This window comes from Clarias gariepinus, chromosome 24 (genome assembly GCF_024256425.1).
Source record: "Clarias gariepinus isolate MV-2021 ecotype Netherlands chromosome 24, CGAR_prim_01v2, whole genome shotgun sequence".
Taxonomy (NCBI): domain Eukaryota; kingdom Metazoa; phylum Chordata; class Actinopteri; order Siluriformes; family Clariidae; genus Clarias; species Clarias gariepinus.
Genome location: NC_071123.1, coordinates 19,771,070 through 20,059,427, shown reverse-complemented (window position 1 = coordinate 20,059,427; position 288,358 = coordinate 19,771,070). Strand labels below are relative to the sequence as shown.

The 288,358-nt window shown below is 38.7% G+C and overlaps 4 protein-coding genes, 1 long non-coding RNA gene and 1 pseudogene across 5 annotated transcripts; 3 read left to right on the top strand and 3 right to left on the bottom strand.

Moving 5' to 3' along the window:
- Positions 1-6,080: 6,080 nt before the first annotated feature.
- LOC128512618 (trichohyalin-like) lies at positions 6,081-24,058 on the top strand (annotated as a pseudogene).
- A 23,932-nt stretch (positions 24,059-47,990) lies between these two features.
- LOC128512122 (uncharacterized) lies at positions 47,991-50,049 on the bottom strand. The gene is made up of 3 exons (XR_008356249.1): positions 49,750-50,049; positions 48,578-48,682; positions 47,991-48,084 (listed from the first exon to the last, which is right to left on the bottom strand). It is a non-coding gene; the product is annotated as an uncharacterized LOC128512122 (long non-coding RNA).
- Positions 50,050-55,783: 5,734 nt separating this feature from the next.
- Positions 55,784-235,577, top strand: LOC128512617 (trichohyalin-like). Its single transcript, XM_053485970.1, has 6 exons — positions 55,784-55,800; positions 201,688-201,748; positions 232,231-233,195; positions 233,277-233,505; positions 233,727-233,798; positions 234,259-235,577. Exons 2-6 carry the CDS (start codon positions 201,718-201,720, stop codon positions 235,575-235,577), a joined length of 2,616 nt encoding a protein of 871 aa, XP_053341945.1. The 5' UTR covers positions 55,784-55,800; positions 201,688-201,717.
- LOC128512058 (GTPase IMAP family member 7-like) lies at positions 95,000-113,857 on the bottom strand. The gene is made up of 3 exons (XM_053485186.1): positions 113,830-113,857; positions 110,454-110,514; positions 95,000-97,466 (listed from the first exon to the last, which is right to left on the bottom strand). The coding sequence occupies exons 2-3, from the start codon at positions 110,476-110,478 to the stop codon at positions 96,124-96,126; spliced, it is 1,368 nt and encodes a 455-aa protein (XP_053341161.1). The 5' UTR covers positions 110,479-110,514; positions 113,830-113,857; the 3' UTR covers positions 95,000-96,123.
- Positions 125,307-139,607, bottom strand: LOC128512034 (uncharacterized). Its single transcript, XM_053485150.1, has 2 exons — positions 138,998-139,607; positions 125,307-129,771 (listed from the first exon to the last, which is right to left on the bottom strand). Exon 2 carries the CDS (start codon positions 129,278-129,280, stop codon positions 127,109-127,111), a length of 2,172 nt encoding a protein of 723 aa, XP_053341125.1. The 5' UTR covers positions 129,281-129,771; positions 138,998-139,607; the 3' UTR covers positions 125,307-127,108.
- A 21,081-nt stretch (positions 235,578-256,658) lies between the features above and the next one.
- On the top strand, positions 256,659-260,852 carry LOC128512616 (uncharacterized). The gene is made up of 3 exons (XM_053485969.1): positions 256,659-257,860; positions 258,081-258,152; positions 258,615-260,852. The coding sequence occupies exons 1-3, from the start codon at positions 257,284-257,286 to the stop codon at positions 259,934-259,936; spliced, it is 1,971 nt and encodes a 656-aa protein (XP_053341944.1). The 5' UTR covers positions 256,659-257,283; the 3' UTR covers positions 259,937-260,852.
- Positions 260,853-288,358: the final 27,506 nt, after the last annotated feature.

Sequence of the window (288,358 nt, the reverse complement as noted above, 5' to 3'; positions counted from 1 at the left end):
ACTCGGGGCCGCTCGGTAGGTGAACCTAGCCGGGGACAGGGCTACCCGTCGCGGCTAGGCCTCGACTCAGTCTCCGAGATTCCACGACCACGCCACAACAGACTGTGATCGCTGGCAGAACATTCATCATGCTGTTGTCTAGTTTGTCATTAGTGTTCTACACACACACAAATCTGACCTACACACTGATATTGAGAGATAAAAAGCTGAAGTTGTGTTTACAAATGACACATACACATTGGTGAACAATCTGATCTAATGGAGATAATAATCAGAGACTGGCTCAATATCAGTTTAAACTGAAACAATCAGAGAGATTTTTACGTCAGAGAAGAAAATTTAATTACACACTAAATGTGGCCTTTAGATTGTTACAGTTACTCGATATCCAGTAGAACAGACTAGATCACTGCCAAATATAGCACTGAGAAGCACAAAAACACACACAGCTAGCTAATATTGGGCAGCTAGTTCGTTCTGTAGACTGTGTGCTGTGTTTGAATGAGCAAAGATACACTGCGACATCGGAGATCAGACTGCTGCAGAATCAGACAGAGACACAGTGTAGGCTAATCGGCTAAAGCTAGGTAAAAGACAAGCTCTTGTTAAAGTGAGAGGTTTTGACCTTTGACCTTGTGCTCAGTAACTGTGACAGTCACATTGATGATCAAATCAACTCTGATATTTTAAACCCAATAAAAATACATCATGTAGAAGAATTGAATATAAACATTAGTGACAGACTGTAGAGTTCTGAGACAAAGAACAAAACTCCAGCAGCATGACTCAGAGGCTTCATCCAATAAAGAGATAAACACACAGATAAGCTTCAAGAGCAAAGGAGCAGATTACAGTTTGCTAAAAAGTAGTTGATGGACAGATGAGACAAAGACTAAGCTGGAGCAGAGTGATGAAAAGAAAAAAAAGGGGAAGTTCAAATAAAACTGATCATGATTAACTGAGGCCAGGGACCGCCGGACTACAGCTGCAATGTTCTCAGGCCTGAGGACAACGGACCCCAGCAGCCGTTAAGACTAGCTGTGGGGGGCACCGAGGGGAAGCCGCCTCCCACAGCCGTCTTTGTTTCCCCAACTGCCGGGTTCAACTTCCGGTCAGGACGCGTAGGAAATTGCGCGGGTGTCTACGTGAACTGTGGCCTGGACAACGTTTCATTACGGGCGCTCGTGGACACTGGCTCTACAGTTTCGCTGCGCTGGGGAGTATTAGAACAAGGCGAGTGCGGTTGTATGCTGCCGGACCCGGCTTTGAGCATTCGATTTGTAAAGGATTTTGCCACGATCGCCAGTCCGCTGCACGGGCTCACAAGGAAAAATCAGCTGTTTCGCTGGGACAGGGTGCACGCGCGTGCTTTCACTCGGTTACGGGAAGCTTTGGTCACCTCGCCCGTTCTCAGATATCCTGATACATCTCGTATATTTATCCTCGACACGGACGCAAGCGATGTAGGGCTGGGGGCCGTCCTGTCTCAGGTTTCCGAGGGTAAAGAGCGTGCTATAGCTTACTTCAGCCACGCGTTGTCAGGACCGGAGAGGAACTACTGCGTCACCCGGCGCAAGCTGCTAGCGGTCGTCGCGGCCCTTAAACATTTTAGGCCGTATTTATACGGGCAATCCTTCCTGCTGCGGACCGATCACGCTTCGCTGGTGTGGCTGCTTAGTTTAAAAGAGCCCGAGGGGCAGTTAGCGCGATGGCTCGAGCGGTTGCAGTACTATGATTTTACCGTTCAGCACCGAGCAAGAAAACTGCATGCTAACGCCGATGCTTTATCCCGCCGGCCGTGCAGCAAAGAGCGTTGTCGGCATTGCGAGCGGGTTGAAGAGCGCGCGGGTGGTTGCGACATCGAACACTCTCCGACCCCCGTGAAGCAGAATGTTCTCCCTGCGCAGTCCTCCGGAGCCCCCGTCGGTAATCAGCTGTCCGAGCCGGCGTGCAGCGGAGTTATTACGTCGTGTAAACCATCGCCTGTAGTCGTTTCGCCTGTGTCACAGATGGACTGTGGTCAGCTAATTGCCGAGCAGGAGAAGGATCCGGCGCTGCAGCGGGTACTGGGGTGGGTTAACGTGGGCCAGAGACCGGATTATGCCACGGTTGCTCACCTGGGGCCCGAGGAAAAAGCTCTCCACTCGCAGTTAAACCAACTAGCGTTGCGGGGAGGTTTACTCTACCGCCACTGGGAACAGCCGTGCGGCGCTGGCGAATCTTTTTTCAGCTGCTGGTGCCGCGGAATCTGCGGGCACGAGTGTTGGGAATGGTGCACGGGCATGCGGGTGCGGGACACTTCGGAGTCACTAAAACGCTGAGGCGGCTCCGCGCTCGCTTCTACTGGCCGGGCTGCCACACTGATAGTGAACTCTTTGTGCACAGATGCGATGTTTGCACGGCAAAGAAGGGCCCTACCCAGCGCTTGCGAGCACCCCTGCAAGTATTTCGGGTGGGGGCACTTATGGAGCGTATGGGCGTGGACATTCTTGGGCCGTTTCCCATCTCCGATCGCGGGAACCGGTATGTGCTGGTGGCCATGGATTATTTCACAAAGTGGCCGGAGGCGTTTGCTGTCCCTGACCAGAGTGCTTCCACCACGGCTCGAGTGCTGGTGGATGAGGTGTTCAGCCGATTCGGCGCCCCGGAGCAGTTGCACAGCGATCAGGGGCGTAACTTTGAGGCGGAGGTGTTTGCGGCGGTGTGCGAGCGCCTCGGGGTGAAAAAGACCCGCACCACGCCCCTTCATCCGCAGAGTGACGGCCTCGTGAAACGCTTCAATCGAACGCTCACCACCCAACTCGCCGTGCTTACCAGCGACCGGCAGAATGATTGGGATGAACATTTGCCTCTCATGCTTTTGGCTTATCGCACAGCAGTGCAGGAGTCCTCACAGCTGATGCCAGCTGCGTTAATGTTCAGTTGCGAGTTGCGCACGCCCGTGGACCTTGTGTTCGGGTCCCCTCCACAAGTGGATTTACCCAGGAAGGCGGGGTTGGATTATTTTTTTTACTGAAAGACAAACTGTTCCGTGTCCACGAGTTGGCACGTAGACACTTGGCGGACGCCGGTGTTAAGCAGCGCCGTGTGTATGACAATCACAGCCAGGGGCGAGACTTTGCTACTGGAGAGCAGGTGTGGGTGTATTCCCCCGGAAGGAAAAGGGGGCTCTCGCCTAAGCTCATATCTCACTGGGTGGGCCCCTGCACGGTCATTGCCCAGCTCTCCGATGTAGTCTACCGGGTGCGGTTGACGGGGCGGTCGCGAGTGGTCGTGCTCCACCGGGACCGTCTCGCTCCCTATCGGCCCAACGCCAGTGAAACACCGAACTCTGTGGAGGCCGGTCCGCCTCAGGAAGAGGGCTGCACCCCTCCTTCCCCCGCAAAAAGACTCCGGCGTTCACAACGCCAGCGCCGACCACCGTCACGCCTCCAAGACTGAGTTCGCCATGGTGACCGAGGACGGTCACAGCTCGGGTGGGGGCAGTGTGGCGTGGGTGGGGTTTAAGTGACGACCATCATGCTTTGCGGGAGGGGTTGTTATGTGTTCACCGTGTTGGGGAAAGGTGTTTGGGGTAGTGGCTTCGGCCAGGTTGTGTGTGTGTGTGGGTAGATGTCTGTTTTAATTAGTGTGGATGTGTATTTATGGAGGTTGGATGTGCTGTTTTGTGCTTGTTTGTTTGTGTGTGTGTCAGAAAGAGAGAAAGTGAGAGTGTGAGTTTTGTGTTTTGGCCCTGTCGTCCCGCACAAGGTTGCAAACATTGTCATGCAACCCTTTGGCAAAATTCAAGCACCAACAACTGTCTGTTCTCACATTTCTACACACTTTACCCTTTGTCTTGTGGGAACCAATCTTTATTTGCTCCTATTCTATTGCATTTTTCATATCCCAAATTGGGGATTTTTTCGAATAAATATAGCTTTGTGGTTCCTTATTACAACTCATCAAGATTCTATGTTCAGAAGACATTGCAGTTTAATTTGCAAGAGAGAGATGCTTTTGATGATCATGTAGAGGATCATGTTGAGTTTAGTTTATAGAATGTTTTGTTCTAAAATAAAGATGAGACGCAGAACCAGGCCATCAGCAGCCAGCTCCAGAAACAAAAGCTAGTCAGTATCTAACAAGTGAAAAAATATGGATGTCAAAAAGTGGTGAAATTGAATGGTCTTCTAGGCACAGGTAGTAGTGTGCCACCCTGCATGGCTGCCAATGTGATAAGAATGCAACCAGGGACAACAGTGATGGCAGTTACTCATGTGCAGGACATCAAGTCTTCTTTTAAACATTTCTTCCCAGATTAAATCCAGAAAATGATTCTGGATTGCAATAATCTAGAAGGTAGGCAAGTTTTTTGGAACGCCCAGATTTTTTTTTTTAGGGGTTCTTATCCTTGCTGGAGTTTTCGTGTCTGAGGTGGAATTTCCGGGACTATCCACTTTGATAAACAAGATGACAGACCAGCTTGAAGTCAGAGAGGCAATTTAGCTGCCATATGGATGCTGTGGGACAAGTGGATGCACTGCCTCCCCCTAATTTACAAACCTGTGCCTATTATTCTAGGTTGGGGCCAGCAGCAACAAAAAAAAGTGTTGTAGAGTGTGTGGACCCAAGATAGACAATGAAACACTATGTACATGCATCAAGGAGTACATATGCAACATATACACAGTAAAACCCTGCCCCTTATGTGTTGTACAGGCTGGTATGAAAAGGCAATGTGTTCAGTGGGGCTGAACAGTGGGGCATTTTACACATTGTGTTGTGTAAAATGCTGTGAAAGGGTTAAACTTTTGATTAAGTTCATATAGATTAAAATCAGTAGTTGCTTAATGTGTAAATCTGTTGATGTTTTTTCACTTACATTGATTATTGATCTTTTTTATTACATTTTATTTAAAAAGAAAAAAAATGAGTAGCACTTCAATTCATTAATGTGATCTAACAAAGGTAAAGGGCAAATATTAACCATATATCCTGTTTATATTTCTTAAATATGAACACCACACAAGGGTTAAACAAATAAGTAACAAAGGACCAAACACTGATTTACTGTACCTGTGATTTTACAGGGTAAACATTTTTTTTGTGAAACTTTAAATGTGATAGATTTGGCATTTTTTATGAATTATTTAAATATTTTTACCTTGAGCATGCATCCTTGTAGATATCCCTAATTGTTTGTGTTCTTTTTGTTACTTATTTATGTAAGATTATTATTTATATGAAGCTTGGTGAACCTTTTTTTTTGTTTGCTTTCTGTGCTGTTAACGCTTTTATTGTTTTATCTAACATTGCATTTCTCTTTGTTCTTTTACACGGCCCCTTCAGTACTGGTACGTAATTAACTCGACTTCACAACTATCACCTGAGATGTTATTGTTTTCCTCAGTGATCAAATATAAAAAAAAAAATTACAGCCTATGTTTACATTTAGTGTTAAGTGCAATTATAGAACTATATTTTTATCTATATGTATTTTGCATTATTATTATTATTATTATTATTATTATTAACAATAATAATAATAATAATAATAATAATAATAATAATACTCTGTACTATTTAAATTACAAAGATACATTTATCCAATGTTATGTCCAGAATAACAGTAACAATATCAATGATCCACTTCCCTAAGTAAGCTTCTTTCCCTCAATGCACCTGTGTGTAACTCCACTGCACTGCATTAATGTAGCAGAGACATTTAGCATGTTGAGTAAAAGACACACCAAACATGTAACATATAACACACACTACTGCCAGACTCCATCAGAATCTCTTTGTGTTATATCCGTATGTAAGTGATGGAATGAACTCACATAAGTTAATAAATCATTTATTTCCTACTGTGCCCCTTTTCCCTCCCCAGTTGAGTTTCTGTTGCTGATAAATCTTTCCAATGTGAGCAGATGATTATTAGCACAGTGTAACAGAATGTTATGTAGATTTACTCTAAGTAATTGTACATCCTTAACTAGTTTAACTTTGTTTATGAGACACAGAAACTGTGTTATGTTTAGAGTAACAGTTTTATCATGCACAAAACATTTAAACTTTATTATTCACAGCAATTATTCATGGGGGATCTACAAAGGACAGAGGAGCGAGGTGAGAAAGACATAAAATAAAATTCTACGTTTAATTTTCTAGTTATATATTTTTTACTTTGTTCATTATAAAGTAGAACATTCATCATGCTGTTGTCTAGTTTCTCATTAGTGTTCTACACACACAGAAATCGTCTCGGGTTACTTTGCTGTAACCCTGTTCCCTGAAAAGGCGGGAATGAGATGGTGCATGAAAACGCTATGGGAACATCTTGTCATGTTGCCGGTTGTGAAGCATGTGTGTATCAAACACGCCAAATTTTGGCTTATATAACCTCGGTCGGGTGACGTCATCTGATGAGACGCACCTGCAGGTTGTAAATAGGAGTGAACCGGAAACATTTCTCAGATTGATTTGTCTGAACGGACATCCGGTCACGTAGACAGTATGGCATTGGGACGTAGCATCTCGTTCACGCGTTTTCAGGGAACAGGGTTACAGCAAAGTAACCCAAGACGTTCCCTTTCAAAGGCTACACTCAATGCTGCGTAAAAACGCTATGGGAATAAGAGTACCAATGCCACCGCACTGCAAGTGTCTGGACCCCAAGGTTGTGTAGCGTGTGTGCACAAGGCCGAGAAGGTCTCAGAACTATGTCTGGGCAGCTGACTCGAGGACCCATGAGCCCGGAGTAGCATGAACATCCAGACTATAAATCTAACAAATGTGTGCGGAGAGGACCAACCCTCCGCGTCACACACTTGTTGCAGGGGAATACCTCTTGCTAGTGCAATAGATGAGGCGATCCTCCTGGTTGAATAAGCCCTGATTCCTAGAGGCACAGTGAGGCCATGCGCCTCATGGAAAAGGGCAATAGCATCTCTTACCCAGTGCAGATCTCCAATCTTAGAGAGGTACCGGCCATTAAAAAAACATCTTAAGGGTCAGAAACCTGAGGCGCTCAAGTGGTTCAAAAAAGGGGTGTCAATGGGATCTTCGAGCACAATAGATAAAATCCACAAAAAGGACCGTGGCTCTAGTAGGTGGCCTCAACCATTTAGCTCCACGAATGAAACAGGTAACTAAAAGGGTGTTTTCCCACAGTAAACCCATCAATCAGGACGTGGCAGGCTGAAATAGCAGTTACGTACGTTTTGAGAGAACGAGGGTACAAGCCCAAGGACAACTTTTCCTGCAGAAACTCCAGCACTGAAACAATTCGGCAGTGAACTGGGTTTATCTGCTTCATCATGCACTAACTTTCAAATACATTCCATTTGAGGGCATAAGCTCTTTTAGGGAAGGAAGCCCTAGCAGAATAGTCTTAATTACGCTGGCAGGAAGATCAACTTGACTTAGTTGATCCCGTTTAGGGACTGAACGTGAAGGTTCCAAAGCTCGGGCCGGGGATGAAATATCGTCCCCTGCGCCTAAGACAGAAGATCCCACCTCATTGGAATCACCTATGGTGAGCCGTTGAAGAGGGATACTAGATCCGAGAACCACACTCTGGTTGGCCAACAGGGCGCCAAAAAGAGGCGCAAACGCTGTTGATGGACCCTCACCAAGACTCCCGGGAGCAGAGCTATCAGGAAAAGCACATAAAGGTGTAACCTGGGCCACATACGGGCCAAGGCGTCCAGACCCAGGGGAGCTGGAAGAATCAGAGAGTAGTAAAGGGGACATTTGCTGATCTTGCGAGGCAAAGAGGTCCACCTCTGCTACAGATCTGGCCTTTAAAAACGCACGTTTTCGGAAAAGGGATCCCACGACTTGCCGCGAGTGTGCGCGGCAAGCTGTGAAAATGCCCTTCAATACCTGTAGGGGGCAGTCATGTTTCAGTCTAAAGTATTGTGTGTCTACTGAAGCTGAAAAATGTTATGTCTCTTAGGCGCCCATTGACAGCAAGCGACAGAGCTCATAAACGTGTCAAGCTCAAACTGTTATGTATTTATTCATCATTTTCATTCAGAATTATTATTATTATTAGTAGTAGTTCTCCGAATTTATTATTATTATTATTGTAATGGACCCGCGCGTGTGCAAAAGGACTACAAAGATGTATGACGTTAGCCTATAACAGTATTTATGCGCTTTAAACGCAGACGGGTACTGGTGGCTCAGTGGTAGGTGATTCGCCCGCCATGCGGGAGACCCGGGTTCGATTCCCAGCCAGTGCTCAATATGCTGGTGCTATTCGCTAAAATGCCATAGATATAGCCATTACATTATCAACTTATGCTTCAGTACTAAATGCATGTTCGCAATTGAGAATCTTTTTTTGCTTAAGCTATGAAACACATTAGCACTCACCTCACAGTTGCTATAATTTAATGATTATCATAAGCAAAAAGTGTAAAACAAAGGATTCACATTTATTACATTTTCACCCAGAGCGGGATTCGAACCAGGGTCTGGACGATTTTATAGGATATACGGATATTATACGGATATTATTTAAGCAACGCCACACCACGTGGAAAGCGGCAAAAATGCTTCAATTTCATTGGCTGTCTGAGTGTCAGCTATTCACGACTGGCCCCCGCGGAACACAGAATCCCTGGGCTTTGACTGCGCTTTCTCCATTCGTTATTACAGGGGCGGACTGGGACCAAAAAGTGGCCCTGGACTTCCTGGCCCACAGCAGCCCACACCATAATACATTGGCTCATTAATGTAGAGATACATTTTTAACACCAGTTACTAGTATAAAAATATAACACAATACAGAAATCAATGCTATTTAAACATGTTATTTGAAGTATCACTGAACATATATTGGGTCAAAGAAACAAACAAAAAAAAGAACATCAAGACAAACAACATATAAATCTATAAAGACAATATTTTTTATTTTATTCTTTAATTATTATGGTAGTCAATATTAACACGAAATAATGCTGAGAAACATTATTTCAATTAATATTGACCACCATCATAATAACTAGCACAAGTTAATGCTGCTACTAATTTTATCCTGTTTGATTGCCATTCTTTTTACTTGGCTCTGGTAGATGAGGGGAGACGTGTTGGTCATCATCAGCATGTGTTATGATGTGGGATGTGGTGCGCTGCTGGATCCAGCCTCACTGTCCCTGACCTGTTATAGGCAGAATCTGTTCATTTGAAGCATTTCACAGCATTTACCTCTAAAGCTTTTTCTTATTTTCGCGTAACCTTTTCTTCTTCCTGCTTTTCATTCATGGAAATTATTATTAATTTGCTCAGAAAATTCGCTGCATCGAGAAAGGATCAATATCTAAAAATTGCCCACGTGTGTGGACAAAGAATACAAAAGTGTATAATCTTTAATAAAGTTAATCTATTACAATGTTGTTTTCAATGCTGAAGCAAACATGATTTAGTTTCAGTCTATTCATTGAATACAACGCCACAACACGCTCCGAGGTGAAGCGCACCCACAGTTACTGTAATCCCCCATCTCACCTTTACAACAGGTGTGAAGTCATCAAACCGGTTTCGCTGCTGGGGCAATTCACAGAATTGGGGGTTTTAAAACAAATTAACAAGACCGAGCAGACTTCAGACAGGGGGTTTGGTTGGTTAGAAGTGGCGCTGACGGGGGGGCGGGAGGGAGTCTTGCCCGCGGAGCAATTCAGTGTAGAACCGCCACTGCCTATTTTCCACCACATCACGTACTTCCCTGATCTCGGACTTTATAATGTGGAGCAAGCCCGAGATCATATTAACGTAGCATTCATCATTCAAAGTTATTCATATCAGTGTATAGTAAGTGTGATTTGAAAAGTGCTATAACTCCACCTGCTACAGTTTCAGCCCAGTGGAACAATCTGACTACACGTGAAGTGCCATGAAAAAGTATTTGCCCCTTCCTATTTTTTTTCTTTTCATATTTGTCACACTTGTATAGGTGGAATTTTACCTAAACACTTTAGGTGAGAACGTATAGGTTAATATGTATAGGTGAGAACAGCTGATTCACACTTGGGGAGAGTGAATAATTTGCATTTGAATGTTGTCTGGCATTGTAAGCACATGCAGTGACACTAAAAGAACAATAGGATTAATAGGAATAGGAGGCACTAAAGAGGAGGATTTTAATTTAGACTATAAAAAAATTAACCTGCGTCTATTTTTAGGCGTGCCAGCTGCCACTTTTTAGTCTTATAATGCCCACATGACATGCTGGTACAGAGCTGGACATAGCTCATCCATGCCAATGATCCCGGGTTTTCACCCTGCGCTATAAAATACGAGTACGACGGCCATCCGCGGACAGCACAATAACGAAAAAACGTGATTTTATAAATGTTTGAAAGCAAATAAGCTGCGCTGTTCTGTATTGTTTTTGGTGAACTTGAGCGCGTCAGAAAATGAACGCAAACGTTTTTTAAATGGTCAGAGTCAGTCTGCTTGCTCTTTTCCCGACGCGTTCATAATCATTAGTCTACTTCTGCCGGTGCGCTCTGGAAAACTCCATGCATGCGGCTGAGCACTGATTAAAACTATGGAGTAAATTAAAGAGAAGAATCACGATGCCGAATTAAAGTCCTGAGCCCAAACCTCATTTAAATTAAATTAACAAATACTATAAGTAAAAAAAAAAACAATAGCCCACGTTTAGAAACCGTTTATAAATTCTTTCCCGACATGAGTTGGCCCGGTGTTATGCGCAGAGCGCCGGGAGATTTCCTGAAGCTCCGAAATCACTGGGGCATTTTTTCTAAATAGATGCTTTAATAACTGATGGAGGTTTTGAGCTGTATATACACGCAGTTTTGAGGGGTTTAAAACGAATTAGCCCGAGCAGACCTACATGAAAAGTGAGAAGTGAGTAACCCCGCGCGCTGTCGCGGTGTATATACTGTACAACACACGTTTATCAACCTTTTGATAAAAACGCTGCCTTTTGTAAAGTGAAAGTACTTTACAAAAGACAAACTGCTTTATTTTAGTCATGAATTCACAATCACATCACATTCCAGCTATTATTTCCAGCCGTGGTTAAATAATGTATAAAATAATTATTAAATGCTGGACACAAACAGCAAATATGATAATTATTATAAAAAGCCCGAAAAAGTTTGTGGTCATAAGATAATATTTACTTAATAATATAATATATATAGTTCATTCATGTTTTCTGATGATGTCGACACATTTTTTACGTTTTAAATAAGATTCACGAATCAGGACATTCGCATAGTTAAGACTATCAGATAGCCTACTATCAGGAAATTAAATTAATTTCAACACCATGTAAACCGAGACATTGCCATGTCTTTCACTGTTTTGTCCCTTTTAAAACATTACAAAAAATATATAAGAAACTTATTAAGAATTTTAAAGCACGAATTTGGGCATCTCATTTCATCATTATGAAAATAATATGAAGCACATATACACGCATTTATCATGAAAGATTTGTTGTAAAGCAAAATAAAATTCATGTTTGCTTCAGCATTGGGAACAATATTGTTTTAGACTAAGTAATTATACACAATTCTTCGTTGTACAGTACTTGGTCCGGCGTTTAAATAAAGTCCTTCCATGCGCCATCTGGCGGATATTCAGTGAAGCACAACACATTTATTTAAATTCCCGAATGTTGCTTACGGCAAGTCGTGGCGCGCCGCGCGCTAAATTGAGGCATCCCGCGAGAAAACACGCGCAGTCTTAATGACCACATCTGTACATGAAATCTCTCGCAGATTGACTGACTACTTCGGGCTGGGGTTTCCATTTCCCGTGTGTCAGAGATTGACTGGACAGTACAACTGCTCCCACATTCATATGCCCTGGAATGTAAATTGCCCTGAGGGACAGGAACCTTGTGCGCTGGCTATTTAGCGGCGCAAGCACAGTATGCCCTGGTGATTAATATATGAGACTGCCATAGTGTTGTCCACCCACACTAGGGCATGGTAGCCTCTCAACTGCTGGAGGAAGTGCTTTACGGTCAGAAATAGAGCCATCATTTGATGTGCCACGCGAGAAGATGGCCTCTTTAGCTCCTTTGGGCTGGACGGTCATCTAAGACCGCACCCCAGCCCTTGAGGGAAGCGTCTGTCGTTAGCATCTGCGATGACAAGACGAACTTAGAGTGGGACCCAGAGTCAGAACCCGGGGTCTAAACCACATAGGAATGGTACGAAGCACCTGGCGCGTAACTGTTATTGGGGATTGGCCCTAGAGTGAAATCCCCTGGTTCTTAGCCACAACTGAAATGCTCTCATGTGCAGAAGGCCCAAAGGTGTCATCGTGGATACAGCTGCCATGAGAGCTAAGATCTCTGAAAGTGATGGTCACTTTCTGGTCTAGCTTGATTTCCTTGAGGGTGTTGAGAATAGATTTAACATGAGCGGGAGACAGCTGTGCCCGCTTACAATCGAATTCCATGTGACACCCAATATGTTGTCCTCTGAACAGGAAAGAGCACGCTTTTTCGTGGCATTGGGTCTCAATCCTAAGAAACAAAGATGAGCTAGGACGACATGCTAATGTTGAAGCGCTAGCTACTGAGACTGGGCCAGCCAGTCGTCTATGTTATTTAAATATGGATGCCCTGAAGTCGGAAGAGCCAGAACTATATCCATGCATTTTGTATATGTGCGGGTGAGAGAGCTATACCAAATGGAAGGACACGATACTGGTACGCTTCGCCCCCGAAAGCGAACCTCAGGAACCTCCTGTGTTGTGGCAATATTTCTAGGGTTAGGGTATGAAATTAAGCATCCTTCAACCAATTGTCACATATCAATCGCTTGGTAGGATTTGAGAGCAATCACTTTGACAGTCAACATTTTGAAGCTGTATTTATTTATTTTAGATAGCGGAACAGCCCGCGAAAATCAAAAAATTGAACGCAGCCCCCCGTTCCTCTTGGGAATCAAGAAATACCGACTGTAGCAGCCTGACTAACTGTCTGGTAAGGGAACATGTTCCATGGCCCCATTCCCCAGCAACTTCTGTCAGCAGATTCGCACTTTCCGGGTTTCGCGGAAGTGGAGACCACGCCGTTGAAACACGGAGGGTGATGTGAGAACTGAATCCTGTAGTTTCTCTCTACAGTGCTTAGTACCCAAGGAGATATACTTGGCAGTAGCTTCCATGCTTCCAGTTTCTCAGAAAGGGGCAAAAGTCTCGGCGGCTTGGTTAATGGGGGGAGGGGGGATGTTAGATGTTCGGCATTCTGAAACATGGCAGGAAAAAAACAAAGAGCTAACACTTTATTGGAGACTGCAAAAAATCCAACCTCCTGGGGGTGCCAGGGAGAACACTTCATTCTCGAAAGGAATTCTGCGTGCCTCTTCCCATTGGGGGGCCACCCCCATGGTCCTGGGGACATAAACCTCAGGGCTTCTTTGTGAAGAAGACAATATGCCAGTCTGAGCTCTTTTAAGGCGGATTGCGAAGCGTGGCGCAAAGCACCCCAATCTTTACGAGGGGGTGCCTGGCTCAAAAACACTCTCCTTGTGTGTTTCACGCCTCGCAAGAGTCAGACCCGGTCAAGACTGGGTGGCCGACAGTCCCGACTCTTGAGCACGGCAGGAAAGAAATTTCCCGAAGGCTTGTTCATATAACTTCGGCTCATGAACCTAGCGGCGAACAAGTTAACGACATCGCCAAACAGGCCGGAAGGCGAGATAGGGGTATCAAGGAGGAATGCACGATCCTTATCCTTGATGCCGCTGAGATTTACCAACAAATGCCTCTCCACGGAAACCATCGCAGCCATAAAATGGGCAATAGCACGAGCCGTCTGCTTTGTTGCACGAAGAGACAAGTCTGTGGCCCGGCGTAATTCCAGAACGCCCTATCTTGAAGAGCCCCGCCAGTACTCAAGTCTCTCAGCAGGTCAGCCTGGTAGGCCTGCAAAACCGCCATGGTATGCAATGGAGCACCAACCTGACCTGCTCCCTGAAAAGCTTTTCCCTCCAGGAAAGATAAAAGTCTACACAGCTTGAAAGGAAGTATTAGCTTTTCAGGGAGGATGATGTCCCAGGAGAGAGAGAGCCTGGAGCTCTTCTATCTGGGTGTCATCATATAACCCAGCGCTTCCACATCAACTATATTTAAACAAATAAATAAGTAGATGGCAGGATAACATGGGATAAATACAGCTTACTCCATGAACGGGTTAACTCATATGAAGATTGCTAAGAAAGAGGGAGGGAGCATCATTGAGGCTCGGCCCCCGGCCACCCGACAGAACCTGCCGTCTAATGTTTTCTTTTTAAGCGCTTGGAGGCTATTTCCATCTCCGCGGAGCGAGAGAGAATGTTTATCCTTGCCCATTCACAAGAAGCGCAGGGCGCGCTTGAGAGCGGACAGAGGGATTTCCTGATCCAACGAGGAATTGAGAGATAGGAGTTTTAAATCCGTCTCTCACAGCTCTACCGGATACACGCGTTTTAAGCCCCAGGAATGCGCCGTGGCCCGGTACTTCTCATGAAAGGGCGCGCTCGGCACTTTAATCGAAGCAGTAAAGTGTAGAGATCGCCCTCCGATATAGATTTATCACACACGGAGGGATATCTCGTTTAAAACTCTGCCATATCGGTGAGTTAAACACTTTCTTATTTTGATGGTTTAAACACAGACACGCATACACAACTAGGTCAGTGAAGACAAAAGACACACTGATACTGAGAGATAAAAAGAAGAAGGTTTTAGTTTGACTTTAATTTCATAATAATTACTCCTTATAGTAACTAAGACTGACTAATATTACTGCCCGGCCTCCCAACAAGTCAGACACACTAATATATCATTTGATTACAAGCTTTGCTTATGGTGTGTAATATGGTGCATAACTCTTGTGTAAAATGCTTTCTCATGCTCATAGAGCCCATGCTACGATATGCCCATGCCATCTGAGAAGAAAAAACTGCACTGATGGGAACCTGGTCATTCAGCCTGGTCATTCAGTTTTCTGATTCAGCTCATTAAACAAGTTTTCTGATAGTCACACCACTGTTTAGTCCCAATCCTGTAAGGTCTGAGATTTTTGATTTATAAAATGATTTATTTATTTATTTTTTATTTATTATTATTTTAGTTTTATTATTATTTAATGATGCAACTTCTTTAAGTGTTTGATTTCTGATCGTGTTCATTCACGATTTTTTCAGACCACATTTCTTCCATGAAGTTGACGGTTTAGCACCATCCTTCCAGGGTTTAATAATGCATTGGGCAGTGCTTAACTTAATTCCAGCAAATTATTCTTTGCTTACACAAGACAATAATTCGATTTCTGAAATTGTGCTTACTTTTGGTCAGGTAGTGTACTGTATATAACTTTAGAGAAAAAGGTGAGTTAGAGAGTCCAACTAGATAATAATGCATGAAAGAGATTATAACAAAATGTACTGTAATTGAGTCATGCGGTAAATTGGATTCTGATAGAGGTAATACAAAAAAAAACAAAGAAATTTCCTTTTCTCAAAATTAGCAAAGAAAAAGGAGACAAACAAACCAGTACAGAACAAAACATATTTATTGAAAACAACTACAGAATGTTATTATACAATACTATTTCATATAATACAGAGAAATAAACAAAAATTACCAAAGCATTTTTAGGAATCTCATCAATCTTTCTTTGTATTTTCAATCAAGATCATCAAGAAAAATACATCTGGGTTTGTCAGGTAAGTAAACTTTCCTTAGCTATAAAAGGTTTTTAATTTTTTTTCTGATGCTAGCACCATAAAACAAAATTCTTAAGTTGATGTAATAACCCAGTGACCATGGTTACAATAGCTTTAAGTAAAGCTTAAAGGTAAGTAAAGCTATTAAACAACAAATACATTTTTTAGAAACATGGACATTCATCTGTTTGTTATTGTCACAAATGAAGTTGAGGCACACTTCGAAGTGTGTGTCAAGAAATCGCACGTTTTGAGTCTTATATTTTTTTACGGCGACTGACGTCATGAAGTTTGAAGCCTCGCTGCAATTGGCGGTTCAGGAAGTTGTTCGTATCTTGCCGCCATGTATTGCCAAATATAAACCCAAGCTCTTTTTTTTTTTTTTTTTAGGTGCTATGAATGTTATTGCTGATGTATATTTTCTTTAGTATAACTAATCTTTTGCTGTGTTGTTTTTTTGTGTTCACTGTCTTGTTTTGTAAATATCTGTGCAATCAAAATAATTAATTAATAAATTAATAATAATTATAATATATACGTATACTATGAATATTTATATATAGGATACAGTATATATAAAGATATAAACTGAAGTAATCTCTCCACAGTTCATGGCTAGTATTGTTTTTAAATAAATTAAAAAAAAAACACGACACCCACAACAACCAATTCCATAAGCACATATACTTCCCTTCTCTTCTTTCCTCTTCTGAGTAACACTGCCTCAGTTTGAAAAGAGTTAATCACATTCTGCCAGACTCACATCCAATAAGCTATAATGTTTTATTATTATTATTATTATTATTATTATTATTTCATCTACTTAGTAACATTGTCCCAGAGGGAAAACATCACTGTCCCTCCCTCTCATATGACAGAAATTATGAAATATTAATGTAATGGAAGAGGGTCACTTTTGGTATGTGTGCTTCTACCGTGAAATATACTGTAGAACAAAATGTGACAGGCGCCAAAATCTTATACGTTTTTCTTAAACATTTTTTTACAAACAAGCACAAGCACGTTAATAGGAAGAAAAAACAACAGATGGTTTAAATGGGCTATTATATTGTGCTCGCAATAGAAAAAAATATATAGTTTAATGAAAACTATGTATAATTCCCATGCCCAACCTAGGGCAAGACATAAATAAAAAAAAGAAATTGAGAGGATCACTGTACTGGTAAAATGACTATGAAAACATCTGCTCATCTTAAATTCTTTGACCGGTCAGGGGGTTTGTGTGTACAGTAAATGAAGCCTCGAGAAATTAACCCTTTTGTGAACCAATTGGCTGGAAGGCTTCAAGGTTTCATAAACCTTTATCTCGTCATGACTAATGTGTACCTTGGCTTTAGCTCAGCTACAAACTAAATGCTTATGCTAATGTTTTTGATTATGCTAAAGCTAATACAAGCAAACAAAATGAAAATACATTAGAAGGACAAACAGTGAGACCAGCATTAATAATAACAAACACAAGACAATGACGGAGACACAGACTTTACAAACTAATTAAACTAAACAAGTTGTAAATGATTAAAATTTACAACATGTGACTGACATGTGAGGTGCAATGCATACTGGGAACTGAAGTCTGGAACAAACATAAACATGAAAGTCCTACAGAACACACACAACAGGAGCACACAGGGAAAACATGACATTTAACAATTTTCAGTGATTACTGTCATAATTATGGCTATTATTATTGCTATGATTGTAAACACATTGTTTAAATATAAACAAAATAAATCATGAAGCAAGATAAATTATTACCTTTACCCATATTGAAGTCGATCAGCAAACTTTGTCTTAAATTCAATTTAAAGAGCCATAAAAGGGTTCAAATGCATATTTATTTTACATTAAGATCTGTGTAGACACCATACTCATAAACATTTTATTAAAATATGTAGGGCAAATTTAATATCACTTTAGAGAACAAATCCATGACATACTCTCAGTGTCAGGGGATTGTGTTGTATGTTTAGATCGTGGCTGACTGAATGCTCATGAACATATAAAAGTCAGCCAATAGACATAAAAAATAAGATTCAACATAGGAACTGTTGATTTTTCATAAGTATATTGATATATTGTGTTATTGTGTGATGCTACACCCAAAAGAAACCTTTACATACAGTATGGATTCATCTATAAAACCTTTTTTTAATTTTTATTTTAATAAAAACTATTTATTTTCTTCAACAGAGAAACAGAGAATGGGCCGAATATGAGAGAGAGAAAATTGAGAAATCTGCTTTATGTGTTGGTGAGTATGGGAGGAGCTACAAAAGTAAACACACATGTCTTCATTAGAAACCAGACTCGGAGAACACAAGTGCAAATAAGATATTTATTTATTTAACAGACCATCCAAGAAACATGTCAAACTAAACTGGCAGAGATAATCCAAATTAAAAGTCAAGTAAACAGGCCAGGGTGAGGCAATGTGCAACGGGCATAAACTGGATCAGGCTAAACTTAGAAAACAAACAAGGTCAAAATCTAAAATAGGCATGCAAGTATTAAAAGGCTTGGTTACCACACTGGAACCAGTCACAGGGACTGTATACTTTGCAAAGGCAAAAAGTGTGTGAATCTCTTCTATTAGTGTCTAGTAAGTAGTGTGAGGTGTGTTAGTATCCAGGTGAGCAGGAGCATTGGTGTTGGGAAATGTCGTCTTTGTAGTTCTGACAGTGTTCATGTATACAGCCTGAAATTTATTAATGAACTCTCCACTAAGCATATAGTAGGAAATTCACAACATAAATCACAAGGTATTATTTACACCATGTAAGTTTAAGAGACTTGCAACAGGAGAATGGCTGTGAGTGCTACTGGACAAAAATAAATCATTCATGTAAAATGCATAAAGCCCTACAGCTACTGAAATTTCAGCATTTATTATTTTTTACAGTATAAGTAGTATTTTGTAGATTTTATTATGTTGCTGTTTTCATTTTCATGACTAATAGTTAAAATATCATCAAATAAAAAAATCATCAAACTTTATTCCATATTATGAATTGAAAATTGCTTTTTTTTTTAAACAAATTGTCCATCTTAATATTTGTAACTTTTTCTAGAATATAACATAGATGACAAACAAATTTTTACCCAATATAAAAAGAAGATCAGAAAACTAGAAGAAACTGAAACTGAGCTAAAAAACACTAAGCTGGAACTGGACAGCATGTCAAAATCACTGCAGCATGAAGCCCAACAGCTGGAGGATTATAAGAAACAAATAGAGAATAAAGATGCAAAATTAAGAAACAGGGAGAAAATCATTGAGGAGAAAGACGCACAACTCAAAGATACAAATACAACACTAGAGAAGACGAGTAAAAAGCTAGAGGAGAGAGACAGAGCTGTACATGAGAGAGATCAACAACTGAAACTGAAAGACACACAGATACAGGAGACACAAATACAAGTGGAGGAAAAGGACAACAGACCTGTGGAGAGGAAGAAAGAATTAATTGAGAAAAATAAAGAGCTGAAGATTCTAAAAAAACATTTAGAGAATAATGAGAAGACTTTTTCTGAGAGAGACGCAGTGTTAATGGAAACTAATTATGAACTTCAACTTCTAACTTGTGCTACTGGACAAGTTAAAGAGAAAATCTCACAACTGGAGAATATGAACAAACTGCTGAGTGAGAAAGAAGCACAGCAGAAGAAGGTGTGTAAAGAGAAACCAGTGCAATCTAGTAACAACAAACAGGAGACACTGGGACAGGAGCAGCAGGACAAGAAGAGGCAACTACAGGAGATGATGATCATACTGAAGCAACAGAAAACTGAGTTATCAGACAAAAACAAACAGCTTGAAGAGAAAGACGGACTTCTAACTGAGAGAGAGACACAGCTAATCGAGAGAGACAAACAGCTTCAGGAGAAAGATAAACTTCTGAAAGAAAATCAACAAATGCTTCAGATAAAGAACAAGAGACTGGAAGAGAAGGACACACTGCTAATAGAGATGAAAAAAGAAATGGGGAAAACTAATAGGACGTTAGAGGAAAATCAGACACAATTGAAAGACAAAAATAGACAATTGGAAAATGTGAAAAAAGAACTGGAATCAAGTAAACAAAAACTGATAGATAAAGACAAACAGCTTCAGGAGAAAAACAGACATCTGTCACAAACACTTCAGATGAAGGACAAGACATTGGAAAAAAAGGACACACTGCTCAGAAAGGTGATGGAAGAACTGGGGGAAACAAATAGGACATTAGAAAAAAATGAGTCTCAGCTGAGAGAGAAAGACAGACAACTGGAGAGTGTGGTGAAAGAGCTAGACACCAGTAAATCCAAATTAATGGAGGAAGACAAAAAGATGCAGGAGAAAGACAGAAATTTAAATGACAGTACTAAAGCACTTATGATGAAGAATAAAACACAGGAAGAGAGGGACACACTGCTCAGAGAGGTGAAAGAAAAACTAGGCAAAACAAAGAGGACATTAGAAGAGAATCAGTCACAGTTGAAAGACAATGAGAGACAACTGGAGACACTGGGACAGGAGCTGCAGGACAAGAAGAGGCAACTACAGGAGCTTCAGGAGAAAGACAGACATCTGACACAAACACTTCGGATGAAGGACAAGACATTGGAAGAAAAGGACACACTGCTCAGAGATATGAGAGAAGAACTGGGGAAAACAAATAAGACATTAAAAGAAAATGAGTCTCAGTTGAAAGAGAAAGAAAGAGACCTGGAGTGTGTAATGAATGAACTGGAAACCAGTAAAAACAAACTTATTGAACGAGACAAACAGCTTCAGGAGAAAGACAGACTTCTAGAGGAGATAAAAAAGCAGCTGCAGGAACAGACAGATCCAGAATCATCAGCTCCTATCAGGAGAAGAAACAGCAAGGAATTCATACCCCTAGAAAGTGAGTAATTATTTACTTGTATTAATTAAATGTTTTTCAAAGGGTAAATACAAATAGTAAATATACACTTAACAAATTACATGTAAGATCATAAAACATACTTTAGTGGTACTTAATAATGCAACTCTTTAGCTACTGTAAGAAAGTGTAATTTAAACAGTGAAAGTGGTTAACTATAGTGTATATAACATTACTTTGATGATATCCTCTGTCTAATGCTACCTTCTGTAAAATGTCCTTGTTTCCTAGTGAGTGGAGAGACTCAGGAGTCAGCAGCACCAATCAGAAGAAGAAACAGTATGGAACGAAAACGTCCAAGTTGTAAGTGATTATTGGTTGTTTTTCAGTGTTTACCTCAAGAAACGATTAGGGGTTATAGAGACACAGCAGACAGATTACATTGCATTTACATTGATAATTATATCACAAGCAAAATATCAATATTGTATACCTGGTACAAAACATTTATTAAAAATGAAAACATATGTTAGAATTCATCTGTCATGATTAGTAGTATTCATATGATAGGAATGTGCTTACTAGTGGGTGGGACTTAAAATTAGACAATTGCTTTAGTTTCGGCCCAGCACATAGACTATAGTGCCCAAAGTATTTGTTCGTCTGACTTTACATGCACATGAACTTGAAGGAGCACGAAATTGTGCGAAATGTCTTTGTTCCTGAAACATTAAGAGTTTCTTTCACTAAAACTAAAGGACCGAATCCAACTTCGGAAAAAAAACCATACATCATAATCTCCCCTTCACCAAACTTTACACTTGAAACAATGGAGTCAGACAAGTACTATTCTCCTGGCAACCGCGAAAACCAGACTCATCCATTGGATGGCCAAACACAGAAACGTGATTTAACATTTCAAAGAACTGACCCCACTCTGTGATTTTACGTGGCCTACCACTTCGTGGATGAGTTGTTGTCATTCCCAATTCCTTCCACTTTGTTATAATACCACTAATGGTTGACTGTGGAATATTTAGTAGCAAGGAAATTTAATGGACTTATTGCACTAGTGGCATCCTTTCATGGTACCACGCTGGAATTCACTGAGCTTCTTGTCGGAATGGTCTGCATGAATAGGTGCTTAATTTTATATACCTGTAACCATGGAATTGATTGGAACACCTGAATTCAGTAATTTGGATGGGTGAGTGAATACTTTTTCCAATATAGTGTACAGTACATTACAGTTAAAAACAACTCTTTATGCGCTGTAGAATTTGAATATGAGAATGGAGCCTTAGTGGGCTGATATCTCATCAGCCCACCACCATACTCCAGAGAACAACCTTATCACCACAAGGTCAGTTATTGATTTTGTATTAAATTATTTATTCTTGTTTATTTTCAGTGGGTGGAGAATCGTCTAGTCCACATTCTCCAGTGTTGGATCTGTACTGCTGGGGAGGACGGGATCTGGGAAAAGTGTGACAGGAAACATCATCCTGAGTAGAGATGAAAGGAACGAGGCTGCAACATCTACATCTACATCGACATCCACCCAGCAGAGTGAGAGCACACAGGGGGAGGTGGCTGGGAGGAAGGTGACTGTGGTGGACACACCTGACTGGTTCTCTCCTGAACTCTCTCTGGAGAAGCTGAGACAGGATGTGGAACTCTCTGTCCATCTATCCGCTCCAGGACCCCATGCCTTCCTCCTCGTCATACATATAAAGCAGCCTACAGGAGATGAGAGAGGAATGCTGGAGAAAATGGAGGAGATTTTTGGGGAGAGATGTTGGAGAAACACCATTGTCATATTCAGTGTTACTGATGAGCTTCAGAAGAAGAATGTTGGGGAGTTTATTCAATCAGGAGATCAGGAGGTCCGGAGACTTGTAGAGAAATGTGGCAACAGGTTTCACTGTCTTAACATTAGGGAGAGTGGAGATGATTTTCAGGTCTCAGAGCTGCTGGAGAAAATAGAGAAGATTATGGAACGAAGCACAGATAAATTCTACAGCAGTGAGATCTATCTGGAGACAAAATCTCAGATCACAGCTATGGAGACTAAGATCCTGAAGAAAAGAGAAGAGAAAAGGATGAGAGAGGAGATAGAAATTATGGAAAAACTTGAAAAGGAGGTGCAGGAATCACTGAGAAAATTAGAGGGAGTGATCCAGGAACATGAAGGAGAAATCAAACAACTAAATGACCGAACAACTGAACTGAAGAGAAAGATGAAAGAAGAGAGAGATGAAGAGAAAAAGAGAGAATTTGAGAGGGAGCTGAAACGAGAGGTAGAGCAAAGGACAGAAATGAAAGAAAAGGTGAAGAAATTAAAAGAAAAGAGAAAGAGAGAGAGGACAGAGGTGGCGAAGAGGCACCAACAGGAGATGGAGAAGATCAGAGAGGTATATGAAGGAGAGGTCAGGATGGAGACAGAGAGAAACCTCATGAAAATCATCCTGCCTGAACTCCAGAAAAACATTTTGGCCTCGAAAACAAAGATGCAGGAAGAGTTCAGCAGACAGATGGAGGCAAAGGACAGAGAGCTGGAGACTCTTAAACAGAATTTTTCAGATCTCACAGAAAATTACAGTCAGCTTGAAGAGGTTTATAAGAAATCTGTGAACAGCTCAGAGTCAGATAGATCAGCTGTAACACTAGAGGTGTCGAAGGGAATCTTTCAAATGTTTAAAGACTATTTTTTCACTGGGTAACAGAGTTTATACATCCACAGACACTCACCCAGTCAGAAATAAAGTGTTTCAGGATAGTTTGTGTGGATAGGGCTGGACTGGGACAAACAGAATCACCCCTGGCCTTTGTGGTTCAGGTGGCCCACCACTACAATTCAGAATCTATACAGGGGTATACTATCCGTTATACAAATATATCCATTCAGTTAATTTCAAAAACTTTTATTTTATTAATTTTTTACTTAAAATGTATATCTCTTATACTTTCTAGATACAATACACATAAACTAAAATAGTTATTTGTTTTAATTTTGAATATACAGGGGGTGGACACTAAAACTAAAACACTGGCTAAGTTAGTGTTGGAGGTTTCATGGCTAAATTTAACCAGCCTGGTGGCCAATCTTCATTGATTGCACATTCCGCGAGTAAGAACAGAGTGTGAATGTATAATTAGCAGAGTAATGGCACAGTTTTGCTTAAAATATTGCAATGCACACAACATTATGGGTGACATATCAGAGTTCAAATTGGTTGTGCGCGTCTTGCTGGTACATCTCTGACCAAGATAGCAAGTCTTTGTGATGTATCAAAAGCCACGGTATGCAGGGTTATGCCAACATACCACCAAGAAGGACAAACCAAATCCAACAGGTGTATCTGGAGGCAAGAGGAAGCTGTCTGAAAGGGATGTCTGGGTGCGAACCCAGATTATATTCAAAAAACATAAAGCCACAGCGGTTTGCGAACGCGGGACTCAGGATCTCTTTTCTGGTTCTCTTACTCTGCCTTCATTCGCAGCTTTTGGAAATCCCAGCTTGCCCTCTACTTCTGGGTTTGTGGGGATTTCCCCCATCATCGACACGCCCCGCTCACGTCACTGGAAATTTTCCCACACAGTCTGGTCATTCATTCACTTACGCGCACAGCTTCTTTTCTCGGCTTCTACTTCACCAATACGCTAAACTTCTCTGGATCTTAATAAAGCATTTTACGAGGGAACTGTCTGCTATTGGGTTCAATCCTATTCATCTCTGCCCGTGACAATTGTGGTCTAAAACCAGGCGTTTAAGTTTCATTGTCCAACCCCTGTATATTCCTTAGATCAGTCTCATAAAGGTTTTAAAAAGCAGAATTATCCAACTTAGGCGGCACAGTGGTGTACTGGTTAGCTTTGTCGCTTTGCACCTCCAGGGACAGGGTCGATTCCCAGCCAAGCTCGATTCCCGTCTCTATGTGCATGGAGTTTGCATGCCCTCCCCATGCTTGGTGGGTTTCCTCCGGGTACTCCGGTTTCCTCCCACAGTCCAAAGATATTCAGGTTAGGCTAATTGTCATCTCCAAATTGACCATAGTGTGTGAATGTTCAGTTTAAAATCAATTACAAAATAGTATTACTTACATACAAGGCTTTAAATGGTTTAGCTCCCACATACCTAACCAGTCTTCTGAAACGCTATAATCCGCCACGCTCCTTAAGATCACAAAACTCTGGACTTCTTGTAATTCCCAGAATTTCTAAATCTACAAAAGGGGGTAGGGCTTTTTCATATTTAGCTCCAAAACTTTGGAATAGCCTTCCAGACAGTGTTAGGGGCTCAGACACAGTTTCCCAGTTTAAAAGTAGACCCAAGACGCATCTCTTTAATCTGGCATACGCGTAACTCATCCCATAACTTCATACTTCAGTACATCTATCCTGAATGGCAACTACGCTAATTCTCTCCATCTGTTCTGTACTTTTCTACCCATCCCGAGGCATCTGGAGATTGTACCAGCTTCAGTAGACAAAGGCCAACCCTGCGAGGATCCTAAGGCATCCAGAGAAGGACGAGCTCCAGCTGAATTCTGCCTTATTATGATTAGAGCTACACATCCTGCTCCTGTGCTCCCAGTGATCCAGATTCCATCTGCCCTCTGCACCTACTGACTCATCCCTGTGCTTAACTGGACTTCATGTTAATTTAAAGAATTTCTGTTATATTGTACTGTACTTTCAGCTGCATAACACACATGGTGTTATATCATCTCTATCTGTTATCACCCAAATAAGGATGGGTTCCCTGTTGAGTCTGGTTATATATATATTTTTTTTTTATGAATTTCTTTCATCTTTGTGAAGCTGTTTTGAGACAATGACCATTGTTAAAAGCGCTATATAAATAAAATTGAATTGAATTGAATTGAATGTGTGTGTGCCCTTTAATGGATTTGCACCCTGTCCAGGGTGTACCCTGCCTCGTGCCCTAAGCCTCCTAGAATAGGCTCCAGGTCCCCATGCCCCTGAATACAGGATAAGGCGGTATAGAAGATGAGTGATGAGTACAGATCTGGTCTTTAAAAACGCACGTTTTCGGAAAAGGGATCCCACGACTTGCCGCGAGTGCGCGCGGCAAGCTGTGAAAATGCCCTTCAATACCTGTAGGGGGCAGTCGTGTTTAAGTCTAAAGTATTGTGTGTCTACTGAAGCCGAAAAATGTTATGTCTCTTAGGCGCCCATTGGCGGCAAGCGACAGAGCTCATAAACGTGTCAAGCTCAAACTGATATGTATTTATTCTTCATTTTCATTCAGAATTATTATTATTAGTAGTAGTAGTTCTCCAAATTTATTATTATTATTATTATTGTAACGCACCCGCGCGTGTGCAAAAGGACTACAAAGATGTATGACATTAGCCTATAAACGCTTTTAACGCAGACGGGTACTGGTGGCTCAGTGGTAGGTGATTCGACCGCCATGCAGGAGACCCGGGTTCGATTACCGGCCAGTGCTCAAAATTCGCTAAAATACCACGATATAGCCATTACGTTATCAAGTTATGCTTCAGTACTAAATGCATGTTTGCAATTGAGAATTTTTTTTTCTTAAGCTATGAAACACATTAGCACTCACCTCACAGTTGCTCTAATTTAATGATTATCATAAGCAAAAAGTGTAAAACAAAGGATTCACATTTATTACATTTTCACCCAGAGCGGGATTCGAACCAGGGTCTGGACGATTTTATAGGATATACGGATATTATACAGATATTATTTAAGCAACGCCACACCACGTGGAAAGCAACAAAAATGCTTCAATTTCATTGGCTGTCACTAAGTGTCAGCTATTCACGACTGGCCCCCCGCGGAACGCAAAAACCTCGGGCTTCGACTGCGCTTTCTCCATTCGTTATTACAGGGGCGGACTGGGACCAAAAAGTGGCCCTGGACTTCCTGGCCCACAGCAGCCCACACCATAATACTGTAGCGTTTTTACGCCGGGAAGGATGGTGGAGAGACGAGTGAGCTTCCTGGCTGCCCAATGCAAATGGCTGGGAGGACTTTATTGCGCACCAACACAAAACAGCACATTCCACAGTCACTAAAACAGACATACACACACACACACACACAACCTGGCCGAAGCCACTACCCCAAACACCTTTCCCCAACACGGTGAACACATAACAATCCCTCCCGCAAAGCATGATGGTTGTTACTCAAAACCCCACCCACGCCACAATACATTGGCTCATTAATGTAGAGATACATTTTTAACCCCAGTTACTAGTATAAAAATATAACACAACACAGAAATCAATGCTATTTAAACATGTTATTTGAAGTATCACTGAACATATATTGGGTCAAAGAAACGAAAAAAAAAGAACATCAAGACAAACATCTATCTATAAAGACAATATTTTAAAAGGAATGGCAATAAAACTGAACAGGTAAGCTGAAATAAAATCAGTAGCAGCAGTAGCTCACACTAGTAAACTAGTTACACTCTAAAAAACGCTGGGTTGTTTTTTCTACCCAAGCGCTGGGTTGCCTCTTTTGGGGTTTTTTTTTTAGGGTTATTTACAGAGAGTTGGGTAGTTTTTGTGTAACCCAGCTGCTGGGTTGAAGTTTGCTTGGCTCCTCCCCCGAAGTTCACCGGTGGATTCAGCGGCTGTCAGTCAGAGCTTCGTGTCTCTCTTTAGCTCCCACACCGCTGATGACGGTTCATTTAAGGGAAAATGACGTTAAATACAAGGTCTGTATACACATGTTCACTCACCTAAGTCACATATGACTGAAAAATTATTACTATAGACTATACTATATTACTAGATGTCTGAGCTTTTTATCTTTCTCTGTAGAATGTTTGCAGGGTGACGAAACTATAACTGTAGTATTAGCATGACGCTAGCATTTAGTTAGGTTGCTAGCGTTAGCAACCACATTAACATTAGAACTTTATTAATCTCACTGTTTGAGACAATAAAATGCTGGGGTGTTACAAAACACTGACCCTCTCACAAATATACACACCTGCTAACCCTCCCGTTTTTCACTAGCTAGTTATAACAATATTTTACACCTTTCCCCCTTTGGCAAGTAGTATGCAAATATGACTGCTGCATGTAAGCTAACCAGGTCGCCCTCTTTAACCAAAGTTGCTTGTGACTCAGGCTAAATTAACTATCAGTCAGCTGTACAGATAACTACTGGATGGAAGTATTAATATTTGGGTGATTGTAATGTGCCAGTATGACCCCAGCTATGACAATGCATCTCCTCGGTAATTGGCTTAAAATCAACGCAGACCACAAGATCAACTAGTCTGACTAATATATATGAGCTTTAAAGCCAATGCTTTAAAAGCCATGCTTATTTTTGCATATTTTATTTTTGTTAGTAGCTGTCTCCATGTTTTTGTTTCAGGTTACCTATACCCTAGCTTTGTCATTTTTTTTATTTAGTATAAATCCTATTACACATTAAATTGATAGTCTTGTTCAGTTTAATCTTTGTTATTCAACATATTTTTAACTTTCTTTCATTTCTTTAAGGTTGGCACCAACATGGTGGAATACCTCCAGCAGGCTGAAGTGTCAAGGCCGTACCCCTACTGTACATCCTGACGTTGGGAGATGATGACCAGCGCTGCTCTCAGGCATTCGTCATCCTGGTGGGACTGACTCTGGAGCAATGCACACTACTTGGGGCGGTTGATGTGTGCTTCAAGGCATTTTATATTTTTGACATTAACTATTTAAAGTAGTGTGCACCTGTATAGGACTTTTTGTAATGTTGCAATAAAATAGCAAGGCCTACTTGAAAAGTCAGATTCCCAGACAGTGTTTGTATGTTAAAACGGAACCAGGGCTGAATAGTTTTGTTCTGCAGAAAAGATATCTAATGTCACAAAGAGATCCTGCTCTGTAGAAGCTGCCTCAGCCTATTTGTGTTTTTACTCCATTCTGCCCTTGTGAGTAATACTATGGTAATGATGTCGCTGTTGATTATCTGTTCTTGTGCTTTTGAAAAATAAATGTTTTTTCTATGAACATTTTATAGGATGTTGTTTATTGCATATAAGTATGGTTTGCAAAACTTTTAATTTTTTTTTTGTAATAAACCAGTATATCAAAGTAATTTAACTGTATAATAGACGTGGGTATTTTTTTTTTTTTTTTACAGATTCACTGTAAAACATCAAAATAATAATAACATTTGTGAGGTAGAATTAACGCAACATTCCAGTTAAAATAAACCAACATCTGGGTAGAACATTTAACCAATTTATGTGGTAGAATTAATCCAGCATTATAGTTAAATATGACCCAGCATTTGGGTTGAATATTTAACCCAATCATTTTACATCATCAGCATGTATTATGATGTGGGATGTGGTGCGCTGCTGGGTCCAGCCTCACTGTCCCTGACCTGTTATAGGCAGAATCTGTTCATTTGAAGCATTTCACAGCATTTACCTCTAAAGCTTTTTCTTATTTTCGCGTAACCTTTTCTTCTTCCTGCTTTTCATTCATGGAAATTATTATTAATTTGCTCAGAAAATTCGCTGCATCGAGAAAGGATCAATATCTAAAAATTTAAAGATGCCCACGTGTGTGGACAAAAATTACAAGAGTGTATAATCTTTAATAAAGTTAGCCTAATACAATATTGTTTCCAATGCTGAAGCAAACATGATTTTGTTTTAGTCTATTCATTGAATACAACGCGACAGCGCGCTCCGAGGTGAAGCGCACCCACAGTTACTGTAAACCCCCTCTCACCTTTACGACAGGTGTGAAGTCATCAAACCGGTTTCGCTGCTGGGGAATTCGCAGAATTGGGGGTTTTAAAACAAATTAACAAGACCGAGCAGACTTCAGACAGGGGGTTTGGTTGGTTAGAAGTGGCGCTGACGGGGGGGCGGGAGGGAGTCTCGCCCAGGGAGCAATTCAGTGTAGAACCGCCACTGCCTATTTTCCACCACATCACGTACTTCCCTGATCTCCATCTCCGCGCTTTGCTTTTATAATGTGGAGCAAGCCCGAGATCATATTAACGTAGCATTCATCATTCAAAGTTATTCATATCAGTGTAAGTGTGATTTAAAAAGTGCTATAACTCCACCTGCTACAGTTTCAGCCCAGTGGAACAATCTGACTACATGTGAAGTGCCATGAAAAAGTATTTGCTTTTCTACTGTTTTGCTTTTTATACTATTTTTTTTTCTTTGCATATTTGTCACACTTGTATAGGTGGAATTTTACCTAAACACTTTAGGTGAGAACGTATAGGTTAATATGTATAGGTGAGAACAGCTGATTCACACTTGGGAAGAGTGAAAAATTTGCATTTGAATGTTGTCTGGCATTGTAAGCACACGCAGTGACACTAAAAGAACAATAGGATTAATAGGAATAGGAGGCACTAAAGAGGAGGATTTTAATTTAGATTATAAAAAAATTAACCTGTGTCTATTTTTAGGCGTGCCAGCTGCCACTTTTTAGTCTTATAATGCCCACATGACATGCTGGTACAGAGCTGGACATAGCTCATCCATGCCAATGATCTCGGGCTTGCACCCTGCGCTATAAAATAAGAATACGACGGCCATCCGCGGACAGCAGCTCCTGCCTCCGTCCGCTCGCGCTTGCTCTTCTTTGAAGTCCCTGGGGCGCGTTCCAATTGCCCCGTTTGCATGCCGCACTTCCGCGTTGTGTGCGCGCGTCTCATTCACACCGCGTAGTAAAATCCACTGTAAACCAACGAACCCCGAGTATTTTATAGCGCGGATTGGAAGCCCGTGAACTTTAGCAAGGAGAGCTCTTCTTCACTATTCGTGCCTAATTCTGCAGCCCCGCTTCTTCGCATATCTGAAGGAGAGGTCGCCTAACTAGTGAGCGAGGAGCGATATTGATTTGGGCGCACGCCGTGACAGGCTGAAAAAAAACTATTTTCCTCAAAAATGTAACAGATGCGGACTCTGATTAATGTGCAAAAACTATATAATAAAACTATATAAGACTACATGCCTTTATAAGACTCAACTTTTATTTAAGCGCACTCACAATAACGAAAAAACGTGATTTTATAAATGTTTGAAAGCAAATAAGCTGCGCTGCTCTGTATTGTTTTTGGTGAACTTGAGCGCGTCAGAAAATGAACGCAAACGTTTTTTTAAATGGTCAGAGTCAGTCTGCTTGCTGTTTTCCCGACGCGTTCATAATCATTAGTCTACTTCTGCCGGTGCGCTCTGGAAAACTTCATGCATGCGGCTGAGCGCTGATTAAAACTATGGAGTGAATTAAAGAGGAGAATCACGATGCCGAATCGAAGTCCTGAGCCCAAACCTCATTTAAATTAAATTAACAAATACTATAAGTAAAAAAAAAAAAACAATAGCCCATGTTTAGAAACCGTTTATAAATTCTTTCCCGACATGAGTTGGCCCGGTGTTATGCGCAGAGCGCCGGGAGATTTCCTGAAGCTCCGAAATCACTGGGGCATTTTTTCTAAATAGATGCTATTGTTAATAACTGATGGAGGTTTGGGGCTGTATACACACACATTTTTGAGGGGTTTAAAACGAATTAGTCCGAGCAGACCCACATGAAAGGTGAGAAGTGAGTAACTGCGTGCGCTGTCGCGGTGTATATACTGTACAACACATGTTTATCAACCTACATAAAAACGCTGCCTTTAAAAAACGCTGCCTTTTGTAAAGTGAAAGTACTTTACAAAAGACAAACTGCTTTATTTCAGTCATGAATTCACAATCACATCACATTCCAGCTATTATTTCCAGCCGTGGTTAAATAATGTATGAAATAATTATTAAATGCTGGACACAAACAGCAAATATGATGATTATTATAAAATGCCAGAAGAAGCTCGTGGTCATAAAATAATATTTACTTAATAATATATAGTTATATAATATAATATATATATAGTTCATTCATGTCTTCTGATGATGTCGACACATTTTTTACGTTTTAAATAAGATATGTTGGCATATTCACGAATCAGGACATTCGCATAGTTAAGACTATCAGATAGCCTACTATCAGGAAATTAAATTAATTTCAACACCATGTAAACCGAGACATTGCCATGTCTTTCACTGTTTTGTCCCTGTTAAAACGTTACAGAAAATATATAAGAAACTTATTAAGAATTTTAAAGCACGAATTTGGGCATCTCATTTCATCATTATGAAAAAAATATGAAGCACATATACACACATTTATCATGAAAGATCTGTTGTAAAGCAAAATAAAATTCATGTTTGCTTCAGCATTGGGAACAATATTGTTTTAGACTAAGTAATTATACGCAATTCTTCGTTGTACAGTACTTGGTCCGGCGTTTAAATAAAGTCCTTCCATGCGCCATCTGGCGGATATTCAGTGAAGCAGAACACATTTATTTAAATTCACGAATGTTGCTTACGGCAAGTCAATGTAAACTGTAGTAAACTGCATAATATTAAAATCATGCTATAAAGACTTTTTAATAGTATCAAGATCGCCTGTTGGAACAAAGAAATCTTCCTTCATCGCGATAAAGATTGATTTGAGCGATGTTCCTCCTATCATTTTTAAAGGCCTTCATAGTGAACGGGAAATGCATGTTTCATTTTTAAACTCAACTATATTTTAAAGTAAACTGCAGTTCATGCTGAAACTAGTAAACTCAACGCGGTGCTCAGAGAAAGTGGCCAAATGCGTTGCATGGGAGAATGCTAATTTTATTAAAGTAAAATGGGCTATTAAAAGCCGTGTGGTTTTGTGTGTTTAATGTCTTTGTATGGTTTGTCTGACAAAGGGCTGAGATCTGCCGAGATCACAGCACCGTTGCTGTGTTAAATGTAGTAACTACTAATTCGTGTGCCCCACTCTAACGAGTGGAGTCAAGGTCGTGACCACCCATAACTGGTAAACTAGCACGCTCGTTTAAATGTACGTGACCATAGCGACGACTGTTACTCAGAAACTCTAAACTCTAAACTCTTCCTGGATAATTTTTAAACGCGCAAGCGCAGTCCGCCAGCACCGTCTAAAATCAGTTGTAAACAAAGCCTAGCATGAGCTACGTTAGTTAGCAAACCTAGCGCGTTTACATTGTAACCTGTGTGCATATGGTGTCAATGCTAGTAGCATCGAAGGCTAGCGGTTAGCACGTAGCATCTTTCAGTTGTAAATGCACTGTTTGAAAGTTGTTAAAGTGACTTAACCTCCTTACCTCTAACTTTAACTCACACCATTGGGTCCTTTTCTCTTTTCTCTTTTGACCCACTCCTCATTAAGTTATGCATACCTACAGGTATGGGTTTAATTAAAGATACTTTTATTGATTTTGGTGACTGGAATATTGATCATTTTCTAATTGTTCCAATCCAAAACTTGAATTTAATCTCATAAATTATTACAGTTTCAGTGTTCATCGTACAATGGTGGATTAACTTAACTGTAACTGCTTGTATGATTTTGATGATAAACCTCTTTCAAAATTGATCGTCAACTATCATTATTACTTTAAAATTAGAAAAGTCATTAAGTTATAAATTAGAAGTCCATGGAGTTAATAACAAAAACCTCATAGGTTTTTTCTTCACTTAAGCCTTGGGAGTTGATAGCGCTTTCCCTAGTGCTTGACTGGTGCAGTGACGGTTGCCCTCACGGTAAATTACAGTGCGTGAGTCACCTGTTCTGACGTAATCTGGTGCTGGCTGGGGGTGAAACCAAATATCTTGTTCGTAGTATTGCACTGTGAGCCCGCAGCAGGCATCAGCCATCATGCAGCGAAGAAGGAGTCAACAAGGACTAACTGAGTGACGGCTTGGGCGCACTACCTGGTGGCCATTGATGGGTAGCCCCAAGGTTTAGCCCATTTGTCTGTCAGGCCAGTAGTCATGGACGGCCTCTCCAGGATCTTGCACTGTTGTGCTAAAAGCCACAGGCTGTCACAGCAATACGAAAGATGGAGTGTTCGGTAAGACCTTACAGGAGCTAACCAGGTGCGCTCAGACAGAGGACCTACTGGGCTCCGCCTGAATCAATCCAGCTCATTACTGAGCCTAGTGTATAAGCATATCAGCCCATCCAGTTGGCGAAACGCCAAAGGGAACTTAGGGTCTTCTCAATGCTTAGGTCAGTTGTTTTTCCTTTAAAACGGCAAAGCCAAGCACCTAGATGTAGTGACCCCATAGCACCACCACTCTGTGAACCCTGTTAAGTGTCCTAACATTAGGAGAAAACCCCACACTTTCTTTTTCTCTTTTTCTCAGTTTTCTCTTCTGGTTTAATTACCGTTACTGTTCTGTGTTCATACCTGTGAAAGTCACAAAAGCAGAGGACCATTAAAACGTTACATATTGTTGAAGCATGGATTCTTACTGTAGGTTCAAAGGCGTTTGACTCTCACCGTACCTTCCCTTTTTTTCTGGGATCCTACCAAGCCAAGGTTAAAGCAGGTCAACTAAAAAATTGTCCATAAAGTTTGAAGACACATTCAAAAGCATTTCAATTTGTGTATGATTGTCAACCGTAATGTTGAGTAAATTAATACCATCATTGTTATTGTTTTCTTTTGCCTAGAGAAAATTTTAAATAACAATCACAGTCTTGGTACTGAGAAATCCCCATTTCAAAACCTCTTTATTTAGGAGCACCCTTCTAAATCAAATTTAACCCCAAAGCATTTTTAGACATTCTTTGCATTATTATGTTTCTTATAAATACATACGAGACAGAATTGTGCAGCATAGAGTGACATTTTTTCAGCACAACCTAGGCAATATACAGTGGTTACTTAATCGGAATGTAGGTTCTACCATCACGGCGCTCGGCGGTAGCATTTGGCTTTGTGCGTTTGCTGGCTTTTAGCGCTGAGTGACGCTATATAACTACAGACTGACGCCTCATGCCTTAGTTCATTCTCTGCTGAATTAATGAGACACGGAGTTTTAGAACTGCACGTAGTAGCGGATAAAATCAAGTAAAACATTGTAGTTAAACAAATTTATAATCACAGAACTAAAATTACAGTACAAATGTATAATTCAAATTAAATTAAATCTTATTAGGATCAAATTTAAGCACAATAAATTTTAACACAGTGAGCCTTTAGATTTTATCACGTGTAATTAGAAAAGACACGTGCAGGGTTTTGTGCCGTCTTATATCTTGTGTTCTTTAAATTTGTAGTAGATTTAGTAAATTAATGACCATAAAATTAAAACATTGTCAGGACATTCTACTGCATCAGCTGATGTTGGTCATTCAGCCCCACTTGTGTTTTTGCGTTAATATAAGAATTAAATGCAGTAGACTGTTATGATCTGTAACAGGTTCGACCCATGTTGCACGGGCGGCACCATAAAGCACGGACACGAGGCGAGGTCTTACAGGAAAAGGGTAATTTATTTAGGCAAAATGGGGAAGGAAAGGGTTGAATGAGGGAGAATGGAAAGAATGGGATAAAGATTGTGCATGTGCAGTTCCCGGGGCTGTGCCACACTGGCATGCGGGCACACAGCTGACGATAAATGTTGGTGCGCGGAGTGGCAGAACTGAGCACGCTCCCTCGTGACGGCGCTTCTCCCGCTGTCGATGGCTGGCGTGAGTCCTTGCTGACGCAAAACCTTAACACAAACGTCCTCGCAGCTTTTCCTCTTCAGCAGCTGCACTGCGAAGGCGGGCACGGTGAGGGAGTAAAGATGCAGCGGGAGCTTGCGCAGCTCTTTCTCGCGCTGTCCTCAGCACAGAGATCACAGGGCAGGATTCTATTGTCTTTGTTTAAAGTCCCTGGGCCGCGTCACATCGCCCCACTGACATGCTTCTTTCATATTCTCCATCACGTCACGTACTTCCCAGACCTCGGACAAAACTTCACGCCTTGCTTTTATAATGCGGAGCAAGCCCGAGATCATATTAACGTTAATTATCGCCAGCCGGCACGAATAGGCGGCTCCGTCCCTTTGCCGCCTATTCAGGGAGCCTACGGAGAGAGCGAGTAGCAATAGTAGATTTGGGCGCTCACCCATCACAGGCGCACGCCATGGCAGATCATCATAATTGTCTTTAACTTGTATTTCATAAGGTTTTCCGAGCGGTGGTACAGCGCAACGGGGGTCATTATTTACTATTAAACATTAAACGAATTTACAAAACTTGCATGCGATTAAGCGCTGATTCTACGTAGGAAAGTAAAGAAGGGGATCATGATGCTCAACATTCCGGAGACCAAACCCCATTTAAATTAAATTAACAAATATTGCAAGTAAATAACAATAGCCCACGTTTAAAAAAGCATTTTATTTAGATTATAAAAAATAACCCTGCATCTATTTTAGATGTTCCAGCTGCCACTGTTCTAAAATTCAAATTAAATCAAATCTTATTAGGATCAAATTTAAGCACAATAAATGTTAACACAGTAAGCCTTTAGATTTTATCACATGTAATTAGAAAAGAAGCGTGTAGGGTTTTGTGTCATCTTATTTTTTGTGTTCTTCAAATCTATAGTAGATTTATTAACTGAAATTAATGACCATAAAATTGTCAGGACATTTTCCTGCGTCAGCAGATGTCGGTCTTTCAGCCCCGCTTGTGTTTTTGCGTTATTATAAGAATGAAATGCAGTATGCTGTTATGATTTGTAACAGTTCGACCCATCTTACCCAAACGACTCAGTTCAGGTGTAAGTAAATGGATAGAAAGTAAATGGCTGTGCTGGGGGAGGGAAGTGCTAATGATTTGGTCGGCTGTCTGTGTGTGTGTGTGTGTGTGTGTGAGAGAGAGGGGGGTGTCGCGGTCGTTGATTATTCAGTGAAACAAAGGCTCAGCTGAAAAATGTTAGGTACATCAGTCACTTAACCCCCAATAAAAAGTATTTGAGTGTTATGATAGTTGTAATATAAAAGCTGCGCACTAAATACCAAACCTAAACCAGGCACGAGGATTAATAAAACACGAAAACCCCCATGCCCGTTATTTTTTTTTTTTTTATAAAAATACCAAAGAATATTATTGTGTATAGACTGATTAAAAACAATGCAATTTAAACTATTATAAAGAAAATCTCAAGTTATTCCATTCGAAGGATTAAAAAGGTAACAATGTCAACTTTAGAATCTAGAATCCAGGAGATTAAAATTACACAAATTTAAATCACTGAAAGTCTCCAGAAGAGCCTCAGATTCAAGAGGTTTTTAAAGTGGGGAGAAGTGCATTTCAGTTTCTCTGAATGTATAGGTGAGAACAGCCGATTCACACCTGGGGAGGGTGAATAATTTGTATTTGAATGTTGTTTGGCATTGTAAAGCACTATAGTGACACTAAAAGAACAACTTAGGATTAATAGGAATAAGAGGCCCTGATTATATTGAACCAAAAAAATTCCTCGCGCTTGGAAAAACTATGCGTGCGGTGGAGCGCTGATTAGACTATAGAAAATTGAAGCGGAGGGTTTTTATTTAGACTATAAAAAAATTAACATTCGTCTATTTTTAGGCGTGCCAGCTGCCACCTTTTAGTTAGAAGTTTTCAATACAAATCTTATAATGCCCACATGACATGACGGAATAAGGCACGGCTGGTGATGACCCCAGGCTTGCACCCCGCGCAAGTATAAAATACTTGGGGTTTGTTGGGTTACAGTGGATTTTACTACGCGGTGTGAGTGCAATGGCCATCCGTCCGCTCGCGCTGACTCTGCTCTCTGCGGATGGCCGGACTGGCCCCTCCCACCTTTAGCTCCTTTGAAGTCCCTGGTATTTTTTCTAAATAGACGCTATCTTTAATAACTGATGGACGTCTTAAGCTGTATACACACGCATTCCTGCCTAAACAACTCTTAAAACTACACCTGTGACACAATAACAGTAATATTTCGAACATTCTGCAGGCTGATATTTGGAGAAACAAAAGAATAATGAATAAACCAGTTGTTAGGTCAAAATAACCCAACCAGGGGCCTGTTTCAGAAAGCAGGTTCAAACAACTCGGAGTTTAAACTTGAACTCTGAGTTAATTGACCCAGACATTAAAAACTCAGAGTTTTCGGTTTCAAAACAGATGATCTGAGTAAGGTCAGTCAACTCTGAGTAGACTAACTCAGAGTTAAGCAAGTACACCTCGACTATAAAAAGCCATTATCAATGGAGCACAGATATTACGAGTCACCATGGCAACAGCAGAAAAAATCGGCATTTTTTTACCCAGCTGAACTTGATATGCTCATGCAAACTTACAGCAATTATAAGCACATATAAAAAAAAATAAAAAAACGTAACACCACTGCATCGGCGAAACAGAGACAGGTAGTGTGGGAAAACATAGCTGCTCAAGTTAATGCGTAAGTTTACATTTAAAGTATTTAAATATTTCAGTATAATAAGTAATGTGTGACGTTTATTGACTTTTCACTTGAAAATGTTGAGAACTGGCCATAACTGTAAAGTAATTTCAGATGAAATTGCATTAAATTACATAAAATAGGGTACTGCATAGTTTCTACAACAAATTTGAAAAAACAAGAATGCATATAACCTTTAGAATGTTAGCAGTACTAAAAAATAGTTTTTAGAACGAGTAATAATCCCATTACTTTAGTTACAGTACATGTTCCTGTTGAAGGTCAGTGAATTGAAGCTAATTATTATTTTTTTTTTTTTTGCAGTTATATCAAAGGTAAAACTTAAAATGTTATTAAATCTAATTGTAATTGTCATGTAGGTGCAATTCCTGTAGGTATTAAAAGAACATGGCACCAGCTGAAAATGAAATATAAAAACATAATTCAATCAGACAAGGTTTGAGCATGTGATGGATGTAGTTTTTCTTTACAAATGACATTTAGTATGTACATGACAATACATGTGTAATGCTGTTTTCATACAGTGCTATTTTTGTTTTATTTGACGTCTCTTCAGCCAACAGAAAGAAGGCAGAGGCTCGCAAGACAGGGGGGGGGGGGGGGGGGGGGGCTGCACCACCACCACTCACAAATGCTGAGGAGATGGCCCTGAATTTAAACACTGGAAGGCCAGTGGCTGAGGGAATTCCTGCAGGGTGTTCATCAGAGCCAGTCACTCCACAGGACACAAGTGCCTACATAAACTGTATGAGGGCTACACACACACACACACACACACATACATATTTATATCTTTCATTTTTGAATTGGTGTCAATAGATTCTGATGGCAATATCTGCGTTTTGGAGCCTCCTGTCTTATCAGAACCCCCGGCAGTTGTAAGTGTCCTAATTTCTGGTGTATTGAGTAGGCTAAGTAATATTATAAAGTGTGCTCAACCAAATGCTCTTCTTCTCAGGATGTAGGGGATGATGACACTATTTCTGCTGATACAGAGAGGCCTATAGAGATAATGTTATGTCTGTAGACATCAAACAATTTTATCATTTTTGTGTCCAGTAACCTATAGAATGTAAGTATATTCAAGTATAAACGTATTCTTGTCTTCCCCCATCACCACCCTCCAGAGTTCTGCGAGGATGAACACAGTTCAGTGATGTACAGTAAATGCCAGAGTTTTATTTAATGTACAACATGATGTAACCCTAAACTACTGTATTTTCAGTTACCCGTAAAGGAGTTATGTAGACTGCATCTACTTAAGCAAATAAAAAAAAAACAATAAAGAAATGATATACTTGGATTGACAGATCCTAAAATCCGATATAGAGATGGAGATCCTGAAACACAAGCTACAGGTAAGGTGTGTATTGTAATCCGTGGATTATATAAAAGTTTTTAAAGAATATAGAAATTTACCAGTTGCTTTTTAATTTTTAGGAAATAAAGAAGACCAAATAAAGTGTTGTGACTTGTGTTTATTTCATTTTATTTTATTTTATTTTTTGTGGTGGTGGTGGCTGAATTAATCCAAAAATGAATTGTGGCATATAAGGTCTCGGACCACCCTTCCATCCTGGAAATCTGCAGGGTGGATGGGGTCTTCCTCTGGGTCTTGTATGTGTAGGGCAGGATGTTGTTCCCCTCTAAAAATGGCAATATTATGGAGAACTACACATGCCACAATGATGTCGCAGGCCCTTTCAGGGGTGACCCTGAGGTGACGTAGGCACTGGAAACGTGCTTTCAACATACCTATTGTCATTTCCACCCTGCCTCTAGTTTTGCTGTGTGCCACATTAAATCGCTGCTGTGGCCCTTGTTCAGGTTCTGGGTAAGGGGTTAGCAGTGTAGGCTGGCATGGGTAACCCCTATCCCCCAGCAGAAAGCCGTCAATCTCTCCTGTAAAAAAAAAAAATTCACATTGGTTTAGTGCTGCATTGAAGTGCCCAAGTGTGTAGTGCATACATTTACTTACCACTTTGCAGTCTGTTGCTTAGGGTAGACTCACGATATATCCGTGAGTCATGAACAGAGCCGGGCCACTTGGCCTCAACATTGGTGATGACATGTGCAGCATCACATATGATCTTCACAGTGAAGAGAATAAGATATAAGACATAGTAGTTATGTGGTGTTTTACGATTGTAAACTGTATGTAACTCAGAGTACCTGCACATTAATGCTGTGGATTGACTTTCTGTTAACATAGTCTCCCTCATTTTCAGTTGGTGCAATGATTGGTATATGTGTGCCATCAATGCATCCAACCACATTGGGAAATCCTGAAGGTAATTTTAAATATTACATTACTGTCAGGGGTCGCAGTAAAATGTTATTAACTGAACATATATGTATATATTACATTTGAAATGATTTGAACGCTACAAACCAGCAATCCTGTAAAATTCCTCTTTGATGACTCCCAGGGGTTTGTGGCCAGGAAACACCACAAAAATGTGCAGAAAGCGTTTTGCAGAGTTTTTCCGTACAGCTCTGCATACAGTGGCCTTACTAATATGCTCCGCATCCCCGATATTGTACAGAAAGCTTCCTTTAGCAAAGAAACGTAAAGCTGCACATAGTATCTGCTCGGATGTAAGAGCACGGCCACGATGGGTGATATTAGTGATGTAAGGACGGATTAGATTATGGATATATGTAATTGATATCAATGAAAAACGGTAACGCTCAAACAAAAATGTACGGGGAAAAGACAAAAAATCCACTCTGGGTCTCAAAATCCTTGCCCGACGTAAATGTAATTCTCTTCGAATGTGGCCAGGAAACACCACAAAAATGTGCAGAAAGCGTTTCAGAGCGAGGCACACTTTCCGTACAGCTCTGCATACAGTGGCCTTACTAATATGCTTCGCATCCCCGATATTGTACAGAAAGCTTCCATTAGCAAAGAAACGTAAAGCTGCACATAGTATCTGCTCGGATGTAAGAGCACGGCCATGATGGGTGATATTAGTGATGTAAGGACGGATTAGATTATGGATATATGTAATTGATATCAATGAAAAACGGTAACGCTCAAACAAAAATGTACGGGGAAAAGACAAAAAATCCACTCTGGGTCTCAAAATCCTTGCCCGACGTAAATGTAATTCTCTTCGAATTAAGACTCCTCATCTATGGGATCCTCCAAAAAAGGACAGGCCATTCTCTTAACTGTCTTCTATGTTTGTGTCAAAAATGTGGGCAATGAATGATTAAGGATACGGCGAGAAATACCGCTGCGTCTTTAAAAAAGGGGAGGAGCCCGACAGAAACTCCGAGTTTAGAGAATAAAACCTGCTCCCGACCAGGTTAGGTTCACAGAGTAAGTTACCATGGGAACTGACTCTGAGTAATAGTTACCTCTCTTTCAGAAACAGGCTTGAGTTACCCTGCTTTCTCGGGTTTGACAAACCTGCCTTTTTGAAACGGAAAACTCAGACTTTCTCTTATCTCAGGGTTACCAAACTCTGAGTTTTCACTTAACCTCCTTTCTGAAACAGGCCCCAGGTGTTTATTTGTAAACTACATCTCATATGAGCCAACATGAGCAACCCAACAATGTGTTTAAAGTACCTGAAATAATCCAGAACTTAAATAACAATAAACAGATACAGAGATACGCTGTATAACAGTCACTATTGTATTTACTGCAACGAGCAAAAATGTCCCTTTGCGCCACCTGGCGGCCATTTTACGAATGACTTTGAAATGCAACTGATTTATTTTGGCCGCTGACATTTTTACACAGCGGTAAGCGCGATGGTAATAACCATTCCAATTGAGTAACTACTGTAAATAACTCAATTTCATTTCCTTTTAACTAACTACACACACATGACTGAGCTAAAATCTATGCAGTCTAAAATAAAGTGACACATGATGAAAACCATCAAACATACATTGTCAGCAAATATACATTTTATATCAAGGACATAATATATAATATGCACATTTTTTCCGATTTCTACATTTTTGCATCATTCCGGTAGTAGTAAAATGTACATAATGAGGAGTTTAATTCTACACGACATATCAGAAAACCCAAATACTGTATACTTTATGTGAAAACACAAAATATGTGAGACTCGCACAAGACACATATGAACTATTTTTGATATTTAAAGGTAACGAGCCACATTTGAGCCACATTTGAGAAGATGGAAAAAAACACCTAGAATCTCATTCAAGTCGAATAGTAAAAGAAGAGATTACTTTGAGATCTAATCTTGAAATTTCCTTTGCTGTGTGTGTGTGTGTGTAAGTCGTCCTACCACCCCTCACCCCAATTGTCTCAACAACTACGGCCACAATTTTTTTTAAAGCTAAAGTGCAGATTAATTTGTTTTATTTTTACTTTATATTTTCTATTAATTAGTTTTTATAAATATTTTGGGTTGTGAAATGAATTGTCTAAGTTTCCATTATTTCTAATGGGGAAATTCACTTTAATTTACCAGTGTTTTAATATACAAGTTAGTCTCTGAAAAGAATTATGCTTGCAATTCAAGTTGCAACTGCAGTGTCTATTTTTTGTATGATACATGTGAGCTGCTTCCGTGATTTGTTTGCACATTACAGTACAAATGTCCGTAACTCTAATGTTCTTAAGTCGAGAATTACCTGTATCTCAAAATATTAGAATTTAAAGGATTTAGTACTTTTCAAAGTGTGATCTAAGGAATTATTGTAATATTTAAAGATAATATTCTCTATTCTGCAGTTTTCTGTCTGTTTTGTTTTTAACCGTTGTTCTTATACTTTGACGGTAAGGTGTCCTTGAGTGCCATGGAAGGCGCCATTAAATAAAATGTATTATTATTATAATGGATTTTTGATTTTCATGAGCTGCTAATTGTAAAATTAAAACAAAGGCCCGAAGTATTTCAGTTTATGTGTAATGTATGAAAGTTTCACTTTTTTAATAACTCTTTCAGAATACAGTGGTACCTCGGATTGCGAGTAACCTGGTGTTGAATTGAAAAATTAATAAGTCTTGGTTTATGAATACCGAGTATCATGTATCACGCATACGCTTCTTGTTTTGATACCGAGCGTCACGTGATCACAAGTGAGCCAATGGTTTTTCTCTTGTGCGAGCTGCAGAATTGTGGGTAATCGTCCGCTCTGCTCCATCTTAATGCACTTCTCTGTGTGGTATAATCAACATCCGTGCATGTTTGTACTGTTTAGTAAAACACTGTGACCACGTGTGCGCGCGTAAAAGATTTAATTTTGTGTTTGTATGTGTGTGTGTATAGCGTGCATGTACTGTTTATCATAACACATGTGTGTACGCCTGTAAAGCAAAAGAAAGTATTAGAGAGGTTACCTGTATGCCTTTACACACTACTCTCGCGTTCACACACGCGCACACACACACACACACACACACACACACACACACACACACATTTATTTTTTATATACGAGTGTTTTGATATACTGTACAAGCTTGTCTCTGGAAAGAGTTATGCTTGCAATCCAAGGTTCCACTGTATTCTATAAGGTGGTCCCATTCTTATCCCTATTAATTGTACAGTATTAAACATAGCTTTAATGAGATCATCTGTTGAACTCTATCTTCTGAAAATTGTCTTTTACATTCTGACTGGTTCTGATGTTTCCTAGTGAGTAAAGAGACTCAGGACTCAGCAGCACCAATCAGAGGATAGAAGCAGTATGGAGGGACGTCGTTCTAAATGTAAGTGATTAATGTTAGTTGTTGTAACTCAACGCTAGTTTAGGTGTAAATGAGTACATAGAGACACAGCTGGTGGTTAAAGACAGTAAAATCTTTTATTATATTAAAGTCAAAAATTACTATTCTAAAACTGACAAACAGTAACAGTAACAAATAATGAAAAAAATAGAAGCACATGCTTGCCTTCACCTGGTAGCTGTCATGTAATAGGTGAGAGATCACTAATTGGTGGGACTTTGAATTACATTATATAGTATTTTTTTTTCCGCTCAACCCATAGGTTACTGCTTAAACACGTTTTGTGTAATTTAAACATGACTTAGTTAAAGGATGTAGGCTTTCTAGATTTCATCATGAATGTTTCAGCAGTCCACCACGTTAATCCAAAAAACAACATAATCATCACAATGCAGTAAGTGATTTTGTATTAAATTATTTATTCTTGTTAATTTTCAGTGGGTGTAGAATCATCTAGTCCATATTCTCCACTGTTGGTTCCTGTAGTAAAACTGAGGCTGCTGCTGCTGCTAGAGTCTGGGAAGAGTGCAGCAGGAAACACTAGCGGAGAGGAACCAGGCTGCTACATCTACAGTACATCCAGCCTGCAGACTGAGAGCACACAGGCAAAGGCGGCTGGGTAAATTTAAAGGTCACAACTTACTTTTCCTCTAGTGTACATGTAAATGGAGAACTTTTACTTGAGTAATATGTGTGTACTTTACCTACCTCTGGCTGCTTTTGCTCCTTAAACTGACAAGATTAAAAAGAGGAAGAATGTGCAACAATAAAGGAACTTTTGAAAGGGTATATATAAAAGATGACACTGTATAATTCTTAGCACTAAAAAGTGACTAATTATACATCTGTATCAATTAGTTAAGGTTGTGGGCTTGTCAAACTCAGAGAAAAGTATACAGATGTATGTATTCCTCTCTTCGTTGACATCAATGTCGATCCTTGCAGATTTTCACATTTACTTTTGAAAAATAAATATTTATTTAAAAGATTCAATTAGATTTCACAGACAAACATAAAATTATATAAAAAGAATGTACATTTATTTGTGTGGATCATGAGGAGGAGGACACTGTAGAAATGCACAATCAATGAAGATATAATTTGCTTGCACACCTCCAGCATTTTCAGGAATCTCCTACTGAAGAGATATACAGGTATTAGTCTCCTATTCTCCAAATGAAATAAGGATGGAAACTCTACAAAACTTCCTTCTGTTTAGAAAATTGTTCCATTTTTCAATTTGAGACCAATGAGACACTCCAGTTATGCAACAGTGTACCAACAACCTGTTTCCAGTTTAGACTGTATGACTCAAGATGATCTGTCAGTGTGTATGTGAGTGTGGAGACAATATCAATATTTACTTTCCCTGAGGCCAGATGCTGGGTTTATACTTTCCCCATATCCAATACTGGATAAGAACATTGAGAATGCTGTTTCCATCTGTTTCCTCATCTGCATCTGTTTTTCCAATGAGCAGCAATGCTTTTTTAATCAGGTTTGTGGAAGAGCTAGAACTGACACTGAAGCAGGCATATAATATGATTTCATGTATTTAATAAACCTTTCAGAATAATGTGTTGTACAATATAAACAGTGTAATGTGTCCTATGAGTAAATGCCTCCTATGTTTTCTATAAACACTACAGTAAGCCTGTTCTTATAGTGCTCCATCACATGATTAATCGAGGGTGTGTTGTACCAGAAAAAGAGAGAATATGATCACAGTTTACTGTCTGTTTCATGAAGATCAGGATCTGAAAAAGCGGCCCAAGAAATACACTAAATCCTCAAAAACATTTTCAGGGGAAGTGAACTGTAGCTTTGACTAGAAGGATAAAAGTGAGCAGACTATAATTTTGTTCCATAAGAAAAGATTTAAAACAGGGGCAAAATGTTGTCCAAACACCTGCATGTATAAATGTTAATTAATGTTCTTATTAAGTTATCACCGCAGTTTGAAATGCAAAAGCAAGATTAACATTTGAAAACTTTTTAGGCAGACTACTGTATGCTATGAGTGCACTGTGAGATTACTCCTCTTTATTCTTACTGTAGCATAATTTGTATTTATTTACTGTAATTACACAATAATTAAATTCTTGAAATTAGACCCTTTTATTTTTTTGTATCCATAATGAAGCTGAATGTATTTTACTAATGATGTAAGCTTTTCTTCATTTCTGCAGGACAGTGGATGAGTAACAGCAGAACAGATCCATCTGTACAGCTCATCCTCTCTCTCTTATTGCTGCTCCACACTGCGGCTCTTTATCAGGATCCATCACCTGCTCCAACACACCACACTGACACGTCATGTTCAGTTCAGAACCAGGAAACATCTACAGTTTCACCACAACACTGTAATTTACAAAGCAAGTAATGAAATGTGAGTCTGTCTCTCAGTGTAAACGGGAGGATGAAATGCTTTATGACGGCTCCAATTATTCTCCCTTCTTTTGTATGTAATTAATGTTTTTCCGCCGCTGTAAATGAATGTTAATTTCAAATGGATTACGTGAATATTATTCCTCTTCAGTTTGAGAGATAAAAGGGGGCGGAGCGTTGTTCCGGTCTGTGGCCGCATTACACCTGTGGAGGACAGAGAGTGCACGCGGGACTGATGTGGAGAATTGCCCTGAAAATAAAAGCCGTTTATAGTGGACTCGTCAGAAAGAGCTGGAGCTCAGGGAGTTTTCCTGCGTCTTCCGCAGACAAGAACTTTAAATATGAAAGTGTGAGAAATTGAATGTGTGGTGAGAGAGTGTGAAGATGAGTGACTGCGTGAGGCGGGAGAATGAGACCTACAGCTGACCCTCCTGGATTCCAACCGCCGTTAAACAACGAGCAAGACGTAATGCTGACTACATTTAAATCGTCCACAAGGGGGCAGCATTGGCGCATGTATAAAGCAGGACTACATTCATGAAACAAAAAGTTGGGGAAAGAAACATGGGGTAAGGTACAGTAGCTGTCAAAAAAGTTGTGCATACTGTAAGCTAATAAAATGTATAAAAATGTTTTTGTAAACTCTCATATGAGTCAAATCATGCATAAAATATGTAGTGTGTTCTTATGTAAGAATACGATTCCAAAAACAATACTATTATCTAAAATAATAATAATAATAGTATGAAGTGCGACTTTATGCTTGGGGGTCCTTCATTATGAATACGCATTGATAACTGTGACTCTACTGTCAAAAATACGTCACAGGCTCGCAGGCATTATGTATCAGGCAGAAGATACATCACAGATATAACAATGTGCAGTACTTTGCATCGGTTTCCGAAATTAATTTAGCATAAAAATTATATTACAACACAATATGAGATATATAAGGAATCTACCTGATTTCGTTCCATTTCTGTTGCACGCTCCTCGTCTGCCATCTTGCCGCCTCCAAGTCAAACACGGTACAAATGCATGAGCAGTTTGTGAAATAGATGTATCTTTTGCTCTATACAGTACATAATGCCTGTGAGCCTGTGATGCATTTTTGACAGTAGAGTCACAGTTATTGATCCGTATTAGAGCTCACACTAAACACTCACACTGTAAATGGGAAAATGGGAAAAAAAAACTAAAGAAATTGAATTAATGAGTAGATACTTTAACAAAATTTAAAATAAGTTGCATATAGATAGGTAGAAGAAAGGCACAAAATACATAATACAGATAGATAGACAGATAGACAGATAGATAGACAGATAGATAGATAGATAGATAGATAGATAGATAGATAGATAGATTGGACGAATCAGATTTAAAAATGTATTGCTGTTATGTTCATACAGTAAAATACTTAATTTTGAACAAGGTGTATTAAAACATGTACAGGAACTGAACTCACAGTCTAAAACATTATAAACATTTATAATGACACACTGTTCATGTTTTGTGCTCAGATACAGAGTCACTTTTACTCCTTAATCTTCTGTTTCTAAACATATTTGTTTGTGTTTATTCTTCTTTGCACACACGTAAAACCAGAGTCCAGTCTGTGCCAAATGTAGTTTTAACATTAGAACTAACCCAGATAGAACCCCTCCTGAAGGGCCAATGATTGGCCAATGGCAGTGCATACATTGGGCCAGTGTTGGCATCAGTAATTTTCCCAATGCCATTTTGTCCATTGGCCCAGCATTGGCTCATTGGTGGGGCTAAAGATTGGTTGGCCCAGTGGTGGCACAATGTTGGTTTAGTAGATATGGCAAGGTTGGAAATTAAATTAGACTCTTTTCATCATTGCCAATAATAAGAAAACACATTTATATCTCCAGAAATGCATTTATTAATTTTATTTGTGATTAAATGATAACAAACTAAGAAAATATACAAAATAAACACTTTCTTTCAGCAATGTGGATGGATGGATGGATGGATGGATGGTTGAATACTTCATTCATCCCCATGGGGAAATTTACAAGATCCAGCAGTCCACATATTACATCTGGAAAATAAGAAAAATAAGGTAAAAACCATCCTACATAAAAAAGGATAAAAAATAGGTAAAAGCTGCTGTGCATATTATTGTACAAAGTCAGTAGATTTGTGCATAATGTGCAAAAGGTTTGTGTTTAGTAAGAATGTTATGCTATGGCCTGACTATGGCCCCACTTCCACGCGTGCGGTTAAACAGTCTCATGGCATGAGGGAGGAATGACCTCCTCAGTCTGTCAGTGGAGCAGGGCAGTGAAAGTCCTGCATGGATCAGTTTTCTGTACTCCTCCTCCTTTCCATTCCTGATAGTCAACGATCGCAGTGTCATCTGCAAACTTTTGTACATGGCAGGACTCATGAGCTGTACATTAATTCTGACATGTACAGGGTGAACAGGACTGGAGAACCCCATTGGGGTCGCTACTGCACTGCATTCAAACAAAGCACCCATTGCCTCAGTCTTTTATATCATGTGGCTCTGCATCTTCCTCATCATCATTTACCTCGTTACTTTCACCATCAGCTTGGTCACTGTAGCTCAGCTCTTCTTTATCATCATCATCTTCAATATCAACATTACAGCATATTTGGAGAACTGTGACTCTACGCTGTGTAAAAACATCAATAATTTAAGCATTGTACTTTAAAATGTACTTCAAAATATTCCTTTTCAACCAGTAAAATTATGAGAAAAAGAAAAGATTTTCCACATTTGGCTCAACTCAGTTCAAAAACAGTTCCAGTATAACAGAACATACTGTGCTACAATATATTTTTTTTTTCAAATTAAACCAAGTAAACGAAACAATTCAAACAGTAAATAACCTAGCAAGATTGTATGATATGTTTCACATGCCAACTACCTTAGTAGATATATTCAATAACCGCATAAACAAACAAAAATGCAGTGCCCTAAAGCAGAACAATATGTACTGTACATTAGCACTTAATGTTTCTGGCACTATGGCAACAATCGCTGTGGTTCTAACCTCGCTATGGTTCCATGTGCTACTGTATCCACTGGCAACAGGTCAATTAGCCTAGCATAATAGTGCATAGCTAAATAGCTTTCTCACCATATTACAGCGAAACTACAACTGCATTCATGTTTTCATGTTACCACCACAGATTCTCAACACTCCTATGTATTACTCAAGGATGTTTACATCTCACTTGGAGGAATATTAACCCACCATTAAACTTTAAACTTTAGCTTGGCTGAAGGATTAATCAGCAGCACCTGGCCTCTGTGGGGTTTTAGGTTCCTCCCTAGCGATTAGCGCCATCTAGTGACCTGTCTGACAGTGTTCACAATTGAGCACAAAGTACAATGAATTTAACATTTATTATTTTAGAAAACAAGAAAATGAATTAAAAAAATTGTGGTGTCTTGAATAACTACACATTATCACCACTGTTTAGCTGACATCATAGCTAATCTATTTAAATATAATTTATGATAATCTGACATTTTCTTACATTAATATTGTTCAAAGTCTTTTGGCATCATACTGAACAAAATGTTTGTGTTCAACACACTCTAGCGTGCATGAGCGATAATAGCCAAGTTGTTGTTTCTCTGCCTTGTCATCTCAATGCATTGCATTCTCTTACAATTATTTACTCATAATTCATAGTTCTATAGGCAATATTTAGGAAACAGAGTTATACTCACAAATAGCTAAAAATCCTGAAAAAAAAGCAATGTCAGTCCTTAAAGAAAGTAGTGATACTTCCTGACATGCCGCTCACTCACACTTACAGCATCGGTCTGCCAGTAGAGCAAATGCAGAGAAGTGTCACCGCCTATCAGGGAGCAACACAGGCGACATTGTTGGACCAACGTTTAGCTAACGGCGGTAGCCACGGAGTTAGACAAATAGTTCTTTTAATGTTATTTATGTACTATACTGGTAACCAGCCCTCATATGAGCTCCTGATGTGATGGCATCATTGATAGAGCCTGCTGCACGAAGCTAAAGCCATATTTTTTTAATTTTCAATTTTCAACCTTGCTATTATCTACTGAACCAATCTTGGGGAAACCTATCTTTGGCCCCACCAATAGGCCAACAGTGGGCCAATGGACAAAATGATGTTGGGCCAACCCACTGATGCCAACTTTGGCCCGACGTCAGAGCACTAACAAAAGGTTACTAAAATTTACAGTAGCTGCCGTTGGTCCAACAAAGCAGTGCATTCTGGGAAAGAGCTGCTTAAGAAATTATTATTATTATTATTATTATTAATATTATTATTGTTGTTGTTGTTGTTATTATATAAAACTAACAGGAGACAAGGTTATCCGAGGCAAATGGGTGGGGCCTTATCTCAGTTCTTAGTAATGAAAAAAAAAGTAGAAAGTGAAAGTAATTCTGGACAAAGTTAAATGCACGTTAAAATTACTGCTATAACGGAATAGAAAAAGTAGGTGTGTGTGTGTGTGTGTGTGTGTGTGTGTGTGTGTGTGCAAAAAATGGGAAATTTAAACATGATATTTTAAACACTGTAATGAGGTAAATAGTGAAGATGAGCCGCTGTGAAATGTGGACAGACTTCAGCTAAAGCAGCAGATATGTTTATATGAGGAACAGAAAAGGTAAGAGGAGTTAGCATCATGCTAAAGTACATGTTAGTCACCAACGACTCAATAACCTGTTAAACTAATCCTCCAAATACACCGTGGAATTGTGCTTTCTAACAGTGTGTTTGTGTGAGTTAAGTTGTTTAAAAGGATGACTCTCTCTTTCTGTGTGTGTTTAGGATTTTATTAGTTTGAACCGACAGAAAGAGATAAAGATGGCGACTGGAAACAGTAAGTTACATTTACAGAGATAAAATTATGTGTACTATTAACTGGGGATTAAACTTACTGTGTGTGTGTGTGTGTGTGTGTGTGTGTGTGTGTGTTTCCTACACAGATGAGTTTAAACTCATTGGTCCCAGTGATACAGAGTGGTATAATCCCTCTGCTGTGACTCTCTCGTGTCGTCTGTCTCCTGAAATCAGTGCTGTTAACATGGAGATCCGGTGGTTTAAGGAGACAGACTGTGTTTGTGTCTATAAGAACAGACAGGTGACAGAGGGGAGACGTTACGAGGGCAGAGTGAGTCTGTTCACTCAGGAGCTGGAGAGAGGAAACGTCTCCTTACAGCTGAGAGACTGTACAGAGTCAGATTATGGACATTACCTGTGTCAGGTCACTGATGGAGACAGAACAGAGGAGATTACAGTAGTGATGGGTAAGTGTTCCTGAACTTCACACTGTATAAACTCTACATCATTATCTGTGCTTCTCATCTCAGTACATGAAACACACACTCAGTATTCAGTATGAGGTTCAGTATACAGGGTGCTAATGTGGAGTGGAGTTTATTTTAGTCCAATAAACAGTGAGTGTGTTTTTCACTCTGATACACACCTGCACAAGGGCCTAAAAGCAGCAGCTTGTACAAATACTAATTAAATAGTGATTGATAAGTGAATCACATGTTACTTTTCCAGCTAATCAGGGATTCGTTCAATATAACTTTACATCAGAGACATTTTTACATCAGAGAGTAAATTTAATTACACACTAAATGTGGCCTTTAGATTGTTAAAGTTATTTGATATTTAATAGAACAGATAATAAATATAGTGCTGAGAAACCAAACACACACATTGAGGTTAAAGTGAGACATACATTGGACTACTGACTAACCTCAACTAACCTCAACTATAAAGAGTAACTATTAAAAAATGTAAAAATGTTAACTGGTCTGGATAAGGGTGTCTGTCAAATGCCATAAATGTAAATGTCTGATGTTTGAGATTTTTTGAGTAAGAATATCTGACTAGTGGTTAATAACAGGTGTATAACAGTCCAGAGAACACACATTAGTTAGTAAGGTATCTGACTTGACACACACTAATGCACTGTGTACACACTTCTCCACTTCTATACGGCTGTAAATTAATAACAGAGACTAATAACAGGAGTTACAGCTTTTAGTGTTGGACTTCACAAATCAGTCCACAAACTAATCTACAAGTTCACTCAGCTCCTGATTCTGCATTGGCATCAGATCCTCTCCCTGATGAATAAGGTGGCGGCTTTGCTCTGTGGCAGTAAGAGAGAGGCAAGGGCTAAGGAGCAGCTCAGTGCTTTTACACTTACCCGGCTGTTACAGACGATAGTTCACTGGCCCGACTCGTTCCACAGCGGTTAAGCGTCCTTGAACGTGAATGTAGCACTGGGGAGAAGCAGCAGTACGCGATCGCCCACCTTAAACACACGTGACTTAGCCGACTGGTCGTAGGCCTGCTTCTTCTTCTCTTGTGCCTCTTGCAGGTGCCATCACATGATAGGGAGAACTTTGTTGATATTTGTTTGAAGTTCCTGTACAAACTCAATTACAGACCTGAATGGTGAGGGCTGCTCCTCAAAGGCTTCCTTCTCTTCCTTTAAAGCACACATCACATGAATGGCGTACCTTGGTCTGTGAGTACTTCTTTGGGGAGGCTGAAAGGGTACGCTTATGATAGGCAGTGAAATTAGCAGAGCGGGGGCGGGTTTAGCAGGTGCTGTACACTGACCGGTGGGACAGTCCTGACAGAAGTCGCGTAACTCCACATTGAGCCCCGGCCAGTGAAATCTGTCCTTTATTTTCTTGATAGTGTTTTGCACCTCCCAAGGTGACCTCCAAAGGGTGTGGAATGTTCCAGGTGCATGACAGTGTGGATTTTAGCCTGTGGGACGACCTGAGATCACATTCAGATTCACGTTGTTTTGTATGATTATACATATAAGTTATTTTCTACAAAGTGATATAAGGCTGGCCGGGGCTGCGGGGCGTCACAACACACTCTTACAAGTAAAGCGCACTCTTACAAATATTATAAATATCTACAGGGAAACCTTGGATTACGAACATTAATTCATTCCAGAAGTGTGTTAGTATTTCAAAACACTCGCAAATCAAAGTGAATTTCCCCAGAAGAAATAATGAAAACTAATTCGGTCCACAGCCCAAAAAAATAATAGATAAAAATAAATAATAAAAAAATGAAGTAAAAATAAAACAAATTAACCTGCGCTTTAACTTTACAAAGAATCGCGAGAGAGCAGTGTGTGTGTGTGTGTGTGTGTGTGTGTGTGTGTGTGTGTGTGTGTGTGGTGTGTAGTGGGCCGTGGATTTGCACGTGGCATTACAGTTAAAGCCTCGCACTCCATTATTGGAAATTATTGACTTTGGAAAAGTGAAAATGTAAAATTGCGTCAGAGACAGAAGCGTTGTTACATGGAATTTGTCAGAGTGGAAGTTCTTTAGTCTTTAATAGTCTGGTCTGAGCTTTAGGCAGAGATCACTCATGTAAGAAAGGCACTGCACATAGCAGTCTCACTGGACTGAAGTTTTCAACAATAATTTTCTCTGCACATCTAATGGCAACTAAATGAGCTGCTTATTCAGAGTTCAGGAGGAAACACCACCGGAAACGGAATTAATTAATGCTGTAATAATAACTCTAATAATAATTATTAATGCTTCCTTTAATTTTTTCTGATTCAGATAGAAATGTAAATAAACGCGGTGATGCTCAGCATTTTCATTCAATATGAAGTGTCTTATTCACCAGTTGATCACAGATGTGTGTTACTGCACCGAGTATTAAATTGTTTAATTCTAAATTATTTATTATTCACTATCTTGTTATTTTAATATAAATATTAAACTTTTAGCTGAACATCTTTAAACTAAAAGCAAAGAATGAAGATATTCTGTCTGTAAATCATAAGTTTTTCTCATTATATTTTATCTAACATTACATTTCTCTCTGTTGTTTCACACAGTACCTTCAGCACGGGTAAGTAAATAACTCGACTTCACACTAATGATAAACACTGATATTTTATAAACTTATCACATGCATTAGATTTTAATTCAGGAATCAAATATAAACATAAAACTATTTTCAGATGATGTTTATGTGAAGGACTCTGATCAGTAAGTGAGATTCCACTTCCATCAGTCAGCTTCTTTCCCACAATGCACCTGTGTGTAACCCCACTGCACTGCAATAATGTAGACAGAGACATTTACCATGTCGAGTAAAAGACACAACAAACATGTAACATATAACACACACCACTGCCAGACTCCATCAGAATCTCTCTCCTCTTATACACTCCATTTTCTCCTGCACTAATAAGGAGCTACACCTCAGTATGGGAACGAGATCTAAACACACTGATGAGGCGTTAATGTTCTCCACATACACAGATCTGTAATTACACATGATAATAGCAGAACACTTTTTGTGTTTTTTGCATACAGTATTTGTATGGAAGTGATGGAATAAAGACACATAAGTTAATGTTTTATTTGTTTCCAGCTGCGTGACTTTTCCCTCCACAGTTATGTTTCTGTAGCTGATAAATCTCTCCAGTGTGAGCAGATGATCATCAGCACAGTGTAACAGAATGTTCTGTAGATTTACTGTGTGATGACTAATTGTACATCCTTAACTAGCTTTCCTTTGTTTATGAACAGACACATAAACTGTGTTATGTACAGAGTAACAGTTCTATCATGCACAAAACATTTACACTTTATTATCCACAGGGAACGTTCACAAGGGATATACAAAGGAGAGAGCAAGGTGAGAAAGACATTAATAAAAAAAATATTATTTATATGTTTGTGCTACTTGTATAAAGTACCACTGAGCATCATGAGCATAGTGTAGTGAACACAACAGACTGTGATCGCTGGCAGAACATTCATCATGCTGTTGTCTAGTTTATCATTAGTGTTCTACACACACACACACACACACACACACACACACATCTGACCTACACACTGATACTGAGAGATAAAAGCTGAAGGTTTTTATTGGATTGTAATTTCATAGTAATAACTCCTTTTTAAAGTTACTGATACAGACATATTACTGTATTGTAGAAAAAAAATGCACATAGTAATCTTTCGTTTGATCACAAGCTTTGTTCAAGGTGTGTAATGTGGTGGATAATTCCTGTGTATAAATGCTTCCTCATGCTCACAGAGCCCAGCGTATGTCCAGCACATCTGGGAAGAATAATGATGTATTGATGTAATAACCTGGTCATTCAGTACATTTAATTAGATTATTTTTGTTCTGATTAGCCTCATTAACAAGTGGTTTTCTGATAGTCACACAGCTGTTTAGTCCCAATCCTGTGAGCTCTGTGATTTCTGATGTAATATTTCTGGGGATTTTTAAAAAATGATTTAACTTCTCTAAGTGTTTGATATCTGATCACGTTCATTTATGATTTTTTTCAGATCATATTTTTTTCATGGAGTTTACTATTTTTATCTCTCATTTTTTTTGTCCAGTTAGTGTACTGTATATAACTTTAGTGAGAGAAGTGAGTTAGAGAGTCCACGCTAGATAATAGTGCATGAAAGAGATTATAACAGAATGTGAGTGAGTGATTCAGTAAAATTGTTTCTTACAGAGTTAATATGATAAAGCTAAAGACATTTCTTTTCCAAAATCAGCAGAGAAACAGAAGAGAGACAAACTAATGCAGGACAAAACGTATTTACTGAGAACAGCCACAGAATGTTTATATCTAATACTATTCCATATAATACAGAGACATTTACAAAAATTACCAAAGCATTTTTAGGAATCTAATCAAACTTTCTTTGTATTTTTGTCACATCATCAAATAAAAGACGTCTGGGTTCATCAGGTGAGTAAACTGTACTAAACTATTAATGTTCATAAATCTCTTACTGATACTAGCAGCTTAAAAACATCTTAAATTGTTATAATAAGTCTATTACCCAGTGATGGGTTACTATGGTTACAGCTCACAGTGATGGTCAGAAAAACTATCACACGACTGACACATTGAATAGAAACATGGACATTGAGCTGTTTGTTAATGACATTTAACAGGCAGGATGCAAGTACAGATTAATATGTTAAATAAAAAAGATTTTCTTTTATGCATTAAACACGTGTGAACTTTGGCTGTGGCTCGGCTACAAACTAAAGGCTAATGCTAATGATCGTGCTAATGCTAAAGCTAATACAAGCAAACAAAACAAAATACATTACTTAATTTTAATTTACTTAAAACCATTTTATTAAAATCTGTAGGGCAAATTTAATGTCACTTCAGAGAACAAATCCATGATAAACTCTCAGTGTCTGAATTGTGTTGTGTGTTTTAATCACGGCTGACTGATGGTCATGAAAGTATAACAAACATTAAAAATAAAATATTTATTGTCACAATTACAACAAACACAATCAGTGTCGTATACGTATATTATTCAGGTTAGTGTATAATGTTAGTCATATCACCTGTCCCACACACACACACACACACACACACACACACACACACACACACACACACACACACATACACACACACTGATGTGAACAGAGAAACACTTCATGTTTATTTACCACTTTATTTACATACAGTATGGAGTCAGGTATAAAACCTTCACACTGATTTATTCTCTTTCACAGAGTAACAAAAAATGGACAGAAGATGAGAGAATGAAAATGAAGAACTCGGCTCTACAGACAGGTGAGTGTGGAAGGAGCTACAAAAGTAAACACACCTGATCATGTGTTGTACAGTAAAGTGTTCAATAGTGAGATCTCCAGTAAGCATCTCAAACTCACAACTTTTTTTCCACACTCTCTATTATTATATTCTCTATTATAAACATTATTTAAATATTATAGAGAAAGCACACAGAAAGTGTTTATGGAGGAGTAAAAACTTAGTGATATTCACTATGCACACTTAACTTTTAATATCTGTAACTATGAATTAATCTAAGTCACACGTTTTAAACTCAAGGCGCTGGGTCCAAACACACCTTAAATGGGATTCAGTGATTGATGCCAAATCCTGAAACACATCTGAAACACATCACCCAGTGTACAGAGCAATAAATACAGTCTGCTGGGGAAAAGAAAAGATGAGAGAGAGACAGGAGACTAAGTACATGTCAGGTCCTAACAGAGACAGTCCTGTGTGAGTTCTCCATGAATCTCCTAATGTTAGATATTTTTAAGTTTGGAAAAAAACAATAAAAATAAATAAAATAAAAAAAAAACTGCAAAGTTATTACTTGATATTTCAAACACTTGTTTACTTTGTTTTTCTTTTTTAAGACTCGATCGTACTTTCAATGCCTAGTTTAATAGATGTTAATTAACAGAAAAATATATTTAAAAATAAATAGTTGTATTTTATGGGCTGTTAAATAATGTTAAATAATGTTTACATGTACTGGGTGTGATTTGAGTTTGACATCCTGCTCTAAAGCTGGCGTTCTCACCCAGTGGGGCGTGGCTGTTGTACTGTTACATTAGAATATCAGAGTGCCGATGGACACATCATCAGATAGAGACAAATGTTTTGCCACCAGCTAGCTAATATTTGGACACAGTTACAAAATGGAGAACTTTTTGAAATAAAACTATGATGTGGGAGATAAACCTGTGCTAGTGAATGCTCCAAGACATGTGCTGTAATGTATTCAGTGACGTTAAATACATTAATTGTGTATTTATAGTGGCAGGCAGTGTGTTGAATGTTCTGAAATCATGTCAAATGAAGCTAAAAAAACATCAAAGCTCAGAGACACTTAAACACAAAGCACCCAAGATGTGTTGGGAAGCCAAAAGAATATTTTCTAATGAAAAGGGTCGTGTTTCTGGCACAACAGAAGGTCATCACAATATTAACAGTGCAGTCAGAAGTGTTGTTGAAAGATAGTTATTTGGTTTCTGCTCATATAGATGGAGCTTGTTTTGTATAACGGTTAAGATTTGTGCAGCGAGTTAATGGGGAACCCACTGCAAACACAATTCAGTCCATACCACTGTCTACTGACACCATGAGCAGAAGAATTGTTCTCATGAGTGATGACATTGAATGTCAACTTGTGGAAAGAATAAAGACACGCCGATAATTTGCCATAGAGGGGGACAAGTTCACTAACGTTAGCAACGCTGCTTTATTGTTAGTTTTTGTTAGATTCCACATGGACAGTAATTTGCATGAAGATTTTTATTTTTGCAAAGAGCTTTACACAAGAACAGTGGCTTACAGATAATGTTATGAGTTACGTTGATGATTTCTTTACTTAAAAAAGGACTTGATTGGAAATACTGTAATGGTGTTTGCACAGACAATGCTAAGTTGATGACAGGGATACATCGTGGCGTTGTAAAACAGATCCAAGATAGAACCCCTGAAACCAAGTGGACACACTGTCTCTTACTGTACATAGGGAAAGTCTAGCCATAAAGCAGATGTCACCAGAACTGCATGAAGTCATGAACGTGTCTTTGGAAATGGTGAACTATATCTATAAAAATGCACCGAACTTAATGTGTTGTGCAGCTCTGTGTGAAAGACTAGATGCAGATCATCTGCAGTTCTTATAACACTGGAATATACTGAATTTGAAGAGGACGTGTGCTTACCTTTTGATCACCTTAGAGAACTAAGAGAAGTTATTCTTTGCAACAGAATAGTCAAGGAGGGACGATTTGTCATGTTTTCACTCCTAAGTCAAAGTCTGGAAGCCTCACCTCATGTCAACATATCCAGTATAACCCAGCATTAGACTCTGTTGTCACAAAAGTTTGCAGTTTTACTTCGCAGTGGACAAAGAATTGTTTAGTTTTTGGACCCTTTATCTGTGGATTCTGCTTCAGAAGACATGATTCTGTCCACTGTGTTGGAAGATGAACTGATGGATGAATCAGCAGACAGCAGGCTGAAGCTTCAGTTTAAACAAGTTGACCTTGATTCATTCTGAATACAACCAGACAGTCAGTGTTCATCCATGTCAAAATGGACAATCACATTTCTGTTCCCTTTTACAACCACCTGTTTATATCAGTCAGAGTTTCCACTGTGACTGTCAGGAAATCAAAAGCACAAAACAAACTTAATACAACATTAAGTGCTACTCTGCATGTCAGCCTCTCACTCGTCCCACCTAGGCTTGATCTCCTTATTTTCAAGCAAGTCCAGGTGTCTCACTAGTGGTAAATGGAATATTTATTTTAGTCGTTACAGCTGACGGTGGCAAAACACATTACTGTCTACTTTTTTTTTTTTTTTCATGTTATGCTTTTTCTTTATTGTGGGCCTTAAATTTTAAAAGGTTGAGAACCCCTGCTCTAAAGCATGTATTATACAGACGTTAAAATTAAATCCCTTAAGTACCTTCCTGGTTTTACTATAATAAAATCAATCAGTCAATGTTCCTAATTAATTAAATTGCTCACTTTATCTAATAAATAATTACATATTGTAAATTTGGCTTCAGTCATAACAAGCTGTACTTCTGTAACTGATGACTGATTATGATCACATTAATCATTCAGTTCACTCTCCTGCTTAATATTTTAAAGAACTGAAGGGAGCATTAAAATCACTGGAACATAAAGACCAACAGCTGGAGGGTTATAAAAGACAAATAAAGAATAAAGATACAGAACTGAGAAACAGAGAGAAAATCATCAAGGAGAAAGACGCACAACTCAGAGATACAAATACAACACTAGAGAAGACGAGTAAAGAGCTAGAGGAGAGAGACAGAGCTCTACATGAGAGAGATCAACAACTGAAACTGAAAGACACACAGATACAGGAGATGAATAATAAAACACTGGAAGAGAAGGACACAGTGCTCAGAGTGGTGAAAGAAGAACTGGGAAAAATAAATAGGACACTATTGTTATTAGAGGAGAAAACTAAGCAGCTGCAGGAACAGACAGATCCAGAATCATCAGCCCCCATCAGGAGAAGAAACAGCAAGGAGTTACCTCCAACTAGTGAGTAATTTTTTACAGTAAGCAGTTGAAAGCTTTTCAAAATGTACTTGAAATATTAATCTACACCTAATAAATCATATGTAAGGACATGAAATATACTGTAATGATACTTAATGATGCAACTCTTCAGCTACTGTAAGGAAGTGTAATTTAAACAGTGAAAGTGATTAATTATAGAAGAACGTCTCTCTCATACTGACTGGTTCTGATGTTTCCTAGTGAGTGGAGAGACTCAGGACTCAGCAGCACCAATCAGGAGAAGAAACAGTATGGAGGGACGTCGTCCTGATTGTAAGTGATTAATGTTAGTTGTTCAGTGTGTAACTCAACACTAGTTTAGGGGTAAAAGAGACGACTATAAAGAGACAGAGCAGGCAGATGTAGACATTTACATTTATAATTAGATTACAGTAAAAAGATCAATATTGTGTAAAACTGACATAAAATATTATCATTTACAAATAAAAAACATCTAATAGATAAGAGAGAAATATCTGTAAATATCCAGGGATCCTGAACAGAGTAACAGAATAGGATTTGCCCTTTTTGTTTGTGTGAAATGGAATTGTAGCTGTTAAAGGAGAAAGATCACTAGTGGGAGGGACTTAGAAATGACCAAATTAGGACAAAGTGGGTAAAATAATTATTCATCAGCTAGGAATATACATGAACAATTGCTTTATTGTCATACAATATATACAATATTTTCAGGGTGTAAATGAATGTATGAAATATCTTAAGTCCAGTATATTGTATGTGTGTGTGTGTGTGTGCGGTAGAAATAAGTCAGCCTCACCGGTTTCAATGAATCAGTTCGGGAGCACGATGATAGAAAATGACTGTCCTGTAAAGCTGTCCTGATGGTGAATAATCTTAAATTCAGAAAATCCTCAACAAAACAGAGTTCACAGTCCAATACAGTGGAAAACAGCTCTGAGACAAAATGGCGTCCGTTCAAGCGCAGTAAACACCATGTGTGTTGTCGCTCCAGGGTTGAATTTAATTGAGGTCAGCTGACTCGTCAGACATGTTTAAAAAGACTTACAGGCAGGTACTGTTTATGGCCACATGATGGCCGTGTGGGGAAAGGGGACAGATGCACCACTCAGATTTACCCAAGTGGATTGTTATGCTTTACATTGTATATTTGTGTCGAAGATGAATGAGACTCATTTTGTCAGAGCCAAATAATTTTATTTTCATTTATTCCTTATAGAACATTTGTGCAGAGATAAAATTAGTTTTAAATTCAACTTGCTGTAACATAAAATGACAATCAAATGTTCAATAATTTAATCAAACCGTCAAATAAACTTTCAAGATGCAATTATTAGTGTTGCGACACTGACCTTTTACTTTAAATAGTAGTCAACAACAACAACAATAATAATAATAATAATAATAATAGTAGTAATAATATTGGAGGTAATAAAAATGTAGGTCAATTTTATTTCCAAACAAAGTTTTTGCATATACACTCAGCAACGTCCTCTGACTTTCAACTGTTTTTACTTTAAGTAATGTGTAAATATTTGTATGAACACTAAAAGAGTCAACACCATAAGACCTAAACTAAAAAATGTTTCACAATGTGTCCCTGAATGAAGGAAGGCTTAAAATCAAAAGTACCAGTCAGTATCTGGTGTGGCCACCAGCTGCTTGAAGTACTGCAGTGCATCTCCTCCTCATGGACTGCCTATTGCGGACAGTCTGAGCACTGATGGAGGGATTGTGTGTTCCTGGTGTGACTCGGCCAGTTGTTGTGGCCATCCTGTACCTGTCACGCAGGTGTGATATTCGGATGTACCGATCCTGTGCAGGTGTTGTTACACGTGGTCGTCCACTGCGAGGATGATTAGCTGTCCTTCCTGTCTCCCTGTAGCGCCGTCTTAGGCGTCTCACAGTGCGGACATGGCGATTTATCGCCCTAGCCACATCAGCAGTCCTCATGCCTCCCTGCAGCATGCCTAATGCACGTTCACGCAGATGAGCAGGGACCCTGGGCATCTTTCTTTGGGTGTTTTTCACAGTCGGTAGACAAGTCTCTTTAGTGTTCTGCGTTTTTAGAACTGTGACCTTAAATGCCTACTTTCTGTAAGCTGTTAAGGTCTTGACGACCATTCCACAGGTGCATGTTAATTAATTGATTACGGTTAATTAAACATGCATGGAAAACATTGTTTAAACCCTTTACAATGAAGATCTGTAAAGTTATTTGGATTTTTACGACATTATTGTTGAAATACACAGTCCTGAAAAAGGGGCCGTTTCTTTTTTTGCTGAGTATATAATTAAGCTACTGTATCAGTTTTAGTATTAATATTATTTGACTTTTTTTATCTGAGTTCGGAATGTTTCACCTGACAACCTACACACTAAGAGTGAGTGCAACTCAGTGAGTGTAAATGCAAGTTATGCGCCCATAGGAATGAGCAAAATAATTAATTATTTTAAAAGTGGGATACCAGGCTTTGCAAAAATTATATAAAATTATTTTTTATATACAGTGGAACCTTGAATTACAAGCATAATTCATTCCGGAAGTGGGAACCCATAAGAAATAATGGAAAATCTAATTATTTGTTCCACAGCCCCCCCAAAAATACATAAAAATTATTAAATACAAAATATAAAGTAAAAATAAAACAAATTAACCTTCACTTTAGCTTAAAAAAAAGTGTTTCCATTTGTGTGCGCAGGCACTGTGTATGTATGTGTGTGTAAATCTAAAGTAATCTCCCCTCTCCCTCTTCTCGTCTTACAGTTTACCCTTCCTCCACTCTTTTCACTCACACAAGAGAAACACTGTTTTATCGGAAAATAAACAAGAAATCTCTCTAATGACACTTGATTGAGCGACACACTAACGGAATCACTGCTGTAAAGTAAAAATAAAACAAATTAACCAGCACTTTACATTTGAAAAGAATCGCGACAGAGCAGTGTTTCAGTGTAGAGCAGCGAGAAAGAGTGTGTGTGTGTCTGTGAAGGCGAAAAGTAGGAGGTGTGTATGTGTGTGTGTGCCTGGCACGGTGTCAAATGACGCGCGCACACACACAGACACACAGAGCAGGCAAAGATCAGGCTAAACCTTGAGCAGAGAGAGAAAATGTATTTTTAACCTTTCTAATGAGACTTGCTTTTGCTTTACACAAGGGCTGTACACACGCATACAGACACAAAATAAAATATGTTTTACAAACACACGTGGTGACAGTGTTATAGTAAACAGTACACGCGTGCACGGATGTTAATTATACCAGTAAGAGACAAGCACTAAGACCCAGCAGGAGAGACAATTACCCACAATTCCGCGAGAGAAAAAATGATGGCTCAGTTGTGATCACGTGACGCTCGGCGTCAAAACAAGAAGCGCATGCGTGATACATGATACTTGGTGCTCGTGAATCAGGACTTGTTGGTTTTCCAAGTCAAAATTTATTTAAAAAAATTGCTCGTCTTGCGGAACACTCGCAAACGACGTTACTAGCAATCCGAGGTTTCACTGTAGTACATTTTACAGCATAATATTTGTCAGGTCGGACACATACTTTTGAAATAAACTTGCCCAGTTATATTTTGAGGTTGTCCCAGTCAATTGGACAACTGTAAATCCTCCTAGGGAGAGACTTGTTCATTTTGTGAAAATAAAACACAAAATGTAACATTTGTGTTACTTATGTAACACAATTTGTGAGCATATAGAAAGAGCTGACTATGATAAATTTGATACAAGTTACCTAAAGAATGGACCATCAGTCCACCAACATACTCCAGAGAACAACATAATCACCACAATGCAGTAAGTGATTCTGTATTAAATGACTTATTCTTGTTCATTTTCAGTGGGTGGAGAATCGTCTAGTCCACATTCTCCAGTGTCGGTTCCTGTAGCAGAACTGAGGCTGGTGCTGCTGGGGAGGACGGGGTCTGGGAAGAGTGCAGCAAGAAACACCATCCTGAGCAGAGAGGAAAGGAACCAGGCTGCTACATCTACAGCTACATCTACATCCACCCAGCAGAGTGAGAGCACACAGGGGGAGGTGGCTGGGAGAAAGGTGACTGTGGTGGACACTCCTGACTGGTTTTCTCCTGGACTCTCTCTGGAGAAGCTGAGACAGGACGTGGGACTCTGTGTTCATCTGTCTGCTCCAGGACCCCACGCCTTCCTCTTGGTAATACCTGCTAAGCAGTCTACAGGGGAGGGGAGGGGGATGCTGGAGAAAATGGAGGAGATTTTTGGAGAGAGATGTTGGAGAAACACCATGATCATATTCAGTGTTACTGAAGAACTTCAGAAGAAGAACATTGAGGAGTTTATTCAATCAGGAGACCAGGAGGTCCAGAGACTAGTGGAGAAATGTGGGAACAGGTTTCACTGTCTCAACATTAAGGAGAGTGGAGATGGTTCTCAGGTCTCAGAGCTGCTGGAGAATATAGAGAAGATGGTGGAAGGAAGCAGGGAGAAATTCTACAGCAGTGAGATCTACCTGGAGACAGAATCTCAGATTAGAGCGATGGAAACTAAGATCCTAAAAGAAAGAGAAGAGAAAAGAATGAAAGAGGAGATGGAAGTGAAGGGAAAAAAAGATAAGGAGGTGCAGGACTCTTTGAGAAAAATGGAAGGAATAATACAGGAGCACGAAGGAGACATCAGACAACTGAATGACCGAACAACTGAACTGGAGAGAAAGATGAAAGAAGAGAGAGATGAAGAGAAAAAAAGAGAACTTGAGAGGGAGTTAAAACGTGAGGTAGAGCGAAGGACAGAAATGGAAAAAAAGCACCAACAGGAGATGGAGGAGATCAGGGAGGTGTATGAAGGAAAGGTCAGGATGGAGACAGAGAGAAACTTCATGAAGATCATCCTGCCTGAACTCCAGAGAAACATTTTGGCCTCAAAAACAAAGATGCAGGAAGAGTTCAGCAGTCAGATGGAGAAGAAGAACAGAGAGCTGGAGACTCTTAAAGAGAAACTTTCAGATCTCACAGAGACTCACAATGTGCTTGAAGAGGTTTATGAGAAAACTGTGAGAAGCAGCTCAGAGTCAGAGAGAGCAGCTGTAACAGGAAAGGCATCGAAGGGAATTTCTCAGAAATTTAAAGAATTCTTTCACTAAATAACAGAGTTCATAAAGCCACAGACACTCACCCAGTCAGAGACGAATGTCCTATTCTCACGGGACTAGTATTACCTGGGGACCTCGAGGTTGTCTGTGATCTTAATCCTTTGTGAATCGGCCATGTCTGTAATTTGTAAAGTAAAAATTCCTCCGCAAATGAACTACCATATTTCAGCGAACACTGAGGTCCTGTGATAATATTAGTCCTGTGTAAATCAGCATGTCTGTGATTTGACCAGGATTTGGTGAAGTTATATATAAATTTTTTAAGGTTTTTTTTTTCTGCGTGCCTTTTTATTAATCTTCCGTGAAGAATTCGTTAGAGTGTTTTAAGAGTATTTTGTCATATTACTATATACCATACAACAATACAATGTGCAGTAGGAGAAAGTAGAAAACCATCAGAAGAGCAAAAGCATATTGATTAGAAAGTGATTGATGAGATGTTTAGCAGGATGCAGTAAACACTGTTGTTGTTGGTCTTTCGGCTGCTCTCGGCAAAAGGTTCGCCACAGCAGAATAACCAGTCCGCACAACAACTTAGCACAGCTTTCACGCCGGATGCCCTTCGTGATGAAACCCTCCCATTTTATCCGGGCTTGGGACCGGCACTACATCCAGTGGCTGGGGATCGAACCCGGGCCTTCCGCATGGCAAGCGAAACACCTACCACTGAGCTACCAGTGCCCAGGATGCAATAAACACTCATATATCATACAGTCAGACCTGGTGTAGCTCAGTGGTTAAGGTATTGGACTATGGTTCAGACGATCGCAGGTTCCCAGGCTCTGGATAAGAGCGTCTGCCAAATGCCTAAATGTAAATGTAGACCTGTAATAATATTTCCAAACAATAGTTGATTCAAAGTAGTGCATAATTAAGCGAGGAGGTTGACGTCATAATGCTCCAGTCATTCGATTTTAACCCGATGAAATGTCAATGACACAGGGCACGATAACTATATTTGTTTCTTCTTTTTTTTTATCCATCTAACCGCACATTCATAAATTCTCTCTCTGTCTCACACACAGTCTGCATATGCATGGACATACACACATGCACACACACACATTTTTTAGGATATTTTCCAGTATATTCAAGAGATAAGTCAGTAAATTTGAGTTAAATCGCAGTCTTCGTTTATCCAGTGCGAATGTGCCACATGAAATGTAGATGTGGGGGGTAATTTCTAAATCACATGAGGTTCCCAAATAATACTAATCCCGTGTGAATAGTACATAAGTGTGCAATCCAGAGACAGTGGACAGAGCTGGACTGGGGAAAAATCTATTTTTCTTTGTTTTAGATGGACAGTATATAACTAATGTTAATTTTCAAACACACACACACACACACACACACACACACACTAGGACAGGCTACCTCTCAATGAGTTCCTGTTATCTTGAAGCTCCTCCCTACTGATTCAGCTCCCTCTCCTCCTGCTCCTCCTCATTCTGCCCTTCACTCCGGCCCTCATCCTCGATTACAGTTCACTCCTGCTCTCCTCTATGACTCTAAACCTGCTCTTCTACACCTGTCTGATGATGCTGCACAATGAAGAGGAGGTGACTGCAGCAGTCTCTTATGCTGTCAGCAGACGAATAAATGGTTCCCTGTTTACCTGTTATTTTTTAAATTAATCAATAAATGTAATAATTAATAACAATAATAATAAGAAGAAGAAAAAGAAGGTGAAGAAAAATAATAATTTGTATCAGCCCCTAATTGCATTAGCCCACTGGGAAAATACCCGGTATATCAGAGTCCCAATCTGGCCCTGATGGTTGACGTAATGAGAAGAGAGATTAGCATAAGGTTAATGAAAGGAGCTAATAAGCTAACAAACTGTTCTTTTTACATTACAAAAACTCTGCAAGGAAATGCCTTAACCAGCATGTATAGTGTATGAATAGAGTTTATTTTTTTATGTTTAATTGGCTATAAATGTGTATGATATAATAATGTGTATATATAAAAGTCCTTATTTGTCACATATACATGACTGTACAGTAAGATTCTTCTTTACGTATCCCAGCGAGTGTTGTGAGTGGGGCATTTTAAACATTTTACAAAGTGTAGAAATCTTATTACACCTCAATGTAATCAATGCCTTTTATACTATAGAATTTTGACAAAATACTATGTAAATATAGATGAACATTTTATCTATTTATATTAACAGTTCATGTTGTGCTACATCCTCAAAACACTAGTTGCTGCTATAAGCACAATCACCAGACTTGAACAATTTTTATTTTATTTTATTTTAGGTCATGGCCGGTCATACAAGCATTTCACTGCATATCATACTGTGTATGACTGTGTATGAATGTACGTGACAAATAAAATTTGTATTAAATTTGATTTCAAACAAAGCAAAAAGTGTCAGAGAACCGATTTTTACTGTAAGTTCAGATCGCTTGATGGTTTTACAGATGTTTTCTGTCCATTATTTGTTTGTTTGTTTGCCTGTGTTGTGTTGCAAAGTTTTCATTAAAACCATGAAAATACATTTTGCTGGGACGGTCTGAGCAGTTCTGCAAATCCATATTCGACATAATTTGAATGTATTTCACATCACTGATCAACACTGCCATATTGTAGCCATTTATGGCTTTCATGTGCTATGATCTCAATAAAATTAGGCATTTTTTTCATATTTTGTACCATTTCTTTATGAAATCAACCTTCATTTTTACATGATCATTGTTTTCAAAACTGTTTTTTATCTCTTATAATTACTGTAAGTATGGTGCTTTTATTCTCCAAATGTAGCTTCATATAATATTCTTGATTCACAAATTACTTTTAGCCATCATGAAAGAACACTAAGGAAGATTAAATATATAAATTTAAAGTGATCTGCTAAAGAAGAAACAGAGAGCGGAATTGGACACTGAGTTCTACATTACAGTACTTCATGGCTGGATTTGTGTCTATTAGATTTTGAGACCTTTATTGAGACTGTACTGTTACTGATTAACAACAGAGTAAAATAATTGTGTCTTTATCTCTGTAGTAATATGATGTTCTGGTGTTTCTTATGGTAATAAATCAGTGTGTCATATTGGGTACTGAATCTTCAAAGAAAAGGATCAGTAATAAAAAGTAGCACAGCACTCCTCAGGAATCATTTATTCATGTAACACATGCAGTTTGTAGAAAAATGCCTTTCCTCAGCATCAGTGTTATTTCCAGGTACAGATTAATCATGTATTTGTATCAATTAAGCACAATAATGTATCTGATAAGGGAACTCACAGGCCACATGGCAAGAATGAGCCTGAAACCAGAGACAAAGCACAAAAGACACATTACAAGGTGCTGGATCATCTCTATGGTTTCAAAAATAGAAAGAAAAAAAATCCTTAGCGAACTTGATTTCTGTTTTATAAATAGATTTGTACCATCACGTAATGATTACAAAAAGAAAAGCATATAAAAGATATGGGATTTTTTTAAGCATTTAAAAATGAAAATAATAATATACATTCATGTTGCTCCATGAGGCCCCCTGCTGGTGAGGTCTTAGGCAGCAACATATGTAGCCTGTGTGTCTGACACCACTGTGTTACACCCAGCACACAACATAGTGTTGTGTAATTCTATAATAAGAATAATAATTATTTTTATAAAACATAATGAAGAAAGTAAAAAATGTATATTTTTCATACAGTATGCTCAAGTGCAAGTGACTTTTTTTAATCGGGTTTATAAGTGTCAAAATTTAAACAAAACTTTAATGCAATTCATGAATTCATATAAAAAATAATACAAATTGTTAAAGGAAATACATTATTTCAAATAAAAATATTTTTTTTTTTGCTACATGGGCATGTAGGCCTAAAATGGTACAGTTTGCCTCACTGGTGGAAGCCTGTAAACATATCAGTTCTCTGAGAAACTTGAGTTGGTTTATCAGGGTCCTTGAAGAACATTTCCCATCTTGGTCTGAATCTACAGTATTTTGGGTGCTAAAACACAATTTCCCTACCATCTGAGGTTCCTCAAGGAACCCATTATTGCTGCTGCTGCACCTACTGTACTACTACTACTACAAAAATATAACACCGAAACAAATACAGTTCAGAGTGAATAAATGAATAAATTGTTAATTTTGTATTGCTCTTCTATTACTTTAAGAATTAAAAATATACAAAACATCGATTGTCAGATTAATAATAAATACTGGATGAAGCTTGATGTTACACACACACACACACACACACTAATGGAATCACTGCTCTCTGATAGAGTCTCTGTCTGAAAACTGGAATCTTTAACAATGAACCTCACTAATGACTGTTTCGTAGAAATTTGAAGTTGCATTGTTGTTAATCAGATTCATCTTCTGCACTGCTACAGACTTTTTTTTTTACTTTTTTTCTTCATTGAGGCTGTTGCTAGAGAACAGTCACTACAATTGGACACAAAATGAAAAAAAAAAGTTTTAGGACTCTGTATGAATTCTGATTTGGTCATTATTATTGAGAGGAAAATTAGACCATGTAAAAAAAAAAACGCCTTGTTCATATCTTTGTATTGTGTATGGTGTATAAGTGTGTATGGTTTTCTCACTAAGGTCTTGGTTGTTTTGTAGCTGTGGGACTCCTACAGGTGGTGTGGTATGGGGCATGGTCTGATCAGCATTAGACAATTTTCAAAAACAATAAGTAGCAATAAGACTCTTACAATATACAACAACAAAGAGACGGACTGGTACCTGGTTGGAGAAAGGAACAGGCTACATAGATATTTAGAAAGTAGCAGGAACAATAGAAAAACCAGTAGACACAATGTCACATTAATGGAGAAAAAGAAAAACTCTATATATTTTTAAAGAACCCCTATGTGCATTAACAAAAGGAAGGGGAAAAAATAAGGATAATAGATTATTTTAAACAGGAAGGTCGGGAGTATTGTAGGGAAAAGGAACAGTGAATCAGGAGTCAGGAGCAACTAATAGAACAGTTACTAAAGTAAAGGAATAAAAGATAAGAGGGAGAAGAATAGAAGAATCACGCCGCCACCAAATGCTGCATGAAGAGGCGAGACAGCCCACCAACCTAAAACACTGACCAAGCCAAGACTCCAGCGGGATACTGACATCACTGACTGTTTATGCCAAATCGGCTCCTCTTATGTAGGTTATTGACTTTGATCTGCAGGCCAATAAAAGAATAATAAGGACTTGGTGAAGGTACTAAAACATGCTAGCTGAAAGTGGTCATGAAGAAAGCAAAATAAAAAAAAAATAAAAAAATAAATAAAAAGATACTTTGTAAACAAAGAGATGAATATTTAGGACATATGTTAGAGTCGCGAGTAATTGTCGAAGCCATTTAAAAAGCACCTCAACCCCAAACTGTACAGAAAATGCTATCATTTTTAAGAATAGCCGGGTTTAGCCAACCCTGGATATGTGACTTTGCCCTACAAGTGCAACCATTAATAGATTAAGAGATCTAATATAAACTGCTGATCAGACCAGACCTAGTTCGCCACTCACACCGGAAACACTAGCAGCATTCGAACTTATCAAAATGTCATTATGCAATGGCACCTGCATTAGCTTGTCCCGATTATACTAAACCTTTCCAGTTATACGTACCAGAAAGACGAGGATTTGCCTCTGCTGTGCTAACCCATAAACAGGACAGAAGGGACAAACATCCAAAAGCATATTACAGTACCGCTCTCGATAATATGGAAAATGCCCCCATGTTACTAAAGCCTAGCCGTAGCAGAATTCTCACATGAAAAAGCATCGACCATTACAATGGTACACCTAGTTACTTTATACACAACACATCCGTTACATGCATTGTAGGTGCATGTTATTTACAAGTTCTGACGCGTGTCTTTGTTACACAGTTTCACTGACGACTTCAGACTTTCGTTGATTTCTTTGTCTCTTGTTTATTTTCAACATCAAAAACAACGGTTGTTACAGTTTCTTGCATAAATCCACTGTAGTCACGACAAGTCGCTTGCTGTGTTCTGTAGCTTCGATAGATTACAGTTACAACAACTTATTTTACTGTATTCCTTTTAGCTTACTGTCTCACGGTCAAAAGGTTGTGTGCTCCAAACCTTTCTGTATCCTTCCGTGTCTTAACAACAACTAACAACTAACGTGCGTGATAGACATGGAACTGCATAACTGTGGGATGATGTCACAGAACAACTCATGAAATGATGTCACAATACAAATTATAATTATGATTCTTAATGCTTAATGCTTAACTAATAAACTGAAATGAGATAAACATAACAATAAATCACAAGAATGCAATATGGCCCTTACATGCATTACTAAAGTGTCAGAAGTTTGTAATCACAAATGCACGTCATTTGGGATCTGATGTTTTTTTTAATCTGCTTTCGAATTAAATATTGAATTTTGCAAAACTGTTAATCCAGCCGACATAATGGTTCTCTCCTCAAGACTGTTTAAAAGAGTCAGATAAATTGCTTAAAGCCCAACTCAGTTTAAAAAAACAACCACTGGAAAACACCGATCAAGGATTTCTTCGTAGATAAAATACATGTTTTGGTAACCATAATGAGAAAAAAGCTGGCTATGCCATAATGTCCCCAACTATGAAAAGAAACATATTATGTCGTCTTCTCCACTTCTATCGCCCAGCTGTGCTCTGCTCAACTAGCCTGTAACTACTAAAAATAGCTCCTGCATATGAAAAGCAATATGGATAGACAAAGCCTGAACCAGGTAATAATGTTTGGCGTAGTTGTGAAGGACTCATCCGTGACACATAGTACACATAGTATTGATCACTGCACCGGAGGGAGATTCTGCATGTTATTCGCTCAGAATAATGCTAACATATCTTGCTAACTTAGTAGACTACTTTCTATCAATGTGTGAAGTTTTGGGTTCAACCAACCGGATAGTTTCTCTCACTAGAATTGGTGCCATGATAGGAATTATACTGCTTGCCATGTCACTAATATCTCCTGCGTCATACCCATAGTGAGAGGACTTATAGATAAAGCCATAGAGATACTATTTGGGCGATATAAAATGTCGGCAGGATGGTACAAGAAGCAGAATTAGAATGAAATATACCTCCCATAGAACCTGAATATAATGTACCCAACCTACAAACAACTACATTTACAGACCTAGAAGTGAAAAATACTTAATAAATAAATAGATAATAATAAATGTGTTAACTCTATGTAAATTTATAAATATGTTACAAGTTAAATGAAATGATAAAGTAATGTAAATGTAATAGCAAGTACACATACAATTACTAACAACCTATAACTAACACTTTACAAGTTTAATGGAAATAACAGAATTAACCACATTGTTAGATAAAATCTAATCCGAGCCTCTGTAATGGTATGTTAGTATGTGTTCAGCTTAGTGTGTGCAGGACCCGAGTCATTAACATGGCAGCAAGAGGCGAGGAACATCATCTCCCTGTCGACATACTGGTGCCTGGACTATTTCACAAAGAAGGCCTAAGAGAGGGAGGAAGAGGTACTACTGTATCTACGTATGTGAGCAGGTTAAGCTGTGCTGTTCAGAATCAAGCCCAGCCCCAAGTAAAGGACAATGCTTCACAAACCTTAACCACATAGATGTGAAACAATGGAACACTGTGGAAGAACTACTTCGACCAACTGAACATCTGTTAGCCCATGCAAATGTAATACTGAATCAAGACACATAGCTACAGCACAAGACCATAACAAAATACATCATGGATACGACTCCAGAACTTTGACTACATCTCGGTACTACTGCATGCGAACACTATCTGTCTATGAATGCTGTGAGTCAGGCAGTTATCATGCAACTTAATCCCGGAAGATGTACTTCAGTATCGGACATTTTAACTTTGTCACAATCTCAGTCAATGACTTTAAATCGTGGAACTCGAACCTAACACAACAAGCAGAGCTGAAGAGTCTGACATCGACCTTCCCAAAACTACACAACTCAGTTTATCAAGACCATAGACTTCAACATTGTTGGACGTTTTTGTCTTTTTATTTTTGTTGTGTTTATTTTTTGAAATTATATATGACAATACATGTTATACTGTTATACAACTATAATACAGTCCTCTGATCAGATGCTAATGCATTGTCGAGTGTTTAAACTAAAAAAAATTAGTCACTGGGGTTTTTTTGTCCTACCCCTGAGCAGAGAACCGATTGTTAGCTAAAGATTCTCTGGACACAGAGCACAGATGGCCAGACTTCCCGTTTTAAAGCTAAGAAACAAAGGGATCAATAGTTATTAATCAAATCCATTTCCCTTACTACACTCTATATTATACTACATAACCAAAATTAATCAATGAAGGTTTAAATATTAATTATTTATTAAATTAATATAACTATAATTACTAATCCATAATGTATATGAATATTATTAAACATCAGTGCTTAAAATCATATAGGTTCATAATCAAATTATAATTAAAGAAGAATAGGATTATTTTATAAATAAAAAATTAATTATCAGTCTTTTAAATAAGGAGAAATAATTATAATAATTGAATGAATGCTGTGAGTCAGTCAGTTATCATGAAACTTAATCTCGGAAGATTTACTTCAGTATCGGACATTTAACTTTGTCACTATCTCAGTCAATGACTTTGAATCGTGGAACTCGAACCTAACACAACAAGCAGAGCTGAAGAGTCTGACATCGACCTTCCCAAAACTACACAAAACTGTCTTTTTATTTTTGTTGTGTTTATTTTATGAAATTATACATAACAATTCATGTTATACGGTTATACAACTATACTACAGTCCTCAGATCAGATGCTAATGAACTGTCGAGTGTTTAAACACAGGCAGGGTTTCCTCACAAATTAGTCACTGGGGTAAACCGCGAATGAGGAATCACAAAGGAGTTTTCATTTTCTGCAATAGAAAAGTACTAGAACTAGTTACTTTTATCAGAAAGTAATGCTGTAATGTAACTGATGACTTTTTAAAGACAGTAATTTTGTAATGTAATTAGTTACTTTAAAATGTAACATCCCCCAACTCTGAAAACAGAATATTTATGTTAATTACATCACATTATTTTTCCACTAACAAATTTACATTGCGCTATATATTTTTAACACAGTTAATATGTCTGAGTAAACATCTGTGACCAGTGAATTTTCAGATACTGTGAACAAACAGTTAACTATATGTATAACCACTACCAACCAGAGTACCCAGAGAAAACCCACCAAGCAACATGCAAACTCCATGCACACAGAGAGTTTAATATATCAGAACCAGCAGCAGGTTTAGTTCACACTGCATGTAGGACTTTGGGCTTGATTTTGCTGTTGCTGGCAAAAATCCCACATCGTAACAGAACTCTTTTATTGTGACTTGAGGTCAGAGGTCTGATATTTCCTAACATGACATGTTCACCAGGGTATGATTTTGTGCCACGATAAACAAAGACAACTTCTGGCAGTGTGAGAAATGTTACTCACATCAAACTCACAGAACAGTTACACACACAGTAGTGCCAGTGGTGAGAAACTGTGGTAAAGAAACTGGTACTGTGTTACCACAACAACAACAAAAAGTCTTTAGTGCAGATGGTTTCTCAGGTAAGTGACAGACTTAAGAATTATTTCTTATAATAGACTGAGAGAGAGATTTTTTTAGATTTTTAGAAATAAACTTTATTTAACAATATTCAACCAACGAAAGTCACTGTATCACATAGTGTACAAACAAGTTCAATATAATAACAAATCAAAAATTAGTTCACCTTCAAATACAGTACAGATAATATCATTGTAACACCACTTTAACATGAAAGACTCCATACCATTCATTAGTTTGTAATACTTGTACTCAACACCAACCCTGGCTTTTAAAGAAGTTTTAAAAAGAAGTGCATCGTCTTGACTATGTCTGTCCTTCATTCTATTTCTCCTTGTGACATAAATCGCAAGTTTGTTTTCTGTCGGAGTATCAGTGTTGTTCTGAAAGATTGTGATTCTCCTTGGATTCATACGAATTACTTAAACTGAGAATTTTCATTTTATTAATTTAAATTGCTTCATTTAAAAGTAGACACTTTCTATGGACAACTTTCTATAGCTATATTTCTCATGTCAGTGTGTGCAGTGTTCACTGAGTTTCAGTTCATTTTAGTTTCAGAAAGATATTGTCCGAGACTAAGACGACTTTATTTTACAAAAACACATGCTTTATGATGTAATATTATGAGTGTGGATCAATAAAAGTAGACACTTAACAGATTTAAAATGATGTACCACACTTATGTGTATGATCAAAAATGATGAGCATTTTAAAAGTTCTGTTCACGGTTACCAGAAAAAATGCAAGTGGTACTGCTGCTGACTCTTAAGAGTAGGATTATTCCCTTGCTCCAGGTGATGACTGGCATTCTACAGGCACAGGTTTAAGTGATAATGTCACTGTCTTCATCTGCTGAACAAATCAATGGAACTTTTCTTGCTTTTTAAATGATCCATCAAAGAGAAATGAAATCATTGATTCAGTCAGTCCAATTTCAACAGTTTCTCCATCCGTCATTGTCTATAATATAAAAAGAGATAAAGAAATTACATTCAATTACCCATTAAACAGAAGCATGCACCAAACAATTGTTTTTGCAGCTTTTCTTTTAATGATCAGTTTCTCACTTTTAGTGTGAGAGCGCCCTCCGGCTACAAGTATGAATGAGGCATACATTTACTTGCCATCATTTTGGACACTAATAAAATGTTGTCTCCATATTCTCAGGTGTCTTATTAGGATAAATACATCTTATTTAAAGTAAGAGAGATACTCTCCCACGTACAAACATCTTCTCTAATGTTTAAAACATGGTCACGCTTGTGATGTGTCCTTTTACTTAATCACTCGTTGGCCAAGCGAAGGAGATTTTCTTGAAGTGACAACAACAACATTTGTACAAGCAAGCCAGTCTGCCTTATACCTAATTTCATTTAGTGTTTAAAGAAATAACAAATTATAATAACTCAAATGTCAACAAATTTTGTCATAATATGACATAAATTATATTGACATCTAGATGCTAGTTGACGCTAGTTGAGCATATACGTAGGCTTACTTAAAAAAAGATTCAAAGGGTACAAAAATGTCCCTTTCCACACTGAAGCTGACATATTGTTCTTTTTGGGTACAAAATTGCATCATAAGGACAAATTGCAGACCTTTAAGGATACTAGTATATATTTTGTTCCCCAAGGAAGCCACCGCGGTACCTTTTTTCTGACAGTGCAGGATGGATTGGACCAGTTCGAGCGCTATTCAGAGCAGCCCAAGGAAATGCTGTTCTTCAAGGAGTTAATGCGCTCATTAGTCTGAACATGAGGAAGAACGTTTCTCTCAACACGCTGAGTCAGGATGTTCTGTTGAAGGAGTTCTCTTCTATATCTTGAGAATCTGTAATCCTAAAAAAAGTCGGGGAAACAAGTCATATTTGTCTTTATCTAATTAACACCCAGGCTTGAAAGTAGTTGAAATATTTTAAAAATATTAATGTTCTTCTTCAGTAAAAAAGGGTTTTTGGTGATGATGATAATGTTGTTGTTGCATTTGTCAGCCTTCTATTTTTCCAACATTGTATTCAATTCAGATTGAATCAATGTATTATGAGATAAACATGCTTGATCCTGCAGTCATTTCTTTCTTTTTTTATGATAACTGAACACATGAATCATCCTTAATTAATAATCATAATTGAACTTTTCTAATTTTTCTAATATTCTTAAAGGTTCTTAAGTTCAGATCTTCAGTGATGTCCAGTTATTGAGTCAAAGATTCCACACACAGGTTTGCTCGGGAAGTGAGGTCTGTGGTGGATGATAACAGGGCACAGTAATGAAACAGACCAAATTATTCCTGATACACTGTTACACAGCATCAACATAACAGATTATTGCATATTTTGGACGCCTTCAGCAAAGATTAGAAAAATATTCTATTCTTTTTTTTTTCTTTTAATTTAATCACAGTTAGAAAGTGATCCAAAACATTTGATCAGTAGTGAGTGTGCACACACACACAGACACACACACACAATTAGTAATCTCTGCATATTACCACAATGTAACAACGTACTGGAATGCTGGCTACACTTATATCGTCGTATAATGTATTGTGGCGTGGGCGGGGTTTCGACTGGCAACCATCATGCTTTGCGGGAGGGGTTGTTGTGTGTTCACCCTGTTGGGGAAAGGTGTTTGGGTTAGTGGCTTCGGCCAGGTTTTGTGTGTTTGTGTTATGTGTGTGCTTTAGTTTTCTAAATTGGATTCTTCTTCACTGATAAGGTAGGTTTTTAACTTTTGAACTGTTTTTGAAAACACAATTAGTTCATACTGTATACTGTACCTAGTTTTTGCTGTTTGGTAGTGTTGATTGCAGTGTGATTGAAGTAGATCTAAAGCAATTAGTTCTCAGGTAATTCATCAAGAGTAGTTTCAGGCTTCCTTAAGGTGTGAATTGTGGGCAGGGCTTAGCTACATATATTGAAGGTGTCTCCTTTAACACTTGTGTCTGTAGCGGTTAATAAGAATATCCTGCAACAAAGGTAGTGCACAGAGAATTGACTTAAACTCTTGTTTGCCAAGAAGTTACAAGTTTTTATAGACAGTTACCTCAGTCTAGCATGTGTCTTCAACCTATCTCTGTCAGTTCTCATAGACCAAGATGCTTTTACTCACACAGCAGAGGCAGATCTCCCAGAAACCTCATCTACCCTCCAGTACTGTCTCATTGTCCTGCACTGGTGGTAGGTGGGCTCTGGAACTGCCAATCTGCTGTAAAGAAAGTTGATTTTATCTCAGCCCTAGCTACCCATTACTCATTTGACTTCCTAGCACTAACTGAGACCTGGATATCTCCTCAGAACTCAGCTACTCTGGCTGCCCTATCCTCTGCCTATGTATTCTCTCACACTCCACGAGAAACTGGCAGAGGTGGTGGTACGGGTCTCCTGTTGTCCAAGAGATGGTCCTTCTCACCCATCACCCTGTCTCATCTCAGTTTTTCATCATTTGAATTTCATGCAGTTAAGGTAACCTCTCCAATTAACCTCCACATCTTAGTTATTTACCGTCCTCCTGGCTCTCTAGGAAACTTTCTAGATGAAATGGACATACTTCTTAGTCTTTTTCCTTCTGCTAACACTCCTCTCACTGTTCTAGGAGATTTCAACCTTCCATCTGATAAACTCCAATCTTCTTTCCTTTTTCCTCTCCTTAACTCCTTCTCTTTAACTCTAAACAGCTGCCCTCCCACACACAAGGCAGGGAATTCTCTCGACCTCGTTTTTTGCCGCCCTTCCCCAGTCACAGATATCACTACTATTCCTCTTCATAAATCTGATCATTACCTGGTATCCTTCACCATAAAAAATAGTACCTAACAACCTTTCGTCAAACTCAATCTTGACAGTTTTATTGCCCCTTTTATGACCTTTTATGACCTTTGAGTTGACCTTTGGATGACCTTTAGGATTTTTTATGACCTGGAGTTTCCGATAAAAAAGGGGGGGGGGGGGTTGTGGTGGTAACGATGCTTATGCGCTAGACATCGTTTTATTCACTTATTTAATTTATTTATTCCATAGATTTATTTCATTTATATACGTATTTATTTATATACGTATTTATTTATTTATTTATTATAAGAATTTGTTCAGGGTGTTTTTATATGAAAAAATATGCTTGGTGCGGGGACTCGATTTCAAGGTGCTTGTGTTTAACTATTAAGACAGGGTGAATTTATTTATTACCAAAGGGTGAACAATGAAACATTTTATTAACTTTGGTAAAAAAAAACTTGAGTTTTGAATGACTGAAGACTGTTGAAGTTGTTAGTTTTTAAGTTACTTAAAGAGAAGAAGAATAAACGTTACCAGAGGGCGAGAGCCCCGAGTCGTTGAAGAAGAAGGAAAAAGTTGGTCTCGATGATACGCCTAAAACGTTGTTGCGAACATGCCCGCGAGTCTAAGAAAAGAGTAAAGAAGACAAGCGCGAGGTCTGCGCGTAAACGTTTTTGCAGCGTGAGCTTGTCCGATGTTAAGAGCGTGTAGCGCATGAACAGCGAGTTCGCATCTGGTACGGCCAGAGTTTGGTGAAAGGGGAATCAAACGGGTTTCCTCTCGAGCGCTGTGATTGGCCGGATCTGCGTGTGACGGAACCCCGCCTCCGCCTCTTCTGCTTAGTCGCGAAAGGTGTTTATTTTTCAGTGCTCATCTAACTCTGTTGTTCTGAACACAGTTTTTAGGTAGGACTGTGCCTGTTATGTCTTTTAAAAAGTTCTCTAACACTAGAGCTGAGGTGACCGCGTGTGTAGTGATTAGTAATAATAGAAGGAACAAAAGTGAATTATCAGTGCACTTTGTGCCATGATCATTTTGTCAGGAATGGTATGATGAACTGATCCAACAGTTTGGGTAAAAGTCTAGCTGGTTTTACATATGCTTATATATATATACGAGGACCATGTGTTAAAAACCTGGTACTATAGTTTTCTTGAAAAGAACAAATCTGCGTTCTGTTTGTCATAGCAGGGGTTGTAATGGCATAGAGGTGTTAGTTAACATCCATTATCAGATTAGGATGTAATAAAAGTTTAGCCAGATATTTTTTTTCATGGGGAGAGGGGGGCTAATGTTTAATAGCATTGTTTATAAAATGTTTACGCCAAGTGTGTGAGTGTGCGTATGTGTTTATGTCCATGCATGTGTAGCAGATTTTATATTTAAATTTAATTTCACTCAGAATCTGTCTTTTTATATTAATTCTTTCATATTTTGATATTTTACACTCTGGAAATGATTGTTTTATTGCTTATTTATTTTAATCTTATTGGTTTGCACTTGTGTTAAAATATTCGGATATGCTTTGTGACTGCTAAAAATGGGACACGGCCCCTTTAAGAGTTACCGCTTTTCCGGTTCCGGCTGCTCACCTTTAGTTCGCGCGCGGTAAGCGTGGCTGGAGTGAGGTGAGTTCTGATGGAGCTCTAGCGAAAAAAAAAAGAAAAGTTTAATTATAGTTGGTTTATTGCGAGTAAAATGTATTTTTGTGATAAATATGCAATTTAACTGTAAGGAAGCCAGAATAGAGATTGTTTAATGCATGTTTTCTTTGGAAGTGACAGTGTATGTATGTTTGAATTCCATGGCTAAAATGATCTATTTTGACTCGCAGGTCATTTATAAGCAAACATGAAGTTTTTTTCTATTCATTTGGTTTTTAATTTATTTAGAATAATAAAAAATATATGTTCTTTTGGAATATTTGTTGTCCGGTCTCCTTCAATTCACAACACAACGCAGAGACAAACCGGTCACACATGGGGTTGTAATAATATCTAGGTAGAGAAACATTCACACAGGGTTAGGAATCCCCCTTACAGTTTTAATTTGATGTTTCACTAGACCCTAACATATAAGTTGAGTTAGCTCTCAATGCTTTCAAAATAGCCGGTAATGGGAGTTACACAAAGTATTTTCTTCAAAAAATCTTAACAAAAACCGATCTGAAGTAAACAGATCAGTAAATGTTCTTGGCTTGTTCTTGAGGGTTTATTATTTTTTTTGTTTTCTTCCTCCTCACACTAAACCTTCACGCTCGAAAGTTCGGTTAGCTGCCATTGCTAGGTGTAAATATAATGTCATTTTAGAAACTTTTCAGAAAACTCTTAGAAAAACATCTGAGGTAAAAGTTGTTTTTCCTCTTCTTTTTCTTCCAGGTTTTGTCTTCCATTACAGTATTTCTTAACCCAAGTTAAAAGTAATTAGACTGGATTTTTAGCTACACAAATAATTGTTTGTAAAAAAAATCTAACATACTGTATCCGAGTTAGAAGTTAATACTGTTGAATGTTTACACTTGTTTCATCGGTCATTAAACTTACACATATGACATTTCTTTTAGGTTTTATTAGTAAATGTTGTGAGCAATACTTTTATTTTAGAAACTCTAAAAAAAAAATAAATAAATCTAACAAAATGTAAAAGTAGAAGTTCTTGATTGTTTAGACATGGTTCCTTTGTCACTAAACCTTCACGCAAGATCTGTTAAGCATCAAGGCTATGTGTCTAAGTATAATGTTGTTTTAGAAACTTTTCAGAAAACTCTTCTAACACATCTTAGGAAATAGTTTTTGTTCTCGAAGGTTTTGTCTTTGATTACAATATTTCTTCACCCATGAAAGTTACTACACCGGAATTAGCTGCACATTATTTTTCATAAAAATCCAACAACGTATTTGAGTTAGAAGTTGATACTGTTAAATGATTAGACTTGATTCCTCTGTGATTAAACTTACATGCATAATTTCTTTTTTAGTAATTGTTGTGAGTAATCATTTTATTTCAGAAACTTTTTTAAAAAAAAAACATCTAACAAAATTTAAAAGTAGAGGTTCTTAATTGTGACTTGTTTCATCTGTCACTAAACCTAAATGTATGAAAGATCTGTTTAATCGTCAAGGCTAAGTGTAAGTACAATGTCGTTTTAGAAACTTTTCAGAAAACTTACACATCACGGGCATTAGTTTTTGTTCTTGACGGTTTTGTCTTTGATTACAATATTTCTTCACCTAAGTTATATGTTATTTCACTGGAATTTTAGTTATGCAAATGATTTCTTCATTCATAAAAATCAAACAACGTATCTGAGAAAAAAAAAAACTGATGTCCTTCGTAATTTTGTCTTGTTTTCTAGTAGGTGTGTCTGTGTACCTGTGTTTGTGGGGATGCAACAAGAGGGTGAATAAAAAAAAAAAAAAAATAAATAAAAAAAAAAATGCACAATGAGTTCTTAAACTTCTGTTACAAACCTAAGTTAAAGTCAACGTTCTTTATGGTTTTGCCCTGTGCCGCTAGGCCTTTACTTTTGAAAGTTCGGGTAACTAAATGTGAATATTAAATCTTTATATGCACTGTAATTTTTGAACATTAAACATTTTAAAAGTAAAAATTTAGCAATATACTTTATTTGAGGTAATTGTTGTTTTTTTCCCCCATGTTTCCTCTGCCACTAATGCCTGAAAGTTCTGTCAGGGGTCATAGAGGTAATAGTTAATAGAAGATAAGCCTTTAGAAGCATTTACAACGTTTGAGTGTCCTTGTGCCTGATGTAGTAAAAGCTTGGACAGACAACTGTCAAGTCAAAAGAAGATGCTAAACTTCTGTTAGAAACTTTTCTCAAAAATCTAAGGTAAAAGTCAGCAATCTTTAGGGATTTGTCTTGTTTCCCTGCATCACTATGCTTTCACCTGTGAAAGTTCTGGTAGCTAAATGTGAATATTAAACTCTATATATGCAATGCATATTTTGACTTCAAAGTCTTTTTTTCATAAACTTTTAGCAGCATACTGTATTTGAGGGAAATGTTTACGATGTCTGTCGCTAAACCTTCATGTATGAAGATCTGTTAAGCGTCATGGCTATGTGTTTTTTTTTATTTTTTTTTATAATGTTTTAGAAACTTTTCAGAAAACTCTTTTAACACATCCCGGGCAACAGTTGTTTTTGATGTTTTTCTTCCATTACAATATTTCTTTACCTATGAAAGTAAGTGCACCGGAATTTTAGCTATACAAATTATATATAAAATGATATATAAAATCAAACAACATATCTAAGGGTAAAAAAAAAAACTGATATCCTTAATAATTTTGTCTTTTTTTCTAGTAGGTGTGTCTGCGTACCTATGTTTATGGGGATGTAACAAGAGGGTAGATTAAAAATAATAGTAAATGCACAATGAGCTGTTGAACTTTTCCTAAAATCTAAGTCAACGTTCTTTATGCTTTTGCCTTGTTTTCCCTGTCACTATGCCTTCACTCGCGAAAGTCCGGGTAGCTTAATATGAATATTAAAGTTTATATGAATTGCAGTTCTGACTACACAGTCTTTTTCTTTTCATAAACATTTACCAGCATACTTTATCTGAGGGAAATGGTTGTGTTGTCTATCCCTAAACCTTCATGTATGAAAGATCTGTTAAGCGTCAAGGCTAAATGTAAGTATAAGGTAGTTTTAGAAACTTTTCAGAAAACTCTTCTAACACATCCTAGGCAACAGTTATTGTTCTTGTTGTTTTTTTGTTCTATTACCAATATTTCTTTACCTAAGTTAAAAGTAATTAGACCGGAATTTTAGCTACACAAATAATTTTTTTGTAAAAATCTAACATACTGTATCCGAGTTAGAAGTTGATACTGTTGAATGATTACACCTGATTCCTCTGTCATTAAACTTACATGTATGAAATTTCTTTTAGTTTCTTGTAGTAATTGTTGTGAGTAATAATTTTATTTCAGAAACTTAAAAAAAAACATCTAACAAAATTGTAAAAACAGAAGTTCTTGATTGTTTAGACTTGGTTCCTCAGTCACTAAACCTTCACGCTTGAAGGAGCTGTTAAGCATCAAGGCTATGTTTAAGTATAATGGGGTTTTAGAAACTTTTCAGAAAACTCTTCTAACAAATCACGGGTATTAGTTGATGTTCTTGGCGGTTTTGTCTTTTATTACAATATTTTGGTCACCTATAAATGTTGAAAGTTATAGCACCGGAATTTTAGCTAGGCAAATGATTTCTTCATTCATAAAAATCAAACAACGTATCAGAAAAAAAAAAGGTTTTGTCTTGTTTTCTTGTATATGTGTCTGCGTACGTGTGTATGTGTGTTTGTGAGGACGTAAGAAGAGGGTGGATAAAAAAAAAAAATGCACAATGAGTTGTTAAACTTCTGTTACAAACCTAAGTTAAAGTCAACGTTCTTCATGGTTTTGTCCTGCGCCGTTATTCCTTTACTTTAGACAATTTTGACTACATAGTCTTTTTTTTTTTTTTTTATAAACATTTAGCAACATACTTAATTTGAGGGAATTGTTGATGTTTTTCATGTCTCCTCTGTCACTAATGCCTGAAAGTTCGGTCAGGGGTCATAGGGTGATAGTTAATAGAAGAAAAGGGTTTAGGAGCATTTACGACGGGCGAGTGTCCTTGTGCCTGATGATGTAGTAAAAGCTTGGCCAGACAACTTAAAGTTCAAAGGAGATGCTAAACTTCTGTTAGAAACTTTTCTCAAAAACCTAAAGGTAAAAGTCAAAATTCTTTTTACGGTCTTGTCTTGTTTTCCCTGCATCACTATGCCTTCACCTGTGAAAGTTAAGGTAGCTAAATGTGAATAATAAAGTTTATTTGCTTTGCAATATTGACTACACGGTCTTTTTCTTTTTTAAAAACTTTAAGCAACATACTGTATTTGAGGGACTTGTTACGGTGTCTGTCACTAAGCCTTCATGTATGAAAGATCTGTTAAGCGTCACGGCTATGTGTAAGTACGATGTCATTTTAGAAACTTTTTCAGAAAAACTAACACATCTGAGGCAACATTTGTTGTTCTTCAGTGTTTTGTCTCCCATTACAATATAATATAGTATATTATGTTTTACTGTCAGATGGAGTGAATGGGCCCTACAGGTCAAAAACATAATATACTATATTATATTGTAATGGGAGACAAAACACTGAAGAACAACAAATGTTGCCTCAGATGTGTTAGTTTTTCTGAAAAAGTTTCTAAAATGACATCGTACTTACACATAGCCGTGACGCTTAACAGATCTTTCATACATGAAGGCTTAGTGACAGACACCGTAACAAGTCCCTCAAATACAGTATGTTGCTTAAAGTTTTTAAAAAAGAAAAAGACCGTGTAGTCAATATTGCAAAGCAAATAAACTTTATTATTCACATTTAGCTACCTTAACTTTCACAGGTGAAGGCATAGTGATGCAGGGAAAACAAGACAAGACCGTAAAAAGAATTTTGACTTTTACCTTTAGGTTTTTGAGAAAAGTTTCTAACAGAAGTTTAGCATCTCCTTTGAACTTTAAGTTGTCTGGCCAAGCTTTTACTACATCATCAGGCACAAGGACACTCGCCCGTCGTAAATGCTCCTAAACCCTTTTCTTCTATTAACTATCACCCTATGACCCCTGACCGAACTTTCAGGCATTAGTGACAGAGGAGACATGAAAAACATCAACAATTCCCTCAAATTAAGTATGTTGCTAAATGTTTATAAAAAAAAAAAAAAAGACTATGTAGTCAAAATTGTCTAAAGTAAAGGAATAACGGCGCAGGACAAAACCATGAAGAACGTTGACTTTAACTTAGGTTTGTAACAGAAGTTTAACAACTCATTGTGCATTTTTTTTTTTTATCCACCCTCTTCTTACGTCCTCACAAACACACATACACACGTACGCAGACACATATACAAGAAAACAAGACAAAACCTTTTTTTTTTCTGATACGTTGTTTGATTTTTATGAATGAAGAAATCATTTGCCTAGCTAAAATTCCGGTGCTATAACTTTCAACATTTATAGGTGACCAAAATATTGTAATAAAAGACAAAACCGCCAAGAACATCAACTAATACCCGTGATTTGTTAGAAGAGTTTTCTGAAAAGTTTCTAAAACCCCATTATACTTAAACATAGCCTTGATGCTTAACAGCTCCTTCAAGCGTGAAGGTTTAGTGACTGAGGAACCAAGTCTAAACAATCAAGAACTTCTGTTTTTACAATTTTGTTAGATGTTTTTTTTTAAGTTTCTGAAATAAAATTATTACTCACAACAATTACTACAAGAAACTAAAAGAAATTTCATACATGTAAGTTTAATGACAGAGGAATCAGGTGTAATCATTCAACAGTATCAACTTCTAACTCGGATACAGTATGTTAGATTTTTACAAAAAAATTATTTGTGTAGCTAAAATTCCGGTCTAATTACTTTTAACTTAGGTAAAGAAATATTGGTAATAGAACAAAAAAACAACAAGAACAATAACTGTTGCCTAGGATGTGTTAGAAGAGTTTTCTGAAAAGTTTCTAAAACTACCTTATACTTACATTTAGCCTTGACGCTTAACAGATCTTTCATACATGAAGGTTTAGGGATAGACAACACAACCATTTCCCTCAGATAAAGTATGCTGGTAAATGTTTATGAAAAGAAAAAGACTGTGTAGTCAGAACTGCAATTCATATAAACTTTAATATTCATATTAAGCTACCCGGACTTTCGCGAGTGAAGGCATAGTGACAGGGAAAACAAGGCAAAAGCATAAAGAACGTTGACTTAGATTTTAGGAAAAGTTCAACAGCTCATTGTGCATTTACTATTATTTTTAATCTACCCTCTTGTTACATCCCCATAAACATAGGTACGCAGACACACCTACTAGAAAAAAAGACAAAATTATTAAGGATATCAGTTTTTTTTTTTACCCTTAGATATGTTGTTTGATTTTATATATCATTTTATATATAATTTGTATAGCTAAAATTCCGGTGCACTTACTTTCATAGGTAAAGAAATATTGTAATGGAAGAAAAACATCAAAAACAACTGTTGCCCGGGATGTGTTAAAAGAGTTTTCTGAAAAGTTTCTAAAACATTATAAAAAAAAATAAAAAAAAACACATAGCCATGACGCTTAACAGATCTTCATACATGAAGGTTTAGCGACAGACATCGTAAACATTTCCCTCAAATACAGTATGCTGCTAAAAGTTTATGAAAAAAAGACTTTGAAGTCAAAATATGCATTGCATATATAGAGTTTAATATTCACATTTAGCTACCAGAACTTTCACAGGTGAAAGCATAGTGATGCAGGGAAACAAGACAAATCCCTAAAGATTGCTGACTTTTACCTTAGATTTTTGAGAAAAGTTTCTAACAGAAGTTTAGCATCTTCTTTTGACTTGACAGTTGTCTGTCCAAGCTTTTACTACATCAGGCACAAGGACACTCAAACGTTGTAAATGCTTCTAAAGGCTTATCTTCTATTAACTATTACCTCTATGACCCCTGACAGAACTTTCAGGCATTAGTGGCAGAGGAAACATGGGGGAAAAAAACAACAATTACCTCAAATAAAGTATATTGCTAAATTTTTACTTTTAAAATGTTTAATGTTCAAAAATTACAGTGCATATAAAGATTTAATATTCACATTTAGTTACCCGAACTTTCAAAAGTAAAGGCCTAGCGGCACAGGGCAAAACCATAAAGAACGTTGACTTTAACTTAGGTTTGTAACAGAAGTTTAAGAACTCATTGTGCATTTTTTTTTTTATTTATTTATTTTTTTTTTTTATTCACCCTCTTGTTGCATCCCCACAAACACAGGTACACAGACACACCTACTAGAAAACAAGACAAAATTACGAAGGACATCAGTTTTTTTTTTTCTCAGATACGTTGTTTGATTTTTATGAATGAAGAAATCATTTGCATAACTAAAATTCCAGTGAAATAACATATAACTTAGGTGAAGAAATATTGTAATCAAAGACAAAACCGTCAAGAACAAAAACTAATGCCCGTGATGTGTAAGTTTTCTGAAAAGTTTCTAAAACGACATTGTACTTACACTTAGCCTTGACGATTAAACAGATCTTTCATACATTTAGGTTTAGTGACAGATGAAACAAGTCACAATTAAGAACCTCTACTTTTAAATTTTGTTAGATGTTTTTTTTTTAAAAAAGTTTCTGAAATAAAATGATTACTCACAACAATTACTAAAAAAGAAATTATGCATGTAAGTTTAATCACAGAGGAATCAAGTCTAATCATTTAACAGTATCAACTTCTAACTCAAATACGTTGTTGGATTTTTATGAAAAATAATGTGCAGCTAATTCCGGTGTAGTAACTTTCATGGGTGAAGAAATATTGTAATCAAAGACAAAACCTTCGAGAACAAAAACTATTTCCTAAGATGTGTTAGAAGAGTTTTCTGAAAAGTTTCTAAAACAACATTATACTTAGACACATAGCCTTGATGCTTAACAGATCTTGCGTGAAGGTTTAGTGACAAAGGAACCATGTCTAAACAATCAAGAACTTCTACTTTTACATTTTGTTAGATTTATTTATTTTTTTTTTAGAGTTTCTAAAATAAAAGTATTGCTCACAACATTTACTAATAAAACCTAAAAGAAATGTCATATGTGTAAGTTTAATGACCGATGAAACAAGTGTAAACATTCAACAGTATTAACTTCTAACTCGGATACAGTATGTTAGATTTTTTTTACAAACAATTATTTGTGTAGCTAAAAATCCAGTCTAATTACTTTTAACTTGGGTTAAGAAATACTGTAATGGAAGACAAAACCTGGAAGAAAAAGAAGAGGAAAAACAACTTTTACCTCAGATGTTTTTCTAAGAGTTTTCTGAAAAGTTTCTAAAATGACATTATATTTACACCTAGCAATGGCAGCTAACCGAACTTTCGAGCGTGAAGGTTTAGTGTGAGGAGGAAGAAAACAAAAAAAATAATAAACCCTCAAGAACAAGCCAAGAACATTTACTGATCTGTTTACTTCAGATCGGTTTTTGTTAAGATTTTTTGAAGAAAATACTTTGTGTAACTCCCATTACCGGCTATTTTGAAAGCATTGAGAGCTAACTCAACTTATATGTTAGGGTCTAGTGAAACATCAAATTAAAACTGTAAGGGGGATTCCTAACCCTGTGTGAATGTTTCTCTACCTAGATATTATTACAACCCCATGTGTGACCGGTTTGTCTCTGCGTTGTGTTGTGAATTGAAGGAGACCGGACAACAAATATTCCAAAAGAACATATATTTTTTATTATTCTAAATAAATTAAAAACCAAATGAATAGAAAAAAACTTCATGTTTGCTTATAAATGACCTGCGAGTCAAAATAGATCATTTTAGCCATGGAATTCAAACATACATACACTGTCACTTCCAAAGAAAACATGCATTAAACAATCTCTATTCTGGCTTCCTTACAGTTAAATTGCATATTTATCACAAAAATACATTTTACTCGCAATAAACCAACTATAATTAAACTTTTCTTTTTTTTTTCGCTAGAGCTCCATCAGAACTCACCTCACTCCAGCCACGCTTACCGCGCGCGAACTAAAGGTGAGCAGCCGGAACCGGAAAAGCGGTAACTCTTAAAGGGGCCGTGTCCCATTTTTAGCAGTCACAAAGCATATCCGAATATTTTAACACAAGTGCAAACCAATAAGATTAAAATAAATAAGCAATAAAACAATCATTTCCAGAGTGTAAAATATCAAAATATGAAAGAATTAATATAAAAAGACAGATTCTGAGTGAAATTAAATTTAAATATAAAATCTGCTACACATGCATGGACATAAACACATACGCACACTCACACACTTGGCGTAAACATTTTATAAACAATGCTATTAAACATTAGCCCCCCTCTCCCCATGAAAAAAAATATCTGGCTAAACTTTTATTACATCCTAATCTGATAATGGATGTTAACTAACACCTCTATGCCATTACAACCCCTGCTATGACAAACAGAACGCAGATTTGTTCTTTTCAAGAAAACTATAGTACCAGGTTTTTAACACATGGTCCTCGTATATATATATAAGCATATGTAAAACCGGCTAGACTTTTACCCGATCTGTTGGATCAGTTCATCATACCATTCCTGACAAAATGATCATGGCACAAAGTGCACTGATAATTCACGGATCAACTTTTGTTCCTTCTATTATTACTAATCACTACACACGCGGTCACCTCAGCTCTAGTGTTAGAGAACTTTTTAAAAGACATAACAGGCACAGTCCTACCTAAAAACTGTGTTCAGAACAACAGAGTTAGATGAGCACTGAAAAATAAACACCTTTCGCGACTAAGCAGAAGAGGCGGAGGCGGGGTTCCGTCACACGCAGATCCGGCCAATCACAGCGCTCGAGAGGAAACCCGTTTGATTCCCCTTTCACCAAACTCTGGCCGTACCAGATGCGAACTCGCTGTTCATGCGCTACACGCTCTTAACATCGGACAAGCTCACGCTGCAAAAACGTTTACGCGCAGACCTCGCGCTTGTCTTCTTTACTCTTTTCTTAGACTCGCGGGCATGTTCGCAACAACGTTTTAGGCGTATCATCGAGACCAACTTTTTCCTTCTTCTTCAACGACTCGGGGCTCTCGCCCTCTGGTAACGTTTATTCTTCTTCTCTTTAAGTAACTTAAAAACTAACAACTTCAACAGTCTTCAGTCATTCAAAACTCATCAAGTTTTTTTTTACCAAAGTTAATAAAATGTTTCATTGTTCACCCTTTGGTAATAAATAAATTCACCCTGTCTTAATAGTTAAACACAAGCACCTTGAAATCGAGTCCCCGCACCAAGCATATTTTTTCATATAAAAACACCCTGAACAAATTCTTATAATAAATAAATAAATAAATACGTATATAAATAAATACGTATATAAATGAAATAAATCTATGGAATAAATAAATTAAATAAGTGAATAAAACGATGTCTAGCGCATAAGCATCGTTACCACCACAACCCCCCCCCCCCCCTTTTTTATCGGAAACTCCAGGTCATAAAAAATCCTAAAGGTCATCCAAAGGTCAACTCAAAGGTCATAAAAGGTCATAAAAGGGGCAATAAAACTGTCAAGATTGAGTTTGACGAAAGGTTGTTAGGTACTATTTTTTACCATAACCCTTCCCATTCTATGTAAACCTAACCACCAAAATGTCTCTTTTACCCGCAAAAACCTTCACTCTGTCTTGCCTTCCTCTGTGTCTTCATACACCCTATCATTCCTCCCAGACTCAGACTCCTTCTCCTCTTTACCACTAGAGGCTGCGACTGAAACTTTCCTCTCCTCTCTCTCCTCATCCATAGATCTCCTTTGCCCGCTGTCATCTAAACCAAGGAAGACGTCTTGTCCTGCTCCTTGGCTATCTGATGTACTGCGCATGTAAATCACTTTTTTTTGCAACATATTTATTGCAACACGTTTTTTTCAGTTCATGTAATTCAACCTGCTATTTTGCTTTGAGGAATTTTGGCACTATTATACTTCCATATAAACACATCTATGGATTTGCTCTAGTAATAAAAGATCTCAGGCAAACAGTAACATTTCTGGTAAAATAATTAAGTACTTGTCCCAGATGTCCAATACAGTTATGGTTAGACATTTACATTTGACATCATGAGTATAAATGTCATGACAATATTGAGCTTGCAGTGAGTTAATTTTTTTTCCAATTGTACAACATACATCTTTAATACCAATTTTTTTTTTATATATATATATATTGTAATTTAATTATTAAAATATACATACACAAACCAATATGTGGTTGAATGACCCTTAGCAAGCTTTTATTAAAATTCTAAAAAAAAAAAAAAAGAAAAAAGGTAGCTCACCATCAGTCAGAAACTAGTGACAAGGCTAGCATTTGTCCTCTCCAGTACATGTCCTTCCTGCTTGATGTAACAACCACCAAAACGGAGGTACAACCATGTTTCGAGTCAGAAAGTACACGTGTTCATTCTTAGCAGTGCATCAGCTGTATCTCACAACAGTGAGTACTTAACCTAATTCAATTAATTGTCAAACAGGTGTCACCTTTAAATTGTCTATATCTAACAAAGACTTGTCCTACATGTGGACACACAGCATTGCTGCTCATAGGACAAACAGATGCAGATGAGACAACAGATGGAACATGAACAGCATCCTCAATGTTCCTATAAGTATTAACTCAGCAGGGAAAGTGAATATTGCTGATGTCTCCACACTGACATACACACTGATAGATCGTCTCGAGTCATACAGTCTAAACTGGAATCAGGTTGTTGGTACACTGTTGGGTAACTGCAGTGTCCCCTTATCCAGAGCTGTGAGGGACAAAACACACCATGATTAATTGAGGTCAAATTGCAGGGTTAATGTTACATAATTCAAAAAACAAAATTACATTTTCAGTCAATATTTTGTCTCATAAAAGTTAAGTTGTCAGCCTTTATAGTTTGAAATGGCTTCACAGACATGCTGATGCATTTGCCCATAGATCACTAGTGTAATATAAAGTCGCTTCTTTTTTCTACTCTAGGACGCCATGATCCTCATCTTGTCCCATCTGCTCCATTAGGATCCCAAAGTACTGTATGTGTTGATGTAATAAAAAACTAAGAAAAGAATTTTTCATATAATACATTTTCTTAGCAGCTTTCTGCTAGTCGTGAATGGGTATTATGTTATTTTTTCATTTTTTTTATTTCATTAACTAAAAAACTTTATTTCATCTCAGTAACAAGTTTTTTTTTGTCATGATGGGTTTAATTGAAAAAAAGGTTGTTTCTTCAATTATCTGTTAGTTATTTTCATAGAGCAATCTGTAAAATATTGTGCATTTATTATTATGATGATGATGATGTTGATGCATGTCCTCTAGTACCTGGGTGAGCATTGCCATAAAGCGTACATTAGTATTCTTACACACATTTTGGGATTTCAAGAGTTTTTTTTTTTTTTTTTAACGTTAAGCTCCTTCCTGTATTTATTATTATTATGACAAATGTTTTATATCTTTTAAATTCTAACGTGGTAAGAGAGACAAAAAACATTGAACTGGTATGTTTAAAGGGTTTCTAGAGACCCCCAAAAGGGTTCCAGTGTGGCAAAGTGTTGCAACATTTCAGGCCTGGTCTTAAACATAATCCTGTAGGGCAACTGATTATTATTATTTATTTTCAAAATAACGTATTTTCTTTAAAAGTTTGTATTAAAATTTGTATTAAAACTGCAGAAATAAACATGTATCCTATAGATTTTTGTAACGAATTCATGAGTTGGATTACAGTTTTTTTTAGATTGACACTTATAAACCCGATTTTAAAAAAATGTTACTTTCAGTTGGGCGTACTGTATGGAAAAATATCAATTTGAAGATTTCCTTAGAATGTTTTTTTTTTTTTTAATATGATACATATTATAGTATTACATAACACTATGCTGTGTGCTGGGGTGTAACGCGGTGAAGTCTTAGACACACAGGCTACATATGTTGCAATCTAAGACCTCACCAGCAGGGGGCCACATGGAGCAATATGAAAGTATATTTTTTATTTTTAAATGCTTAAGAAAAACATATATTTCATATGCCCTTATTTTTTTATCATTATGTGATTATAGAAATCTATCTCTCAATAATTTTATTCATAAAAAGAAAACAGAAATCAAGTAGGCTGAGGTTTTGTTTTTTCCCTCTATTTCTGAACTCAGCACCTTGTAATGTGTCTTTTGTGCTTTGTCTCTGGTTTCAGGCTCATTCTTGCCATGTGGCCTGTGAGTTCCCTTATCAGATACATTATTGTGTTTGATTGTTACATGATTAATCTGTAATTGGATGTAACACTACTGATTATTCCACAAACTGCTAAAACACATTTGTGACATGAAATAAGAATCTTAAATGAACAGAAGCTAGATTTGGACAAAAGAAGCACTACTTACACTCCACAGTAATGGAAAAATACTTTCAAGTTATTTCAAATATGGATTTGCTCAGAGCATCCCACCACAATATATTTTTAAGGTTTTAATGAAAACATTCCAACACAAAACAAGCAAACAAACAAATAATGGACAGAAAACATCTGTAAAACCATCAACACATCTGCACTTACAGTAAGAATCAGTAGGTTCTCTGACACTTTATTCTTTGTTTGAATTCAAATTCAGTACAAATTTTATTCGTCACATACACTCATAAACAGTCATACACAGTATGATATGCAGTGAAATGGTTGTATAACCGCCCATGACCTAACAGTCTGGTGATTGTGCTCCTAGATGTTATAATACTAATTATAGAAGCAACTAGTGTTTTGAGGATGTACGACAACATGAACTGTAAATATAAATGGATATAATGTGCTTCTATATTCACATATTATTTTTTCAAAATTCTAATGTATAAAAGGCATCGAACACATTGAGGCATAATATTATTTCTTCAGTGTTCAGTGACAACAGGAGAGAGGAAATACATTTACATTCTCCTGATTAAACAAAAGGGTTCTAGCAGACAAGAGCCATGTGGATGTATATTAGTCTGGGTACAGGATATAGAAGGTGTTACCACATAAGACATCAGGAAGCACAGTGAGGGGTCTGTTCTCAGGGCACAGGGATCTTCTTATTAGATTACAATGTCTTACAATATTGTGGCGTGGGCGGGGTTTTGGGACTAGTAACCATCATGCTTTGCGGGAGGGGTTGTTAGGTGTTCACCCTGTCGAGGAAAGGTGGTTGGATTAGTGGCTTCGGCCAGGGTGTGTGTGTGTGAGTTAGAAGTGTGTCTTGTGATTGTGTGACGTGTGAAATGTGCTCTAGTTCAGGCTGACGCTGAATTAGAGGTAGGCTCCTGAGTGAAGGTGCTGCTCATGCCATTACCGGCTGTGTGCTAAATAAAGTACTCCCAGCCATTGCATTGGGTAGCAAACAAGCTCACTCGTCTCTCCAGCATTCTTCTCGGCGTAAAAACGCTACAATATTATAAAACCTTACATTCAGTTTGTAGAATGTCCCAAAATGTCCCACTCATAAGACCTGATTAATTCCCTGCATGCCAATGAACGAAGAAGTAACTGTTAATATATTTTTATATGTGTTAATATATTTTTAATATGTTTTTAGGGGCAGTGGTGGCTCAGAGGGTTAAGGCACTGAGTTACTGATCGGTAGGTCAGTGGTTTGAGTCCCAGCTCCAATAAATTGTCATTGTCCAGGAGCGCTGTATCATGGCTGAACCTGCACTCTGACCCCAGTTACGCTGGGACATGTGAGGAAAAGATTTTACTGTGCAGTAATGTATTTGTGACAAAAATAATTAACCTAAATTATATTATACACACTTGCAGCCAACTGAACAGATCATAAAAAAATCTACCCTATACATGCTGGTTAGGGCATTTTGATGCAGAGTTTTTGTAACGTAAAATAACAGTTTGTTGGCTTATTAGCTAATTAATTAACCTTATGCTAATCTCTCTTCTCAGTGATGTCCACCATCAGGGCCATCAGGGACTCTGGTATAACGGGCATTTTCCCAGTGGGCCAATGGGATTTAGGTCTGATACAAATTATTATTATTATTATTATTACATTTATTGATAATTTTTTTGGCCTATCACGGAGAGACTGGGATCCACTGAGGGACCCATTGATTTGTCTGCTGACAGCATAAGACCAATCACGTGACACCATAGCGATGAAGTACCTAGCTCCGCCCATATAAAAATAGGTAATTTGTAAAAGCTCTGTGAGAAAAAGCTTAGAAGTTTGCAGCCAAATGTGCAAAGATTCCAGACATCTGTAGAGACTGCTGCAGTCACCTCTTCATTGTGCAGCATCATCAGACAGGTGTAGAAGAGCAGGTTTAGAGTCATAGAGGAGAGCAGGAGTGAACTGTAATCGATGATAAGGGCTGGAGTGAAGGGCAGAATGAGGAGAAGCAGGAGGAGAGGGAGCTGAATCAGTAGGGAGGAGCCTCAAGATAATAGGAACTTATTGAGAGGTATCCTATCCTTATGTGTGTGTGTGTGTGTGTGTGTGTGTGTGTGTGTGTGTGTGTGTGTTTGAAAAACAAGATAACTTATATGCAGTGCAGCTAAATAAAGTAATTGGATGTTTATCCCAGTCCAGCTCTGTCCACTGTCTCTGGATTGCATGCTCAGTTTCTGACTGGGTGAGTGTCTGGGGCTTTATGAACTCTGTTATTCAGTGAAAAAATTCTTTCAATTTCAGAGAAATTCCCTTTGATGCCTCTCCGGTTACAGCTGCTCTTTTTGGCTCAGAGCTGCTTCTCACAGATTTCTGATAAACCTCTTCAAAGCAGACTGTAAGTCAAACAAACACAAAAACAAAGAAACAAAAACCACGCTTTTTCAGGATATTCAAATTTTCTGACTTGTACTGTACATGGGTGGTGTCTGTCTAGACCAATTCTTCTACTGTAGTGTTGAGCTGCCTGGAGCAAAAAGGCCAGGGCTGATTTATTTTTATCCCAGTTCAGCCATGTCCAAAATCACTGGCTGAAAGACTTTATTTCAGACTGGTTGAGTGTCTGTGGCTTCATAATGTTATAAAGTTATAATGTCATCTGTTATCCAGTGACAAAAAAGTCGGTCAATGTCTGAAATATTCCCTTCGACACTTCTTCTGTTACAGCTGCTCTCTCTGACTCTGAGCTGCTCACAGTTTTCCCATAAACCTCTTTACACAGACTGTGAGTCTCTGTGAGGTCTAAAAGTTTCTGTTTAAGAGTCTTAAGCTCTCTGTTCTTCTTCTCCATCTGTCTGCTGAACTCTTCCTGCATCTTTGTTTTCGAGGCCAAAATGTTTCTCTGGAGTTCAGGCAGGATGGTCTTTATGAGGTTTCTCTCTGTCTCCATCCTGACCTCTTTGTCATACACCTCCCTGATCTCCTCTATCTCCTCTTGGTGCCTCTCCTCCATCTCTCTCCTCTCCCTCTCTCTCTTTTCTTTGAGTTTCTTCACCTTTTCTTCCATTTCTGTCCTTTGCTCTACCTCTCGTTTCAGCTCCCTCTCAAGTCCTCTCTTTTTCTCTTCATCTCTCTCTTCTTTGACCTTTCTCTCCAGTTCAGTTGTTCTGTCAATCAGTTGTATGATGTCTCCTTCATGCTCCTGGATCACTCCCTCTATCTTTTTCAGAGAGTCCTGCACCTCCTTATCTATTTTTACCTTCACTTCCATCTCCTCTCTCATTCTTTTGTATTCTCTTTCCTTCAGGATCTTAGTCTCCATTGCTCTAATCTGAGATTCTGTCTCCAGGTAGATCTCACTGCTGTAGAATTTCTCTCTGCTTCCTCCCACCATCTGCTCTATCTTCTCCAGCAGGTCTAAGACCTGAGAACCATCATCACTCTCTTTAACGTTGAGACAGTAAAACCTGTTCTCACATTTCTCCACTAGTCTCTGGACCTCCTGGTCTCCTGATTGGATAAACTCCTCAATGTTTTTCCTCTGAAGTTCTTTAGTAACACTGAATATGATCATGGTGTTTCTCCAACATCTTTCTCCAAAAATCTCCTCTATTTTCTCCAGCATCCCTCTCTCCTCTCCTGTAGGCTGCTTTACAGGTATGACCAGGAGAAATGCATGGGGTCCTGGAGCAGACAGATGCACACAGAGTCCCACGTCATGTCTCAGCCTCTCCAGAGAGAGTCCAGGAGAGAACCAGTCAGGAGTGTCCACCACTGTCACCTTCCTCCCAGCCACCTCCCCCTGTGTGCTCTTACTCTGCTGAGTGGATGTAGATGTAGCTGTAGATTTAGCTGTAGATGTAGCAGCCTGGTTCCTCTCCTCTTTGCTCAGGATGGTGTTTCCTGCTGCACTCTTCCCAGACTCCGTCCTCCCCAGCAGCACCAGCCTCAGTTCTGCTACAGGAACCGACAGTGGAAAATGTGGACTAGACGATTCTCCACCCACTGAAAATTAAGAATAAATAATTTAATACAGAATTATTTACTTACTGCATTGTGGTGATTATGTTTTTCTCTAGAGTATGTTGGTGAACTGATGGTCCATTCTTTATAAAACTTTTATCAAATTTATTCCAATCATAGTCCGATCTTCCTATTTGCTCACTAACTGCGTTACGTAAGACCCCATGAACAAGCCTCTCCCCAGGGGGATTTACAGTTGTCCAATTGTCCGGGACAACCACAAAATATGTCTGGGCAAGTTTATTTAAATAGAACTTGTCCGATCTGGCAAGTATGATGCTTTAAAATGTTAATTACTATTAACAAATTAATTCTATAGTGACAGTGTCATGATTTTTGCAAAGCCTGGCCTTCCACTTTTAAAATATTACATAATTTTGCTCTTTCTCATGCTCTCATAATTTGTACAGTCCCGATCATAAGTTTAAGTTGGAACTTGAAAGATGGCAAAAAATTATAACGACCTTAATTTGGATCAAGGATCGTCCACTGTCTTGACGGACAGCCAATTGGATCCTCCGTCTCAGTGCTGGTAAATTTTTTTTGGTCTTCCACTTGACTTTTTTGTTCCATAACCCTCAGGATCATTTAAGAAATTCTAAATGACTGTCTTACTGCGTCCCACCTCAGCAGCGATGGCGCGCTGTAAGAGACTCTGCTTACAGTATGCAGTTCAACAATCCGACCATGTTCAAAAAGGGAGAATTTTTTTGCCTTTACCATCAGAACGTGTGACTACCTGACAGAAAATGACAATGAGTCCACATCTTTGCACAGATTTGACCTTTTAAAGGCATGTGGTCCTAAAATTTTGATCAGCAGTAAAACAGCCTGTTTCAGTTTATTTGTTATTTTTAATTAATTGAATGTTTAAAATTTTTTTTGTCTCACTCCCATTTCTTCTTGTTGCATGTTGAAGCTCTACTTGGAACCTTGTTAAGACCAAACCATGCAAAATATGATTTGTTGCCATTTTTCAAGTGGTCTTAAACTTTTAATCGAGACTGTACTGTATTTACACTCACTGAGCTGCGCTTGCTCTTGCCATTGCATTGTGGCTTTCCCAATAAATGTAATAGTGCGTAGGTTGTCAGATATTGCAGAAACCCTCCCCACTCAGATAAAAAAGCTGAATAATATAAGGACTAAAACTGATACTGTAGCTTTATTATATATGCAGAAACTTTGTTTGGAAATAAAAGTGACATACATTTGTATTACCAGCCATATTATCATTCTTATTATTATTCTCATTATTAATATTAGTGCTGTTGTTGTTGACTTATTATTTAAAATAATTTTAAATTGAAAGTTTTATTCGACAATTTGATTAAATCATTAAACTCTTAATTGTCATGTGCATGGAGTTTGTATGTTCTCCCCGTGCTTGGTGGGTTTCCTCTGAATCCTTTGGTTTCCTTCCACAGACCTGCAGATTAGTCTAACTGGCGTTTCCAAATTGTGTGTTTGAGTAACTGTATGTATGTGTGTGTGCCTTGCGATGGATTGGCACCCTGTCCAGGATGTACCCCGCCTAGTTTCCTAACCCTCCTGGGATAGGCTCCAGGCCCCCCGTGACCCTGAATACAGGATAAAGCGGTATAGACAATGAGTGAGTGAGGGACTAATTGCCATTTTATGTTACAGCATAAAAATTTACAAATGTTTTATAAGCAATAAATAGAAGAAAAACTATTTGGATTTCTATATTTTCTCATGTTCTTCACCACGCTGGCGTGTTTTCCCACGCTGTCATCTCTTTTTACATGCCCCGGACCGCCCCGCCGGCTCACCGGTGTCTTATCTGGCGCTGATTTCTTCCAGTTTATAAGAAGGCGCAGCGCGCGATCTCGCCGCTGGATTATTGTGTGTTTTTGCCGCAGTTTTCTCCCGTTTCAGTTCATGATTTTTTTACGTTACCGACCTCGCTTTGTTTCTCCTATATTCGCCTCTTGTCTCACATTTTGGATTTATCATTACACTCGGATTTAACGGGTTTGAACTTTCACTTTCGTTTCTCGACTATGGCTCTGCTTCGTGTTTTTTTTTTGGCTCGAAACCCTCACTGACAAATTACATGGCTTTGAACTCCCACTCTTGTCCCTCGACTATGACTCTGCTTCGCCCCTGTTTTGGCTCGACGCCCACGCTGACGGATCGCACGGCTTTGAACTCCTCCTTTCGTCCTTTGACTACGGCTCTTCTTCTCGTAACAGAGCTTGCCCAATGCCTCACAAAACCACCTGCTTTTCTGCACCTGGATCCATCCCTCTGCCTGTTCGTTTTGTCCCTTCTGATAGAATAATCAAACCACTTTATGGATCCAGCAGAGTACGACAGGATGAGAGTGGCCCTGGAGAGCCAGGGCGCTCTCCTCAAGAAGCAGCAGCAAGAGCACTTCACCACCAGGCAAACTCTCGCCAGCATCACCACAGAGATGCAACAACTCCGGTTATACTCAGCTCGATTCACTAACCCTGAAATCGCGCGCAAACCACGCCTACCTCGGCCTACCTGTGGAGAAGAGCCAGGTACATGCAGATGCTTTTTCGCCCAGTGCTCACTGATTTTCGAGCTACAAGCCTCCACCTTCTCCTCAGAATGGTCACCAATGCCCCCGCCGTCTTCCAGAGCCTGATCAATGATGTACTCAGAGACTTCTTGAACCTTCATGTCTATTTAGATAACAACTTAATCTTTTCTCACGACCTGGAGGAGCAGCGGCACCACGTTCGCCAAGTATTACAGAGACTCCTAGAAAACAACTTGTATGTCAAGGCAGAGAAGTGTGAGTTTCACACGACGACTACCACCTTACTAGGGTTTGTCATCTCCCCCTCGCAGCTGGAGATGGAACCGGCCAAGGTTCAGTCTCCAACTGGCCAACTCCAGCCTCGCGACGAGATCTCCAACGATTCCTGGCCTTTGCCAATTTCTACCGTCAGTTCATTCAAGGGTACAACTCTGTCGCCGCCCCATTAATCTTTCTGACTTCCTCCAAGACGCGCTTTTGTTGGAACGAGGAGGCAGAGAGAGCCTTCGTTAAGCTCAAGAAACGGTTCACCTCAGCTCCTATACTAATCATCCCCTACCCTTCCTGCCAGTTCGTAGTGGAGGTGGATGCATCCAACACCGGCGCCGGAGGGATCCTGTCCCAAAGGTCGCCACAGGATAACAAGCTGCACCGCTGTTCCTTTTTTTCCCATCGTCTGTCCCCGGTTGAGAGGAACTACGAAGTGGGCAATTGAGAGCTACTATCCATCAAGCTAGCGCTAGAGGAGTGGAGGCACTGGCTGGAGGGAACTGAGCTCTCATTTCTAGTATGGACTGATCACAGGAATCTCGAATACCTGCATAAAGCCAAGAAGCTCAATGCCCGACAGGCTCGCTGGTCCCTATTCTTCTCCCAGTTCAACACTCTCACGCCAGTTCTCATTTCCCCATGACTCTACGCCGTGCAACACTATCCTGCCCTCACGTTGTCTGGTAGCAGCCATGGAACGGGACATTGAGGTGAAAGTTAAGCAGGCATTGACTCAGGAACCCGGCCCAAGCAATGTCCCTCCAAATCGTCTTTTCGTCCCCCTCTGTCTACGCTCACAGGTCATGGAATAGGGTTATGGATCCAAGCTGTCCTGTCACCCAGGCTCTGCCCTGACACTCTTTATCCTCCAACAGCGCTTCTGGTGGCCCACGATGGAGAGGGACGTTTTCAGCTTTGTGGCAGCCTGCATCATCTGCACCCGCTACAAACCCAACAACCGCCCATGGGCTGGCCTCGCACATCTTGCTGGACTTCGTAACAGGCCTACTCTCATTCGATGGGAACACCTGTATCATGACCATCGCTGACCGTTTCTCCAAGTCCGTCCACCTGGTTCCACTTCCCAAGCTTCCCTCCGCCAAGGAAACTGCTAAGCAGTTAACCCTTAATGTTTTTCGTCTCCATTCCAGTGCAGTTTAGGCTACCAACCACCACTGTTTCCAACTCAAGAGGAGGGGGTAAAGGTAAACTGTCCGCTAAGTGTTTTCTGGCGTTTTACTTCATGATTTTTCATGTTACCGACCTTGCCTTGTTTCTCATTCCCCTTCAAAGGCTACATCCGATACTCCATGAAAACGGTATGGGAACATCTTTCTGTGTTGCCGGATGTGCGTATCAAATAAAAAAAAAAAGACGACAGGTTTTTGTCGGGTGGCCGGGGGGAGAAACCTCGGATAAACTTCGCTCTCTCTCTCCCTTCCTTCTTGGCAACCTTCATGACGAATTAACTCTTTCATGGAATAGCCTTATTCATCCCATGTTTTCATGCCATCAACTTCGATTTATTCAAATATTGTTGATGCAAGGCGCGGTTATATGATGATGTCCCAGATATAGAGATGCTTGGGGATATCTCTCCTAGGACATCATCCTTCCTGAAAAAGCATACACTTCCCACCAAGCCGTGTAGACTGACATCTTCCCTGCTTTCAGGCAGCTGATCAGGCTGGTGCTCTTTGCAGGCTTAGCAGGCTGACCTGCAGAAAGACTTGGCGGGGCTATATAATGTCATTCCTGGAATTATGCTGAGCCACAGACCTGTCTCTTCGTGCAACAAAGCAGACGGTCCGTGCTATTGGCTGTTTTATGGCTGCGATGGTGTTCCTAGAGAGTTACCTGTGGCTAAATCTCACGTGGGAATCAAGGGTAAGGATTGTGCATTCCTCCTTGATGCCCCCATCTCGCCCTCTGGCCTGTTTGGCGATGCTGCGAACGTCGCCACTAGGTTCGGGAGGCGAAATCATACAAATAAGCCTTCGGGAAAGTCCTTGCCCGCCGCGCTCAAGGTTTGGGACTGTCGGCCACCCAGCCCTGACCGGGTCTGACTCTCGCGAAGCGTGAAGCACAGCCATAGAGCGTTATGAGCCGGGCACCCCCTCGTAAGACGTCACGCTTTGCAATCTGCCTCGAAGAAGTCAGACCTACATACTGTCTTCTTCACAAAGAAGAAGTCCTGAGGCTCATTCGTCCAGGACCGTGGGGGTGTTCCCCCGGGGAGAGGCACGTAGAATCCCTTTTAAGGATGAAGTGTTCTCCCTGGCACCCCCAGGAGGTCGGTGTTCTTGCTCCGCCACCAGTGGTGTTTCGGACAACACCGGTCTGCAAGAAATGTTAGTTTTTCGGTTTTCTCCTGCCATGTTCAGGATGCAGAACAGCTAACACCCCCCCATCTAACCGCAAAAACCCTGCCCCTTTCAAGAAACTGGCAGCGTGGAAGCTACTGGCAAGTATATCTTGCAAGAATCCAGTTCTCACATCGCCCTCCGCGTTTCAACAGCGTGGTCTCCACTTCAAACTGGAAAGGGCGCATCTGCTGAGTTACAAGACTTTCCTGGGAATAGGGGCCATAAAACATGTTCCTCTACCAGGCAGAGAGTCAGGCTACTACAGTCGGTTTTTCTTGGTTCCCAAGAGAAACGGGGGGCTGCGTCTGATTTTGGATCTTCACGGGCTAAACCCCTATCCAAAAGAAGACAGGTTCAAAATATTGACTGGCAAAGTGATTGCTCTCAAATCCAACCAAGGGATTGATTTGTGACAATCAATCTGGATATTTTCATGGAAATATTGCCACAACACAGAAAGTTCCTGAAGTTCGCTTTTGGGGCGAAGCTTACCAGTATCGGGTCCTTCCATTTCGTCTAGCTAACCCGCACATTAGATGACTAGCTGATGCTGGCTCAGTCTCAGGAGCTAGCTCTACGACATCAGAATGTCGTCCTAGCTCATCTCCGTTCCTAGGATTAAGACTCAATGCCGTAAAGCGTTCTCTTTCCTGCTCAGAACACAACATATTTGGGTGTCACATAGGATTTGATCGCAATGCGGGCACAGGGGTCTCCTGCGCGTGTCGAATCTATTTCCAACACCCTGAAGGAAACCAAGCTAGGCCAGAAAGTGACTGTTTATCACTTTTAGAGATTTTTAGGTCTCATGGCAGCTGTGTCTACGGTAATACCTTTGGGCCTCTGCACATGAGATCGTTTCAGTTGGGGTTAAAAGCAAGGGGATTGTACTCAAGGCCATACCCCCAGAGGCAAATAAGGGTTAAGCGCCAAGGGCTTCGTACCCTTTCTATGTGGTTCAGACCCCGGTTTTTGACTTTGGGTCCCACCCTACGTGCGTCTTTTGTCAGCGCAGACGCTAACGACAGACGCTTCCCTCACGGGCTGGGTTGCGGTCTTGGAAGATCGTCTAGCACAAGGGAGCTGGAGAGGCCAACTTCTTGCGTGGCAAATCAATTGCCCCGAATAATGGCTTTATTTTGCCCTGAAACACCTACTCCAGCAGTTGAGGCTACCATGTCCTAGTGCAGGTGGACAACATTATGGTAGTCTCATACATATTGCCAGGGTGGACTGTGCTCGTGCCGCTTGAATAGCTAGCGCAACCGGTTCTCCTTGGGGCACAGGATAAGTTCCTGTCCCACAGGGCGATGTACATTATAGCTAAAGCCAGGGGGATTACTCAAGGGCCAATCCCCGGAGGCAAATACGGGTTACGTGCAAGGTGGCTTTATACCCTTTCTATGTGGTTCAGACCCCAATTATTGACTTTGGGTCCCACTCTGCATGCGTTTTGTCGTCGCTAATGACAGACGTTTCCCTCACGGGCTGGGGTGCGGTCTTAGATGGCCGTCCAGCCCAAAGAAGCTGGAGAGGCCATCTTCTTGCCTGGCACATCAATTGCCCCAAACTGATAACTTTATATTGGCCCTTAAACACCTCCTCTAGCAGTTGAGAGGCTACCATGCCCTAGTGAGAGTGGACAACACTAGGGTAGCTTCGTACATCATCGCCGGGGCGAACTGTGCTCGCGCCGCTTGAATAAGCTAGCGCACCAGGTTCTGCTTTGGGCACAGGGTGAGTCCCTGTCCCTCAAGGCGATTTACACTCCAGGGCACATGGAGTTGGAGCCCTGGAACCTTTACCCACTAGAAGAACTTATGCCCTCAAGGAGAGGGTACTTGAAAGTGGTGCATGGCGAAACCTGTAGACCCAGTCCACTGCCAAATTGTTTCATTGCTGGAGTTCTGCAAGAAGTTTCCTTAGGCTTATGCCCTAGTACCCTCAGAATGTACATAGCCGCTATTTCGGCTTGTCATGTTCTGACTGATGGGGTCTGGCTGACACCCTTTCCAAACCACTAGAGTCAGCGCCTGTCTGGCTTCTGACCCTCAAGATGGTTTTTCTTATAATTACTTTTGGAGATCTGCAGGCTTCCCGTCCAGCCTAGACTTTGTCCCTGGGCTAGTCAGAGCTTCCTATAGATTCTATAGTCTGGATGTTCATGCTACTCCGGGCTCACGGGCCCTCGAGTCAGCCTCCCAGAGATAGTTCTGAGACCTCCTCGGCCTCCTCGGCACACGCTACACAACGTTGGGGTCCAGACACTTGCAGTGCAGCGGCTTTGGTGTTCTCGTTCCCATAGCGTTTTCACACAGCATCTAATGTAGCCTTTGAAAGGGAACGTCCCGGGTTACTTTGCTGTAACCCTGTTCCCTGAAAAGGCGGAAATGAGATGCTGCGCTCCAATGCCACACTGCCTGCATGACTGGACGTCCTTTCAGACAAAACTGATTTGAGGAATGTTTCCGGTTCACTCCTATTTATAACCTGCAGGTGCGCTTCATCAAATGACGTCACCTGACTGAGGTTATATATGCCAAAATTTGGCGTGTTTGATACACACATGCTTCACAACCGGCAACACTCAACCGGCAATGTTCCCATAGCGTTTTCATGCAGCATCTCGTTCCCACCTTTTCAGGAAACAGGGTTACAGCAAAGTAACCCGAGACGTTTTTTCGCCTCTCGTCCTTACGTTTTGGATTTATCACTACACTCGAATTTAACGGCCTTGAACTTATACTTTAATTTCTCGACTACAGCTTTGCTTTGTGTTTGTTTTGGCTCGAAAAAATCACAGTTAAAACTGTTAAATAAAAGTCCCCGACTTGCAAATGAGTTCTATTCCGGTAGCACGTTCAGAAGTCCGAAAAAGCCCTATTCGGACAGGACTAGTTTTACAGGGGGTTGTTAGAGAAATTTAAGTTTCACAGACGTACTTTGTGATTTTCTATGTTTGTCTTTCTCTCACACGGAATTCCAGAGCAAATTACCTACTGTTTTTCAGCAAACTCGGCGGTCCTCTGAGAAATCTAATCCTGTCCGACTGCAAATGTCTGTGATTGGCGAAAATGTTGTTTCCAAAATCATTTTCTTTTGTGTTTTGGTCAACATGAACTACCGTGTTATCTCTAGCACGCCGGTATTCAAGTTTGCGCACCAACGCAATCCACGCATCCTGGAGATATGGTCTTGTGCAACGCCCACATGTAAAACACAGACACTCCTACCTCCTTAATGAACACGGAAATGTTAGTCCCGTCCGAATGCATACATTGCAAATGCAAAAATTCTCAAACTCAAACATGGCTTTATACACCTTTGACACGAATTTACAATGTAAAGCATAACAATCCACTTGAGTAAATCTGAGTGTTGCATCTGTCCCCCACACTGCCATTATGTGGCCATAAACCGTATCTGCATGTAAGTCTTTTTAAATGTCTAACGAGTCAGCTGACCTCGATAAAATTCAACCTGGGAGGGAGGGACAACACACATGGTGTTTACTGCGCTCGAAAGGACGCAATTTTGTCTCCTGTTTCCCACTGTATTGGACTGTAAACTCTGTTTTGTTGAGGGTTTTTAAAAAAATTTCAGATTATTCAGCATCAGGACAGCTTTACAAGACAGACATTTTCTATCATGATGCTCCAGGATTGATTCATTGAAACTGGTGAGTCCGACTCAATTCTACTGCACACACACATACAATATACCAGGCTTTAGATATTTTATACATTTACTTACACATTGCAAATATTGTATATTGTAAATATTGGTATCCGGTCCACTGCAGTGTCTATTTTTGTACAATACACGTAAGCTATTTCTGTGAATTGTTCGCATTTAGGAATGTTCCTAGAACCGTGGTCCATTCATATATACGTATCATATCTGTGTATCTGCATATCAAATGTCCTAATTCAGGGACTTACTGTACATAAATTATGTTTTTAAAGTCAATTTAAAAAAGTCCTAATTGTGAGCTCAGTAGACCCTGCTTCCCCTTATGTAAAAGTGACCGTTAGGGGACATACTTTAAGAGAATGAAGCATAATCATCCTCTAAGAACCGAAAAAGAAAAAAAAAATAACTCCATGAGAGTGAATTGTAGGAACAGCAGTCTAGTAAATGAGTATTGTCCAGTTTAATGTCAGCAGTAACAATTAAGTTTCAGTGCACGTCTCTCTCACATGCTATCCTAGCTGGGTAGTTCATAAACCTCACAAAACAGTTAGGAGTCTCCAAGAAGGTTAGGTCTGACTTTGTTTTAACAGCAACATATGTGTTTAGGAGAAAATAAAACATTTGTTCATGTATATTCCTAGCTGATGAATAATTATTTTACCCACTTTGTCCTAATTTGGTGATTTCTTAGTCCCTCCCACTAGTGATCTTTCCCCTTTAACAGCTACAATTCCATTTCACACAAACAAAACGGGCAAATCCTATTCTGTTACTCTGTTCAGGATCCCTGGATATTTACAGATATTTCTCTCTTATCTATTACATGTTTTTTTTTTTTGTGAATGATAATATTTTATGTCAGTTTTACACAATATTGATCTTTTTACTGTAATCTAATTATAAATGTAAATGTCTACATCTGCCTGCTGTGTCTCTTTATAGTCGTCTCTTTTCCCCCTAAACTAGTGTTGAGTTACACACTCAACAACTAACATTAATCACTTACAATCAGGACAAATTCCCCCCATACTGTTTCTTCTCCTGATTGGTGCTGCTGAGTCCTGAGTCTCTCCACTCAATAGTAAACATTAGAACCAGTCAGAATGAGAGAGACATTCTTCTATAATTAATCACTTTCACTGTTTAAATTACACTTCCTTACAGTAGCTGAAGAGTTGCATCATTAAGTATAATTACAGTATATTTCATGTCCTTACATATGATTTATTAGGTGTAGATTAATATTTTAAGTACATTTTGAAAAGCTTTAAAGTGCTTACTGTAACAAATTACTCACTATATGGAGATAACACGTCCTTGCTGTTTCTTCTCCTGATGGGGGCTGATGATTCTGGATCTGTCTGTTCCTGCAGCTGCTTTGTTTTCTCCTCTAGAAGTCTGTCTTTCTCCTGAAGCTGTTTGTCTCTCTCCATTAGCTGTGTCTCTCTCTCAGTTAGATGTCTCTCTGTCTCTTCAAGCTGTTTGTTTTTTTCTGCTAACTCAGTTTTCTGTTGCTCCAGTACGATCATCATCTCCTGTAATTGTCTCTTCTCATCCTCCAGCTCCTGTCCCAGTGTCTCCTGTTTGTTTTTACTGGTTTTCTCTCTGTTTCTCAGTTCTGTATCTTTATTCTCTATTTGTCTTTTATAATCCTCCAGCTGTTGGTCTTTATGTTCCAGTGATTTTAATGCTCCCTTCAGTTCTTTAAAATATTACGCAAGAGAGTGAACTGAATGATTAATGTGATCAAAATCAGTCATCAGTTACAGAACTACAGCTTGTTATGATTAAAGATTTAATTATTTATTAGAAAAACTAAAGTGAGCAATTTAATTAATTAGAAACATTGACTTTTATTATAGTAAAACCAGGGATGTACTTCACACACTTACTTATTATAATATTATAATTTTAATATCTGTATAATACATGCTTTAGAGCAGGGGTTCACAACCTTTTGAAATTTAATGCCCACAATAAAGAAAAAGCATAACATGAAAAAAAAAAATAGATTGTAATGTGTTTTGTCACCGTCAGCTGTAACGACTAAAATAAATATTCCATTTCCCACTAGTGAGACACCTGGACTTGCTTGGAAATAAGGAGATCAAGCCTAGGTGGGACGGGTGAGAGGCTGATATGCAGAGTAGCACTCAATGTTGTATTCAGTTTGTTTTGTGCTTTTGATTTCCTGACAGTCACAGTGGAAACTCTGACTGATATAAACAGGTGGTTGTAAAAGGCAACAGAAATGTGATTGTCCATTTTGACTTGGATGGACACTGACTGTCAGGTTGTATTCAGAATGAATCAAGGTCAACTTGTTTGAACTGAAGCTTCAGCCTGCTGTCTGCTGATTCATCCATCAGTTCATCTTCCAACACAGTGGACAGAATCATGTCTTCTGAAGCAGAATCCACAGATAAAGGGTCCAAAAACCAAACAATTCTTTGTTGTCTGTCCATTAAGAAGTAAAACTGCAAACTTTTGTGACAACAGAGTCTAATGTTGGGTCATACTGGATATGTTGACATGAGGTGAGGCTTCCAGACTTTCACTTAGGAGTGAAAACATGACAAATCGTCCCTGACTCTTCTGTTGCAAAGAATAACTTCTCTTAATTCTAAAAGGTGATTAAGCACACGTCCTCTTGAAAGCCATTATATTTCAGTGTTACAAGAACTGCAGATGATCTGCATCTAGTCTTTCACACAGAGCTGCACAACACCTTGAGTTCAGTGCATTTTTATAGATATAGTTCACCATTTCCAAAGACACGTTCATGACTATATGCAGTTTTGGTGACATCTGCTTTATGGCTAGACTTTCCCTATGTACAGTAAGAGACAGTGTGTCCACTTGGTGTCAGGGGTTCTATCTTGGATCTGTTTTACAACACCACGATGTATCCCTGTCATCATCTTAGCTTATTGTCTGTGCAAACACCATTACAGTATTTCCAATCAAGCCCTTTTTAGTGAAGAAATGATCAATTCAATTCATAAAATTATCTGTAAGCCACTGTTCTTTTGTAAAGCTCTTCACAAAAAAAAAATCTTTATGCAAATCACTGTCCATGTGAAATCTAACAAAAACTAACAATAAAGCAGCGTCGCTAACGTTAGTAAACTAAGACACTCTGATATTCTAATGTAACAGTACAACAGCCACGCCCCACTGGTTGAGAACGCCAGCTTTAGAGCAGGATGTCAAACTCAAATCACACCCAATAAATGTAAATATTGTTTAACAGTTCATGAACTAAAAGTATTTATTTAAAAATATATTTTCTGGTAAATAAGATACTGTATATTACACTAGGCATTGAATGTAGGATCGAGTCTTAAAAAAGAAGAAAAAAGTAAACAACTGTTTGAAATATCAAGTGATAACATTAGTTATACTGATGCTGTTTTTGTTTTTGTTTTTTTTTGTTTTCCAAAACTTCAAAAATATCTAACATTAGGAGATTCATGGAGAACTCACACAGGACTGTCTCTGTTAGGAACTGACATGTACTTAGTCTCCTGTCTCTCTCTCATCTTTTCTTTTCCCCAGCAGACTGTATTTATTGCTCTGTACACTGGGTGATGTGTTTCAGATGTGTTTCAGGATTTGGCATCAATCACTGAATCTAATTTAAGGTGTGTTTGGACCCAGCGCCTTGTGTTTAAAACGTGTGACTTAGATTAATTCATAGTTACAGATATTAAAAGTTAAGTGTGCATAGTGAATATCACTAAGTTTTTACTCCTCCATAAACACTTTCTGTGTGCTTTCTCTATAATATTTAAATAATGTTTATAAAAGGGAATATTTACATTTAGGCATTTGGCAGACGCTCTTATCCAGAGCGACTTACATTTTTATCTCATTATACATCTGAGCAGTTGAGGGTTAAGGGCCGTGCTCAAGGGCCCAACAGTGGCAACTTGGTGGTTGTGGGGTTTGAACCTGGGATCTTCCGAACCGTAGTCCAATGCCTTAACCACTGAGCTACTCCTGCCCTCCTATAATAATAGAGAGTGTGGAGATCTCACTATTAAACACTTTACTGTACAAAACATGATCAGGTGTGTTTACTTTTGTAGCTCCTTCCACACTCACCAGTCTGTAGAGCCGAGATCTTCATTTTTATTCTCTCATCTTCTGTCCATTTTCTGTCACTCTGTAAAAGAGAATAAATCAGTGTGAAGGTTTTATACCTGACTCCATACTGTATGTAAATAAAGTGTTAAATAAACATAAAGAGTGTGTGTGTGTGTGTGTGTGTGTCACCGAGAGGTAATATTACTAACACTACACACTGAGCTGATTAAGATTTAAACTGATATTGTATTTAGTAACACACTAAGTTTTAATGCAACTGAAAAGCACAATCACTAAACATGAAACACGTACAGGAGAGATAAACAACCCTCTACAGAAGAATCAAATGTCTATTTTTTTTCTTTTTAGCATCACAAAATAACACAATATATTATTAACTGTTATTAACAAAATCAACTGTCCCAGATTTTTTTTAATTTTTTGTGAAGACACTGATTGTGTTTAATGTGTTTTTTATGGACATCAGTCAGTCATGATTAAAACACACAACACAATTCAAACACTGAGAGTTTGTCATGGATTTGTTCTCTGAAGTGACATTAAAGCCCAATCCCAATTCTACCCCTTACCCCTACACTTAGCCCTATCCCTCCGTTTGGCGCGTTCACGTGAAGGGGTAGGGGTGTCTCATTTCTCTTTTGGTTGGAGGGGTAGGGGTAAGGGGAAGGGCCAGATAGCCCTCCAAACGAAGATTTTTCGGGACCTCACTTCAAACGAAGGGCTAACGAAATTTTCAAGATGGCCGCTCACTCGAGCAAGCAGACCCGTAAATTTAACGATTTTTGCGATTAATAAGGATTTTTATGACAAGTTTTCATTATATGTATATTAATTTTAGTCTTGTGTTTGTGTTTATGGTGATGTTTTGTAAAAAAACGTTTTCAAAAAAACTGCTAAAGTTTGCTAGCGGATAGCACCGATTGCGCAATATTACAAAAATATATTTTTATGTCATATACACTTTACTGCATGCTACAAATTTCAGTAGCACGGCAGTTTGCCGAGCTTTTGATAACGCATTGTTTGTTTTGCTTACGGCCATACTGTATGTGTACATGTAAATGAACGGATACGTATGATGACGTATAACAGTGTTGTAGTGGTGTCCCATTTCTTAGGGGAAATATTTTAACTCTTCTCTTTCCACTTCGTTTCAAGGGACAAGGGAAAGGGGCGAGGGGTAGGGGAAGGGGTAGAAAATAGAATTGGGATTGGGCTTAAATTTGCCCTACAGATTTTAATAAAATGGTTTTAAGTAAATTTATGTTGTTCCTGGTGTTGGGTCTCTACACAGATCCTCATGTTAAATTAAGACAAATTTTGCAGATGGACTTCAATATGCGTGAAGATAATAATTTATTTAGCTTGTTTTTCTTGCTTTATGATTTATTTCGTTTATGTTTGAACAAATTGTTTACAATAATAGCAATAATTATGACATCAGTAATCACAGTAAATTGTTACCTGTCATGTTTTCCCTGTGTGTTCCTGTTGTGTGTGTTCTGTAGGACTTTCATGTTCATGTTTGTTCCAGACTTCAGTTCCCAGTATGCATTGCACCTCACATCTTAGTCACATGATGTTAATTGTGATCACCTGCACCTTATTTAGTTTAATTAGTTTGTCTATTTAAAGTCGTGTTTCAAAGTCTTCTGTTTAGAATCCTAATGTATTTTGTTTTGTTTGCTTGTATTAGCTTTAGCATTAACACGATCATTAGCATTAGCCTTTAGTTTGTAGCCGAGCCACAGTCATAGTTCACATGTGTTTATTGTATAAAGGAAAAACCTTTTTATTTAACATATTAATCTGAACTTGCATCCTGTCTGTTAAATGTCATTAACAAACAGCTTAAAGGGGTCATACGGGCCTACATGAACTTTTTCAAGCTGTACAACCACTCAACAATGATAAAGAGCCGCCCAGTGATTTTCTTTCCATTTATTAAAACAACATGCCCCTTCTGAAATCAGGCAAATCTCAAATGCCTGTCGATGTGACACCACACCGCATGAGGCCGCTCCTACTATAGTTGATTGACACTGGTGTTTTAGCAAAGACCCGCCCCGAATGAGAAGAAGCTGTCGGCTATTGCCTAAGCAAGTGTGGTGTACAGTTGTTGGGTGTAATAGCGAACATAGCAGTCGTCATTCACTACTGACATTTGAGCTGCTGAGGATGCAGTGGCTGAATTTAGATTTTAAAGCTAACGTCCCCGCCGATCTACCTAAATGCGTTCATGTTTGCGCTAATCATTTTTCACCAGACTGCTTTATAAACGCAGGTCAATATAAAGCCGGTTTCACTAGGAAGCAGCTCCTAAAAAATGGATCTGTACTAACGCTTCATGTTCCTGCTTCATCTTCACCAGGCTCGGTGAGTGTAATTTCTTTTTCTATGAATCTTTGCAGATCGCCTTTTCTAATAATCACGATGAATGCGGAGTGTAAGTTAACTTACACTCTCATAGAACATGGTTATGTCGTCCTCTCTATGTACATCCGTCTCTATATAATTCCTAATCACCTGTTTATAATAAACAATGGGTTAAGGTGATTGTCTAGTAGCAAACTGTGTACGTAGTCGGAAAACTATATTATGGTTACCTAAATCTAATTAACGTTAGATGGTTTATAACAATGTCTGTCAAAGATTAAGAAGTCATGTAAACACATCAGTAAACACATCACGTCCATATCTCCCTCAGTAAGCTTCTCCGCTTTTGTTGTCGATGACAGGTCCATTCTTTTAATTTCTGCGTTGTCAGGCGATATTACAAACTTCAGGGTGGGTTCAGTATTTAAATCAAACCAAAAACTATTTAAGAAAGCAGGCTCTATATTCCAGCGTTTTCCAGTTTGGACTGCATTACCCACAAAGCACTGCGTTGTGCGCAATGCTTTGTGGGTAATGCAGTCCAAAGCATTGCCCGCACTGGACTACACTCCCGTGCCTATACCCCACGTGTGTTGTGAAGACACGCCCCACAGAACTGGGGGAGTGGGCTTAGCAGAGATCATAAGCATTTAAAGGAGCATGTACTGAAACAGGTTGCTGAGAAGAGAGCTAGTTTTTACCAGGTAAAAGTAGTGTTTTTTTTACACAACCATTGAGAATTTTTAATTAAAGTATATTACAAACTTTTCATTAGGACCCCAAAGATCATATTAACATTTAATGAAAAATGGGATGTGTGGGACCTTTAATGTCCATGTTTCTATTCAATGTGTCAGTTGTGTTTCTGATCATCAGTGCGAGCTGTATATATGGTAACCCATCACTGGGTAATAGACTTATTACAAAAATTTAAGATTTGTTTTAACCTGTAAGTATCAGATTTATGAACATTAATAGTTTAGTACAGTTTACTCACCTCAATAACCCAGATGTCTTTTACTTGATGATCTGACAAAAATACAAAATAAAGTTTAAGATTCCTAAAAATACTTTGGTAATTTTTGTAAATGTCTCTGTATTATATGGAATAGTATTAGATATAAACATTCTGTGGCTGTTCTTAGTAAATACGTTTTGTCCTGCATTAGTTTGTCTCTCTTCTGTTTCTCTGCTGATTTTGGTAAAGAAATGGCTTTAGCTTTATCATATTAACTCTGTAAGAAACAAATTTACTGAATCACTCACTCACATTCTGTTATAATCTCTTTCATGCACTATTATCTAGCGTGGACTCTCTAACTCACTTCTCTCACTAAAGTTATATACCGTACACTACCTGGACAAAAAAGAAAAAACAGTAAACTTCATGAAAAAAAAATGAACTGAAAAAATCATAAACAAACGTGATCAGATATCAAACACTTGGAAAAGTTAAATCATTAAAAAAAAATCATCCTCAGAAATATTACATCAGAAATCACAGAGCTCACAGGATTGGGACTAAACAGCTGTGTGACTATCAGAAAACCAATTGTTAATGAGGCTAATCAGACCAAAAATAATCTAATTAAATGTACTGAATGACCAGGTTATTACATCAATACATCATTATTCTTCCCAGATGTCCTGGACATACGCTGGGCTCTGTAGGCATGAGGAACCATAAACAAAACTTGTAATCAAATGAAATATTAGTGTGTGTGACTTTCTGGGAGGCCGGGCAGTGAACACTACAGTAATATTACTGTAGTCAGTCTCAGTAACTTTATAAAGGAGTTATTACTATAAAATTACAATCAAACAAAAACCTTGTATGTAGGTCAGATGTGTGTGTGTGTGTGTGTGTAGATGCTCATATATCTATGTGCTATTGCACTTTGAACACACAGCACAGTCCAATCTATTTCATCTGCACAATAAATATATTATTCATGCAGCATCAACACATTACTATCAGAGAAAAGACTTTATACTCACCTAAAGAAAACTGTGAAAGTAAATAATAGAGAGTGAAGATTTAATGCATGATTACAAATGTGAATTGTTCCATGTGAAAATGTGAAAGTAACTGTTACTCTGGTTAAAACACAACTGATGTGTGTCTTAATAAAAAAGAGGAAAACTAGACAACAATCAGTCATCACACACAGTAAATCTGTATAATGTAGCATTGTGCTAATATACCGCTAGTTCCCCTTAAGGAACAGAAATATCTTGTGATTTATTGGAAAATACTATTTTCTGATATCTGCATGTATTTACCAATATACAGTATGTCAGTATATGTGCATTTCCCCCTGTGTATTTTAAATCTATAGTTAAATATTCTGTAATATATCTATGTGCTATTGTAGTACATAAAGGAATATACAGAATATCAGATTCCCACTTCCTTTAATTAAAAACACAGACATTTATCAATGTATAAAACTGAACAGATAACAGAATGGTGTGCTTTGCTACTGCCTCGTCTATATATTGGTTACGACAGCATATGATATGTCGCAGTAGACTTGGGAAGATGTGTGATCTCGTTCTGTTTTTCTCTCTTTCACTCCTAAATCCCTCTCTCCTATTATAGAAGTTTTATAAATGAAGTGAAGGACTTCTGTTCTCAGTTCAGTCAGGTTGTCTTTATGCTGTGTGCATTAACATGACTTACTACTGTTAGCTTAAAGAGACTAAACGCTAGGCCGAGTCAACTCTTCAATGCTTTTTCACAATATGGTGTGATTGTTATGCAGAGCGAGTGATGGCAATTATTCTGTCTACAAGCACTGAACACTGTTAAAGCTCTGATTTATGTTTATTGTGAAGTGTCAGGAAATGTCATGTCACTCTGTGTTTCAGTAAGAACTCAATTATGAGTCACAGCTTATTAAAATAATCCAAAAATACCGATATGTTACTTGGACACTTGAAGAATAGACAACTGTTCCATCCAGAGGAATCCTGGGAAATGTTATAATTTTATTCTTATATGATTCTGTATGAGATTCTGATGGAGTCTGGCAGTGGTGTGTGTTATATGTTACATGTTTGTTGTGTCTTTTACTCGACATGGTAAACGTCTCTGTCTACATTATTGCAGTGCAGTGGGGTTACACACAGGTGCATTGTGGGAAAGAAGCTGACTGATGGAAGTGGAATCTCACTTACTGATCAGAGTCCTTCACATAAACATCATCTGAAAATAGTTTTATATGTTTCTATTTAATTCCTGAATTAAAATCTAATACATGTGATAAGTTTATAAAATATCAGTGTTTATCATTAGTGTGAAGTCGAGTTATTTACTTACCCGTGCTGAAGGTGTAGTGTGAAACAACAAAGCGAAATGTAATGTTAATGATAAAATATAATGAGAAAAACTTATGATTTACAGACAGAATAGCTTCATTCTTTGCTTTTAATTCAAAGATGTTCAGCTAAAAGTTTAATATTTATATTAAAATAACAACATAGTGAATAATTCATAATTTCTAATTAAACAATGAAATACTGGGTGCAGTAACACACATCTGTGATCAACTGGTGAATAAGACACTTCATATCGAATGAAAATGCTGAGCATCACCACGTTCATTCACATTTCTATCTGTATCAGGAAAAATTTGTATAAGTTACAGCATTAATAATAAAAAAAATATTAACAGCATTAACTCTGAATAAGCAGTTCATTTAGCTGCCATTAGATATGCAGAGAAAATGATTGTTAAAAAAAGTCCAGTAAGAATGCTATGTGCAGTACTTTACTTACATGAATGATCTCTGCCTAAAGCTCAGACCAGACTATTAAACAGCCCCCATTATGCTTTTTTAAATATGATCTTTCATGCAGTGTGCCATGTAGCTGTATGTGAACATAAACTATCTGCACTATCTGTGACTGACAGTGCACGATAAATGAAGTTTTTGTCTATTAAAAAAAAGAGTCGGCTCACATTTGCCTAAACAAGTCGTTAGCAAATCTATTTTTACTCTGTTACGGATCCACGTCACTCCGTAACATATTTGCATAATGTCCACCCACATTCTACGTCACGAACAACTTGCCTGCCATCTTACAATTAATGTTACCGCACTCTTGTTAATGTGATCGAGCATTCATGCTGGGTTCGCCTAAACACTTTGTAATATAAAAAAAACAATAAAAAACGAGAGCACACAAAATCCTTTTTAACTGTTTACTCTCCACTATTCACCAAAACTGAACTTAACACTTGCAAAGTGGCAAGGCGCATGCGCAGTTCATGTGTCTGGATGCATTTTTCCCTCTGGGCTTGCCATAGCATCCTACGGCAAGCCCCAAGGGAAAAAAATTCATCCACATACGCGAAGTGCGCATGCGAAGGGGTTTCGTGTGCTCTTGTTTTTAATTGTTTTTTTGTTTTTATATTACAAAGTGTTTAAGCAATCCCGGCATGAATGCTTGGTCACATAAACAAAAGTGTGGTAACATCAATTGTAAGATGGCAGGCAAGTTGTTCGGGACATAGATCTGCCTTCAAAGGAACAGCCGGAAAAGAGCGGGGCGGTGAGGAGTAGTAATGGCTGACCAGCGTTGGCGTTATTTGTTTGGACGAGAGAAGGAGAGATTGCTGTGGATCATTTTCTTTCGAAGATTTTTTAACCTGATTATCTTTGACTGGACATATTCCCCGGGCTTCTCACCCTCCGCCATTGGCCTCTCGGACTTCATTAACCCCGGTGAGACCGAACCATATTTGGATAACACACATTCAATAAACACGGACTTTAAACATTTTCCACTCACTCGCACACATTCACGTACCGTTTGTAATATATATAGTTTGTAAATAGTGTTTATGTTTTTGTTTGGTTGTTGTGCACCTTTTTGGTTACTTTATTTAGTTTTGTATAATACAAGTTTGCTTTATCTACTCGTTTGTGTTTGTCCTTTTTGCTCACCGGCCTTTTAACGCAACACCGACATAAAAAATAAAAGACCTCTCGATTTTTGTAGCCACACTTAATATTAAAATAGCTGGTTGTTACACAGTAAAACCGCGCCATCTTTTCTATGTATTGACGGGTCTCAAGAGCCGTTTTTCAGTTATGGTAATGGCCGTTTCGTTTTTACGGAAAGGAGGGGTTTAGACAGACTGAATATTTGAACTGCCAAATCATTTGATGACTTCGAAATGACTATCATTTAGAAATGGGGTAAAATTAAATCTATTTTTGGAGAAAACTAAAGTGTTTTCTGACCTTGCATACATGTAAATCTGTTTTTAGAGACTCAATAAGCAATATTAGCAACCTTTAAAATGGCATAATATGACCCCTTAAAAGACTAAAGAACTTCCACTCTGACAATTTCATGTAACAACGCTTCTGTCTCTGACGCAATTTTACATCTTTATTTTTCCAAGTTTTTCCTAAGTCAAGAATTTTCCACTATACAGGTATACATAGAACTACACAAACACACGTACTGCTTTCTCATTATTCTTTTTAAAGGTAAAGTGCAGGTAAATTTGTTTCATTTTTACTTTATATTTTGTATTAATTATTTTTATGTAGCCTATTTATTTTTTTGGGTTGTGGACCGAATAATTTAAGTTTCCATTATTTCTTATAGGGAAATTCACTTTGATTTATAAGTGTTTTGAAATACTAATGTGCTTCTGGAATTAATTATGTTCGTAATCCAAGGTTCCTGTGCTACCTCGGCTTCAGGGAAAAAGATCTGGCTCTCTGGACTACTGAGCCGCCACTTTGTCTCCCCCTAGTGTGTCTGCGTACGTATGTGTCTCACTGATGTCAATAAAGTAGATTTACCTGTGTCACCGTATTTAAGGTCGGCAATCGCGTACTACTGCTTCTCCCCAGTGCTACATTCACCTCCCTGGCCCGTTGTCAAGGACCCTTAACCCTCAACTGGAACGAGTCAGGCCAGTGAACTATCGTCTGCAACAGCTGGGTAAGTGCAAAAGCACTGAGGTATATCATATAATTTTTTTAAATGGTGGATTGAACCAATTCTTATTGGACTAAAATAAACTCCACTCTACATTAGCACCCTGTATACTGAACCTCATACTGAATACTGAGTGTGTGTTTCATGTACTGAGATGAGAAACACAGATGATGATGTTGAGTTTATACAGTGTGAAGTTCAGGAACACTTACCACTTATCATCTCCACTGTAATCTCCTCTGTTCTGTCTCCATCAGTGACCTGACACAGGTAATGTCCTTCATCTGACTCTGTACAGTCTCTCAACTGTAAGGAGACGTTTCCTCTCTCCAGCTCCTGAGTGAACAGACTCACTCTGCCCTCGTAACGTCTCCCCTCTGTCACCTGATTGTTCTTATAGACACAAACACAGTCTGTCTCCTTAAACCACCGGATCTCCATGTTAACAGCACTGATTTCAGGAGACAGACGACACGAGAGAGTCACAGCAGAGTGATTATACTCCTCTGTACCACTAGGATCAACGAGTTTAAACTCATCTGTGTAGGAAACACACACACACACATTGTTGGTTCAATGTGCAATAAATAATATTGATACATACTGTATATCTCTGTAAACGTAACTTACTGCTCGCAGTCGCCATCTTTATCTCTTTCTGTAGGTTCAAACTAATAAAATCCTAAACACACACAGAAAGAGAGAGTCATCCTTTTAAACAACTTAACTCACACAAACACACTGTTAGAAAGCACAATTCCACGGTGTATTTGGAGGATTAGTTTAACAGGTTATTGAGTCGTTGGTGACTAACATGTACTTTAGCATGATGCTAACTCCTCTTACCTTTTCTGTTCCTCATATAAACATATCTGCTGCTTTAGCTAAAGTGTGACCACATTTCACAGCGGCTCACAAACAAACTAAACCGTCTGTATCCAGTCTGATGGTTCATTAATGCCTGTTGGTCAGAGTCAAGAACTTTCACTATCATTACAATCACTGAGAGATCCTTCCTTCCCTTACAATCTGAGAGCCCTGCCCTCGTTCATAGTTCACTTAAATATTTAATAATTAGCTAACACTATGTCCTTTTGTCACTATTACTATCAGATTAAAGCTCAAAGTTGAGACTGTAACTCTGTACCAAACATGAACTGTGTATCATTAATGTTTATCTTAAACCTAATATACAGTATATTGCTGTTGTTAGTTTAACCTCAAATCTGTCTACAGTGGGGAGAAATAAACTCACTCACTCAATCATCTACTGTATACCGCTTTATACTGTGTACAGGGTTGTGGGTGGCCTGGAGCCTATCCTTGAAGACTTAGGGTTAGGCCATAGGGCAGGGTACACCCTGCACGCGGTGTTAATCCATCACAGGGCATGGAGTGTACACTTACTGTACATGTACACACTCACATTTAAACATTACAGGGAATTTGGGAATTACATTTAACCTAATCTAAATGTCTTTATACTGTGGGAAACTGGAGCACCCAGAGGAAACCCACCAAGCACGGGAGGAACATGTTAACTTCATGCACATAAACCCCGTGGCGGGAATCAAACTCGGACAATGGAGGTGCAAGGTGACCGTTCTAACCACTAAGCCACTATAGCTGGTCCTGATGCATTGCAGCGTTTGGGTGATTTCTCATTCCAGTTACATATTTCTATAAAATGACAGTGCAGTGTTGCTCCACTGCAGTGTGGAGCAGCAAGAACAGAGAGAGGATGAGCTGTACAGGATAAGAGTGTTTCAGTGACCACGCCTACTGCATAAATCTGATTATTGAACATTTTCACATTTCCACTCACTCACTCACTCATCATCGATACCGCTTTTTCCTGTATTCATGGTCGCGGGGGTCTGGAGCCTATCCCAGGAGATTTAGGGCATGAGATGGGGTACACCCTGTACAGGGTGCTAATCCCTCGCAGGGCACAGATACACTCAGCCATACACTCTTTCACACACTATGGGCAATTTGGGAACACCAATTAGCCTAATCTGCATGTCTTTGGATTGCAGGAAGAAACCGGAATACCCAGAGAGAACCCACCAAGCACGGGGAGAACATGCAAACTCCGTCCACACAGAGACGGGAATCGAACACGGACCCTGGAGGTGCAAGGAGACAGTGCTAACCACTACACCACCGTGCAGTCTTTATGCGATTTCATAATGATTTGAGGTATTTATTCATTAAATAATGTACTTGAGCATATATTGATATCTACAGTATTTAGGTTTCAAGAGCTTTCCAGAGGGTTCCTTCACCAATCTCTCTCTCTCTCTCTCTTTCTCTCTCTCTCTCTCTCTCTCCCTCTCTCACTCTCCCTCAGTCTATTATAAAAAATAATGCAGTTTAATAAATATCTGAGAAAACAATCTGTACTAAAGACCAAACATTTTTACTGCAATTTTTATGACTTTAAAGTTTTAAAATTTTAAGTTATCTTATCTACAGTCTTATGCATAAGTATATATATAAACATTTATTTAGCATGCAGATTTTTGTGTATGACATTCATGTGGTTATACAATACCAGTTTCCTTAACACAGTTTTTTTTTTACTTTCCGCTAATCTGATTGCTTAGGCAGGGTTCTAGGAGAGCTGATTGTCACACAGGGTTGCCAAATAACTGAAATACAGGACAAAGGACGGAAGGAGGTTGTTTTTTATTTTGTTGTAACTTAATTTTACACCTTTATTTGAAATTTCATGAGAAGTTTTTAACCCATATTGACTTGAACGTCCCTCGTGTTTTATATTGTCATTCTATATTACAGTATATGTACAGTACATGAGCTGTTTGCATGTGTTCATATGAATAAAATAGTAAATATCAATTGATATTTATTTGGATTCCCTAACATTCTGCAGTAAATATAATCACTAATCACAGTGTATCTATCAATAATTACAGATTGATTTGTCTGATTACAGACATTTACAGGATTTGACTTTTGCTGTAATTTTTGCTCTGAATGTTCTAACAGTGTCTGTAGTGTGTACGGCACCCTGACTCCAAACTCCCCTTAATATTAAACTCTTACAGAGATAACAGCTGCGTACCTTTATCCTTTCTCTATTTCTTACTTTCCTTTTTGTACACTTGGTACCTAATCACTTTGACCTTTTTATTTATATATTTATTTTAATTCATTAAGCATCTGGACATTTCACACTCCCAAGTAAGGGTCAAGACTAAACCATTTTCCATTTACTGGTGTGTGTAGACTGGTAATATATTATTCTTATTGATTTCACACAGGACAGAAGAATTAATTATGCATGTAAAATTGTACAGTACAGTAAATATTCACAGTGTTAAAAATGATCTGTGGTTTATTCAGTGGCATTTCGTAGTGTGAGTGATTTTACTAATTGAGGTGCTGTATAAAGTTCAAATGTGCATTTGATATCCCTGCAATCAACGTGAGGTACCGCGGTAAAGTTGGTTTGAGGTTGGACGTTGGATATTTGAGCTCCGGCGACCAGATTTGTAGTGGAGATTCGCTAACAGAGTCTGGAGAAAGCACGTCGTCTACTGCGCGCGTTAGGGACCGTCTGCAAATTACTGTCCGACTGAAATACGGATAAAATTAATATTATAAACACTGATATTTAAAATAAATAAACGAATTATTGCTTCAAAATCTATTCTAAAATGTGTGTCCACTTGTCCTGCAGAGGGCACAAACTTTTTTTGTCAATATTATCACTTTTCATTTTGATTAATAATTAATATGTAATAATTCTGCATTTTATTTCAATACCATCCAGTTCATGTGACCTATTGCCTCAAAATCGATTCTAAAAGGTGTGTCCACCTGTCCTGCAGAGGATACAAACTTTTTTATTTAATATTATCACTTTAAATTTTTATTAATAATTAATATTCAATAATTCTGCATTTTACTTCAATACCCTTTTAGGTCATGTGACCTATTGCCTCAAAATCTATTTTAAAATGTGTGTCTACTTGTCCTGCAGAGGGCACAAACTTTTTTTGTCAATATTATCACTTTCCATATTTATTAGCAATTAATATTCAATCATTCTGCATTTTACTTCAATAGCTTTCAGGTCAGGTGACCTATTGACTCAAAATCTATTCTCAAATGTGTGTCCACCTGCCTGCAGAGGGCACAAACTTTTTTATTCAATATTATAACTTTCATTATTTATTAATCATTTTTTATAGAATTTTTATTGATTTTACTTCAATACCTTCCAGGTCATGTGACCTATTGCCTCAAAACCCATTCTAAAATGTGTGTCCACATGTCCAGCAGAGGGCACAACTTTTTGTTAATTAAAAAATCACTTTGCATATTTATGTGTCATATTTTTATGTGTCAGTGATTATAAGCAATATTTGTTGTTGTTGATTTTACTTCTTTCCATCGTTTTACTTTGAATGAATTCCTGCAACACACATTTTCTTTGGAAAAATATTCAGTAATTGAAATATATGCAGTAATTGAACAATTAAATACACAATACTATATAGGCACAATATCAGTTTTGTAAACTGTTTATAGTATATGTTCTTCATTTGTGGATTGTTTGCACACTCATCGTAGACTGTTTTAAATAAATATTTTCATATGCTGTTTTTCAAACTGTTTTTTTTTATATTTTTATTCTGTTGTTATATTACATATATACTTTTTTCTCTTCTCCCCTTAATCCAGCTTCACCCATCCTGGTCTTTACCTATATGATTTTTTTTTTTTTTTTGTGGCATCCATTGTGAACAGCAAAGAATGTCACTGTACAGGGAAAATGTGTTTCTTGACTATGTTCGTATGGTAATAAACTTGAAATTTGAAACTTATTTAATATCAGAAAATAATTTACATAACAGTAGCATAAAATTGTAGCACTATACAACTGAATAAACATTTGCATTATTTTACTTTTTACACACATTTGAATATACATATATTCTACAAAAAAAACTCAACTACCTCCCCTACTTCACGTCATTATTGTCGTGGCAAATTTGTTGTGTACTATGCCAAATTTCCAAAACAAAATCAATAACTACTCAAGCACTGAAATAGCAAAAGAGTTTATTGCAGCCAAAAGTAAATGGACAGCACTGGGCCAGCCAGACAAAAGACAAACAGACAAACTGTGAAGCTGTCTATCTCTCACCTCCTCCCACTTCCCTAATTTTACATGGTTTATATACCTTCATTTAACACTTACATCATTGTTTGCTCCTCCTTAAGTCAAGAAATCACTTAATATTTATTAGATGTAAGCCAATTTTGCCTAGGTTAGGTTGATGTAGCGCCTCCCAATTGCGTAATCTCCCTTTTCCTTTTTTTTCATCTCATATTTATTTAAGTCTTGGCCTAAGAAGTCTTATGCTTTCCCTTTTTTGGAGAAAATTTGGTTTGTTCCTTTTTCTTGACCAGACCATTGACCACCGCTGGTGACTTGAGGTTTTGTTGAAGCCGCAATCAATTTTTCTAAAATTTCCTCATCAAGATGTGTAAGTGTTCTATTTTCATAATTATATTAAATTTTTTATTATTCTCATCACAGTATACTTTGTCTTATTTGTTTTTTAACTGTCCATTATATATTTTAGAGATTTTAGCTATTTTAGAGAACATATGTTTAAACAGAACATACAAACAGAACATATGTTCTGGTTATTCATTTAGATTATGCTTATAACTAATTAATTTAACAGATTATTTTAATGATTTTTTCCCTTATATTTTAACTGAGATAAGCATTAAGGTATATTTAATCCGCTTAAATCTGATTAAAGTATTGAAATGACTTTAATCAGATTAATTCAATCAATTGATCATGTTTGTTAGTATTTAATTTTTGTTTACGTACTTATTATTCCCATATTATGTGGGAATATAAGGTTAATTTAAACAATCACATTACTCTGATCATTGCATGATTATTTGCCAGTTTTGAACTTACACTACTAAAATCAAGATTACATGATTACATGTATACATATATGTATATTACAATATTAGATTAATTTGGTTACTGGTTGGTAAAGAGATAATTAATTTTTTAGTTGTGCATGTTGCAGTATGCTTTGTTTTGTTATATTGTTTTTTAATATGTGCAAATTGCATTTGTTTCATATATTTATTTAATATATATATATTTTTTTATTATTTATTGTTCTAAAATATTTATTGTTCTAGTTCGCAGGCAGCGCTCTTCTCGTACATCTTCTCGTCTAAGATTCCTTCTGGGAGCAGGTGGCTCCACCTTCCCTTACCCAAATCGTCACAATTTGCGTCTGATTCGAGCTCTGATGAGCGAGGATGATGATACAGCTGAAGATCAGTGATTTACTTCAACAATTTACCTGATATACTACTTATATTTTTCTTAACAATTTGATAAATCTGATCTTGTTTATCTGTTTTTCAAAGCAGAAGTCTGGCTCTTTTTTTTGCACTTTGTCCCAATTGAACTGAAAGTTTATTTTTATATTTTGGATCACTGCCTGCACTTTCTGAATTTTCCATTCCATTAAAGTTGCACAACTTCTTGCACTCTGTGTGTACGGGTTGTTCTTGGGTCACACTTTGCACATTTTCTTTAATTTACATTACCCAACCATCGTTAATCATCTTAAGCGTAAACGTAGTAAATATTATTAGTATTATTATTAAAGATTACAGGTTATTATTTTTCCTGATGTTAGTTTTCTTATCTTATTGCTCTATTATCTAACTCCTGCCTTCTGCCTGCATGTTTTTCTCACTTCCTCAATTTGTTGTGCAGGCTGCGAGGATTAAGGCCTCTTGAACTAAGGCCTTCTGGGTATTTGGTACCTTCCACTCAACTTCAATTATAGTTTAATAATTTTTTTCCACATTCCCCCCTGAAAGCCATGAATATGGCTTTACTCAATTTTTTTCACATTCCCGCCTATTCCCGCCTATTCCATGATTAAGGAGGAGCTCTAGTAACAAGTTCTAGATTATTAACACATTTATGATAGCATTGATACTTTTAACAATTGCTACTTTTTCTTGCCTTTCTCGGATAGACCTTGTGGTCTCTACCTTGTAATCAGGAGAAATTATAGCTAATTTTAGGTTCTCTGCTCAGGGGTAGGCGAAAAAACCTCATGGACTAAATTTGAGGAAAAATTCCTACCCTGCCAGTGGCTTAGCACTCGACAATGCATTGGCATCTGGTCAGAGGACTCAATAGTAATGAACACAGATCATTATAGCACATAACCAGTTGTAAACCACCGAAATATCAGATATCAAATATTCAAAATAAAACATTAAGACAAAAATCAAAAAATGATTATAAAGTAAAATCATTAATACCTGACTTGATTACAGTGAATTTACATTTATATGAAATTTTTTTATGGACCAGGAGTTTATGGTTTCTAAAGTCGGCATGGTTCCTGCCGAGTACGATATTGTTGGTAGCGACGATAGCGTTTATGCATCCAGGTTGGCAAGTTGCTTACGTGCGTTGACCAAATGTTTTTTATGCATCCATAGTCCGCTTTGTTTTTATTGGTATAGTACAGATCAGAGTTATCCCGTGTGAATGTTCTATTTGGGGAGGTTGTTGGCAGGTTTGCCAACCAGGCTTGTTGCTTTGGGTTAGAGTTCCATAGCTCAAAATCGTTGATTGAGAAAGAGACAACGTTAAATGTCCAGTATTGACGAATGTCTTCCGAGATTAAGTATACTTGATAATTTTCTGTCTCATTATATTTAGAGACAGATACTGTTCGTACGCAGTACCATTGAGTTGTGGTAAGGCATAGTTCAGGAGTGGTCTTTATGAAGTATCTTGTTACAGTCTTACGGTTTACCCACGTGTCTCGATTCAATATTAGATTTACAAAGTCAAGTAGGAGTTCAGTAGGCCGAAGGAGCTCATGCACCGTAGTCCATTGTTTCAACTCTGTAAGGCTACGATCCGGTGTGTATTGTCCTCTCCAAGGTGCAAAACTTGTGTCAGAGCGATGTAGTCTTGCTTGTTGGCAGACGTAGCATATGGCATCTCCTCCCACATTTTGGCATTCTTTGTGGATCAACTCATGTATGAACATGTCAACAGTGAGATGGCAGTCTCTGCCTCCTGTCGCCATGATAAAGTTCTGGTCCTGCACACACTAAACTACATAAATACTAAACAATTTCATAATAAAAGTTCACAAGTTCAATCAAGAGTTTACATTTCATCAGGTTTATAGTTCCATCAATATTTTGTCTATATGTGTGAAAATTCTTTTATATGTATATTTACATGGTTATTTGTTTACAGTGTGCTCTCCTCTACTCTTTCCATGACCATGCTAGTCCTCCCACTAGGTATGGTTTCATAGCTATGTTCAATAGGTGATTCATGTAATTCATGCGTTTCCGTTTCATGTATTGACATTACGTATTGTCCTAGTAAAGTACTTCCGAGTTTACTAATTAACCTCCTTATTAAGGGTATAACACAACAGATTATTAGTAATGTGGCTAATAGGATTATTCCTATCATGGTACCTATTCTGATTAAGTATGCTTTCCAGTCAGTTGAGAAGAACCATGGTGTCCATGTTGTATGTGTTTCAATAGTATTTTTTACATGTTCATCTCGTAGGGCTTTCATTCTTTCGATAACTAACGTTAGAGCTCCATGTGGGCCAGTGTGTAGGGGGATTTGTGTACAGCATGAGGTTCCTATTAACTCGCATACTCCTTCATTTGGGGCTCTCATCATGTCTATGGCAAATCGATTTTGTACTGCCATGAGTGTGGTAGCATGCAATTGTCCTTTAACCAAGTCTAAAGCAGAGATAGTATAATTGATAAATCGTTGTTGATTGTACCATACATAATTAATCCATTTAGTATTACGTACAATTTGAAACCAGGGAAATATGCCAGTTGTGAGTCCTGTTCCTGTCATATCCATTATGATGTGTTCCTCTGGAATCCCTACTGGAGTTCCAGACCAATCGATTTTAACATTTGGATCAGGTGCCCATTTTTGAATTTGTAAGACGCTAGTATTGTCTGTAAGTAAGTATTGCGTCCAATCATCAGTGTCGCGTTTGTGTCGTAGTCTGGACCAGTCAAACTGTATTATTTGCACTTTACCTTCTAACAAAACAGGTGCACAACAACCATACCATCCATCTGGTAATGTTTGATGCATCTGGTTTTCTCCACAATACCAAAAGATATCAGCTAGCGGTCGGGTACCCCTGTGTAAGCTTGGTATTATTAAAAAGGCTTTACTTGATTCCGTGCATGAGTAGTCTAATTTCCTATTACATATAGTGCTAGTCGCAATTAGGGTGTTACGGGTGTCCATTACAGATTCACACTGCTTAGACGCATTTCCCACTGGAATTAGCCCATTGGAACATAGGCACAATGGTAAAGACGTTGTGCCTTTTATGTATACAGTAGGATGTGCTTCTTCTAAAGTGTCCAATGGTGAGTAAGTGCAGCTAGTACTTAAATTTCGCATCCATTCAGCACCAGCTGGTTTGGCCGCTGCTCCGAGCAGACAAGCGATTGGGCATAGAAATTTTGTGTTGTAGGGAGGTTGAGAGCATTCATCTAGCCCTCTAGTGGGTTTAACTAGTAAAGGACGATTGTTTCTTTCGTGACATACAATGCATGTTTCATTAGTTACACTAAGGGCACTGTATGTTAGCCATTGTTTATATAGACTCTCCTGTTGGTAAGTGTGTGCATTATGCGCTTTTGGAGATGTGATGACATCGGTTACCAGTTGATATGCTGTTAGCCTGAATACAGTAAAGGCATAGTGTGCGGGTGGTATATTCTTAGAGTTGTTGTTGCTGGTTTCAGCGAAAGGCCAACATCCGACTTTGATGCATTGAAAATTGAATTGAATGGTTATTGAGTCTTTAATTCCTTTTTCTGCAGTTAAGGTATTGGAATTTATTAAGGTGTAAATCTGGCCGTCTATATCATTTTTCCAACCTAGACATCGTTTGTCTTTAGGTTTACCAGTCATAATAAAGAAATTAGTTTCTAATGACAATGATATATAGTGATTGTACCTTTGGGCTTGGTATGTAGCAACTAGTGTTTTGTAAGGTGACACCATGGTTTTTCCATTTCCTAGGACTAGCATAGCCATTCCACATTCTACATGTTGATGGAGTGTTTCCTTTAGGTGGATCAATTTTCTAGAATCCAAATTAATAACTATGTTGTTGCGGGTGTTTATGCTCTTTTTGATGGTGTATGGAATGGTAATGCGGTTGCGAGTCATATTAGCGGCACGCTTATATCGATAACTCATGTTTGGTAGATAGTCATTGCGGGTCGGGTTTAAGGGTTCTGGGTTTGTTAGTACTATATACAATATTCTTATCATGATGACAGTTCCAAACATAAAACCCATTGCTAATGTTAATGCATGTATGTTAGCATGATTTAGTCTGCTTTGCTGTCGCATTGTGGTGGATTTACTGTGTTTTACTGTGTGGTTGTGTATGTTGTGTATGGTTACAAATGTCCAAATAATTTCTAGTAGCTGTTTAGATCCTAATTTGACAGAGTTGTGGAATTTTTCCACTTTCTTTATAAAGCTGTTGGTTGTGTGGCTTTTACTCGTGCTCGGGTACGGTGTGCTGGACCATGTTCTTCATTTTCACTGTCATCGTCGTTGAAATAATTGTTTTCTCTCGACGGGATTTCTATGTCCTTTGGTGGAGCTTGGAGGTCTCTAGGACCTTTTGCCTTGCAACAGTAATTTAAGTGATACCAGTGCTCTTTACCTTCTACTTTGATGGCTGTTGGAGTAGCAAGTACCACCTTGTATGGTCCTTCTCTGCGACCTTGTGCCCAGTGTTTTCTTTTAAATACTTTGATATATACCCAGTCTCCTATTTCTGCTGATTGAAGTTCTTTCTTGTTAATTGTTCCTTCGTGAGTTGCTGCGTTAGTCTGTGAAAATAGAACTTTATGAATATCCGTTAAGTGTTTGATGTAACTCTCCATTTCATTTTCAAGTTGTTCAAGAGCAGGTCCATCATATGGTGTGCGAATGTGGGGGACAGACATTGGTCGTCCGGTAAGCATTTCATGTGGAGTTAAGTGTGTCATGCGATTGGTCTGAGACCGCATCTTCATTAGTGCTAGGGGTAGCGCATCAATCCAAGATAATTTAGAGCTTGCACAAATCTTGGCAATTTTGGTTTTTAATACTCCATTAGCACGTTCTACCATTTCTTGTGATTGAGGGTGATAAACGCATCGTAATTTGTGCGTGATGCATAGAGCCTCTGTGATACGTTTTATAATGTCATTTACAAAGTGGGATCCATTATTCGAACTTAATATATCTGGGATTCCAAATCTTGGGATTATTTCTCTGACTAGAAATTTTGCTACGGTTTTTGCATCTGCTTTAGCAGTTGGAGCAGCTTCTACCCATCGACTAAATCGGTCTTCCACTACTAAAATGTATCTTTTTCCACTTTTGCGCTCTATCATGTCTACAAAATCCATTATTAAGTGTCTAAATGGGCCCATAGGTTGAGGAATATGTCCTAGAGGTGTTGTTGATGCTTTTCTTATGTTATATTGACCACAGATTTCACATGTTGATAGATAGTTATCGACCTGGCTAGCAAGATAAGGAGACCACCATTCTGAGCGTATTGTTCGCAGGATTTTCCCCCTGGCGCAGTGATCAATTCCGTGCGCGGACTTTATTAACATGGGAAGGTATGACGCAGGTGCTACAAAAAGTCCTTTGCAATTACGCCAAATATTAGTATCTTGGTCAAATTTTGCTCCACGCCTTATACAAATTGCTTTTTCATATGCAGGGGCTGAGTTTTGCATTTCTGCAATGGTTTTTAAAGTTAATTCTGTGTCACACGGTTCTACGTCTTCTGCAATTACTGGGACCATACTGCAAGTAGGTCCTAAGGCTGCTTTCTTTGCAGCTTCATCTGCTGCAGCATTGCCTTGTGAAACAAATGACCCGTCTGACTTGTGGGCACGGCATTTTACAACAGCTAATTTTGATGGGAGTGTCATAGCATGTAAGAGGTCAGCTATTGCTTGTCCATGGGAAATTGGCGACCCGTCAGTACGCAAAAATCCTCTCTGCGCCCATATTGTTCCGAAAACATGTATTACCCCATATCCGTATGATGAATCAGTATATATGGTGCACCTTTTTCCTGCGCCGAGGTTACAAGCGGCTGTTAATGCTTTAATTTCTGCTAGTTGAGCAGAGCATGGCTGAGGGATGAAAGCAGAGGAAACGACCTGATACGCTTTATTGTCTGCAGATAGGGACACTACAGCGTATCCAGCTTTATTTACACATTGGTCTCGGAAACATGATCCGTCTACAAAGAATACCTGCTCTGCTTCTTTTAGTGGTTGGTTTTCTAAGTCAGGTCGGGCTTTAACAAATTTATTAGACTCTTCTGAGCAATCGTGAGGGGTTCCGTCTATTGGCAGCACCATTAAGCTAGCCGGATTTACCGTCTTACATCGTTCAATGGTTAATTCAGACGCGGATAAAATTACATCATATGCTGAGCGTCTAGCATTAGTTATTACAAACATTTGACTAGTTAGTAACGCGCGTATTGCATGAGTAGTATATAGTGTGGTTGGATGCCCCATGGTAATACTTGATGCTTTTTCATACGCAAATGCAGCTGCTGCAAGACCACGGTAACAGGGGGGCATACCTTTTTCAATATTATCGAGTGCGGCACTATAATATGCTATGGGCTGTTTGCCCATTCCGTGTTGAGCTTGGGTTAGTACAGCAGACGCAAATCCTTGTCGTTCTGACACGTATAATTGAAACGGTTTGGTATAATCAGGACTGGCTAAAGCTGGCGCTGTGGCGAATGCTGTCTTGATACAGTTAAATGAAGCTAATGCTTCAGGTGTCCAGTTAAGAAGGGAGTTAGGTTTAGTTCGATCAGCAGCTTTAATTAGATCTCTTAATGGTTGTACTTGAGATGCAAAATCGCATATCCAGGGTCGGCTAAACCCTGCCATCCCCAGAAACGATAACATTTGTTTTACTGTTTGGGGTTGAGGTGCCTTTAGGATGACTTCAATGTGGGTTGGTGAAATTTTTTTGTTCGTTCCTTCTAACACTCGACCTAAATATTCGACTGTTTGTTTACAGAATTGTAGCTTGTCTTTGCTTACCTTATGTCCATTTTCTGCCAGCATAGTCAATACTTTTATTGTGTCCTTTTGACATTGTTCTTTTGTTGGACTGCAAATCAAAATGTCATCAACATATATTAACAGACGACTTGGTATCGAGAGTGTCGCTAAATCGCGTGCTAACACCTGGTTAAAGAGGGAAGGAGACTCCACATATCCTTGTGGTATGGATTTGTACGTATATTGTTGCCCTTCGTAAGTGAATGCGAATAAGTACTGCGAGTCAGGATGTAGAGGAATGCTAAAAAAGGCAGAGCATAAATCAATAACTGAGTACCACTTAGTTCCCTCAGGGATATTTGACAATATTGTGTGTGGATTAGGAACTACGGGAGTGTCTGCAATGACTATATTGTTAATAGCTCTGAGATCGTGAACTAATCTCCACTTTTGTGAATTTTCCTTTTGAAGTGGAAAAATAGGGGTATTGCAAGGACTTGAAGTAGGAATAAGTACTCCAGCTTCCACTAATCCTAAAATTGTGGGTCTGATGCCTTCAATTGCCCTGGACGACAGCGGATACTGTTTTATGTATGGGAGCCGGACATTGGGTTTAACCTGCTGATTTGACTAGTCCTACATCTGTATGATGCTTTGACCATAGTATTTCTGGAACTGCTTGAAGTATTTTATCTTCTGTTTCTTTTTCTTCCTCTTTAATCACTGACATCTGTGAAATTGCTATGTCTTTATCTTGCAATTCTATGTCTACATGGGTGGCAACAACTCTGCCTATGTTTTCTTGTGATATATACATGAACTTTTTATCAGGTGATAAATGTATGCATGGATTTAATGTTGGTTCCCTATCGTTTATTTGTTTGGCTTCCTCTACCATCTTACCTAAATCTTTTTGTTCAAAGTTTTCCGCAATCATCAGAGAGACATGTGGCGCTGCATGTTCAACTTGGTACCATTCTTGAATTTTCTCGGGCAGTAGTGCAATGGCTGCCACTCCTTGTGGGCCGATTATAATCTCCATGGTTTTCATGTCCATTTCACGGCCTTCTATTAAGTCTTCCCACAATGTAGCAAATTCCTCCTCATGTTTTGAGTCATACTTTATGGTGCAATGTAGGGGCAAGTCTGTTTCTTGACAATCTGGACGTAAGTGCTTAATCCATGGTTTCCATTATTGATAAGTATTCCAAAGGCCAGATGGTTCGTTGTATTCTAGCCAGTATACCACATTAACTTCTTTCGGTGTTATATCTGGGTTATGAATGAGTAGGCATTGTGTTACTAAGGTTTCTGGAAAAGTCACCCAGAGTCCTGTTGGTCCACAGTGTATTTTTGCTCCTAATTTACATAATGCGTCTCTCCCCAAGAGATTCATAGGTGCATGTGGGGAATACAGCAGTGGAGCATTGATAGTTACTCCGTCTAATGTTAGTTCTTGAGGTTCAGTAAACCGTAAAGTCTGAGTTTTTCCCGAGAAGCCCACTGTTTGTATTGCTTTACGGGTCAGGGGGAGTCTAGAGCCTGCTTGTCCAATGCTTGAGTACGTAGCTCCGGTGTCAATCATAAATGGTGCCTCTAGATATTGTCCTATTTTCACTGTCACCGTTGGTTCTTGGGCCGGATACAAAGTGGTGACAAACTGCATAAGTTCCCCCTTATTAGGCTTCTCTGGGCATCTTCAATAATTGGGGTTTTGGCCTTCTGAGGGGCCTTCCCATTGTCCACTTTGAATTGGTGGAGGTAGTTGATCATGTCTTTGGTTTGGTTGGTTTTGTCCCTTCCATGTATCTGACCAGCCAGATTGTTGTGTAGCTGGCAATGGCGGGGACATTTGGGTGGTTGTCTGTGGTCCTCGGGGTCCTCGGGGTCCCAATGTTTGACCTTGTTGTTCGGCCCTTTCCACTCTGTCTCCCCATAGGAATTGAACATGAGGACAGTCTCTTCTAAAGTGGCGTAAATCACCACAGGCCCAACATCCTCTTCCTCTGCCTCTGCCATATTGGGGTGGTCTCGTCATTCGATATCTTGGCGTAAATGAAGTCATTGTTTGCATTGGGGGGTTGTTTTGATATGGTTGAGTCACGGGTGGGGAAGTTGGTTGGGGATTTACCATAAGTGCAGCCTGCTTGGTAGCCGCTTCTTTTTCTTTCTTCTTTTCTTTTTCTTCTTGTTTGTTTCTAACTATTTCTCCCAGTTGCGATTTACACAATTGTGTCATCAAATTGTTTGACATTTCTTTCGCTTCAAGTTTTGCCTTTCGATATTGATTGACAAAATGAATTATGTGGGCTTGGAAGGTTTTCCAGGCCATGGTGTTGAGGCCAATCACTCCATCCAATTTTTCCTGCACTGAGAGTGGCAAAGTTTTCTTCAACATCATTCTAAACAGGCCTCTACTTGTATCATTTTCATCCCAATGACCACCAGTTTCATCTCTCCAAGCATCTTGGAAATTTTGTATGAACTTAACTACATTTTCTTCTTCAGCCAGTTTGATAGTTTCTAATCGTCCTGGATCCATTTTTGTTGGGTACATTTTCCTTAGGGCTCCCCAGATTGCATTTCTGTTGGGTCCCAGTGGGTAATGATCATATCTAGCATCTTCGGCCTCAGGTGGCATTCCAGCTTCTTGCAAAACTTCAGTGGTTTTATTTTTCCCAATAGTTTGACCTAATATGGCCTTGATGTCTCCAAGGGCCAGTTGGTGGCCCATTGTTTTTTCTTCAAATTGGGTAATCCATCTCTGTGCTCCCTCGCATAGGTCTGGAAGTCTACCTATGAGTCCAGTCACATCCATAAAGCTCCATGGCACATAGTGTAGTGCTGTTCCTTTTACTATTAGTGGACACTGGGATGAGGAGGCTGTAGGTACATCTTCATCCACTTGTCTTTTCCTTTCCTCTTCTCTTCGGCACCTTTCGTGTTGAAAGCAAGCAAGTGTTGTGCTGCTGTATCGATCCGGTTGTCTCAGAGTGGATCTGTCTCTCAGTGCTCTAGTAGTTTGAATGGCTTTTTCCCCTTCCACCTCCATATCTACCTCTATGAGACTTGTTACATTTGAGTCATGATTTTGTGCCTTTAAGCTATGTGGAAGTTTTTCTCTTCCTTGTAGGTCTTCAGTTGCATATTCTCTGTTGTTAGACTCTGATACTTCCTTGGTTGCAGTCCAGCTATGTTCTTGTGTTGCATTTAGTCAAGTTATATTTTTAATACTGTCTGCCATTTCATTTAAAACTTTTACTAGGCTTTGACTTTCTTTAAGGGTTTCTTTTTGTTTCTCTATCAGTCCTATTTGTCTTGTTAAGTCGGTAGTGTTTCTTCCATTAAGATCTTCAAAGAGTCCATGAAGTAACTTATCTTCCTCTTCTAATGGAGTTATCTTCACTTCCCCTTCTAGCTTGACTAATTTTCCCTGATTGTTTTCTTTCATATTCTTTCTTTCTTCCATCTCGGAACGAGTATGGGCAAAACTCTTTGGTCTTGTGCTTGCTTCACCTTGCTGAGGAATAGGTAGTTCTTTTTTCAGGCATGAACTTTCACCAGGACATGAGACCCATCGAGGTTTCATTTTAGTGATATCTTCGGTTCCTTGCCCTCGTGGTGAACTAGTGCTCGGGTATTCATTCCAGTATGTCTGAGCATTTTTATTCATCATGTTTTTCCATGACTGCTCTTCAGGGAAAATTGAGATTTCTTCACTTGGTAACCTTTTTTTCTGCAATATTTTTTGAACCTGGGGTTGAAGATTGAGCTCTTCTTCCAGCTCCTCTGCCAGCCGACCATAGATTTTATTCCTGCTCCTTTGACCGTGCTAATCCTTTCAGTGTACCATTGACTTGTAATTCTACGTTTGTCCATTCATCTTCAATTGTTGTTACTCCCATCATAGGGATAGTAGGATACACTTTATTCTCCTGGGGCTGTTCAGTGTTATAGGGTGGTGGCCTCATGCACATCTCTGGTGGTGGCGGAAATGTTTCTTCCTGTCCATCTTGCCTTTCTGTAGTTTCTTCCTGTTTGGCTCTGTTCTTTTGTTCATTTTCCTTGATTTCCTTTTCTCTTTTTAATATCATGTTCATCATTTGTTGTTCAGTTTTTTCTTGTTGCCTTTTCTGCCTACGTTGTCCTTCTTCCTTAAAATAATCTATTATCATTAACTTAAGTTTGAGTTTTTCTTCCATTTCTTTTTTCTTTTTTCCCGCTCCCCAGCTTATGATCTTATTTGCCTCAATTGGGTACATGTTTCTATGTTAAATGACCCATCAGTAGGCCATTGGTCTGAATATCCTTTTGTTTTATCATGCCATTTTTTCATATATTTTCTGATCTCTTTTTCGAGTAGACGGTGTTGCTCAACTATGATTTCTACTGGTTTTTCCATTCTGGGATTTTATTATTTAATTATTACTCTTGTTACTGAAGTTTACTGAATTTTTTTTATTTTTATTATTATGTATATAAATCGTTATTTATTATTTAATTTTTATTAGAAAATGGAAAAAATGTATTTATTCTTTTGTTAGTAACAGTATCCTCTGTTATCCACACCATCCAAGCAAGTCCCCTTGTAAATTCAACAATGATTTCCAATTCTTTCTATGGTACACTAGATGGCGCCATAGAAAATTATAACATAGCAGTAAAGACTACATCAATGGCGCTCCATTGCAGTTTCTCCACGTGTTTCCTCTACTCCGCCTCTTAGATGTTTCTAAATTAAGATCTAACACACATTTTCACAGAAGCTTGTGAGCGGTTTGTTCCGCTTTTTCTTAGCTGGTTGACTTTAACATATATTCGTGAACAATTACAGATTTATATTTCAGTAATAAGTCTATCAGTAGCAGTCGTCGTCCTACATTATTTATATATGCATATAAACCAATTTTTATGTTACTATGTGAAGTCTTCTCCCTCAGCAACCAGGCGTCCAAGTTGGCCGGCCAAATTACTCCCCTTGTTTGTCACTGGAGATTTTCTTCTCTCAATGTTCGTGGTGCATGTGAGTCGTGTGCGCTGCGGTGTGCCGTTTCCTGATTCACCCACAGCCACGTCTGCTTCAACTCAAACACAATGCAATGGATAACGGTTGTAACTTTAATTAGATTATTTTCTTTTATATCAGTTATGTATTGCATAATATGAGCATTTTATTATTATTATTATTCTAATTAATACACATATTCAGTTCAGTTTCTCATTTCTATATGGTTGTTTAATTAAACAGTTCAGTTCATCTACCAACACTTAATATATACGTTTTCTTTTGCAGCCTTCTTTCTCTACCCAAATAATATCGCCTCACAAACATGTGTCCCCCCCGAGTATGTGGGATTGAAAATACTATCTGCATTGGCAAGCATATCAAATCTACGTTCATAACAGTTAATGCAAGAGCTATTAAACGTTCTGGAAATGGTGCGTTCCTAAATAATTGTTCTTCCATCATTCGCTCCGTGCCTCGTGATATTCTGAGTAAGTGTTGGTTGGACATAGGCGCTTGTGAGGGAACCATTTGGTAATAATATGGAATCAAAAAATTGGCATGTGTGTGTACAGGGTTGGCGCTTGGTGACTGTGTTCCTCGTCTCCTCCTTCTCAGATTATTGTGTGCTCTATTGTCCTCCATTACTCTACTTGTCTCTGGATTATCTCTCCAGAGCTCATATAATATACTAATGTGTTTTGCTATGTCTCCGGATTATCTCTCCAGAGCTCATGCAGCCTCTGCCCTCGTGCGCAAATACTTCTATCCAACTCTACCAGATCCCACTTAAGAGATGTTCCAGGAGTGGTATAGCTGTATTTGTCACCACAGACGGGAAGCTATTCTATCTATGTCTCCGGATTATTTCTCCGGAGCTCATGTAACTTCTGTCTTCGTGCGCAAGCACGTCTATCCAACTCTACCAGATCCCACTTAAGGGATGTTCCAGGAGTGGTATAGCCGCACTTGCCACCACAGACAGAAAGTTATTCTACTTATGTTACTTATGTTACTTATTTTACTAATATTACTCCTATTTCTATTCATGTATGTGCTAATACACTATATATGTATATTTGTATGTGTGGAACTAATAAGTACAGTATGAATATGTTGACATTAAATTTATTACATATATTTTTATAGCACTATATGAGTGTACTTAATCCATTTAACCAATAACCATCTCCTGCTACCACATATTCAGAAATTCTATTTTTATCCGGTTCTTTCTTCACTTGCCACACGTTTCACAATTCAAGACATTATACCAATTGCAACATCATAAAATCACAGAATTACAACCACAAATCAAACCTATCTATTCTAATTTTCTAATCATGCATTCCCACCAGCCACCTGATCAGGACTTTTCCACCTGTCACCTTAGCCCTGCTAAAGGAATTTTCCAGTCCCTAGAGCAGCGGTTATACAGGAATTTTCTGCTGGAATTTTTCCACTCGCCCGTTCAGCCCTATCTATCATGCCAATCATCATACCTGGACGTACTATGGTATCATGATGATAGCGGTATCCACGAGATTTCCTTTCACACCGTAGTTGTATACTACATATTACCACGGTACCTAGGTATATTGTAGTACACGGTTACTTGTTCCATGCCAACGCATGCACGCACACACCCTACCTACCAGTATTTCTTCTATCCACTCTTCCAATCAACACTACTTGTTAATTGAAGGCAGCCCTACTTGTAAAATGTTACAATTCACGACTTCAAGACAATCACAACAGAATTACACAATACAAATAACAACCAACAAGATCAGCTCAGCAAGCACAAAAGCATTAATTAACATCAATTTATAAGCGCATACTGTTTTGCTATTTTTCAGATTCCATTTAACATTACTTTATTACACATTACATTACATTACTCAATTTCCACATAATTTGGTTCCCGGGGCCAGCCAGCCGTCCCCCAAGAATCACCCGACCCCCACAGACAGCAGAAAAACTATAGCAGAATTTGAATAACAGGTTTCTGCTTACCTTGTTCCTATTGCCGGCAGTTCCGCTGACTGCGTAGGGTCGCCGACCCCCGAGGGGCTGCAACGACCAGCCGGGGTATCCTATGCCGACAACGCCAATATGTCGTGGCAAATTTGTTGTGTACTATGCCAAATTTCCAAAACAAAATCAATAACTACTCAAGCACTGAAATAGCAAAAGAGTTTATTGCAGCCAAAAGTAAATGGACAGCACTGGGCCAGCCAGACAAAAGACAAACAGACAAACTGTGAAGCTGTCTATCTCTCACCTCCTCCCACTTCCCTAATTTTACATGGTTTATATACCTTCATTTAACACTTACATCATTGTTTGCTCCTCCTTAAGTCAAGAAATCACTTAATATTTATTAGATGTAAGCCAATTTTGCCTAGGTTAGGTTGATGTAGCGCCTCCCAATTGCGTAATCTCCCTTTTCCTTTTTTTTCATCTCATATTTATTTAAGTCTTGGCCTAAGAAGTCTTATGCTTTCCCTTTTTTGGAGAAAATTTGGTTTGTTCCTTTTTCTTGACCAGACCATTGACCACCGCTGGTGACTTGAGGTTTTGTTGAAGCCGCAATCAATTTTTCTAAAATTTCCTCATCAAGATGTGTAAGTGTTCTATTTTCATAATTATATTAAATTTTTTATTATTCTCATCACAGTATACTTTGTCTTATTTGTTTTTTAACTGTCCATTATATATTTTAGAGATTTTAGCTATTTTAGAGAACATATGTTTAAACAGAACATACAAACAGAACATATGTTCTGGTTATTCATTTAGATTATGCTTATAACTAATTAATTTAACAGATTATTTTAATGATTTTTTCCCTTATATTTTAACTGAGATAAGCATTAAGGTATATTTAATCCGCTTAAATCTGATTAAAGTATTGAAATGACTTTAATCAGATTAATTCAATCAATTGATCATGTTTGTTAGTATTTAATTTTTGTTTACGTACTTATTATTCCCATATTATGTGGGAATATAAGGTTAATTTAAACAATCACATTACTCTGATCATTGCATGATTATTTGCCAGTTTTGAACTTACACTACTAAAATCAAGATTACATGATTACATGTATACATATATGTATATTACAATATTAGATTAATTTGGTTACTGGTTGGTAAAGAGATAATTAATTTTTTAGTTGTGCATGTTGCAGTATGCTTTGTTTTGTTATATTGTTTTTTAATATGTGCAAATTGCATTTGTTTCATATATTTATTTAATATATATATATTTTTTTATTATTTATTGTTCTAAAATATTTATTGTTCTAGTTCGCAGGCAGCGCTCTTCTCGTACATCTTCTCGTCTAAGATTCCTTCTGGGAGCAGGTGGCTCCACCTTCCCTTACCCAAATCGTCACAATTTGCGTCTGATTCGAGCTCTGATGAGCAAGGATGATGATACAGCTGAAGATCAGTGATTTACTTCAACAATTTACCTGATATACTACTTATATTTTTCTTAACAATTTGATAAATCTGATCTTGTTTATCTGTTTTTCAAAGCAGAAGTCTGGCTCTTTTTTTTGCACTTTGTCCCAATTGAACTGAAAGTTTATTTTTATATTTTGGATCACTGCCTGCACTTTCTGAATTTTCCATTCCATTAAAGTTGCACAACTTCTTGCACTCTGTGTGTACGGGTTGTTCTTGGGTCACACTTTGCACATTTTCTTTAATTTACATTACCCAACCATCGTTAATCATCTTAAGCGTAAACGTAGTAAATATTATTAGTATTATTATTAAAGATTACAGGTTATTATTTTTCCTGATGTTAGTTTTCTTATCTTATTGCTCTATTATCTAACTCCTGCCTTCTGCCTGCATGTTTTTCTCACTTCCTCAATTTGTTGTGCAGGCTGCGAGGATTAAGGCCTCTTGAACTAAGGCCTTCTGGGTATTTGGTACCTTCCACTCAACTTCAATTATAGTTTAATAATTTTTTTCCACATTATGTACAGTACAATTATATAATCACTTATTTACATAATGGGCATTTCCAAATTTCTTGTTTGGCGATCTCAAACTGTGCAAGTTTCATACCCAGACATTGGACATGAAACCATCGCTGACAGTCATCACACTGGACCTGTTAAAAGAAAAAAAAAACTTGAGTTTTTTTTTTTTTTTTTTTATAGAAACATGAATGTTGCAATGAAGCAAAGTATTAAGATAAGGTTTCTTTTAACATGGGAAGGACTTTATTCCTTTATGAAGGACTTGATATTATATAATGTGCATAGTAAATATCTTAACAGCCCTCAAACACAATAAGTTTCCTTCTATTTCACCTTATTTAAGGGCAGATGACTGTTTAAGTCAGGACTATGTTTAGGATATTTATAGTGTATGGCAGTACACTTTTGTTCCACCTCATTTAGACCAACAAACTAGGCAACACAATCTAGGACAAAAAAATATTATATTAAAATAATAATGCTAAAAATACTTTGAGCATCTGTACTTGTGGCTATTGTTACTTATGCTAATGGATTCAATAGGCCCCTCATATCCTTGAGGTCTTGTCCTGTTTGTCACCAAACCCTGGTAAATATTTTCATTAGGACGAAATACTAGTAAAGGTTTCAGTAGCAACCACCAGGGAGGTTCAAGTGTTGGCACAGCACTATGAGAAGGTTCATTGCTACTACTTAAAAAAGAAGAAAGAGTACGAAAGGGCTCATGAACATAGTGTATTCCAGGCCAGCCAACATACAGAATGGTTCAAATGACTGGATCCACAGGAGTTTTTGTTATATGAAATCATATATATTGTCATGTATAATTTATTTTATACCCAAAATGGCCTTTATTTCAGATGCAAGATGATTGGACAATGTAGATAAATGTAGATGACTTTATGACCCACACAATAGCGTGTCCAACCTAGCAAATAGTCATAACCAAAACTGATAAACATAAACAAGAAATCCTAAAAGATATTTTAATGTATCTGTATCAACAACTTACCCAATTTGTAATAGCAGGTCCTGATACTGGAGGTTTTGAAGCTGCACACATTAAACAGTTGGTGTGCTCATCAAAGACTGCAACAAAAAAAAATATTTTTTTTTTTATTAAAAATTATTTTCTTTTTAATATTATTTTGAGGTACACCAATGTCTCATTGGAATTTAGGTCTTTGGACATCAGAAACCTTCTTTTAAGCCACCTACAGTATCAATCATATCACTATCATCAACTATCAACAGTGCAAAGGGAATAAACATATACTGTACCTGATGCCGCCAGAACTTCAAGAGCCAGGTTTCGCCTCTCCTTTCTCTTTTTTTTTTTTTAAGTCCCAAAAGTCATTTCTGGGATTTGTGGGAAGGACTCCATCACTGCTTTTGCCATCCAAACAAACATTAAAACATTACAAGATTAGTTTTGTTACATACTAAACAATCATATTGTCACAGCTATTTTCAGCCTTTGATTTGTCTTAACAAATTATGTTTCATTGCCAAAATTTGTTGAACTGCAATTTGTGATCAAATTATTTATCTATCTCACAAAATTTGCAAAAAAAAAAAAAAAAAAAAACCACAAGGTGATAAGTTAAAATTCAAGTGTAATTATGAGATTATCTTGACAACAACCACACCACAGCTATGTCCATCCTGTTAAACAGGGTGGCTCATAACTCCACCTTTCCATTTTATGTCCACCCAGTCTGTTTTTCCATGGCGTGTCCTCCTCATTTTCAAAAACTCCCTAAGTACAATGGATGCATAAATTTGTGTAACATTACTTTTAAAGTTTTAAAAGTTAAATCATCTGACAAATAAACTGATAACTCCACTAATATATTTATTCAGATGTACTTCCCACTGTGACAAGTTACTGTCATTAGTGCCTAGGAAAATCAGCCACTTCAAGATGAACTTATCAAATAACACACATATCAAATAAAAATACTGTGGAATTCTATTGACTAAGTTGTCGATTTTTACTTGTGCATGAATTAGTTATTTTATATTGGGCTGACTAAATTATTAGATGTTGCTGACACAGCATATGTTTATGTACTGTATTTTCTTAGCAGCAGCAATCGAGTCCTGAAGCTCAGATGATGAAGGAGCTGGATCCATCAAAAACACCATGCTAGTCACTGCATTAATGTACTGTAAAAATTAAAAAATTAAAAGCTCTGTTAATAGTTAAAGCATTGTCAAATGCATGTGCCTTAAACATGATTAATATTTAGTAACAACTTACTAGCATCTTCCAGTGGTTGTTGTTGACCAGTAAAAATGACAGTACAGCCTAATAGTTGTTAAGGTTTACCTGCAACATGCAAGTTAAAAGAATTAAAAAAATGAGGTTACACCTCTTTTAAAACACAGTGCCAATTATTATCATTTTATTTAAAGAAAGTGGGGGCATTAAGAGAACCAAACATGGGTTGACTATACAGTTGGCACTGTCCTGAACATAGACACCGCCTGAAAATATTATACCAAATAAAATAATCTGTGGCTATTCTTTGGATCTCTGATAATTCGATGTGTGCATCATTGTGCACCTAATTTTTGTGTCTCTCATCACTGCCATATCTTTGTGCATACTTCACAGCTCTTATAAGATGCTTTGTATCGTCTGTGGTTGTTTAATGCCTTATTTTGGTTATTTGTGTTGTTTTGTTTCTGAGATAGTTTGCAAGTGTAGCACTGTGCCCAGAAAGCCCATTCAGTATTCCATCCATAGTAACACAAGGCTGTAATCTGTCAGGAACCACAAGGATTTAATTAATTATAAATAAGGGATAACTGATGCAGTGAGGAGCTTCTAATTTCCTAAACAACCATGTCAGAAGACGCATCCTGTGGGCGTGGCAAGGATGTTACTCTGTTTTAGAAGGGTCAAATTATTGTCCTGCATCAAGCAAAGAAAACAACTAAAGAGATTGCTGAAACTACTAAAATGGTGTTAAGAACTGTAAAAAGCATTATTAAAACCTAGAAGGACAGTGGTGACCCATCATCTATGATCACCTGACTGTTGGGTGAAATGAAATCATAAAAACTACAGTAGAACTTATGGCTATAGTTAAAGTAAGAGCATTTCACTTAGGTAGAAGGCTTAGAGCTAAGGCAACAAGACTGAGGTGCAGCTTTTTCCCTGAGGCTGTGAGGAACTCAAAGGATTCACTAATTGAAGTAACTTTCACACTGAAAATGACTGATGCATTAGGGTCATATTTTTATACACATGTTGTGTATTTATTAACTTATTATTACTATATGGTTAGGTTTTATTGGCCTATATCATCTTAGTTTTTGTGACTAAACTGTGACTAAACAGTTAAACAATAGTTTTCAGTGATCATTAATACAAATCTTGGAGAGAAATTAATGTGACAGAATTGTTATGGCATTGCATAAGATTATTGAATCAATGTCACTACCATAATGAAAGCATAAGTCCAATGAAGTATTAGTGTGCAATTTTTTTTGGATGGGCAGTGTATATATACTGTATGCACACAAACATATTACCTTCGGTAAACTGTGGTAAGATAACCGTGTTCTGTCACCAAACAAGATTTCACATGCCGTGTAATGATTTAGGATATAGATGTGGTTAACCACATTGAATTTATGGGCAGCAATATGAAACAGGCCTTTAATAATCTAAAAAAAACATGACAACATTTTCTAGTTGTAATTTTAAATGTAATTAAAATAGTACATAAAATACACATCATAGTCTCAATTTAGTTGCTCAAAATAATGACTAGCATACTTTGCCTGTTAACCACTGGTTTGGACGAAGTGAGCATAGCTCACTGTGGTGAATTAGAATGCTGCGGCCCTTGGTCTGTAGTGGAAGAACAGGAACAACCACCTTTGTATCCTTTTTTTCCCACAACAACGTAAACTGCAAAATAGGATTAATCAAGTCAGTAAGCCATATAATTAACTGTGTTCCCATAAAATAAGGCATTTTACTTTTTAAAAAGCAGAACAATCAGGGCACTTTCCCACTGGGTCATTTTTTAACACAAAAAGGAATTAATGTACCTGTACATCTTTTTCATGAAGATCCATTTTTTTCCTGCTTCTGTTTTTTTGGCATGTCTTAGTCTGGGTGTTGGCATCTCTTTTGGGAGGTTGAAATATTTTGATTTGGTCTTTGAATAGCTAGAGATCTTTCGTTTGGCCCCTGTTCCTGCTGATCATCAGCTGTGCTGGTATAAGCTGTCTTTTTTTTTTCAAGAATTTCCATTGGGAGATTATGTTGCACAATATGCTCCACATATCGTCCTTGTATCAAAGCATATATTTTTAAAATAAACTCTGCTGGTCTAAGGTATTTTTTCTTCAATAGAATGTACAGTAGTGCTTCACTAAACCAAACCAATGTTCCACATAAGAGTTTGTCTCCCTTGTCTTTCCTTTGGTTTCTTTTCCACAGATTACAATGTTTCTGTGCCTTTTGAGATCCCCCAGCAACAAGCCAATCCACAATGGGAAGATTCCCATGTAGCTTTCAAGTAGGATGTCTATGATTCCAGGGCAGAAGAACTGATTTTTGACCCCAACTGCGGCCTCTGACAGGATATCGCATTCTGATCTCGTCTGCCTTGAAATGCTTTTGTAAAGGGGGACTTTTCCACAATGGTCTTTACGTTGCTCTCCTTGTTCCCTTTATCTTCTTTTGGTGGTTCATGTTGCTCAACATTTGTGTCTTTAAATTGTAGGATGCACCTGTCAAGGTAGGTCTTGCTGTTTTTAACCAACTGCATATCCTCCTCTGCCGTGGGAACCACAGACATATGATAAAAAAATATTTAGAGCCTCCTGCATAGTTGTGCAGTTGAGGAGGGGTGTTTGGGTTAGTGGCTGCACGGAGAGTTTGTGTGAGTTTGTGACGTTATCTTCTCCTTCAAACATGCTTACAACCAACGAACCCTGGCCCAAACTCAGGAGGTTATGTGTCATAGCCGATATCTGCTTCTTTGATCTGCTGGTGACAGCGGGGCACCGACCGTTGATCAGTGTAGAGTAGCCTGTAAAAGCCAACATACATATCATTTAATACCTTTAGCACACCATGGACATGTACAGATTTTTTAATGTTGTTGCAAGAAAAATACATACCGTTTTCTGTTTTACGACCCGGGTGTTCACAATTTTTTTTGTGCTTTGAGGCGACTTCTCTTTTTCAGAACGCTGTACAGACAGTAATCAGACAGATATACAACAAAATCAAAATGTCAAAGTACACTATAAAACAAAGTACGCTATTAAAATAACTACAACATATTATTAAAGGGCTTTCTTACCCTTTGTTTTTTTGCCCGCACAAATGGCAGCATTCTACGTAATTCCATTAGTATGCGCTCACGCAAATGTGACTAGGATGTTCCTTGCTAATTTTTAAATGGTTTTAAAAACGGTCTCTCCGTTAATGTTGCACACATTACACACACACACACAGCACCTGCATGCATAAAAAGAAACACTTATCTGTCGGGATTTATTTTTACAGGGTTTTTAAAGGTAAAGTGCAGGTTAATTTGTTTTATTTTTACTTTATATTTTGTGTTAATAATTTTTTATGTATTTATTTTTTTGGGCTGTAGAACGAATATTTTGAGTTTCCATCATTTCCTATGAGAAAATTAAATTTGGTTTACAAGGGGTTGGTTTATATATTGAAGCAGTTTACCGCCAAGAAGGATGTTGGAGAGACGAATGAGCTTACTTGCTGCCCAATGCAATGGCTGAGAATACTTTATTTTATACGCGCAGTCATACGAAAGCATAAGCAGCACATTTACACAAAGCCTACCTCCAATTCAGCCCAAGCAAAAACCAGAGCACATTCCACACAAACAGGGCCGAAGCCACTAACCCAAACACCCTTTCCCAACATGGTGAACACACCAACATTCCCGCAAGGCATGCTGGTCGTCAGCCGCCGCCTCGCCCACGCCACTATATATATATATATATATATATATATATATATATATCCCTCGCGCCATCTGCTGAGAGAAATGAGAATCGCAGGTTGGAAAAGGCAGGAAACGGCATGACCGGCGCGCAGCTGTCAGCATTTTCACGTAAATAAAAGCAAAATAGCTTTATACTGGCTTTTACTGGTGCGATTTTGAAAATGTAAGCATGCAGGGTGATTAAGCTCACAGATAGGAAAAGTTATGAAAAGAGGGTCCTGGAATTTTGAGTGTGAAGTATTTATTTTTTCCCCCGTTGCGGGCAAATGACCGCTGCTCGGCGCTTCTAGTGTTAAGAAAGGGAGTGTCCAAAGTAAACAACTGAATAAAACTTTTGTCTAGGATGCAGTCATTTCCCAAATATTTTGCAAGTTCGTTTCCCAGTGATTATATATATATGTGTTTCTTGTGTTATATTTTCACCAACTTCAACAAACAGACAAAAATCACTTCAGGTCCTGAGGGACATTCCATTAATTGCCTTGAATGTCCTTCAAACAGCAGGGGCAAAAAGCAGGGCCTCTATACTGTCAGCATAAGACCAGATTTTGTGCAGTATCATCAGACAGATGTACTGTAGCAGAGAACGAGTCATGGAGAAGGTGAAAAAAAGAATCGGGAAAAGCAAGCATATATCCGTATTTCTCACCGAAAAACTCTAGGAAGCTTCCTGTTTTTATTACAGAATTAAAAATACGGCTTTAAAAGCTAAAGAGATGTAAAATCATTTTCACCCATGCTGCCTGTGCCATGATGGTACACTGAGAAAGCCTTCAATTTGATTGAACTGTGATGCAATGGTTTACGCAACATGTTTTCTATAATGAATTAAGTATTGCACTATACTGGCTGGTAGGGTATTGGGTAAAGTGTGAGGCAGCATCAGTGGCTGGTCATTTTACTTGCCGATGAAAAATAAAGTAATTAAGACAAAAGTCAAGTTTGCAACTTAAGCTGAGTTGACATTGGGTCATGGAGCTGGATACATTGCAGACAAGCAAATCAACATAAAAGTGGCTGAGAAAGAAAAGAATAAGATGAAAAGTCCAGACTAGAAGCCTACTGAGATGGTGTGGCAAGATTGTAATTTTCTCTAAAATAATGTAAAACTGATAAAATCTTACAGAAAACACTGACTTTAAGTAATTGTGGCTGTCAAAGGTACAATATGTTAATACATTTGAGGGTGTTCTTTTTTTCTTTTCTTTTTTTTCATACCCTGACTTCAAAATGTTTGTTTGTGTGGCAGGTGGTTGGATGTTCATGTTTAAAAGCTGCTTTTGTTGTTGATAATGCTGTTTTCATCTCTTACCCTGATTTGTTTAGGACATTTTCTGTCTACACATTATTTTAATTAATTTTCAATTTCAATTATTTTAGAGTATAACAATTATGGTTTGAAATATCAGAATATCGGAAAGTTAGAAGAAACTGAAGAGAAGCTAAAAAACACTAAGCTGAAACTGGACAGCATGTCTAAATCACTGAAGCATAAAGACCAACGGCTGGAGGATTATAAAAGACAAATAGAGAATAAAGATGCAGAACCAGATGAAAGTAATGAAGCACTTCAGATGAAGAATAAAACACTGGAAGAGAAGGACACACAGCTCAAGAAGGTGAAAGAAGAATTAGCAAAAGCAAATACAATGTTAGAAGAGAATAAGACACAGTTAAAGGACAAAGAAAGACAATTGTGGGACAAGACAAATAATCTGATGGAGAAAGACAAACTTCTGACAAAATACATACAACTACAGTTCAGAGAGGTGAAAGAAGAACTGGTAAAAATAAATAGGACATTAGAGGAGAATCAGACACAGTTAAAAGACAAAGAAAGACAACTGAAGAATGTGATGAATGAACTGGAATCCAGTAAAAGCAAACTAATTGAACAAGACAAACAGCTTCAAGAGAAAGAGAGACTTCTAGAAGAGATAAAAAAGCAGATGCAGGAACAGAGAAATTCAGAATCCTCAAGCGCGATCAGAAGAAGAAACAGCAAGGAGATGCCTCCAACTAGTAAGTAATTTGTTACTTGAATTAATTAAAATAGGTTATTCAGGTCAAATTCAGGTCAAGGGCTAGTACTTAAAACAGGAAATGTACAGTCAATAAATCATATGTAAGAACATGAAATATACTTTAATAATACTTAATAGCCACTGCAAGGAAGTATAATTTAAACATTAGAAGTGGTTAAGTATTAAATTTTCAGCTACACACATCTATTAATGTTAATGTTAAAATCAACAGTTTAAGTGGTGTGGAATTTAAACATGAGTTAGGTACATAAATGATGAAAACCTCCCAGATTTCATCATTATTGTCCTGACAGTCTACCACCATACTCCAGAGAACAACATAATCCTCAACAATTCAGTAAGTGATTTTGTATTAAATTATTTATTCTTGTTTATTTTCAGTGGGTGGAGAATCATCTATTTCACATTCTCCAGTGCCAGTTCCTGTAGCAGAACTGAGGCTGGTGCTGCTGGGGAGGACGGGGTCTGGGAAGAGTGCAGCAGGAAACACCATCCTGAGCAGAAAGGAGAGGAACCAGGCTGCTACATCTACAGCTACATCTACATCCACCCAGCAGAGTGAAAGCACACAGGGGGAGGTGGCTGGAAGGAAGGTGACTGTGGTGAACACTCCTGACTGGTTCTCTCCTGGACTCACTCTGGAGAAGCTGAGAGAGGATGTGGGACTCTGTGTCCATCTATCTGCTCCAGGACCCCACGCCTTTCTCCTAGTCATACCTATAAAGCAGCCTACAGGGGAGGAGAGAGGGATGCTAGAGAAAATGGAGGAGATTTTTGGAGAGAGATGTTGGAGAAACACCATGATGATATTCAGTGTCACTGATGAACTTCAGAAGAAGAACATTGAGGAGTTTAGTCAATCAGGAGACCAGGAGGTCCAGAGACTGGTGGAGAAATGTTGGAACAGGTTTCACTGTCTCAACATTAAGGAGAGTGGAGATGGTTCTCAGGTCTCAGAGCTGCTGGAGAAGATAGAGAAGATGGTGGAAGGAAGCAGAGAGAAATTCTACAGCAATGAGATCTACCTGGAGACAGAAGCTCAGATTAGAGTGTTGGAGACTAAGATCCTGAGGGAAAGAGAAGAGAAAAGGATTGGAGATTGAAGTGAAGGAAAAAATTGATAAGGAGGTGCAGGACTCTCTGAGAAAAATGGAAGGAATAATCCTGAAGCATGAAGGAGACATCAGACAACTAAATGACCGAACAACTGAAGTGGAGAGAAAGATGAAAGAAGAGAAAGATGAAGAGAAAAAGAAAGAACTTGAGAGGGAGCTGAAACGAGAGGTAGCGCGAAGGGCAGAAATGGAAGAAAAGGTGAAGAAACTAAAAGAAAAGAGAGAGAGGGAGAGGAGAGAGATGGAGGAGAGGCACCAACAGGAGATGAATGAGATCAGGGAGGTGTATGAGGTAGAGGTCAGGATGGACCTCATGAAGATCATCATGCCTGAACTTCAGAAAAACATTTTGGCCTCTAAAACAAAGATGCAGGAAGAGTTCAGCAGACAGATGGAGGAGAAGAACAGAGAGCTGGAGACTCTTGAACAGAAACTTTCAGATCTCACAAAGACTCACAGTCAGTGTAAAGAGGTTTATGGGAAAGCTGTGAGCAGCTCAGAGTCAGAGAGCGCAGCTGTAACAGGAGAAGTGTCGAAGGGAATCTTTCAGACATTGACCGACTATTTTGTCACTGGATAACAAAGTTTATAAAGCCACAGACACTCAAACAGTCTGAAATAAAGACAGGACTAAACTGGGACAAAAAATAAATAAATCATCCCTGGCCTTTTTGCTCCAGGCAGCTCAACACTACAATGAAAGTATTGGTCTAGACGGAGACCACCCATGTACAGTACATGTCAGAAAATTTGGATAATAAGAAGGAATCTAATAAGAAGATCCCTGTGCCCTGAGAACAGACCCCTCACTGTGCTTCCTGATGTCTTATGTGGTAACACCTTCTATATCCTGTACCCAGACTAATATACATCCACATGGCTCTTGTCTGCTAGAACCCTTTTGTTTAATCAGGAGAATGTAAATGTATTTCCTCTCTCTCATAAGAAATAATATTATGCCTCAATGTGTTCGATGCTTTTTATACAATAGAATTTTGACAAAATAATATTTGAATATAGAAGCACATTATATCTATTTATATTTACAGTTCATGTTGTCGTACATCCTCAAAACACTAGTTGCTTCTATAATTAGTATTATAACATCTAGGAGCACAATCACCAGACTGTTAGGTCATGGGCGGTTATACAACCATTTCACTGCATATCATACTGTGTATGACTGTTTATGAATGTATGTGACAAATAGAATTTGTATTGAATTTGAATTAAAAAAAAGAATAAAGTGTCAGAGAACCTACTGATTCTTACTGTAAGTGCAGATGTGTTGATGGTTTTACAGATGTTTTCTGTCCATTATTTGTTTGTTTGTTTGTTTGTTTGTTTTGTGTTGGAATGTTTTCATTAAAAACTTAAAAATATATAGTGGTATGATGCTCTGAGCAAATCCATATTTGAAATAACTTGAAAGTATTTTTCCATTTCTGATCAACACTGCCATGCTGTAGCCATATATGACTTTCATGTGCTGTGATCTCAATAACAATAGATATTTTGTTTATATTTTGTACAATTTCTTTATAAAATCACCCTTCATTTTTGCATGTTCATTGTTTTCAAAACAGTTTTTATCTCTTATAATTAAGTGGTTCTTCTATTGTCCAAATCTAGCTTCTGTTCATTTAAGATTCTTAATTCATGTCACAATTTAGTTTTAGCAATTTGTGGAAAAATGCCTTTCCTCAGTATGAGAAAACTGTGAGAAGCAGCTTTGAGCCAAAGATAGCAGCTGTAACCGAAGAGGCATCGAAGGGAATTTCTCAGAAATTTAAAGAATTCACTGAATAACAGAGTTCATAAAGCCGCAGACACTCACCCAGTCAGAAACTGAGCATACAATCCAGAGACAGTGGACGGAGCTGGACTGGGATAAAAATCCAATTAATTTTTTCTAGCTGCACTGCATATAAGTTATCTTGCTTTTCAAACACACACACACACACACACACACACACACACACACACACACTAGGATAAGCTACTTCTCAATAAGATCCTGTTATCATGAAGCTCCTCCCTAGGGCACTGGAGACTCATTGGTAGGTGTTTCGCCTGCCATGCAAAAGGCCCAGGTTCGATTCCCAGCTAGTGCCCAAACCACAGCCACTGGATGCAGTGCCGGTCCCAAGCCCGGATAAAATGGGAGGGTTGCGTCAGGAAAGGCATCCGGTGTAAAACCTGTGCCAGGTTGTGGTGTGGACTGGATATTCCGCTGTGGCGAACCCTTGTTTTATCCTTGTCGGGAGCAGCCGAAAGACCAACAACGTCATGAAGCTCCTCCCTACTGATTCAGCTCCCTCTCCTCCTGCTCCTCCTCATTCTGCCCTTCACTCCGGCCCTCATCATCGATTACAGTTCACTCTTGCTCTCCTCTATGACTCTAAACCTGCTCTTCTACACCTGTCTGATGATGCTGCACAATGAAGAGGAGGTGACTGCAGCAGTCTCTACAGATGTCTGGAATCTTTGCACATTTGGCTGCAAACTTTTAAGCTTTTTCTCACATAGCTTTTACAAATGACCTATTTTTATATGGGCGGAGCTAGGTACTTCATCGCTATGGTGTCACGTGATTGGTCTTATGCTGTCAGCAGACAAATCAATGGGTCCCTCAGTGGATCCCAGTTTCTCCGTGATAGGCAAAAAAATCAATTAATAAATGTAATAATAATAATAATAATAATAATTTGTATCAGCCCTAAATTGCATTGGACCACTGGGAAAATGCCCGTTATACCAGAGTCCCTGGTGGCCCTGATGATGGACATCACTGAAAAGAGAGATTAGCATAAGGTTAATTAAGGAGCTAATAAGCCAACAAACTGTTATTTTACATTACAAAAACTCAGCAAGGAAATGCCCTAACCAGCATGTATAGTGTATATTTGTATTTTTATATGATCTGTTCAGTTGGCTGTAAGTGTGTATAATATAATTTAAGTTAATTCTTTTTGTCACATATACATTACTGCACAGTAAAATCTTTTCCTCACATATCCCAGCGTAACTGGGGTCAGAGTGCAGGGTCAGCCATGATACAGCACTCCTGGAGCAGACAGGGTTAAGGGACAAACTCAAGGGCCCACAATGACAACTTGATGGATCTGGGACTCGAACCACTGACCTACCGATCAGTAACTCAGTGCCTTAACCCTCTAAGTTACAGTTACTTGCAGTTTCTTGGCATGCAGGGCAATTTCTCAAGTCCTATGAGTGGGACATTTTGGGACATTCTACAAACTGAATGTAAGGTTTTATAATATTGTAAGACATTGTAATCAAATAAGAAGATCCCTGTGCCCTGAGAACAGACCCCTCACTGTGCTTCCTGATGTCGTATGTGGTAACACCTTCTATATCCTGTACCCAGACGAATATACATCCACATGGCTCTTGTCTGCTAGAACCCTTTTGTTTAATCAGGAGAATGTGAATGTATTTCCTCTCTCCTGTCTGTCTCCGGGTCTCTCTATGACTGACATGTTAATGACTGGTTCTTTTGATGTTCGGGACGTTGCACTGAATAAATGTGCTCTATGTGCTGAGAATAAACAGAGATCTTCAGACATAATGCCTGTGTGTGTGTGTGTGTGTGTGTGTGTGTCTCCCGGTCGATCTGCCCTAGACTGGTTAGTGTATCAAGGTCCGGCGGACACAACAAGAAATAACTCTTCTTCTCTTAGCTTAAAACTTAGTTCAGACACACTTCTTCATCATTTAAACCCAACACTGAAGAAAATAAATGTATTTCGTCTACCTATCTGTATGTAATATTTTTTTTGATAGCACAAAACAGGTGATGTCACTAATTACTTCAAGTTGATCTGGTTGAAGAGTTAATTGAGCTAATTACAATCAGCTGCTTTAGTTAATTGATGAAACAGATATGTGGCAGAACTTTTACTTTCTGAAGCCTGATTGTCCACATCAGCACAAAAATAACTCCGGAATTCTCGAGTGAATTGTGAACTTATGTGGTAAATTTGTGTAGATGATCTTCAGGAAGTGATGAAGCAGCCATGGACTGAGTGAGTGACACCAGAGGACTGCAGACGTCTTTATCACTTTAGATCCAGCAGGTTTTGAAGAAGAAAGGACTTAAATACTGATAGGCAGGGGCGTAGATTTAGGGTGGACGGAGGGGATGTGTCCCCACCAATATCCTTTGACCATTGAAATGTCCCCACCAATAATTTAATCCACTTTAAAAAAAAAAGAAAGAAATCGTGCTGTCAACATTAACCTAGACACGCCAGAAAGGGATAAATCACGTTCTCTCCTTGAGTCCTCCCGCCCCCAAAACACATATGAACATTTTAAATTGGCTGTGCCTTTCCCTGCTATCATGTGAGAGCCTATGGCTGCGTTCAGATACAAGCAGCGCCAAATGAAGTGCACTTTTTTCCCCCGTGCAAGAAGGTGTGTTGGGTGACATACATGTGAGGATGGCGGCAGCAAAAAAAGAAGCTGGACATGAGGAGCTTTTTTTTTTTTTTTTTTTAAAGAAAAGTGTAAGTCACTTCAAGTTCGCTAGTGAATCCATCAAAGTAACGACAACAGTTAATGTTAATGCTAGTGCCTTTGACGCACATTCATTATAGCAGGACAGGCTATAGTCTGTGAATACGGATTTAACACTAATAGCAGATTAAACAGCTAAATGTAAAAGTATAAATATGATCCCTGTCAGTTCTCCTAATCTAATGATGACTTTTTGTCAGAAATCAGTCTTGTCGAAGAAATTGATGTGCTACATACTAATATTGCCATGGCTAGAATTTTGTTGACGGTTCACCAATAGACAATCCACTTCACACAAATAGTTTTTAAAATGCATTCACTGACTTGGCAAACATTACTGATTTGATTCGAGATTTGCACACTAAGACTCAGAAAAGGCTGGAAGACATTCTTCTCACAGGAGGGGTGGATGATATTGTTGATCAGTAGCCAGAACTTAACAGGGAGACTCTAAAAGTTCAGCCATGTTCAAGTCCAAATACAGTTTCAAATCTAGTACAGAAGTGGCTACTATCATGAGAGGAATGCCAGTGGAGGTGAGGGGTCTATTTGATCAAATTGAAACCTTTGTCAGGCTGCTTTTAGTTATGCCGGTGTCATCAGCTGAAGCTGAAAGGAGTATCAGTACTCTCAGGAGACTAAAAACCTGGCTCAGATCAACAATGCTTGATTGAACAATGCTGCTGTATGCCATGTCCACCAGAACAGTCTGGACAATATTGAGCCAGCAGATTATTTCTGTTAACGAGAGGCGAAGGCATGTTTTTGGCTCCTTTATATAGGAGCAATAGGCATTGAGCTGTTGTGTGGTAGCTAACAGTAGTTCATGTTTAGATGTAATCTACTTTTATATATACTGATGTTTGAGATGTTTCATTTGCACTATGGCTTAATAAAGGATAAAGTCTTTATTAAACTATCTTTTTGTCAGTTATTAAACATTCCTTTAACATTACACTATTCCTTAATTTAACTTAATAAATTGCATTTCGAGTGGATTAATATCAATCAAATCATTGCTAGTATTAATGTAAAGTGATTTTAAAGCATCTTAAAAAAAAACATGCATTCCGTGGACGTTTCTTTTTTTGGGGGGGGGGGGGTCCCCACCAATGTCCAGAGCAAATCTACGCCCTTGCTGATAGGTGTACAACAACTAAGCCAAAAGTCATTAAACATTGAAGAATGTCATAAACACTGCTTTTCACCTGTCTCAATACTTTTGGTCCCCACTGTATATTCATTATAAAGGTAGATATAACCTCCCCAATGTACTGATGTTTAAACTGCAGAAAATAAATGTATTTCGTCTACCTATCTGTATGTAATATTTTTTTTTATTTATTAAATATCTACTCATCAATTCCATTTCTTTACTTAATTTTTTTCCCTTTTAACATTTACAGTATGAGTGTTTAGTTTGAGCTCTTGGAGGAAAAGCTGTTGAAGTTTCTTTCATGAATGTTGTTCTGCTTTATACATGCTCCAATGCTGCCCCCTTGTGGACGATCTAAGTGTAGTCAGCATTACTTCTTCCTTGTTGTTGGAATCCAGTAGGTTACATTAGTCTCATCTGTAGGTCTCATTCTCCCTCATCTTCCCTGGCAAGTAAACACAAAATGAACAAACAGCAAACACTGAAGCAGTAAAGGGTCCATGTCAAGATACATTTTTATAAAAAATATTCTAAACTATGTTAATTCTTAAAATGTTGTAGGACTAACCTAAGAGGAAGCACAGACATACACAACACATAAATAAGGGCAATCTGGATTAGATAGTGTTATTGACGAAGCATCTCATCCAGTGTATTTTCTCGTGTACACGGCCTTGTCTAAATGCCATAGTGCATGTGAGAATAGTTTGATTTCTTTATGCACACAAAAATGTGTGTTTGAGTGAGAGTGTGTGTGTGCAACACTGCAGTGATGGAGAGAGCAAAGAATAAAACCCTATGGATTAGCAGGTAATGTAGCACCAGAGAAAGGTGCTACACCCCTGGAGCAGATAGGGTTAAGGGCCTCGCTCAAGGGCTCAGGAGGGGCAACTTGGCAATGCTGGGGCTCGAACCCTCAATCTTTAAATCAGAAACCCAGTAACCTACAGAGAAGACAAACCTTGCACGTTCATGACATCACCTTATGACAAGTATGATAGACAGCACACAACCTAGATCTTGATTGCATTCACACTTCAAAACTATAAAATCCTAAAACCATGCATGAAATGACATGCAAAGCTTTTTAGTGTTTTGGTTGGAAATGCATGGTTGAACAATTTGTACACACACAATGGTAGAACACAAACACGGTAGTAACATGCACACATAACCGAAATCTCTATGGCCTGCACCATAATGAATTGAGACCAAGATAATTTATTTTCTAAAGTTTATCTGATCAGAAAAATGTAAAAAAAAATCTACTAGGGGAGCCATTACTTCTTAAGTTTGAAGGTGATTATGAAATATCAGAACTCATTACTATTCATTTCATAATCTGTGTAACAAGTAGACTGCTTCACTATGACTTACACCAGGGGATTCCAAATCCAGTCCTGAAAGGCCAAGGACCAGCACAGTTTGTAATTCACCAACACCTAAACACACCCACTGAACCTACTAATTACTGTAACAGAGTAGTTAAATCAGCTGTGTTTGAGAAGAAGAATCACCAAACTGTGTTGGACACTGGCCCTCCACCTTTAAATTATCATGTGACTTTTACCTACCAATGATAATCTCACTTATTACTTTGAGGTTGTATTTATTTTCAAGTTCCCACTTTATAACAATTGCAGCAACACATTATATAACTTTAAATCTTAATCTTCTTAGTAAAGTTTATGAATCAATGATGTAATTACAGTATAAGACATAAGATCATTAAAGATCTACTCAGAGTTTCTTCATGTGTAAGATGACGCCTATAAACCTGCCACATGCCATGTACAAAGCATACATGCGCTGACTGAAGGATATTAAATATAATGTTATTAAATTATATTAAATAGTAACATATTTTTGGAACAGAAAGTGGAAATTATTATTTGATTCTATTACTATAAATACTGTTTGTATCACACTGAGATTATACTAGTTAGTTTTAATCTAAAATATGTGGGACTAGTACAGTGTCAAACTAACCTCTAATGTTCATATGTTTATTTATTCCTTAATCTCAACAACAATAATTAATACAACATTAAGTGTAAATGATCAGGATAAAGCTGGATTTCAGCAATTAAAATCCTGCAAGTTCTGGTGTTGCCATTGACACAAAGATGGCCTGAGTGAACAGCAGATGATATTCCACCCTGTAGCCAACATTAACATCTACTTAGTAATTTGTTCTGATCTTGTCACAAAAAAAACAGCCGTGACTTTCATAATTAGCTAATTGTATAGAAGGTATTGTTGTCATAGGTTTTATTCATAGGCAGCACTGGGTTATCATATTTGGAGAGGCTAAAAGTCCCCAAAATGTATATTCGTGTGTAATCATCTCTGTTACGTATAGCATCAGGTTTAATTATAATAAAATTGAATCCGGTTACACAGAAAACAGTAGTTCTCTAATTATAACAGCACATGCATGGAAATTGTGCAATATAGTTTATTTGTGTCTTCAACAAAACTATATGTTGTCTGACAAAAAACACACACACTAAAACCAAAAATATAAACAAGGCATTTACAAATATTATTGGAATACACTGTATTAGTTGGTAAGTTGATACAACCTGTTCTGTTAAAAAGTTTTGGAACCATTGCATTGAAAAAAAAAAAAAAAAAACTCTTTTCACTACATGGTCCATTTAGTCTCATTAATGTGTTTCCTGTAAGAGTATTACAGAGCATTAAGAGTATACTTATTAGATCTCTCACTATTGCTCATTTATTTGTCTCTGTCACCACTGATGTTTACAGACTTTATTCCTAAATTCTCAATCAGAACAAAAGGAAGACATGAAGAACAGGTAGAAAACAAAGTGCAGAAAGAGGAAAACACCCAGTGTGATTTTTTTGTGTTTTGTTTTTGCATAAGACCTCAACAATTTTGCTAGAATTTACAAAATCCTGTTTCTCTTGCTCAGTTGGCCATAACCTGTGGTTTATTATAGTTTTGCTACTGATGCTATAAATTTCTTAGCATCTGTAAAATAGTCTTTACCATTAACTGTATTTCTAAAGATATTGTCAAAAAAAAAAAAAAAAACATTTGTCATCCAGTGTGTAGAGCTGCTGATCTTCTTTAAACTGTATCTGAAATCTGATGCATCAGGAAAAAAAAATGTCTTCTTGTAATTCTTCATTTGACATCTCTTCATCTTGCTCAGAGTGTAAACTTACTGATTCTCCCACACTACCTGCCCCACCCATGCTGTCTAATCCCCCCACAGTATCTGAACCCCACTGTATCTAACCCCTCCTGACTGTTCTGAACTGTGATCTCTCCGGCCCTCTCCCTCTCCACCTCTACACATTCCCCTAAATATGTTTCCCCTCATGTTTCCTGTCATTTGATTTCTCACACTGTCTGCTTGTGCATCACCTGCCTGTTCATCATTATTCATTACACTATTCTCTGCAGTGAGCTGCTCATCATCCTGCCCCTCTGCAGTATCTGTCTGCTCCATCCTGCCCCTCTGCCCTGACCCCGCTACACCCGGCTTCCTCCCTGGCCTGCGCTCTATGCGGGCAGCTGAACTTTTTGTGCCTGATGTCCCCGCATTCACAGCAGCTCGTGCTCCCGGTGCTGGTGTACAGCATGTATGATTTTCCCTCATGTGTTCCTCTGAATGAGATGTCTAGAGTGGACTCTCTCAGAAACATCAGCACTGTACACCTAAAGGAGACGACATGCTTCAGTGCGGGGTTTATACACTTTAGAGATACCATTCTCACACTAATCACTATTTTACCGGATAGAGACAATTCCCACTCGATATCCTCATCACGACACACAACAGAGATTAACACTATTAATGCCGTGTGCTCGCTGTCGGGAAGAGGAGTTTATTTATTTAACTTGTGTTTGAGACAAAAAAAAGAGTTAAAAAGCACTAGAATGGTTTACAAAGTTTGAAAGAGTTTATTCGCTCTCACACCAACTCAGTGGCGGATTGGCCATCTGGAGCACCAGCAGTTTTCCCAGTGGGCCGCTGGGCAATGTGCACCTTAAAAAATATTTAAGTTACTACCCTTTTTTTCAGTCAATAGGCAAATATATATAAAAAAAGATGGAAACCATAATATTGCATCTCTTTTCTACACATATGGATGAGTGCGTTGATTGCACGGGTGCCGCCGACAAAAAGCGTGCATTTTATGCTACCGCACATGTGGATGTATTGCCCTCCCTCAGTATTAATTAGTTTGGTCTATTCCATCTGTGTTCTGAAACACGCCCCCCTGACCCCTTCACTTTTAATTTACGAATGGAGAGATATTGATACTTTCTCAATACAGCGAATTTCTCTGAGCAAATGAATAATAATTTCCATAAATTAAAAGGAGGTGTCACGATTTGGGTGTATTGGGCTGATGGTGTTGCCGTGGGCTTACAAAGGGCAGGCATAAACGCAGAGGGTTCTTTTCAAAATAAAGAGTCGCTGATTGACAAACAGACTAATCACATGAAAACTAAACAAACAAAACACTGGCTCTGGTTACATTACGCTCAGGTGTTTAGGAAACAACACACACTGGGACTCAAGAACCCAAACATACTCAGGGATTCCATAAAACAAAACACATAGGGATGCGGGAAACCTTTAACACTTAACACTAGCTTAGAGTGGGGACACAGACTCTTACACACAGGCTCTAATACCTGGGACATACATACAATAGCTCTAGGCTAGACATATCACACTAGCTGTGTTGTGACAAAGGCTTAAACACATCTCTTATACACATAAACACAGCCCTTGCAGGTGGAACCAAACCTCCTCTGCTGCTACGAGCGACACACACTCACTCGCTCCTCTGAACGATACCCACACACTCGCTCCTGTGTATGAGCGGTCCTCAAGCACACACACTCACCACACAACACTCCCACGCTCCTATGAGCGGCACACACACACTTACTTACCCACGCTCCGTATGAGCAACATCCACTCACACGCTCCTATGAACGACACTCACACACACCCGCTCCTGTGTATGAGCGGCCCTTAAACACACACACCACACAACACACCCACGCTCCTATAAGCGACACACACACACCACACAACACACCCACGCTCCTATGAGCGGCACCCCCACCCCTCATGCACATCATACACACACACACACACCCCCACCCCTCATGCACATCATACACACACACACACACACCCCCACCCCTCATGCACATCATACACACACACACACACACCCACCCCTCATGCACATCATACACACACACACACCCACCCCTCATGCACATCATACACACACACCCACCCCTCATGCACATCATACACACACACACACACACCCCTCATGCACATCATACACACACACACACACACACACCCACCCCTCATGCACATCATACACACACACACACACACACCCACCCCTCATGCACATCATACACACACACACACACACACACACACACCCCTCATGCACATCATACACACACACACACCCATATGGCCATACACCTCGGCTCAGGTGAACTTCGTCTAACAAAACTACAAACAAAAAACAAACATAGCCACAGTGCCCTCTAGGGGCAGTCCCTTACAGGAGGAAGAAGTAAAGGTGGAGCTGGAAATTACGCGAAAATAAGAAAAAGATTTAAAGGTAAATGCTGTGAAATTACATTGGCTCATTAAAGTGGAGATTAATTTTTAAAACTACTTATTAAAATATAACACCAAAAAAAAAAAAAAAAAAAAGTATCACTGAGCATCAGTGGCGGCTGCTAGCTTTTGAAACAGGGGAGGCTCATATTAGGCCTTCATCATAAAATTCATTATGTTCTTTGCGCTTTTTATGCCTTTTGTATGCCCTGTCAAAGTAACTCAGATCCCCAAAACCAACAAGTGACCAAACTGTATTCTCATTCTCTGAGAAGGTTTCGTCAGGAGGCAAGGCAAAAATGGTTTATATCACCAGCAAACAATACAGAGTGCAGCAGTTCTTCGTACCAGTTCACCTGCAAATCCGCATGGGACTAAACTCAAATGTCAGTAGCACTGATGTATACTTAAGACATGCTGTCAATCAAAAAAGTGGTTCCACGCTTTAAACAGCTCCTCCAATCATCATGCAGCAGCCCAGCGTCCAGGCCAGCCCACTCCTCATTTGCTCCTCATTCACCCCCAGAGACGCTGAGCGTCCGTGGGCGGGACATAATCGTAGCGTTTATCTGATGACCGTCTAGTTTCAAAGCACTGAAAAAAAAAACGTTTAAAGCAGTCGCATTGAAGTCAATGGACGTTGGGCTTCAACGGGGAAATGCACTGTGACGCTACGGGAATGTATGAGAAGAAAATCAAGTCAGCCGACCTGCTATATCTAACTGATTCTGAACGAACTCCTCTTTGAGATAAACGTTTTCTAACGCATTTTTAGTTAATAAAATAATAATACAATAGTACATAATTTGACCATTAATTTTGTGACATTATAGGGGAAGCTGAGCTTCCCTTGCAGTCTTAAAGAAATCGCCACTGCTGAGCATATATTGGGTCATATTTGTAAAACAAAAACCCAACAAACAAAGGTAAGAACAATAAGACAAACAACATATAAAACTATGTATAAATACAATATTTTCAGTGTCCAGTAGCACCAGTCTCACAGAGACCCAGGAGGCTTATAAACAGTTTGACAGCTAAATCAGACATTTGTCTGATCAACTCTTACAAAATGTATCATTTACAGGCTGTTAGAAAATATTCTTTGCATTATCTGTTATTGAGTCACAAAAGTGTTAAAAAGCTATTCATCATTCAAAGTTATTTATATCAGTGTAAACTTAGTATGATTTTGAAAGTGCTATAACTCCACCTGGCACAGTTTCATTCCAGTGGAACAATCTGATTACAAGTGCAGTGCCATGAAAAAGTATTTGCCCCTTCCTGATTTTTTTCTTTGCATATTTGTTAGACTTGTATGGGTGGAGTTTCACCTAAACACTTTATGAGGAAAAGACAGATTGCCCATTTTGTTTGTGAGATATCATGAACATTTCGCGGGGGGTATCATCTTGATGCAGTGTAAGATACACCACTCATCAGTGTAAGATACACCACTCATCAGTGTGAGATACACCACTCATCAGTGTGAGATACACCACTCATCAGTGTGAGATACACCACTCATCAGTGTGAGATACACCACTCATCAGTGTGAGATACACCACTCATCAGTGTGAGATACACCACTCATCAGTGTGAGATACACCACTCATCAGTGTAAGATACACCACTCTACCAGATCTACCAGAGCTGAGTAAAAAGAAATTGAACAGGTAAGCTGGAATAAAATCAGTAGCAGCAGTAACTCGTGCTAGTAATTATTATGGTAGTCAATATTAATTCAAAATAATGTTTCTCACACTTATTTAGAATTAATATTGACTAATATTACATCACTCACTCACCTGGACGCTAGGAAAGGGAATTATGTGAAAATGCTCTTCATTGACTACAGCTCTGCATTTAATACCATAATTCCCTCCACACTCACCACCAAGCTGGAGCACCTGGGACTCAGCTCATCTATGTGCCAGTGGATCTCCAACTTTCTAACTGGCAGACCACAGGCAGTAAGGATGGGCGGACACGTCTCATGGCAGAGACATGAAAGAGCTGCAGATGTGGACTTTACCATCAGACAAAACTCAGCGATTACTAACAAACTGTTAACACTTAATAAACATATGGTTAAGATTATTTTTTATTCCTCATTAATTAATGATGTGATTCAAAAACATAATTATGCCAAAACATACAGCAAAATGCATATAATTCATGAGTAACTAGTGTCTCAGCCCCTAACACCCCCCTCCAGTCCTCACTATAATGGACTATTCCATGAGCGCGACTACAGGAATGACTCAGGTGATCAGAAGGGGCGGAGTTAGCTGAGTAGAGGGGGTGGGGTTTTATCTCAGGTGTCTCAGCGGCTGCAATGTGAAAGTAAAAGAATTTTTAGACTCAAACAGAACAGGTTTAACTGCACCATAAGACTTCCGGGTTTAGCAAACTAAATCTGTAGATACGTGAGAAAAAGTTTAAACACTGTAATGAGGTAAATAGTGAAGATGAGCCGCTGTGAAATGTGGACAGACTTCAGCTAAAGCAGCAGATATGTTTATATGAGGAACAGAAAAGGTAAGAGGAGTTAGCATCATGCTAAAGTACATGTTAGTCACCAACGACTCAATAACCTGTTAAACTAATCCTCCAAATACACCGTGGAATTGTGCTTTCTAACAGTGTGTTTGTGTGAGTTAAGTTGTTTAAAAGGATGACTCTCTCTTTCTGTGTGTGTTTAGGATTTTATTAGTTTGAACCGACAGAAAGAGATAAAGATGACGACTGCAAACAGTAAGTTACATTTACAGAGATCAAATTATCTGTATTATTTATTGAAGATTTAACTAACTGTGTGTGTGTGTGTGTGTGTGTGTGTGTGTGTTTCCTACACAGATGAGTTTAAACTCATTCGGCCCAGTGGTACAGAGTTGTATAATCGCTCTGCTGTGACTCTCTCGTGTCGTCTGTCTCCTGAAATCAGTGCTGTTAACATGGAGATCCGTTGGTTTAAGGAGACAGACTGTGTTTGTGTCTATAAGAACAGACAGGTGACAGAGGGGAGACGATACGAGGGCAGAGTAAGTCTGTTCACTCAGGAGCTGGAGAGAGGAAACGTCTCCTTACATCTGAGAGACTGTACAGAGTCAGATGATGGACATTACCTGTGTCAGGTCACTGATGGAGACAGAACAGAGGAGATTACAGTAGTGATGGGTAAGTGTTCCTGAACTCCACACTGTATAAACTCTACATCATCATCTGTGCTTCTCATCTCAGTACATGAAACACACACTCAGTATTCAGTAGGAGGTTCAGTATACAGGGTGCTAATGTGGAGTGGAGTTTATTTTAGTCCAATAAACAGTGAGTGTGTTTTTCACTCTGATACACACCTGCACAAGGGCATAAAAGCAGCAGCTTGTACAAATACTAATTAAATAGTGATTGATAAGTGAATCACATGTTACTTTTCCAGCTAATCAGGGATTCGTTCAATATAACTTTACATCAGAGACATTTTAACATCAGAGAGGAAATTTAATTACACACTAAATGTGGCCTTTAGATTGTTAGAGTTATTTAATATTAAATAGAACAGATAATAAATATAGTGCTGAGAAACCAAACACACACATTGAGGTTAAAGTGAGACATGCATTGGACTACTGACTAACCTCAACTAACCTCAACTATAAAGAGTAACTATTAAAAAATGTAAAAATGTTAATTGGTCTGGATAAGGGTGTCTGCCAAATGCCATAAATGTAAATGTCTGATGTTTGAGATTTTTAGAGTAAGAATATCTGACTAGTGGTTAATAACAGGTGTATAACAGTCCAGAGAACACACATTAGTTAGTAAGGTATCTGACTTGACACACACTAATGCACTGTGTACACACTTCTCCACTTCTATACGGCTGTAAATTAATAACAGAGACTAATAACAGGAGTTACAGCTTTTAGTGTTGGACTTGTGTTTTACACAAATCAGTCCACAAACTGATCCACAAGTTCACTCAGCTCCTGATTCTGCATGGCATCAGATCCTCTCCCTGATGAATAAGGTGGCGGCTTTGCTCTGTGGCAGAGAGAGAGGCAACGGCTAAGGAGCGAGGAATTGGTTTAATCCACCATTTCAAAAGATTAATATGATACAGCTCAGTGCTTTTGCACATACCTGGCTGTTGCAGATGATAGTTTACTGGCCCAACTTGTTCCGCAACGGTTAAGTGTCCTTGCCAACGTGTCATAAACGTGAATGTAGCACTGGGGAGAAGCAGCAATACTCGATCGCCCACCTTACGCATGACTGAGCCGACTGGTCGTAGGTGTGCTTCTTCTTCACTTGTGCCTTTTGCAGGTGCCGTCGCATGATAGGGAGAACTTTGTTGATATTTAAATCAACCTGAATAGTGAGGGCTGCTCCTCAAAGGCTTCCTTGGCACACATCACACTTTAGTCTTGACATGAATGGCGTACCTTGGTCTGTGAGTACTTCTTTGGGGAGGCTGAAAGGGTACGCTTATGATAGGCAGTGGAATTAGCAGAGCGGGGGCGGGTTTAGCAGGTGCTGTACACTGACCGGTGGGACAGTCCTGACAGAAGTCGTGTAACTCCACGTTGAGCCCCGGCCAGTGAAATCTGTCCTTTATTTTCTCTGTAGTGTTTTGCACCTCCCAAGGTGACCTCCAAAGGGTGTGGAATGTTCCAGGTGCATTACAGTGTGGATTTTAGCGTGTGGGACGACCTGAGATCACATTCAGATTCACGTTGTTTTGTATGATTATACATATAAGTTATTTTCTACAAAGAGATATACGGCTGGCCGGGGCTGCGGGGCGTCACAACACACTCTTACAAGTGAAGCGCACTCTTACAAAGATTCTAAATATCTACAGGGAAACCTTGGATTACGAACATAATTCGTTCCAGAAGTTTGTTAGTATTTCAAAACACTCGTAAATCAAAGTGAATTTCCCCATAAGAAATAATGAAAACTAATTCGGTCCACAGCCCAAAAAAATTAATAGATAAAAATAATTAATACAAAATATGAAGTAAAAATAAAACAAATTAACCTGCGCTTTACCTTTACAAAGAATCGCGAGAGAGCAGTGTGTGTGTGTGTGTGTGTGTGTGTGTGTGTGTGTGTGTGTGTAGTGGGCTGTGGATTTGCACGTGGCATTACAGTTAAAGCCTCGCACTCCATTATTGGAAATTATTGACTTTGGAAAAGTAAAGATGTAAAATTGCGTCAGAGACAGAAGCGTTGTTACATGGAATTTGTCAGAGTGGAAGTTCTTTAGTCTTTAATAGTCTGGTCTGAGCTTTAGGCAGAGATCACTCATGTAAGTAAGGCACTGCACATAGCAGTCTCACTGGACTGAAGTTTTTAACAATAATTTTCTCTGCACATCTAATGGCGACTAAATGAGCTGCTTATTCAGAGTTCAGCAGGAAACACCACCGGAAACGGAATTAATTAATTGTGTAATAATAACTCTAATAATAATTATTAATGCTGTAACTTCCATTAATTTTTCCTGATACAGATAGAAATGTAAATAAACGTGGTGATGCTCAGCATTTTCATTCGATATAAAGTGTCTTATTCACCAGTTGATCACAGATGTGTGTTACTGCACTGAGTATTTAATTGTTTAATTATAAATTATTTATTACTCACTATCTTGTTATTTTAATATAAATATTAAACTTTTAGCTGAGCATCTTTAAACCAAAAGCAAATTATGAATCTATTCTGTCTATAAATCATAAGTTTTTCTCATTATATTTTATCTAACATTACATTTCTCTCTGTTGTTTCACGCGACACCTTCAGTACCGGTAAGTAAATAACTCGACTTCACACTAATGATAAACACTGATATTTTATAAACTTATCACATGTATTAGATTTTAATCCAGGAATCAAATAGAAACATTAAACTATTTTCAGATGATGTTTATGTGAAGGACTCTGATCAGTAAGTGAGATTCCACTTCCATCAGTCAGCTTCTTTCCCACAATGCACCTGTGTGTAACCCCACTGCACTGCAATAATGTAGACAGAGACGTTTACCATGTCGAGTAAAAGACACAACAAACATGTAACATATAACACACACCACTGCCAGACTCCATCAGAATCTCATACAGAATCATATAAGAATAAAAATATAACATTTCCCAGGATTCCTCTGGATGGAACAGTTGTCTATTCTGCAAGTGTCCAAGTAACATATCAGTATTTGTGTATTATTTTAATGAGCTGTGACTCATAATTGTGTTCTTACTTCAGTTTTTTACATTGATAAATGTCTGTGTTTTTAATTAAAGGAAGTGGGAATCTGATATTCTGTATATTCCTTTATGTACTACAATAGCACATAGATATATTACAGAATATTTAACTATAGATTTAAAATACACAGGGGGAAATGCACATATACTGACATACTGTATATTGGTAAATACATGCAGATATCAGAAAATAGTATTTTCCAATAAATCACAAGATATTTCTGTTCCTTAAGGGGAACTAGCGGTATATTAGCACAATGCTACATTATACAGATTTACTGTGTGTGATGACTGATTGTTGTCTAGTTTTCCTCTTTTTTATTAAGACACACATCAGCTGTGTTTTAACCAGAGTAACAGTTACTTTCACATTTTCACATGAAACAATTCACATTTGTAATCGTGCATTAAATCTTCACTCTCTATTATTTACTTTCACAGAGGCACAGGTCAGGTGAGTATAAATCCTTTTCTCTGATAGTGATGTGTTGATGCTGCATGAATAATATATTTATTATACAGATGAAATAGATTGGACTGTGCTGTGTGTTCAGAGTGCAATAGCACATAGATATATGAGCATCATGAGCATAGTGTAGTGAACACAACAGACTGTGATCGCTGGCAGAACATTCATCATGCTGTTGTCTAGTTTATCATTAGTGTTTTACACACACACACACACACACATACACACACACACATAAATCTGACCTCCCGCTTAAGGTTTTTATTGGATTGTAATTTTATAGTAATAACTCCTTCAAGTTACTGAGACTGACTAATATTACAAAAAGTCACACACACTATTATTTCATTTGATCACATGCTTTCCTTATGGTGTGTAATGTGGTGGATAATTCCTGAGTATAAATGCTTCCTCATGCTCACAGAGCCCAGCGTATGTCCAGGACATCTGGGAAGAATAATGATGTATTGATGTAATAACCTGGTCATTCAGTACATTTAATTAGATTATTTTTGTTCTGATTAGCCTCATTAACAAGTGGTTTTCTGATAGTCACACAGCTGTTTAGTCCCAATCCTGTAAGCTCTGTGATTTCTGATGCCATTTTAGTGAGGATTTTATTTTTAATGATTTAACTTCTTCAAGTGTTTGATATCTGATCACGTTCGTTTATGATTTTTTTTCAGTTCATATTTTTTTTTTTATGAAGTTTACAGTTTTTTTTTCTTTCTTGTCCAGGTAGTGTACTGTATATAACTTTAGTGAGAGAAGTGAGTTAGAGAGTCCACGCTAGATAATAGTGCATGAAAGAGATTCTAACAGAATGTGAGTGAGTGATTCAGTAAATTTGTTTCTTACAGAGTTAATATGATAAAGCTAAAGCCATTTCTTTACCAAAATCAGCAGAGAAACAGAAGAGAGACAAACTAATGCAGGACAAAACGTATTTACTGAGAACAGCCACAGAATGTTTATATCTAATACTATTCCATATAATACAGAGACATTTACAAAAATTACTAAAGCATTTTTAGGAATCTAATCAAGCTTTCTTTGTCTTTTTTGTCAGATCCTCAAGTAAAAGACATCTGGGTTTATCAGGTGAGTAAACTGTACTAAACTATTAATGTTTATAAATCTCTTACTGATACTAGCAGCTTAAAAACATCTTAAATTGTTATAATAAGTCTATTACCCAGTGATGGGTTACTATGGTTACAGCTCACAGTGATGGTCAGAAAAACTATCACACGACTGACACATTGAATAGAAACATGGACATTGAGCTGTTTGTTAATGACATTTAACAGGCAGGATGCAAGTACAGATTAATATGTTAAATAAAAAGTTTTTCCTTTATACATTAAACACATGTGAACTACGACTGTGGCTCGGCTACAAACTAAAGGCTAATGCTAATGATCGTGCTAATGCTAAAGCTAATACAAGCAAACAAAACAAAATACATTAGGATTCTAAACAGAAGACTTTGAAACACGACTTTAAATAGACAAACTAATTAAACTAAACAAGGTGCAGGTGATCACAATTAACATCATGTGACTGACATGTGAGGTGCAATGCATACTGGGAACTGAAGTCTGGAACAAACATGAACATGAAAGTCCTACAGAACACACACAACAGGAACACACAGGGAAAACATGACAGTTAACAATTTACTGTGATTACTGATGTCATAATTATTGATATGATTGTAAACAATTTGTTTAAACATAAACAAAATAAATCATGAAGCAAAAAAAAAACAAGCTGAATAAATTATTACCTTCACACATATTGAAGTTCATCTGCAAACTTTGTCTTAAATTTCATTTATAGAGACATAAAAAGGTTTAATACATATTTAATTTAACATGAGGATCTGTGTAGAGACCCAACACCAGGAACAACATTAATTTACTTAAAACCATTTTATTAAAATCTGTAGGGCAAATTTAATGTCACTTCAGAGAACAAATCCATGACAAACTCTCAGTGTCTGAATTGTGTTGTGTGTTTTAATCATGGCTGACTGATGGTCATGAAAGTATAACAAACATTAAAAATAAAATATTTATTGTCACAATTACAATAAAACACAAACAGTGTCATATGCGTATATTATTCAGGTTAGTGTATAATGTTAGTAATATCACCTGTCTCACACACACACACACACACACACACACAGTGATGTGAACAGAGAAACACTTTATATGTATTTAACACTTTATTTACATACAGTATGGAGTCAGGTATAAAACCTTCACACTGATTTATTCTCTTTCACAGAGTGACAGAGAATGGACAGAAGATGAGAGAATGAAAATGAAAAACTCGGCTCTACTGACTGGTGAGTGTGGAAGGAGCTACAAAAGTAAACACACCTGATCATGTGTTGTACAATAAAAGTGTTCAATAGTGAGATCTCCAGTAAGCATCTGAAACTCACAACTTTTTTCCCACACACTCTATTATTATATTCTCTATTATAAACATTATTTAAATATTATAGAGAAAGCACACAGAAAGTGTGTAGATAGATGTTAAAGTACACAGAAAGTAGTTTAATAGATGTTAATTAACAGAAAAATATATTTAAAAATAAATAGTTGTAGTTGATGGGCTGTTAAATAATGTTAAATAATACTTACATGTACTGGGTGTGATTTGAGTTTGACATCCTGCTCTAAAGCTGGCGTTCTCACCCAGTGGGGCGTGGCTGTTGTACTGTTACATTAGAAAATCAGAGTGCCGATGGACACATCATCAGATAGAGACAAATGTTTTGCCACTAGCTAGCTAATGTTTGGACACAGTTACAAAATGGAGAACTTTTTGAAATAAAACTATGATGTGGGAGATAAACCTGTGCTAGTGAATGCTCCAAGACATGTGCTGTAATGTATTCAGTGACGTTAAATACATTAATTGTGTATTTATAGTGGCAGGCAGTGTGTTGAATGTTCTGAAATCATGTCAAATGAAGCTAAAAAAACATCAAAGCTCAGAGACACTTAAACACAAAACAGCCAAGATGTGTTGGGAAGCCAAAAGAATATTTTCTAATGAAAAGTGTCGTGTTTCTGGCACAACAGAAGGTCATCACAATATTAACAGTGCAGTCAGAAGCGTTGTTCAAAGATAGTTATTTGGTTTCTGCTCATATAGATGGAGCTTGTTTTGTATAACGGTTAAGATTTGTGCAGGGAGTTAATGGGGAACCCACTGCAAACACAGTTCAGTCCATACCACTGTCTACTGACACCATGAGCAGAAGAATTGTTTTCATGAGTGATGACATTAAATGTCAACTTGTGGAAAGAATAAAGACACACCTATAATTTGCCATACAGGGGGACAAGTTTACTAACGTTAGCAACGCTGCTTTATTGTTAGTTTTTGTTAGATTCCACGTGGACAGTAATTTGCAAGAAGATTTGTTTTTTTGCAAAGAGCTTTACACAAGAACAGTGGCTTACAGATAATGTTATGAGTTCAGTGATGATTTCTTCACTAAAAAAGGGCTTGATTGGAAATACTGTAATGGTGTTTGCACTGACAATAAGCTAAGATGATGACAGGGATACATCGTGGTGTTGTAAAACAGATCCAAAATAGAACCTCTGACACCAAGTGGACACACAGTCTCCTACTGTACATAGGGAAAGTCTAGACATAAAGCAGATGTCACCAGAACTGCATGAAGTCATGAACGTGTCTTTGGAAATGGTGAACTATACAGTATCTATAAAAATGCACTAAACTCAATGTGTTGTGCAGCTCTGTGTGAAAGACTAGATGCAGATCATCTGCAGTTCTTATAAGACTGGAATATACTGAATTTTAAGAGGACGTGTGCTTACCTTTTGATCACCTTTTAGAACTAAGAGAAGTTATTCTTTGCAACAGAAGAGTCAAGGAGGGACGATTTGTCATGTTTTCACTCCTAAGTGAAAGTCTAGAAGCCTCACCTCATGTCAACATATTCAGTATAACCCAGCATTAGACTCTGTTGTCACAAAAGTTTGCAGTTTTACTTCTCAAAGAACAAAGAATTGTTTGGTTTTTGGACCCTTTATCTGTGGATTCTGCTTCAGAAGACATGATTCTGTCCACTGTGTTGGAAGATGAACTGATAGATGAATCAGCAGACAGCAGGCTGAAGCTTCAGTTTAAACAAGTTGACCTTGATTCATTCTGAATACAACCTGACAGTCAGTGTCCATTCATGTCAAAATGCACAATCACATTTCTGTTCCCTTTTACAACCACCTGTTTATATCAGTCAGAGTTTCCACTGTGACTGTCAGAGAATCAAAAGCACAAAACTAACTGAATACAACATTGAGTGCTACTCTGCATGTCAGCCTCTCACCCGTCCCACCTAGGCTTGATCTCCTTATTTCCAAGCAAGTCCAGGTGTCTCACTAGTGGTAAATGGAATATTTATTTTAGTTGTTACAGCTGACGGTGGCAAAACACATTACTGTCTACTTTATTTTATTTTTTTTATGTTATGCTTTTTCTTTATTTTGGGCCTTAAATTTCAAAAGGTTGAGAACCCCTGCTCTAAAGCATGTATTATACGGATATTAAAATTAAAGCCTTAAATATTTAGCCAGTTTTAAACTGACCTACATTTAGGTATATAAAATGTGATGATATTATAATAAGTAAGAGTGTGAAGTACCTCCCTGGTTTTACTATAATAAAATCAATCAGTCAATGTTTCTAATTAATTAAATTGCTCACCTTAGTTTTTCTAATAAATAATTACAAATTGTAATTTTGGCTTTAGTCATAACAAGCTGTACTTCTGTAACTGATGACTGATTATGATCACATTAATCATTCAGTTCACTCTCCTGCTTAATATTTTAAAGAACTGAAGGGAGCATTAAAATCACTGGAACATAAAGACCAACAGCTGGAGGATTATAAAAGACGAATGGAGAGAGACAAATGCCTAACAGAAAATAAAAAAATGCTTCAGATGAAGGACAAGACACTGGAAGAGAAGGACACACTGCTCAGAGAGGTGAAAGAAAAATTAGATATAACAAATTACATGTTAGAAGAAAATCAGTCTCAGTTGAGAGAGAAAGAAAGACAACTGGAGAGTGTAATGAAAGAGCTAGACACCAGTAAAACCAAACTGAAGGAGGGAGACAAAGAGCTGCAGGAGAAGGACAGACTTTTAAATGAGAGTACTGATGCACTTAACATGAAGAATAAAACACTGGAAGAGAAGAACACACTGCTCAGAGAGGTGAAAGAAGAACTGGGGAAAACAAAGAGGACATTAGAAGAGAATCAGACTCAGTTGAAAGACAAAGAGAGACAACTGGAGAGTGTGGAGGATGAACTGGAATCCAGTAAAAACAAACTAACTGAACGAGACAAACAGCTTCAGGAGAAAGACAGACTTCTAGAGGAGAAAACAAAGCAGCTGCAGGAACAGACAGATCCAGAATCATCAGCCCCCATCAGGAGAAGAAACAGCAAGGAAGGGTTACATCCAAATAGTGAGTAATTTGTTACTTGTATTAGTTAAAATAAGTTTTTTTATGAGTACAACTAGTAAATCTACACCTAATAAATCATATGTAAGGACATGAAATATACTGTAATGATATTTAATGATGCAACTCTTCAGCTACTGTAAGGAAGTGTAATTTAAACAGTGAAAGTGATTAATTATAGAAGAATGTCTCTCTCATTCTGACTGGTTCTGATGTTTCCTAGTGAGTGGAGAGACTCAGGACTCAGCAGCACCAATCAGGAGAAGAAACAGTATGGTGGGAATTCGTCCTAATTGTAAGTGATTAATGTTACTGTTCAGTGTGTAACTCAACACTAGTTTAGGGATAGATGTCTATAAAGAGACAGAATAAGCAGATTTAGACACTTAATTAGATTACAGTGAAAAGATCAATATTGTAACTCTGGCATTAAACAGTCTCAGTAACTAATAATATGAAATAGAAGCACATGTTAGCCTTCACCTGCCATGATTGGTCTCTGTCATGTGATAGGGCAAAGATCACTCATGGGTGGGGCTTCCAATAACACAAAGGTTTAATTCTAGCTCAACACATGTAATTGCTGTTAAAAAAAATAAAAAATTGTGTTGTGGAATTTAAGTTTGTTTCACATAAAAGGCTTAGGCTTACCTGATATAATCATTATAGTCCAACAGTCCACCGCCAGAGAACAACATAATCACCACAATGCAGTAAGTGATTCTGTATTAAATTATTTACTCTTTATTATTAGTAGGTGGAGAATCGTCTAGTCCACATTCTCCAGTGTCGGTTCCTGCAGCAGAACTGAGGCTGGTGCTGCTGGGGAGGACGGGGTCTGGGAAGAGTGCAGCAGGAAACACCATCCTGAGCAGAGAGGAGAGGAACCAGGCTGCTACATCTACAGCTACATCTACATCCACCCAGCAGAGTGAGAGCACACAGGGGGAGGTGGCTGGGAGGAAGGTGACTGTGGTGGACACTCCTGACTGGTTCTCTCCTGGACTCTCTTTGGAGAAGCGGAGACATGACGTAGGACTCTGTGTCCATCTGTCCGCTCCAGGACCCCACGCATTTCTCCTGGTCATACCTATAAAGCAGCCTACAGGAGAGGAGAGAGGGATGCTAGAGAAAATGGAGGAGATTTTTGGAGAGAGATGTTGGAGAAACACCATGATCATATTCAGTGTCACTGATGAACTTCAGAAGAAGAACATTGAGGAGTTTATTCAATCAGGAGACCAGGAGGTCCAGAGACTGGTGGAGAAATGTGGGAACAGGTTTCACTGTCTCAACATTAAGGAGAGTGGAGATGGTTCTCAGGTCTCAGAGCTGCTGGTGAAGATAGAGAAGATGGTGGAAGGAAGCAGAGAGAAATTCTACAGCAGTGAGATCTACCTGGAGACAGAAGCTCAGATTAGAGTGTTGGAGACTCAGATCCTGAGGGAAAGAGAAGAGAAAAGGATAAGAGAGGAGATGGAAGTGGAGAAAAAAATAGATAAGGAGGTGAAGGACTCTCTGAGAAAAATGGAAGGAATAATCCAGGAGCATGAAGGAGGCATCAGACAACTAAATGACCGAACAACTGAACTGGAGAGAAAGGTGAAAGAAGAGAGAGATGAAGAGAAAAAGAAAGAACTTGAGAGGGAGCTGAAACGAGAGGAAGCGCGAAGGGCAGAAATGGAAGAAAAGGTGAAGAAACTAAAAGAAAAGAGAGAGGGGGAGAGGAGAGAGATGGAGGAGAGGCACCAACAGGAGATGGAGGAGATCAGGGAGGCGTATGAGGGAGAGGTCAGGATGGAGAAAAAATTCATGAAGATCATGCTGACTGAACTCCAGAGAAACATTTTGGCCTCTAAAACAAAGATGCAGGAAGAGTTCAGCAGACAGATGGAGGAGAAGAACAGAGAGCTGGAGACTCTTAAACAGAAACTTTCAGACCTCACAGAGACTCAGAGTCTACGTAAAGAGGTTTATGGGAAAGCTGTGAGCAGCTCAGAGTCAGAGAGCGCAGCTGTAACAGGAGATGTGTCGAAGGGAATCTTTCAGTCATTGACCGACTGTTTTGTCACTGGATAACAGAGGTTATAAAGCCACAGACACTTAAACAGTCTGAAATAAAGACAGGACTGAACTGGGACAAAAAAATAAAAAATCATCCCTGGCCTTTTTGCTCCAGGCAGCTCAACACTACAATGGAAGTATTGGTCTAGACGGAGACCACCCATGTACAGTACATGTCAGAAAATTTGGATAATAAGAAGGAATCTAATAAGAATATTCCTGTGCCCTGAGAACAGACCCCTCACTGTGCTTTCTGATGTCTTATGTGGTAACACCTTCTATATCCTGTACCCAGACGAATATACAACCACATGGCTCTTGTCTGCTAGAACCCTTTTGTTTAATCAGGAGAATGTAAATGTATTTCCTCTCTCTCATAAGAAATAATATTATGCCTCAATGTGTTTGATGCCTTTTATACAATAGAATTTTGACAAAATAATATGTGAATATAGAAGCACATTATATCTATTTATATTTACAGTTCATGTTGTCGTACATCCTCAAAACACTAGTTGCTTCTATAATTAGTATTATAACATCTAGAAGCACAATCACCAGACTGTTAGGTCATGGGCGGTTATACAACCATTTCACTGCATATCATACTGTGTATATCATACAAATTTGTACTAAATTTGAATTCAAACAAAGAATAAAGTGTCAGAGAACCTACTGATTTTTACTGTAAGTGCAGATGGGTTGATGGTTTTACAGATGTTTTCTGTCCATTATTTGTTTGTTTGTTTTCCTGTTTTGTGTTGGAATGTTTTCATTAAAAACTTAAAAAACATATTGTGGTGAGATGCTCTGAGCAAATCCATATTTTACATAATTTGAAAGTATTTTGCATTCCTAATCAACACTGTCACGTTGGAGCCATATATGACTTTCATGTGCTGTGATCTCAATAAAATAGATATTTTGTTTATATTTTGTACAATTTTTTTATAAAATCATCCTTCATTTTTGCATGATCGTTGTTTTCAAAACTGTTTTTATCTCTTATAATTAAGTGGTGCTTTTATTGTCCAAGTCTAGCTTCTGTTCAGTTTGTGGAAAAATGCCTTTCCTCAGTATGCGCACTATCAGTAGTGTTACATCCAAGTACAGATTAATCATGTAACAATCAAACACAATAATGTATCTGATAAGGGAACTCACAGGCCACATGGCAAGAATGAGCCTGAAACCAGAGACAAAGCACAAAAGACACATTACAAGGTGCTGAGTTCAGAAATAGAGGGAAAAAACAACAACAAAACCTCAGCCTACTTGATTTCTGTTTCCTTTTTATGAATAAAATTATTGAGAGATAGATTTGTATAATCACATAATGATTAAAAAATAAAGGCATTTGAAATATACGTTTTTTTAAGCATTAAAAAATATATATTTACTTTCATATTGCTCCATGAGGCCCCCTGCTGGTGAGGTCTTAGATTGCAACATATGTAGCCTGTGTGTCTAAGACTTTTTTTTTTTTTTTTAATAATACAGGTATTTTAACATCAGAGGTTAAATAATAATACAAAAAATGTATATAACATGTAAAATAGAAGACAGTAATCAAAAAGCACAAAATAGAAGGAAAGAGAAGAGAAAAAAAATAAAAATTTATTAAAATAAAGCAGAGGGTACTTCACAGGATAAATTATAGATTGAGTATATTTATAAGCTTGTAGTCTGTACAAATTGAATAGGTCTTAATTGCTTATTTATTATGAGACGTTGAAATAGTTTTTAAATATTGCTTAATTTCTTGTAGAAACACAACAAAGATAGGTGTACAATCAGAGAATTTGCATTTATGTATGTAAAACCTACAAAGATAGAAAATTAGATTTATAACAAAACAAACCTTTGTATCTCCTTCAAAAAAAAACAAAGAGAACCATCTTGAGGTTTAACTTAAAACCTTTTAAAATGATGTTTGAGATAAACAAGCCAACATGTTTCCATAGTTGCTGAGTGTACTTGCATATCCAAAATAAGTGAAGAATAGTTTCAGTTTTATTATTACAGAAAACACAGTCAGAGTCAAAATGTGTAGCAAACTTCTTTTTCAAGAAATGTTTGGTGGGATATATATAATGAAGTATTTTAAAAGATATTTCTTTTACTTTATTTGTGACAAAAAGAGTATGTTGCATGGACCAAATAAGATTCCAATTTAAATGGTCAAAAATACTATTCCAATATGAAATAGCAGAAGGGGTACAACCTATGGATTCAACCAATAAGGCTCTTACTTTATGATTTTTACTTTTCCCCCCTGTAAAACATATCTCTCCAATAGGAGTCTTCACAGGTTCAGGGAGTGGGTCATAACTCAGAGTTAAGGTATTAACTGAATATCTAAAGAGCATACCATTTTTATCAAAAAGTTGGCCAACAAATAAAAGGCCATTGCTGAACCAGTTTTTGTAAAATAAAGATTTTTTCTTAAATAAAATATTCTTGTTATTCCATATATAACAGCGGTGGGGAGAAAAGTTGTGTTTGTACATAAGATTCCATGCAAGGAGAATTTGCTGGTGAAACTGTGACAATTTGACAGGGAGTTTTTGAATGTCATAGTTGCACATCAAAACAAATTTTACTCCACCAACTGTGTGTCTAAGACTTCCAAGTACCCCTGTCTGCAGCCTGCGTCGATGTCATTAATTTACTTACAACCAATAAGAATCTATGTGGGCGGGGCTGCACTTGCACGTGCAGCCCCGCCCCAGATTCAGCCCCACCCCGATCTGCAGGCTGCAGACAGGGGCTTCTCGGACACAGTGTTGCCAACTTAGCGACTTTGTCGCTATATTTAGCGACTTTTCAAATCCCTCTAGCGACAATTTTTTTAAAAAGCGACTAGCGACAAATCTGGCGACTTTTTCTTGTGTTACTGGAGACTTTTGGAGACTCTGATGTGTCTGTACTGACTCTTCTCAACTTGCCACAGCAGCTACCGCCGCCGGCCCCTCCCCCGTCCCAAAGCACTCACAGACCCCCCCCCCCCCAAAAAAAAAAAATGAATTGCCCATGCGCAAATCCGCCGTTAAGTGATCCCGCCTTGACGACTTTTTTTTTTTTTTTTTTTAAAGCGCCTAGTGACAAATCTAGCAACTTTTGGACAAACCTTAGCAAGTTTCCAAATGTCGCCAGTACTGTCCTGTAAGCACGAGGTCTTGCTTTCCTGGTACAGTTACTCATCTCTCTGTGTCTGCCCTGATCAGTGAGCGCTAGCTTCGGCTGAAAGGAGCAGCATATTCCCGTGACTGCACAGCAGCTAACATGGATGTGAATGAGCTGCACATGTGAAAACGGTGTTGCAACGGACCTATCACTTACCTGCTTCTCCTTTGCTTGAAATAAAACTATTTATTTTGACCATTTTCTTTTTTTTTTCTTATTTATTTATTTTTTCTTCCGATGTACTTATATTACTCACTGTTACAAAGCTTAAGTTCATAATTATATTGGACACATGAGGAAGGATTGGGGAAAACACGCAAAATGCAAATACGACGTAATTACGTCATCAATATGCAAATATACGCATGACGTCATCTAGCGACATTTGGCGACTTTTCGAGAAGACTTTAGCTACTTTCCGTTGAAAATAGTTGGCAACACTGCTCGGACACCGAGGAAAATCAGTCGAGTCCGAACGGAATTCATCAGGCTTTTAGCCAATCAGGTAACTAGACATCTACAACTAGACGTCTTCAATACCGGCGCCAAATGAGATCTATCTATAAGACTGAACAGACCTGCAGGCAGTGGTGGCTGGTGAAAATTTTTCCTGGTGGGGCTGATGTGACAAAATATTTCTTTGCTTAGTCCAATATAAGAATTAAAATCAACAGTCAGACGATGATTACAATTAACAGTAATGATTTAATCTCCTCCTCAAAATTACCAGTTTCACAGATAAAGTAAATGAACAAATTTCCATTGTATAATACGCCATGCATGCTTAAGAGAGTATCAAATACAATAATCAACATCAAAGGGTATGATCAGCTGGATCACCTTCCAAGCGAAGTTGCATCTCAAAGTGGTTCACACAAAGAAAAACAGTTTTAAAAATGCAATTTAACACAACAGTCTAAAACGGGTATATTAATAAGGATCTCACCGAATTTGGTGGAAACTGCTCTTCGCTCGTTAAGTTCGCCATCATTACTATGATTGACCGCGCCTCTCTCTGATTGGCCGCGCCTCAAAAGAAAAAAAAAAACTTAAATCTCGCGGTATTTTCTGCGGCTTGGGGCAGAATTTCCAGCGCCCCAAGACCATAAAATTCTGAGAACCTGATTGGCCGCATATTTATTAATTTACCCTAGCAACAGCTACATGACGGGCTATTTGGCTGCACTCAGGGGCGCTTTTTCTCAGCGCCCCATGACAGAAACGATACAAGTCTGTCTGTGGAAATTCACTGGTGAATGAATGTCACTAGGTGGGAAATGTTGTATATGTTATTCATATCGCATGTAGACACATACTGGTGGGTAAACCGAATTTAAAAACTTAATTTGTAAAAAATATATTTTACATTTTTAGCCCCTCTTATCAGGGAGGGCGGTGCCCCAGCGCCCCCTATGGGCCGGCCGCCACTGCCTGCAGGAGAAAGTGTTTCAGCGTGACGGCAGAGGGCAGCGGCTCGGTCAGTGCACCTGCAGTGTGTTATGTGAACTGTATATTGTCAGATATTATAGTCATTTTGTGATAATTATTTTTGTTAAAGTTAATCTAGCTAGTATGAGACTCAGTCTGGTGTTTTGTTGATGTGATAAATCCAGTGCTAGAGTTGCTACACGTCACTTATATAACATAAGGTAGGGAACTCGTGTTATAACACTTTATCAGAGATGTGATTTGTCTTGTCTTTTTTGTAGGTTATGTTACATGCGTTGTTAATGCAAATATTCAGGAACTAGAGTTAAAAATACCAGATTAGGTAAAATAAAGTGAGTGACAGTGGTGGTGTTGGGTCTGATCACTCCTTGGATATTTTAAAGCTCAGTCATGAATATATTCACCATGAGGTGGACGTGTTTTATAGCAAATCATCAGAGTCATAGAGTTACAGAGTGTAATATTACTGACACACACCGCCTAAGTGAGGACGGGGAGGAATTAAGTGCTGCAGGAACAATAACAGCAGTAACAGTGGATCTCTCTGTCTCTCTCACTCTCTCTCACACATAACAGAGACAGAGAGACACAGTGGTGGCCGAAAGTATTAGGACAGTATACATGGTTCTCCCTGAGCACAAAACGGATGTCACTAATTACTTCAAGTCGATCTGGTTGAAGAGTTAATTGTGCTAATTACAATCAGCTGCTTTAGTTAATTGATGAAACAGATATGTGGCAGAACTTTTACTCTCTGAAGCCTGATTGTCCACATCAGCACAAAAATAACTCAGGAATTCTCAAGTAAATTGTGAACTTATGTGGTAAATTTGTGTAGATGATCTTCAGGAAGTGATGAAGCAGCCATGGACTGAGTGAGTGACACCAGAGGACTGCAGACGTCTTTATCACTTTAGATCCAGCAGGTTTTAAAGAAGAAAGGACTCCATATTAAATACTGATAGGTGTACAACAACTAAGCCAAAAGTCATTAAACATTAAAGAATGTCATAAACACTGCTTTTCACTTGTCTCAATACTTTTGGTCCCCACTGTATATTCATTATAAAGGTAGATATAACCTCCCCAATGTACTGATGTTTAAACTGCAGAAAAATGTATTTTGTCTACCTATCTGTATGTAATATTTTTTTATTTATTAATTATCTGCTCATCAATTCGATTTCTTTACTTAAATTTTTCCCTTTTAACATTTACAGTATGAGTGTTTAGTTTGAGCTCTTGGAGGTCTAAAAGCTGTTGAAGTTTCTTTCATGAATGTTGTTCTGCTTTATACATGCTCCAATGCTGCCCCCTTGTGGACGATCTAAGTGTAGTCAGCATTACTTCTTCCTTGTTGTTGGAATCCAGTAGGTTACATTACAGCAGTGGTTCTCAAACATTTTCTGTCATTCCCCACTTAACGCGGTGGGCGAATTTTCAAGCCCCACTTGTCAACAAAATGGTAACGGAAACGGCCAAGTGTACTATTTATTGAAACATCAATTTCTAAACCAATAGGATCAAATAACACCGAGTTCAAAACAGATAAAATACACATGCAATTTTTATAACAGACTTACTTTGTCACTTATCTAGAGCTTTCTTTCAAAGAGGTTAAGTGGCTTATTAACGTGACTGGGGTGTGTTGTCTCTAAGTGTCTTCCTACTTTGTCTCGTGCTGTCTGCTGCCAGCGGTTTAAGACACAAAACACACACAGGTCTCTCCTCTGCCTCCACCATCCCCACCATGAATCCAAGCGCAACATACAGTAGGCTTCATCATGTTTTCCTTTCGGCTGGATTTTTGGTTGATTAGGCTGATGATGCTGAATCACCTGCTTTTTTGTGGTCCATGTAATGAACCATGTGAACCAAATGTCTTCATTGATGTTATTATGCTCACTACATACAGTACGCTACTGTGTTATGGTCTAAAATGCCCCCGAAAAAAAAAAAAATTATATACAACATGTATATTTTTATATTGCTTATTTTATAATAAAAATCATTTCCTGTAATTTTTCACCACAAACAATATTTATTTAGTGTAATTTGTGATAAATAATTTATTTGTATATTGACAAACACCAGCAAAATAAATGTTCCATAAAATAATCATTTTGGGGGATTTTTTATTAATCGTCTCAACGGCTGTCACGTGCCGAGGGTTAATTATAATAGTAATAATATATTTAATAATAATAAACCTTTGAATGTCCTAATATAATATTTGATAGAGATAATAAAGGGGGGGCAATCCGTGGCAGGGGTGCATTTTAGCGCATAACACCTGTTTGTGCTAAAAGTAAGTTTTATATTCGCATCTCCGAATTCAACAGCTGCGTAAATAAACCCGCCATTAAAGATACCCACATATATTTCCTCTCTACATTGTCTTTCAGCTACATCCGCCTTAAATTATACATGTTTAAAAGCATAAACACCATTATTCTCTACGGCGCACCGAATGATTTAGGGATCATCGCAAAATGCCGCACACCAACAAAAAGCGTAGACCGATATTGATCTTCCCTTCTGTTCAGCGCCTGAAGGATCAAAAAGCAACTTTGTTACCACACTGGAAACTAGAAATGCCAGACTAGTACTGCCTGATAAAATATTAATTTTTAACAAAAATACAGAAACATCAGCATACACATTGGAATAAATGAAATCACATATATAATACTGAATGTTTCCTTATATATTGTTCCTCTGCAATTAACATGCCGACGTTAAACCGTTATTGTTGCACTATGGTTCCACTTTTTCTCTGATATTATTTTAATTTACTTGTATAAATGATCAATTTCTTTGCGTGTGATTGTTTAGTTTTGAGTGTCCGATCTTTATTGTCAATAAAGAAAAGCATGAATTAGAATAGGTACTTTCCTATTATTTTCCACTAATCCACTATTTCCACCTGTCATGCCTGTATTCCCCACTAGTGGGGCACGCCCCACACTTTGAGAACCACTGCATTACAGTCATCTGTAAGTTTTATTCTCCCTCATGAATAGGGGCAATCTGGATCAGCTAGTGTTACTGACGAAGCATCTCATCCAGTGTGCTTTCTCGTGTACGCGGCCTTGTCTAAATGCCATAGTGCATGTGAGAATAGTTATATTTTTTATGCACACAAAAATGTGTGTTTGAGTGAGTGTGTGTGCAACACTGCAGTGATGGAGAGAGCAAAGAATAAAACCCTATGGATTAGCAGGTAACGTAGCACCAGAGAAAGGGCTACACCCCTGGAGCAGATAGGGTTAAGGCTCGCTCAAGGGCTCAGGAGGGGCAACTTGGCAATGCTGGGGCACGAACCCTCAATCTTTAAATCAGAAACCCAGTAACCTACAGAGAAGACAAACCTTGCACGTTCATGACATCACCAAATGACAAGTATGATAGACTGCACACAACCTAGATCTTGATTGCATTCACACTTCAAAACTATAAAATCTTCAAACCATGCATGAAATGACATGCAAAGCTTTTTAGTGTTTTGGTTGGAAATGCATGGTTGAACAATTTGTACACACACAATGGTAGAACACAAACACGGTAGTAACATGCACACATAACCGAAATCTCTATGGCCTGCACCATAATGAATTTAGACCAATATAATTTATTATTTTCTAAAGTGTATGTGATCAGAGAAATGTAAAAACAAAAATCAACTGTTTATAGGGAAGCCATAACTTCTTAAGTTTGAAGGTGATTATGAAATATCAGAACTCATTACTATTCATTTCATAATCTGTGTAACAAGTAGACTGCTTTACTATGACTTACACCAGGGGATTCCAAATCCAGTCCTGAAAGGCCAGTGACCAGCACAGTTTGTAATTCACCAACACCTAAACACACCCACTGAACCTACTAATTACTGTAACAGATTAGTTAAATCAGCTGTGTTTGAGAAGAAGAATCACCAAACTCTGTTGGACACTGGCCCTCCACCTTTAAATTATCATGTGACTTTTACCTACCAATGATAATCTCACTTATTACTTTAAGGTTGTATTTATTTTCAAGTTCCCACTTTATAACAATTGCAGCAACACGTTATATAACTTTAAATCTTAATCTTCTTAGTAAAGTTTATGAATCAATGATGTAATTACAGTATAAGACGTAAGATCATTACAGATCTACTCAGAGTTTCTTCATGTGTAAGATGACGCCTATAAACCTGCCACATGCCATGTACCAAGCATACATGCGCTGACTGAAGGATATTAAATATAATGTTATTAAATTATATTAAATAGTAACATATTTTTGGAACAGAAAGTGAAAATTATTATTTGATTCTATTACTATAAATACTGTTTGTATCACACTGAGATTATACTAGTTAGTTTTCATCTAAAATATGTGGGACTAGTACAGTGCCAAACTAACCTCTAATGTTCATATGTTTATTCATTCCTTAATCTCAACAACAATAATTAATACAACATTAAGTGTAAATGATCAGGATGAAGCTGGATTTTAGCGATTAAAATCCTGCAAGTTCTGGTGTTGCCATTGACACAAAGATGGCCTGAGTGAACAGCAGATGATATTCCACCCTGTAGCCAACATTAACATCTACTTAGTAAATTGTTCTGATCTTGTCACAAAAAAAAACAGCCGTGACTTTCATAATTAGCTAATTGTATAGAAGGTATTGTTGTCATAGGTTTTATTCATAGGCAGCACTGGGTTATCATATTTGGAGAGGCTAAAAGTCCCCAAAATGTATATTCGTGTGTAATCATCTCTGTTACGTATAGCATCAGGTTTAATTATAATAAAATTGAATCCGGTTACACAGAGAACAGTAGTTCTCTAATTATAACAGAACATGCATGGAAATTGTGCAATATAGTTTATTTTTGTCTTTAACAAAACTATATGTTGTCTGACAGAAAACACACACACTAAAACCAAAAATATAAACTAGGCATTTACAGTTATTATTGGAATACACTGTATTAGTTGGAAAGTTGATACAACCTGTTCTGTTAAAAAGTTTTAGAACCATGGCACTGAAAACAAAACTCTTTTCACTACATGGTCCATTTAGTCTCATTAATGTGTTTCCTGTAAGAGTATTACAGAGCATTAAGAGTATACTTATTAGATCTCTCACTATTGCTCATTTATTTGTCTCTGCCACCACTGATGTTTACAGACTTTATTCTTAAATTCTCAATCAGAACGAAAGGGAGACAAGAAGAACAGGTAGAAAACAAAGTGCAGAAAGAGGAAAACAACCAATTTAATATATTTGTTTGTGTTTTGTTTTTGCATAAGACCTCAACAATTGTGCCTGATGTCCCCGCATTCACAGCAGCTCGTGCTCCCGGTGCTGATAGAGACAATTCCTGCTCGATATCCTCATCACGACATACTACATACTTTATTGTAAATGAACTGGAAGCTATAGAAATACCTTTTTTGTTGGAAGAAATGCAGCAGAATGAACAACGACGGTAAGTTTAAACACTATATGTGCATGTGTAAATCATTTCATTTTAAAGTAACTGAACAAATACTGTTTTACAAATCAAGCTTATACTTAATCAAATTATGTTTTGTTTAGTGGTGTTATGTTAGGCTTCTGTAAACAATAAATAATTAGCTGTAATAGCTGTTGGAAAGTAACATACTTGTTTTGTGTTTATTAATTATTATTAATATTAACTATATTGCATGTTTAACAGTCGTGTAAACCTTAATTGTTGGAATCTATCCTAGTTCTACCAAAAACATTGAATGACAATACTTTAGAATTACAATACATGTGTATATAATAAGTACAATAATAATAAGTACATGTTTTTATTGTATAGATTAGTTCCAAAAGTACTACAATTTGTGGAGGAGGTTGTCCCTCTATACAGTCCCTCAGAATTTCACAGTCATTTCAGGCTTTCCAGAGAACAAGTGGAGGTGCGAACTACATAAAGTCAACATAATTTAACTACAGTTTGGTATATTCTCCTGAAACCTTATGTTCTACCTATACAGGATGTCATTACTACCCTTGGTCCTGTTTATATGAATTTACAGCAAAGCAAACTGCCAGTCACACAGAGTGTTCTTTTCTGCCTTTGGACATTGGCCAATCAGGAGTCACACCGTGGGGTAGCAGACAGATTCAACATCTCAAAATCTACTCTTGCTAAACATCTCCATGAGTTTTGTTGTTATGTTAATACATTCATGGCCCATCACATCTCCTGGCCCAGAGGCCAAAGGCTGCAAATGTCAAAGTTGAAATTTGACTTAGCAGGTTTCCCCAACACTGTATTTCAATTCAATTCAATTTTATTTATATAGCGCTTTTAACAATGGTCATTGTCTCAAAGCAGCTTCACAAAAATAAAAGAAATTCATTAAATAATAATAATAAAAAAAAGATATAGTGATAATCCCCTTGCCTACCTGAATGGGAAGCAATTCTATTCTGTAATTTTAACGGGATTTTGTGACAGTGAGCGCCGCTTCTGTCACATCAGTGTGGGTCACCCTGGGAGTTGGCATGACGCCAGAGCATTTTGTCTAACAGAGGTTGGACGAGTTCTTAAAGAAGATCTTTCTTTAAAAAACATGGACTCAGCATGTCATATGGACATGTGATCATTGAGAACTATTAAATAGAAGTTTATTAAGGAGTTGAGATTAATTGGGTGAAAATACTAATTACTGTAGTGTTGAAAACAATGCCAAAAGGTAAATACTAAACATTTAATACATAATTCCATGTGGCATAACCTCATTTCCTAATCTAAAAATTCACTTGACACCTGTTGGGTGGATGCTTACATGACACAATACATATGAAAGTGTGAAAAATTATAGACAGTTAATATAATTTAGTCTATAAGACTTACTAGTAAAATTGTATGAAAGTGCAACAAATGCAAGGCAAGAGCTCTGAAGTGTCACCTCAAAGTGCATTTTGAAATTGTAACTGAAAATAAGAGGCAATTTATAACATTGGAAAGATGACAAAAGTACATGGACATTTGCTTGAAACAGAATAAGCTTTATTTGCCATGTTTTCAATAAGGTTTTAGTAACTGTATAATTTGCTTTTGTTGTCTTCCGATTTTCTTTAGCTTCTCCACAACAGTTCCCAAACTGGTCAACATCTTTTTTTTTTTAAAGATCGTCTGCGTCTCTCTTTTAGTTGACGCCATCTCTCCAGGTCCGGCCTTACAAGAGACTCAAGCACAGCTGTTCTTCGTTCTGCGTGCGCTTCATATGCCTCAAAAATATTGTGAGGGTTGTGAGGATCTCTGCCTCCTGGACATGTTTGTACTGGCAGAGGTCCCCGTCTGCTCGTCTACAGAAGCACCTGCTGCCTGAGCTTGAGGAAGAGAGAAGGTGGATCTTCCACACATAGAGGAGTAGAGCAGATAGTTCCAGGTGGTGCAGTTCCTATCCCAGAGGACCCAAATAGCTCATCTATTTGCTGCAGAAAAAGCACAATGTAATATGAAACTGACTTTGTAATAAGATGCAAAATAATCCTATACAGTGCAGTCTTAGACTTACTGTGTAGTACTCCCAGGTTTGCATTCCCTCCCCAGTTGCACGGCGGCGATCCTTAACTCTTTTGTAAATTGTTAACATGTTGGTTAACTTTTTTCTAATTTTTTTCACGTGACAAGGTGTATCCTTTTTGTGAAAAAGTAGTTTGTGGCTTTTTATAAAAAGCAGTTTTGTTGGGGAAGTAGAGTTGCTGATAAGGTTTTTTAAGGTCCAAAAGTAGCAACATCATTTTGTGTGTGTGATTTCTGAAAAAAGAAGTTTTTTTTTTACCACTGCGAAATTTTTTCCAGTCTTAGGTGCCATACCTTGTGATTCAGGGCGGTCTATATGGACGGAGGATGGGTTTCTGGCTTCTAAAGGGTTACCACCCACTACATCGGTTTTTAGGGTGGCAGTCGGTAGGTCCTGGCTAATGGGTGTCTGTTGCACAGGGCACTGGCTGGTTGGTGGTTTCACAAAACTGAGATTTAGGGGTACAGGTGATTCAGTGGAGGTAGAGGGACATAGAGAAGGCGGTGGGGGAAACACTGCAGCACAAGCTAGATCGCTGATAGGAGCTGTTTAGAGAGAAAGCTGAAAATTTAGTTGTCACTTATGTGTCCAGTATGTGTTTGTTCATCACAAGTGTTTACCTTGTTTTGTGTCAACGGCTGTAACTTTTGCCATGACATCAGAGAGGAACTTTGCATCTGAGGAAATACTCAAAACTATCACACAAATCATTGTTAACTTGTATTTATTCCAGTTCTTCCATTTACTTACCAGTTTTCATTCTTTCTGCAATTACCTTGGAAACCTTAAGAGTAAAGGTTCTTCCTTTGCTGTCCTTCACATTTATTGTTATATTATTCATTTTGTTTTTTCTTGCACTTGGTAATGCATGGTCTTTATATATGTGAAGTGAGAGACCATGGGACTATACTCAAGGTGTGTGACTCATTATGTCTAATAAAAACTAATTAATGCAATAACACTTAACAGATTTCAATTTGTCTGATTTAAGTGGTTGTCTGTTTGTAATTGTTGTGGGTTAGAATGTATGTGATATTTATGGCATAAACAAGTTTTAGTAAACAAAAATCATTGAACATGAATGACCTGCACATTATAAGGAATTAGGCTGCGTTTTTTTGTAGTTTGATTTAGATTGTAGTTATGTAGTATAATTTTGTATTTATGTTGTGTTTTGTGGTATGTATTTTTTCTTACCTTCAGTTAGCTAAGGGCAGGTTAGACAAACCACCGAAAAAAATCATAGATGCACAAGCACAATGTATTTGTCTTTATTATAATTTATACCAGTGTATAAAAGTGATCTGAATGTTGTATTTTTCAATTGACAATGCACACTAGCACAACGCAGCACATGCAAGATTTCAGCATCAATCAATGTTGACCACATTACATTAAATGTCTGTGACATTTTAGTTATTCCATAAAAATATTACTTAAATATGCAGCTGAATACTATAAGTGTTCTGTATGGAAAAAGTACAATAAACTTATGCACAAATCTAATATAAAGAATTTAAGAGAAAAATGTACTGCAGTCAAAATATTGTAAACTATTCACGAAATGGCATGCACATTGATTTGTTATGCAATCATATGGATTGAAGCACGAAACACTCGTGATCATCGTCATGTGGTGAATGTGGCCAATCATGAGAAGCTGTGACATTATCACAGCCTGGTGCAGTCTCCCCTGAAATGCTGCGCTGGCTGAGCAAGCCGGCTGTTCTCGAAACGCTCTCGCGTTACTTTGATGCCACACGTGAACGTCACGTGGCGCCGGCGCCGGTTCAAGTCGGACAAAATTTCTAACCGGCATGCACCACTTCAAGTCAGCCGCCGATCGGTCTGCGCAGCGCCGCATGAAGTCGAACGCACCTATTGTGTGTAAACCACGAGTGTCACTACTGAAAAGTTTCATTTTTATTTTTCAGAATAAAATACACATTAAATGTGCAACAGCCCTCCTTTAATTAATTATTGCACGCGGGGAAGTGTTACACATACACACACACACACACACACACACACAACCCAGATCTTAATAACAAGAATCTATCTAATTGTTTGGAAATGCATGGCTGCACAAATTATATTCAATAAATAAAGACCAATATGTTTGTTTGTGGAAAGGTTATCTTGATAATTATATACACTTTACTTAAACTGGGTTCTTTTCAGAAGCCACCTCACCTTTGAGGAGAACAAGAATCTCAACAAAGCTGATTCTAGTTTGTGGTCGAGGCAGGAGACTGACTGGAAGACTTTCTCACTCAGAAGTACGAGGTGAAGAGGGAGGGGGTTAGTGGACTTCACCCCAGGTTGATTCCAGGGATATCAAGTGTACATTTGAACTTTATACAGCACCACAATTAGTAAAATCACTTACTATGAAATGCCACTGAATAAACCACAGATCATTCATAACACTGAATATTTACTGTACTGTACAATTTTACATGTATAATTAATTCTTCTGTTCTGTGTAAAATTAATAAGAATAATATATTACTAGTCTACACACACCAGGAAATGGGATTAGTCTTGAGCCTTACTTGGGAGTGTGTAATGTCCAGGTGCTCAATGAATAAAAATAAATATATAAATAAAAATGTCAAAGTGATTAGGTACCCAGTGTACAAAAAGGAAAGAAAGAAATAGAGAAAGGATAAAGGTACGCAGCTGTTATCTCTGTATGAGTTTAATATTAAGGGGAGTTTGGAGTCAGGGTGCCGTACACACTACAGACACTGCTAGAACATTATGGCGTTATATTCCTGCCACAATTCTGAGCGCGTGGTTTGACATTTTGAGAGCAGACAATGCACTCTATGCGCGTGCAATGTCTCCACTGCGCGCTCAACAGTTTGATTCTGCGCGTGCAATGTCTCCCCTGCTCGCTCAACATGTTCTCCGCGCGCGCTCGACTCTGCCTGCACGCGCGTGCAACATTTATTTTTCTGTGCGCGCTTGACTCTGCCTGTACGCTCGCACAACTTTGTCCAGTGTTACAAAACTGCCACAAAACCAGCCAATCACAGACATCCACACACTACTTCTGATCGGTTGTTTCTCCTCCAATCAAGTGGCACTACTATCGACCGCTTAACGGAAGCGTTGTAAATAAAGGTTTATAAGTAAAGTTATCCGATTTGAATTTTAGTCGATGTAGTCTAACAATGAGCTATATGGTAACGTAATTAGGTACGTAAATAAAAACACACAATGGGCAAACGAAACTGGTATATACTAATACTTCATTAAATAAAAAATAAATACTATAATATTTGTTTATAATATTTATGAATAAAACCTTTATTTACATTGCTTCCCTTATATAATTTATTTTTATATAATTATATATAATTTAAATTTCTTATCATTTTATTTTGATTTTGTAAGGCTGCTTTGAGACAATGGCCATTTTAAAAGCACTATACAAATTATAGTATGCGTTATGCGGTCGATATTGCCAGCTGATAGAGGAGGAACAGCCAATCAGAAGTAGTGTGTGGATGTCTGTGATTGGCTGGTTTTGTGGCAGTTTTGTAACATTGGACAAAGTTGAGTGAGCGTACAGGCAGAGTCGAGCGCGCACAGAAAATAAATGTTGCACGCGCGTGCAGGCAGAGTCGAGCGCGCACAGAATCGAGAAGTCGCGCGGAGAATATGTTGAGCGAGCAGGGGAGACATTGCACGCGCAGAATCGAGCTGTTGAGCGCGCAGTGGAGACATTGCACGCGCATAAAGTGCATTGTCTGCTCTCAAAATGTCAAACCACGCGCTCAGAATTGTGGCAGGAATATAACGCCATAGAACATTCAGAGCAAAAATTACAGCAAAAGTCAAATCCTGTAAATGTCTGTAATCAGACAAATCAATCTGTAATTATTGATAGATACACTGTGATTAGTGATTATATTTACTGCAGAATGTTAGGGAATACAAATAAATAGCAATTGATATTTACTATTTTATTCATATTGTAGCGTTTTTACGCCGGGAAGAATGCTGGAGAGACGAGTGAGCTTATTTGCTGCCCAATGCAATGGCTGGGAGTACTTTATTAGCACACAGCAGGTATGGCATGAGCAGCACCTTCACTCAGGAGCCTACATCCAATTCAGCACTAGCTTGAACTGGAGCACATTTCACACGTCACACACCCCTCACACAAACAGGGCCGAAGCCACCAACCCAAACACCTTTCCCCAACATGGTGAACACACACCGACATCCCCGCAAGGCATGCTGGTCGTCAGCCGCCGCCCCGCCCACGCCACACTGCCCCCACCCGAGCTGTGACCGTCCCTGGTCACCATGACGAACTCCGTTTCGGAGGCGGTCGGCGCTAGCGGTGGGAACGCCGGCGTCCTTTGGCAGGTGAGGGGTGAACGCGAATGTAGTCCTGAGGCGGTCCGGCCTCCAGAGTTCGATGGTTCCCCGGCGTGCGGCTGTGGAGGCGCAAGACGGTCCCGGTGGGGCAAAACTCGTGCCCGCCCTGCCAACCGCACCCGGTAGATGACATCGGAGAGCCGAGCTGGCTGTGAGTGTCCACGCCCATTCGCCCCATAGGTGCCCCCACCCAAAAGTCTTGCTGCGGTGCCCGCGAGCGCTGGGCGGGGCCCTTCTGCCTGGCGATGAGCGGTTCACAGTTCCACAACCCGTGGGAAACAGTGGAGCCGGTGTCCACGAGCGCCCGCCGCCGTCCGGCACACAGTCGATGTAAAGCCCCGCGGGGCTCCCCAACCGTCCACCCGGCGCTAGTTTAGCGGCTGCTGGTATACGCTGTCCCTCAGGCCTGAGAACGTTAAAGCGGTAGTCCGGCTGTCCCTCAGGCCTGAGAACGTTGCAGTGGTAGTCCGGCGGTCCCTGGCCTCGGTGTCGTCGCGGAATCTCGGAAGCGGTGTCGAGGCCTAGCCGCGACGGGTAGCCCTGTCCCCGGCTAGGTTCACCTACCAAGCGCCACTGAGCTGCGGGCGGTCGCTCGGCTCTTTTGCCGTGATGTGCCGCCATTATGGGCTCAGCGCGCTCGACCTCGCACAGCGCCTCCTTACGGTCACCCGCGCCGTTGCCTCGCCGCGAAACGTCGGAGAGCTGCTCGTTGCCTAGCCGCGACGGGTAGCCCTGTCCCCGGCTAGGTTCAAGAACCGAGCGCCACTGAGGTGCGGGCGGTCGCTCGGCTCTTCCGCCGCGATGTGCCGCCGATATGGGCTCAGCGCTCGGCCTCGCGCAGCGGCAGAACGCTTTGCCGGCTAACAGCGCACGGAGCTGTATCTTGCTCCGGCGCTTGCGCAGTGCCAGCCTCCGCCCCGAGATCCGGGATTTTCTGCTTCCCGCTCCGCGTTGGTTGACGTGGTGTGCTCGCGCTAGCTCCGCCAGAAAAGCGCTTCTTCTGCGCGAGTAGTCGCTCCGCTACTCGGCGGCCCGCTTGGATTTTTAGAAGGTCCTCCTTTGTGCGCTCGAACCCGTTATTCTCTATCCCACTTCTGACACCAATGTAGCGTTTTTACGCCGGGAAGAATGCTGGAGAGACGAGTGAGCTTATTTGAACTGGAGCACATTTCACACGTCACACACCCCTCACACAAACAGGGCCGAAGCCACCAACCCAAACACCTTTCCCCAACATGGTGAACACACACCGACATCCCCGCAAGGCATGCTGGTCGTCAGCCGCCGCCCCGCCCACGCCACAATATGAACACATGCAAACAGCTCATGTACTGTACATATACTGTAATATAGAATGAGAATATAAAACATGAAGGACGTTCAAGTCAAACTGGGTTAAAAACTTCTCATGAAATTTCAAATAAAAGTGTAAAATTTATTTTAAACTAAATAAATAATAAAAAAACAACATCTTTCTATCCCCTGTCCTGTATTTTAGTTATTTGGCAACCCTGTGTATCAATCAGCTCTCCTGAAACTCTGCTTAAGCAATCAGATTAGTGGACTAGAACTAAGTGATGTATAAATATTTAATGTCACAGTGCTGGTAAATTCTCTGTTCTGATTGTTTACATGTTTACTGTAATGCTCTCATTCTAATATGGTTATAATATAATTTATTATTTTCTACAGTGTTTGTAATCGTAGAAATCACAAGCCTTATCACAAGTGTAGTGGTTAGCACTGTCTCCTTGCACCTCCAGGGTCTGTGTTCGATTCCCATCTCTGTGTGGATGGAGTTTGCATGTTTTACCCGTGCTTGGTGGATTTTCCCTGGGTACTCCGGTTTCCTCCCACAGTCCAAAGGCATGCAGATTAGCCTAATTGGCATTCCCAAATTGTCCATAGTGTGTGAATGAGTGTATGATTGAGTGTATCAGTGCTCTGCAATAGATTGGCACCCTGTCCAGGGTGTACCTCCCCTTGGGCCCTAAGTCTCCTGGGATAGGCTCCAAGCCCCCGTAACCCTGAATACAGGATAAAGCGCTATAGACGATGAGTGAGTGAGTGAGTGGAAATGTGAAAATGTACAATAATCATAATCAGATCCATGCAGTAGGCATGGTCACTGAAACACTCTTATTGCTGTACAGCTTATCCTCTCTCTCTTATTGCTGCTCCACACTGCAGCTCTCTATCAGGATCCATCACCTGCTCAAACACACACTCAAAACCAACACTGCACTGTCATTTCATAGAAATATGTAACTGGAATGAGAAATCACTTAAACGCTGCAATGCATCAGGACCAGCTATAGTGGCTTAAATATTAGAACTGTCGCCTTGCACCTCCATTGTCCGAGTTCGATTCCCGCCACAGGGTTTATGTGTGTGAAGTTAGCATGTCTCTCCGTGCTTGGTGGGTTTCCTCTGGGTGCTCCAGTTACCCACAGTATAAAGACATTCAGATTAGGTTAATTGCCATTCCCAAATTGCCTGGGATGTTTAAACATAAGTGTGTACAGTGAGTGTGTACAGTAAGTGTGTACAATCCATGCCATGTGATGTATTGGCACCTCATGCAGGCTGTACCCTGCCTTATTCCCTAACCCTAAGGATAGGCTCCAGACCACCCACAACCCTGTACACAGTATAAAGTGGTATAGATGAGTGAGTGAGTTGAGTGAGTTTATTTCTTCGCATTGTAGACAGACAGACAGATTTAAGGTTAAACTAACAACAGCACATGAGTAAGACACATTAGGTTAAAGATAAACTTTAATGACACACGGTTCATGTTTGTTACACGGTTACAGTCTAAACTTTAAGATTTAATCTGATAGTAATAGTGAAACCAGGACATACGCTAATTATTAACTCTGTAGGTAAACTATGAACGAGGGCAGGGCTCTCAGAGTGTGAGGGAAGGAAAGATCTCTCAGTGACTGTAATGGTAGTGAAAGTTCTTGACTCTGACCAACAGGCATTAATGACCTATTAGACTGGATATAGACGGGTTAGTTTGTCTGTGAGCCGCTGTGAAATGTGGACAGACTTCAGCTAAAGCAGCAGATATGTTTATATGAGGAACAGAAAAGGTAAGAGAAGTTAGCATCATGCTAAAGTACATGTTAGTCACCAACGACTCAATAACCTGTTAAACTAATCCTCCAAATACACCGTGGAATTGTGCTTTCTAACAGTGTGTTTGTGTGAGTTAAGTTGTTTAAAAGGATGACTCTCTCTTTCTGTGTGTGTTTAGGATTTTATTAGTTTGAACCGACAGAAAGAGATAAAGATGGCGACTGCAAACAGTAAGTTACATTTACAGAGATCAATTTATGTGTATTATTTATTGCAGATTAAACTAACTGTGTGTGTGTGTGTGTGTGTGTGTGTGTGTGTGTGTTTCTTACACAGATGAGTTTAAACTCATTCATCCCATTGGTGGAGAGTATTATAATCACTCTGCTGTGACTCTCTCGTGTCGTCTGTCTCCTGAAATCAGTGCTGTTAACATGGAGATCCGGTGGTTTAAGGAGACAGACTGTGTTTGTGTCTATAAAAACAGACAGGTGACAGAGAGGAGACGTTACGAGGGCAGAGTGAGTCTGTTCACTCAGGAGCTGGAGAGAGGAAACGTCTCCTTACAGCTGAGAGACTGTACAGGGTCAGATAGAGGACATTACCTGTGTCAGGTCACTGATGGAGACAGAACAGAGGAGATTACAGTAGAGATGATGGGTAAGTGTTCCTGAACTCCACACTGTATGAACTCTACATCATCATCTGTGCTTCTCATCTCAGTACATGAAACACACACTCAGTATTTAGTAGGAGGTTCAGTATACAGGGTGCTAATGTGGAGTGGAGTTTATTTTAGTCCAATAAACAGTGAGTGTGTTTTTCACTCTGATACACACCTGCACAAGGGCCTAAAAGCAGCAGACTGTACAAATACTAATTAAATAGTGATTGATAAGTAAATCACATGTTATTTTTCCAGCTAATCAGGGATTCGTTCAATATAACTTTACATCAGAGACATTTTTACATCAGAGAGGAAATTTAATTACACACTAAATGTGGCCTTTAGATTGTTAGAGTTATTTGATATTTAATAGGGGCCAGGGGTAGCTCAGTGGTTAAGGCGTTGGACAACGGTTCGGAACATCTCAGGTTCAAACCCCACAACCACCAAGTTGCCACTGGTGGGCCCTTGAGCAAGGCCCTTAACCCTCAACTGCTCAGATGTATAATAAGATAAAAATGTAAGTCGCTCTGGATAAGAGCGTCTGCCAAATGCCTAAATGTAAATGTAATAGAACAGATAATAAATATAGTGCTGAGAAACCAAACACACACATTGAGGTTAAAGTGAGACATACATTGGACTACTGACTAACCTCAACTAACCTCAACTATAAAGAGTAACTATAGAAAAATGTAAAAATGTTAATTGGTCTGGATAAGGGTGTCTGCCAAATGCCATAAATGTAAATGTCTGATGTTTGAGATGTTTAGAGTAAGAATATCTGACTAGTGGTTAATAACAGGTGTATAACAGTCCAGAGAACACACATTAGTTAGTAAGGTATCTGACTTGGCACACACTAATGCACTGTGTACACACTTCTCCACTTCTATACGGCTGTAAATTAATAACAGAGACTAATAACAGGAGTTACAGCTTTTAGTGTTGGACTAAGTGTTGGCGGGTGCCGTCACATGATTGGGAGAACTTTGTTGATATTTGTTTGAAGTTCCTGTACAAACTCAATTACAGACCTGAATAGTGAGGGCTGCTCCTCAAAGGCTTCCTTCTCTTCCTTTAAAGCACACATCACATGAATGGCGTACCTTGGTCTGTGAGTACTTCTTTAGGGAGACTGAAAGGGTACGCTTTTGATAGGCAGTGGAATTAGCAGAGCGGGGGCGGGTTTAGCAGGTGCTGTACACTGACCGGTGGGACAGTCCTGACAGAAGTCGCGTAACTCCACATTGAGCCCCGGCCAGTGAAATCTGTCCTTTATTTTCTCGATAGTGTTTTGCACCTCCCAAGGTGACCTCCAACGGGTGTGGAATGTTCCAGGTGCATCACAGTGTGGATTTTAGCCTGTGGGACGACCTGAGATCACATTCAGATTCACGTTGTTTTGTATGATTATACATATAAGTTATTTTCTACAAAGAGATATAAGGCTGGCCGGGGCTGCGGGGCGTCACAACACACTCTTACAAGTGAAGCGCACTCTTACAAAGATTATAAATATCATAACATATATAACATAATATACATAATATAACATAATTCGTTCCAGAAGGGTGTTAGTATTTTAAAACACTCGTAAATCAAAGTGAATTACCCCATAAGAAATAATGAAAACTAATTCGGTCCACAGCCCAAAAAAATTAATAGATAAATTTATAAATATAATATAATATAATATAATATAATATAAATATTAATCTTTTGGCTGAACATCTTTGAACCAAAAGCAAGGAATGAAGCTATTCTGTCTGTAAATCATAAGTTTTTCTCATTATATTGTATCTAACATTACATTTCTCTCTGTTGTTTACCACTGCATATACAGATTTGGTAAGTAAATAACTCGACTTCACACTAATGATAAACACTAATATTTTATAAACTTATCACATATATTATATTTCAATTCAGGAATCAAATAGAAACATAAAACTATTTTCAGATGATGTTTATGTGAAGGACTCTGATCAGTAAGTGAGATTCCACTTCCATCAGTCAGCTTCTTTCCCACAATGCACCTGTGTGTAACCCCACTGCACTGCAATAATGTAGACAGAGACGTTTACCATGTCGAGTAAAAGACACAACAAACATGTAACATATAACACACACCACTGCCAGACTCCATCAGAATCTCATACAGAATCATATAAGAATAAAAATATAACATTTCCCAGGATTCCTCTGGATGGAACAGTTGTCTATTCTGCAAGTGTCCAAGTAACATATCAGTATTTTTGTATTATTTTAATGAGCTGTGATACATAATTGTGTTCTTACTGAAACACAGAGTGACATGACATTTCCTGACACTTCACAATAAACATAAATCAGAGCTTTAACAGTGTTCAGTGCTTGTAGACAGAATAATTGCCATCACTCGCTCTGCATAACAATCACACCATATTGTGAAAAAGCATTGAAGAGTTGACTCGGCCTAGCGTTTAGTCTCTTTAAGCTAACAGTAGTAAGTCATGTTAATGCACACAGCATAAAGACAACCTGACTGAACTGAGAACAGAAGTCCTTCACTTCATTTATAAAACTTCTATAATAGGAGAGAGGGATTTAGGAGTGAAAGAGAGAAAAACAGAACAAGATCACACATCTTCCCAAGTCTACTGCGACATATCATATGCTGTCGTAACCAATATATAGACGAGGCAGTAGCAAAGCACATCATTCTGTTATCTGTTTAGTTTTTTACATTGATAAATGTCTGTGTTTTTAATTAAAGGAAGTGGGAATCTGATATTCTGTATATTCCTTTATGTACTACAATAACACATAGATATATTACAGAATATTTAACTATAGATTTAAAATACACAGGGGAAAATGCACATATACTGATATACTGTATATTGGTAAATACATGCAGATATCAGAAAATAGTATTTTCCAATAAATCACAAGATATTTCTGTTCCTTAAGGGGAACTAGCGGTATATTAGCACAATGCTACATTATACAGATTTACTGTGTGTGATGACTGATTGTTGTCTAGTTTTCCTCTCTTTTATTAAGACACACATCAGCTGTGTTTTAACCAGAGTAACAGTTACTTTCACATTTTCACATGAAACAATTCACATTTGTAATCATGCAGTAAATCTTCACTCTCTATTATTTACTTTTACAGGACCTGTTAGGTGAGTATAAAGACTTTTCTCTGATAGTGATGTGTTAATGCTGCATGAATAATATATTTATTGTGATGATGAAATAGATTGGACTGTGCTGTGTGTTCAGAGAGCAATAGCACATAGATATATGAGCATCATGAGCATAGTGTAGTGAACACAACAGACTGTGATCGCTGGCAGAACATTCATCATGCTGTTGTCTAGTTTGCCATTAGTGTTCTACACACACACACACACATACACACACACACACACACACACACACGCACACAAATCTGACCTACACACTGATACAGAGAGATAAAAAGCTGAAGGTTTTTGTTTGATTGTAATTTTATAGTAATAACTCCTTTATAAAGTTACTAACACTGACTAATATTACAAAAAGTCACACACACACTAATATTACATTTGATCACATGCTTGCCTTATGGTGTGTAATGTGGTGGATAATTCCTGTGTATAAATGCTTCCTTATGCTCACAGAGCCCAGCGTATGTCCAGGACATCTGGGAAGAATAATGATGTATTGATGTAATAACCTGGTCATTCAGTACATTTAATTAGATTATTTTTGTTCTGATTAGCCTCATTAACAAGTGGTTTTCTGATAGTCACACAGCTGTTTAGTCCCAATCCTGTGAGCTCTGTGATTTCTGATGTCATTTATGTAAAGTTTTTTTTAAATGATTTAACTTTTCCAAGTGTTTAATATCTGATCACGTTCATTTATGATTTTTTCAGTTCATATTTTTTTCATGAAGTTTACTGGTTTTTCTTTTTTGTCCAGGTAGTGTACTGTATATAACTTTAGTGAGAGAAGTGAGTTAGAGAGTCCACGCTAGATAATAGTGCATGAAAGAGATTATAACAGAATGTGAGTGAGTGATTCAGTAAATTTGTTTCTTACAGAGTTAATATGATAAAGCTAAAGCCATTTCTTTTCCAAAATCAGCAGAGAAACAGAAGAGAGACAAACTAATGCAGGACAAAACGTATTTACTGAGAACAGCCACAGAATGTTTATATCTAATACTATTCCATATAATACAGAGACATTTACAAAAATTACCAAAGCATTTTTAGGAATCTAATCAAACTTTCTTTGTATTTTTGTCAAATCCTCAAGTAAAAGACTTCTGGGTTTATCAGGTGAGTAAACTGTACTAAACTATTAATGTTCATCAATCTCTTACTGATACTAGCAGCTTAAAAACATCTTAAATTGTTATAATAAGTCTATTACCCAGTGATGGGTTACTATGGTTACAGCTCACAGTGATGGTCAGAAAAACTATCACACGACTGACACATTGAATAGAAACATGGACATTGAGCTGTTTGTTAATGACATTTAACAGGCAGGATGCAAGTACAGATTAATATGTTAAATAAAAAAGTTTTTCCTTTATACAGTAAACACATGTGAACTACGACAGTGTGTCGGCTACAAACTAAAGGCTAATGCTAAAGCTAATATATGCAAACAAAACAAAATACATCAGGATTCTAAACAGAAGACTTTGAAACACGACTTTAAATAGACAAACTAATTAAACTAAACAAGGTGCAGGTGATCACAATTAACATCATGTGACTGACATGTGAGGTGCAATGCATACTGGGAACTGAAGTCTGGAACAAACATGAACATGAAAGTCCTACAGAACACACACAACAGGAACACACAGGGAAAACATGACAGTTAACAATTTACTGTGATTACTGATGTCATAATTATTGATATGATTGTAAACAATTTGTTTAAACATAAACACAATAAATCATGAAGCAAGAAAAACAAGCTAAATAAATTATTACCTTCACACACGTCTTAAATTTCATTTATAGAGACATAAAAAGGTTTAATACATATTTAATTTAACATGAGGATCTGTGTAGAGACCCAACACCAGGAACAACATTAATTTACTTAAAACCATTTTATTAAAATCTGTAGGGCAAATTTAATGTCACTTCAGGGAACAAATCCATGACAAACTCTCAGTGTCTCAATTGTGTTGTGTGTTTTAATCATGGCTGATTGATGGTCATGAAAGTATAACAAACATTAAAAATAAAATATTTATTGTCACAATTACAATAAAATAAAAAAATTTAAAAAAGTGTCGTATAAGTATATTATTCAGTTTAGTGTATAATGTTAGTTATATCACCTGTCTCACACACACACACACACACACACACACACACACACACATATACACACACACACACACACACTGATGTGAACAGAGAAACACTTTGTTTATTTAACACTTTATTTACATACAGTATGGAGTCAGGTATAAAACCTTCACACTGATTTATTCTCTTCCACAGAGAGACAGAAAATGGACAGAAGATGAGAGAATGAAAATGAAGAACTCGGCTCTACAGACTGGTGAGTGTGGAAGGAGCTACAAAAGTAAACACACCTGATCATGTGTTGTACAGTAAAGTGTTCAATAGTGAGATCTCCAGTAAGCATCTGAAACTCCCAACTTTTTTTCCACACTCTCTATTATTATATTCTCTATTATAAACATTATTTAAATATTATAGATAAAGCACACAAAAAGTGTTTATGGAGGAGTAAAAACTTAGTGATATTCACTATGCACACTTAACTTTTAATATCTGTAACTATAAATTAATCTAAGTCACACGTTTTAAACTCAAGGCGCTGGGTCCAAACACACCTTAAATGGGATTCAGTGATTGATGCCAAATCCTGAAACACATCTGAAACACATCACCCAGTGTACAGAGCAATAAATACAGTCTGCTGGGGAAAAGAGAAGATGAGAGAGAGACAGGAGACTAAGTACATGTCAGTTCCTAACAGAGACAGTCCTGTGTGAGTTCTCCATGAATCTCCATGTTAAATATTTTTAAGTTTGGGGAATTTTTTTTTTTTTTTTTAAAAACAACAACAAAAACAGCATCAATATATTTAATGTTATCACTTGATATTTCTTTAACTTGATTATTGATTATTTATTTAACAGTTGTTTACTTTAATCTTCTTTTTTAAGACTTGATGCCTAGTTTAATAGATGTTAATTACCAGAAAAATAAATAAATAAATAAATAAATAAATAAATAATTAATAGTTGTAGTTGATAGGCTGTTAAATAATGTTAAATAATACTTACATGTACTGGGTGTGATTTGAGTTTGACATCCTGCTCTAAAGCTGGCGTTCTCACCCAGTGGGGCGTGGCTGTTGTACTGTTACATTAGAATATCAGAGTGCCGATGGACACATCATCAGATAGAGACAAATGTTTTGACACCAGCTAGCTAATGTTTGGACACAGTTACAAAATGGAGAACTTTTTGAAATAAAACTATGATGTGGGAGATAAACCTGTGCTAGTGAATGCTCCAAGACATGTGCTGTAATGTATTCAGTGACGTTAAATACATTAATTGTGTATTTATAGTGGCAGGCAGTGTGTTGAATGTTCTGAAATCATGTCAAATGAAGCTAAAAAAACATCAAAGCTCAGAGACACTTAAACACAAAGCACCCAAGATGTGTTGGGAAGCCAAAAGGATATTTTCTAATGAAAAGGGTCGTGTTTCTGGCACAACAGAAGGTCATCACAATATTAACAGTGCAGTCAGAAGCGTTGTTGAAAGATAGTTATTTGGTTTCTGCTCATATAGATGGAGCTTGTTTTGTATAACGGTTAAGATTTGTGCAGGGAGTTAATGGGGAACCCACTGCAAACACAATTCAGTCCATACCACTGTCTACTGACACCATGAGCAAAAGAATTGTTCTCATAAGTGATGACATTGAATGTCAACTTGTGGAACGAATAAAGACACACCTGTAATTTGCTATACAGGGGGACAAGTTCACTAACGTTAGCAACGCTGCTTTATTGTTAGTTTTTGTTAGATTCCACATGGACAGTAATTTGCAGGAAGATTTGTTTTTTGCAAAGAGCTTTACACAAGAACAGTGGCTTACAGATAATGTTATGAGTTCAGTGATGATTTCTTCACTAAAAAAGGGCTTGATTGGAAATACTGTAATGGTGTTTGCACAGACAATGCTAAGTTGATGACAGGGATACATCGTGGTGTTGTAAAACAGATCCAAGATAGAACCCCTGACACCAAGTGGACACACTGTCTCTTACTGTACATAGGGAAAGTCTAGCCATAAAGCAGATGTCACCAAAACTGCATGAAGTCATGAACATGTCTTTGGAAATGGTGAACTATATCTATAAAAATGCACTGAACTCAATGTGTTGTGCAGCTCTGTGTGAAAGACTAGATGCAGATCATCTGCAGTTCTTATAACACTGGAATATACTGAATTTTAGGAGGACGTGTGCTTAATCACCTTTTAGAACTAAGAGAAGTTATTCTTTGCAACAGAAGAGTCGAGGAGGGACGATTTGTCATGTTTTCACTCCTAAGTGAAAGTCTGGAAGCCTCACCTCATGTCAACATATCCAGTATAACCCAGCATTAGACTCTGTTGTCACAAAAGTTTGCAGTTTTACTTCTCAATGGACAAAGAATTGTTTGGTTTTTGGACCCTTTATCTGTTTATTCTGCTTCAGAAGACATGATTCTGTCCACTGTGTTGGAAGATGAACTGTTAGATGAATCAGCAGACAGCAGGCTGAAGCTTCAGTTCAAACAGGTTGACCCTTATTCATTCTGAATACAACCTGACAGTCAGTGTCCATCCATGTCAAAATGGACAATCACATTTCTGTTCCCTTTTACAACCACCTGTTTATATCAGTCAGAGTTTCCACTGTGACTGTCAGAAAATCAAAAGCACAAAACAAACTGAATACAACATTGAGTGCTACTCTGCATGTCAGCCTCTCACCCGTCCCACCTAGGCTTGATCTCCTTATTTCCAAGCAAGTCCAGGTGTCTCACTAGTGGTAAATGGAATATTTATTTTAGTCGTTACAGCTGAGGGTGGCAAAACACATTACTTTCTACTTTTTTTTTATGTTATGCTTTTTCTTTATTGTGGGCCTTACATTTCAAAAGGTTGAGAACCCCTGCTCTAAAGCATGTATTATACAGACGTTAAAATTAAATCCCTTAAGTACCTTCCTGGTTTTACTATAATAAAATCAATCAGTCAATGTTTCTAATTAATTAAATTGCTCACTTTATCTAATAAATAATTACAAATTGTAATTTTGGCTTTAGTCATAACAAGCTGTACTTCTGTAACTGATGACTGATTATGATCACATTAATCATTCAGTTCACTCTCCTGCTTAATATTTTAAAGAACTGAAGGGAGCATTAAAATCACTGGAACATAAAGACCAACAGCTGGATGATTATAAAAGACAAATAGAGAATAAAGATACAGAACTGAGAAACAGAGAGAAGATCATCGAGGAGAAAGACGCACAACTCAAAGATACAAATACAACACTAGAGAAGACGAGTAAAGAGCTAGAGGTGAGAGACAGAGCTCTACATGAGAGAGATCAACAACTGAATCTGAAAGACACACAGATACAGGAGATGAATAATAAAACACTGGAAGAGAAGGACACAGTGCTCAGAGTGGTGAAAGAAGAACTGGGAAAAACAAATAGGACACTATTGTTATTAAAGGAGAATCAGATACAGTTGAAAGACAAAGAGAGACAACTGGAGAGTTTAATGAATGAACTGGAATCCAGTAAAAACAAACTAACTGAATGAGACAAACAGCTTCAGGAGAAAGACAGACTTCTAGAGGAGAAAACAAAGCTGCTGCAGGAACAGACAGATCCAGAATCATTAGCCGCCATCAGGAGAAGAAACAGCAAGGAAGGGTTACATCCACATAGTGAGTAATTTGTTACAGTAAGCAGTTAAAAGCTTTTCAAAACGTACTTGAAATATTAATCTACACCTAATAAATCATATGTAAGGACATGAAATATACTGTAATGATACTTAATGATGCAACTCTTCAGCTACTGTAAGGAAGTGTAATTTAAACAGTGAAAGTGATTAATTATAGAAGAATGTCTCTCTCATTCTGACTGGTTCTGATGTTTCCTAGTGAGTGGAGAGACTCAGGACTCAGCAGCACCAATCAGGAGAAGAAACAGTATGGAGGGACGTCATCCTTCATGTAAGTGATTAATGTTAGTTGTTCAGTGTGTAACTCAACACTAGTTTAGGGGTAAAAGAGACGACTATAAAGAGACACAGCAGGCAGATGTAGACATTTACATTTATAATTAGATTACAGTAAAAAGATCAATATTGTGTAAAACTGACATAAAATATTATAATTCACGAATAAAAACGTCTAATAGATAAGAGAGAAATATCTGTAAATATCCAGGGATCCTGAACAGAGTAACAGAATAGGATTTGCCCTTTTTGTTTGTGTGAAATGGAATTGTAGCTGTTAAAGGAGAAAAATCACTAGTGGGAGGGACTTAGAAATGACCAAATTAGGACAAAGTGGGTAAAATAATTATTCATCAGCTAGGAACATACATGAACAATTGCTTTATTTTCACCTAAACACATATATTATTGTTAAAACAAAGCCAGACCTAACCTTCCTGGAGACTCCTAACTGTTTTGTGAGGTTTATGAACTATCCAGCTAGGATAGCATGTGAGAGAGACGTGCACTGAAACTTAACTGTTACTGCTGACATTAAACTGAAGACTACTAGTTTACTAGACTGCTGTTCCTGCAATTCACTCTCATAGAGGTCCTTTTTTCTTTATCGGGTCTTAAAAGATAATTACATTTCATTCTTTAAAAATATGTCTCAAAAGAAACAGCAAAGAAGTGTTGCCTCTAACTAGTGAGTAATTTGTTCCTTTATGTAATTAAAATAGGTTATTTAGTTCAAATTCAAATGCCAGTACTTCAAAATCTATGGTCAATAAATCATGTAAACTATATAAATATACTGATAGTTAATGGTGCAACTATTTAGCAACTATAAGAAGTGTAATTTAAACATTGAAAGTGGTTAATTATAGTGTATAAAACATTACTTTAATGAGATCCTCACCATTACAAAACATACAGTACATTAATGTTAAAAGCAACTCTTTATGTTGTTGTGTTTAAACTTGAGTTAGTTAAATGATGTAGCCTTTTCATCATTAATGTTCAGACAGGCCACCACCGTACTCCAGAGAACAATATAATCACTACAATGCAGTAAGTGATTCTGTATTAAATGATTTATTCTTGTTCATTTTTAGTGGATGCAGAATCGTGTAGTCTACATTCTCCAGTGTCGGTTCCTGGGGCAGAACTGAGGCTGGTGCTGCTGGGGAGGACGGGGTCTGGGAAGAGTGCAGCAGGAAACACCATCCTGAGCAGAGAGGAGAGGAATCAGGCTGCTACATCTACAGCTACATCTACATCCACCCAGCAGAGTAAGAGCACACAGGGGGAGGTGGCTGGGAGGAAGGTGACTGTGGTGGACACTCCTGACTGGTTCTCTCCTGGATTCTCTCTGGAGAAGCTGAGACAGGACGTTGAACTCTGCGTCCAGAAGTCTGCTCCAGGACCCCACGCCTTCCTCCTGGTCATACCTGTTAAACAGCCTACAGGAGAGGAGAGTAAGATGCTGAAAAGCAAGATAGAGGATACTTTTGGAGAGAGATTTTGGAAAAACACCATGATCATATTCAGTGTTACTGATGAACTTCAGAAGAAGAACATTGAGGAGTTTATTCAATTAAGCAACCAGGAGGTCCAGAGACTTGTAGAGAAATGTGGGAACAGGTTTCACTGTCTTAATATTAAGGACAGGGGAGATGGTTTTCAGGTCTCAGAGTTGCTAGAAAAGATAGAGAAGATGATGGAAGGAAACAAAGAGAAATTCTACAGCAGTGAGATCTACCTGGAGACAGAATCTCAGATTAGAGCAATGGAGACTAAGATCCTGAAGAAAAGAGAAGAAAAAAGAATGAGAGAGGAGATGGAGGTAAAGGAAAAAATAGAAAGGGAGGTGCAGCAATCATTGACAAATATAGAGCGAGTGATCCAGGAGCATGAAGGAGACATCAGACAACTGAATGAGCGAACAACTGAACTGGAGAGAAAGGTGAAAGAAGAGAGAGATGAAGAGAAAAGGAAAGAACTTGAGAGGGAGCTGAAACAAGAGGTAGAGCAAAGGACAGAAATGGAAGAAAAGGTGAAGAAACTAAAAGAAAAGAGAGAGAGGGAGAGGCGAGAGATGGAGGAGAGGCACCAACAGGAGATAGAGGAGATCAGGGAGGTGTATGAAGGAGATATCAGGATGGAGACAGAGAGAAACCTCATGAAGATCATCCTGCCTGAACTCCAGAGAAACATTTTGGCCTCGAAAACAAAGATGCAGGAAGAGTTCAGCAGACAGCTGGAGAAGAACAGAGAGCTGGAGACTCTTAAACAGAAACTTTCAGATCTCACAGAAGTTCTCAGACTGAGGGAAGAAGTTTATCAGGAAACAGTGATGAGTTTAACGTATCAAAACCAGCAACCAGTTTAAACTGAATTATCACTGCATGTATATGTTATGTATATGTTTGCAGACACAATAACACTAATAACACAATTCTTTTTATTGTGACTTGAGATCAGTGGTCTCATATTTCATAACACTGATAGTCATGTTGATGATAAAGTTTTGGCATTATGAGGATTTTCTATTAAAATGTCAGAGTGTAAGTGCTGCTAGGATGTTCATCAGGAGGACGACACAGGATTCTACCAAACCCACTTACAGATACGGTAGCAGCAGTGGTGAAAAACTGTGATAAAGACAAACCTTACAGCACAACAAAACTGTACATTATATAATAATATATAATTATATAGAACTTTAACTTTTGTGAAAGAACGCAGTATAATATTTTTTCTTAAACTTTCATGCCAAGATGTTATTTACATTTTTCCACCTCAGTACAGACGGTTTATTGGTTATGTGACAAAAATAAGTTGTTTCTCTGGAGTTCCACAGCAATTTCATATGTACAATAAACAGAAAATATGTATAATTTTTTAATAAATATTTATGAATTTAAGGTATAAGGGGAATAAAGCATGTCGTTGTTGGTTGTGTTTTAAGTGGAAACAGTAACATTGATTATATTAATTACACGTATTATAATACAGTTTAATGTATTTTTTGTAATTGTCTGGCAAACTACAGCATACTTGTAATACATTTCTCTACCAGTAGAGGGAACCAACAGACTACTGCTTATGTTTCTTTCTCATTATAGAAGTCAGATTGGATCTTTATTTCTGTACATCAGTGGATGAGTAACAGCAGAACAGATCCATGCAGTAGGCGTGGTCACTGAAACACTCTTATTCCTGTACAGCTCATCCTCTCTCTCTTATTGCTGCTCCACACTGCAGTTTAAACATCTGTGTCTAATAGATGAAAGTATTTTTAAGTGATTTTAAAAATATAAAAAAGCCTTTTCTGCCCCAATTACTGTCCACAAATATTAAAATATAGTCAGTCTAGATGACCTGCATGTTGCATTTATTTTTGATTGAATTATAGCAATGATTGGAAAAGCACACGTGCACACACACACACACACACACACACACACACATAAATTAGAAGGAATGTTAAAAAAGTTTGTCTAAAATTAGGGCTGTGATTAATTTCATTTATAACTTGATAAATAAACTCAAATAAATAAAAGTGATTACTGCATGTCCATAATAATTACATGTGAAAAGCTTAGTAATGCGTTGCACACTTCACTCAGCTATTTCCTGCATAATCAACTCATGGCGTCTCACAATGTGGAGGATGGAGAAGTGAATCTGGCCCTCAGGAGCACCAGACGATGGTACTTGTACAAGCCCCGATGAGTATTAATGGTGAGGTTCTTCTCTGAGTTCTGGTCCAGTTTTAATTGCTGATAAGCATGCGCCAAGTCTAGTTTGCTAAACAATGTTCCACCTGGATTAGCGAACAAATCCTCTGTGTTGGGTAATGGATACGTTTCCTCCTCCAAGTTCTGATTAATAGTAACTTTATAGTCACCATAGATGCGGATGGACTTGTCACTTTTAGGCACGACTACAACTGGCGCTGCCCAGTCACTTCTGTCAATTTTGGATACTATGACTGCCTTTTCCAGCCTATCCAGTTCTTTTCTCAGCACGGCTTTTACTGCTGGGTCGGAGGCAACGTCTGCTTTCTCTACATAGAAAATGTTTGGCCAATCTAAGTGAATTTTCTCTAACCAGTTCCGTCAACGGACCCCAGCAATGGAATTCTCTCACCTGAATAGGTAATGAGCTGCATGCTGGTTTTCCTTAACGGAAGTTGCCATCCAATTTCACATTCACCACAATTCCTTTCTTTCCATTTGAGGTTGTACATATTGCTTATATACCAATAAACTTTAATTCCTCATCTTTTCCTTTATTACAGCTATCTGTTTCCACATACTGTGTCTGTCCGGCTGCTCTTTTATTTCTACATGCTCTAGCAATGTGTCCGATTTTGTTACACACGTGACATTTCTCATTTTTTAATCTGCAGTCTCTATCATAATGTTTCCCAGCACATCTGTAACATTTATTACTTTCTTCTTGTCTCTGTTTCTGATATTTTCCTTTTTCAGCATCATCTCTCCCCTTAAACGTCCCTTTTCCTCTCTTATGGAAAGGTTTTGCTTCATTCACAGCATTCACTGACTGTAAATCCTTTGTTTTACCCGCAATTTCCAGCGTGTTTCTCGATGCGAGCTCCATGGATGAAGTAATTTCACAAGCCTGGTTAAACGTCAGATCCTTTTGACTGAGCAGTTTGCGTTTCACAGACTCTGCATTGAGTCCACTCACAAATCTGTCTCTGAGCGCATCATTCAAATACTGAACAAATTCACAGCTCACTGATAGCCGCCTCAAAGCCACGATGTAATCCCCCACGGATTCACCTTCATTTTGGTTTTATTTCTGAAACTTAAAACGCTCCGTGATTACTAATGGTTGCGGTCTGTAATGCGCTAACAATGCTGCTTTTAGTTTGTTGTAGGTCATTTCACTCGGCTTCGTAGGTGTGAATAGATTCTTTAACAGTCCATATGTCTCTGTCCCGATCACGGAGAGAAACACACTAACCTTTTTCTCACTTACGATGTCATTTGCCAGCAGCCACTGCTCAAAACGCTCTATGTACGACTCAAAATCCTCCTTTGCTTCCTTGTACTCATCCACACGGCCAAACTGCATCTCTACCATCCACTCGTGCCTCGTTCCTTTTTACTTTTATGACAAGTGCAACACAGTGTTTTTCCCGCACTAACAGTCTCTAAAAATACCTTAATCCTCATCGCCACTGTAATATATTTTTATATATTTTTATACATGCTTTATGCTTTGAAAGAGAGACAACAGACATGTACTCTGCAATCTTACTTATTTTACTAGAACTCACGCTAAATCAGGTCACACACACGTACGTACATACAGGGGCCTGGTTTTAAACGTAAATGTCACTCAGAACATCTATTACACAGAGTCATAGAGTTACAGAGTGTAATATTACTGACACACACCGCCTAAGTGAGGACGGGGAGGAATTAAGTGCTGCAGGAACAAAACAGCAGTAACAGTAGATCTCTCTGTCTCTCTCACTCTCTCTCACACATAACAGAGACAGAGAGACACAGTGGTGGCCGAAAGTATTAGGACAGCATAGAAAGCACAAAACGTCTCGGGTTACTTTGCTGTAACCCTGTTCCCTGAAAAGGCGGGAACGAGATGCTGCGTGAAAACGCTATGGGAACATCTTGTCATGTTGCCGGTTGTGAAGCATGTGTGTACCAAACACGCCAAATTTTTGGCTTTTATAACCTCGGTCAGGTGACGTCATCTGATAGGACGCACCTGCAGGTTATAAATAGGAGTGAACCGGAAACATTCCTCAGATTGATTTGTCTGAACGGACGTCCGGTCACATAGGCAGTGCGGCATTGGGACGCAGCATCTCGTTCCCGCCTTTTCAGGGAACAGGGTTACAGCAAAGTAACCCGAGACGTTCCCTTTCAAAGGCTACACTCGATGCTGCGTGAAAACGCTATGGGAACGAGAGTGCCAACGCCGCCGCACTGCGAGTGTCTGGACTCCAAGGTTGTGTAGCGTGTGCGCACAAGGCCGAGAAGGTCTCAGAACTATGTCTGGGTAGCTGACTCGAGGACCCGTGAGCCCGGAGTAGCATGAACATCCAAACTATAAATGTAATTAATGTGTGCGGAGAGGACAACCCTCCGTGTCACACACTTGCTGCAGGGGAATACCTCTTGCTAGTGCAATAGATGAGGTGATCCCCCTGGTTGAATGAGCCCTGATTTCTAGAGGCGAAGTGAGCCCACGCGCCTCATAGGAGAGGGCAATAAGCCCAGTGTAGTGGGGGCCACCCCCCGTTGCGGCCCCAGACCATGTAAAAGCTGCTTTGACTTACGCCACTAGCTGATGCGGTGGACGTAAATCTAAAGAGCACGTACTGGACAAAGTAAGTGAAGTCTTGCTGCAAGGGAATACCTCTTGCTAGTGCAATTGATGAGGCGATTCCCCTGGTTGAATGAACCCTGATTCCTAGAGGCGAAGTGAGCCTACGCGCCTCATAGGAGAGGGCAATAGCATCTCTCATGCCGCTTGCGGCTTCAAAACATGTAAAAGCTGCTCTGACTTACGCCACTGGCTAATGCGGTGGACATAAATCTGAAGAGCACGTACTGCAAATGTGTGCGGAGAGGACCAACCCTCCGCATTACAGACTTGCTGCAAAGGAATGCCTCTTGCTAGTGCAATTAATGAGGCGATTCCCCTGGTTGAATGAACCCTGATTCCTAGAGGCGAAGTGAACCCACGCGCCTCATAGGAAAGGGCAATAGCATCTCTCACGTAGCTTGCGGCTTCAAAACATGTAAAAACTGCTCTGACTTACGCCACTGGCTAATGCGGTGGACGTAAATCTGAAGAGCACGTACTGGACACAGTAAGTGAAGTCTCTCCTGCTCCGAAGCTGTAAAGGCGGAGGACAGAAGGCTTCAAAACAATAGGATGCATATTGGCAAATGTGTGCGGAGAGGACCAACTCTCCGCATTACAGACTTGCTGCAAAGGAATACCTTTTGCTAGTGCAATTAATGAGGTGATTCCCCTGGTTGAATGAACCCTGATTCCTAGAGGCGAAGTGAACCCACGCGCCTCATAGGAGAGGGCAATAGCATCTCTCACGTAGCTTGCGGCTTCAAAACATGTAAAAACTGCTCTGACTTACGCCACTGGCTAATGCGGTGGACGTAAATCTGAAGAGCATGTACTGGACACAGTAAGTGAAGTCTCTCCTGCTCCGAAGCTGTAAAGGCGGAGGACAGAAGGCTTCAAAACAATAGGATGCATATTGGCAAATGTGTGCGGAGAGGACCAACTCTCCGCATCACAGACTTGCTGCAAAGGAATACCTCTTGCTAGTGCAATTGATGAGGCGATTCCCATGGTTGAATTAACCCTGATTCCTAGAGGCGAAGTGAACCCACGCGCCTCATAGGAGAGGGCAATAGCATCTCTCACGCAGCTTGCGGCTTCAAACATGTAAAAGCTGCTCTGACTTACGCCACTGGCTAATGCGGTGGATGTAAATCTGAAGAGCACGTACTGGACACAGTAAGTAATGTCTCTCCTGCTCCGAAGCTGTAAAGGCGGAGGACAGAAGGCTTAAAAACAATAGGATGCATGTTGGCAAATGTGTGTGGAGAGGACCAACCCTCCGTGTCACATACTTGCTGCAAGGGAATACCTCTTGCTAATGCAATTGATGAGGCGATTCCCCTGGTTGAATGAGCCCTGATTCCTAGAGGCGAAGTGAGCCCACGCGCCTCATAGGAGAGGGCAATAGTTGTCCGATTCTCTTAGAGAGGTAACACCACTTAGAATAGTCTTAATTACGCTGGCTGGAAGACCAGCTTGACTTAGAGTCAGAGAGTAGTAAAGGGGACATTTGCTGATCTTGCGAGGCAAAGAGGTCCACCTACGCTACATGAGATTTTCCAAGAATGTAAATCGCCCTGAGGGACAGGAATCTGGTGCGCTAGCTATTTAGCGGCGCGAGCACAGTCCGCCCTGGCGATTAATATACGAGACTGCCATAGTGTTGTCCACCCGCACTAGGACATGGTAGTCTCAACTGCTGGAGGAAGTGCTTTAGGGCCTGAAATAGAGCCATGATTTTGAGGCAATTGAGTGCCGCGCAAAAAGATGGCCTCTCCAGCTCCCTTGGGCTGGACGGTCATTTAAGACCGCACCCCAGCCCATGAGGGAAGCGTCTGTCGTTAGCATCTGCGACGACAAGACGAACTTAGAGTGGGACCCAGAGTCAGAAACCGGGGTCTGAACCACATAGGAAGGGTACGAAGCACCTGGCGCGTAGCCCTTATTGGGGATTGGCCCTAGAGTAAAATCCCCTGGTTCTTAGCCACAACTGAAATGCTCTCATGTGCAGAAGGTCCAAAGGTGTCACCGTGGATACAGCTGCCATGAGAGCTAAGATCTCTGAAAGTGATGGTCACTTTCTGGTCTAGCTTGATTTCCTTGATGGTGTTGAGAATGGATTCGACACGAGCGGGAGACAGCTGTGCCCGCTTACGCTCAAATTCCATGTGACACCCAAAAATGTTGTCCTCTAAACAGGAAAGAGCATGCTTTCATGGCATTGGATCTCAATCCTAGGAAACAAAGATTAGCTAGAACGACATGCTGATGTCGAAGCGCTAGCTACTGAGACTGGGCCGGCCAGTCATGTAATTCAATACGGATGCTCTGGAGTCGTAAGAGCCAGAAATACATCCATGTATTTTGTGTATGTGCGGGTGAAAAAGCTAGACCAAATGGAAGGACCCGATACTGGTAAGCTTCGCCCCCGAAAGCGAACCTCAGGAACCTCCTGTGTTGTGGCAATATTTCCATTGATTTATTTTTAGATAGCGGTAAAGCCCGCAAAATCTAAAAAATTGGACGCAGCCCCCCGTTTCTCTTGCACTTTCCGGTTTCATGGAAGTGGAGACCACGCCATTGAAACGCGGAGGGTGATGTGAGAACTGAATCCTGTAGTTTCTCTGTACAGTGCTTAGTGCCCAAGGAGATATACTTGGCAGTAGCTTCCACGCTGCCAGTGTCTCAGAAAGGGGCAAAGCTCAGCGGCTTGGTTAAACGGGGGGGGGGGGGGAGATGTTAGATGTTCGGCATCCTGAAACACGGCAGGAAAAACCTGAAGAACTAACATTTTATTGGAGACTGGAGTTGCCCGAAACACCAGTGGTGGCGGAGCAAGAACACCAACCTCCTGGGGGTGCCAGGGAGAACACTTTATTCTTTAAAAGGAATTCTGCGTGCCTATCCCCATTGGGGGGCCACCCCCCACGGTCCTGGGCACATGAACCTCAGGGCTTTTTTGTGAAGACAATATAGTCTGACCTCTTTTGAGGCGGATCCCGGTCGAGACTGGGTGGCCGACAGTCCCGACTCTTGAGCAAGGCGGGGAAGGAATTTCCCGAAGGCTAGTTATACAAACTTCGCCTCATGAACCTAGTGGCGACAGAGTTAACGACATCGCCAAGTAGGCCGGGAGGCGAGATGGGGCATCGAGGAGGAATACACGATCCTTCTCCTTAATGCCCCTGAGATTCAACCACAAGTGCCTCTCCGCGGAGACCATAGCAGCCATAAAACGGCCGATAGCACGAGCCGTCTGCTTTGTTGCACGAAGAGACAAGTCTGTGGCCCGGCGTAAATCCAATACGCCTTACCTTGCAGAGCCCCGCCAGTACTCAAGTCTCTCAGCAGGTCAGCCTGGTAGGCGTGCAAAACCGCCATGGTGTGCAATGCGCCAACCTGACCTGCTGCCTGAAAAGCTTTTCCCTCCAGGGAAGATAAAAAGTCTACACAACTTGAAAGGAAATAATAGCTTTTCAGGAAGGATGATGTCCCAGAAGAGAGATAGCCTGGAAGCGTCTCTTCTATCTGGGTGTCATCATATAACTCCGCGTTTCTACCTCAATTATATTTAAATAAATAAATAAGTTGATGGCAGGAAAACACGGGATGAATACAGCTTACTCCATGAAAGGGTTAACTTATATGGAGATTGCTAAGAAAAGGGGAGAGAGCGTCGTTGAGGCTCCGCCCCCGGCCACCCGACAGAACCTGCCGTCTATGTTTTTTTTTTTTATTATTATTTTTAAGTGCTTAGAGCCTATTACCATCTCCGCGGAAGCAAGAGAGGATGTTTATCCTTGCCCATTCACAAGAAGCGCGGCGCGCGCTTGCGAGCGGACAGAGGGATTTCCCGATCCGATGAGAATGCGAAAGAAAGGAGTTTTAAATCCGTCTCTCACTGCTCTGCCGGATGCACGTGTTTAAGCCCCAGGAATGCGCGGCGGCTCGAAGATTCTTAAGGAATGCGAGGCGCGCGCGTAGCACTTAATCGAAGCAGTAAAGTGTAGAGATCGCCCTCCGATATGGATTATACACACGGAGGGACATCTCGTTTAAACTCTGCCATTATCGGTGAGTTAAACACTTATTTTTGCTGGTTAGACACAACACGCTCACAACTAGACAAGGTGAAGACAAGAATCTGAGGAATGTTTCCGGTTCACTCCTATTTATAACCTGCAGGTGCGTCCTATCAGATGACGTCACCTGACCGAGGTTATAAAAGCCAAAAATTTGGCGTGTTTGGTACACACATGCTTCACAACCGGCAACATGACAAGATGTTCCCATAGCGTTTTCACGCAGCATCGAGTGTAGCCTTTGAAAGGGAACAGGTGATGTCACTAATTACTTCAAGTCGATCTGGTTGAAGAGTCAATTGTGCTAATTACAATCAGCTGCTTTAGTTAATTGATGAAACAGATATGTGGCAGAACGTTTACTTTCTGAAGCCTGATTGTCCACATTCACTTTAGATCCAGCAGGTTTTGAAGAAGAAAAGACTTCATATTAAATACTGATAGGTGTACAACACTTAAGCAAAAAGTCATTAAACATTTAAGAATGTCATGAAAATATTGATTTTCACTTTTGTTTCAATACTTTTGGTCCCCACTGTATATAGTTATTATAAAGGTAGATATAACCTCCTCAGTGTACTGATGTTTAAACTGCAGATTTTTTTTTTTATTTCGTCTACCTATCTATATGTAATGTATTTTTTATATATTAAATATATACTTATCAATTCCATTTCTTTACTTAATTTTTTTCCCTTTTAACATTTACAGTATGAGTGTTTAGTGTGAGCTCTCGGAGTAAAAGCTGTTTAAGTTTCTTTCATGAATGTTGTTCTGCTTTATACATGCTCCAATGCTGCCCCCTTGTGGACGATCTAAGTGTAACGTTTAACGGCGGTTGGAATCCAGTAGGTTACATTACAGTCATCTGTAGGTCTCATTCTCCCTCAACTTCCCGGCCAAGCAAACACAAAATGAACAAACAGCAAACAAGGTCAAGATAAATTTTATAAAAAATGTTGTAAACTATGTTAATTCTTAAAATGTTGTAGGACTAACCTAAGAGGAAAGCACAGACATACACAACACATGAATACGGGCAATCTGGATTAGATAGTGTTACTGACGAAGCATCTCATCCAGTGTACTTTCTTGTGTAAGTAGTAGTTGTGGTGAGTAGTAGTCCTTGAGCCACTAGTGTGAAACACTGCAGTGATACAGAAAGCAAAGAATAAAACCCCATGGATTAGTAGGTAACGTAGCACCAGAGAAAGGTGCTACACCCCTGGAGCAGATAGGGTTAAGGGCCTCGCTCAAGGGCTCAGGAGGGGCAACTTGGCAGTGCTGGGGCTCGAACCCTCAATCTTTAAATCAGAAACCCAGTAACCTACAGAGAAGACAAACCTTGCACGTTCATGACATCACCTTAAGTGATAAGTAAGATAAGTATGATAGACTGCACACAACCTAGATCTTGATTGCATTCACACTTCAAACCTATAAAATCTTCAAATCATGCATGAAAGGAAGTGCAAAGCTTTTTAGTGTTTTGGTTGGAAGGCATGGTTGAACAATTTGTGCACACACAATGGTAGAACACAAACACGGTAGTAACATGCACACATAACCAAAATTTCTATGGCATGCACCATGATGAATTTAGACCAAAATAATTTATTATTTTCTAATGTGTATGTGATCATAAAAATTAAAAAAACTCAATTGTTTATAGGGAAGCCATTACTTCTTACACTGTCTGAAGTTTGAAGGTGATCATGGATTATAAAATATAAGAACCTACCACCATTCATTTCATAATCTGTGTAACAAGTAGACTGTATCACTATGACTTACACAATTATCTTTGATGACGTTTAGACAACAGCTAAAGCTAGAAAAATCTATGAAGATGCAAACACAAGAACTGAAACCCTGTTGTGAAACATCACAGTTATCATGAATGGAGCTTTTTTGGCTGTTCTAACAATGTTATAGTGAAGATGTTGTAGAGGAGAAGCACAGAGAGCTGGAGACTCTTCAGAGACACATTCAGAGCTCACAGAGACTCACAGACTGAGGGAAGAAGTTTACCAGGAAACAGTGATGAGTTTAATATATCAGAACCAGCAGCAGGTTTAGTTCACACTGCATGTAGGACTTTGGGCTTGATTTTGCTGTTGCTGGCAAAAATCCCACATCGTAACAGAACTCTTTTATTGTGACTTGAGGTCAGAGGTCTGATATTTCCTAACATGACATGTTCACCAGGGTATGATTTTGTGCCACGATAAACAAAGACAACTTCTGGCAGTGTGAGAAATGTTACTCACATCAAACTCACAGAACAGTTACACACACAGTAGTGGCAGTGGTGAGAAACTGTGGTAAGGAAACTGGTACTGTGTTACCACAACAACAACAAAAAGGCTTTGGTACAGATGGTTTCTCAGGTAAGTGATAGACTTAAGAATTATTTCTTATAATAGACTGAGAGAGAGATTTTTTTTTAGATTTTTAGAAATAAACTTTATTTAACAATATTCAACCAACGAAAGTCACTGTATCACATAGTGTACAAACAAGTTCAACATAATAACAAATCAAAAATTAGTTCACCTTCAAATACAGTACAGATAATATCATTGTAACACCACTTTAACATGAAAGACTCCATACCATTCATTAGTTTGTAATACTTGTACTTAACACCAACCCTGGCTTTTAAAGAAGTTTTAAAAAGAAGTGCAGCGTCCTGACTATGTCTGTCCTTTATTCTATTTCTCCTTGTGACATAAATCGCAAGTTTGTTTTCTGTCGGAGTATCAGTGTTGTTCTGAAAGATTGTGATTCTCCTTGGATTCATACGAATTACTTAAACTGAGAATTTTTATTTTATTAATTTAAATTGCTTCATTTAAAAGTAGACACTTTCTATGGACAACTTTCTATAGATATATTTCTCATGTCAGTGTGTGCAGTGTTCACTGAGTTTCAGTTCATTTTAGTTTCAGAAAGATATTGTCCGAGACTAAGACGACTTTATTTTACAAAAACACTTGCTTTATGATGTAATATTATGAGTGTGGATCAATAAAAGTAGACACTTAACAGATTTAAAATGATGTACCACACTTATGTGTATGATCAAAAATGATGAGCATTTTAAAAGTTCTGTTCACGGTTACCAGAAAAAATGCAAGTGGTACTGCTGCTGACTCCTAAGAGTAGGATTATTCCCTTGCTCCAGGTGATGACTGGCATTCTACAGGCACAGGTTTGAGTGATAATGTCACTGTCTTCATCTGCTGAACAAATCAATGGAACTTTTCTTGCTTTTTAAATGATCCATCAAAGAGAAATTAAATCATTGATTCAGGCAGTCCAATTTCAACAGTTTCTCCATCCGTCATTGTCTATAATATAAAAAGAGATAAAGAAATTACATTCAATTACCCATTAAACAGAAGCATGCACCAAACAATTGTTTTTGTAGCTTTTCTTTTAATGATCAGTTTCTCACTTTTAGTGTGACAGCGCCCTCCGGCTACAAGTATGAATGAGGCATACATTTACTTGCCATAATTTTGAACACTAATAAAATGTTGTCTCCATATTCTCAGGTGTCTTATTAGGATAAATACATTTCATTTAAAGTGAGAGAGACACTCTCCCACGTACAAACATCTTCTCTAATGTTTAAAACATGGTCACGCTTGTGATGTGTCCTTTTACTTAATCACTCGTTGGCCAAGCGAAGATTTTCTTAAAGTGACAACAACAACATCTGCACAAGCAAGCCAGTCTGCCTTATACCTAATTTCATTTAGTGTTTAAAGAAATAACTAATTATAATAACTCAAATGTCAACAAATGTTGTCATAATATGACATAAATTATATTGACATCTAGATGCTAGTTGACGCTAGTTGAGCATATACGTAGGCTTACTTAAAAAAAGATTCAAAGGGTACAAAAATGTCCCTTTCCACACTGAAGCTGACATATTGTTCATTTTGGGTACAAAATTGCATTATAAGGACAAATTGCAGACCTTTAAGGATACTAGTATATATTTTGTTCCCCAAGGAAGCCACCGCGGTACCTTTTTTCTGACAGTGCAGGATGGATTTGTCTTTATCTAATTCACACCTAGGCTTGAAAGTAGTTGAAATATTTTAAAAATATTAATGTTCTTCTTCAGTAAAAAAGGGTTTTTGGTGATGATGATAATGTTGTTGTTGCATTTGTCAGCCTTCTATTTTTCCAACATTGTATTTAATTCAGATTGAATCAATGTATTATGAGATAAACATGCTTAATCCTGCAGTCATTTCTTCCTTTTTTTTATGATAACGGAACACATGAATAATCCTTAATTAATAATCATAGTTGAACTTGTAAAGTTTTCTAATATTCTTAAAGGTTCTTAAGTTCAGATCTTCAGTGATGTCCAGTTATTAGGTGAAAGATTCCACGTTTGCTCGGGAAGTGAGGTCTGTGGTGGATGATAACAGGGCACACTAATAGAACAGACCAAATTATTCCTGATACACTGTTACACAGCATCAACATAACAGATTATTGCATATTTTGGACGCCTTCAGCAAAGATTAGAAAAATATTCTATTCTTTTTTTTCTAATTCAATCACAGTTAGAAAGTGATCCAAAACATTTGAGCAGTAGTGAGTGTGCACACACATTTGCATTTAATACAGAACAAAGTAGATGTGATAAGGAGGAGGAGGCTAGATATGGTACAGCTCCAAGAACTAGGGAGAGTCGTCTTTTAGAATGGAGAGTCACTGAACGTCCACAAGGGGGCAGCATTGGCAGAACAACATACAGGGAAGAAAATTTACAGAAACAGGTTTTCCTCCAAGAGCTCACACTAAACACTCACACTGAAAATGTTAAAGGGGGGAGGAGGGAGGTAAACAATTGAATTACTTAGTAGATATATAAACGAACACAAAGTACATTACATAAAGATAGACAAACATTATAAACTTCCAGTCTAAAACATTATAAACATTTATAATGACACACTGTTCATGTTTTGTGCACAGATACAGAGTCACTGGTACTCCTTAATCTTCAGTTTCTAAACATATTTGTTCATGTGTTTATGCTTCTTTGTACACATATAAAACCAGAGTCCAGTCTGTGCCAAATGTAGAGTTTAACATTAGAACTAAAGAGCTGCTTAAGAAATGAGCATTAGATGAATTAGGTTAATCCTATTATTATTATTATTATTATTATTATTATTAATGTATATTTCCCCCAGGATCTAAGCTAAATGCTGAGCAGAGGGGGCGGGGTTATCAGAGATGAAGGGGCGGGGCTTTCTCTCAGTAATGAGGTAAATAATGAAGATGAGCCGCTGTGAAATGTGGACAGACTTCAGCTAAAGCAGCAGATATGTTTATATGAGAAACAGAAAAGCACATTGCTGTTGAATTCTCTGTTCTGATTTTTCAGAAAATGTGTTTTTGTGACTGCAGCACTAATCATTGTTTACATGTTTACTGTAATGATCTCATTCTAATATGGTAACAATATAATTTATTATTTTCTAAAGTGTATGTGAGCATAAAAATTGAAAAGTGTTTACTTTATAATGAGGGAGACGTTATTTCTTACACTGTCATGAACACGCTGGTTTAAAGGTGATCATGGATTGTAAAATATCAGAACTCACTACCATTCACTTCATAATCTGTGTAACTAATAGACTGCATCACTATGACTCCTACTTACACACTTATCTTAGATGATGTTTAGATCACAGCTAAAGCTAGGAAAATCTATAAAAATCATGTTGTGAATCATCACAGTTATCATGAATGACACTCATTTGTCTGCTCCTATAATGTTGTGGTGTCATGGCAGAGAAACATTTTGCTCTCAAAAACAAAGATACAGGAAAATTTGAGCAGACAAACAGAGGAGAAGCACAGAGAGCTGGAGACAGACTGAGAGAAGAAGTTTACCACTGACCTCAGTACAGTTAGTTCACACTGCATGTAGGACTTTGGGCTTGATTTTGCTGTTGCTGGCAAAAATCCCACATCGTAACAAAACGCAACAAATTGCTCTTAATGTTTCTTTCTCATTATAGAAGTCATATTGGATCTTTATTTCTGTACATCAGTGGATGAGTAACAGCAGAACAGATCCATGCAGTAGGCGTGGTCACTGAAACACTCTTATTCCTGTACAGCTCATCCTCTCTCTCTTATTGCTGCTCCACACTGCAGCTCTCTATCAGGATCCATCACCTGCTCCAACACACCACACTGAGAGTTAATTACACACGTCATGTTCAGTTCAGGACCAGGAAACATCTGCAGTGTGTCTAATAAATTCAGTTATGATCAGGTAACACTGTAGCTCAGCCACATCAGTTCCAACCCTGCTGGTTCCAGTTGTTCATTTCCACTGGAACCTCAGACTGACCTGCAGCAGTGATACACACAGACACACTGGGGCTCTGGATGATGAGGAAGGACCATTCCTGCCCAAACACTCTCTACCATACAAACAGGCCACAAACAGACACTAGCATTGTACTAGCACACTAAGAAAAAATTACACACACACACACACACACACTGTAATACTGGAATCATTAATTCACACATTAATTCTAGATAAACAAAAAACAACACTGTACTGTGACACTCTAACACTGCAATACATCAGGACCAGCTAAATCGTAAACACAAACACATACAGTTCACACATGAACACAGCTTTAAGCATTTTTTATTAGCAATGTTTCCAATACACATATGCACATGGAATTAGATAAAATTACACAGCTAAAGAAATGCAAAATAATATTTTCATCCATAAAAAGGTAAAGTGCGATAAAGTGGAATGACACAGAGACAAATATAAGTATAGAAATATATGAGTAAGAAAAGGCAAATGAACCAGTTAATTAAAATCATCTGGTTTCTCTCAGGCGACACGTTAGCTTAGCACTGCCGCCGTGCACCTCCGGGGTCCGGGTTCGATTCCCGCCTTGTCTCTGTGTGCATTCCCAAAGACTGTCAATTAGTACCATGAGAAGAATAATAAAGGGCCCAAAACAATCACATGAAACGTAAACCTGATAGAAAAGATGTGCAGTCCACAGATTAGAACAGACTAGAACTGACTAAGATCAGGTTAACGTCTTTATTCAGGAAGAATTTAAAGCTGTTACTACAAACAAAGGCTTCTAAATATTAATTAGTGAGTTTAAAATACTTCCTTGTTATTCCATCTAATTGTACATTAATAAATCAATTTCTTTTATTAATTTTTTTATGTATTGGAATATTCTATTTTTCGCAGTGTAGTTAGCTTAGTTAATATCAGTGTCAGTGGGTTTTAATTAAATGGTGTTTAATAATAAAAAGTGATGTTGAATAATTGAATACTTGTTTCTCCCTACTGTAGACAGACAGACAGATATAAAGTCAAACTAACAACAGCACCTGAGTTAAACATGAATATAAACATGACACACTGTTCATGATTTCTACACAGGTACAGTGTCAATTGCATTACTTTGGTAGTAATAGTGACAACAGGACATAGTGTAAGATAATTATTAACTCTGTAGGTGAACTATGAACAAGGACAGGGTGTGAGGGAGGGAAAGATCTCTCAGTGACTGTAATGATAGTGAAAGTTCCTGACTTTGACCAACAGGTGTGACGGAGCCATTAGACTTGATAGAAATATTTTAGTTTGTTTGTGAAAAGCTAAAAAATGGTTTAATGCTTACTGTAATGAGGTAAATAATCAACAAGTGGAGCAGGGAAATGTGGACAGACTTCAGCTAAAGCAGCAGATATGTTTATATGAGGAACAGAAAAGGTAAGAGAAGTTAGCATCATGCTAAAGTACATGTTAGTCACCAACGACTCAATAACCTGTTAAACTAATCCTCCAAATACACCGTGGAATTGTGCTTTCTAACAGTGTGTTTGTGTGAGTTAAGTTGTTTAAAAGGATGACTCTCTCTTTCTGTGTGTGTTTAGGATTTTATTAGTTTGAACCGACAGAAAGAGATAAAGATGGCGACTGCAAACAGTAAGTTACATTTACAGAGAGGTACAGTATGTATCTGTTTTATTTATAGCAGTTTTAACTAACTGTGTGTGTGTGTGTGTGTGTGTGTGTGTGTGTGTGTGTGTGTGTGTTTCCTACACAGATGAGTTTAAACTCATTCGGCCCAGTGGTACAGAGGAGTACTCTGCTGTGACTCTCTCGTGTCGTCTGTCTCCTGAAATCAGTGCTGTTAACATGGAGATCCGGTGGTTTAAGGAGACAGACTGTGTTTGTGTCTATAAGAACAGACAGGTGACAGAGGGGAGACGTTACGAGGGCAGAGTGAGTCTGTTCACTCAGGAGCTGGAGAGAGGAAACGTCTCCTTACAGCTGAGAGACTGTACAGAGTCAGATGATGGACATTACCTGTGTCAGGTCACTGATGGAGACAGAACAGAGGAGATTACAGTAGAGATGTGGGGTAAGTGTTTCTGTATAAACTCTACATCATCATCTGTGCTTCTCATCTCAGTACATGAAACACACACTCAGTATTCAGTAGGAGGTTCAGTATACAGGGTGCTAATGTGGAGTGGAGTTTATTTTAGTCCAATAAACAGTGAGTGTGTTTTTCACTCTGATACACACCTGCACAAGGGCCTAAAAGCAGCAGCTTGTACAAATACTAAGTAAATAGTGATTTATTTGATAATTTTTTTTTATCAATCAGAAATTTTCTTAATATCAGTTTATTAAGTGAGCAATGGAGCGACAAAAGCAAAATATTTATTTTAGCAAAATAACAGTTAGCTTAAAGGTAAATAAAAGAAGTACAAAAATAAAAGGGGTGAAATAAAAATAAAACTATGGATTTAAATCACACCAGAACTATTGTGTGAACTGGAGACATGGACATTTATGGAAAACAACAGAACTTCTCTGTATATTCCTTTATACAGATAGAAATGTAATTATAATATTGTGATGCTCAGCGTTTTTACTTCACATGGTGTTTTTAATGCAGAAACGTGTTTTGATCAGAAACATGTTTAACTAGAATAAGAAATACACTCTATGAATATTTAATAGTTAACATGAAAACATTTTTTATCTGCTGTTATGCATGTTACATCACAGACATTACAACTGTAGTTGAGTGAAGATTGTTTAGCATCTATTGTGACTGTAAATGTAAACTGACAGTTCAAACTGTAACTGTAAAGTTATTTTCTTTGTATTTCATCTAACATCAAATTTTTCTCTGTTGTTTCAAATGGCAGTTTTTGTTGGGGTAAGTAAACAACTGAACTAACACTAATGAGAAAGACTGATATTTTGTTAACATATCACAATTTATTACATTTTGATTCAGGAATCAAATAAAAACACAGATGGCTGCCTTCCATCAGTCAGCTTCTTTCCCACAATGCACCTGTGTGTAACCCCACTGCACTGCAATAATGTAGACAGAGATGTTTACCATGTCGAGTAAAAGACACAACAATCATGTAACATATAACACACACCACTGCCAGACTCTATCAGAATCTCATACAGAATCATATAAGAATAAAAATATAACATTTCTCAGGATTCCTCTGGATGGAACAGTTGATTCAAATTCAAGTTTTATTTGTCACATACACAGTCATACACAGTACGATATGCAGTGAAATGCTTGGACAACTGCTCGTGACCTTAAAATAAAAGACTATAAATAAAAAACGAATATGAAAAATAAAATAACAAGTAAATGTAACTAGGAAAAATAAAATAAAAATATAAAATTAAAGTTAAAATGAAATAACTGTACAACAAAAATACACAATATAGAAAATATAAGAAGAAATATAGAACAAAAAGAAAACAGCTGTACAAAGTAGGTATGGATTTATGTCATTTTTGTGAAATGAAGTTAGAATAAATGGTAAAAAGGAATTGGTCATGTCCAGGGTTGTGCAATCCACATATTTAAAGTGTCTTGTGCAGTGCAAATATGCTTAAAGTGATTTATTTAAAGTCGCTTGTGATTGAGTGATTTAACTAATGACCACGAAGTGTAGTTGTGCAGTAGCCACTAGTGTAAACAAATGTCCAGAATGTCCAGAGTGAGTGTAAAAAAACACATGTGTGGATCGGTACTGTGTGGTGTACTGATAAAGAGACCGTATCGCCTGCGGGAAGAAGCTCCTCCTCAGTCTCTCTGTGTTGGCCTTCAGGGAGCGGAATCACTTCCCTGACTTCAACAAAGAGAACAGTCCATTGTTGAGATGGCTGAGGTCCTTCACGATCTTCCTGGCCTTGGTCCAGCTGTAGAACGAGTGCAGGTCAGGGAGCTTGGTGCGGATGATGCGCTCTGCTGATTGCACCACTCTCTGTAGAGCTCGTCTGTCCTGCATGGTGCTGTTCCCGAACCAGGTTAAGATGTTTCCTGTCAGGATGCCCTTTATATGGTGCAGGAGTAAAAGTTCCTGAGCACCTTGGAGGGCAGTCTGAAGTCTCTCAAGCGTCTGAGGTGGTATAGATGCTGCCGGGCCTTTTTCACCATGGTGTTGATGTGACAGGACCATGACAGGTCCTGCGTGATGTGAACATCGAGGTATTTGAAGCTGTCCACTCTCTTCACTGGGCTGTCATTGATGACGGGGGTTTGGTAGGTCCTCTCCTGCTTAGTGCTGAAGTCCACTATCAACTCCTTTGTCTTACTGACGTTTAGAAGGAGGTTGTTCCTCTGGCACCAGTTCTCCAGATTCCTAATCTCCTTCAGGTAGGCCGTCTCGTTGTTATCAGAGATCAGGCCCACCACGACGTTGTCATCAGCAAACTTTATGATGGTGGTGGAGCTGGTAGTGGCCACACAGTCATATGTGTACAAAGAGTACAGCAGGGGCTCAGAACACAACCCTGGGGGCCTCCAGTGCTGAGAGTGATAGAGGCTGAGACATGTCCGCCCATCCTTACTGCCTGTGGTCTGCCAGTCAGAAAATGAGAGATCCACTGACACAGAGATGAGCTGAGTTCCAGGTGCTCCAGCTTGGTGGTGAGTGTGGAGGGAATTATGGTATTAAATGCAAAACTGTAGTCGATGAAGAGCATTTTCACATAATTCCCCCTTCTAGCGTCCAAGTGTAAGTAATGTAAAGTAAAGGCAAGAGTAAATGATGTGTGGAGGAGATGAGAGATGGCATCATCAGTAGAACGATTTGGAAGGTAAGCAAACTGTAGTGGGTCCAGTGTGTCTGGTAATGAAAAAATGATGAAGACCTTGACCAGGCGTTTAAAGCACTTCATCACTACTGAGGTGAGGGCTACAGGGCGATAGTCATTGAGAGATTCAGGATGATCACAAGATATTTCTGTTCCTTAAGGGGAACTAGCGGTATATTAGCACAATGCTACATTATACAGATTTACTGTGTGTGATGACTGATTGTTGTCTAGTTTTCCTCTTTTTTATTAAGACACACATCAGCTATATTTTAACCAGAGTAACAGTTACTTTCACATTTTCACATGGAACAATTGACATTTGTAATCATGCAGTAAATCTTCACTCTCTATTATTTACTTTTACAGGGGGCAGAAGAAGGTGAGTATAAACTCCTTTTCTCTGATAGTGATGTGTTGATGCTGCATGAATAATATATTTATTGTGCAGATGAAATAGATTGGACTGTGCTGTGTGTTCAGAGTGCAATAGCACATAGATATATGAGCATCATGAGCATAGTGTAGTGAACACAACAGACTGTGATCGCTGGCAGAACATTCATCATGCTGTTGTTTAGTTTGTCATTAGTGTTCTACACACACACACACACACACACACACACACACACACACACACACACCTGACCTACACACTGATACTGAGAGATACAAAGCTGAAGGTTTTTATTGGATTGTAATTTCATAGTAATATGTAACTCCTTTTTGAAGTTACTGAGACTGACTAATATTACAAAAAGTCACACACACTAATATTTCATTTGATCACATGCTTTCCTTATGGTGTGTAATGTGGTGGATAATTCCTGTGTATAAATGCTTCCTCATGCTCACAGAGCCCAGCGTATGTCCAGGACATCTGGGAAGAATAATGATGTATTGATGTAATAACCTGGTCATTCAGTACATTTAATTAGATTATTTTTGTTCTGATTAGCCTCATTAACAAGTGGTTTTCTGACAGTCATTTTAGTGAGGATGATTTTTTTTAATGATTTAACTTCTCCAAGTGTTTTATATCTGATCACGTTCGTTTATGATTTTTTTCAGATCAATTTTTTCATAAAGTTTACTGTTTTTTTCTTTTTTGTCCAGGTAGTGTACTGTATATAACTTTGTGAGAGAAGTGAGTTAGAGAGTCCACGCTAGATAATAGTGCATGAAAGAGATTATAACAGAATGTGAGTGAGTGATTCAGTAAATTTGTTTCTTACAGAGTTAATATGATAAAGCTAAAGCCATTTCTTTTCCAAAATCAGCAGAGGAACAGAAGAGAGACAAACTAATGCAGGATAAAACGTATTTACTGAGAACAGCCACAGAATGTTTATATCTAATACTATTCCATATAATACAGAGACATTTACAAAAATTACCAAAGCATTTTTAGGAATCTAATCAAACTTTCTTTGTCTTTTTGTCAGATCCTCAAGAAAAAGACGTCTGGGTTATTCAGGTGAGTAAACTGTACTAAACTATTAATGTTCATAAATCTCTTACTGATACTAGCAGCTTAAAAACATCTTAAATTGTTATAATAAGTCTATTACCCAGTGATGGGTTACTATGGTTACAGCTCACAGTGATGGTCAGAAAAACTATCACACGACTGACACATTGAATAGAAACATGGACATTGAGCTGTTTGTTAATGACATTTAACAGGCAGGATGCAAGTACAGATTAATATGTTAAATAAAAAAAGTTTTTCCTTTATACATTAAACACATGTAAACTACGACAGTGTGTCGACTACAAACTAAAGGCTAATGCTAATGATCATGCTAATGCTAAAGCTAATACAAGCAAACAAAACAAAATACATTAGGTTCTAAACAGAAGACTTTGAAACACGACTTTAAATAGACAAACTAATTAAACTAAACAAGGTGCAGGTGATCACAATTAACATCATGTGACTGACATGTGAGGTGCAATGCATACTGGGAACTGAAGTCTGGAACAAACATGAACATGAAAGTCCTACAGAACACACACAACAGAAATACACAGGGAAAACATGACAGTTAACAATTTACTGTGATTACTGATGTCATAATTATTAATATGATTGTAAACAATTTGTTTAAACATAAAATGAATCATGGAGCAAAAAAAAACTAAGTTATAGTAAGTATGGAGTCAGGTATAAAACCTTCACACTGATTTATTCTCTTTCACAGAGTAACAAAAAATGGACAGAAGATGAGAGAATGAAAATGAAGATCTCGGCTCTACAGACTGGTGAGTGTGGAAGGAGCTACAAAAGTAAACACACCTGATCATGTGAACAGTAAAAGGTTCAATAGTGAAATCTCCAGTAAGCATCTGAAACTCACAACTTTTTTCCACACTCTCTATTATTATATTCTCTATTATAAACATTATTTAAATATTATAGAGAAAGCACACAGAAAGTGTTTATGGAGGAGTAAAAACTTGGTAATATTCACTATGCACACTTAACTTTTAATATCTGTAACTATGAATTAATCTAAGTCACACGTTTTAAACTCAAGGCGCTGGGTCCAAACACACCTTAAATGGGATTCAGTGATTGATGCCAAATCCTGAAACACATCTGAAACACATCACCCAGTGTACAGAGCAATAAATACAGTCTGCTGGGGAAAAGTAAAGATGAGAGAGAGACAGGAGACTAAGTACATGTCAGTTCCTAACAGAGACAGTCCTGTGTGAGTTCTCCATGAATCTCCTAATGTTAGATATTTTTGATGTTGCGGAAAAATCCAAAAAAAATCTAAAAAAACAAAAAACAAAAACAGCATCAGTATAACTAAAGTTATCAGTTGATATTTTAAACAGTTGTTTACTTTGTTCTTCTTTTTTTAAGACTCGATCCTACACTTAATACCTAGTTTTATAGATGTTAATTAACAGAAAAATATATTTAAAAATAAATAGTTGTATTTTATGGGCTGTTAAATAATGTTAAATAATGCTTACATGTACTGGGTGTGATTTGAGTTTGACATCCTGCTCTAAAGCTGGCGTTCTCACCCAGTGGGGCGTGGCTGTTGTACTGTTACATTAGAATATCAGAGTGACGATGGACACATCATCAGATAGAGACAAATGTTTTGCCACTAGCCAGCTAATGTTTGGACACAGTTACAAAAAAAAGGAACTTTTTGAAATAAAATTATGATGTGGGAGATAAACCTGTGCTAGTGAATGCTCCAAGACATGTGCTGTAATGTATTCAGTGACGTTAAATACATTAATTGTGTATTTATAGTGGCAGGCAGTGTGTTGAATGTTCTGAAATCATGTCAAATGAAGCTAAAAAACCATCAAAGCTCAGAGACACTTAAACACAAAGCACCCAAGATGTGTTGGGAAGCCAAAAGAATATTTTCTAATGAAAACGGTCGTGTTTCTGGCACAACAGAAGGTCATCACAATATTAACAGTGCAGTCAGAAGCGTTGTTGAAAGATAGTTATTTGGTTTCTGCTCATATAGATGGAGCTTGTTTTGTATAACGGTTAAGATTTGTGCAGGGAGTTAATGGGGAACCCACTGCAAACACAATTCAGTCCATACCACTGTCTACTGACACCATGAGCAGAAGAATTGTTCTCATGAGTGATGACATTGAATGTCAACTTGTGGAAAGAATAAAGACACACCTATAATTTGCCATACAGGGGGACAAGTTCACTAACGTTAGCAACGCTGCTTTATTGTTAGTTTTTGTTAGATTCCACATGGACAGTAATTTGTATAAAGATTTGTTTTTTTGCAAAGAGCTTTACACAAGAACAGTGGCTTACAGATAATGTTATGAGTTACGTTGATGATTTCTTTACTTAAAAAAGGCTTGATTGGAAATACTGTACTGGTGTTTGCACAGACAATAAGCTAAGTTGATGACAGGGATACATCGTGGCTTTGTAAAACAGATCCAAGATAGAACCCCTGACACCAAGTGGACACACTGTCTCTTACTGTACATAGGGAAAGTCTAGACATAAAGCAGATGTCACCAGAACTGCATGAAGTCATGAACGTGTCTTTGGAAATGGTGAACTATATCTATAAAAATGCACTGAACTCAAGGTGTTGTGCAGCTCTGTGTGAAAGACTAGATGCAGATCATCTGCAGTTCTTGTACCACTGAAATATAATGGCTTTCAAGAGGACGTGAGCTTAATCACCTTTTAGAACTAAGAGAAGTTATTCTTTGCAACAGAAGAGTCAAGGAGGGATGATTTGTAGTTTTACTTTTCAATGGACAGACAACAAAGAATTGTTTGGTTTTTGGACCCTTTATCTGTGGATTCTGCTTCAGAAGACATGATTCTGTCCACTGTGTTGGAAGATGAACTGATGGATGAATCAGCAGACAGCAGGCTGAAGCTTCAGTTCTAACAAGTTGACATTGATTTATTCTGAATACAACCTGACAGTCAGTGTCCATCCAAGTCAAAATGGACAATCACATTTCTGTTCCCTTTTACAACCACCTGTTTATATCAGTCAGAGTTTCCACTGTGACTGTCAGGAAATCAAAAGCACAAAACAAACTTAATACAACATTGAGTGCTACTCTGCATGTCAGCCTCTCACCCGTCCCACCTAGGCTTGATCTCCTTATTTCCAAGAAAGTCCAGGTGTCTCACTAGTGGGAAATGGAATATTTATTTTAATCGTTACAGCTGACGGTGGCAAAACACATTACAGTCTAATTTATTTACTTTTTTTCATGTTATGCTTTTTCTCTATTGTGGGCCTTAAATTTCAAAAGGTTGAGAACCCCTGCTCTAAAGCATGTATTATACAGACATTAAAATTAAAGCCTTAAATATTTAGCCAGTTTTAAACTGACCTACATTTAGGTATATAAAATGTGATGATATTATAATAAGTAAGAGTGTGAAGTACCTCCCTGGTTTTACTTTAACAAAATCAATCAGTCAATGTTTCTAATTAATTAAATTTCTCACTTTAGTTTTTCTAATAAATAATTACAAATTGTAATTTTGGCTTTAGTCATAACAAGCTGTACTTCTGTAACTGATGACTGATTATGATCACATTAATCATTCAGTTCACTCTCCTGCTTAATATTTTAAAGACCCGAAGGAAGCATTAAAATCACTGGAACATAAAGACCAACAGCTGGAGGATTATAAAAGACAAATAGAGAATAAAGATACAGAACTGAGAAACAGAGAGAAAATCATCGAGGAGAAAGACGCACAACTCAAAGATACAAATACAACACTAGAGAAGACGAGTAAAGAGCTAGAGGAGAGAGACAGAGCTCTACATGAGAGAGATCAACAACTGAAACTGAAAGACACACAGATACAGGAGACACAAATACAAGTGGAGGAAAAGGACAACAGACTTGTGGAGAAGGAGAAAGAATTAAATGAGAAAAACGAAGAGCTGAAGATTCTAAAAGAACGTTTAGAGACTAATGAGAAGACTCTTTCTGAGAGAGACGAAGTGTTAATGGAAACTAATAATAAACTTCAACATGCTACTGAACAAGTTAAAGAGAAAATCTCACAACTGGAGAATATGAACAAACTGCTGAGTGAGAAAGAAACACAGCTAAAGAACACAGATAAAGAGCTGGAAACCAGTAAAAACAAACTGGAGACACTGGGACAGGAGTTGCAGGATGAGAAGAGACAACTAGAGGAGATGATGATCGTACTGGAGCAACAGAAAACTGAGTTAACAGAAAAAAACAAACAGCTTAGAGAGAGAGAGAGACTTCTAACTGAGAGAGAGAGACAGCTAATGGAGAGAGACAAACAGCTTCAGGAGAAAGACAAATGCCTAACAGAAAATCAACAAATGCTTCAGATGAAGGACAAGACACTGGAAGAGAAGGACACACTGCTCAGAGAGGTAAGAGAAAAATTAGATAGAACAAATCACATGTTAAAAGAAAATCAGTCTCAGTTGAAAGAGAAAGAAAGACAACTGGAGAGTGTAATGAAAGAGCTGGACACCAGTAAAACCAAACTGAAGGAGGGAGACAAAAAGCTGCAGGAGAAAGAGAAACTTTTAAATGAGAGAACTGATGCACTTAACATGAAGAATAAAACACTGGAAGAGAAGGACACACTGCTCAGAGAGGTGAAAGATGAACTGGGTAAAACAAAGAGGACATTAGAGGAGAATCAGACACAGCTGAAAGACAAAAAGAGACAACTGGAGAGTGTAAAGAATGAACTGGAATCCAGTAAAAACAAACTAACTGAACGAGACAAACAGCTTCAGGAGAAAGAGAGACTTCTAGAGGAGAAAACAAAGCAGCTGCAGGAACAGACAGATCCAGAATCATCAGCCCCCATCAGGAGAAGAAACAGCAAGGGAGGGTTACATCCAAATAGTGAGTAATTTGTTACTTGTATTAATTAAAATAAGTTTTTTTTATGAGTACAACTATTAAATCTTCACCTAATGAATTATATATAAGAACCTGAAATATACTGTAATGATACTTAATGATGCAACTCTTCAGCTACTGTAAGGAAGTGTAATTTAAACAGTGAAAGTGATTAATTATAGAAGAATTTCTCTCTCATTCTGACTGGTTCTGATGTTTCATAGTGAGTGGAGAGACTCAGGACTCAGCAGCACCAATCAGGAGAAGAAACAGTACGGATGGACATCGTCCTACATGTAAGTGATTAATGTTAGTTGTTCAGTGTGTAACTCAACACTAGTTTAGGAGTAGATGTCTATAAAGAGACAGAATAAGCAGATTTAGACACTTAATTAGATTACAGTGAAAAGATCAATATTGTAACTCTGGCATAAAACAGTCTCAGTAACAAATAATGAGAAATAGAAGCACATGTTAGCCTTCACCTGCCATGATTGGTCTCTGTCATGTGATAGGGCAAAGATCACTCATGGGTGGGGCTTCCAATAACACAAAGGTTTAATTCTAGCTCAACACATGTTATTGCTGTTTAAAAAAACTATTTGTGTTGTGGAATTTAAATTTGTTTCACATAAAGGCTTAGGCTTACCTGATTTAATCATTATTGTCCTACAGTCCACCACAAGAGAACAACATAATCACCACAATGCAGTAAGTAAATGATTCTGTATTAAATTATTTATTCTTAAATTTCAGTGGGTGGAGAGTCGTCTAGTCCACATTCTCCAGTGTCGGTTCCTGTAGCAGAACTGAGGCTGGTGCTGCTGGGGAGGACGGGGTCTGGGAAGAGTGCAGCAGGAAACACCATCCTGAGCAGAGAGGAGAGGAACCAGGCTGCTACATCTACAGCTACATCTACATCCACCCAGCAGAGTGAGAGCACACAGGGGGAGGTGGCTGGGAGGAAGGTGACTGTGGTGGACACTCCTGACTGGTTCTCTCCTGGACTCCCTCTAGAGAAGCTGAGACATGACGTGGGACTCTGTGTCCATTTGTCTGCTCCAGGACCCCACGCCTTCCTCCTGGTCATACCTGTAAAGCAGTCTACAGGGGAGGAGAGAGGGATGCTGGAGAAAATGGAAGATATTTTTGGAGAGAGATGTTGGAGAAACACCATGATCATATTCAATGTCACTGATGAACTTCAGAAGAAGAACATTGAGGAGTTTATTCAATCAGGAGACCAGGAGGTCCAGAGACTGGTGGAGAAATGTGGGAACAGGTTTCACTGTCTCAACATTAAGCAGAGTGGCGATGGTTCTCAGGTCTCAGAGCTGCTGGAGAAGATAGAGAAAATGGTGGAAGGAAGCAGAGAGAAATTCTACAGCAGTGAGATCTACCTGGAGACAGAAGCTCAGATTAGAGTGTTGGAGACTAAGATCCTGAGGGAAAGAGAAGAGAAAAGAATGAGGGAGGAAATTGAAGTGAAGGAAAAAATAGATAAGGAGGTGCAGGACTCTCTGAGAAAAATGGAAGGAATAATCCAGGAGCATGAAGGAGACATCAGACAACTGAATGACCGAACAACTGAACTGGAGAGAAAGATGAAAGAAGAGAGAGATGAAGAGAAAAAGAAAGAACTTAAGAGGGAGCTGAAACAAGAGGTAGACCGAAGGGCAGAAATGGAAGAAAAGGTGAAGAAACTTAAAGAAAAGAGAGAGAGGGAGAGGAGAGAGATGGAGGAGAGGCACCAACAGGAGATGGAGGAGATCAGGGAGGTGTATGAGGGAGAGGTCAGGATGGACCTCATAAAGATCATCCTGCCTGAACTCCAGAGAAACATTTTGGCCTCTAAAACAAAGATGCAAGAAGAGTTCAACAGACAGATGGAGGAGAAGAACAGAGAGCTGGAGACTCTTGAACAGAAACTTTCAGATCTCACAGAGACTCAGAGTCTACGTAAAGAAGTTTATGGGAAAGCTGTGAGCAGCTCAGAGTCAGAGAGCGCAGCTGTAACAGGAGAAGTGTCGAAGGGAATCTTTCAGACATTGACTGACTATTTTGTCACTGGATAACAGAGGTTATAAAGCCACAGACACTTAAACAGTCTGAAATAAAGACAGGACTAAACTGGGACAAAAAATAAATAAATCATCCCTGGCCTTTTTGCTCCAGGCAGCTCTACAACACTACAATGGAAGTATTGGTCTAGATGGAGACCACCCATGTACAGTACATGTCAGAAAATTTGGATAATAAGAAGGAATCTAATAAGAAGATCCCTGTGCCCTGAGAACAGACCCCTCACTGTGCTTCCTGATGTCTTATGTGGTAACACCTTCTATATCCTGTACCCAGACGAATATACATCCACATGGCTCTTGTCTGCTAGAACCCTTTTGTTTAATCAGGAGAATGTAAATGTATTTCCTCTCTCTCATAAGAAATAATATTATGCCTCAATGTGTTCTATGCTTTTTATACATTAGAATTTTGACAAAATAATATGTGAATATAGAAGCCCATTATATCTATTTATATTTACAGTTCATGTTGTCGTACATCCTCAAAACACTAGTTGCTTCTATAATTAGTATTATAACATCTAGGAGCACAATCACCAGACTGTTAGGTCATGGGCGGTTATACAACCATTTCACTGCATATCATACTGTGTATGACTGTTTATGAATGTATGTGACAAATAGAATTTGTACTGAATTTGAATTTAAAAAAAGAATAAAGTGTCAGAGAACCTACTGATTCTTACTGTAAGTGCAGATGTGTTGATGGTTTTACAGATGTTTTCTGTCCATTATTTGTTTGTTTGCTTGTTTTGTGTTGGAATGGTTTCATTAAAAACTTAAAAATATATTGTGGTGGGATGCTCTGAGCAAATCCATATTTGAAATAACTTGAGAGTCTTTTTTCATTTCTGATCAACACTGCCATGTTGTAGCCATATATTGCTTTCATGTGCTGTGATCTCAATAACAATAGATATTTTGTTTATATTTTGTACAATTTCTTAATGAATCATCCTTCATTTTTGCATGATTGTTGTTTTCAAAACAGTTTTTATCTCTTATAATTAAGTGGTGCTTTTATTGTCCAAATCTAGCTTATGTTCATTTAAGATTCTTAATTCATGTCACAATTTAGTTTTAGCAGTTTGTGGAAAAACGCCTTTCCTCAGTATGCGCACTATCAGTAGTGTTACATCCAAGTACAGATTAATCATGTAACAATCAAACACAATAATGTATCTGATAAGGGAACTCACAGGCCACATGGCAGGAATGAGCCTGAAACCAGAGACAAAGCACAAAAGACACATTACAAGGTGCTGAGTTCAGAAATAGAGGGAAAAAACAACAACAAAACCTCAGCCTACTTGATTTCTTTTTCTTTTTTATGAATAAAATTATTTAAATATATATAAATAATATATTATTGAGAGATAGATTTGTATAATCACATAATGATTAAAAAATAAAGGCATATGAAATATACGTTTTTTTAAGCATTAAAAAATATATATTTACTTTCATATTGCTCCATGAGGCCCCCTGCTGGTGAGGTCTTAGATTGCAACATATGTAGCCTGTGTGTCTAAGACTTCCAAGTACCCCTGTCTGCAGCCTGCGTCGATGTTATTAATTTACTTACAACCAATAAGAATCTATGTGGGCGGGGCTGCACTTGCACTTGCAGCCCCGCCCCAGATTCAGCCCCGCTAGGTAGGTTTGTAAGTTATGTTACATGCGTTGTTAATGCAGATATTCAGGAACTAGAGTTAAAAATACCAGATTAGGTAAAATAAAGTAAGTGACAGTGGTGGTGTTGGGTCTGATCACTCCCTGGATATTTTAAAGCTCAGTCATGAATATATTCACCATGAGGTGGACGTGTTTTATAGCAAATAATCAGAGTCATAGAGTTACAGAGTGTAATATTACTGACACACACCGCCTAAGTGAGGACGGGGAGGAATTAAGTGCTGCAGGAACTAAACGGCAGTAACAGTAGATCTCTCTGTCTCTCTCACTCTCTCTCACACATAACAGAGACAGAGAGACACATTGGTGGCCGAAAGTATTAGGACAGTATACATGGTTCTCCCTGAGCACAAAACAGATGTCACTAATTACTTCAAGTTGATCTGGTTGAAGAGTTAATTGTGCTAATTACAATCAGCTGCTTTAGTTAATTGATGAAACAGATATGTGGCAGAACTTTTACTTTCTGAAGCCTGATTGTCCACATCAGCACAAAAATAACTCAGGAATTCTCGAGTAAATTGTGAACTTATGTGGTAAATTTGTGTAGATGATCCTTAGGAAGTGATGAAGCAGCCATGGACTGAGTGAGTGACACCAGAGTACTGCAGACGTCTTTATCACTTTAGATCCAGCAGGTTTTAAAGAAGAAAGGACTCCATATTAAATACTGATAGGTGTACAACAACTAAGCCAAAAGTCATTAAACATTAAAGAATGTCATAAACACTGCTTTGTCATAAACTGCAGAAAATAAATTAATTTCGTCCACCTATCTGTATGTAATATTTTTTTTATTCAATAAATATCTACTCATCAATTCGATTTCTTTACGTAATTTTTTTCCCTTTTAACATTTACAGTATGAGTGTTTAGTGTGAGCTCTTGGAGGTCTAAAAGCTGTAAGTTTCTTTTATGAATGTTGTTCTGCTTTATTCATGCTTCAATGCTGCCCCCTTGTGGACGATCTAAGTGTAGTCAGCATTACTTCTTCCTTGTTGTTGGAATCCAGTAGGTTACATTAGTCATCTGTAGGTCTTATTCTCCCTCATCTTCCCTGGCAAGCAAACACAAAAAGAACAAACAGCAAACAATGAAGCAGTAAATGGTCCATGTCAAGATACATTTTTTAATAAAAAATATTCTGAACTATGTTAGTTCTTAAAATGTTGTAGGACTAACCTAAGAGGAAAGCACAGACATACACAACACATGAATACGGGCAATCTGGATCAGCTAGTGTTACTGACGAAGCATCTCATCCAGTGTACTTTCTTGTGTACGCGGCCTTGTCTAAATGCCACAGCGCATGTGAGAATAGTTTGATTTCTTTATGCACACAAAAATGTGTGTTTGAGTGAGAGTGTGTGTGTGTGTGCAACACTGCAGTGATGGAGAGAGCAAAGAATAAAACCCTATGGATTAGCAGGTAGCATAGCACCAGAGAAAGGTGTTACACCCCTGGAGCAGATAGGGTTAAGGGCCTCGCTCAAGGGCTCAGGAGGGGCAACTTGGCAATGCTGGGGCTCGAACCCTCAATCTTTAAATCAGAAACCCAGTAAACTACAGAGAAGACAAACCTTGCATGTTCATGACATCACCTTATGACAAGTATGATAGACAGTACACAACCTAGATCTTGATTGCATTCACACTTCAAAACTATAAAATCCTAAAACCATGCATGAAATGACATGCAAAGCTTTTTAGTGTTTTGGTTGGAAATGCATGGTTGAACAATTTGTACACACACAATGGTAGAACACAAACACGGTAGTAACATGCACACATAACCGAAATCTCTATGGCCTGCACCATAATGAATTGAGACCAAGATAATTTATTTTCTAAAGTTTATCTGATCAGAAAAATGTAAAAAAAAATCTACTAGGGGAGCCATTACTTCTTAAGTTTGAAGGTGATTATGAAATATCAGAACTCATTACTATTCATTTCATAATCTGTGTAACAAGTAGACTGCTTCACTATGACTTACACCAGGGGATTCCAAATCCAGTCCTGAAAGGCCAAGGACCAGCACAGTTTGTAATTCACCAACACCTAAACACACCCACTGAACCTACTAATTACTGTAACAGAGTAGTTAAATCAGCTGTGTTTGAGAAGAAGAATCACCAAACTGTGTTGGACACTGGCCCTCCACCTTTAAATTATCATGTGACTTTTACCTACCAATGATAATCTCACTTATTACTTTGAGGTTGTATTTATTTTCAAGTTCCCACTTTATAACAATTGCAGCAACACGTTATATAACTTTAAATCTTAATCTTCTTAGTAAAGTTTATGAATCAATGATGTAATTACAGTATAAGACATAAGATCATTAAAGATCTACTCAGAGTTTCTTCATGTGTAAGATGACGCCTATAAACCTGCCACATGCCATGTACAAAGCATACATGCGCTGACTGAAGGATATTAAATATAATGTTATTAAATTATATTAAATAGTAACATATTTTTGGAACAGAAAGTGGAAATTATTATTTGATTCTATTACTATAAATACTGTTTATCACACTGAGATTATACTAGTTAGTTTTAATCTAAAATATGTGGGACTAGTACAGTGTCAAACTAACCTCTAATGTTCATATGTTTATTTATTCCTTAATCTCAACAACAATAATTAATACAACATTAAGTGTAAATGATCAGGATAAAGCTGGATTTCAGCAATTAAAATCCTGCAAGTTCTGGTGTTGCCATTGACACAAAGATGGCCTGAGTGAACAGCAGATGATATTCCACCCTGTAGCCAACATTAACATCTACTTAGTAATTTGTTCTGATCTTGTCACAAAAAAAACAGCCGTGACTTTCATAATTAGCTAATTGTATAGAAGGTATTGTTGTCATAGGTTTTATTCATAGGCAGCACTGGGTTATCATATTTGGAGAGGCTAAAAGTCCCCAAAATGTATATTCGTGTGTAATCATCTCTGTTACGTATAGCATCAGGTTTAATTATAATAAAATTGAATCCGGTTACACAGAAAACAGTAGTTCTCTAATTATAACAGCACATGCATGGAAATTGTGCAATATAGTTTATTTGTGTCTTCAACAAAACTATATGTTGTCTGACAAAAAACACACACACTAAAACCAAAAATATAAACAAGGCATTTACAAATATTATTGGAATACACTGTATTAGTTGGTAAGTTGATACAACCTGTTCTGTTAAAAAGTTTTGGAACCATTGCATTGAAAAAAAAAAAAAAAAAAACTCTTTTCACTACATGGTCCATTTAGTCTCATTAATGTGTTTCCTGTAAGAGTATTACAGAGCATTAAGAGTATACTTATTAGATCTCTCACTATTGCTCATTTATTTGTCTCTGTCACCACTGATGTTTACAGACTTTATTCCTAAATTCTCAATCAGAACAAAAGGAAGACATGAAGAACAGGTAGAAAACAAAGTGCAGAAAGAGGAAAACACCCAGTGTGATTTTTTTGTGTTTTGTTTTTGCATAAGACCTCAACAATTTTGCTAGAATTTACAAAATCCTGTTTCTCTTGCTCAGTTGGCCATAACCTGTGGTTTATTATAGTTTTGCTACTGATGCTATAAATTTCTTAGCATCTGTAAAATAGTCTTTACCATTAACTGTATTTCTAAAGATATTGTCAAAAAAAAAAAAAAAAACATTTGTCATCCAGTGTGTAGAGCTGCTGATCTTCTTTAAACTGTATCTGAAATCTGATGCATCAGGAAAAAAAAATGTCTTCTTGTAATTCTTCATTTGACATCTCTTCATCTTGCTCAGAGTGTAAACTTACTGATTCTCCCACACTACCTGCCCCACCCATGCTGTCTAATCCCCCCACAGTATCTGAACCCCACTGTATCTAACCCCTCCTGACTGTTCTGAACTGTGATCTCTCCGGCCCTCTCCCTCTCCACCTCTACACATTCCCCTAAATATGTTTCCCCTCATGTTTCCTGTCATTTGATTTCTCACACTGTCTGCTTGTGCATCACCTGCCTGTTCATCATTATTCATTACACTATTCTCTGCAGTGAGCTGCTCATCATCCTGCCCCTCTGCAGTATCTGTCTGCTCCATCCTGCCCCTCTGCCCTGACCCCGCTACACCCGGCTTCCTCCCTGGCCTGCGCTCTATGCGGGCAGCTGAACTTTTTGTGCCTGATGTCCCCGCATTCACAGCAGCTCGTGCTCCCGGTGCTGGTGTACAGCATGTATGATTTTCCCTCATGTGTTCCTCTGAATGAGATGTCTAGAGTGGACTCTCTCAGAAACATCAGCACTGTACACCTAAAGGAGACGACATGCTTCAGTGCGGGGTTTATACACTTTAGAGATACCATTCTCACACTAATCACTATTTTACCGGATAGAGACAATTCCCACTCGATATCCTCATCACGACACACAACAGAGATTAACACTATTAATGCCGTGTGCTCGCTGTCGGGAAGAGGAGTTTATTTATTTAACTTGTGTTTGAGACAAAAAAAAGAGTTAAAAAGCACTAGAATGGTTTACAAAGTTTGAAAGAGTTTATTCGCTCTCACACCAACTCAGTGGCGGATTGGCCATCTGGAGCACCAGCAGTTTTCCCAGTGGGCCGCTGGGCAATGTGCACCTTAAAAAATATTTAAGTTACTACCCTTTTTTTCAGTCAATAGGCAAATATATATAAAAAAAGATGGAAACCATAATATTGCATCTCTTTTCTACACATATGGATGAGTGCGTTGATTGCACGGGTGCCGCCGACAAAAAGCGTGCATTTTATGCTACCGCACATGTGGATGTATTGCCCTCCCTCAGTATTAATTAGTTTGGTCTATTCCATCTGTGTTCTGAAACACGCCCCCCTGACCCCTTCACTTTTAATTTACGAATGGAGAGATATTGATACTTTCTCAATACAGCGAATTTCTCTGAGCAAATGAATAATAATTTCCATAAATTAAAAGGAGGTGTCACGATTTGGGTGTATTGGGCTGATGGTGTTGCCGTGGGCTTACAAAGGGCAGGCATAAACGCAGAGGGTTCTTTTCAAAATAAAGAGTCGCTGATTGACAAACAGACTAATCACATGAAAACTAAACAAACAAAACACTGGCTCTGGTTACATTACGCTCAGGTGTTTAGGAAACAACACACACTGGGACTCAAGAACCCAAACATACTCAGGGATTCCATAAAACAAAACACATAGGGATGCGGGAAACCTTTAACACTTAACACTAGCTTAGAGTGGGGACACAGACTCTTACACACAGGCTCTAATACCTGGGACATACATACAATAGCTCTAGGCTAGACATATCACACTAGCTGTGTTGTGACAAAGGCTTAAACACATCTCTTATACACATAAACACAGCCCTTGCAGGTGGAACCAAACCTCCTCTGCTGCTACGAGCGACACACACTCACTCGCTCCTCTGAACGATACCCACACACTCGCTCCTGTGTATGAGCGGTCCTCAAGCACACACACTCACCACACAACACTCCCACGCTCCTATGAGCGGCACACACACACTTACTTACCCACGCTCCGTATGAGCAACATCCACTCACACGCTCCTATGAACGACACTCACACACACCCGCTCCTGTGTATGAGCGGCCCTTAAACACACACACCACACAACACACCCACGCTCCTATAAGCGACACACACACACCACACAACACACCCACGCTCCTATGAGCGGCACCCCCACCCCTCATGCACATCATACACACACACACACCCCCACCCCTCATGCACATCATACACACACACACACACACCCCCACCCCTCATGCACATCATACACACACACACACACACCCACCCCTCATGCACATCATACACACACACACACCCACCCCTCATGCACATCATACACACACACCCACCCCTCATGCACATCATACACACACACACACACACCCCTCATGCACATCATACACACACACACACACACACACCCACCCCTCATGCACATCATACACACACACACACACACACCCACCCCTCATGCACATCATACACACACACACACACACACACACACACCCCTCATGCACATCATACACACACACACACCCATATGGCCATACACCTCGGCTCAGGTGAACTTCGTCTAACAAAACTACAAACAAAAAACAAACATAGCCACAGTGCCCTCTAGGGGCAGTCCCTTACAGGAGGAAGAAGTAAAGGTGGAGCTGGAAATTACGCGAAAATAAGAAAAAGATTTAAAGGTAAATGCTGTGAAATTACATTGGCTCATTAAAGTGGAGATTAATTTTTAAAACTACTTATTAAAATATAACACCAAAAAAAAAAAAAAAAAAAAGTATCACTGAGCATCAGTGGCGGCTGCTAGCTTTTGAAACAGGGGAGGCTCATATTAGGCCTTCATCATAAAATTCATTATGTTCTTTGCGCTTTTTATGCCTTTTGTATGCCCTGTCAAAGTAACTCAGATCCCCAAAACCAACAAGTGACCAAACTGTATTCTCATTCTCTGAGAAGGTTTCGTCAGGAGGCAAGGCAAAAATGGTTTATATCACCAGCAAACAATACAGAGTGCAGCAGTTCTTCGTACCAGTTCACCTGCAAATCCGCATGGGACTAAACTCAAATGTCAGTAGCACTGATGTATACTTAAGACATGCTGTCAATCAAAAAAGTGGTTCCACGCTTTAAACAGCTCCTCCAATCATCATGCAGCAGCCCAGCGTCCAGGCCAGCCCACTCCTCATTTGCTCCTCATTCACCCCCAGAGACGCTGAGCGTCCGTGGGCGGGACATAATCGTAGCGTTTATCTGATGACCGTCTAGTTTCAAAGCACTGAAAAAAAAAACGTTTAAAGCAGTCGCATTGAAGTCAATGGACGTTGGGCTTCAACGGGGAAATGCACTGTGACGCTACGGGAATGTATGAGAAGAAAATCAAGTCAGCCGACCTGCTATATCTAACTGATTCTGAACGAACTCCTCTTTGAGATAAACGTTTTCTAACGCATTTTTAGTTAATAAAATAATAATACAATAGTACATAATTTGACCATTAATTTTGTGACATTATAGGGGAAGCTGAGCTTCCCTTGCAGTCTTAAAGAAATCGCCACTGCTGAGCATATTGTGGCGTGGGCGGGGCGGCGGCTGACGACCAGCATGCTTTGCGGGAATGTCGGTGTGTTCACCATGATGGGGAAAGGTGTTTGGGTTAGTGACTTCGGCCCTGTTGTGTGTGTGTTGAGGTGTGTGACGTGTGAAATGTGCTCCAGTTCAAGCTAATGCTAAATTGGATGTAGGCTCCTGAGTGAAGGTGCTGCTCATGCCTTACATGCTGTGTGCTTAATAAAGTACTCCCAGCCATTGCATTGGGTAGCAAATAAGCTCACTCGTCTCTCCAGCATTCTTCTCGGCGTAAAAACGCTACATTGGTGTCAGAAGTGGGATGGAGAGTAACGGGTTCGAGCGCACAACGGAAGACCTACTGAAAATCCAAGCGGGCCGCCGAGTAGCGGAGCGACTACTCGCGAAGAAGAAGCGCTTTCCCGACGGCGCTAAAGCGAGCACACCACGGCAACCAACGCGGAGCGGCGAGGTGAAAATCCCGGCGCTGGATCTCGGGGCGGAGGCTGGCGCAGCGCAAGCGCCGGAGCAAGAGACAGCTCCGCGCGCCGTTAGCCGGCAAAGCGACCTGCCGCTGCGCGAGGCCGAGCGCGCTGAGCCCATATCGGCGGTACATCACGGCGGAAGAGCCGAGCGACCGCCTGCAGCTCAGTGGCGCTCCGTTCGTGAACCTAGCCGCGGACAGGGCTACCCGTCGCGGCTAGGCAACGAGCAACTCTCCGACGTTTCGCGGCGAGGCCGAGGCACGGGACAGCGTACACTAGCAGCCGCTAAACTAGCGCCGGGAGGACACTTGGGAAGCCGCGCTGGGCTCTACATTGACTGTGTGCTGGATGGCGTCTTACTGCGGGCGCTCGTGGACACCGGCTCCACTGTTTCGCTGCTGCGCTCTGGAGTACTGGGGCAAAGCAAGCGTGTGCGCCGACGGCCTGATCCTGCCTTCAGCATCCGCACCGTTGCTGGGGGCTGCGTCAAGGTACGGGCGTGTCGCACGGTGCGAGTCCAGGTGGGTGGTCGAACTTACGCACACGAGTTCTTAGTGGGGAGTGTCGAGGAGGACTGCGTTTTGGGGTTGGACATTTTGGATAGATGGGGTGCGGTGCTGAACTTGTCCAGCGGAACTCTGCGTGGTAACTTCGGGGTAGCCAGGTTGCTCGGACCCAAACCACAGCCGGACAGGTTAGCAGCACACCGGGAAATGGAACTCCCGGTAGCCGACGTAGAGCCCTCGTCGCCGAACATTGTCCCCGTGCAGTCCTTTAGGCTCTCCAGTGGTGATCAGCCGTCCAAGCCAGCATGCAGCCGTCTTTCTGCGTCACCCAGAGCGTCACCCGCAGTCGCTCCGCCAGTCTCACAGAACTGTGAACCGCTCATCGCCAGGCAGAAGGGCCCCTCCCAGCGCTCGCGGGCACCGCTGCAAGACTTTCGGGTGGGGGCACCCATGGAGCGAATGGGCGTGGACACTCACAGCCAGGGGCGAGATTTTGCTGCTGGCGAGCAGGTGTGGGTGTGTTCCTCCGGAAGGAGAAGGCGGGGGCTCTCGGCCGGGCGTGTGTCTCACTGGGTGGGCCCCTGTACGGTAATAGCTCGGCTCTCCGATGTCATCTACCGGGTGCGGTTGGCGGAGCGGGCACGAGTTTTGCTCCACCGGGACCGTCTTGCGCCTTGCCAGCCGCACGCCGGGGAAACATTGAACCCTGTGGAGGCCGGACCGCCTCAGGACTACGTTTGCGTTCATCCCTCACCTGCCAAAGGACGCCGGCGTTCCCACCGCCAGCGCCGACCGCCTCCACGCCTCCGAACTAAAGTTCTTCATGGTGACCAGGGACGGTCACAGCTCGGGTGGGGGCAGTGTGGCGTGGGCGGGGCGGCGGCTGACGACCAGCATGCTTTGCGGGAATGTCGGTGTGTTCACCATGATGGGGAAAGGTGTTTGGGTTAGTGACTTCGGCCCTGTTGTGTGTGTGTTGAGGTGTGTGACGTGTGAAATGTGCTCCAGTTCAAGCTAATGCTAAATTGGATGTAGGCTCCTGAGTGAAGGTGCTGCTCATGCCTTACATGCTGTGTGCTTAATAAAGTACTCCCAGCCATTGCATTGGGTAGCAAATAAGCTCACTCGTCTCTCCAGCATTCTTCTCGGCGTAAAAACGCTACAATATATTGGGTCATATTTGTAAAACAAAAACCCAACAAACAAAGGTAAGAACAATAAGACAAACAACATATAAAACTATGTATAAATACAATATTTTCAGTGTCCAGTAGCACCAGTCTCACAGAGACCCAGGAGGCTTATAAACAGTTTGACAGCTAAATCAGACATTTGTCTGATCAACTCTTACAAAATGTATCATTTACAGGCTGTTAGAAAATATTCTTTGCATTATCTGTTATTGAGTCACAAAAGTGTTAAAAAGCTATTCATCATTCAAAGTTATTTATATCAGTGTAAACTTAGTATGATTTTGAAAGTGCTATAACTCCACCTGGCACAGTTTCATTCCAGTGGAACAATCTGATTACAAGTGCAGTGCCATGAAAAAGTATTTGCCCCTTCCTGATTTTTTTCTTTGCATATTTGTTAGACTTGTATGGGTGGAGTTTCACCTAAACACTTTATGAGGAAAAGACAGATTGCCCATTTTGTTTGTGAGATATCATGAACATTTCGCGGGGGGTATCATCTTGATGCAGTGTAAGATACACCACTCATCAGTGTAAGATACACCACTCATCAGTGTGAGATACACCACTCATCAGTGTGAGATACACCACTCATCAGTGTAAGATACACCACTCTACCAGATCTACCAGAGCTGAGTAAAAAGAAATTGAACAGGTAAGCTGGAATAAAATCAGTAGCAGCAGTAACTCGTGCTAGTAATTATTATGGTAGTCAATATTAATTCAAAATAATGTTTCTCACACTTATTTAGAATTAATATTGACTAATATTACATCACTCACTCACCTGGACGCTAGGAAAGGGAATTATGTAAAAATGCTCTTCATTGACTACAGCTCTGCATTTAATACCATAATTCCCTCCACACTCACCACCAAGCTGGAGCACCTGGGACTCAGCTCATCTATGTGCCAGTGGATCTCCAACTTTCTAACTGGCAGACCACAGGCAGTAAGGATGGGCGGACACGTCTCATGGCAGAGACATGAAAGAGCTGCAGATGTGGACTTTACCATCAGACAAAACTCAGCGATTACTAACAAACTGTTAACACTTAATAAACATATGGTTAAGATTATTTTTTATTCCTCATTAATTAATAATGTGATTCAAAAACATAATTATGCCAAAACATACAGCAAAATGCATATAATTCATGAGTAACTAGTGTCTCAGCCCCTAACACCCCCCTCCAGTCCTCACTATAATGGACTATTCCATGAGCGCGACTACAGGAATGACTCAGGTGATCAGAAGGGGCGGAGTTAGCTGAGTAGAGGGGGTGGGGTTTTATCTCAGGTGTCTCAGCGGCTGCAATGTGAAAGTAAAAGAATTTTTAGACTCAAACAGAACAGGTTTAACTGCACCATAAGACTTCCGGGTTTAGCAAACTAAATCTGTAGATACGTGAGAAAAAGTTTAAACACTGTAATGAGGTAAATAGTGAAGATGAGCCGCTGTGAAATGTGGACAGACTTCAGCTAAAGCAGCAGATATGTTTATATGAGGAACAGAAAAGGTAAGAGGAGTTAGCATCATGCTAAAGTACATGTTAGTCACCAACGACTCAATAACCTGTTAAACTAATCCTCCAAATACACCGTGGAATTGTGCTTTCTAACAGTGTGTTTGTGTGAGTTAAGTTGTTTAAAAGGATGACTCTCTCTTTCTGTGTGTGTTTAGGATTTTATTAGTTTGAACCGACAGAAAGAGATAAAGATGACGACTGCAAACAGTAAGTTACATTTACAGAGATCAAATTATCTGTATTATTTATTGAAGATTTAACTAACTGTGTGTGTGTGTGTGTGTGTGTGTGTGTGTTTCCTACACAGATGAGTTTAAACTCATTCGGCCCAGTGGTACAGAGTTGTATAATCGCTCTGCTGTGACTCTCTCGTGTCGTCTGTCTCCTGAAATCAGTGCTGTTAACATGGAGATCCGTTGGTTTAAGGAGACAGACTGTGTTTGTGTCTATAAGAACAGACAGGTGACAGAGGGGAGACGATACGAGGGCAGAGTAAGTCTGTTCACTCAGGAGCTGGAGAGAGGAAACGTCTCCTTACATCTGAGAGACTGTACAGAGTCAGATGATGGACATTACCTGTGTCAGGTCACTGATGGAGACAGAACAGAGGAGATTACAGTAGTGATGGGTAAGTGTTCCTGAACTCCACACTGTATAAACTCTACATCATCATCTGTGCTTCTCATCTCAGTACATGAAACACACACTCAGTATTCAGTAGGAGGTTCAGTATACAGGGTGCTAATGTGGAGTGGAGTTTATTTTAGTCCAATAAACAGTGAGTGTGTTTTTCACTCTGATACACACCTGCACAAGGGCATAAAAGCAGCAGCTTGTACAAATACTAATTAAATAGTGATTGATAAGTGAATCACATGTTACTTTTCCAGCTAATCAGGGATTCGTTCAATATAACTTTACATCAGAGACATTTTAACATCAGAGAGGAAATTTAATTACACACTAAATGTGGCCTTTAGATTGTTAGAGTTATTTAATATTAAATAGAACAGATAATAAATATAGTGCTGAGAAACCAAACACACACATTGAGGTTAAAGTGAGACATGCATTGGACTACTGACTAACCTCAACTAACCTCAACTATAAAGAGTAACTATTAAAAAATGTAAAAATGTTAATTGGTCTGGATAAGGGTGTCTGCCAAATGCCATAAATGTAAATGTCTGATGTTTGAGATTTTTAGAGTAAGAATATCTGACTAGTGGTTAATAACAGGTGTATAACAGTCCAGAGAACACACATTAGTTAGTAAGGTATCTGACTTGACACACACTAATGCACTGTGTACACACTTCTCCACTTCTATACGGCTGTAAATTAATAACAGAGACTAATAACAGGAGTTACAGCTTTTAGTGTTGGACTTGTGTTTTACACAAATCAGTCCACAAACTGATCCACAAGTTCACTCAGCTCCTGATTCTGCATGGCATCAGATCCTCTCCCTGATGAATAAGGTGGCGGCTTTGCTCTGTGGCAGAGAGAGAGGCAACGGCTAAGGAGCGAGGAATTGGTTTAATCCACCATTTCAAAAGATTAATATGATACAGCTCAGTGCTTTTGCACATACCTGGCTGTTGCAGATGATAGTTTACTGGCCCAACTTGTTCCGCAACGGTTAAGTGTCCTTGCCAACGTGTCATAAACGTGAATGTAGCACTGGGGAGAAGCAGCAATACTCGATCGCCCACCTTACGCATGACTGAGCCGACTGGTCGTAGGTGTGCTTCTTCTTCACTTGTGCCTTTTGCAGGTGCCGTCGCATGATAGGGAGAACTTTGTTGATATTTAAATCAACCTGAATAGTGAGGGCTGCTCCTCAAAGGCTTCCTTGGCACACATCACACTTTAGTCTTGACATGAATGGCGTACCTTGGTCTGTGAGTACTTCTTTGGGGAGGCTGAAAGGGTACGCTTATGATAGGCAGTGGAATTAGCAGAGCGGGGGCGGGTTTAGCAGGTGCTGTACACTGACCGGTGGGACAGTCCTGACAGAAGTCGTGTAACTCCACGTTGAGCCCCGGCCAGTGAAATCTGTCCTTTATTTTCTCTGTAGTGTTTTGCACCTCCCAAGGTGACCTCCAAAGGGTGTGGAATGTTCCAGGTGCATTACAGTGTGGATTTTAGCGTGTGGGACGACCTGAGATCACATTCAGATTCACGTTGTTTTGTATGATTATACATATAAGTTATTTTCTACAAAGAGATATACGGCTGGCCGGGGCTGCGGGGCGTCACAACACACTCTTACAAGTGAAGCGCACTCTTACAAAGATTCTAAATATCTACAGGGAAACCTTGGATTACGAACATAATTCGTTCCAGAAGTTTGTTAGTATTTCAAAACACTCGTAAATCAAAGTGAATTTCCCCATAAGAAATAATGAAAACTAATTCGGTCCACAGCCCAAAAAAATTAATAGATAAAAATAATTAATACAAAATATGAAGTAAAAATAAAACAAATTAACCTGCGCTTTACCTTTACAAAGAATCGCGAGAGAGCAGTGTGTGTGTGTGTGTGTGTGTGTGTGTGTGTGTGTGTGTGTGTAGTGGGCTGTGGATTTGCACGTGGCATTACAGTTAAAGCCTCGCACTCCATTATTGGAAATTATTGACTTTGGAAAAGTAAAGATGTAAAATTGCGTCAGAGACAGAAGCGTTGTTACATGGAATTTGTCAGAGTGGAAGTTCTTTAGTCTTTAATAGTCTGGTCTGAGCTTTAGGCAGAGATCACTCATGTAAGTAAGGCACTGCACATAGCAGTCTCACTGGACTGAAGTTTTTAACAATAATTTTCTCTGCACATCTAATGGCGACTAAATGAGCTGCTTATTCAGAGTTCAGCAGGAAACACCACCGGAAACGGAATTAATTAATTGTGTAATAATAACTCTAATAATAATTATTAATGCTGTAACTTCCATTAATTTTTCCTGATACAGATAGAAATGTAAATAAACGTGGTGATGCTCAGCATTTTCATTCGATATAAAGTGTCTTATTCACCAGTTGATCACAGATGTGTGTTACTGCACTGAGTATTTAATTGTTTAATTATAAATTATTTATTACTCACTATCTTGTTATTTTAATATAAATATTAAACTTTTAGCTGAGCATCTTTAAACCAAAAGCAAATTATGAATCTATTCTGTCTATAAATCATAAGTTTTTCTCATTATATTTTATCTAACATTACATTTCTCTCTGTTGTTTCACGCGACACCTTCAGTACCGGTAAGTAAATAACTCGACTTCACACTAATGATAAACACTGATATTTTATAAACTTATCACATGTATTAGATTTTAATCCAGGAATCAAATAGAAACATTAAACTATTTTCAGATGATGTTTATGTGAAGGACTCTGATCAGTAAGTGAGATTCCACTTCCATCAGTCAGCTTCTTTCCCACAATGCACCTGTGTGTAACCCCACTGCACTGCAATAATGTAGACAGAGACGTTTACCATGTCGAGTAAAAGACACAACAAACATGTAACATATAACACACACCACTGCCAGACTCCATCAGAATCTCATACAGAATCATATAAGAATAAAAATATAACATTTCCCAGGATTCCTCTGGATGGAACAGTTGTCTATTCTGCAAGTGTCCAAGTAACATATCAGTATTTGTGTATTATTTTAATGAGCTGTGACTCATAATTGTGTTCTTACTTCAGTTTTTTACATTGATAAATGTCTGTGTTTTTAATTAAAGGAAGTGGGAATCTGATATTCTGTATATTCCTTTATGTACTACAATAGCACATAGATATATTACAGAATATTTAACTATAGATTTAAAATACACAGGGGGAAATGCACATATACTGACATACTGTATATTGGTAAATACATGCAGATATCAGAAAATAGTATTTTCCAATAAATCACAAGATATTTCTGTTCCTTAAGGGGAACTAGCGGTATATTAGCACAATGCTACATTATACAGATTTACTGTGTGTGATGACTGATTGTTGTCTAGTTTTCCTCTTTTTTATTAAGACACACATCAGCTGTGTTTTAACCAGAGTAACAGTTACTTTCACATTTTCACATGAAACAATTCACATTTGTAATCGTGCATTAAATCTTCACTCTCTATTATTTACTTTCACAGAGGCACAGGTCAGGTGAGTATAAATCCTTTTCTCTGATAGTGATGTGTTGATGCTGCATGAATAATATATTTATTATACAGATGAAATAGATTGGACTGTGCTGTGTGTTCAGAGTGCAATAGCACATAGATATATGAGCATCATGAGCATAGTGTAGTGAACACAACAGACTGTGATCGCTGGCAGAACATTCATCATGCTGTTGTCTAGTTTATCATTAGTGTTTTACACACACACACACACACACATACACACACACACATAAATCTGACCTCCCGCTTAAGGTTTTTATTGGATTGTAATTTTATAGTAATAACTCCTTCAAGTTACTGAGACTGACTAATATTACAAAAAGTCACACACACTATTATTTCATTTGATCACATGCTTTCCTTATGGTGTGTAATGTGGTGGATAATTCCTGAGTATAAATGCTTCCTCATGCTCACAGAGCCCAGCGTATGTCCAGGACATCTGGGAAGAATAATGATGTATTGATGTAATAACCTGGTCATTCAGTACATTTAATTAGATTATTTTTGTTCTGATTAGCCTCATTAACAAGTGGTTTTCTGATAGTCACACAGCTGTTTAGTCCCAATCCTGTAAGCTCTGTGATTTCTGATGCCATTTTAGTGAGGATTTTATTTTTAATGATTTAACTTCTTCAAGTGTTTGATATCTGATCACGTTCGTTTATGATTTTTTTTCAGTTCATATTTTTTTTTTTATGAAGTTTACAGTTTTTTTTTCTTTCTTGTCCAGGTAGTGTACTGTATATAACTTTAGTGAGAGAAGTGAGTTAGAGAGTCCACGCTAGATAATAGTGCATGAAAGAGATTCTAACAGAATGTGAGTGAGTGATTCAGTAAATTTGTTTCTTACAGAGTTAATATGATAAAGCTAAAGCCATTTCTTTACCAAAATCAGCAGAGAAACAGAAGAGAGACAAACTAATGCAGGACAAAACGTATTTACTGAGAACAGCCACAGAATGTTTATATCTAATACTATTCCATATAATACAGAGACATTTACAAAAATTACTAAAGCATTTTTAGGAATCTAATCAAGCTTTCTTTGTCTTTTTTGTCAGATCCTCAAGTAAAAGACATCTGGGTTTATCAGGTGAGTAAACTGTACTAAACTATTAATGTTTATAAATCTCTTACTGATACTAGCAGCTTAAAAACATCTTAAATTGTTATAATAAGTCTATTACCCAGTGATGGGTTACTATGGTTACAGCTCACAGTGATGGTCAGAAAAACTATCACACGACTGACACATTGAATAGAAACATGGACATTGAGCTGTTTGTTAATGACATTTAACAGGCAGGATGCAAGTACAGATTAATATGTTAAATAAAAAGTTTTTCCTTTATACATTAAACACATGTGAACTACGACTGTGGCTCGGCTACAAACTAAAGGCTAATGCTAATGATCGTGCTAATGCTAAAGCTAATACAAGCAAACAAAACAAAATACATTAGGATTCTAAACAGAAGACTTTGAAACACGACTTTAAATAGACAAACTAATTAAACTAAACAAGGTGCAGGTGATCACAATTAACATCATGTGACTGACATGTGAGGTGCAATGCATACTGGGAACTGAAGTCTGGAACAAACATGAACATGAAAGTCCTACAGAACACACACAACAGGAACACACAGGGAAAACATGACAGTTAACAATTTACTGTGATTACTGATGTCATAATTATTGATATGATTGTAAACAATTTGTTTAAACATAAACAAAATAAATCATGAAGCAAAAAAAAAACAAGCTGAATAAATTATTACCTTCACACATATTGAAGTTCATCTGCAAACTTTGTCTTAAATTTCATTTATAGAGACATAAAAAGGTTTAATACATATTTAATTTAACATGAGGATCTGTGTAGAGACCCAACACCAGGAACAACATTAATTTACTTAAAACCATTTTATTAAAATCTGTAGGGCAAATTTAATGTCACTTCAGAGAACAAATCCATGACAAACTCTCAGTGTCTGAATTGTGTTGTGTGTTTTAATCATGGCTGACTGATGGTCATGAAAGTATAACAAACATTAAAAATAAAATATTTATTGTCACAATTACAATAAAACACAAACAGTGTCATATGCGTATATTATTCAGGTTAGTGTATAATGTTAGTAATATCACCTGTCTCACACACACACACACACACACACACACAGTGATGTGAACAGAGAAACACTTTATATGTATTTAACACTTTATTTACATACAGTATGGAGTCAGGTATAAAACCTTCACACTGATTTATTCTCTTTCACAGAGTGACAGAGAATGGACAGAAGATGAGAGAATGAAAATGAAAAACTCGGCTCTACTGACTGGTGAGTGTGGAAGGAGCTACAAAAGTAAACACACCTGATCATGTGTTGTACAATAAAAGTGTTCAATAGTGAGATCTCCAGTAAGCATCTGAAACTCACAACTTTTTTCCCACACACTCTATTATTATATTCTCTATTATAAACATTATTTAAATATTATAGAGAAAGCACACAGAAAGTGTGTAGATAGATGTTAAAGTACACAGAAAGTAGTTTAATAGATGTTAATTAACAGAAAAATATATTTAAAAATAAATAGTTGTAGTTGATGGGCTGTTAAATAATGTTAAATAATACTTACATGTACTGGGTGTGATTTGAGTTTGACATCCTGCTCTAAAGCTGGCGTTCTCACCCAGTGGGGCGTGGCTGTTGTACTGTTACATTAGAAAATCAGAGTGCCGATGGACACATCATCAGATAGAGACAAATGTTTTGCCACTAGCTAGCTAATGTTTGGACACAGTTACAAAATGGAGAACTTTTTGAAATAAAACTATGATGTGGGAGATAAACCTGTGCTAGTGAATGCTCCAAGACATGTGCTGTAATGTATTCAGTGACGTTAAATACATTAATTGTGTATTTATAGTGGCAGGCAGTGTGTTGAATGTTCTGAAATCATGTCAAATGAAGCTAAAAAAACATCAAAGCTCAGAGACACTTAAACACAAAACAGCCAAGATGTGTTGGGAAGCCAAAAGAATATTTTCTAATGAAAAGTGTCGTGTTTCTGGCACAACAGAAGGTCATCACAATATTAACAGTGCAGTCAGAAGCGTTGTTCAAAGATAGTTATTTGGTTTCTGCTCATATAGATGGAGCTTGTTTTGTATAACGGTTAAGATTTGTGCAGGGAGTTAATGGGGAACCCACTGCAAACACAGTTCAGTCCATACCACTGTCTACTGACACCATGAGCAGAAGAATTGTTTTCATGAGTGATGACATTAAATGTCAACTTGTGGAAAGAATAAAGACACACCTATAATTTGCCATACAGGGGGACAAGTTTACTAACGTTAGCAACGCTGCTTTATTGTTAGTTTTTGTTAGATTCCACGTGGACAGTAATTTGCAAGAAGATTTGTTTTTTTGCAAAGAGCTTTACACAAGAACAGTGGCTTACAGATAATGTTATGAGTTCAGTGATGATTTCTTCACTAAAAAAGGGCTTGATTGGAAATACTGTAATGGTGTTTGCACTGACAATAAGCTAAGATGATGACAGGGATACATCGTGGTGTTGTAAAACAGATCCAAAATAGAACCTCTGACACCAAGTGGACACACAGTCTCCTACTGTACATAGGGAAAGTCTAGACATAAAGCAGATGTCACCAGAACTGCATGAAGTCATGAACGTGTCTTTGGAAATGGTGAACTATACAGTATCTATAAAAATGCACTAAACTCAATGTGTTGTGCAGCTCTGTGTGAAAGACTAGATGCAGATCATCTGCAGTTCTTATAAGACTGGAATATACTGAATTTTAAGAGGACGTGTGCTTACCTTTTGATCACCTTTTAGAACTAAGAGAAGTTATTCTTTGCAACAGAAGAGTCAAGGAGGGACGATTTGTCATGTTTTCACTCCTAAGTGAAAGTCTAGAAGCCTCACCTCATGTCAACATATTCAGTATAACCCAGCATTAGACTCTGTTGTCACAAAAGTTTGCAGTTTTACTTCTCAAAGAACAAAGAATTGTTTGGTTTTTGGACCCTTTATCTGTGGATTCTGCTTCAGAAGACATGATTCTGTCCACTGTGTTGGAAGATGAACTGATAGATGAATCAGCAGACAGCAGGCTGAAGCTTCAGTTTAAACAAGTTGACCTTGATTCATTCTGAATACAACCTGACAGTCAGTGTCCATTCATGTCAAAATGCACAATCACATTTCTGTTCCCTTTTACAACCACCTGTTTATATCAGTCAGAGTTTCCACTGTGACTGTCAGAGAATCAAAAGCACAAAACTAACTGAATACAACATTGAGTGCTACTCTGCATGTCAGCCTCTCACCCGTCCCACCTAGGCTTGATCTCCTTATTTCCAAGCAAGTCCAGGTGTCTCACTAGTGGTAAATGGAATATTTATTTTAGTTGTTACAGCTGACGGTGGCAAAACACATTACTGTCTACTTTATTTTATTTTTTTTATGTTATGCTTTTTCTTTATTTTGGGCCTTAAATTTCAAAAGGTTGAGAACCCCTGCTCTAAAGCATGTATTATACGGATATTAAAATTAAAGCCTTAAATATTTAGCCAGTTTTAAACTGACCTACATTTAGGTATATAAAATGTGATGATATTATAATAAGTAAGAGTGTGAAGTACCTCCCTGGTTTTACTATAATAAAATCAATCAGTCAATGTTTCTAATTAATTAAATTGCTCACCTTAGTTTTTCTAATAAATAATTACAAATTGTAATTTTGGCTTTAGTCATAACAAGCTGTACTTCTGTAACTGATGACTGATTATGATCACATTAATCATTCAGTTCACTCTCCTGCTTAATATTTTAAAGAACTGAAGGGAGCATTAAAATCACTGGAACATAAAGACCAACAGCTGGAGGATTATAAAAGACGAATGGAGAGAGACAAATGCCTAACAGAAAATAAAAAAATGCTTCAGATGAAGGACAAGACACTGGAAGAGAAGGACACACTGCTCAGAGAGGTGAAAGAAAAATTAGATATAACAAATTACATGTTAGAAGAAAATCAGTCTCAGTTGAGAGAGAAAGAAAGACAACTGGAGAGTGTAATGAAAGAGCTAGACACCAGTAAAACCAAACTGAAGGAGGGAGACAAAGAGCTGCAGGAGAAGGACAGACTTTTAAATGAGAGTACTGATGCACTTAACATGAAGAATAAAACACTGGAAGAGAAGAACACACTGCTCAGAGAGGTGAAAGAAGAACTGGGGAAAACAAAGAGGACATTAGAAGAGAATCAGACTCAGTTGAAAGACAAAGAGAGACAACTGGAGAGTGTGGAGGATGAACTGGAATCCAGTAAAAACAAACTAACTGAACGAGACAAACAGCTTCAGGAGAAAGACAGACTTCTAGAGGAGAAAACAAAGCAGCTGCAGGAACAGACAGATCCAGAATCATCAGCCCCCATCAGGAGAAGAAACAGCAAGGAAGGGTTACATCCAAATAGTGAGTAATTTGTTACTTGTATTAGTTAAAATAAGTTTTTTTATGAGTACAACTAGTAAATCTACACCTAATAAATCATATGTAAGGACATGAAATATACTGTAATGATATTTAATGATGCAACTCTTCAGCTACTGTAAGGAAGTGTAATTTAAACAGTGAAAGTGATTAATTATAGAAGAATGTCTCTCTCATTCTGACTGGTTCTGATGTTTCCTAGTGAGTGGAGAGACTCAGGACTCAGCAGCACCAATCAGGAGAAGAAACAGTATGGTGGGAATTCGTCCTAATTGTAAGTGATTAATGTTACTGTTCAGTGTGTAACTCAACACTAGTTTAGGGATAGATGTCTATAAAGAGACAGAATAAGCAGATTTAGACACTTAATTAGATTACAGTGAAAAGATCAATATTGTAACTCTGGCATTAAACAGTCTCAGTAACTAATAATATGAAATAGAAGCACATGTTAGCCTTCACCTGCCATGATTGGTCTCTGTCATGTGATAGGGCAAAGATCACTCATGGGTGGAGCTTCCAATAACACAAAGGTTTAATTCTAGCTCAACACATGTAATTGCTGTTAAAAAAAATAAAAAATTGTGTTGTGGAATTTAAGTTTGTTTCACATAAAAGGCTTAGGCTTACCTGATATAATCATTATAGTCCAACAGTCCACCGCCAGAGAACAACATAATCACCACAATGCAGTAAGTGATTCTGTATTAAATTATTTACTCTTTATTATTAGTAGGTGGAGAATCGTCTAGTCCACATTCTCCAGTGTCGGTTCCTGCAGCAGAACTGAGGCTGGTGCTGCTGGGGAGGACGGGGTCTGGGAAGAGTGCAGCAGGAAACACCATCCTGAGCAGAGAGGAGAGGAACCAGGCTGCTACATCTACAGCTACATCTACATCCACCCAGCAGAGTGAGAGCACACAGGGGGAGGTGGCTGGGAGGAAGGTGACTGTGGTGGACACTCCTGACTGGTTCTCTCCTGGACTCTCTTTGGAGAAGCGGAGACATGACGTAGGACTCTGTGTCCATCTGTCCGCTCCAGGACCCCACGCATTTCTCCTGGTCATACCTATAAAGCAGCCTACAGGAGAGGAGAGAGGGATGCTAGAGAAAATGGAGGAGATTTTTGGAGAGAGATGTTGGAGAAACACCATGATCATATTCAGTGTCACTGATGAACTTCAGAAGAAGAACATTGAGGAGTTTATTCAATCAGGAGACCAGGAGGTCCAGAGACTGGTGGAGAAATGTGGGAACAGGTTTCACTGTCTCAACATTAAGGAGAGTGGAGATGGTTCTCAGGTCTCAGAGCTGCTGGTGAAGATAGAGAAGATGGTGGAAGGAAGCAGAGAGAAATTCTACAGCAGTGAGATCTACCTGGAGACAGAAGCTCAGATTAGAGTGTTGGAGACTCAGATCCTGAGGGAAAGAGAAGAGAAAAGGATAAGAGAGGAGATGGAAGTGGAGAAAAAAATAGATAAGGAGGTGAAGGACTCTCTGAGAAAAATGGAAGGAATAATCCAGGAGCATGAAGGAGGCATCAGACAACTAAATGACCGAACAACTGAACTGGAGAGAAAGGTGAAAGAAGAGAGAGATGAAGAGAAAAAGAAAGAACTTGAGAGGGAGCTGAAACGAGAGGAAGCGCGAAGGGCAGAAATGGAAGAAAAGGTGAAGAAACTAAAAGAAAAGAGAGAGGGGGAGAGGAGAGAGATGGAGGAGAGGCACCAACAGGAGATGGAGGAGATCAGGGAGGCGTATGAGGGAGAGGTCAGGATGGAGAAAAAATTCATGAAGATCATGCTGACTGAACTCCAGAGAAACATTTTGGCCTCTAAAACAAAGATGCAGGAAGAGTTCAGCAGACAGATGGAGGAGAAGAACAGAGAGCTGGAGACTCTTAAACAGAAACTTTCAGACCTCACAGAGACTCAGAGTCTACGTAAAGAGGTTTATGGGAAAGCTGTGAGCAGCTCAGAGTCAGAGAGCGCAGCTGTAACAGGAGATGTGTCGAAGGGAATCTTTCAGTCATTGACCGACTGTTTTGTCACTGGATAACAGAGGTTATAAAGCCACAGACACTTAAACAGTCTGAAATAAAGACAGGACTGAACTGGGACAAAAAAATAAAAAATCATCCCTGGCCTTTTTGCTCCAGGCAGCTCAACACTACAATGGAAGTATTGGTCTAGACGGAGACCACCCATGTACAGTACATGTCAGAAAATTTGGATAATAAGAAGGAATCTAATAAGAATATTCCTGTGCCCTGAGAACAGACCCCTCACTGTGCTTTCTGATGTCTTATGTGGTAACACCTTCTATATCCTGTACCCAGACGAATATACAACCACATGGCTCTTGTCTGCTAGAACCCTTTTGTTTAATCAGGAGAATGTAAATGTATTTCCTCTCTCTCATAAGAAATAATATTATGCCTCAATGTGTTTGATGCCTTTTATACAATAGAATTTTGACAAAATAATATGTGAATATAGAAGCACATTATATCTATTTATATTTACAGTTCATGTTGTCGTACATCCTCAAAACACTAGTTGCTTCTATAATTAGTATTATAACATCTAGAAGCACAATCACCAGACTGTTAGGTCATGGGCGGTTATACAACCATTTCACTGCATATCATACTGTGTATATCATACAAATTTGTACTAAATTTGAATTCAAACAAAGAATAAAGTGTCAGAGAACCTACTGATTTTTACTGTAAGTGCAGATGGGTTGATGGTTTTACAGATGTTTTCTGTCCATTATTTGTTTGTTTGTTTTCCTGTTTTGTGTTGGAATGTTTTCATTAAAAACTTAAAAAACATATTGTGGTGAGATGCTCTGAGCAAATCCATATTTTACATAATTTGAAAGTATTTTGCATTCCTAATCAACACTGTCACGTTGGAGCCATATATGACTTTCATGTGCTGTGATCTCAATAAAATAGATATTTTGTTTATATTTTGTACAATTTTTTTATAAAATCATCCTTCATTTTTGCATGATCGTTGTTTTCAAAACTGTTTTTATCTCTTATAATTAAGTGGTGCTTTTATTGTCCAAGTCTAGCTTCTGTTCAGTTTGTGGAAAAATGCCTTTCCTCAGTATGCGCACTATCAGTAGTGTTACATCCAAGTACAGATTAATCATGTAACAATCAAACACAATAATGTATCTGATAAGGGAACTCACAGGCCACATGGCAAGAATGAGCCTGAAACCAGAGACAAAGCACAAAAGACACATTACAAGGTGCTGAGTTCAGAAATAGAGGGAAAAAACAACAACAAAACCTCAGCCTACTTGATTTCTGTTTCCTTTTTATGAATAAAATTATTGAGAGATAGATTTGTATAATCACATAATGATTAAAAAATAAAGGCATTTGAAATATACGTTTTTTTAAGCATTAAAAAATATATATTTACTTTCATATTGCTCCATGAGGCCCCCTGCTGGTGAGGTCTTAGATTGCAACATATGTAGCCTGTGTGTCTAAGACTTTTTTTTTTTTTTTTAATAATACAGGTATTTTAACATCAGAGGTTAAATAATAATACAAAAAATGTATATAACATGTAAAATAGAAGACAGTAATCAAAAAGCACAAAATAGAAGGAAAGAGAAGAGAAAAAAAATAAAAATTTATTAAAATAAAGCAGAGGGTACTTCACAGGATAAATTATAGATTGAGTATATTTATAAGCTTGTAGTCTGTACAAATTGAATAGGTCTTAATTGCTTATTTATTATGAGACGTTGAAATAGTTTTTAAATATTGCTTAATTTCTTGTAGAAACACAACAAAGATAGGTGTACAATCAGAGAATTTGCATTTATGTATGTAAAACCTACAAAGATAGAAAATTAGATTTATAACAAAACAAACCTTTGTATCTCCTTCAAAAAAAAACAAAGAGAACCATCTTGAGGTTTAACTTAAAACCTTTTAAAATGATGTTTGAGATAAACAAGCCAACATGTTTCCATAGTTGCTGAGTGTACTTGCATATCCAAAATAAGTGAAGAATAGTTTCAGTTTTATTATTACAGAAAACACAGTCAGAGTCAAAATGTGTAGCAAACTTCTTTTTCAAGAAATGTTTGGTGGGATATATATAATGAAGTATTTTAAAAGATATTTCTTTTACTTTATTTGTGACAAAAAGAGTATGTTGCATGGACCAAATAAGATTCCAATTTAAATGGTCAAAAATACTATTCCAATATGAAATAGCAGAAGGGGTACAACCTATGGATTCAACCAATAAGGCTCTTACTTTATGATTTTTACTTTTCCCCCCTGTAAAACATATCTCTCCAATAGGAGTCTTCACAGGTTCAGGGAGTGGGTCATAACTCAGAGTTAAGGTATTAACTGAATATCTAAAGAGCATACCATTTTTATCAAAAAGTTGGCCAACAAATAAAAGGCCATTGCTGAACCAGTTTTTGTAAAATAAAGATTTTTTCTTAAATAAAATATTCTTGTTATTCCATATATAACAGCGGTGGGGAGAAAAGTTGTGTTTGTACATAAGATTCCATGCAAGGAGAATTTGCTGGTGAAACTGTGACAATTTGACAGGGAGTTTTTGAATGTCATAGTTGCACATCAAAACAAATTTTACTCCACCAACTGTGTGTCTAAGACTTCCAAGTACCCCTGTCTGCAGCCTGCGTCGATGTCATTAATTTACTTACAACCAATAAGAATCTATGTGGGCGGGGCTGCACTTGCACGTGCAGCCCCGCCCCAGATTCAGCCCCACCCCGATCTGCAGGCTGCAGACAGGGGCTTCTCGGACACCGAGGAAAATCAGTCGAGTCCGAACGGAATTCATCAGGCTTTTAGCCAATCAGGTAACTAGACATCTACAACTAGACGTCTTCAATACCGGCGCCAAATGAGATCTATCTATAAGACTGAACAGACCTGCAGGCAGTGGTGGCTGGTGAAAATTTTTCCTGGTGGGGCTGATGTGACAAAATATTTCTTTGCTTAGTCCAATATAAGAATTAAAATCAACAGTCAGACGATGATTACAATTAACAGTAATGATTTAATCTCCTCCTCAAAATTACCAGTTTCACAGATAAAGTAAATGAACAAATTTCCATTGTATAATACGCCATGCATGCTTAAGAGAGTATCAAATACAATAATCAACATCAAAGGGTATGATCAGCTGGATCACCTTCCAAGCGAAGTTGCATCTCAAAGTGGTTCACACAAAGAAAAACAGTTTTAAAAATGCAATTTAACACAACAGTCTAAAACGGGTATATTAATAAGGATCTCACCGAATTTGGTGGAAACTGCTCTTCGCTCGTTAAGTTCGCCATCATTACTATGATTGACCGCGCCTCTCTCTGATTGGCCGCGCCTCAAAAGAAAAAAAAAAACTTAAATCTCGCGGTATTTTCTGCGGCTTGGGGCAGAATTTCCAGCGCCCCAAGACCATAAAATTCTGAGAACCTGATTGGCCGCATATTTATTAATTTACCCTAGCAACAGCTACATGACGGGCTATTTGGCTGCAGTCAGGGGCGCTTTTTCTCAGCGCCCCATGACAGAAACGATACAAGTCTGTCTGTGGAAATTCACTGGTGAATGAATGTCACTAGGTGGGAAATGTTGTATATGTTATTCATATCGCATGTAGACACATACTGGTGGGTAAACCGAATTTAAAAACTTAATTTGTAAAAAATATATTTTACATTTTTAGCCCCTCTTATCAGGGAGGGCGGTGCCCCAGCGCCCCCTATGGGCCGGCCGCCACTGCCTGCAGGAGAAAGTGTTTCAGCGTGACGGCAGAGGGCAGCGGCTCGGTCAGTGCACCTGCAGTGTGTTATGTGAACTGTATATTGTCAGATATTATAGTCATTTTGTGATAATTATTTTTGTTAAAGTTAATCTAGCTAGTATGAGACTCAGTCTGGTGTTTTGTTGATGTGATAAATCCAGTGCTAGAGTTGCTACACGTCACTTATATAACATAAGGTAGGGAACTCGTGTTATAACACTTTATCAGAGATGTGATTTGTCTTGTCTTTTTTGTAGGTTATGTTACATGCGTTGTTAATGCAAATATTCAGGAACTAGAGTTAAAAATACCAGATTAGGTAAAATAAAGTGAGTGACAGTGATGGTGTTGGGTCTGATCACTCCTTGGATATTTTAAAGCTCAGTCATGAATATATTCACCATGAGGTGGACGTGTTTTATAGCAAATCATCAGAGTCATAGAGTTACAGAGTGTAATATTACTGACACACACCGCCTAAGTGAGGACGGGGAGGAATTAAGTGCTGCAGGAACAATAACAGCAGTAACAGTGGATCTCTCTGTCTCTCTCACTCTCTCTCACACATAACAGAGACAGAGAGACACAGTGGTGGCCGAAAGTATTAGGACAGTATACATGGTTCTCCCTGAGCACAAAACGGATGTCACTAATTACTTCAAGTCGATCTGGTTGAAGAGTTAATTGTGCTAATTACAATCAGCTGCTTTAGTTAATTGATGAAACAGATATGTGGCAGAACTTTTACTCTCTGAAGCCTGATTGTCCACATCAGCACAAAAATAACTCAGGAATTCTCAAGTAAATTGTGAACTTATGTGGTAAATTTGTGTAGATGATCTTCAGGAAGTGATGAAGCAGCCATGGACTGAGTGAGTGACACCAGAGGACTGCAGACGTCTTTATCACTTTAGATCCAGCAGGTTTTAAAGAAGAAAGGACTCCATATTAAATACTGATAGGTGTACAACAACTAAGCCAAAAGTCATTAAACATTAAAGAATGTCATAAACACTGCTTTTCACTTGTCTCAATACTTTTGGTCCCCACTGTATATTCATTATAAAGGTAGATATAACCTCCCCAATGTACTGATGTTTAAACTGCAGAAAAATGTATTTTGTCTACCTATCTGTATGTAATATTTTTTTATTTATTAATTATCTGCTCATCAATTCGATTTCTTTACTTAAATTTTTCCCTTTTAACATTTACAGTATGAGTGTTTAGTTTGAGCTCTTGGAGGTCTAAAAGCTGTTGAAGTTTCTTTCATGAATGTTGTTCTGCTTTATACATGCTCCAATGCTGCCCCCTTGTGGACGATCTAAGTGTAGTCAGCATTACTTCTTCCTTGTTGTTGGAATCCAGTAGGTTACATTACAGCAGTGGTTCTCAAACATTTTCTGTCATTCCCCACTTAACGCGGTGGGCGAATTTTCAAGCCCCACTTGTCAACAAAATGGTAACGGAAACGGCCAAGTGTACTATTTATTGAAACATCAATTTCTAAACCAATAGGATCAAATAACACCGAGTTCAAAACAGATAAAATACACATGCAATTTTTATAACAGACTTACTTTGTCACTTATCTAGAGCTTTCTTTCAAAGAGGTTAAGTGGCTTATTAACGTGACTGGGGTGTGTTGTCTCTAAGTGTCTTCCTACTTTGTCTCGTGCTGTCTGCTGCCAGCGGTTTAAGACACAAAACACACACAGGTCTCTCCTCTGCCTCCACCATCCCCACCATGAATCCAAGCGCAACATACAGTAGGCTTCATCATGTTTTCCTTTCGGCTGGATTTTTGGTTGATTAGGCTGATGATGCTGAATCACCTGCTTTTTTGTGGTCCATGTAATGAACCATGTGAACCAAATGTCTTCATTGATGTTATTATGCTCACTACATACAGTACGCTACTGTGTTATGGTCTAAAATGCCCCCGAAAAAAAAAATAAATTATATACAACATGTATATTTTTATATTGCTTATTTTATAATAAAAATCATTTCCTGTAATTTTTCACCACAAACAATATTTATTTAGTGTAATTTGTGATAAATAATTTATTTGTATATTGACAAACACCAGCAAAATAAATGTTCCATAAAATAATCATTTTGGGGGATTTTTTATTAATCGTCTCAACGGCTGTCACGTGCCGAGGGTTAATTATAATAGTAATAATATATTTAATAATAATAAACCTTTGAATGTCCTAATATAATATTTGATAGAGATAATAAAGGGGGGGCAATCCGTGGCAGGGGTGCATTTTAGCGCATAACACCTGTTTGTGCTAAAAGTAAGTTTTATATTCGCATCTCCGAATTCAACAGCTGCGTAAATAAACCCGCCATTAAAGATACCCACATATATTTCCTCTCTACATTGTCTTTCAGCTACATCCGCCTTAAATTATACATGTTTAAAAGCATAAACACCATTATTCTCTACGGCGCACCGAATGATTTAGGGATCATCGCAAAATGCCGCACACCAACAAAAAGCGTAGACCGATATTGATCTTCCCTTCTGTTCAGCGCCTGAAGGATCAAAAAGCAACTTTGTTACCACACTGGAAACTAGAAATGCCAGACTAGTACTGCCTGATAAAATATTAATTTTTAACAAAAATACAGAAACATCAGCATACACATTGGAATAAATGAAATCACATATATAATACTGAATGTTTCCTTATATATTGTTCCTCTGCAATTAACATGCCGACGTTAAACCGTTATTGTTGCACTATGGTTCCACTTTTTCTCTGATATTATTTTAATTTACTTGTATAAATGATCAATTTCTTTGCGTGTGATTGTTTAGTTTTGAGTGTCCGATCTTTATTGTCAATAAAGAAAAGCATGAATTAGAATAGGTACTTTCCTATTATTTTCCACTAATCCACTATTTCCACCTGTCATGCCTGTATTCCCCACTAGTGGGGCACGCCCCACACTTTGAGAACCACTGCATTACAGTCATCTGTAAGTTTTATTCTCCCTCATGAATAGGGGCAATCTGGATCAGCTAGTGTTACTGACGAAGCATCTCATCCAGTGTGCTTTCTCGTGTACGCGGCCTTGTCTAAATGCCATAGTGCATGTGAGAATAGTTATATTTTTTATGCACACAAAAATGTGTGTTTGAGTGAGTGTGTGTGCAACACTGCAGTGATGGAGAGAGCAAAGAATAAAACCCTATGGATTAGCAGGTAACGTAGCACCAGAGAAAGGGCTACACCCCTGGAGCAGATAGGGTTAAGGCTCGCTCAAGGGCTCAGGAGGGGCAACTTGGCAATGCTGGGGCACGAACCCTCAATCTTTAAATCAGAAACCCAGTAACCTACAGAGAAGACAAACCTTGCACGTTCATGACATCACCAAATGACAAGTATGATAGACTGCACACAACCTAGATCTTGATTGCATTCACACTTCAAAACTATAAAATCTTCAAACCATGCATGAAATGACATGCAAAGCTTTTTAGTGTTTTGGTTGGAAATGCATGGTTGAACAATTTGTACACACACAATGGTAGAACACAAACACGGTAGTAACATGCACACATAACCAAAATCTCTATGGCCTGCACCATGATGAATTTAGACCAATATAATTTATTATTTTCTAAAGTGTATGTGATCAGAGAAATGTAAAAACAAAAATCAACTGTTTATAGGGAAGCCATAACTTCTTAAGTTTGAAGGTGATTATGAAATATCAGAACTCATTACTATTCATTTCATAATCTGTGTAACAAGTAGACTGCTTTACTATGACTTACACCAGGGGATTCCAAATCCAGTCCTGAAAGGCCAAGGACCAGCACAGTTTGTAATTCACCAACACCTAAACACACCCACTGAACCTACTAATTACTGTAACAGATTAGTTAAATCAGCTGTGTTTGAGAAGAAGAATCACCAAACTGTGTTGGACACTGGCCCTCCACCTTTAAATTATCATGTGACTTTTACCTACCAATGATAATCTCACTTATTACTTTAAGGTTGTATTTATTTTCAAGTTCCCACTTTATAACAATTGCAGCAACACGTTATATAACTTTAAATCTTAATCTTCTTAGTAAAGTTTATGAATCAATGATGTAATTACAGTATAAGACGTAAGATCATTACAGATCTACTCAGAGTTTCTTCATGTGTAAGATGACGCCTATAAACCTGCCACATGCCATGTACAAAGCATACATGCGCTGACTGAAGGATATTAAATATAATGTTATTAAATTATATTAAATAGTAACATATTTTTGGAACAGAAAGTGAAAATTATTATTTGATTCTATTACTATAAATACTGTTTGTATCACACTGAGATTATACTAGTTAGTTTTCATCTAAAATATGTGGGACTAGTACAGTGCCAAACTAACCTCTAATGTTCATATGTTTATTCATTCCTTAATCTCAACAACAATAATTAATACAACATTAAGTGTAAATGATCAGGATGAAGCTGGATTTTAGCGATTAAAATCCTGCAAGTTCTGGTGTTGCCATTGACACAAAGATGGCCTGAGTGAACAGCAGATGATATTCCACCCTGTAGCCAACATTAACATCTACTTAGTAATTTGTTCTGATCTTGTCACAAAAAAAAACAGCCGTGACTTTCATAATTAGCTAATTGTATAGAAGGTATTGTTGTCATAGGTTTTATTCATAGGCAGCACTGGGTTATCATATTTGGAGAGGCTAAAAGTCCCCAAAATGTATATTCGTGTGTAATCATCTCTGTTACGTATAGCATCAGGTTTAATTATAATAAAATTGAATCCGGTTACACAGAGAACAGTAGTTCTCTAATTATAACAGCACATGCATGGAAATTGTGCAATATAGTTTATTTTTGTCTTTAACAAAACTATATGTTGTCTGACAGAAAACACACACACTAAGACCAAAAATATAAACTACAGTAGGCATTTACAGTTATTATTGGAATACACTGTATTAGTTGGTAAGTTGATACAACCTGTTCTGTTAAAAAGTTTTAGAACCATGGCACTAAAAACAAAACTCTTTTCACTACATGGTCCATTTAGTCTCATTAATGTGTTTCCTGTAAGAGTATTACAGAGCATTAAGAGTATACTTATTAGTTCTCTCACTATTGCTCATTTATTTGTCTCTGCCACCACTGATGTTTACAGACTTTATTCTTAAATTCTCAATCAGAACGAAAGGGAGACAAGAAGAACAGGTAGAAAACAAAGTGCAGAAAGAGGAAAACAACCAATTTAATATATTTGTTTGTGTTTTGTTTTTGCATAAGACCTCAACAATTGTGCCCGATGTCCCCGCATTCACAGCAGCTCGTGCTCCCGGTGCTGATAGAGACAATTCCTGCTCGATATCCTCATCACGACATACTACATACTTTATTGTAAATGAACTGGAAGCTATAGAAATACCTTTTTTGTTGGAAGAAATGCAGCAGAATGAACAACGACAGTAAGTTTAAACACTATATGTGCATGTGTAAATCATTTCATTTTAAAGTTACTGAACAAATACTGTTTTACAAATCAAGCTTATACTTAATCAAATTATGTTTTGTTTAGTGTTGTTATGTTAGGCTTCTGTAAACAATAAATAATTAGCTGTAATAGCTGTTGGAGAGTAACATACTTGTTTTGTGTTTATTAATTATTATTAATATTAACTATATTGCATGTTTAACAGTCGTGTAAACCTTAATTGTTGGAATCTATCCTAGTTCTACCAAAAACATTGAATGACAATACTTTAGAATTACAATACATGTGTATATAATAAGTACAATAATAATAAGTACATGTTTTTATTGTATAGATTAGTTCCAAAAGTACTACAATTTGTGGAGGAGGTTGTCCCCCTTTACAGTCCCTCAGAATTTCGCAGTCATTTCAGGCTTTCCAGAGAACAAGTGGAGGTGCGAACTACATAAAGTCAACATAATTTAACTACAGTTTGGTATATTCTCCTGAAACCTTATGTTCTACCTATACAGGATGTCATTACTACCCTTGGTCCTGTTTATATGAATTTACAGCAAAGCAAACTGCCAGTCACACAGAGTGTTCTTTTCTGCCTTTGGACATTGGCCAATCAGGAGTCACACCGTGGGGTAGCAGACAGATTCAACATCTCAAAATCTACTCTTGCTAAACATCTCCATGAGTTTTGTTGTTATGTTAATACATACTGTACATGGCCCATCACATCTCCTGGCCCAGAGGCCAAAGGCTGCAAATGTCAAAGTTGAAATTTGACTTAGCAGGTTTCCCCAACACTGTATTTCAATTCAATTCAATTTTATTTATATAGTGCTTTTAACAATGGTCATTGTCTCAAAGCAGCTTCACAAAAATAAAAGAAATTCATTAAATAATAATAATAAAAAAAAGATATAGTGATAATCCCCTTGCCTACCTGAATGGGAAGCAATTCTATTCTGTAATTTTAACGGGATTTTGTGACAGTGAGCGCCGCTTCTGTCACATCAGTGTGGGTCACCCTGGGAGTTGGCATGACGCCAGAGCATTTTGTCTAACAGAGGTTGGACGAGTTCTTAAAGAAGATCTTTCTTTAAAAAACATGGACTCAGCATGTCATATGGACATGTGATCATTGAGAACTATTAAATAGAAGTTTATTAAGGAGTTGAGATTAATTGGGTGAAAATACTAATTACTGTAGTGTTGAAAACAATGCCAAAAGGTAAATACTAAACATTTAATACATAATTCCATGTGGCATAACCTCATTTCCTAATCTAAAAATTCACTTGACACCTGTTGGGTGGATGCTTACATGACACAATACATATGAAAGTGTGAAAAATTATAGACAGTTAATATAATTTAGTCTATAAGACTTACTAGTAAAATTGTATGAAAGTGCAACAAATGCAAGGCAAGAGCTCTGAAGTGTCACCTCAAAGTGCATTTTGAAATTGTAACTGAAAATAAGAGGCAATTTATAACATTGGAAAGATGACAAAAGTACATGGACATTTGCTTGAAACAGAATAAGCTTTATTTGCCATGTTTTCAATAAGGTTTTAGTAACTGTATAATTTGCTTTTGTTGTCTTCCGATTTTCTTTAGCTTCTCCACAACAGTTCCCAAACTGGTCAACATCTTTTTTTTTTTAAAGATCGTCTGCGTCTCTCTTTTAGTTGACGCCATCTCTCCAGGTCCGGCCTTACAAGAGACTCAAGCACAGCTGTTCTTCGTTCTGCGTGCGCTTCATATGCCTCAAAAATATTGTGAGGGTTGTGAGGATCTCTGCCTCCTGGACATGTTTGTACTGGCAGAGGTCCCCGTCTGCTCGTCTACAGAAGCACCTGCTGCCTGAGCTTGAGGAAGAGAGAAGGTGGATCTTCCACACATAGAGGAGTAGAGCAGATAGTTCCAGGTGGTGCAGTTCCTATCCCAGAGGACCCAAATAGCTCATCTATTTGCTGCAGAAAAAGCACAATGTAATATGAAACTGACTTTGTAATAAGATGCAAAATAATCCTATACAGTGCAGTCTTAGACTTACTGTGTAGTACTCCCAGGTTTGCATTCCCTCCCCAGTTGCACGGCGGCGATCCTTAACTCTTTTGTAAATTGTTAACATGTTGGTTAACTTTTTTCTAATTTTTTTCACGTGACAAGGTGTATCCTTTTTGTGAAAAAGTAGTTTGTGGCTTTTTATAAAAAGCAGTTTTGTTGGGGAAGTAGAGTTGCTGATAAGGTTTTTTAAGGTCCAAAAGTAGCAACATCATTTTGTGTGTGTGATTTCTGAAAAAAGAAGTTTTTTTTTTACCACTGCGAAATTTTTTCCAGTCTTAGGTGCCATACCTTGTGATTCAGGGCGGTCTATATGGACGGAGGATGGGTTTCTGGCTTCTAAAGGGTTACCACCCACTACATCGGTTTTTAGGGTGGCAGTCGGTAGGTCCTGGCTAATGGGTGTCTGTTGCACAGGGCACTGGCTGGTTGGTGGTTTCACAAAACTGAGATTTAGGGGTACAGGTGATTCAGTGGAGGTAGAGGGACATAGAGAAGGCGGTGGGGGAAACACTGCAGCACAAGCTAGATCGCTGATAGGAGCTGTTTAGAGAGAAAGCTGAAAATTTAGTTGTCACTTATGTGTCCAGTATGTGTTTGTTCATCACAAGTGTTTACCTTGTTTTGTGTCAACGGCTGTAACTTTTGCCATGACATCAGAGAGGAACTTTGCATCTGAGGAAATACTCAAAACTATCACACAAATCATTGTTAACTTGTATTTATTCCAGTTCTTCCATTTACTTACCAGTTTTCATTCTTTCTGCAATTACCTTGGAAACCTTAAGAGTAAAGGTTCTTCCTTTGCTGTCCTTCACATTTATTGTTATATTATTCATTTTGTTTTTTCTTGCACTTGGTAATGCATGGTCTTTATATATGTGAAGTGAGAGACCATGGGACTATACTCAAGGTGTGTGACTCGTTATGTCTAATAAAAACTAATTAATGCAATAACACTTAACAGATTTCAATTTGTCTGATTTAAGTGGTTGTCTGTTTGTAATTGTTGTGGGTTAGAATGTATGTGATATTTATGGCATAAACAAGTTTTAGTAAACAAAAATCATTGAACATGAATGACCTGCACATTATAAGGAATTAGGCTGCGTTTTTTTGTAGTTTGATTTAGATTGTAGTTATGTAGTATAATTTTGTATTTATGTTGTGTTTTGTGGTATGTATTTTTTCTTACCTTCAGTTAGCTAAGGGCAGGTTAGACAAACCACCGAAAAAAATCATAGATGCACAAGCACAATGTATTTGTCTTTATTATAATTTATACCAGTGTATAAAAGTGATCTGAATGTTGTATTTTTCAATTGACAATGCACACTAGCACAACGCAGCACATGCAAGATTTCAGCATCAATCAATGTTGACCACATTACATTAAATGTCTGTGACATTTTAGTTATTCCATAAAAATATTACTTAAATATGCAGCTGAATACTATAAGTGTTCTGTATGGAAAAAGTACAATAAACTTATGCACAAATCTAATATAAAGAATTTAAGAGAAAAATGTACTGCAGTCAAAATATTGTAAACTATTCACGAAATGGCATGCACATTGATTTGTTATGCAATCATATGGATTGAAGCACGAAACACTCGTGATCATCGTCATGTGGTGAATGTGGCCAATCATGAGAAGCTGTGACATTATCACAGCCTGGTGCAGTCTCCCCTGAAATGCTGCGCTGGCTGAGCAAGCCGGCTGTTCTCGAAACGCTCTCGCGTTACTTTGATGCCACACGTGAACGTCACGTGGCGCCGGCGCCGGTTCAAGTCGGACAAAATTTCTAACCGGCATGCACCACTTCAAGTCAGCCGCCGATCGGTCTGCGCAGCGCCGCATGAAGTCGAACGCACCTATTGTGTGTAAACCACGAGTGTCACTACTGAAAAGTTTCATTTTTATTTTTCAGAATAAAATACACATTAAATGTGCAACAGCCCTCCTTTAATTAATTATTGCACGCGGGGAAGTGTTACACATACACACACACACACACACACACACACAACCCAGATCTTAATAACAAGAATCTATCTAATTGTTTGGAAATGCATGGCTGCACAAATTATATTCAATAAATAAAGACCAATATGTTTGTTTGTGGAAAGGTTATCTTGGTAATTATATACACTTTACTTAAACTGGGTTCTTTTCAGAAGCCACCTCACCTTTGAGGAGAACAAGAATCTCAACAAAGCTGATTCTAGTTTGTGGTCGAGGCAGGAGACTGACTGGAAGACTTTCTCACTCAGAAGTACGAGGTGAAGAGGGAGGGGGTTAGTGGACTTCACCCCAGGTTGATTCCAGGGATATCAAGTGTACATTTGAACTTTATACAGCACCACAATTAGTAAAATCACTTACTTTAGAATTACAATACATGTGTATATAATAAGTACAATAATAATAAGTACATGTTTTTATTGTATAGATTAGTTCCAAAAGTACTACAATTTGTGGAGGAGGTTGTCCCCCTTTACAGTCCCTCAGAATTTCGCAGTCATTTCAGGCTTTCCAGAGAACAAGTGGAGGTGCGAACTACATAAAGTCAACATAATTTAACTACAGTTTGGTATATTCTCCTGAAACCTTATGTTCTACCTATACAGGATGTCATTACTACCCTTGGTCCTGTTTATATGAATTTACAGCAAAGCAAACTGCCAGTCACACAGAGTGTTCTTTTCTGCCTTTGGACATTGGCCAATCAGGAGTCACACCGTGGGGTAGCAGACAGATTCAACATCTCAAAATCTACTCTTGCTAAACATCTCCATGAGTTTTGTTGTTATGTTAATACATACTGTACATGGCCCATCACATCTCCTGGCCCAGAGGCCAAAGGCTGCAAATGTCAAAGTTGAAATTTGACTTAGCAGGTTTCCCCAACACTGTATTTCAATTCAATTCAATTTTATTTATATAGTGCTTTTAACAATGGTCATTGTCTCAAAGCAGCTTCACAAAAATAAAAGAAATTCATTAAATAATAATAATAAAAAAAAGATATAGTGATAATCCCCTTGCCTACCTGAATGGGAAGCAATTCTATTCTGTAATTTTAACGGGATTTTGTGACAGTGAGCGCCGCTTCTGTCACATCAGTGTGGGTCACCCTGGGAGTTGGCATGACGCCAGAGCATTTTGTCTAACAGAGGTTGGACGAGTTCTTAAAGAAGATCTTTCTTTAAAAAACATGGACTCAGCATGTCATATGGACATGTGATCATTGAGAACTATTAAATAGAAGTTTATTAAGGAGTTGAGATTAATTGGGTGAAAATACTAATTACTGTAGTGTTGAAAACAATGCCAAAAGGTAAATACTAAACATTTAATACATAATTCCATGTGGCATAACCTCATTTCCTAATCTAAAAATTCACTTGACACCTGTTGGGTGGATGCTTACATGACACAATACATATGAAAGTGTGAAAAATTATAGACAGTTAATATAATTTAGTCTATAAGACTTACTAGTAAAATTGTATGAAAGTGCAACAAATGCAAGGCAAGAGCTCTGAAGTGTCACCTCAAAGTGCATTTTGAAATTGTAACTGAAAATAAGAGGCAATTTATAACATTGGAAAGATGACAAAAGTACATGGACATTTGCTTGAAACAGAATAAGCTTTATTTGCCATGTTTTCAATAAGGTTTTAGTAACTGTATAATTTGCTTTTGTTGTCTTCCGATTTTCTTTAGCTTCTCCACAACAGTTCCCAAACTGGTCAACATCTTTTTTTTTTTAAAGATCGTCTGCGTCTCTCTTTTAGTTGACGCCATCTCTCCAGGTCCGGCCTTACAAGAGACTCAAGCACAGCTGTTCTTCGTTCTGCGTGCGCTTCATATGCCTCAAAAATATTGTGAGGGTTGTGAGGATCTCTGCCTCCTGGACATGTTTGTACTGGCAGAGGTCCCCGTCTGCTCGTCTACAGAAGCACCTGCTGCCTGAGCTTGAGGAAGAGAGAAGGTGGATCTTCCACACATAGAGGAGTAGAGCAGATAGTTCCAGGTGGTGCAGTTCCTATCCCAGAGGACCCAAATAGCTCATCTATTTGCTGCAGAAAAAGCACAATGTAATATGAAACTGACTTTGTAATAAGATGCAAAATAATCCTATACAGTGCAGTCTTAGACTTACTGTGTAGTACTCCCAGGTTTGCATTCCCTCCCCAGTTGCACGGCGGCGATCCTTAACTCTTTTGTAAATTGTTAACATGTTGGTTAACTTTTTTCTAATTTTTTTCACGTGACAAGGTGTATCCTTTTTGTGAAAAAGTAGTTTGTGGCTTTTTATAAAAAGCAGTTTTGTTGGGGAAGTAGAGTTGCTGATAAGGTTTTTTAAGGTCCAAAAGTAGCAACATCATTTTGTGTGTGTGATTTCTGAAAAAAGAAGTTTTTTTTTTACCACTGCGAAATTTTTTCCAGTCTTAGGTGCCATACCTTGTGATTCAGGGCGGTCTATATGGACGGAGGATGGGTTTCTGGCTTCTAAAGGGTTACCACCCACTACATCGGTTTTTAGGGTGGCAGTCGGTAGGTCCTGGCTAATGGGTGTCTGTTGCACAGGGCACTGGCTGGTTGGTGGTTTCACAAAACTGAGATTTAGGGGTACAGGTGATTCAGTGGAGGTAGAGGGACATAGAGAAGGCGGTGGGGGAAACACTGCAGCACAAGCTAGATCGCTGATAGGAGCTGTTTAGAGAGAAAGCTGAAAATTTAGTTGTCACTTATGTGTCCAGTATGTGTTTGTTCATCACAAGTGTTTACCTTGTTTTGTGTCAACGGCTGTAACTTTTGCCATGACATCAGAGAGGAACTTTGCATCTGAGGAAATACTCAAAACTATCACACAAATCATTGTTAACTTGTATTTATTCCAGTTCTTCCATTTACTTACCAGTTTTCATTCTTTCTGCAATTACCTTGGAAACCTTAAGAGTAAAGGTTCTTCCTTTGCTGTCCTTCACATTTATTGTTATATTATTCATTTTGTTTTTTCTTGCACTTGGTAATGCATGGTCTTTATATATGTGAAGTGAGAGACCATGGGACTATACTCAAGGTGTGTGACTCGTTATGTCTAATAAAAACTAATTAATGCAATAACACTTAACAGATTTCAATTTGTCTGATTTAAGTGGTTGTCTGTTTGTAATTGTTGTGGGTTAGAATGTATGTGATATTTATGGCATAAACAAGTTTTAGTAAACAAAAATCATTGAACATGAATGACCTGCACATTATAAGGAATTAGGCTGCGTTTTTTTGTAGTTTGATTTAGATTGTAGTTATGTAGTATAATTTTGTATTTATGTTGTGTTTTGTGGTATGTATTTTTTCTTACCTTCAGTTAGCTAAGGGCAGGTTAGACAAACCACCGAAAAAAATCATAGATGCACAAGCACAATGTATTTGTCTTTATTATAATTTATACCAGTGTATAAAAGTGATCTGAATGTTGTATTTTTCAATTGACAATGCACACTAGCACAACGCAGCACATGCAAGATTTCAGCATCAATCAATGTTGACCACATTACATTAAATGTCTGTGACATTTTAGTTATTCCATAAAAATATTACTTAAATATGCAGCTGAATACTATAAGTGTTCTGTATGGAAAAAGTACAATAAACTTATGCACAAATCTAATATAAAGAATTTAAGAGAAAAATGTACTGCAGTCAAAATATTGTAAACTATTCACGAAATGGCATGCACATTGATTTGTTATGCAATCATATGGATTGAAGCACGAAACACTCGTGATCATCGTCATGTGGTGAATGTGGCCAATCATGAGAAGCTGTGACATTATCACAGCCTGGTGCAGTCTCCCCTGAAATGCTGCGCTGGCTGAGCAAGCCGGCTGTTCTCGAAACGCTCTCGCGTTACTTTGATGCCACACGTGAACGTCACGTGGCGCCGGCGCCGGTTCAAGTCGGACAAAATTTCTAACCGGCATGCACCACTTCAAGTCAGCCGCCGATCGGTCTGCGCAGCGCCGCATGAAGTCGAACGCACCTATTGTGTGTAAACCACGAGTGTCACTACTGAAAAGTTTCATTTTTATTTTTCAGAATAAAATACACATTAAATGTGCAACAGCCCTCCTTTAATTAATTATTGCACGCGGGGAAGTGTTACACATACACACACACACACACACACACACACAACCCAGATCTTAATAACAAGAATCTATCTAATTGTTTGGAAATGCATGGCTGCACAAATTATATTCAATAAATAAAGACCAATATGTTTGTTTGTGGAAAGGTTATCTTGGTAATTATATACACTTTACTTAAACTGGGTTCTTTTCAGAAGCCACCTCACCTTTGAGGAGAACAAGAATCTCAACAAAGCTGATTCTAGTTTGTGGTCGAGGCAGGAGACTGACTGGAAGACTTTCTCACTCAGAAGTACGAGGTGAAGAGGGAGGGGGTTAGTGGACTTCACCCCAGGTTGATTCCAGGGATATCAAGTGTACATTTGAACTTTATACAGCACCACAATTAGTAAAATCACTTACTTTAGAATTACAATACATGTGTATATAATAAGTACAATAATAATAAGTACATGTTTTTATTGTATAGATTAGTTCCAAAAGTACTACAATTTGTGGAGGAGGTTGTCCCCCTTTACAGTCCCTCAGAATTTCGCAGTCATTTCAGGCTTTCCAGAGAACAAGTGGAGGTGCGAACTACATAAAGTCAACATAATTTAACTACAGTTTGGTATATTCTCCTGAAACCTTATGTTCTACCTATACAGGATGTCATTACTACCCTTGGTCCTGTTTATATGAATTTACAGCAAAGCAAACTGCCAGTCACACAGAGTGTTCTTTTCTGCCTTTGGACATTGGCCAATCAGGAGTCACACCGTGGGGTAGCAGACAGATTCAACATCTCAAAATCTACTCTTGCTAAACATCTCCATGAGTTTTGTTGTTATGTTAATACATACTGTACATGGCCCATCACATCTCCTGGCCCAGAGGCCAAAGGCTGCAAATGTCAAAGTTGAAATTTGACTTAGCAGGTTTCCCCAACACTGTATTTCAATTCAATTCAATTTTATTTATATAGTGCTTTTAACAATGGTCATTGTCTCAAAGCAGCTTCACAAAAATAAAAGAAATTCATTAAATAATAATAATAAAAAAAAGATATAGTGATAATCCCCTTGCCTACCTGAATGGGAAGCAATTCTATTCTGTAATTTTAACGGGATTTTGTGACAGTGAGCGCCGCTTCTGTCACATCAGTGTGGGTCACCCTGGGAGTTGGCATGACGCCAGAGCATTTTGTCTAACAGAGGTTGGACGAGTTCTTAAAGAAGATCTTTCTTTAAAAAACATGGACTCAGCATGTCATATGGACATGTGATCATTGAGAACTATTAAATAGAAGTTTATTAAGGAGTTGAGATTAATTGGGTGAAAATACTAATTACTGTAGTGTTGAAAACAATGCCAAAAGGTAAATACTAAACATTTAATACATAATTCCATGTGGCATAACCTCATTTCCTAATCTAAAAATTCACTTGACACCTGTTGGGTGGATGCTTACATGACACAATACATATGAAAGTGTGAAAAATTATAGACAGTTAATATAATTTAGTCTATAAGACTTACTAGTAAAATTGTATGAAAGTGCAACAAATGCAAGGCAAGAGCTCTGAAGTGTCACCTCAAAGTGCATTTTGAAATTGTAACTGAAAATAAGAGGCAATTTATAACATTGGAAAGATGACAAAAGTACATGGACATTTGCTTGAAACAGAATAAGCTTTATTTGCCATGTTTTCAATAAGGTTTTAGTAACTGTATAATTTGCTTTTGTTGTCTTCCGATTTTCTTTAGCTTCTCCACAACAGTTCCCAAACTGGTCAACATCTTTTTTTTTTTAAAGATCGTCTGCGTCTCTCTTTTAGTTGACGCCATCTCTCCAGGTCCGGCCTTACAAGAGACTCAAGCACAGCTGTTCTTCGTTCTGCGTGCGCTTCATATGCCTCAAAAATATTGTGAGGGTTGTGAGGATCTCTGCCTCCTGGACATGTTTGTACTGGCAGAGGTCCCCGTCTGCTCGTCTACAGAAGCACCTGCTGCCTGAGCTTGAGGAAGAGAGAAGGTGGATCTTCCACACATAGAGGAGTAGAGCAGATAGTTCCAGGTGGTGCAGTTCCTATCCCAGAGGACCCAAATAGCTCATCTATTTGCTGCAGAAAAAGCACAATGTAATATGAAACTGACTTTGTAATAAGATGCAAAATAATCCTATACAGTGCAGTCTTAGACTTACTGTGTAGTACTCCCAGGTTTGCATTCCCTCCCCAGTTGCACGGCGGCGATCCTTAACTCTTTTGTAAATTGTTAACATGTTGGTTAACTTTTTTCTAATTTTTTTCACGTGACAAGGTGTATCCTTTTTGTGAAAAAGTAGTTTGTGGCTTTTTATAAAAAGCAGTTTTGTTGGGGAAGTAGAGTTGCTGATAAGGTTTTTTAAGGTCCAAAAGTAGCAACATCATTTTGTGTGTGTGATTTCTGAAAAAAGAAGTTTTTTTTTTACCACTGCGAAATTTTTTCCAGTCTTAGGTGCCATACCTTGTGATTCAGGGCGGTCTATATGGACGGAGGATGGGTTTCTGGCTTCTAAAGGGTTACCACCCACTACATCGGTTTTTAGGGTGGCAGTCGGTAGGTCCTGGCTAATGGGTGTCTGTTGCACAGGGCACTGGCTGGTTGGTGGTTTCACAAAACTGAGATTTAGGGGTACAGGTGATTCAGTGGAGGTAGAGGGACATAGAGAAGGCGGTGGGGGAAACACTGCAGCACAAGCTAGATCGCTGATAGGAGCTGTTTAGAGAGAAAGCTGAAAATTTAGTTGTCACTTATGTGTCCAGTATGTGTTTGTTCATCACAAGTGTTTACCTTGTTTTGTGTCAACGGCTGTAACTTTTGCCATGACATCAGAGAGGAACTTTGCATCTGAGGAAATACTCAAAACTATCACACAAATCATTGTTAACTTGTATTTATTCCAGTTCTTCCATTTACTTACCAGTTTTCATTCTTTCTGCAATTACCTTGGAAACCTTAAGAGTAAAGGTTCTTCCTTTGCTGTCCTTCACATTTATTGTTATATTATTCATTTTGTTTTTTCTTGCACTTGGTAATGCATGGTCTTTATATATGTGAAGTGAGAGACCATGGGACTATACTCAAGGTGTGTGACTCGTTATGTCTAATAAAAACTAATTAATGCAATAACACTTAACAGATTTCAATTTGTCTGATTTAAGTGGTTGTCTGTTTGTAATTGTTGTGGGTTAGAATGTATGTGATATTTATGGCATAAACAAGTTTTAGTAAACAAAAATCATTGAACATGAATGACCTGCACATTATAAGGAATTAGGCTGCGTTTTTTTGTAGTTTGATTTAGATTGTAGTTATGTAGTATAATTTTGTATTTATGTTGTGTTTTGTGGTATGTATTTTTTCTTACCTTCAGTTAGCTAAGGGCAGGTTAGACAAACCACCGAAAAAAATCATAGATGCACAAGCACAATGTATTTGTCTTTATTATAATTTATACCAGTGTATAAAAGTGATCTGAATGTTGTATTTTTCAATTGACAATGCACACTAGCACAACGCAGCACATGCAAGATTTCAGCATCAATCAATGTTGACCACATTACATTAAATGTCTGTGACATTTTAGTTATTCCATAAAAATATTACTTAAATATGCAGCTGAATACTATAAGTGTTCTGTATGGAAAAAGTACAATAAACTTATGCACAAATCTAATATAAAGAATTTAAGAGAAAAATGTACTGCAGTCAAAATATTGTAAACTATTCACGAAATGGCATGCACATTGATTTGTTATGCAATCATATGGATTGAAGCACGAAACACTCGTGATCATCGTCATGTGGTGAATGTGGCCAATCATGAGAAGCTGTGACATTATCACAGCCTGGTGCAGTCTCCCCTGAAATGCTGCGCTGGCTGAGCAAGCCGGCTGTTCTCGAAACGCTCTCGCGTTACTTTGATGCCACACGTGAACGTCACGTGGCGCCGGCGCCGGTTCAAGTCGGACAAAATTTCTAACCGGCATGCACCACTTCAAGTCAGCCGCCGATCGGTCTGCGCAGCGCCGCATGAAGTCGAACGCACCTATTGTGTGTAAACCACGAGTGTCACTACTGAAAAGTTTCATTTTTATTTTTCAGAATAAAATACACATTAAATGTGCAACAGCCCTCCTTTAATTAATTATTGCACGCGGGGAAGTGTTACACATACACACACACACACACACACACACACAACCCAGATCTTAATAACAAGAATCTATCTAATTGTTTGGAAATGCATGGCTGCACAAATTATATTCAATAAATAAAGACCAATATGTTTGTTTGTGGAAAGGTTATCTTGGTAATTATATACACTTTACTTAAACTGGGTTCTTTTCAGAAGCCACCTCACCTTTGAGGAGAACAAGAATCTCAACAAAGCTGATTCTAGTTTGTGGTCGAGGCAGGAGACTGACTGGAAGACTTTCTCACTCAGAAGTACGAGGTGAAGAGGGAGGGGGTTAGTGGACTTCACCCCAGGTTGATTCCAGGGATATCAAGTGTACATTTGAACTTTATACAGCACCACAATTAGTAAAATCACTTACTATGAAATGCCACTGAATAAACCACAGATCATTCATAACACTGAATATTTACTGTACTGTACAATTTTACATGTATAATTAATTCTTCTGTTCTGTGTAAAATTAATAAGAATAATATATTACTAGTCTACACACACCAGGAAATGGGATTAGTCTTGAGCCTTACTTGGGAGTGTGTAATGTCCAGGTGCTCAATGAATAAAAATAAATATATAAATAAAAATGTCAAAGTGATTAGGTACCCAGTGTACAAAAAGGAAAGAAAGAAATAGAGAAAGGATAAAGGTACGCAGCTGTTATCTCTGTATGAGTTTAATATTAAGGGGAGTTTGGAGTCAGGGTGCCGTACACACTACAGACACTGCTAGAACATTATGGCGTTATATTCCTGCCACAATTCTGAGCGCGTGGTTTGACATTTTGAGAGCAGACAATGCACTCTATGCGCGTGCAATGTCTCCACTGCGCGCTCAACAGTTTGATTCTGCGCGTGCAATGTCTCCCCTGCTCGCTCAACATGTTCTCCGCGCGCGCTCGACTCTGCCTGCACGCGCGTGCAACATTTATTTTTCTGTGCGCGCTTGACTCTGCCTGTACGCTCGCACAACTTTGTCCAGTGTTACAAAACTGCCACAAAACCAGCCAATCACAGACATCCACACACTACTTCTGATCGGTTGTTTCTCCTCCAATCAAGTGGCACTACTATCGACCGCTTAACGGAAGCGTTGTAAATAAAGGTTTATAAGTAAAGTTATCCGATTTGAATTTTAGTCGATGTAGTCTAACAATGAGCTATATGGTAACGTAATTAGGTACGTAAATAAAAACACACAATGGGCAAACGAAACTGGTATATACTAATACTTCATTAAATAAAAAATAAATACTATAATATTTGTTTATAATATTTATGAATAAAACCTTTATTTACATTGCTTCCCTTATATAATTTATTTTTATATAATTATATATAATTTAAATTTCTTATCATTTTATTTTGATTTTGTAAGGCTGCTTTGAGACAATGGCCATTTTAAAAGCACTATACAAATTATAGTATGCGTTATGCGGTCGATATTGCCAGCTGATAGAGGAGGAACAGCCAATCAGAAGTAGTGTGTGGATGTCTGTGATTGGCTGGTTTTGTGGCAGTTTTGTAACATTGGACAAAGTTGAGTGAGCGTACAGGCAGAGTCGAGCGCGCACAGAAAATAAATGTTGCACGCGCGTGCAGGCAGAGTCGAGCGCGCACAGAATCGAGAAGTCGCGCGGAGAATATGTTGAGCGAGCAGGGGAGACATTGCACGCGCAGAATCGAGCTGTTGAGCGCGCAGTGGAGACATTGCACGCGCATAGAGTGCATTGTCTGCTCTCAAAATGTCAAACCACGCGCTCAGAATTGTGGCAGGAATATAACGCCATAGAACATTCAGAGCAAAAATTACAGCAAAAGTCAAATCCTGTAAATGTCTGTAATCAGACAAATCAATCTGTAATTATTGATAGATACACTGTGATTAGTGATTATATTTACTGCAGAATGTTAGGGAATACAAATAAATAGCAATTGATATTTACTATTTTATTCATATTGTAGCGTTTTTACGCCGGGAAGAATGCTGGAGAGACGAGTGAGCTTATTTGCTGCCCAATGCAATGGCTGGGAGTACTTTATTAGCACACAGCAGGTATGGCATGAGCAGCACCTTCACTCAGGAGCCTACATCCAATTCAGCACTAGCTTGAACTGGAGCACATTTCACACGTCACACACCCCTCACACAAACAGGGCCGAAGCCACCAACCCAAACACCTTTCCCCAACATGGTGAACACACACCGACATCCCCGCAAGGCATGCTGGTCGTCAGCCGCCGCCCCGCCCACGCCACACTGCCCCCACCCGAGCTGTGACCGTCCCTGGTCACCATGACGAACTCCGTTTCGGAGGCGGTCGGCGCTAGCGGTGGGAACGCCGGCGTCCTTTGGCAGGTGAGGGGTGAACGCGAATGTAGTCCTGAGGCGGTCCGGCCTCCAGAGTTCGATGGTTCCCCGGCGTGCGGCTGTGGAGGCGCAAGACGGTCCCGGTGGGGCAAAACTCGTGCCCGCCTTGCCAACCGCACCCGGTAGATGACATCGGAGAGCCGAGCTGGCTGTGAGTGTCCACGCCCATTCGCCCCATAGGTGCCCCCACCCAAAAGTCTTGCTGCGGTGCCCGCGAGCGCTGGGCGGGGCCCTTCTGCCTGGCGATGAGCGGTTCACAGTTCCACAACCCGTGGGAAACAGTGGAGCCGGTGTCCACGAGCGCCCGCCGCCGTCCGGCACACAGTCGATGTAAAGCCCCGCGGGGCTCCCCAACCGTCCACCCGGCGCTAGTTTAGCGGCTGCTGGTATACGCTGTCCCTCAGGCCTGAGAACGTTAAAGCGGTAGTCCGGCTGTCCCTCAGGCCTGAGAACGTTGCAGTGGTAGTCCGGCGGTCCCTGGCCTCGGTGTCGTCGCGGAATCTCGGAAGCGGTGTCGAGGCCTAGCCGCGACGGGTAGCCCTGTCCCCGGCTAGGTTCACCTACCAAGCGCCACTGAGCTGCGGGCGGTCGCTCGGCTCTTTTGCCGTGATGTGCCGCCATTATGGGCTCAGCGCGCTCGACCTCGCACAGCGCCTCCTTACGGTCACCCGCGCCGTCGCCTCGCCGCGAAACGTCGGAGAGCTGCTCGTTGCCTAGCCGCGATGGGTAGCCCTGTCCCCGGCTAGGTTCAAGAACCGAGCGCCACTGAGGTGCGGGCGGTCGCTCGGCTCTTCCGCCGCGATGTGCCGCCGATATGGGCTCAGCGCTCGGCCTCGCGCAGCGGCAGAACGCTTTGCCGGCTAACAGCGCACGGAGCTGTATCTTGCTCCGGCGCTTGCGCAGTGCCAGCCTCCGCCCCGAGATCCGGGATTTTCTGCTTCCCGCTCCGCGTTGGTTGACGTGGTGTGCTCGCGCTAGCTCCGCCAGAAAAGCGCTTCTTCTGCGCGAGTAGTCGCTCCGCTACTCGGCGGCCCGCTTGGATTTTTAGAAGGTCCTCCTTTGTGCGCTCGAACCCGTTATTCTCTATCCCACTTCTGACACCAATGTAGCGTTTTTACGCCGGGAAGAATGCTGGAGAGACGAGTGAGCTTATTTGAACTGGAGCACATTTCACACGTCACACACCCCTCACACAAACAGGGCCGAAGCCACCAACCCAAACACCTTTCCCCAACATGGTGAACACACACCGACATCCCCGCAAGGCATGCTGGTCGTCAGCCGCCGCCCCGCCCACGCCACAATATGAACACATGCAAACAGCTCATGTACTGTACATATACTGTAATATAGAATGAGAATATAAAACATGAAGGACGTTCAAGTCAAACTGGGTTAAAAACTTCTCATGAAATTTCAAATAAAAGTGTAAAATTTATTTTAAACTAAATAAATAATAAAAAAACAACATCTTTCTATCCCCTGTCCTGTATTTTAGTTATTTGGCAACCCTGTGTATCAATCAGCTCTCCTGAAACTCTGCTTAAGCAATCAGATTAGTGGACTAGAACTAAGTGATGTATAAATATTTAATGTCACAGTGCTGGTAAATTCTCTGTTCTGATTGTTTACATGTTTACTGTAATGCTCTCATTCTAATATGGTTATAATATAATTTATTATTTTCTACAGTGTTTGTAATCGTAGAAATCACAAGCCTTATCACAAGTGTAGTGGTTAGCACTGTCTCCTTGCACCTCCAGGGTCTGTGTTCGATTCCCATCTCTGTGTGGATGGAGTTTGCATGTTTTACCCGTGCTTGGTGGATTTTCCCTGGGTACTCCGGTTTCCTCCCACAGTCCAAAGGCATGCAGATTAGCCTAATTGGCATTCCCAAATTGTCCATAGTGTGTGAATGAGTGTATGATTGAGTGTATCAGTGCTCTGCAATAGATTGGCACCCTGTCCAGGGTGTACCTCCCCTTGGGCCCTAAGTCTCCTGGGATAGGCTCCAAGCCCCCGTAACCCTGAATACAGGATAAAGCGCTATAGACGATGAGTGAGTGAGTGAGTGGAAATGTGAAAATGTACAATAATCATAATCAGATCCATGCAGTAGGCATGGTCACTGAAACACTCTTATTGCTGTACAGCTTATCCTCTCTCTCTTATTGCTGCTCCACACTGCAGCTCTCTATCAGGATCCATCACCTGCTCAAACACACACTCAAAACCAACACTGCACTGTCATTTCATAGAAATATGTAACTGGAATGAGAAATCACTTAAACGCTGCAATGCATCAGGACCAGCTATAGTGGCTTAAATATTAGAACTGTCGCCTTGCACCTCCATTGTCCGAGTTCGATTCCCGCCACAGGGTTTATGTGTGTGAAGTTAGCATGTCTCTCCGTGCTTGGTGGGTTTCCTCTGGGTGCTCCAGTTACCCACAGTATAAAGACATTCAGATTAGGTTAATTGCCATTCCCAAATTGCCTGGGATGTTTAAACATAAGTGTGTACAGTGAGTGTGTACAGTAAGTGTGTACAATCCATGCCATGTGATGTATTGGCACCTCATGCAGGCTGTACCCTGCCTTATTCCCTAACCCTAAGGATAGGCTCCAGACCACCCACAACCCTGTACACAGTATAAAGTGGTATAGATGAGTGAGTGAGTTGAGTGAGTTTATTTCTTCGCATTGTAGACAGACAGACAGATTTAAGGTTAAACTAACAACAGCACATGAGTAAGACACATTAGGTTAAAGATAAACTTTAATGACACACGGTTCATGTTTGTTACACGGTTACAGTCTAAACTTTAAGATTTAATCTGATAGTAATAGTGAAACCAGGACATACGCTAATTATTAACTCTGTAGGTAAACTATGAACGAGGGCAGGGCTCTCAGAGTGTGAGGGAAGGAAAGATCTCTCAGTGACTGTAATGGTAGTGAAAGTTCTTGACTCTGACCAACAGGCATTAATGACCTATTAGACTGGATATAGACGGGTTAGTTTGTCTGTGAGCCGCTGTGAAATGTGGACAGACTTCAGCTAAAGCAGCAGATATGTTTATATGAGGAACAGAAAAGGTAAGAGAAGTTAGCATCATGCTAAAGTACATGTTAGTCACCAACGACTCAATAACCTGTTAAACTAATCCTCCAAATACACCGTGGAATTGTGCTTTCTAACAGTGTGTTTGTGTGAGTTAAGTTGTTTAAAAGGATGACTCTCTCTTTCTGTGTGTGTTTAGGATTTTATTAGTTTGAACCGACAGAAAGAGATAAAGATGGCGACTGCAAACAGTAAGTTACATTTACAGAGATCAATTTATGTGTATTATTTATTGCAGATTAAACTAACTGTGTGTGTGTGTGTGTGTGTGTGTGTGTGTGTGTGTTTCTTACACAGATGAGTTTAAACTCATTCATCCCATTGGTGGAGAGTATTATAATCACTCTGCTGTGACTCTCTCGTGTCGTCTGTCTCCTGAAATCAGTGCTGTTAACATGGAGATCCGGTGGTTTAAGGAGACAGACTGTGTTTGTGTCTATAAAAACAGACAGGTGACAGAGGGGAGACGTTACGAGGGCAGAGTGAGTCTGTTCACTCAGGAGCTGGAGAGAGGAAACGTCTCCTTACAGCTGAGAGACTGTACAGGGTCAGATAGAGGACATTACCTGTGTCAGGTCACTGATGGAGACAGAACAGAGGAGATTACAGTAGAGATGATGGGTAAGTGTTCCTGAACTCCACACTGTATGAACTCTACATCATCATCTGTGCTTCTCATCTCAGTACATGAAACACACACTCAGTATTTAGTAGGAGGTTCAGTATACAGGGTGCTAATGTGGAGTGGAGTTTATTTTAGTCCAATAAACAGTGAGTGTGTTTTTCACTCTGATACACACCTGCACAAGGGCCTAAAAGCAGCAGACTGTACAAATACTAATTAAATAGTGATTGATAAGTAAATCACATGTTATTTTTCCAGCTAATCAGGGATTCGTTCAATATAACTTTACATCAGAGACATTTTTACATCAGAGAGGAAATTTAATTACACACTAAATGTGGCCTTTAGATTGTTAGAGTTATTTGATATTTAATAGGGGCCAGGGGTAGCTCAGTGGTTAAGGCGTTGGACAACGGTTCGGAACATCTCAGGTTCAAACCCCACAACCACCAAGTTGCCACTGGTGGGCCCTTGAGCAAGGCCCTTAACCCTCAACTGCTCAGATGTATAATAAGATAAAAATGTAAGTCGCTCTGGATAAGAGCGTCTGCCAAATGCCTAAATGTAAATGTAATA

Bases quoted from the DNA above. Each gene is read 5' to 3' on its own strand.
- LOC128512058 (XM_053485186.1), bottom strand. From the start codon at position 110,478: ATGAAGATCTCGGCTCTACAGACTG. The intron at 97,467-110,453 runs GTGAGTGTGGAA...CTTAATTTTCAG, and splicing joins GATCTCGGCTCTACAGACTG to TGGGTGGAGAATCGTCTAGT.
- LOC128512034 (XM_053485150.1), bottom strand. From the start codon at position 129,280: ATGCGACAGCAAAGCAGACTAAATCATGCTAACATACATGCATTAACA.
- LOC128512617 (XM_053485970.1), top strand. From the start codon at position 201,718: ATGAAAATGAAGAACTCGGCTCTACAGACTG. The intron at 201,749-232,230 runs GTGAGTGTGGAA...AATATTTTAAAG, and splicing joins GAACTCGGCTCTACAGACTG to ACCCGAAGGAAGCATTAAAA. The intron at 233,506-233,726 runs GTGAGTAATTTG...GATGTTTCATAG, and splicing joins GGGAGGGTTACATCCAAATA to TGAGTGGAGAGACTCAGGAC.
- LOC128512616 (XM_053485969.1), top strand. From the start codon at position 257,284: ATGGAGAGAGACAAATGCCTAACAGAAAATAAAAAAATGCTTCAGATG. The intron at 257,861-258,080 runs GTGAGTAATTTG...GATGTTTCCTAG, and splicing joins GGAAGGGTTACATCCAAATA to TGAGTGGAGAGACTCAGGAC. The intron at 258,153-258,614 runs GTAAGTGATTAA...TATTATTAGTAG, and splicing joins GGTGGGAATTCGTCCTAATT to GTGGAGAATCGTCTAGTCCA.